The 288,358-nt window shown below is 42.0% G+C and overlaps 4 protein-coding genes and 1 long non-coding RNA gene across 6 annotated transcripts; 2 read left to right on the forward strand and 3 right to left on the reverse strand.

Moving 5' to 3' along the window:
* Positions 1–20,516: 20,516 nt before the first annotated feature.
* LOC113830639 (protein inscuteable homolog) lies at positions 20,517–140,226 on the reverse strand. Its single transcript, XM_027410136.2, has 13 exons — positions 140,131–140,226; positions 111,676–111,776; positions 92,863–93,208; positions 92,067–92,119; positions 90,097–90,220; positions 64,896–65,009; positions 57,750–57,875; positions 40,739–40,910; positions 36,858–37,036; positions 29,296–29,362; positions 26,333–26,488; positions 24,976–25,052; positions 20,517–21,003 (listed from the first exon to the last, which is right to left on the reverse strand). Exons 1-13 carry the CDS (start codon positions 140,224–140,226, stop codon positions 20,875–20,877), a joined length of 1,740 nt encoding a protein of 579 aa, XP_027265937.1. The 3' UTR covers positions 20,517–20,874.
* Positions 140,227–162,763: 22,537 nt separating this feature from the next.
* On the reverse strand, positions 162,764–165,978 carry LOC100774487 (calcitonin gene-related peptide 2). Its single transcript, XM_035441318.1, has 5 exons — positions 165,886–165,978; positions 165,508–165,645; positions 164,086–164,166; positions 163,678–163,862; positions 162,764–162,928 (listed from the first exon to the last, which is right to left on the reverse strand). Exons 1-4 carry the CDS (start codon positions 165,972–165,974, stop codon positions 163,703–163,705), a joined length of 468 nt encoding a protein of 155 aa, XP_035297209.1. The 5' UTR covers positions 165,975–165,978; the 3' UTR covers positions 162,764–162,928; positions 163,678–163,702.
* Positions 165,979–167,048: 1,070 nt separating this feature from the next.
* Positions 167,049–177,291, reverse strand: LOC118238450. Its single transcript, XR_004768868.1, has 3 exons — positions 177,146–177,291; positions 176,326–176,441; positions 167,049–167,297 (listed from the first exon to the last, which is right to left on the reverse strand). It is a non-coding gene; the product is annotated as an uncharacterized LOC118238450 (long non-coding RNA).
* A 15,342-nt stretch (positions 177,292–192,633) lies between these two features.
* LOC107978645 (small nuclear ribonucleoprotein G-like) lies at positions 192,634–192,998 on the forward strand. The gene has a single exon (XM_035441319.1). The coding sequence runs from the start codon at positions 192,776–192,778 to the stop codon at positions 192,962–192,964; it is 189 nt and encodes a 62-aa protein (XP_035297210.1). The 5' UTR covers positions 192,634–192,775; the 3' UTR covers positions 192,965–192,998.
* A 58,926-nt stretch (positions 192,999–251,924) lies between these two features.
* Positions 251,925–254,696, forward strand: LOC100772276 (calcitonin gene-related peptide 1). Of its 2 annotated transcripts, none has more exons than XM_035441321.1 (3): positions 251,925–252,010; positions 252,626–252,766; positions 254,537–254,696. In XM_035441321.1, exons 1-3 carry the CDS (start codon positions 251,925–251,927, stop codon positions 254,694–254,696), a joined length of 387 nt encoding a protein of 128 aa, XP_035297212.1. The 2 variants fall into 2 exon arrangements, with proteins under 2 accessions (XP_035297212.1, XP_035297211.1); XM_035441320.1 differs by lacking the exon at positions 254,537–254,696 and adding an exon at positions 253,442–253,625.
* Positions 254,697–288,358: the final 33,662 nt, after the last annotated feature.

Consider the following 288,358-nt stretch of genomic DNA (forward strand, 5'->3'; position numbering starts at 1 on the left):
GAATTGCATCAACTAGAGACAGACAAAAAGGCTCCACATCACTGCTAAGAAGCAACAAAGGGCCTACAGAAGATGGGAAGCTGAGTGCACTGGGCTATAAGTACCTAGCAATAATTAGGAGGCCACAGCTACTGTGCAGAGATTAGAAACAGCAACAGTGATACTTCAAAAGAAGCCTCAGAGCATATAGGAAAAGCCATGATAATTCATAACTGTGGCTAATTGAACATTTAATAGGCTAGCTTAATATATAATAAACAATGATTTAATCAAAGTACCCAATCCAAAGGATTATGGAGTATTCTGAGTATCTGAGCACCTGGAAGAAAAAAAAAACTGTGTTACCATACTGATGAAATAATGACTGCTAATGATATATACATATATACCTTTGAAGACAAAATTGCTGGCATACTGAGTGGAATATCATTGTTTCACAAGCAGTGACTGTTAATTAATTGGCATATTTTATTATAAGGAATTCAGATTCAAATGAATGCAAAAATGTAAAAATTGCAGATTACTCTGTACTTATCTGTATGAATAGCAAATGTCGAATTTTCTGTATCAATTTGAAGTTAGCATTGTAGATATTTAGGATAAACCTTACTTTTAAATAGCATTCTAGAAACCAATGCAATCAGGAGAGCTGCCATAGTATGTAAGCTATCCATGTTATCCACAAAATTCAGCCCCATGACCATTTCAGAAGGGTTAGGCTGGGGTTGCAGTAGTTTGAAAAATTCTGTAATTAAAATACAATATGGCTTTACCATATGTTACCTAAGGTAACATACCAGTTTTGGCAGAACAACAAATAGTGTGAGGCTTAAAGGACTTAATTTCTTGATATCATAGTGACTCCTATATGCACTGTTCCACCTCTTCTGGATGCTAAAGACAGACAATCCTAGGCCATGGAACTGCTAATATCCCAAATCAATTTTTTAAATCTGCTGTTTTTCAAGCTTTCACTTCTGCCATTTTGATTTTCAGATGCCTGAACCTAATGATAATCAACATGAGAAGAGTTTATGGTTCTTAGTCAAAGAGCGTCTCTCTTCAAGGGAACAGTCTCATTCCACTCCTTGGTCAGCATCTGGAAGATGACCACTGTGTATTCTGTTGTGTGTTAAAAGATGATCTAACAACCTAACAACTGAAAGAATTTCCAAATTACACCTGTATTTCTATTCAGTGAATATCTGTGTTCTGACATTACTGGGGCAGCAACTTAATGTTTGGCCAAGACTGAAATAAGGACTGGGGCTGACACTTATCTTAAGCAGTTGAAAACCCAGGCTATTGATAACCACTTGCAAATGAAAATTTAGTTTTTTACAAGGGCATCTCCCTGGAGAAACAAACTACTCTTAAAAGTAGGCTGCATGTCCATCAGTAGATGCCAACAGAAAGTAGACTCAAAGGCATCTTTGGAGGTTCCTGGTCTCATGGAATTTTCCTTTTTTTCGGTGTAACTTTATCTTATTTTTTAATTTTTACTTTACTTGTGTATATGTTTCTTTTTTTACCCTAAAGGTCCTGTGTGTATACGTTATGGCTTCCAGGTTAGTGTTTTATGGGATTCCTGAGTATATGAACAAGTAGGTCTCTGAATTTGTGTCTTTTTGTGTGTGTGTGCCTTTTCTTGAATTCTTTTCTTTCTGTTTGTCCTATTCCAGTGTGTAAGTTTTGTTATATTATATTATACTATTGCACCTTATATGCCCATTTGTTTTCTAAAGAGAGACAGAAGGGGGTAGAACTGGGTGGGGGAAAGAACTGGGAAGAGTAGAGGGAGAGAAAACTATAATCAGTATTTATTATGTGAGAAAATTATTTTCAATAAAAGGAAAAATAGAAAAGAAAAAAAACTCAGGCTGAATATGTAGATCAGTTACTTTTAGACACCAAGGAGACATTAGACTCACTGAGAGAGAATAAATGAAGTGACACCTTTAACATGCCTGCTACTAGCAGGTGGGTTTTCAATCCACAGGGCAAGGAGATAGGACACAGGTAGAGCCTGGTGACCTCTCTGAAGTAAGAAGATAGATCTGGGAGGATGAGGCAGACAGGATTAAAGGGCTCGATTTTGAGAGAGAACAGGGAAGGGAGTGGAGATCTGAAAATCAAGTCCCTTTCAAGATTTTCATTAAATAGTGCTTAATATGGACACATAAGGAAATCCTCAGGGCTAGGGAAAGAAAGATTTCCAAAGGATTAAAGTGAAAATATCTTGTGTTTAAACAGAGCTGGGAGTAATATGACTCCAACAGCTAGAAGAGAGAGAAAAAAAAAAAAACTCCTATCATGTGGTGACTATAGGAGCAGGAATATGTATCCACAAACTGAAGGCTACTTTGGTTCTCCCATGCAAAAGTGATAAGCAATCATAATCCAACATTCAAAAAAGTAAATTCTACAATGTTTTATGTCAAAGCATTAGTAAAAGGAGCATAAATGAGAGCCTACAAAACAAACAAACCAATGGGAAGTGATCCCCAAATTGTACAGGTGATATGATTTTGATAATGCAACAAAGGATATACATGAACTTGAAGACACAGCAATAGCAACTATCCCCCCCAAAAAAACCCACTATCTTTACAAAGAAATATAGTGAATAGCATATGAATGAGCTGTGGGAAAATATCAAGCCGCTCAGTTATGCATGTGATTGGAGTCTTTGAATGAAAGAAGAATGAGTGGACCAGAAAAAAAGAGAAAACTATTTGAAGAAACAATGTCCCAAATCTTCTCAATAAGATTTGATGAAAATAAACAGAACCAAGAAACTGACAGGGCCCAGATTATAACATTCATGAACAGAATTGTCTAGTTGGTCTTCTACTGCTGTGAAAAAACACCATAACCAAAAGCAACTTGGGAAGGAAAGGGCTGATTCTGTCACTTAGGGAAGTCAGGTAAGGAACATAGAGGCAGTAACTGAAGCAGAAATCATGGAGGAAGGCTGTGTACTGGCTTAAAAGCCATGGCTTACTGAATCTGCTTCCTTACACAACCCATGACTGCTTGCCCTTAGGACTGTCTCATTTTTTTCTTCCATGCATTTTCTGTGGATGACTTCATTGTCTCTCACTAAAGTTGGGTCAACTTTGAACTTTTCTTTTACAGTTTATTTATCTAGTATAGACAAGGGCTTCCTTTTATTCCAATAATTGGGGGGAAATGTATCTCTTATTTATCCCAGTGTAGTCTCATGAATGATACTTGAGTTACTTGTTCCAAAATTCCATGTCTGTATCAGTCAGGATTCTCTAGAAGGATAGAGCCATTAAAATATGTGTGCATGAGTGCTTTTCTGTGTGTGTGTGTGTGTGTGTGTGTGTGTGTGTGTGTGTGTGTGTGTGTGTAAGTGCATGCTATACATAGATTCATTAAGTTGACTTACACAATACACTCTGACCTGAGTAGTTCAACAATAGATATAAGCAGACTGGAGAAGCTAAGAACCTGGAGACAGCTTAGCCCATAGGGCTAGATGCTTTAGTCCTCCCAAAATGGTGATGAAACACTGGAGAATTCCCAGTGAGCCACTGGTCTTCAGTCTATGTTGGAAGGCCAAAGAAGCTAGGTCTTGATGTCACTGAAGGATGGTGGCAGTAGTGACAGATTGATGTACTAACCTGCAAGAACAGTGGCAGGCAAAAACCATCAGCTTTTCCCTCAGGCTTCATTATATCCAGGATGTCATTGAGCAATGCCATCTATTCTGGTGGAGGGTCTTGCCTCCTCAGTTAATCATTCCTAAAATCATATCCATAGACCTGCTCAGAGACATGTATTTTAGCTGTCTAGATCCAATCAAGTTGACAATCATCTTAGTATCATTGAAGTGAAATGTTCTCACACTTGTACTCATAGCCATAAAGAAAAAATATCAAAAAAATTCCCAAATACATAGTGCATACCATATGAACATTTCCTTTTTCCTATTTAATTAAACACCATATTTGATTGGAGCCAGTGTATACCATATGGATATTTCTTTTTTCCTATTTAATTAAACATCATATTTGATTGGAGCCAGTGTATACCATATGGATCTTTCCTTTTTCCTATTTAATTGAATACCATATTTGATTTGAGTCCTGATGCCTACTTAATGAATTCTTAACATGAAAGTTTTTGTTGTATTGGATATAATTAAGTAAAATTTTTATAGTTCCCTTCTAAAAAAGTTTGCTACATTTATTTTTGTATTTACATATCATATTTATATGATATGTAAATACAAAAATGTATATAAATATGTATTTACATATATTTATATTACACGAATATTTAATAATTATAATTTGATATGTTTATGTTTTATTTTACTTAATTATTTTTATGGACTTTATTATGTTTATGGATTATAATTATTATGTGTTAATATTTTATATTATTTTAAATGTAATCTTACTACATTTATTTTTATGCACATATGTGCATGCACACTCACAGGCATGTATACGTAGTAGTCAGAAGACAACTTGCAAGAGTTGCTTTTCTCCTTCTACTATGTGGAACTGAGGTGATCAGGCTTGCTGGCCATTACCTTTACCTGATGAGTCATCTTACTGGCCATCTTACTTCTATTCTTTACACAAATGTCATAGAAATGCTTGTAAAAGCCTTTAAACACCAAATAGAATTTTGAAGTACACCCAACGATACTTCGTTAAGGACCATGGTCTTAGTACCTTCATCTCACCTTTGGTTAGAATATATTGTGGCATCCCTTGTGAATTGTATATGGATGTAAATTTTTATCTTTTATTTTGAATCAAAATGACATTTTAATATTCACCATGAAACTGCAGACTGGATTTCACTGAGTATACACAAGCAACTTCATAACTTATACAACAATTGTTCTGTTCTTGGTCTCATACTAGAAAAGTCTCTAACCTATTCAATCATTTCTGAAAATTAAAAAAAAACCTTCCATAAAAATGAAACTTGATTTTGAGTAATTTCTTTTTCTGTACATCTAAAAGTCATTTTGTGGATCAGTCCCTATATTCCAGTTAAATATTCTCCATTGCTGATCATCAAGCAATGTCTGAGTTCTCAAACCTGTGGGTCTCTGTGCCTATGCACAGCCACAGAACCTTCTCTCTCATCACAACAAAACTCATTTCATTTCCATTTTCATAGAATTTCATATGCTTAACAAGTTTTAAGTTGGTTTTATGATAGCTAAGATATATTTCTAAAATATTGGGATACAGGAAAATGGAAAAAGAATGTATGTCTGAAAAATTCTGATGCTATCTAAGCCGTCATTTTAATGACTCATAAACATAAAATAGAAAGTGTAAGCAAAACCATGAGTTAATTCTTGGAATGAGCTAACTAATTTGCAAGCTTTTGACAATTTTGAACAGGGAAGATATTTTTAAAGCCCCCAAAATACTACAAATTAGTAGATAGATATAATCCAGAGGTGTTTTGAATTCCAAGAACATATTTATAGCAGTCTATGTAATTTATGCACTGTTGTCATGTATTTTCTTTCTTTAAAATTTATTTTGTGTGCATATATATGTAGGATGTGTACATTCATGTGTGTGAATGAAGATGTGGGTATGCCAAGGCATGACAACCTTGGATGTCAGCCCTCACTTTCCATCCTGTTTGACAGAGTCTCTTTGTTGTCACCAAACATCCCATTCATCTCCTAGCTCCACCTCCCATTTTCCTGTAGCAGTGTTGGGATCATAGAGACTCAACTACATGTAGAGATTTTGCATAGGTTCTGAGGGTTTGAACTCAGGAAACACTTTTCCTCACTGAGCCATCTTCCCACCCAACATTATTTTAATGTTATTATTCTTAATTCACAAACACTCTTGCTACTTAATATCTCAACAATGATCACTAACATCTACTTTCTCTACTTTTCATTCCTTCTTACATTTCATAATTTCCTTCAAGACCACATTTCTTCTACTTCAAACATATTCTTCACAGTTTTCTTTAGCAAGGTTGTTTAATAAGACCTCCTAGTCATCATTAAGTACTATTTTCCCTAACCCTTGAAAATATTCCAAAATAAATACTTTCTTACTATGTGTTTAGCGAAAAAAGTCCACTCCCCAAAACACCCATACTCTAATGTCTGAATCTCTCAATAGATTACATTATATGTCAAAAGGCCATTTACAGGTATAATTAGGGCTACTGACCTTTACAGTTTGGGACTATTCTATAGTATCCAGGTAGGTCCAATCTAACCACAAAACCTTTAAGAACAGAGACCTTTCTCTGTCCCTATGGAAAGATAATACACAGGGGAGAAGAAAGGAGTTGCAGGAAGTCTGAAAATTATCAGCATGAAAAGAATTTCCTATTCTATTTCTGGCTCTAAGATAGGGGTGTCTGAGTCTAAGAACCAGAGAGAGGCCTCTAAGAATTGGGACTGTGCCCAGGTGCCAACCAGCAAAGGAAGGAGAACTCCAGCCCCATAGGTCAAGAGTATGATCCCCTCTGCTGGCTGGTCTCCCAGAGCACCTGTACATATATGTGGCAAATATTTGCAAAGACAGATACACACACACACACACACACACACACACACACACACACACACACACACACAATAATAATAATAATAATAATAATAATAATAATAATAATAATAATTTTTAAAATACAAATTCATATTCTTGTATTTCTTAGGCAACAATAAATTGTAACGACAATTAGAGACTTGGGCAGGCACGTATGTATCCAGCCCACCTCAACCAAAGGCATTTGAAGGATTGTAGTCATCTGAACTGTACTATCCTGCCTCAGGGCTCCATATTTACATCTTTAAAAATGCCCCTGTGGATCCAGAGAAGCAAATGGGATTAGATAATTCTAAAGAGACAATTGGGTAGTAAACTTGTATCTAGGGGCCAGTGGACCAAGACCTGACAGGATTTTCTTTCTTTTTCTTTTTCTTTTCCTATACAAAGGACAGAGCAATTGCTAAGCCTGGTCCTGAAAACAAGGCCTTTGTTTTGTGTGGTTACCACATGGTCTCGTCCTCTCTCTTTGGAATTTGACAAGCAAATTGGCATTTGTGTTTCTGAGACTGTCATAGAATAGTGATTGTTAATTATACCCTACATGTCCTGCCTCATTCTGCCATGGATGTATTATGCTAAATGTGTTTAGTGAGCAAAAGATCTTAAATTTGATTTCAAGTTGCCTATCTCAGCATGCCAGTCAGACCCGCCCCAGGTCAGAGAGCTCCTGAGGGGGCTGCTGGGAGTTCTTCTGCTTCATAATTCCTAGTTCTATCATAGACCAGGAAGTATTCAGAGGGTCCAGCAGATGTCAGTGTGAAATCTGTGAGCCTCTTTGGGTTGCATATTAACATATTGGATTACACATATTGGATCACCCACTGCCCAGGAAAAGATACTGTAAAAATGTTAGCTTCAGAGACAGTAGTTTCCACAAGAATTTATGCCTTGAATTGATAAAAATCAGCTGGATAAGAGATGCAGTTACATGTTAAAGAAAATTCAAAGGATGAGATTGTGAGTATGGTACCTGTCTCCAAAAATAAACCTACTGATGCCCACTGTCTGATTTCCCATGCACAGCCCCTCTTGAGTTGATTCTCAGCACCTTTGTTTTAACCTGGGAAGCTGTCACTTGACAGACATATACAGACAGAATTCTAAGTCATTCTGTGTTTTAAAATTAGCAAGTGACATTACCATAGCAGTCATAGGTATGTTGATACACCTTTAAATATTTTGTATTAATTTTAGGATTCTTTGTATATTAAGAAAAATGACAGAGATTATATAACAAGTGTCTATATGCCCACTATCTAGATTTAATAACCAGTGACATTTTATTATGGATGCTGAAGGTCTTTTATTTTATTATTGGTAAAATAGTCTAATATACTCCTTCTACATCCTTATCACCTTTGCCCTCTCCAAGGGGTAGACATTATATTTAGGTTCGTGTATATCACCCCTGTAATTGCTTTCTCAGACTGATGTAGCAAAGCATTGCAAACTGAGTTCTTAAAGAACAGGGATGTATCATCCCATGTTTCCATAAGAGTTGAGATAAAGGTATATATTTGGTGGTTGATATTGTCAACTTAACAGGATCTAGAGTCTTCCAGGAGGCAAGCTTCTGGGTGTGTGAGGGGTTGCCTACATTGGGTTAAGGTAGGAAGACCCTCCCTAAATGTTGGTGGCACCATTCATTGGTTGGGAACCTTTATTAAACAAAAAGGTGAAAGTGGACCACACACTAACATTTGCTGCTCTTGTCTCCAGCTCCTGCTGTGGTGACATCCCAGTCATGATGGACTGCACCCTCAGATTGTGAACCATAATAAGCCCTTCCTTTCTTCCCTCCTTAGGTTATTGTTGTCATATAACTTGTGACAGAAACAAAAACAAAAGTAATAAAGAGCATTCTTATGGGATGGCTAGGTTCAGCTCTGCTCTCTCTTCTAAGCTCCTGGGACTTCCTTGGCTGGGTCAGCAAAACTCCAACTTTATATGACACCTTCTGTGGGTGTGTCAAAACTTCATTTTACAAAGTGCCTATCATATTTGATTAGACGCCCAGCCTATATAAGACCTCAAATTAGCTAATTACATTTGCAGTGACCTTAAGGTCACATTCGGAGGAATTTCTCAAGCTGATAAAAGTCAACCCATACTACTAGTTATGTGTTAATGCTTTCATAATATGTAATTTTCTAATAACTGTACTATAATATATAGTGCATTTTCAACTTTGACATAAAATAGTATTATGTCATGCATATTTTTCAAACTTTCTTTTTTAACCAAAAATATATTTTTGAGATGTATTCATATTTCCAGCTCATTTACAGGTTTTTACCATGTGAATTCATCACCATCAATCTATTCTCTACACTGAAAAGTGAAATAACCACACAATTCAAAACAGCACCCAATCAGGAATAATAAAAGCATGTGTATTGGGCTTAGATCACAGCTTTCTGATTTCAGCCCTTGGCAAGATTGTGTGGCATTGCAGCTTTTGTGAGTTCAGGCATCAGAAGACTTGTTTATTAAGGAAGTTCCAAGCAACAGGAAGAAAGCCACTGCACTGTTAAACAAGGAAGAGGTTTTCATTGATGAATAGGTTTAAATATGTTTGAGAGAGTCTCTGGGATATCAGCTGAATGTCCCAAGCTAAAGGACAGACCTCTAGGAAGCAGGTGGAAGACCCATTCCCTTGACCTCTAAGAGGTCTTTAAGGAGGAGATTGATACTACTTTTGACCATGAGTTACACCCAGCAGCCAACCTGCAAAGGAACTAATAAATACCTGGAAGCTATATCAAAGCTTCCAGACCCTCCTGAAAACACACCCCATGACCTCTCTGCTTGTCTGCACTCTCCGCTGCCCAGGGTTGTTGCTGTGATGCCAAGATCTAGGGAAGTGGAGTCGATCTCAGTCTGAGAGTCAGAAAACATGGCATGCCTGAGGTGGGCTACCTTAGCCCACAACAAAGATGAGGTTCACCAGAGCAAGAACTCTGGGACTTCCTGGGAAGTGATCTCAGACAAAGAGATGTCAATGCCACTACTCATCACCAATTCTTAGATGGTGGTGTGGAATTGGGGTCTGAGCTCCTTCATATTTTTCTGATCCCGAGGAACTGGACCATAAAACATTAATGCAAATCTCGCTCCCTGCAGAGTCTGTGAGAAACCGCCTTGGCACTCTCAGACCCTAAATGCTCTAGGAAAGTGCTGGGAAACAAGATAGAATCTGTTTTCTAGAGGCCAGAGAGGAAGTTGGGAATAAATTCAGGATAGATATTCACTTTCTTTGCCTGGTGCTATGACCATTATAACTCATTCAGAGCAAGTGTAGGGAACAAGCAAAGTCTTATTGCTGACATGGCCATGGCCATGTCAAGGGTCAAGGACTCCAATGACCCAGATCCATGGGAGTGTCAAAGCCTTCCTGGGTGAGCCTCAGATGAATGGTAAAGATGAAAATGTGTGCATAAAATGTCAGCTATGATTTCTCCCCCTGAATGTTTGAAGTCTGAAGACTGCTTCCCTACAGGGATTGCTCCTGAAGAGATTAGCTAAACTTGTCCCTTGATCAGCTGTACATAATAACCTTACCTCTTTGTTTATCTGATTGCGATAATCCTGCCTCTTGCTCAGCTGCATACAATAGCCTCATCTCCCTGTTCAACTATATATAATAAATATGCTGAGCTTCAGGGTTCTATGGCTTCTCCATCAAAGAGGCAGTGTACCCAATCCCAGTGTTTCACAGTACAAGTGTCTGTCCTTTTTTTCATTCCCTTGCCGATGATAGATAGGTCTATCCCTGGAGACATGCAAGGACACACCGCTGAGGAAATGGCTCAGTGATGAAAGCTAAAGCCCTAGAATCCATGTGAAAATGCCAGGTATGACAATACACAACTATAATGCTAGTGCTGTAGTGGCAGAGACAGGAAGATCCTTCCAACTTGGTGCCCTGACAGCCAAGTTGAATTGGTGACTGAGAGTGATAGGGGACAACAAATATTAGTATCTGTCCTCCATGCACTTATGTACATGTGTATCCCCCCAATATACCAAACATACAATCAAGCAAATAAAACAGCTCATTAAAATTTTTGGAAATTCTCTCAAAGACCTTTTGTTCAAAAGTATCAAATAAAAGTGAAGTTGTGAGTCAAATGGTTGAGCGATGTGTCCTCCAGACAAACCATCTAAGTGGATTTCCCCCAGGCAAACTCTGAAATGCTTTGGAGGTATAAGTTCATTACTAAATCCTAACATGCTGAGGTCTAAAGAATAAAATTTTTGAGCATCCTTAGAATTAGCAACCCATCCCCACTGCATTCCTCAAGGGATGTGTGGGTTCAGAGAAATCAGAACAGAGCTGGGAGCATTCAGTGGAGCTCATATCCCAAAAGGTGCTCTTCCCTGAGGGCAGATACCCAAGGAACATCACATTCTGCAAGGCAACTCCCAGGCCATGCCTGGTCACCAGGCCCTGCAGTGAGAAGTGTTGTTCCACTCAATGGTAGATTCTGCCTACATTGGGAGTGATTCAGTCTCAAGCTAGAAAGGAGAGAGGCCATGATCCTGAAAGAAAATGCCAGGATATTGTGTCCAGAAACTGACAAGAATCGTGTTTTTGGATGATGACAAAATAAGTACACAGACATTTCTACAAAGGGATCAGTGGGAATCTCCTAAGAAAGAAAATTAAGACAACTGTTATCCAAGACTTTTTGTGACTTGAAAATGGAATCAATAGTGTGTGACTTTCACCTTGATTTGCCTTTGACCTTTTGTCCACAGCTACAGAGAAGCCATTTGGAGATTTTTCTGGCATTAATCAGAAGTCATCAAGGGCTTCTGCTTTCATTAAGTTATATTTCACTCCATTCTTTCTGTCTGAAATAATTTTCATGTCTACTTTGGTTAATTTCAATAAGTAAATAACTAAAGACTAGTGATGAGCAAAGGGGTCAAGACCAGGCTGGAGAAACCCACAGAAACAGCTGACCTGAACAAGGGAAACTCATGGACCCCAGACTGATAGATGGGAAACCAGCATAGGAATGTTTCAGACCCCCCTGAACAAGGATGTCAGTTTGGATGTCTGGGCGGTCAGTCTATGGGGCCTCTGGTAGTGGATCAGTATTTATCCCTAGTACACGAATGGACTTTGGGAACCCATTCCACATAGAGGGATACTCTCTCAGCCTAGACATACGGGGGAGGGCCTAGGCCCTGCTCCAAATGATGACAGACTTTGAAGATCCCCATGGAAAGTCTCATCCTCCCTAGTGAGCAGAAAGGGGATGGGATGGGGGTCTGTGGGGGGCAGGAGAGGAGCGGAGGGTGAGGGAACTGGGATTGATGTGTAAATGAAGCTTGTTTCTAATTTAAATTTAAAAAGGAAAAATAAAAATAACTAGAGACTGTGAATAAGTAAATATATATTAATTAACTTAGAATGTAATTTTTTCTCAAAAAAACCTTGGAATTTACCAAAATATATTTCAAACTTTAAGGTCGCATGTGATACTTGAAGTTATATACTTAAAAATCCAATGAAATGTGTGTGTGTCCAATGGAGTACTACTCAGCAGAAAAAAACAATGGAATCTTGAAATTTGCAGGAAAATGGATGGAACTCGAAGAAACCATTCTGAGTGAGGTAACCCAATCATAAAAAGACAAACATGATATGTACTCATTCATAAGTGGATTTTAGACATAGAGTAAGGGATTACCATCCTACAATCTACACTGCCAAAGAAACTAGTAAACAAGGAAGACCCTAAAAGAGACAAACTTTGTCCCCTGGAGAAGGGGAAAGGGTGACCATCCCCTGAGCAAATTGAGAACATGGGAAGAGGGGGGAGGAAGCTATGAGAGTGAGAAGGGAAGAAAAGGAAGGATGCAGAGGTCATGAGGAAGCAGAAAGTTTGAGTCAGGTGTAGATTAGAAGAAAGGACATATGACAGGTAGGATTTTAGTTGGGGGGGTCGTAGGGGAGGAAGGGAGGCAGAAGGGAACTGGGATTGTCATGTAATTCAATCTTGTTTGTAATTCAAATATATAAAAATAAAAAATAAAACAACAACAAAAAAAGAAATGTAGGTGTGCCAAAGACAGCAATCACCAGTTTTGGTCAAACCCTGTCTACTGTTACTAGTTGTAGGTTCTTGGCAACCAATGGTCTCTCTAGTACTGTGTGCTTACTTGTAAAAGGGGGTCAAATAAGAACTCCTGAGAGTTTTTTTAGAATTCGGTGGTGTAGAGGCTGCACAAAGACTGGCATGGAACTGATGCCAATCATGGCAGCTATCTTAGGGTTACTGTGATGTAACACCATGATCCAAGGCTACTTGGGGAGGAAATTGTTTATTTGGCTTATACTTCCATATTACTGTTCCTCATTGAAGGAAGTCATCCAGGAACTCAAACAGGGCAGGAACCTGGAGGCAGGAGCTGATGCAGAAGCCATGGAGGGGTGCTGCTTAATGGCTTTTCCCCATGGTTTGCTTAGTCTGCTTTCTTAATAGAACCTGGGACCACAAGCCAAGGGTAGCACCACCCATACAGGCTGGGCCCTCCCACATCAATCACTAATTAAGAAAATGATCTAGAGCGGATCTTATGGAGATATTTTCTCAAATGGAGGATCCCTCCTCTCAGGATGACTATAGCCTGAGGCAAGTTGACATAAAACTAGCCAGCACAACTGACCCCTTGTCAGCTCCACATACAAATATATCACTGTTAAGCCATAACCTTTCCTTTCCTGTTTTTCCCCCAAGATCACATATTAATAAAGACATTACAATATAAAACACTTTCCCAAACTTAAGTACCACAGCCTTACAAATACAAAAACTTTAAAAGTTGTCTCTTTAATAATATCCAGTTTCTTTTAAAATCCAACATCTCTGTAAAACTTCAAAATATGTTTTTAAAAGTTTAAAGCCTCCCAACTGTGGGATCCTGTGAAACCAAAAAAAAAAAAAAGTACTTCCTTACTTCAAGAGAGAAGAACCAGGACCCATTCAAATCTGAACAAAGCCAAACCAAACTCCAACAGTGTAAATGTCTGGGATCCACCATCTTCTGGACTCCAAAGGATCTGGGTCACTTCTCTGGCTCTGTTGTCTGCAGCACACACAACTTGTCTCCTAGGATCAGGCATGCTCCACTTCATACCTGATGCTTTCCTTGGCTTGTTTTCCCATGTTACTGCCATCTCCAAACTGCTGGAGTCTCTTGATGAAACCAGACTGCACTTTCACCAATAGCCTCTCCTGGGCTTTCTTCAGGGACTCCATGCCTGCCACACAGTGCCAAGCCTCAGCTGCTCTCCGAGGCTTCTTCCTACATTCAAAACCAGCACCACCTGGTAAGTCTTACACTGCCAGGCTCTGCTGTTATCATGAGATACAGCCTTGGCAACCTCTGGAACACATGTTCTGTGTGCTGACCCTGAGGAAAACTTTTTCCAGAAGACTTCACCTCAGTGATGATGGTCTCTTCTTAATTACCATGAATTTCTCAGCCCCACCTGACAAGCATCAATTATTCCAGTACAACAAAGATTTCATTTTAGTGGCTCTGGTATCTTGGTAATCACTATCACTACTGACTCTTCAGCCCAAGTTAACCAAAGGTTCTTAACTCGAAATAGCAAATGGTCCTGATAGAGTCATTAAAGAATCTCAAGCTTTCCTCTGAAACATCTCAAGCAAGGCCTCCATAATTTGTGTTGCTCTCAACATTCTTATATTCCAAGTGCCCACAGAACATCTCACCAAGCTTTAAACACACAATGACTTTTCCAGCCCCAAGTTCCAAAGTCCTTCCATGATCAAAACAAAACAACAAGAAACAAGAAAAAAAAAACACTATGATCTGTCACAGCAATACCCCACAATCCTACTACAAATTTCTGTCTTAGGGTTACTATGGCTGTAATGAAACACTAGGAACTTGGGCAGGAAAAGATTTACTTGATTTACATTTCTGTATCACAGTGCACCACTGAAGTCAGGACAGGAATTCAAACATGGCAGGAACCTGGAGGCAGCTGCTGATGTAGAGGCCACAGAGGAGTACTGCTTACTGGCTTGCTCCCATGGCTTCATCCCCTGCTTTCTTATGGAACCCAGGACCTTCATCCAGCCCAGAAGTATCCCAACCCACAATGGGCTATGGCTTCTCACATCAATCACTAATTAAGAAAATGCCCTACAGGCTTGTCTGCAGCCCAATCTTACAGAGGCATTTTTGGAATCAAGGTCCCCTTCCCTTAGATGACTATAGAATGTTTCTAGTTGACATAAAACTATCCAGCACAGCAGCTATGGTGGCAGTATCATAAATTTTTGTTGAAAGACACAGCTTTTCTACCCATTTGCTCTGAAATTGCAAGCATGTCTCTGTATTGCTATGTGGAGAATATGGAGATGAGATGTGATACTTGGCAAAGTATCTTGAACTTACTTGAAGAATGACCATTTTCATTTACAACACTGAGGCTACATTTGAAGCACAGTCATGTGGAACCAGGAAACCTGGACAGATGCAATGGTGAAATTAGGCTATGTTTATTGAGAAGTCATCCTGAGGCACTATTTTTTCATTGTTTCATTTTCTTTTTTTTCTTAATTGAGCTACACATTTTTCTCCACTCTACTTCCCTCTTCTCTCCCCTTCCACCCTTCCCCCTGGCACCCATGCTCCCAATTTACTCAGATCTTGTCTTTTCCCCTTCCATGTGGATCCATGTATGTCTCTCTTAAGGTCCTCTTTGTTACCTAGGTTCTCTGGGATTGTGGCCTGTAGGCTGGTTGTCCTTTGCTTTGTGTCTAATATCAACTTATGAGTGAGTACATATTATATTTGTCTTTCTGGGTCTGCGTTACCTCATTCAAAACGGCTTTTTCTAGTTCGGTCCATTTGCCTGCAAATTTCAAGATGTCTCCATCATGTAAATGTACCACATTTTCCATATCCATTCTTTGGTTGATTCTAGGTTCTGGCTATTACAAATAATGCTGCTATGAACATAGTTGAGCAAATGTCTTTGTGATGTGAGTGTGTATCCTTTTGATATATGCCCAAAAGTGGTATTGCTGCATCTTGAGGTAGATTGGTTCCCAATTTTCCAAGAAATCACCATACTGATTTCCAAAGCAGCTGTACAAGTTTGCATTCCCACCAGCAATGGAGAAGTGTTCTCCTTGCTCCACATCCTCTTCAGCATAAGCTGTCATCAGAGTTTTTGTTCTTGGCCATTCTGACAGGTGTAAGATGGTATCTCAGAGTTGTTTTGATTTGCATTTCTCTGATGCCTAAGGATGTTAAGCATCTCCTTAAGTGTCTTTCGGTCATTTGAGATTCCTCTGTTGAGAGTTCTCATTTTAGATCTGTACACCATTTTTATTGGATTATTTGGTCTTTTGATGTCTAGTTTCTTGAGTTCTTTGTATATTTTGGAGATCAGTCCTCTGTCAGATATAGGGTTGGTAAAGATCTTTTCCTGTTTTGCATACAATCTCATATATATGCCCAGGTGTGTTTTCTAGGTAACTTTAGGTCAAGTAGACAGAGAAGATGAAACATCATTGTGGTATTAACATTAGTTTTATTCTTTGAGACAAACTTAAAAACAGATTCACTGAGCTTACAGCTGCCTCAGTCTTAGAGTAACATTTTCTGCCTGGAGTCCCCCTGATGACATCCTGTCTAGGGTGCCCCAGGGGCCCAAAAGCTGATCACTCAAGCTCATAGTCTGTGATCCAAAGCCACTTTAAAACTGGTGGGATTTTTAGGGTATCACCAGTCATCGCTCAGTCATGCCATCCTGCCTGGGCAGCATGGGGGCATTTCCCCATATCCTGTAGATTTACACTCTAAATTCTACCCATATCTTGATATCATTCTTTCATTTCTATTTTAAACTTTCTCCTTCAAAAAGGTCACTTTTCTGAATAACATTATTTTCTGAAGACCCTTTAAGTCTTATTCTGAGTTTTCCATTCAATGTCCAACTCCCCTTTATATTTTGCCTGTTCTTTGAGTTATTAATAAAGCTTCCTTTATGTGTAATACCATCTTTCCATATAATGAATGTGTGTTGTGAAAAGACATTACTGCAGGGACAGTAATTATTTTGAGGTTTTATACAGCCAGGACAAGGCATGACAAACCTGTGGGTTCCTGAGGGCAAGATCTCTCACAAAGGATCGCTCAATAGAGCATGCATGGTGTCTTTTATATCTTGGTCTTTTGAATAGTTTCACCACTCAGTCTTAGATTTTCCTTTCTCACTCTAAACCACAACTGATATCTGAAAATTAGACCCATACACCCACCACTCCCAGATTTCCTTAACCAAGCAGAAATGATCTCCTTAATATTCTCTTTGACTTTTGAATAGTTTCTTTAGTTTTCCCTTAGAGCTCTTTCCCTTGAAGTCAAAATTTAGTGTTAATTTTCCCTTTGACCGTCAGTGTCTAAACTGTTCACTTACTCATGGCTCTGCTCTATGGCTCTGATGATTGACTGGGTAGAGACAGAAGGGTAGGGAATGGAGGGGAAAGAGATGCATTCTTGGTTCTGGATGCTTCATTCTGATGACAACGGTTGTCTGGTGAATGAGGGCTGAGTGATTTTGAGACAATCAGGTCTGTTCTCCCTTACCTTCCTTCTCTCCCCTCAAGAAGCTTATTCTAGAATATTCTATAATTTGGCTCTCAGAGCAGGAGACTAAGCAACAAGAGACACTGGTGGGAGGTCAGAAGGCGGGAAGACAGAGTACATATGTATTCATTCTGCTGCCTCCCTCCCCACACGCTCCACTTCTGTTCTTGACTGAGTATCTCTGTCACTCCCACAATTGCTCCCTTGGCCTATTACAACTATCTTATCTCATGTGACCCTCAACCCAAGGTTGCTAAGCGCAGTCTACTATTAATCCCTGTCTGGCTCAACAATCCCCAGTGACTCCCTGAAGTCATCTTACTAGTCCCCAAGTAGTCCCCAACTTTTACTAGAGTTCTTTTTTGGAACTATCTGAGTTAAATTCTGTTTCTTATCAGGACCCTGCATAGCGTACATTTTAAAAAAAAACCACAAGTGTTACATTAAAGATTTTTAGCATACATATAATCCTTTTCTTTAGTCTCAGCTATTTCTGTCTTACTGACTAACTAGCCTGCAGAATGGGCAGAGCTTCGACCTATAACCTAGTAAGGCTTCAGTCTATGTATTTATGAGAAAATCACTTTCTTCCCATCAACAGAGGCTTCAGTTTCCTTACTAACTAAATGTGAAGCTCACCTAAACTAGTGATCCTCTAAGTGGGGCCCATAATCTCCAGGGGTTCACAATATCCTTTTAGGAGTTCTCAAAGGCCAAAGCTATTTTCATAGCACTGGGGATTTGCTTGTGTACCTTGTATTTCCACTTGATGACATTTCTAACTGCATAAGTAATGGTAGTTAATATTGCACATTCAAAGTTCAAGACGGTGTCATCAACTGTGCTCCCATTGAATTCTGCCACACTTCAAAGTCTGAATAACAACTTCACTTAGGAATATTCTTAATATAGTACTTGAAATGTTAAATTTACAGTGCTGTTGTAGTTTCTATAACCCTTATTGACAAACATGAGAACTGGACTCTAAGCATTTCTGTTTTATCCTGAGAAATATAGTGTGTCAGTTCCTAGAAGAAGGCAGCTACATAACTGACTTGTGAGCTAGCCACTTTTCCCATCCACCACTTCTACTCAAAAGATTAACTGACATGCTAACTGTTAACTGTTAAGACTGAGACATCTGGAAAGACATTATTTTCAAAAATGAACTAAGTGGAGCTATCTTTCCAAATGAGATAAATGATGATATTTGTTCCCAATAATATGATCTGAGCTTCCAGGCATGGCACCTTCCCAGTGTTTAAAGACTCATCTGATGAGATCAGCCATGATATTAACAAGCCATGTGTTGGTATATGATGAAAAGTGTCAACACCCAACTAACTCAGTGACATACATCCAAAACCTTCTTTCCAGGGCTGGAGAAATGGTTCAATTGTTAAGAGCACTTGCTATTCTTTCAGAGAACATGGCTCCAATTCCCAATACCCACATGATGACTACAACCATCTATAACTACAGTCAGAATATCTTGTCCCCATGTGCACTACACACATGGTACACAGACATACATGCAGGCAAAACATCATAAACAAAGTTGACCTGACCTAGTGAGAACATGGAGACACTAGTCATAAAGCTGGGGAAACAGCATTGGACAAAACCAAGCCCTTTGAATGTGGGTGCCAGCTAGGAGGCCAAGACAGTCTATGGGACCTCTAACAGTGGAGCCAGTCTTTAACCCTAGAGCACAAATGGACTTTGGGAGCCCATTCCCTATGGAGGGATACTATTGCAGCCCAGATACAGCAAGGAGGGCCTAGGCCCTCCCCCAAATGATATGACAGACTTTGAAGGTCCCTGGTGGAGGGCCTGGGGAGGAGTTGAGGGATGGGCTATGGGGGGATTGGTGGGGAACATGGGAGGATGGGAGGGCGAGGGAATGGGGGAATGGATATGTAAATATGAGTAGTAATTAAAGATTTTAAATTAAAAATGGAAAAAAATCTATAAAAATATAAAACTTTCTTCCTAAATGTGCAAGCTTTGGACAGGGACTCAGGTGTTTATTGATGTCTGAACTCCATTGTGTGAGCAGTGAAGAGAGTTTCTTTATTTCTTCATCTGTAAAGTTGTCTTGCCTGGCTAGAAAACAACTAAATGAATAATATATAGGCCAATATTAATATATTCATAAATTAACATAGAAGCTTCAAAGAATGGACATGGTAAATGATGTGCAAGTGCTTCCCACTATTATTGTCATTGTCACTTTTCTTTTTGAGACTTTAGAACAACAATGGCTCTGGCAATAGAAATTGCCAGACTCATATTCCAGCATAATTTACAAGCTACTGACCTTTAGCCAAGTGTTTCAATAATATGATCATGCATAGTAGTATATATGCATACAGTGATGAATGACCATATGATTATTGTAAGGGATAAAGGAGATATTAGATGCTTATCCCAGGACCTGATGCATTAGATTAATATCAATAATTTGGTGTTCAACAAATCTTTCTTGAACTTTATAAAATCATACCATGGTACAGGCAAGATGGCTTAAATGGTAAAAGAACTTGTCACCAAACCTGATGACCTGAGTTGGATTCCCAGGACCCACAGTTAGAACAACATAAACAACTTTCACAAGTTATCCTTTGACCTCCACACATATACTATGGCATGTGCATGTACACACACACACACACACACACACACACACACACACACACACACACGTAAATAAAATCATATCACACATGATGACATCGTAGCTTTCAGGACTCACAAATCTGTTAATACTTCTGAACAGTGATATTGAAAAAGTAGCTCACTGAAGAGATAAAAGGCTTATTTCTGTGGTGTGACTACTGTCACCATAGTCAGTTGCAACCTATGACCATGAGAACACTGGACACAGACCTGGTAAGAAATTCTCAGTATCAAGCCACTCAGGCATCATCTTTCCCAGAATCCTTTTGCGGAGGACTCATGCACTGTGCCTCAGCTCAGGACTCTCCTTAAGAGGTGATAGTTCACCAGGGTGGAAGAACCAAGGACAGCTGAGTTTTAGTGTATTCAGAAACACTTTTTAAATGTACATATAAAAACAAGACAAAGCTCTCTGTACTTTAACAGCTGGAGAAGTTCCTGAAGCATGCAACCATGAGAAGCAAAAAACTGAGTTTAAAATACAATTCAAGCAGAAAATAAAAAAGAACACATCTTCCATAATTCCATTTATTAAAGACAAACATTTCCTTACAGTATATCTGTCCAACTGTGAAATTCACTTTAAACTTCTGAAAAGAGTAAAACTAACTTTTAAAAAATGCTGGGCAGTTAAAATACCCTGGTTCAAAGTTGTTGTTTTTTCTTTTTCTTTTTTAATGGGCAAGAATATGTGCTTAGAAGAAAGAAAGTGTTATGAAGGGGAATCACCTGTGACAACCTGTCATGTTAGCATTGACACGATTCAACTTCTGCACCCACATGGCCACAGGAAGTAAAACAAAATGCAAAATGATTCCTGAGAACCACCTCATCTGCTCACTGATGAAGATTTCCCTTTCTATTTCATGTAAAAAAAAATAAATTACTTATAAATAAGGTGGTGAGGGGAGTTAGCCTTGTTCTGAGATGTGTGCACAGTGTGCCTCCTCTTTCTCACTCACTACACAAAACTCTCCTCCATGTTGCTACACAGCAAGAAGGAATCCACAAGCCGCGGCTGGACCAGCTGCTGGAAGTCAGAGTCCTGGAGGCCTTCGGGACAGACCCCGGCCAACCGGCGCAGAGCAGCCTGGGGGAAAAGCAGATAGTAAGGTTCAGGTCACACTGGGCCCCATGCACATTTGTGCTTCCTCCAGCTGCCCTGAGAGATGCATTTTGAGAAATGCACTACATTAACCAGGCAATTTGATCTGATTACCTGATACCTGTTCCTTGATACTTTAGTGGCCATTTTGGTCACCATTGTGTCCTTTTCACCATGGTCACCTGGTTTCATTTACACTTGAGCCAGTATGACAGGCATTACCTGGAAGCTCTTAATGATTTTAACAATGGTCTTGCTGTTTCTTTTTTTTTTTTTTTTTTTTTGGATCTTGTCAACTTAGTGATGTATATAAGTTCAATATGTGTTCTTGCCAGAGACTGGGACTTCCAGAAGCCTTCATAGACTCAAACTATTGTTTCCAGATGCTCTGAGTAGTTTACAGAAACCAGGATTATTCACTCACCCACAAATGTAACCAGTCTTTCACAGAGCACTGTGAGATGGGAGGGAAGAGGAAGAAAATGGGAAACATGGAATCCAGGTACATTTGGAGGCTGTGGCTGAGAAATCCAAATCAAAGAAGAGAAAGCAGGAGTTGAAGAGACAGATAATGGACCAGCTCCCACCCACAACTCCCACCCACTCACCCCACTGAGCGCTGGGCTCGCTTCTGCTCCGAGGCAGGTGCCTTGTGTATGTACTTCACTATGACATGTCCCTCCTGCTCTTTCCTAGTCAGCAGGATTCATCTGCTCTCGCCCCGCTCCCCAGCAAAGCCATCCTTGGCTACTCTACCAAGAGAACAATGTGTGCCCTCTCTCTGTGTGCATAGCCACTGTTCCTGCACCCTCCCCAAGCCTTGTTCTCAGAGTCTCCTTTCTTAGGAGTTAAGTCAGTCATCCGTGGATCTCATTCACAAATACCCAAGTATTAAATGAAGACAGTTGCCTACTGCTGGCTGCTTTACCATGAAAAAAAAATCAATCCTGTTTGCCAGAGGCAATCCATGCTGTCATTGCCTCCACACAGGACATAATTATAGAATTATCCTCCTCTCACCTGAGACAGTCTTCAGGCCAGAAAGAAGACTCTGGGAAGAGAAAAGAGACTCCCAACTCCATCAGCCTGGCTAGGCTCCATGCATCTCTCATCTTGCTGCCCAGAGGCCGGCAGCTCAGTGTTGGAGCCTTTAATAAGCCAAGCAGTGGACATCCACCGTATTGGTGGCTGGGGGGATGGCAGTAAGTCAACTAATTGCAAAGTCATCAAGACATAATATCCAAACTCAAGGTCATGTAAAAATACAAAGGTCTATACAAAGGTTTTTGCCCTTAGAACATTCTAGAATTAGGGGAGGGATAGAAATCTTCCTCCAGTTAAAATAGTGAGACCAGTGCCAAGAGAGTAGAAAAGAAAGAGCATGGTTAGAAACAAGAGGGTCTATTCAAAAGGCCCAGGCCTCCAGAGAATTTAAGTCTAGAACATGAGTTATAGGGATTATATAAAAAGATAAGCAGGGAAACTTATGTAATGCACTGTGTACTCTCTGATTTTGTATCACAGAGGGATCCTGGAAAACATCATCAGATGGATATTTGAATCTGAACCTCCAGAGATGAACAAACAGAGTTGTAGAGATGGTGCTTGTTTGTGATGTGAGGAAAGACAATACTTCCAAGCAGAGTTGGACAAGACATGGAAAAGGTAGGAGGCTTTCAGGTCCCAATGTCAGGTCAGAACCATGCTAAGAAGTATAGGAAAAACTGCCACCAGCCTACCCAAGCCACAGGTGCCCAGGCCAGACTGCCAAGCCTGCCTCTATACCCAGAGACTGCTGAGGAAGAAACAATTGACCCAGAGATACCAATGAGGAAAGGACAATGCAGCAGAGTCAGCCACCTGAGCCAATAGAACCTTGGGAGGGGTATAAATGTAGGTCTAACTTCCTTAATAAATGAGTCTGCAGCATGCTCTGCAACTCACTGACTCCCAGTGCCTGAGTCATTGGTGCTGCATCTTCTCACCCCCCCCAGGAGTGTCCAAGCAGGGTCACTCCAAACAAAGGACTGAGTGAGTAGACAGTAGGTAGGGTAAATAATGGAGAACCATGGACAATTCTGTGCAAGTTTGATGAAAACATTGTGAGGCAAATGCTCTTAGGAAAATCCACTCAGCATCCACATGGAGGGGTGGATTAGGAAGGGGCTCTCCTCAACATCGGAGAACAACTGTAGTCCCTTTCCACTTCAAAGTTCTCTGCATGGTTGGAGATGGCAGGCAAAACCTTCTTTGTGCTCTGGAGAAAAATGCCAGTAGTAATAGCACAATCCCCCACAACTGCTCCCTACACCCTTGACTTTACCTGTCAAGCCCTTCAGTCAGGTACTTGCTACTGCCAGAGCCATAAAGATAAGGGAGTTGGGGCCAATCATTATGTGTTTGTCAGCTGTGAATTTCTCCCCATTTTGTTTGATAGAAAAATAGACTTAAGAATGTCTGTGAACTTGGAGGAGAAAAAAAAAGGGTTTATCTCTTTTTTCACTAACTCCTCACTGAAGCAGAATCTCCAGTTGTCAGTGTTGCTGATCTCTGGCCCTGCTCTATAATGGAAATCACAGATATCTGCAGACCCCCATTAGAGATGTGGAAGCTGCCTTCTAACAGTATTTACTACCATGAGCAAGCATGGTTTTAATATGCTATGTGCATAAATATTGAATAGTGGTTTTAACATAATTGGTGCCCTTTTAAAAACTCCACATTAATTTTTTGATTCATTTAAAAATTATTGAGAAAATGGGAGGGGAGCTCTTTAGGAATAAGGAATCAGAGTGTATGGAGGGAGAAGGGGTTAATAGGGGTGAATATGCTTTAAATACATTATATACATGTATAAAATTGCCAAGTAAAGAGTCCTAACAGAGGTTAAAAATCTTCTCCAGACTTCCAAAAATGTACAAGTTGCAAGAGAGCTCTCCTATCTCCACAACTATAGCCCCAAAGCCTAGAAGAGAAAGTGACATATAAAATCATTCTGCAAATAGTTACTGAATAAGAGAGCACTTTGACCTACTCAATGACATAGAGCTCACCAAAGCACAAACAGAACAGGCCTGCTGACGGCAATGCCAACTGCTTCTACAACTTCATGGTGTCCATCTAGAACTCCCAGACATAAACTGAGCTCAGTGATGAGTGGGGCGAGGAGAGGGCTTTGTGAAGTCTCAACTTGAAACCCTACATTGACTGCTTCTCCCTGTGTTCTTTGAGGACCAAAGATCTGGCTCTCTCTCCTGCAAGCTAACTACTTCCATGTGACGCCACACTTCTAGCTGTTCTGCCACTCTGCTCTGGGGTTCATCACAGCTCCACAGGAAGATAAATGTGAACAAAGCATGCATTTCCCATCTGCTACTGTTGATTAGTTCCCTAGTACCAGGAAGTGAGAAGCTCCCAGGATGCACTTGTTGGGGTTCAGGGAGAAGATCTTAGTGGCTGGTCAAGTAACCCTCACTGTCCTGCCATGACCACTATAGTCATTTCCATAGCAGATGGTGCAGCTACTCAGTGGGAAGGGCCCTGAGGGTTTCTCTTGGGAGTAAAAGTGGACTTTCTTGTAATTGTTCACTTTGGACAGACAGCTCTCTGTTTCCTGGCCCCTGTGTTCTGGGAGCTGCATGACATCAACACCACCACGTAGCAGCCCTCAGCTCACTTCACCAGTGTTAATATGCTGCTGTGAGTCCCTAGAACCTAAAAGGTCACTGGAGCTGTGGAGATTAGATGGGGAGCAGCTTCTTCCTCCTCATTTTTCACTTGATTTTTCACTACAACTTAATCAACAGAAATAGAAAGTATCAGCATTGCCATTTTAATATAAAACCTGAAGCCTGGAGAAGTATGAAGGCATATTCAACTGTGGTAGAACGAGCTGCCCTGGCCTCAGTCTACCTTCCTGAAAGCCTTGTGGAAGCTGAGGGCAGGCTGAGAACTCACCAGGCAGGCCACAAGCACAGCGTCGCTGCTGTTCCTCTCAGATGGGGATCTGCAGAGCTCAATAAGGCGAGACATACCTGCACAAGATGCAAAGAGAGCATCACAACTGGCTTGGGGAAGCCTGGCCAGGCTGCCCCGCGGTGCTGGTCAGCTTCACCCACAGTACATATTAGCACCAGTCTGTGGAGGAGAAGCTGAACCCGCCTGGAGGAATATTTCCAGGAGACTTTCTACTTTCTGTTCAAGGTCAAGAAAAGTATGGTTCAAGTCAAACCCACAAATGCCAGAGCAGTGGCCTGGGCTGATCTTTGGTAAATGCTGAAGACATGCTGCCTGTTTCTCTGAGCAAGGACTTGCTAGCATATACATCCAGTTTTACCAGCACAGTGTTTAACATTCATACCTGTGCACTGGGGCCTCACAACTGTGTATTCCTCTAATTGGCTATGGCAGTCAGAAAATAGACTTTAGCTTCAAGTATAGAAAACTATAGACCCCATTAACATTTCCTAGTTATTTATTGGGAAAATGCCACCAAAAGCCACAAAGAAGATATTTGGCCTTGCTAACAACATCCTTCCACACACCCAGATAAGCAGGGCCTGTTCTGTCCACCACATATACTTGGAGCATTGCTCTCATGATTCTCACATGCAGACCACCCTATGCTAGGGGCTGGTGTTGTATTCCTCTAAAAAAGTGCCTCTTAACCTTCCTAATGCTGTGACCCTTTAATACAGTTCCTCATGTTGTGGCGAACCCAACCATAAACTTATTTTCGTTGTTACTTCATAACTGTAATCTTGCTACTATTATGAATCGCAATGTAGATATCTGTGTTTTCAGGTGGTCTTGGGAAAATCCTGTAAGGTCATTTGATCCCCAAATGGGTGGAGACCCACATGTTGAGAACCACGGCTTTAAAGCTTAGCAAAAGATGGAGGTTCTGGGAATATCTAGGCAAATAGGAAGCTAACAATGGTAGAGAGAAATATGGATGTTCTGAAGGTAAGTGAACTAGTGAACAGGTCACTGAATCAATGAATTACTGAGTGCATAAACCAATGAGTGGAGAATGAGTGAAAACTACATGAATAAATGAGCAAATGGATGTGAAGGAAATAATCGGGTTCTGAATGGCAGGGAGTCAGTATCCTATCCTTGCTGGACTATCTCTTGTTACAATTTAGACTAGGGGCTATGCCCACGGCCTTCTACCCCAGCATTTCCCAGCACACAAAGAGTGGGGTTCACCCCAGATTGTCCTAATATGCTGCCCACTAATACCACCATGAAAACACAGCTACTTTCATCCAACGCTCCCCATTCCACTCCAGCCACAGCCAGTATCACTTACAGCTGAGCCGCACGGCCTCCTGGGCCACATGTGGGTCTCGGCAGAGGCGGGCCAGAGTCACCGCAGCTTTCTGCTGTACCCTTTCACAAGCAGCCACTTCAGCCGGCGTCCCAGACCGTGGCTTCTCAGACAGCATGCCCATGATGAACTGGACACCTGGGCAGGAAGCAACACACAGTTTGGATGGTTTAGACTCACCCCTAGCATACAGCTTTCCTCTTGGGATTAGCTAGACAGACAGAAGCAGGGCTCAAGCAAAGGTTTTAGGGTAGGGGAGTCTCAAACAGAGGTGGAAGCCAGATATGGTCACCTCTTTCTTCTCCTCAACCATAGGGATTTGTCTAATTCTAGGCACAAGTCACCAGACTGAAAAAAAAAAAAAACAACTAGAAGACACCCTCACTTTTAAAATACCATTATGGGTTTTATGATGTGTCTCACACTGTGTTATATGCACAGTAAATGCTCAGTCCCCTCAAACCTCACAATGACCTCATGGGCATGACCATGGTAGTTTACTTCAAGGTCCAGAGTAGGATAAGCTTCTTGCCCAGAGCACACAGTGCATGGGGTGCTGGATGGAACCTGGATGACTGTTCCCTTGTCACCTCTGGTGGGGCTGCATCTGAGACAGGTTACAAGTGCTCAGACCCATGGCAGGAGGTATCTCAACTTCAGGCTAGAAAACCACTAAAGCCAATGCATTCACAGATCGAGGCTGCATCTAGTTCACTCATGAGCCTCCTACCTCCTCCCCAAACCAGATCTGTCTCCTGATTGTTCTGTAAAGAATACCCACATCCATGCCACTAGCCTGCCTTTGCCCACCCTTTCTGAAGGGAATGCCCTTTCCTTCGTATTCTCAAATATATTCCATTGTGCAGGTTTGCAGCAGGGGCCTACCTTCTGTATGAGCAGCCCCCACCCCTCATCACCCTAGTCCTGACCAGCCAGCTTGGAACTTAAACTAGACATGATCTAAAGATATGCTTTACTTTATTTTGTTGCTTCAAGACTTATGTTGTATGATTTCCATAAAAAGCTAGGTTTCTAACATTTATCTTCTGAATTGAAAACAGTGACCCCACATGCATTTCTAAATGGCAAGAAGCTTATTGTTCTTGTTAATTTCTACTTTGTATTAAGATGAGCATGTGCTATGTATCTCAGGCTGACCTGGAACTGACTATGTACCCAAGACTGACCTGAAACTCAAATTCCTTCCACTGCAGCCTCCAAAATCAGAAATTATGGGCACATGACTCCACACCTGTCTCAAGTTTACTATTATTAAGAGATCTAGCCAATCCTTGCCCATCTTATCTAGTTTACTATGTCTGGATCCTGCAAGCATCTACATTTACAGCCTGTGATCTAGTAATGGGCTCTCGGAGCCCAGACTATTGAACAGGGTTTTCCTTTATTAAGACCCAGTAGTCTCTCGACTTCTAGTGGCCTCTGGGTATGTCACTGCCATTTGGATCTCTCAAATCCTGTTCCACTCTTACAAATACTGTCTTCCTCAAACTTTCTCTGTGAAATACCATGAGACTACCACTGAAGCCAGGCCTAGTACAGGGCACATCCTGGGTCACACAATGCCCTGACACTCTTCACAGTGATTCTCACACACTACTGAGAGCTTGCATTGCTGCTCCCACTCTCCAGAGGGGCAAGTGAGAGGCTATCCTGTTCACGAATCACAGCCAGGATTCCAGCCCACTAAATTCATGCTCTGCTCCCATCCTGCCCCTCCCAATAGCTATACTATCTTTTACATCAACCTTTCAGCCAGGGCAGGCCCTCATTCCGGACAAGAAGAGCCTTTAGGACAAATGTGGGGGCTCACTAATCTCCACATCCCCACTGCCCACCACAGTGCTCATGATAGGTTTTCACTGCTGTGGACTCAGTGAGTTAGTCAACAGCACTTTGTAAACCACAAAAGCACTCTCCAGATGGCAGCTATCCCAGCCTCAGAGGCACAGGCAAGTGGCAGCCTGCTGTCATCGGCCACTTCAGCCAAGACTCCAAGTGCTGAAGGAGAAGAGCACAAGTGACACCATGCAGCCTCTCCTCTTGGCCTCAGCTGGCTCAGCACAGTTTCTCATTATTAGCTCAATCACATGAAATTAACACAGAATGGTGTGTTTCAATTAGTGGGGAACAGGGAAGTGCATGTTTGTTAAGACAGCAGGGCAGCCTGGGGGAAGGGACTTTCAGAGAGCCTAGGTACCCAGGCTCCCAGCTCACTCTCATTAGTGTCTCAGGTCTCCAACTGCTTGCTAATTGCTCCCTTATTCCTCAGTCACAGGAAGCCCCAGCCACCCTAGCCCTGTTCCCAGCTGCAAGGCAGCTACCTTGTCTTTTGACAGAGGCTTCTTATATCAGCCTTCAGATTGAGAAGCCCAGCTCCAACTCTCCTTGACCATGAACATATACAGAGGGCCAGTTGGAAGGGAGATTCCCTCAGAGAGTGGTGGAGGGCAGCCCAGCTTCCCTCCCCCACTCCTCTCCCTCACTCCTTCCCATAATCAGCTTTCCATGAAGGCCAAACTCAATAAGGAGGATACAAAGCAACATCTCCCCACTTTGGGACAATCTTGCCTCCCTCACTGTTTTTTTTTTTTTGTCCTGATTCCACTATCATGACCTGGCATTCTCTTCTTGTTTTCTATATTCCACTAGGTTTTAAGCCTATGAAGGCAAATAAGCATTTCATTTTTGACCAGGCTATACACAGAATTGAGTGAGTGAGTGTGTGTGTGTGTGTGTGTGTGTGTGTGTGTGTGTGTGTGTGTGTGTGTGTGTGTTCGAGGGTACACATTCATGTATTCGTATGTGTACATGCTCGTACATACACAGAAATGAAACACATATATGTCTGCACATAGGATTTATACAAGCACAAAGGCAGGTGGCATCATATACTCTGATAATCCACAGAGCATGCTCAAACATACCATTCTCCTGGATGATGTCAGAGGCACACTGCTCCAGCACAGACATGTTTGCCAAGATGGTCACAATCTGGAAAGTGGAATTGAGAGACTCTAAAATAGACATACACAATTCTCATGGTACTCTCTGAAGGCAGGTCAGCTGGGGGCTGCATATCTTCCCCTCCAGCCTGGCCCCTTACATCTGCCCATCCTTCCTTGGTATTGTCTTCTATTCTCGTGGGCTCCTGCCACTCAGATGTAAGTCCCAGTCACTGATGGCCATTTATCGGTGGGTGGCTTTGGGATGGTTGTCTGGGGCCTCCAGTAGACAACAGCCTCACACTGGATGAAGCTGAGGCCCGGCTTTTTGGGTGCAGGAACCCTCTCAGCCTAACTTCTAAAAGCTAGACAAAATTGGCAGGTTCTGGGTCCCTTTACCCCTTCTGTTCTGACTTGATCTCCTGACTCTTTGATTCACCTTTGACTGAGGTCACCTGTGTCAGTGTTCTTTCCTGATACTGACCTTCAACATGAAATGAACAAAGGCTTAGATTGAGGCAGACAGCATGCCCAAAAGGTAGATTCTGATGAGAAAGATTAACTTAGCCACACTTTACAAGTCTATGGTCTACAAATCTTAATTACAGATCACCACTGAAGCACTTTGTCCTTAATGATAGGATACTGACATTCAATGGATATCCAGGATTGGTTGCAGTCTCTCAGGCTTTAACACTCCAGTCCTCCACAGCACAATAAAGGGATCTCATGGCACACACAAAAAATAATGGATTAAGGAATATCCAACAAAAGGCCCAAACTATAAATGGTGTAAAAAATTAAAAAACTAAACAAGCTGAGGATGGAAGTGTGGGCACTATGAACAGAGATGGCCTGTAATACTGTTCCTAAAAGAAACCACAATGTGGTTTCACCAAATGTGCCTGTCTCTATAGAAGCAGAGAGAGTGCACAGGTGGTGACTGAAATAAATAATGAAGTAAAAAAGTATTCCCCCCATGTGTGAGTCCACTCTCCACACAGCTTCTTTCAAGCTGGCTGGACAGTCTAAGCAGGATCCATGCTTCTGCCTCTGAGATGGCAAGTGGTAGTGTGCAGAGGACAGTAGGAGGTTTCAGTCCTCAGCATGGATGGTACAGCAGAGTTTGCCAAGAATGAGAGTTTGATGGATTTTAACTGGTTTAATGTTAGCATATAACTCTCCATAATAAACCATCTAAAAGGTCTCTTAAACAGAAAGGAAAAGGTGTCATCATAGTAATAGAATATCTATTTCCCCCTCCCTCTCAATACATGCTGACTATAAAGGCAGTATCTCTATGTATCAGGCTCTCCCAACTCAGAACTGGTCAGGGACTGGATGGGTAAGTAGAGATTGGAGTGAGACACTGGAAGAAGAAAGGGAAACACCTCAACAGCCTTATTCTCAAGTCAACTGCAATGCCCAGGGTCTTACAAGAGGAGTGGTAAGCATATATTGAAAGTTCTTTTTTGCCAGGGAATATTTGTGGGCTCAGTGAAAGAAGTTAGAGAGAAAAGATAGGTTGTAGATGCAGCACTGAAATGAAGGTCCCCCAAGAGCCATAAAGTGTCGTAAGAGACACATGAAGGGTCAAGTCTGTCAGATTATAGTGCATCCGGCTGTCTCTGAACTGTTAATAGCAGCAGAAGCACAGCCTATTCCCACCACTCAGGGGCTGCCCTGCCCCACTCATCACCAGACAAGCATTTCTGAATACAGACGCTTGTTTGACCTGCACATTCATGAAAAAAGGAAGGAAGAGAGGGAACAAGGAAGGGAGGAAGTAAAATAAAACCTTTGTCTGCAGCAACGGGTTCATTATATGGCAATCATTAGCTGAGTCACAGGCACCAGGTAGGTCTTTGTGTTGGACTAATTTAGATCCTGTTAATGAAAATTACTTCCTCCTTACAGAGCCTGTACCCCATGTGGTTTTCTGAGGTGCAGATGAAGTAATCAATTAAGCACAATTTGAATAAATGCCAATTATACCCTGCTTGGAGTCTCCCTTTTGAAACACACTTGTGTGCACTGTGATAGAGAGGGGAAAGAAGCCAATGTTTTCACCTAGCAGTCAGGCCCACAACTACAGTTTTTAAGGACAGCTGGTTTACCTGGCTGGAAGCAAGCTAGCAATACTGTCAGGATAAGGAAAGCAGGAGCCAGGTCTACAGTTTCTCCTGGCCCAAGCTTATTCAACTGATTTTCATGATCCTTCTATAGTTACCTGGTGAGCACAGAAGACTTGGCCTCAAGAAATAATATAGATGAGAGGTAGTGTAGGCACAGATCCCGGCTCCAACTCTTATTATCCACATGATGCTAATAACGGTACCCAACCTCCTGTGCCTTGGTTAATAAAAGGGTACATGTTTCCTGTTGTTGCTATAACAGATTACTGCAAATTTTGTAACTTAAAGCAGTTGTATTATTTTGTCATGCTGGAGGTCTAAAGTTCTAAACAGATCATATTTGGTTAAGGTGCGTTCAAGCACGCACACACACAGATACACACACACAGATACACACACACACACACACACACACACACACACACACACACACACATTAATTCTGGGGGCTCCTGGAGAGAACCAAATGAACTGCAATCTGTGTGACATGAACTTACACTACCATTTCTCTCACCTGTACTGGAGAGATGGTTTAGTGTTGCCAGAGTCTGGACACCAGCATCCAAGTGACAAGTTGAGAAAGCCTCAAGTTAAGGAGAGACTCTGCAATTGCACACAGGCACACACATCTGCATAAGCATATCCACCCCCCCACACACACATTTTTAAGTAAATGAATAAATTAACAGATAGGTGATTATTTTAAAAGGCTGTATACCACATATACCCTTCAATTTGGGGACTGAATCTTTAACCCAACTTTTTAAACTCTTTCCACTCAGCCCACAACATTCGTTATCCTAAAATGAGAGACAAGAATTCTAATATAACCCTAGCCATTTTCTCTAACTCTGGTCCCCCCCCACACTTCACATAAAAGTATGTGTCATTACAATGAACCCAACTGGATAAAATTCATAGGTTAAGAGCCTTAATGAATCACTCTGTGAAAAATCCCCTTTGGTATGTACAATAAGTTATTCATTGATTTGGGGGAATAGGGATGGGTGTCTCTGTGGAGCATCACAGCATCACAGGAAATAAAAATACTATAAGCATTCACTGTGTTTTATCAATCACCCAGAACACTTGTTAAATTAAACAAACACAGCTAGACCGTGGTGGTGCATGAATTTAATCCCAGCACTGGGGAGGCAGAGGCAGAGGCAGGTAAATTTCTGAGTTCTAACCCAGCCAGGTTCACAGAGTGAGTTCCAGGACAGCCAGGGCTACACAGAGAAATCTTGTCTTGAAAAACAAACAAACAAAACCAAGCATAGCTTGCCTTTAAGAGCCTGGAAGGACCCAGACCTTGAATGACTGATTCAAGGAGCACTAGCAATGTGACAGCCACATGAAGGGGCTGAACGCCGATATTACCAAGAGGTACTAGGAATGGGAGATCCTCTCAAGGGAATGAAAGGTTTCATATTTGTAGGACCCTTTGGTGGCTCAGATGAGAATGATCCCCATTCCTATATTTGAAGACTTCGTCCCCATTTGGTGGAACTCTTTGAGAAGGAACAGGATATATGGCCTTGGAGGAGGTGTGTCACTGGGGTGGGCTTCATGGTTTCAAAAGCCCACACTATCCCCATTCAGTGCTCTCTGCCTCATGCTTGTGGATTAAGATGTGAGCTGTCAGCTACTGCTCTAGCACCAAGCCTGTCTGTCTGTCTGCTGAAATGCTCCCTGCCATGATGGTCACGGACTCCAACCCTCTGAAACTATAAGCCTCAAAGAAACTCTTTCTTTTATAGGTTGCCTCAGTCAGGTGTTTTACCACAGCAATAGAAAACTAACCAAGGCAGAGCCTTTCCTAGCTAGAAAACAACCAATGCCTTCAGTGCCATCTTGAAATCATCTTTCATTTGGCATACAAAGGCCTTAGGGAAATTGAAGTGGATAGCAAATTAACCCATACCAGCAGGGGGTCTCTCATGTCACTAGTTCAAAAATAAATGTTTCTATTTGGCAGGAAATGGGTTGGCTAAGTCATCTGATAGTGGCACACACAGGGAAAATGATCATTGTGCTCCCCTAAAGCAAGTGGTCCAGAAATACTTGTTCACAGGCAGACATGAAGACATGCCCCAGGCTGTGTCACCTCCATAGCACTCTCAAAAGTCACTCTGACCACACCCTGACTCCACCAGCATTCCTCCTCACCTGATGTGCTATAGGATAGCCCTGGAGAAGTGCATGGAAGACAAGTTAAATATGCCCAGCAGAGACAGGTGGTCTGGCCTGACAGGCCTTATGACACAGAACACCTGGTGTACATCTAGCAGTGAGTCATGGATACGTCTATGTTGCCCACAGATTCAGACAAAAGAGCCAATGTTCACAAATTCGCAAAACTGTAATTAACATTACTCTTTAATCAGAAGCTAGCCAACAATGCCAAACATGGCTCTGGAATCTTCTTCTCCTCCTCCTCCTCCTCCTTCTCCTCCTCTTCCTCCTCCTTCACTTTCTTCTCCTTTTCCTCTCTCTCTCTCTCTCTCTCTCTCTCTCTCTCTCTCTCTCTCTCTCTCTCTCTCCCTCCCTCCCTCCTTCCCTCCCTCCCTCTCTTATAAAGTGTGAGCTCATATATGCATGCATGCATGTGGAAGCCAGAGATCAATCATTTTCCACCTGTGTACATTGAGTGGTCTACCCTGAACCTAGGGCTTGCAACTCAGCTAGGATGAGTGACCAGCAAGCTCCAGGGATCCACTTGTCTCCTCCTTCCAGCACCAAAACTACAGGTATGTGCTTCTTTGCTCAGGTTTTATGTTGGCTCTACAGATTTGAGTCGTGTTCTCATACTTGAGCAGCAAGGATTTTACTAACTGAACCATCTCCCTGGCTCCAGCTTATAATACTTTTCAACCTTACACATTACACACACACACACACACACACACACACACACACACACACACACACCTTGTATGTGTTCATACACAACCTGAAGCCACACATGCCACTCATTACTTCACACATACAGCATTCCTCACTGCATTCACTATATGTCCTAGACCCCATTCCTGCCCTAAATTAGACATCTCTATCCCAACCTAGCCTATTGCAGTTACCTACCGTATTCACTACTGAGTACCTACTTTGTTCCAAATAAATGTTTTATGAACACAATCCCATTTAATCATATAAGGGTCAGAGAAGAGAAGAAATGTTATTATTTCTTGGTCCAAGGTTACACAGCTAGGAAGCAACAGAGACAGGATCTGAACTAAAGTGCCCCTAACCCCAAAACTTGTGTTGTTTTTACTCTTACTTACACACATAGCAGAGACTTATAAACTACAGAGGGCTTTTGAGACACAAGTCACTGTTAAAACTCCCAATAATTTGCATTTCTGATCAATGGATTCATGATAAGTGGATGTGATACTGAAATCCCAGAAATGGTACAAAATGTGGTCATTCTAAAGTGCCAAGCAGACTACTAATGTCTATGGAAATGTAGGCAGCACACTGCCTCTGTGAAAACGATTCACAGAAAGGCTTTTCACATTTCTGTTGTAAGTACCCTCCAGAGGTCATGGACACTGCTTATGCAAGGCCTTAGAGGCTATCCACCCTGTTGTGCCTGTGGTTAGATCCCTGCAGAGCACAGTCTCTGGTGTGAAGTCACAGGGCAATAAAAACTGCTAGTTGAACAGAATCTACTTCTCCTCCTCCTCTTCATCCTCGTCCTCCTCGTGCTCCTCCTCCTCCTCCTCCTTCTGATTCTTACTCTTATTCTTATGTTTTGTTTTTTCAAGACAGGATTTCTCTGTGTAGCTTTGTAGACCAGCTGGCCTTGAACTCCCAGAGATCTGCCTGCTTCTGCCTCCTGAGTTCTGTGATTAAAGGTGTGCACCACTACTGCCCAGCATATTTTTTTTTAAGATATGGTTTTAGGTTGCTTTAAATACTCTAAGTAGCTGAGGCTGACCATGAACTTCTGATCTTCCTGCCCTTACTTCCCAAGGGCAGAAATTTTAGGCATGTACCACTATACCCAGTGTGGGAATCCAACTCTAGACTTTGTGTATGGTAGGTAAATATTCCACCAAATGTGCTATGTCTCCAGGCTAGGACAATCTTCTTGGTGCCTGATACCCAGATATAACCTGTACTATCTTCTAAATTAGCAGAAGTAGATGGAAGACTCCAGACCCCTGGCTATCTTCTGGGGTCTATATCCAAGGGTGAGCACAGAATGAGCTTTGCCAGTGAAGCTTATGCTTGACTAATTAAGTGGACTTGGCTTGCCCAGATGATGGAGGAGTTATCACTGTCCAAACAGAGGTTCACTAAGTACATGCAGAGCCAAGACCAAGAGGCTTTGCACAGCATTGGCGTCACTGGCATGCTCATTACCGGAAGCCTCACGGGGCATTTAATTTCTTAAGTATTTCAGGGGGCGGTGAGCACTTCAGAGCCCAATTCATCTTCTTTGTCTTCATTACAGAGAGCCCTCTGATCACCTTAATCCTCCCTCTGCCATAGCAAAGAGCCATTTGTTTCTTTAATGGGTTTGCTCTCTCTAGCTAAGTGGCTGCTCAGAGCCAGGGCAGAAGGTGAAGCCATCCTGAGGACAGTGGGAGATGTGCCAGGCTCAGGCAGGGGAACAGAAAAAAAAACCCTCCTGAACCCAGATGCAGGGAGAGTGTCTCTTTGCCTCCTATTTAACCATATTCTCACTCCTATGAGGCACCCTCGGTGAGACTTCATGAGGGGGGCTGCCACTCCTCATGGTCAGTAAGGGACTCTGCAGAGTCATGGGCCATTCATACTGGAAGCAACCCCACATTCTACACATAAGGAGGCTATACTCAGCAGCCTCTTACTTGTTGCTGTGTACAATGTGAGCTCCAATGGGGCATCCACTCACTTTACAGCATCTTTGTGCCAGTCTATACCAAGAGTCTGCGTTCACTAGTTCATCTGATCCCTTCATGGACTCTGTAATTATGTATATACATTTTACAAATGCAGAAAGAATGAACTGGCCAAAGTAACATGATCATTTACAGCAAAGATCTGCTGAATCCACATCACCTGTCTGCAAAGGCCTTGTTCTTATTGCACCCCTGCCGGATCTCATCTGACAAGCAAAGTAAGCCTTGGGTAGGGCACTTGAAGGTGAAGGTTCCCTATATCAGGTCCCATGGGAGAGAGGCTCAAGGGGAGCTAAGGAAAAAGACACATGATGAAGACCAACATGAGGTAGACCCTCCAGCCTTGTGCCCATGCCTAACACCTAGAACTACAATAGGCATTGGGCATCAGAAGCCAATCAATCAGGAAAACAGCTAGGCCTGTGTGAACTGGATCTCTTCCTGTTTCCACCTTGAATATTTGTGGGCTGTTCTAAGAACTAAACTATGGAAGTCTGAGCCTCCATAGGCTTCTCACCTGGTCCCGAGTATAAGGTGTGTCCACTCTCTGCTTGTCATTGCAGGCTTCCAGGAGGACACGGATGGCATTCAACTGCAGAAGCACCTCACAGGCCATTTTGTCAAAGAAGGTGATGTTGGCAAGGGCCGCAGAGGCCAGCAAGAAGACTTCCCCTGAAGAGGCCTCTTGGCACAGTTCTGGATAATGAAAAGGAAGGAACAGTTCAAAGTCATGTGTTTGCACATGACTGATCTCCCTTGAACCCCACAATAGCTCTGAGAGACTATTTGGGTGCGAGTCTTGATACTCTTTTTGGAGATGAACAAATTAGTTACTATAGAGGGAACTCTGCCTTCTGCATAGGTATCAGAGCTGAAACTGGTAACCTTGTATGTGATTTCTGCTCACCCGCAAGTATTTTATTGAGTGAACTCTACCTAGGTACATGGATTCTTGGGATGGTAAGATGGACCAAACAGGTCACACCCTTGCCCTTGTGATATGTATTCTCTGCTTTCAGGCAATAGAAAGAAAACCTTGCAGAGTTGTTATAAATAATTGTCAATTCTGATAAATATGAGAGGAAAAACAAATGCTAAGGCAGAGAATAGGTGGGGACTCAATGGGTTACACATGGACGATGCCTTTAAGAATGTGACTGCAAAGCAGAAGCCTTAAGAGAGGAAAGGAGCCAGTCATGACGATATTTGGAAGGACATATTCTAAAAGACAGGAGTGGTGTGTGCAGAGGCCATGGGGCAGGAAGGCATTCCCATCTCTCTAGTGATGTGCACTAGGATGTTAAATTTACCTGAAGGAAGAATCTGAAGTTAGAGCAGAGGTTCTGCCTTCCAGCCACCTTTCTGCATCTACTTTTGGTCTCAGATGGCAAAGGTTATCTGGCTTCAAAAGTACTACACAAGCTCCTCTTCAGTCCAGTGGTCATGATCCAGCACTAACCAAATGTCCCTACCTGCCATTTGTAATTGTGCTAAGGCCTTTTAGAAGGACAGTGTCTATCCATCCATTACCTAACTCAGCCCCTTGACCCTCACAGAACCTGCAACAGATGCCCACCTCGAGAGACTCAAGAGGCTCTGTCCATGGTGCTGCTTCTCCCAATGGCCCTCACTTTCCAGTCTCAGCTGTAAGTTGGGTCACCAGTCAGAATGTGACAGGTCAAGCCTGTCCCACATGTAACACTTCTACGGAGACAGAGAAAGGAAGGCCACACTCCAGAAAACAGCCCCAGATGAGGAAGAAAGTTCAGAGACAAAGATGAGCTAGGCCCTATGCTGGTCTATACTTGGGAGTTCTAACACTGCAGCTGGCATCTCTCTCTATAGGACCCCCTAAAGTGGGATGGACAAGAATATCAGCCAAGCACCTGAGGTCTTCATTGTGCTGTACCACTGTGTTTGGACCCATCTTTGAGGCAGAAAGGGACATGTACAGATTTGGAAGCTGAGTCTCATGGGAAAAGCCACAGGTACAATTTCTTGAGCATTTACTCTGGACCAAGAGCTGCTTTAGGTTTCCACATCTTTCAGTCATTTGATCTTTAGAGTAATCCCATTTTGTTGTGAGTTTATAAATTAAATACCCAATGTTGTGATTTGCTGAGATCTTATAGCCAATGAAGAACAAATGTAGGCCAACCCAATTCCAAAATCCCCGTTCTTCCTGCACTTCAGTTGTTTCTTCTTTCAGCCTCTGGACTCATTTTCTGTTATGCCCCCATAGATGCAGGTTTCAGTCCTATTGAGAAGATAATGACTGCTGCCTCTGAGGAGTTCTGGTCTCTGTAGACCAGACCAGATGTGACCACCGAGCATCTAGATCTCATCACCCAGGGCTGGAACCACAGATTAGCCAAGTAATTAAAAGCTCTTCACAGCTGATGCTCCCCTGATTCCCCCAACAGGGGAAAATCATTGGGGGCATCTGACTCCTTCCAAGCTCACCTCTCCATATCCAGGCTTTGGTATGGGACCACTCTACTGATAGATTTGTCCCTAGGTATAACTCTGCCCCTCATTCTCATGCACTTGCCATTGATGCTGACACATCGATTATTAGCACAGCCATCTAAGTGCCTTTTAATTTTGCTGCACATTTATTTGAACTACAGTCTGAGTCACCTGGGATGTGTTAGGAAGATTAAACTGAAGATTCCAGTGACTCATTTTTAAACGTTTCCAGGGAATGGCAAGAAATTGGAGGATTATTTCCCACCAAAGAACAGAGCTCTGGCATCCTGCCCAGAAGATATACCCCATCTGCTGACTCTGAGAGTGGGCCGGACAATGCATCTTCATGGGGATGGGATAAATACAAAAGTTCTCCTTCTCCAGGAATAAATGCAGTCTGAACAAGGAAACAGGAATGGGCAGGTAACAAATGTGAAGGGTTATTTGGGTATACACACTTTGACTTGTTTATTATTTGGGGGAGCTTCTACACAGTTAGCATTTAGTTCTTATCTTAAAATGTGTCAGCCTTCCCCACAAGGCAATAATCAACTGCAGTTCACCCAAGCCTGTCCACATTTAGTCTGTGCGTGTGCTCCTCAACTTAATGCAGGTCTCAGAGCCTCTTGTTTTCTTCTTCCATCTAGTTCCCTTCAAGTCATTTCTTTCCTGCCAGGCTATGATGGGAGACCAAGCATGAGACCCCTTACATGGTACGTCCTGACACTATTTTTGAGTCTAAACATAAGCTCTTACCCTTTCTGGACCTACACCTTTCCAATGGAGTAAGCACTGGGCTTTGTGGTCTTCCAAGCTCCCTCTAGCAGGGTTTCTTGACTTTGGATCAATGTAGATGTCTGTCTCTCCAAACCTGACACATGGGAGACCTGGCCAGGGTCAACCATAAAGTTCACATAATTGATGTCTCCCATATGCAAAGTTCTTTCAGGCAGTAAAATCTTAGAACCAGAAGGCCCCTTTAGAGAAGTGAGTTGCAGTCCCTCATGTAGGAGGAAAATGTTAAGTGAGAGTTACAAGATGTCCTGGTAAGTAAGTGGCAGAATCACATACAATCCTACACAGGCTGGCCAGCCAGTATCTGTTTGTTGATGGATAAGTGAAAAGCCAGAACCCAAGCTCAGCTGTTTCAACTCCTATCCCAGTGTCCTACACTGTCTCTATATCCAGGCAGCTGCAGATATTCCCAGACATGGTGTGGCAATTCCAGGAGTGAGTCCTAATTAATTTTCATTTCATTTTGAAATGAAAAGAAGGAGATAGAGATGGTGAGTAACAAAAGTATAAATGGAGGTAGAAACACAGAACTCTCCAAACAAGTTTTCTGGACATTGCTACCCAGATCTGCCCTAGTTTCTGCAGCTCTGCATAGGAAAGACTGGAGAAAGGGAATATTATAGCTAGTGAACTATAAATCTCTCTCCCGACAAGCATTCATAGGTCTGAATGAGAGTACCAAGAAGAGTCAGTATGTTCATGGCCCCAACATGCAAGACCAGAGGCCAGCAGGTTGTAGCAAGCTAATTCTCTCTGGGAAGTCATTTGTGCTAATCAGCACTGTTTCAGTCAGCCATTGGGTGCAATGACTGAAATTTTAGGAACAAAACCTATTGAAGTAATGTTTGAGTCTAGACCCCCATGATCTGGATTCCCTCTAAAAGGCCACGTGATCCCTAACTACTATTCAAATTGATGCTAATGGAGCTGCATGCATTTCAATAGGAGACTCTTAACTACAGGGTTCCTCAAAGCTGCCTCTGATTCCTTTTTGGTGACCTTTCAGCTAGTGTGACTATCTGCCAATTGTAAGTTTGGTGAGAAGCAGGTGGGAAGGCCTTCCTGGTCCTTCTTGAAGATAATTGTGCTGAGGCCATCTCACATAAGGGTTCCACCCAACCCAGGATAACTCACTGATGAGGGCTGTCACAATCTCCTCCATGTTCTCCAGGAAGCTAGGGAGATGCTGGGTGAAGGACAGATGTGGAGAGGTAACCTGGGCCACCACAGCCGCAGCCTCAGCTCGAGTGGCCTCTGAGTGGCTGTCATCAGTCAAGATGTCGGCCAAACACAGGATACCATCTACCTGCAGATGGAGAGAAAAAACTTCCTTGTGTACCTTGAAAAGTAGGGTGCCACTGCTTATGGCAGTCAGGAGGCAGAACTGAGTCCTCACATCCTAAAAGATCAACCTTTACTTTGGAGAACAGCTCACACCCCTTGTGGAGTCAGAGAAAACAAGAGGATGAACCCCTTCCCAAATGACCTGAAGTTGGGCATTTAAATGCCTCTGCTTTGATCCTGGGAAATATAAGTGACCTCCTATGGACTTTCTAGATAGCAGACAGCAAGCCAAGTGTCTAGGGACTGACCTTGGCCATGTACCACTGCAAAATGGAATAGAAACAATGGTTACTTAGTGACCTTCTGACCCTGTGCTCCAAGCCAGGCTCCATCTTTCAAACTGTGTGACTTCATATCCCTGACACTGTTTCCTCACACAACAGCAGGGTGTCAGGAAGCCAGGAGATGGGAAAACAGGTGGTGATGCCTTGTAGAGAAGAGGGGTTCAAGAAGTATGGGCTCCCTCCTCCCGCATTCACCTTTTGCAGCAGGCTGAGCTCAGTGCTTTCCTTCCCCTTCTTGTCCTCCACTGCGTCCCCCATAGAAATAGGGCTGCTTCCACAGAAGCCTTGCTCTCTCTGCACAATCAGAGACGTTAAAGTCTCCTGGGACATACAGGCCAGAAAAAGCCCTACCCAGCCAGACCCACTCTAGGCACAGTAAGAGAAGACACTTTTAGAGTGTCCATAGTGTGACTGTGCCAAGTTCCACACTTAGTAGAATGTGTATGTCATTGTATCACTGCATCAACCATCCATTGTCACAGAAAGAAAACCTTAGAAAAGATTGTTCACCTCCCTTGGATCCTTAACTTTCAAACTTGGGTTTGGGACTTGAGCTGAATGGTCTGCTATATAACACCTGGGTTCTGACCCCCTTGGAAGTCACACCTGAGCTTAAAACTTGCCCTCCATCAAGAGTCAGTAGGTAGGCATAAGGGGGAAGAGGCAGAATCTTGCCACAGATAGAACATCAGCATTCCTGCAGCTCCCCTGGGATCTAGGATGCTAAGCTTCTGAGGATCAGTGCTGGAGATGGGACAGGGGCAAGGGAGGAATAGCGAGATGCCTTGACTGATGTCTGCCACATCTGCCACTCACTTGAGCTTCTGGTCTCTGCATCCCTACTTCTTGCTATTAGCTCTAGTGGCCCCAGAGCTCAACTTTCATTTGATTAATTGACACCACCACTACTACCCCCAGTCCTGCACCTCCCTTAAATGGCTCTTGGGACCTGAAAGGTCCATTAGCTGTGAAGGCCATTGGCAATTTCAGGCTCAAAGGAGACAAATGTGGAAACAAGAGCCCAGGGATTCATCCACAGTAAAACCCACCTGGATGTGCTTAATAAAAGGAACAAACAGCAGTCAGTCTGCCCCTGGCAGGACTGGACTCAAGCCAGGTATTTTATTAACAGGTCCTTGGAGAGGGACCTTGTTTGAGCCCACAGGGCAGCTGCAGGCCTGGAAACAGGAAGGAACCTCTCAATTGACTGGCTCACGTCCCTTTTCCTCCTTCGAGCATCAATCAAGAGTGTTGCTAAGAAGTATGAGGTCCCTAATGGGAAAATATCTCCATCGATCCAATGCCCTCAAACGTGTCTTGACTGTAGCTGCCACTGCTACCATGGTCTCTGACTCAGTTAGAACACCAGCCAGACTTAAATAAGCATGTTGCCCTGACGCTCAGCACAATCTGAGTTGTCGGTCCCCAGACCCAGTGAAACCCAAGGCCCAAACATGAGCCCTTTTCTCCGGGCCATAAGTAAGTGAGTCTGTGGCCTGTGTAAGCACAGACCAAGTGCCAGGCCTTGTGCTGCAGAAACCCTAATCCAGGACAGAGTGCTGGTAGAGAAAGTGACTCTCACCAGATAACCATCATGCAGTGGGATTTCTCAAAAGATGCTCTACTTCTGGAAGCCACCCCTGACTTAATACACTTACAATCCAGCTTGAGAAGATGGGTTCCCTTCCTCAAGTTTTTCTGCTATCTTTATCATATTTTAATGCTAAAGAACACTGCTTCTCCAAGTGGGATTGTGGTTACATCTAATTAACTGTGGGTTACTTAAAAGAGAATCCCTGTGCTCCTCTCAGTGCTAGTCTACCATATTCACAGTTAGGCCAGGAGTCATCTCGGGAAAATGTCCACAATGAACTTGCATGCTGCTCTATCATTATCAATACACAATGAAGTGATTGTCTAATCCTGTGTCTACCTGGACCCCTGTTCTGTAAGCATAGGACCACAGCTAGTTCACCTTGAGTTGCTTGGTGCCTGGTATGAGTTGGGCTTTTGGGAGATGGGGAACAAATACCAGAAACTAATATTTGACCTAAAACTTGAGGACACATTGTAGATTTATGCAAGTAGAATGATGACATTGTAAGCCAGAGGAAGCTATGAGCAGACTCAAAAGGGACAACATTGGAACAGAAGCCAACTCAACATCAATTCCACAGATCCTTGGCCCCAGGTGATGCAGATATGATGCCCTTGCTGCTCCTGGGTTTCCCAGAGAACCTGTGGGGTCCTGGATATTCACACGACCAACTGCCCCTTGTCTTGCCTTCTTCTGATATGTTTCAGATACCTCTGAGTTATGGACTACCTCGTCCCTTCAACATGAATCACATTTCAGAAATTATTACAAACATATATAGCATACATATTCACAAAATACATAATCTATGTAAGAGAATATGTGCTTATTTGTTTATATATGAATACACTGAATATCTAAATGTATAAGGGGTAGCATGGCTTATAAATGATTCCAATAATTAAATGGAAAACTATAGAAAGATCTATGTATGCCAAATATTCAGAAATGCTAAATCATAGAAATGATATTAAGCTAAGGTTTCTTCTTCATCTCATCTCTCTGATCACCTTCCACTAAAAAGGCCTCATGCTTAGTTTTGTGTTGTTGATGCCCTTGTTTTCATTAGATCTCTGTCTAATAAACTAAGATTTGTGGGTTTTATAACTGGTATAAATGGTGCTAGAGTCTACAAAGGGATTTTCTTTCTTCCCTGGACATCCCTGTGTTTATGAAACTGCTTCCCATCACCGTGTGTGTCTGTGGCCCATCTGTTTGTATATTTTACTGTGCAAATCTATTGCAATTCATACATGCATTCTCCTGACGATGGTCACATGAGTGACTTTTGGTGTTTGCTGTACTGGACATGCTGTTACAAAGATTCTTCTACATGTCTTCTGGGTATGTGATAGTTTCCCTGGGAGTCTTGACATAAGAATTCCTAGGGCACAGCATTTGCATATCTTTACTAATACTGCTAATGTGCTTTGCCATATTGTTGTAGCAAGTTGTCCTTACCAACACTATAGAAAGATATTTAACTTGATATCCTTCTCTAGTTTTCATATGTTTATAATTTTAGTAATTTTATGGTTTGGATGAGCAATGTTCCCAACAGGCACTTGATCTCCAGTGGTGCTGTTTGGAGTGATTATGGAACTTTCAGGAGATATGGCCTTTTTGGTGGAATTAATCACTGGGGGAAGTCTTTGAGGGTCTATAGTCTCACCCCACTTCCTCCTCTCTTTGCTTTCTGTGTGCAGATAAAACGTGATCACCCAGTTTCATGTTCTACCTAGCTACCTGCTGCCATGCCTTGTCCACCACTATGGACTCTCCCTATAGAACTGTAAACCAATAATACATTTTTCTTTAACTTTCATTAGTCATGGTGTTTTATCACATCAACAGAAAAGTAGCTAATAAATATGAACCATAAAACTGTATTTTAACTCATGTGTATCAGGACTACTGAGATTGAGTCTTTTGCATCATTTTGGTTTGTTCTGGTGTGGTTTGTTTGGGCTTTTTTTTGTTTGATAAGCTGGGGACCCTGTTCATATGTCTTACTTGTTTTTATATCTGGTGGCTTTTCGTAGAGGCCACATTCCCTTGGCTATTGGTTATGAGGTTGCTGATTTCCCTCAGCCTGCCACTGGCAGACTGCTATACAACTTTCTTACCTCTTTGAGATTTTATCCTAAAATTTCGGGTAATAATGCAAGTATCGGTGACTTTCCTTTTTCTTACAAAATGGGTATCTCAAATATCAACTGGAAAGGAATATTGGAATTATTTAATGAGAGACTGCATGGGCAATGCCTGCCACATGGTGGTACCATCATTCCATCCTATCCCCACCTGTGGCTTGCAGTTATCTTCTGGTGCCTGGAATCCCTCTCCTCAATTCTTTATGCCTCCAAGACTTCTCACAGGGCTTCCCTCCAAGGTTTCTTTCTGCAGTCTCCTCCAAAAGTGAGAACCTCAGTCCTCTGGGTAATGTGTCTGTCAGATTTCCTTTCATTGTGACAAAATACTTGAGAAAATCACCTCATAAGGGGGACAGGTTTATTTGGTTCCAGTAGTTTCCTGGCCCTTAGTTGCTTGGTCTCTTCATTTCAGGCTCATGACAGCACAGTACTTCATGGTGGAAGCATGTTACAAAGAAGGCCTGTTCACCTTATAGCAACCAGCTGGTAAAGAAAGATGAGAAGCCAGGGTTCCAACGTCCTCTTAAAGGACACCACCAATGTCCCTAGGTTCCTTCCATTAATCTTTACCTTCCAGTGGTTCTACCTCTTCCCAGTAGTACCATAGGCTTGCAACCAGGCTTCTAGCATGACTATCAAAGAGGCATTTAGGATACAAACTATAGCAGGTAGCAGGGGATCCACAAATTGACCCACTTTGTGTGGACATGGGATCACACAATCCAGAACCAAGACATTTTAACTGGGTATCATCAATGGCTGATTGGAAACACTAAGATGCACATTAGAATCCCTTAGCAAGGAGTCCAGCAATACTATACCTGTATTTCTCTTAATTGTCAGTCACTGTGTACCTACATTGTGACAAGTGCCTATTTAGTCATCAGCATAGGAATGAAGCAGAAACAGATGACAGAGGCAGAGACATGACAAAAGCAGAGAGAAATGGAAACAAGAGGGTGTTGAGGGAATGGTGGGGTAGAATAATAGGCTCATAGAGGGCTTGGCTCACTCCCTCTCCTTTGACTCCTCCTGCTGAGACCTCTCTCCATCTTAGCCTTCTCTCCCAGGACTCCAGCACAGCTCATTTCAAGTGTCCTCCTCAGCTAGTAGCATTTCTCTACTTGCTCTCTTAGCCTCTTTCCCTTAGCTATATGCCACCTTTTGCTACCACTCTGTACCATACTGTAAACTAGACTCAATTCCACATGGCCTTGTCGTCTTATTCTGGTGACTCTGAGATAATCTTGACCCTTTCCCCTGCAAGATAGACATCTATATTTCCAACCCCTACTAGATCATTTCATATTTAATTCTAAAAAATAATTGGTCTGAATGTCCCATGAGCATCTCAAACCCAATTTACTTAAGGCTGGAATGTTGTCCTCATTCCCCTCCTACTTGGCATTTCAGACCTGGATCAAGTCACCTGCCTCCCCAGACAGAGGCCATCTCTTTCTGTCTTCCCAGCTGCCATACTACTCAGATCTAACCACAATTACAAGATGTGTCATCTGGTATGGTCTGTCCAAGTCACATGCACATCTTTGTCTACTTTGGGGCTCCCAGGATAATCCCTGCACTGGATTCTTATTTTTTTATTTTTTATTTTATTCTTTTATTAGTTCAAATTAGGAACAAGCTTGCTTCACATGTCAATCCCTTCTCCCTCTCTATCCTCCCCCTCAACATCCCACCTGCCCCTAGCCATCCCCTCTCCACTCCCCAGGCAGGGTAAGACCCTCAAAGGGGGCTCCCCAAAGTCTACCACATCATCCTGGGCCAGACCTAGGCCCTTCCCCATGGCTGCACTGGATTCTTTCTAAGTCCCTGAAACCCAGCTGAGGCCCAGTATTCAACAGCCATGCTACAGTATGGGAGGAATGATGAGGAAACAGACAGAGAAGCAAGGAGACATCCCAAGCCACACAGTACAGCATAACTCTGATCTTTGTTTCTGAGCTCTCTGCCATGTTCCTTCCTCCATGGAGCCTTTGAGAAAGAAAAAGAGGAATTGGAAAAATGGATAGGTCAGTGGAGGTCATTCAGCTCCGCTCCTATGAAAGGCCTAGGAGTAGCCCTGCCTGAGTCCAGCTCCTTCAAACACTAATCCCATTTCAGGAATGTCTCCAAGCCCTAATTGCCTATTTCCCATCTCTAGTCATAAAGTTGGTGCCAAGAGAGTCATCTAATCAAAGCATTTTTACATCCTTAAAGAAATGGCTGCTGGAAGCACTTATGGATAATTAGCTCTTACACTGAGTGGGATGGGCCTGGGCCTGAGGTCAGATGTTCCTGGTGAGTGGGTGTGTACATGGGGATGCAGTTGGTCTGGCTGGGGCATCACCTGGACAGTTGTGACTATTCCTATGATCCAAGGCTCCCGTTACAAAAGGATGTACTTGAAAAGGAGCTAGCTATGGTAGAGCTGAAAATTCAATAAAAAACAATAGAAACTAAGCAAGCCTCCAAAAGATAACAACATCCTCCCCTAAGCCAACAAATCCAGGCTCCACTCCACTTCTCCTGTTATTTGAAACACAAGTGGATAAACACAAATATGACACCACAATAGAAAAATGGAAGAGTGGATAGAAAGGGCTATGTGACCCCTATGAGGGAAAAGTCAGTAAGGTCAAGGGAGAAAGATGCATGGGCAGAGAAGGCAAGGGGAGTTGAGAGAAATCGTGGCTTAAATCACTTGGGAGTAGAACTAAAGTATAACCGTCTGTTAGCAGAGGGTTTTGCTTAAAGCACATTTCAATAGATGTTCTGAAGGCATTTGGCTTGGGTGTGACTGGTCCTTGAGTCAGTGGTACTAGCCCTGTGCTGATATGAAATCACCAAGTTTTCAGTAAAGTTCCATGGAGGCCCAGCTGGGACCAGGCTACAGCCAAACTGGTTAGGTCAGTGATTCTCAGATGATGGGTGTCATCATCTGGAGAAGTACTAAAAATTACAATACCAGCTAGGTGTGGTGGTGCAAGTCTTTAATCCCAGAACTCAAGAAGCAGAGGCAGGTGGATCTCTGAGTTCAAGGCCAGCCTGGTCTACAAAGTGAGTTCCAGAGCAGTCAGAGCTACACAGAGAAACCTTGTCTCAATATATATGAATTTTAACCACCAGAATTGTGATTTTAATATGTTTTTAATGTTATCTAAAAACTCTTCATATAAGTTTAATGGACATCTTGGGTTGAATACCAGTGTCCTAGGGACAATTGTGGTATAAGAAAGTTTACACAACCTTCAGAGTTTGGAGAGCGTGTTGCAGGAATTCTTTTAACCAATAGTCTTGGAGGAACTGGTTCCTTCTGGGTAGGACTCAGAGGCTACATGTGGGCTGGGAGCAAGCACTGGCTCTCTTGGGTTGTGGTTGTGATTGGAAGTCAAATGCCAGCATCCAGCAGCAAAAAGGGATGTATTATGTTCATAGTTCAGAACACTCAATTGAGTTGTCAAGCTTATATAAAATTAAATAACTCCTAATTAAAGTATCAGAGGTATTTCATAGACACTAGCAAATTGGTTATAAAATGAATATAGGAATACAAAGAATTGTCAATATAATTTTAAAGAACAAAGGTCTCAAAGGACTTATACAACTCAATATCAAATTGTATTAGATCATGGTCCCAGTGTTGTATTGATACACGGATGATCCAGAAAGACTAATAGAACAGAAAAATGAAGTCCAGAAACAGACTATGTCCATCACTTTGTTTACCTGCAAGTATCTCAACTTAGAGTCAGTCTTTTCAATAAATGGTGTAGGCTCAATCGACTAACTATGGGGAAAAAATAAACCTTGGACACCAGGTGCAATGATTCATCAGGCAAAACTGTGAACACTAAAACAGTGATGGTTAGCTTTGCCAACTATGCCAACTATGCAGAGCCCCACACTGTCTGGGAAAGAAGTCTCAGTAAGAAACTTTCTAGACCAGGTTGACCTGTGGGCATGTCTGTGGGAATTTGTCCTGATTGTTAATGGATTTTGGAAGACCCAGCCCATTTTGGGTGGCACCAGTCTCTAGGCAGGGACTCCTGAGCAGTATAACAAAGGAGGGAGCTAGCTGAGAGCAAGAAAAGATTCATGCATTCATTACTCTGTGCTCTTGACTGAGGATGTGATTTGACTAACTGCTTTGAGCTCCTGCCACTGTGACACCCCCTCCCCCACTGATAGACTGTAATCTAAAACTGTCAACTCAAATCAACCCTTTCTCCCCTAAGTTGCTTTTTGCCTGGATATTTTTGTCACAGCGACAGAGATGAAACAAGGACAGTCTCAAATAAAATGCAAGAGAATATCCTCATAGTTTTGAAGAAAACAAGGGTTTCTTAAATGGACAGAGCAGCACTCACTATAAAAGAGATCAATAAATCAGACCTTAACAAAATCAAGAATTTCTATTGATTAAATTACAACATTAAGAAAATGATAAAGCAAACCACAGGCTGACAACATTTATTCTCACTATCTCTATCTGAAAAGAGATTTGTGTCTAGAATACATTTTAAAATTTATAAATCAATAAGGCAAGACAAACGATGCAATATTTTTAAATGAGAAAAACATCTCAGACTGACATTTCACCCAAAATAGAGACAACCAAATGGACAACAGGGATATGAAAAAGTGCTCCAAATCATTACTCATCACAAAAACAAACTTTAAAATCATAATAAAAGATGAGCTTGTGCCTGAGTAAGTCAGAGGCAGAGGACTGCCTCATACATCTACAAGCAAATTGATCTGTGTTTCTGAAGTACTCTAAGGAGAGGCCCCAGCACCACTCTGGAAGTTGTACACAGTCATCATCACCCTGGTCTTTCTGTCTCCGTCTCTTCCCCTGTGAGCCCCCTCTTCTCTCTCACAGCCTTTGCCTTCCCCTGTCCCTCCTCATCTCTGTGGGTGACCAGCAAGACCACCACTTGCTCTTAGGGAATGACAGATGCTGACTCCTGATCCATGCTGTCCCTTCTACACTGTCAGTGTCAGAATGTCGCAGGAAGAGCATTCTTCGGGTCCAGTTCCACCCCATTCTGCATGGATGCTCTCAATCTCCCATTTCCTTTGGCTTCCACAAGCCTCACATCTCCTGCTCCCCTCTCAGTAGTACCTCTCCACTCAGAAGACAAAGGAGAGCCCAGTATTGGTAGCCAAAAGCATCACCTCTACACCAAGTCAGGTCCCCTTTTGATGTCCCCCAAGGCACAGCTTCTCTTTACCCCAGCACCAGCATTATATTCACACCCAGTTTTCTATCTTCTCTGAATCCTTTGGATTCTAAGGAGGAAGTGAACACTAATTAACATTTTACCCACAGACCTGCATCTCCTCACCCCTGGTCACCACACATTGAGAGGAGGAAAGGAGCATTCAAAAGTAGGGCACAGGGACAGAAGGCTGCAAGTTCTGCTCTAGTGTCTTCTCTGGGAACATGCCCTCACACACCCAGGGTACCAGAATTCCTAGCTGAGAGAGCTCAATACTTCCTACATCACATTGCTAAATGCCTCCATTCTCCACGTGCTACCAGAAAACTTTCTCATTGGTATTGGGCAATGTCCTTCTGGTTCATTAGCAAACAAGTAGCCAAGAGAAGGGCCCTTACTGGTAGCCCCAATGTGGCAGCCTCTGCCCAGGAAGCATGCCATTCTCAATGGCTATTAGACTCACCTTTCTCACACTGGCTATTCATCCTGGCCCACCAGCCTCCCATATCTGCTTGGAGATGTAGGAATTTGAGTTCAAGGTCTGAGGAAGGAGGGAGAGAGAAGAATCTGGCACAAACATGAGGGCCCAGTGTGCAAATGAAACTTAGCTCACATCCCACAGAAAGATATTCAACCATTTTAGCCATTCTGTCCTTGTTAAAGGATCCTATAGGATTTACATCCTACCCCCACCCATCCATCTGCTGCCTCCACCTCACACAGGGTCCTGAAACTACTGGCAGAGGCTCTGCAAGACCTTCTGCACCTAGCCTCAGCCCTCTGACTGGTGGGAGGGAATGATGTGGGTATGTACAGCACACGTGCGCGCGCGAGCACACACACACACACACACACACACACACACACACACACACACACACACGCACCTCCATATCTTCCCATTGGCAAGCAGTGTTTCCCCAGTCATGCCCAAACATCATTTACCTGCACATCTGTATGTGCAAGCCATTTCCTTGACAAAGCCAAAGCAGCTACTGGGATAGTGTCCCTTGGTGGGGAAACCCAGGCAAAGCTCTAGGCTATAAGCATCCAAGAGGCAAGAGAGCTGTTGGGAAGGAGGTCAGAGCTGGTTCTCTGAACTTGAAATCAACATGCAGAGGTGAAAACAGTCAGTTAAGATGACCTAGCATTAACAGAGGCCCCGCACAAGCATACTAGAAGCATGCAGAAGACCAGCACTCTAATTTTATCACAAATGAGCTCAGATGGGTGCAAAGTTACACATGTAGCTGGACAGCATCTCAGCCCTGAATGAGGAAGGGCAGGGAGCATGCTCAGTAGTTACTTGGAAGACAGGAGGCTTTCTATGCCCAAAAGGCACAGAGCAGGGCCAGCAGCTACACCTGACAAGCTGAGCTCAACCCCTCAACCCACATGGTGAAAGAAAAGAAAGGAATCGTTCTTACAAGTTGTCCTTTGACCTCCACATATGCACTGTGGCATGTGCATGTGGTCAGTCTATCATGCATGATTAATTAATTAACTGTAAAAGATGCATAGCTGATCTTGCAAAGCCTCAGGGATAGCAGTTTAGAACATAGTAGATCTGTATGCATCTTTCAACTGGAGGATGATATCCCTGTAAGAAACATTGGTTGTCTTGAATTTTAGTCACCTGCCCCCATGCTTATGGCAGAATATCTCTTCTGGTCCTAACTGCTGGGTCTAGGGCCCAGAGCCCAGAAGCCACAGCAGTTCCAGGAAAAGGCTGCTCTAGAGAGGGCTGCCAGTTGAGTTCTTGTCCACCAGGGGCCGCTGTTGCACAGCACATAGTGTCCCACAGAGCCTCTATCTGAATCACTTAGGTATCCAGACTGCCAGGCAAATTCAACCCTTCTTCAAATTCACTTTGGAACTGACTAACAGGGAGAGTGCAACTCCCCTGGACAGCACTCTGGACAGTACTGGCCTACCAAGTCAGCAGAATTCTAGTTAAAAACAAAAAACAAAACAAACAAACAAACAAAAAAAAAACAGCACAGGAAAAGCACAGGTGTGTGTGTGTGTGTGTGTGTGTGTGTGTGTGTGTGTGTGTTGAGTTTGATTCCACCTTTTCAAGCTTTTTATCTTCATTCCTGCCCTAGGAGACAGACTGGAAGCTAGATTGTAAGAGAAAGGAATGAGCCATACATGACCAGACACCCCATACACCCCACCCCCACTCCCAAACTATCCCCCCTCGCCCCCTGCTGCCACTGTCCTGCTCTAGTCAGAGCAAACCAGCTGATAGGGGTCCTGAGGGTCTCTGTTAAGCCCTAGTGGATTCCCAGGGCAGTTGAAGTCATTGTCAAGCATGGGGTGGAGGCAGCACATAAGACCCAGAGAGGAGAAGGGGCTTTTGGGATCTTCTTTCAGAGCACTCCTGTCTCTTAATCAGAGCTTCCCCTAGGGAAGTAAAGGGCCATGAGTCAAATTGAAGGCCTAGCATCCACAGCCTTGCTCTCCCGACACAGCACACTCCAAAAGCAGAACTGAAGCTAGCAAAATCAGTGGCTGCCTTGCCCTAGGGCTGCACACTGTGGCCACTATAGCCTTTTTTGAATCATGGAGGAGAGAGGAATCTGTATGAATGAGAGATGAAAAACACGGGGCTCCTACTCCGGCCCTGTGTCTCCCAGTATCTATCCCTGTCAGCCTCAACTTGCACTTCTGTAAAATGGAATGGAGGTGGCTACCACTCCCTGCCTTACTTGAAGAACAACTATGAGAATCAAAAAGGCAAAAAAAGATGGGAGAAACTAGTTAATTTTTTAAAATGTGTTGTTTCTGACTCAACAAAAGTGCAGAGCACAGTGGTGAGAGACACCTACTAAGCAGGCAGTAGAGCTTCCCCATTCCTCCTTGCAACCCACTTCTTCCTGGCCAAGGTCTCTGCCTTGGCTTCCCTGTCTCCATCTTCCATCCAGCCCAGAGCTGCCCCATGAAGAGAGCAGCACTTTCCCTGCCCACGCCCGCCCACACCCCCAGAGATTTTCTACTGCGACTTGAAATTGAACGCTTCTGCCCTCCCCTGCTCATCTTTAATTTCTTTATCGATCTTCATTAAACTCTCCCTTTGGCTCCAGGAGGAAGTGAACCAACTCCTTATTTCACACAAAAAGGGGGAGGGGTAAAAAGAGCAGAATGATCTTCTGAAAGTGAGACTGTCTCCAAGGCTAGAAGAGCAATTTCTAGAACAGTCTAGAGAGTTGGCTAAAGTTGGCTGAACACTGAGCTTTGAACATCTCCTACCCCTTCTGGCTTTAGACCAGCATGTTTCTGTTCTGCAGGTTCCAAGATCCTCATCTGGACCATGTGCCCAGTTCTGGTCCTTTAGTTCTGATCCTCTTTGGTCCCATTCTTTGAGCCAGCAGTATCCAGCCCCCACTAGTCACTCTACTAGGAGCTATTGAAACTCTACTAGGGCCATTGCAAATCCTTAGCACCCAGTCTCTTTGTGGGACAATGCAGCATCTCCATAGGCCACTCTGTGGAGGCAAACAAGCTAGACACAGGCAGGCATATGTCCCCCACACAAGTACCCACTAGAAATGCGTCATATTGTTACACTTTAACAAGGGAGGTACCACTTCATTGCATGGAAGACAAAGCCAAAGACCAGCCCATCTCAACAGAGTTTGGTGTGTCTACTTTCACGGATCTGTGTGACTTTTGAGGCCCTCATCCCATTCTGAGCTCTGGGTCATCTTGCTCCAATCATCTCCCACATATGGTCTTGAGAACACAACCATCTCTTTCAGCTCCCCTGATTCACTAAACATGGAGCTCTTTAGAGACACAAAGCCCCAAAGGTCAATGGCCAGCCACAGGGTCCTTCGCATCTCCTAAGACTGCTGTTCCCAGTCTGCCTTCAAACCCCTCTATACACCCATTGTGACCAGGTCTGCACTGGCTTGTTGGTTCTCTTTCACCAGGAATTCTGAAAGGAGGGAGCCTCCTCTGAGGTCACAGGACAGCCTTCCCCTCTATCTGTATCTCTATGATCTCCATGCCTGGCCTTTGGAATAAGCTGCTTACCTTCTCCCCTGAGCCTAGCACAGGACCAGTGAGTGAGAAATGACTGTCTGCCAAGGATAAAGGAAAATCATGGGTGACTTCTAGAACTGAACTGATTCTGGATACCAAAACAGTGTGGAACCTGTGGCTGAACTAAACTAGACTTCTGCATGGAAGACCCATTCAGCATTGCCAGAGAGGCCTGTGGGTGTTGATAGTTTATCTCTTCTGGCTCTGCCCCCTTCTCTGATCAACAGCTTGTGCCCAGCTCCAAGGGAGCCATTTCCCTGTGGTCCCCATCTCTGAAGGGCCATATCTTTGCAGGGTGGTAGAGAGAAAGAAGATGGGGTTTGAACCAAGCCAGAGATGTATTAGTGTCCATGCTCCACATGTCACCATCATCTCTGAACCTCACTTTCCTCATCTATGAAGTAGAAAGGGGAAGACTGGTGTTCCAATTCCACCCAGATGATCCACACTGGACTTCATCACCTCTTCTCTTAGGATAGCCCTCGCTCTCAGGCTAGACTACTTCCTCCTACAGAGAGTAACCTCCCAGAGCCCAGTCTCTCCCAAAGCCCTTGCCATTGACACTACCCTGATTGCATCATGATACCAGTGACTCGGTCCCACTGTGAAATAAGTACCATATGTACAGCAGTTCCATGAGATTTCAATGTACCCATTCATCAGGAAAAGTGTGGGTGACTGGCAGCCAGAAGGAAGGAGCAGCCCTAAGTGACTTAAAGTGAGTGACTGAAGGAAACCAGGTATTTATCAATGCCTTAGAGGAGAAGAATGCCCACCACATCTTTTCCTTTTGGAGTGGGGGCTAGGTGATCTGGGATAAGTCATAGGGACATGTTTAGTATTCTCAGAGTATCCATGAAGCAAGCAAGGTAGGATTCTGAGTGGTTTGGAATCAAGACTAAATTCTGCCTGTACCACTTGCTAATGATATGATGTTTGTTTGTTTGTTTGTTTGTTTTGAGACCAGGTTTCTCTGTGTAGTATTGGAATTTTCTCTGTAGACCAGACTGGCCTCAAACTTAGATATTCCCTTGTCTCTGCCTGCCAAGTGCTGGGATTAAATGTGTGTCACCACTGCCTGGCTTAATGATGTGATTTTCGACAAGTTCCCAAAACTACCTGAGATTTTGGCTCCTTGTCTTTAAGCTGGGGATGTTTATAGTGCGGGACTCATAAGTCACTGGTTATACTGAAGGCATGTCTGCAATGGAGTAGTCAGGACCCAGCATTTATTCTCGTTGATGAACATCCCTTTTCCTCATCTTCAGAGAGCAAATATGATATTCAGCCAACCCAGCCCTAGAAAAGATGAGCTGAAGCATCCTAGCTTTTGTGAACAGCACTAGATGGGCACAGTGAGCTGCCTCCAGGCACTATAGCTGCAGTCATGAAAGTGCTGCTGTGTTTCTTCCTTGGTTTCTTCCTACTGCCCCTAAAACTCACCGAAGCCAAGCAACTGACTGTTAGGGAGGTCTGGTGATGCCAGCCCCCCTACTTTTTCCTCTATGCTTCCTACCAAGCCATAATGAAAGAATGAGAAACAACCCTCATTTGGCCATTTGGTCAATATCCAGGAAAGATTTTGTAAGAGTTGATATGCTGGTGGATTATGCAGCACATAAGCCTAACATACTTAACCCATTTCCTTCATTGAGTTTGTCTGTCTCGTCACCATGCAAGCAAGTGCACGCACATACACACTGTGCTTACACATTCAGACAGTGTACTGGGAAGGAGAGAAATGATATCCGGTTTAGTCTCAGAAGATCCAGGATTTGATCTGGCCTCTTCCACAACCTTAACTGTAAGTTCTTACTCAAGTAGCTTCCCTCCTCCAAGCCCATTTGTCCATCAAGTAGCAGAATCCAGGCATGGACACCATTAACCTCAACACACCACCTCAAAACCAGGGCTTTCAGCATAGCACTAGGGACAAAATTTCTTGCCAAGTGGGAAGAATGCATTCTGCTCTGAGGGCAAGCACTAGCTTGTCTGCTGTTTTGCTGTGTGGCCTTACACAAAAGACTTCCCCATTAGGAGCTGTAAAAGAAGCAGTCCCACTATCCATCCTGCACCTTGACCACTAGCACTTTATACTCCTCTGCTTGGTCATAGGAATGGATTTGGACAGAGGCTGGGTAGGGAGGCAGATGACTGATTGTCCTAGAGTCCAGACCTAAGCAAAAGAAACTGGGGAAAGGCTAGGACCACCTGGGTGGGTAGGGCTCAGGCTAGGAGATATAAGTGTGAAGAAAGGAGAGCTGTTCTTCCTCCAGACAGACTCTCCGGATAGATCCAGAGCACCCCAAATCCCACAGTCACCACAGCTGTCCTGAGACACACTGGGCTTTAAGCCACAAGAATGTTCATCACACTTCCTTCAAAATAGGTTAGGAAAACCCCAAATATCAGTCCATCCTCCCCAGCCCTCCAGGCTTGTATCCCTAGGACCATCTGTAGGCCCAGACCTATGACCTGGGCAGGGATTAAGAATATCTGAGGTTAGATATATTATTGCCCCAGGTTAGGCTGACACAGAATCGGGCCTCCAAAGCATCAAATTATTTATTTGACCCCATACTTACCTGTGATACATTGGTCCAGCAAGCCATTGGACTGGTCCAAGTCCCCTACCCAAGCTGGCTAGTTCTTCATGGAGTAGAGCCCTCCCTGTTTACCTAGGCCCTGTGATAGTTAATCTTGACTGTCAATATGATTGACTAGGGTGACATCTAGGAAGTTAGTAAAGCATACCTCTTGGTGTTCCTGTAAGGGAGCTTCCAGAGATGATTGGTATGTGGGACTGGTAGGGAAAACTGGAACGTGGGTAGTGCCATCCCATGGGCCAAGGCCCACAGGGAATGAAAGTAAAAGCAATAAATACACACACGCGCGCGCGCCTTCTCTCTTCATGGTGGCTGCCATAGCATAATACATAATAAAGTAGCCAATCTTACCCTTCTCCTCTATCTCTACCTTGATGGATCCCATCAACCTTGGATTGAAACTAAGAACCAAATTAAACCCTGTTTCCTTTAAGCTAATTGTCTCAGGTATTTTGTCACAAGGATGGAAAACTGGCTGGCACAATACCCAATGGCGTCTTGCTCTTGCCACTTTCATCCATCAATGTTGTTGATCTACTTCCTCTGGCTTTCTGCCATGAAAGGACCACCCATCCCAAACTTTCAAACCACCCTCTACCAACTTTCCTATCAAGAACTTGTCTCACACACAAGACTCTCTTGGTCTGCCACCCTAGCCTGAAAATGCTTAGTGTCCCTTTAGATTTGTCATTCCTGGTTAGATCCCAGGGTTCCTTTTCCCTCCATTTCATCAAACCCATAGTCAATGTCCCTAATAGTTCCATCTGAAAAGGGCCTGGCAGAAGAAGGGGCTTAGGGTAGACTTGCTATGTGAGGAGGACCAAATGCCACCACCAAGTTCCCAATGCCAGCTGGCTCAGAGACGTCAGCCCACTGAGACCACTGACTTTACCTTCTCCAGCTGATGGACACCCTCTTCTACACAGCAGATAGAGGCGAGTGTGCGGAGCGCCTGGGGGTACATGCACCGGAAGCTGTCCTGTCTGCAAACCTTGAAGAGGGCTACAACTCCACCTTCCTGTGGAGAAGAGAATATCACATGACCTTACCTTGTGATCTTCCCTGGATTTACTCAATAATAGCTGACAGCTCTCACTAAGCAGACATGTTTTGGGATATCCTGATCCCTAATAGCCCCAGTGGGAAGTAGGATTCCCCAGATGCTTCTAGGGTTTGGGGACCAGCGACAGACATTTTGGTGGGGTTGAAGATCCAGACCCTTCTGCTCAGCCCCCAGAAGAGCAGGCCTGACATCACCAGAACAAATCCTATAGACTGGTGAAAGTAGATAAAGGGGCAGAGTCTAGAATTCAGTGCCCATTCCCTCTCCATCAGCTGCCATGCTTCCCCTTGCTCTTTCCCATGCCATGGAAGGCAGGCAGAAAAGGATGTTTATATCAGGTCTGTCATTCCTTCTCACTGTATAATGGGGAAAAAACTATTAAAGGCCAGATGGGGAAGGCAATTCCCCCTAAATCCATGTCACCCTTCCATGGATATGTAGAGGGAGACAACCACTTTCAGGACACTCATGCAGCTCTTGAGTGTGAGTCCTTTGTCTTTGATAGGAACTGCTAATGAAGTCTTCTTTCTCTCATCTCGTGGAGGCTGCCCAATACAGTGTGCCCCTCACTGGAATCTGGGCACAAGAAGTATTCTGTAATCATCACTGTAGTCCTCCCGTGTCCAGAGTGAAAACACTCACAGACTACACAGGGGACACGCCACAGTATTAGCAGACCAACAGCAACACTATCTAGTGAATTCAGAGCAAAAGTTGGTACCCCCATCTGGCTTTGCCTCCTCCTCCTCTATTCCCTTTTCCAAGGGCTGGAATGTACTTAGAGGTAGCATTGAGTGAGCAAGGGATTTATGGGATCTAAGCCCTCAGGACAGTCACTTTTAACCTTACCCATCACTCCCAAGTCTAACTATCCTGGCACCTGTTCCCAGAATCAAGCAAAATGTTATAGGAAGGTGAGTTCAGTAAAACACTATCCCCTGTCAGATTTATGATAATACACCATAAGTATTTTTAGGAATTTACCATATACCAGGCTGGGTGTCAAAGTGCAAAGACTAAATTTCTGTAGAATGCTCAGCCTTAAATGGGATATAACATACCCCTTCCTCACAGATCAGGGACCACGGCACTCATAACTGACACCAGCTATGGTTGTTTGCCCAAGACCTTTGCAAGATCAAGTTAGTCGAGGTCTCACCCCTAACTGAGGAGCTAGGGCCCTGGATGGCTTCTGGGGGAGAGTCAGTTTTATTTTCAAGGGTGTGGCTCTTGATAGGTAGACCACACTCCAGTAGGTGGCTCCATACTCAGGAGTATATGAGAGCACAAACTGGTTGTTTAAAAAAATTGAAGAACACAAAGTTGAAAGGGGGTTGGAGATGTCTTGGAAGAGTTGGGGATTGGGGGTGAATGTGATGAAAATAATTGTGTTTCATGTATGAAATTCTCAAAGAATTAGTAAAATTATTGGGGTTGGGGTGTTTTGTTTTTGTTGTTATTGTTGTTTTTTTCTTAAGGAACCCAAGACCAAAGCCAGGAAGACTATGGCAGCCTCCTTTGGTTTGTAAGGCACTGAGGCCAGCAAATCTGAGTTCTGCATTTGCATCAGGTCCTCATTATGTCTTTCCCCAAGCCTGTGAAAAATGCCCTCCTTCGAATTTTCAATTATAAAAAGAAGAAAATCCTAGACCCCTGCTAGGGATATGGGTCTTAATCCTGGCTCCATGTCTGGTTGGTTTGGGCTAAAATGCTATGTAACTACTTAATAGGAACAGCAGCTGAGCTGTTGAAGGACCTAGTGCTAGCTCTCTGGACAGCCATGTGAGAGTTAGGCTATGGAAGGCTTCCTCATCAGAAGGTGGCCTGGCCCCCTCATGAAAGGTATGTCAAGGCTCAGGGCATGTGAAAAGGGGAAACAGGAAAGGGATCTACCAGGGATTTTAGACAGATTATCTCACCAACCACCCTAGAGCCCCCACCAAGACTTTCAGCAGCACTTATCCTGGGGTAACACTGGGACTGACTGAGCTAGCAGATCACGCTGTTGGCTGGGGCTTGTTTAATTTTATAGAAAGCTCTGGGCTCTCAGCCCAGATGCATAACAGTATGAATTATTCAGACAGCTTGGGATGAGCTGTCATAATGCTGGCAGGGGCCACTCCCGGGTGTGTAGGCTGGTGATGGAAGTAATCACAGAGGAGCTGGGGTGACTGTGACACAGCATAGTGCTCTGCTTGGGGAGGGGAGAGGGTTGTCACCATCATCTTGAGAGGACTCGGCTCATTCATGGGTGTCTGGATTCATATATACTCAGAGGACAGACCTCAAACAGACTGCCTAGGTCCAACTAGAAACAGTTGGGACAGATGAATGATGACCTAGAGATCACAGTGGGCTCTGTAGGTGTCATGAGGAAGACTACTGGGAGACCTCTCACATTGATCCCAGTGTTGAGGTCTTTACCGAGTGTCTGAGGTAGGATGTTGTCAGCACTAGACTCCCACATGGTGTCTCTGCTACTGGAACCCATTTTGCCATCTTCTAGATTGAAAAGATAGAGGACATCACTGCATCCTCTCCCTGTTTCTACCCAGGAGCCAAACACAACTAGATTGAAGTGAAGACTGGCATCAGAAGACCTGATTAAAATTCTAGCTCTGCATGAATGGGTGTAACGTAAGACAAGCCCTGACCCTCTGAGAATCTGCTTCCTCCCTTTAAAAAATGTGGATAATGGGGAGATGGATCAGTGGGTAAGGCAGTTGGTGCACAACTGTAAGGACCAGTGTTCAGATCCCAAGCACCCAGGTAAATGCCAGGTAGGCTTGGTAATCCTCCTATGATAGCACACAGGAAGTAGAGACAAGGAAGTCCCAGAATAAGCAGATAAACCAAGTCAATGAGTTCTGAATTGAGAGACTATGCCTCTAGGCACAAGGTGGAGGGGAATCAAGGAAGGCAGTCACTTTCAACCTCAGGCTTTAAAATTCATGTACCTACATATGCAGCTACACACACATGTGGGCCTACACACATGTAAACATGCATACACACATGCACACAACATAATACACTTATACACACAAAGAAAGCAATTAAAGCTTTAGCACACCTGAGTATGGCTGGTCCATCAATTGCAATACCAAGGGGAAAGTACAATATAGTGCTTTGGCCACTAATGAAAGATATGGAGGCATATGGAGTAGGACAGTGGGGAGAAGAAAATGAAAAGGAAGGAGGGAAAGTAAAAGGGAGAAGAGAGGCAACACTCTGGGAGACAGTTGAGAACAGTCAAGGTCATGTCACCTTTAATGAACAGTCTAGTTAAATTTTATTGGTTCCCATGTCTCAGTTCCCTACCATTCAGTTGGAGTAGACTCTGTCTTCTGCACAGGGCTTAGAGAATGTTTAAACAAGCACTCAGAACATTATCAGGCACATAGTGAGTACTGTAGAAATGCTCTATTGTTTTGTTTTGAATACTACTCTATCTATTATCTACCTATAATCTATCTATCTAACATTATCATCACAGTGACCATTTCCAACTTTAGGAAACCAGGGCTCTATGCTTCTCCAATTCCCACCCATGTCTTCCAGTCCTGACTTTCACCAACCTCACACACAGGGAAAGTTAATCATTCATTGTGTAATGCACCAGAAGCCAAGGAAGAAGAAATGGGGATTGAGACAGAGATGGAGTTGTCGGAGTAGGGACTCAGCCCTGTCAGGGAGGGACTCTAAGTTTTAAACAATGAAGCTGCTGAAATTCAGAGAACATGGACTCAGAAGTAGGAAAAACTGGTTTCAAACAAGTGCTGAGCAAGGTACTGTAAGTCCTGGAGTTCTTATGTGTGACTGAGCACTGACGCTCATCTCAGAGGATGTGTGTGGACCAAACACCAAAGCAATGCCAAAAGTACCAGTCTAGGGCCTGGAACATGAGGAACAAGCAGGACACAGTATTTTTTTTATTGTTTTTGTCATTAATATTCAGCAAGGTACATGGCTTCCTTTAGGGAGACTATTATGGGGTATGGCTCAAAGCATCATGAAAAATATGTGAAACTTCTAGTCAGGACTGTGAAGAGTCCAGGCTACACTGGGAGCCTGGAGTTGTGTGGGTAGCAGGGGAGAGAGTGGGAGAGGGAAGGAAATGGAAGAAGCAGTGACCAAATGGGGAAAACAGCGCACCATGGCTGTTCAGACTGGAGTTTGACAAAATGAGAACTGCAGGCTTACCTTTCCACCAGGAAGGCCAGACACAGTGGTAGATTAAGGAAGCCTCTTAAAATTCCATAGTTCACAGAGGTCAGGTTGATGGCACCAGACCTGGCTAGCATCCTGCCACAAGCTAACAGCAGGGCTAGCATGACAATTGCCTATGGTCCTTGCCCAGGCCTTTCTCCCTGCTTTCTCCCTCCAAGGCCTTTCTCCCTGCTCTCTCCCTCCCAGGCCTTTCTCCCTGCTCTCTCCCTTCCCACTGGACACATTTGGAATCAACATTAACCCAGGGTGAGTCCCAGACCTGGGCAGAGACTAACTAGCAGGAAGTTAAGTACTACCCTTGGCTTAGATTCAAACTCGTGTCTACTCTCTATTTTCATGAAAGAGGAACACAGGGGCAGGCAGTAGTAGATGTTGTCTACACCAGCAGCACACAGAAAGGGGGTTTTGAGAACCTGTGCCAAACAAGATTTACTACTTATTTTTTAAGAGGAAAAAAATGTTCTTTGTTCCAAAAGAAATTCAGCTAAGTCTGTTGGAATTTAATCTCCAAACTGGAGCTGAGAGGTTGGAGAATGTCTTTGCTCTGCACAGTATCATGTGACCTCTGCAGGTCAAGACTCACCACCAAGTTAAATGATGGAGTCACAGAATCCTTGGGAGAGAAAGCCCCAATACTCTCCTTATTTCCTTTTCCCCAATACTACCATATGCATTCAAGTACAATTTTAACTAATGCCTATGAAAGAGAGTAGTAGTCTGCAAGGGATTAGAAATCACCTGGAAAACAACCCCATCTACCACCCCAGACCAAGTAAAACAGAATTAGAAATTTTTTAAAACTCTGCAGTGATTCTGAGTCACACTTGGGCCTAAAGTTTGAACCAGAAATCACCACTGTAAGGCTTTGGACCATGAACTTGTAACCAGAGCTCTTGCTTCTAAATCTGAACTTGCCATTTACTAGCTATTGGTGTTTTCAGAAGAAATAAGAAGATGTCTGTAAACATGAACTTCATCTTGTCAGACATGTGTGTTCTTAAGGGGTCTGTCTGACTTTGGATAAGTTTCTCAAGGCATAAACTCTATTATGAATGGGAACAACACAGTCCCACTACATGGGCTGTTTTCATGTTTTAAAACAAATAAGTTATGCAAGACATGAACAAGAGTGACATAATGTCAGCTACTGCCATTAAACACAATTCATTTGTTCCCCGAACAGAGATGACAAACCTCTACCCCAATTTCATTTCTTCAAGGGCTTTGATCAGTGACTCTGAGGTCTATTGTCCTCTAAGGAACACGCTGAAATGAAGAATCCCTGAGCATAGCCCAGAATTGCAGTAACTTCATGGTGGTGCAAAAGCCAAAGTATCTGGTGTTTCCAAACTCTCTGAAGGATTGTGATACAAATGGGATTGAGGACACATGCCAGGATCTTCCTCCTGAGACTGACACTGGAATCTATGGAAGTCAGAACTGAGCTCTACCTAGATTACAAGTTCTGTAGTGACATCACTTCTCTGATGAGAAAGGAAGAAAGCATTAAGTCTCACTTTGGTCTTAGAGCCACCATCAAGGTGAGTCAACTAGGAACTTAGTTATTTACACAGCAGTCTATTTTTATTTCCACCTCCTCCTCCAATAATTGCTGGAGTGGCTATGGGCATTTGAAGATCCAACCAAGAATCTTAGAGGGGGCTATTCAGACAGATTCCTGAAAAATACACATGTCTGACAAGATGAAGTTTATGTTTACAGACACATTGGTCTTATTTTTTTTCTGACAACACTGCTGCTGATTAGAAGTTATAATGGGAAATATCAAGGGATGTGAATGGAGCTCAATTACAGGTAAAGCTATATTTTAAAACTTTTCTTTGAACTGGGTTTAAGACACTACATTTCTTATTCCTATGATGAAAGGATGCCATATAAAATCAATGTTTATGGATTTGTTTATTTGTTTATGGCATTGTTGCTAATATGCCAGATGGTCTTTGTACCATCACACCAGGGACATCACATTGTCAAGAAGAGATGTGTGGAATGGGAAAGAAGGGTTGGCATTTATGACACATGCCTGGTTAGAGAGAGAGCAGAAGTCCTGTGGATGTATCTGCAATGCTTAATCTTGGCTTTCAACTTGGCTGAATCTGGAATCAACTAAGAAACATAGATGCGAGGGATCTTCTTGACTAGGATAATTGGGATGGGAAGACTCACCTTAAATGTGGGTATTATCCACTAGCAGTGATCTGAATATCAGGGAGTCAGAGGGGAAATCTTTAGCGTTTTGCGTACTTGCATCTACAGTTTGCAAGTTCATTCGCTCTGTTCACAAGCTCATCGATTCCACCACATCCTCTATTAACACTGGAAACCAGCATTTTTGACCCTCCGACATGGAAGGAAGCCAGTGGCTCTCCAGGAATCCCCCAGGCCTGAGCAGCTATAGGTTCTCAGTCTGTCCAATGTGAAGACAGCCATTGTATAAGCAGACTGCACTGTGTAAGCCACTCTAAGAAGTACTGCTTTAAATCTATGCTTTTCATAAGTTATGTTCCTTTCGGGAACCCTAACTACTATATCTTTTTGTGTCAAGTAGGAAATGAAATCATGGAGCCTAGGCAACATCAAGAAAAGTGACTCTTCCAAAGTCACACAACAAGTTAATGCTGTGGCCATGACAAACCTGAGCCAGCAGTTCCCACCTAGCAAACAAGAAGATCTTCCTCCTACTTTGCCCAGACTTGCTCTCCAGTCCCCAACCATGAAATTCACCTTGGCTATGATGCGACACAAAGGAGCCCCCTCCTGGGTCAGGCTGAACAGGTTCCCTGTGGTAGACTCCATGATGTAGATATTGTCTGAGGTATCAATTTTTCTCACAAGTGCCTAGGAAGAGAGAAAAGACAGCTGGTTAACTTTCACCTGCCTTCTGCTCCTCTTCCTCAATACCAGTGGGTCCAAGCTTCTAATAGCCTCTGTGGATATGAAGCCCTGTCTCATCTCCTTGTGGTATCATTAAGACACTAGCTGTAGGCGAGTTCTGAGATCCATGGAAAAGATGCAGAGATGGAGAATCATTTCAAACCAATGGTGGTTGGGGATCCAATGAGCTCTGTCCTAGTTCACTGAGGCCCTCAGCAAATGGCACTTGGTTGTGCTATAAGTTCACAATAAGAACAGAAACCACAGATGAAATAAACAAGCATCAATTGTGACAGAAAAGGAGTGCCCATAGCTACACCAAAGAATTCCCTCATTTGCATGGCTGTTAGACAAGGATGAACCCCAGCTCTGATGGGTTCAAGGGCTGAGGCAAGTACTCCCCAGTAGCATCACACTGCCTGGGGATATTTACTTTGGGAATTTAACCATGATGAAGAGTGACACCAGAATTATACTGACAGGTAACTCCATGAGTAATGAATGCTATACTGGTCAAAGATGAAACACTCCAGTGTGTGTGTGGAGAGGGTTGGATATAAGACCACAATATTAAGGAAGAGCCAAGAAAGCCATTAACAAATAAGATATGAAGATTGTTCCTAGAAGAGTTTAGCTAATTTCTGGGGGGAGAAAAGCCTTACAAATTGAAATCACTTCATAGTCAGCCATTAGCTTTGGCACATGTGACTCATTATTGATTATCAGCTATTCTTACCTACTAATGAATGCAGTTGTTCAAGTTTTCCCTGGGAAGGGTGGACATGGATACCTGCCTTCCTGGGAGTCCTATGAGAAGACAAAAATCTGCAAAATATGGGTGCAAATCTCAGGTATCCTTTTAGTGGTTCTCCGTGTGTACCTATGCATGTGTGTGTATGCATGTGTGTGAGCATGCATGTATGCCTGTATGCACTATGTGTGCTTGCATGTGTGTGTACATGTGATGTACATGTACCTGGGTGCATGTATATATCATGTACAAATGTGCACATGTGTATATGTGTGTGTATGCCTGTGTCTCTTCATCTAGTATTTTGATACAAGGTCTCTGACTGAACCCAGAATTCACCAATTCAGTCAGTGAGCTCAAAGCATCTTTCTATCTTCCTCTCCAGTTCTAGAATGACAGACACACACTACTGCACTGACTTCTTTAACAGGGGTGGGTCTGGAAGATTAAATTTAGGTCTTTGTTCTTGTACAGCAATTACTTTACAGGTTGAGCCCTCTCCTCAGTCCTTTTTTGTTTTGTCTTGAAATAGAGTCTCATGCAACCCAGGCCACCCTTGAATCTATAATTCAATCCTCCTGCCTCTGTCTCTGGGTGCTGAGATTATAGGCATGTACTGTAACCCTGCACTATTTATTTTAAATATCAAGAGACTATGTTTTTAAATAAGCCTGGTGTTGTAGAAAGGACTCTCGATGGAAGGAAGGGATCCAGGCTCCAGTACCAGCTTGACTTTAGCTCTCTATTCTCATCAAGAATGCATTTGGCTAAGAGCAGATTCTGAAACTAAAATGCCTGAGTTCCAATCCTGGCCCTGCCACTTTTGCTGTTGTGCCCTAGAGAGGATGATTTGCTATAGTCTTTCTTTGCCTCAGTTTCCCTGTCTGTACAATGATGGAATAAAGGGCATCTGTCTCTCACACTAAGGATGCTCTTGTCCTGAACTTGCCAACATGAACAGAGAACTTCTGAAAGTGCCTACCATAGTGAAGTAAAACATTGTTAAAAGTCATCATCTTGGGCAAATGAGACAAACATCTTAGAACTTGGTTTCACCACTTATAGATTGATTAAAATGAAGAGATTTAGGTATCTCTCTTTTGTTTCTTCTATATTCAGAATTTCAGTGTAGCATAGATTCTAATTGTTCTTAATAATAAAACCTCAGAGTCAGATATTGGGGTTAATGCTGAAGATCAGAGGAGCAAATAGGCCAGTCCCTAGAGAGTTCTCACCTCTACCAACGCTCAGATCAAAAGGACGATCCTGTCCTCAGATTGCATTCTCAGACTGCTTAGATGGCATTATTCCTTAGACTGCACTGTTCCTCAGACTGCATCTCTCTTGTCTCCTCCCACCTTGAATTCCTCTCTCAGCCCGGCCATATCACTCCTGTCTCCACCTCTTTAGTGCTAGCATTAAAGGCATGTCAGTCCAAGTGCTGGAATCACTTTTATGTGAGCTCTATTTCTCTTTTAGACTACATCAATTCATGTAGCCCAGGGTGGCCTTGAACTAACAGAGATCCATCTGCTTCTGTTTCCTGAGTGCTGGGATTAAAGGTGTATACCACCATTGCCTGGCCTCCATGACTAACTAGTGTGGCTGCTGGGATTGAAGGTGTATGCCACGACTCCCAGGTCGCTATGGCTAACTAGTGTGGCTAGCTTTGCATTCTGATCTTCAGGCAAGCTTTTATTTGTTAGATCATAGACAAAGTATTACCACATCACAGAATTCTTCACACACCATATTCATCCTCTACATAGAAAGCCTCAGATTAAGTGTGTATTTAAACAAACTGCACTAAAAATAAAAAAAAATATTTTATTGTCTAGGATTTGGTAGATACCTCATATAAGAGATTTAACAAAAGATAGTATTAATAACCAAGATTTGTCAGCACAAATCTCTGTAATGAACATGCATGTTCAGTTCCTTCCCCAATGTTGCCATGAGCAGCTACACATGTGATATACACTCAAATGGAAATGCAGATTTCATATATTGGGGTCCTGTACCTAAATGATAATTACCTAATGTTCCTGATGAGTGTTTGCACTTGAAGCAAATTAGCATTAAATTAAACAATTCAAGCCCAGTGTCTTCTGCAATCAACTGCTAATATTATGTCATTTATATCTGAGAATAATTTCATGTTAATGTCTATACACATATATACAGTAATTACAGCCCAGACATATCTCAGGGATAAAGAAAAGTTGTAAGGATACTTTCCCACAGCATAAATTTGGAAAAACAGATCAAAGTCTCCTGCGGACTCCACAAAGCTCTGGACATTACAATGTCAGCCTTCAATTCAACACTCATTTCACATCTGCGAAACCTGAAGTACATGACACTGACCAAACTCCAGCACAGGTCCACAGGAGCGGGACTTCATCCCTAGGGTGATAGCTAATCCTTGTGGCCAGCCTGACCAGATTTCACATCACTGTGGAAACACACTTCTGGGTACATCTGAGTGTTTCTACAAAAATTTAACTGAGGAGAGAAAAGGGGGCACCTTCCCATGAGCTAGGGGCCCAGGAGGAGTAAAAGTGAGCTACATATCAGTATTCATCTCTGCTGCCTGGCTGAGGACACTCTGTTCCTGCTGCTGTGCCTTCCCTGTCATGATGGACTGCATGCCTCTTTCAACAGTAAACCAAAATATAAACATCCCCTTTTAAAAGGTTCTGTTGTCAAGTATTTTGTCATAACCATAAACAAAAGTAACTCCCTATTTCTACTTTGAAGGTTAACAGTTCCATTACTAATACACACATGACCTCACTTAAACTGGAAAGGCCAGAAGCCAAAGCAAGTGTGCCTTTCTATCCTACCAATACTAACAATATTAACGTATCCTGGCCTCTGTCTGCAACTAATAGTTCATGAAGTCATCAGGGCTCCCACAACAAGAGGCAGAGCTAACCCAACTGATGGCCTTGTGTTCATTCCCTAAGTCTCTCCTCCTATTCAATTCCTTCTTCATCAGACTTGAAACAGCTTTCCACACCACAGTCAATTTCCTCCCTGTATCCCCTGGAACCACCTATCTATCTTGGCAACTGATAAACACACACACACACACATTTCTAAAAGCTAATTTTGGGGGGAGTTTGGTATGATTTTGTATAGGAAATCAAGGAGACATTCCAAAAAAGATACTTCACTCTAGATCATAATAAGGGTAAAGATTGGAGACAAAATACAACAAGATAGGCTTAACATGGTGAGTGACCAATACTTTCTTAAAAGACAGACCACATAGACATGAAACAACAAAAATAATAACTATGTCTTCAAGACCACGAGAAAAGGACCTGAAGGAGCAAGGATTTGTGAAGTCTACCAGCTCAACAAGGCACTAGAAAGTGCGGTGTCTTTCAATTGTGTCTCAGTCCGAAAGAGCCTGTAAAGCTAGTGAAATCTGTCAGAAGAGAGAAAAACCAAGCTGGCTAGAATGTATTTCTCAAAAAAATCAAGGAAAATATTGTGAGACTTTCCCTGAAATTCTACATGGAAAGTGTATAGTTGGACAACATGAGCCAAGGAGTTATTCAAGACCTAGACATATTTGACAGGGCATAGTGGATTAAAGATAGCTACAGACTCCAATCTATTCCTCCCCCAAAAAGTTTCATTCTAATCACCCCTCCTTTGAATTTTGATGCCTTGCTTGACCAATTGAAGCCAGTGCCTGGTAGGAGTGATGTTCCAGGACTCCCAAGATGAGGTCATAAGAAGCCTTGAGCAGTCCACCCAGGCTTCTTTGGATAGTCCTTTGGGAGCCCCACAGTGGTATGGAAGATGTCTGAGAACTCTGGAAAAGTCTCTTGAAGAATTCCCATCTACACTCTCCACTGAGAACAGACTTATGACATACATACACATGACAGAAGCTGACTGGAGGGTCATCAAACCATCTGACAGCTGGATAGCATCCCCTTGAGAGACAGGAAATAGTCACTCAGCTAAGCCACGCCCAAGTCACATACACTTATGAACATGAAATATAATGAAAACTACCATTGGGGTTTGCTTATATTCTTTAACAAGGTTATGAAACATAGAGAAATGCCACAAAGGTCAGCATGGATACTCCAAATGGTAAATGGATACATGCCCAGATGAAAGTTCTGGGGAGTGGGAGAGGGGAACCACTCATGTCCTAGGGAACATGCTGGAGAAATGTGTGACTCTGGAGGGATAACACAGAGAGACTGGACAGAACCTGGACAAAGTATCAACAACCCATAGTGCAGTTAACTGTTGATCAGGGGGAAATACCTCTTGACTGGGAATGTCCCATTTAAGAAGGTAAATATAGATAAGATGTAAGAATCAGAGACTTAGAAGACCAAAATTTGGGTGATTTCACTTCTTTCAAGAAGAAAAATGTCCCCAAGTCTAGAAGAAAATGGAAAACATAACAAAACAAAAGTCTGCCAGAAACCCACAGTATGTGGGGAAAGCTGTCCGGATCCAGTGGTCATACAAAGAAGCCTGTATGGAGAGTGAATGCTCAAAATTTGGTAGAGCCTCTTTGGAAGTGTTAGGGTGTCAACAGGAAGAAAGAGAACCAGGGACCCAGACTGCTACTGAAAAACAATGATAAAGCTGAAAGTAATACTGTTCAAGCCAAAACTGTTCAAATGTATTAAAAAGATGGTACTGCAAGCAGCATCTGGCTCCAGAGCTAATTAGTCCTCATGGCCCAAACATGCCAGGGATCTGCCCAAGAGGGTTCCTCAATGCAGCAGTAGTGGGAACCAGACAGAAATCCTCTGTAGCAGCTAGGAGACCCAAGTCCAAAGGAATGTTCAAGTGAGAAATAGGGTCAGCAACCATCATGACATAATGCTATTTGTATCTGCGATTTTGCACATTTTTAACTTGACAGCTAAAGTTTTTCAGCATAGTATTATGTAATTTCCCATAGATGATGTGTATTGACATAAAAATAAAATCCCTGCATCAGTCATCCAGATGTAGTCACTGCAATTTGAATATCAAAACAACTTAACATCATCATCCATTTAAAAATATGTGAAAATATCTCTTTGACATTTTTACAACTTCTCATCATTAAATTTATATCACCAGTGTACTTCGCTCTCAAAAATTTTCCTTAATGTATTAAATTTAAATTTTAAAGTGTTTTATTGATCACCCTTATGGTACTTATCATTGATATTTTGACATTTTATTTTATATACATTTACTATAAGGTTCCAAGTGTCACAAACAAACAAACCCAAATTTTTCCTGGTTGATTAACATCACAGTTATCACCAGTACAATTAGTAAACATGAAACAATTTTTGATAACCACAAATCTTACAAGCCAACATTTCATTGTAAATGTATCTTCATGGAATGGGTATTTTTTAAAGTACAAATATTATAAGTGGAATTAGTTCAGCTGCTAGCAATTAATCTTGTAATTTTATATACTAGATATTATATTTCTAGTATAAATGTTTCAAAAATATTTTAACAAAAAACCTTTAATTGCTCTTTTAAATGGTGCATACCAAATCTGTGAAAAATCTAAAAAACAAGCCAGTTACATTCAGAATAATCTGCATCATTTAGAGTCTTTGGCTCTTCTGTGAAACTTTTCTTTCCAGTTAATGTCACAATCTAAAGATGAACATGAAAAATGGCTGAAGGGAACTGCTTTCATTTAAGTATGTACTTATTAAAACAGCCATTTTTAAGATTTGATATGTCCCACCAATCTTCTTTTAGTTCTTATCCAAGACCCATATGCTATTCCAGAATAAAACAGATAGGAAAGATAAAATAACTGTAAATGCCCACAACCCCCTCCCCCAATCACACATTCTTCCATCTGAATTCAGAGAACCCCACACTGAAGAAAATATACAATTTCTAATGCCCCCCTTAACACAAATGTGCAAAAATCTATGGAACTAGCCATGGTGGCCCAAGGGCTTTATCTTTCCTGGATGGAGGCTTCTCCTTTGCTTGATTTCCTACCTCCACCCCAGGTTTTTGGAGGACAGAGTATCTGGGAAGTGTGATAAGCACAGCTTCCCTCTGGAGGTAACACAAATGCTAATAAAAACCACATGCATTCCTGGGAAAGAGGACAAATGAAAAGTGAAGATCTAGAAATAGATTTACTTCAAATGCTATGTGCTTGCATATCTCCTGGGAATCTGAGAAATGCAGTGCATCCAAAGTGGTTTGAAGCACCTCAGCTCAAGTCACCTGAAAGAGCCAATGCAGCCTAGGGTGTTTGGAGCACATTGTCCAGAGTGAGCAAGAACTGAAGGAGATTCCGCCATGCAGGGTGGGAACAAATGCATGCCAAGCAGATCCATGTAAAATACTTGGGAATTCCTGACTTGTCAAGAAGGAGGAAATGTCCAAATGTCCTTCTGTGAGAACAGGGACGTTTTCTCCCATATTTGGTAAATACAGCAGCACAATTGATCTGCAATGACTCTCTTTCCCTAGCAGGTATGTGTCCACACATGCTTGTGGCTATAAACAACTGACATACATATTCTGGATGGCACCCATCCAGGACACATCCAAGACTGTATTGTACATTTGAGGCCCCTGGGTACCCCAGGGATATAATCTAAGGACAAAATGATGCCCAGGGTTTCTGCCCTCAGGACTGAGATTGGCCTATTCAATCTTCTTGGAGAGGAATGTAGTAGTAAGATGACACGGAGTCTGAGGTACTAACTTTCTGGGCACTTCAGCTATGTTTGGGATGAACCAAAACCCCCTCTCTACCACTACAGAGAAAACATGGACTGAAGACATGAAGGAAACCAGACTCTGCCCATAATGGTTGACACTGGTTGTCAACTTGGCATGTTATAGAATCACCCAGGAGACACCCTGGGCATGCTTGTGATTTCTAGACTCAGTCAACTGAGCTAGGAAAACCCATCTTAAATGTGAACATCACCATTGTAAGGGCTTGGATCCCAGAATAAATAAAGAGATAGGTGCCAGTGCGCCTGTCTCTCTGTTTCCTGGCTGCAGATGAGGTGTGACCTCACCCATGTCAGGATGGACCAAACTGCAAACCTAAAGCCAAAACAACTTCTTCCCTTAAGTTGCTCTTCACAGGAATTTTTCACAGTGCTGAGCAATTGATACAGTCCCTGAAAACAAACTGGAAGAAAACCCTCCTGGTTGGGATAAGCAGTGGAAGTGAACTTTGTTTTCCATTTGCTTTTTCTCCTGGGGAGAAAAAATGGGAGAAATGTCAAAACTGCTACATCCTTTCTGGCTAGTGCACTTAGATTATCTCTGTGTTGCTATTTAATCTCACTGCAGCCCAGCTTTACCTATATGGGACAACATGGCTGAGCAAAATCTGAGAGTGACCAGCAGAATTAGGAGCAAACTTCAGACCCTAGTGTCAGGGAATCCGCACATGGCCATGGCTTCATGAACTGCTTCTGAAGCTCCTAGAAGAAAACTGATTGCTGACTGTGATTCCAAAAGGACCCACGAAGGAGCATGGGTTGTTATTCGGGACAACGGCTTCAGGAAGGTGAAAGGTGCCCCACAGACGGTGGGCTCCCACTGTTCCATCTGCCACCATATCAACCTTACCAAATAGTTAAAATTATATCAGTACACATTTATGAAATTATGGCACCCCTGTTACAAAAATCTCTGTTTTATTTTAAGGTAGAGAATATCTCTAGTCAACAATATACAATCTAGAGAGTGTCACCAATTATCACGTGTTATTTCATTTACTCTAACCCAACCCATTGTAACAGCAAGGAAAACAAGGGTCAGAAAGATTAAGTAATGTGCCCAAGTTGGCAGGATGAATTAGTAGCAGTCAGGGTTTGAACTCTAACTTGGTTCCAAACCCTATGATTAGTCTACTACCTCCACCCCATAATGCCCACATTCACATAATTACAGCCTATGGAGAGAGGAGGAACTTAAAGACATTCAGTGCAACTTCCACCTGCTGCCTCAGTTCTCCAGTCATTGTCAGCCTACCTTAGTAATGTAATTTTCCTAAGACAGCCCCTCATGTTGCTGGGGAGACCCACTACTCCATGTGGGGTATCCTGAGGTTAAACCCTAGTACACTTCCCTTTGTGGCTTCAAAGCTCTTTATAGGATTTGAGTGTCCATTTCTAAATTGAGCGTCTCCTCCCCCCTCCAAGTATTCTTCAAAACCTCCATCTTCAGCACCTCTCTTTGTTCTTGGAGCGTCCCCTGAGTGTATGTGATGATTATCACATACTAGACTAGATTTGGAATCACCCAGGAGGTACACCTCTAAGCATACCTGTGAGAATGTTTTCAGAAAGGTTTAACAAGGATGGAAGGCCCACCCTCACTGTGGGTGATACAATCCAGTGGGCTGGGATCCCAGGATGAATAAAAGGGGAAGAAAGAAGTCGTCTGGGCATCAGCATTGTCGGCTGTCTGCTCCCCTCTTCTCAGATGAGAGGTGTCCAAGCTGCATGTTCCCACCCCTGTGAACTCCGCCATGCCTTCCTCTCAAACTATAAGCCAAAATAAGTCTTACTTCTCTTAAGATGCTTTTTATCAGGCATTTTGTCAACACAGCTATTGGCAATAGCTAATACAAGGTTCAGAACGGGACTTAATTATACTCCAGGATGAGTCAAGGACAAGGTGGAGTAATAATATTATCACCCTTGTTGTTTGCATTGCTTCACTGCTTACTTACGTGTGATTTTAGAGAGATAATTCCCACTTACTAGCCAATATAGCTCCATAGTGCTAAAAGAATGTCTCCAAAATGCATGCTGTAAAGCACCAGGATCCAAGCAAGAGCAAACAGACACTTAGCTTTCTAAAATGTGATCCAGTTTGAAATATACCACTTGGCTTAATCATCACGAGATGTGTGCCTTAGAAATACATGAACAAAACAAGTCAAGATCACTGCTACAAGTAGACAAAGGTCTTGTGGATGAAAGAGGATACACCTCTGAGCAGGTCTGTGAAAATGTTTTCAAAGAGGCTTAAGGAGGAGAGAAAGCCCGTCCTGAGTCTGCGCGGTACCATGCAATGGGTCCTCGGGGAGATCTGCAAAACGGATTGGGCATCATAGAAGTTCCCGTGCAAATAAAGAAGTTTTATTTTATTTATGACAGGACCCAAAGACAGGTTCTGGGCATAATAGACTCTGTTTGCATCCTAGGAAATGTCATTGAGATTCTGACTTAACAACAATGTGCTTGCAACTCTGAACTCCAGTGACCCTGCCTACAATGTATTTCTTGAAATCACTACTGTCCTTCAAGGGAGTTTGCTAAGATAAGGATCATCCAAGCTGCAGTATGGGCATGGTAAGTTCTGCCTGTAGGGGACTTGGAGGACAACGTGGGAAATGATGGGAGGGAAGGAGAAAAGACCAAGAAAGGAAGTTGCCAGGAAAAGAATAAATATGCAGATGCATCAAAGACAGATCCTATCACCCCTCCCTGGGAGGCAAGACTGAGGGGGATTCAGCTGTAGCAGAAGAGCAGCTGACCCTGATGAGCTGCCAGGCCGGGCATCAGCGACCTGGGCAGTAACACCTCCCAGTGGGGCAGCAGCTAGCCAGAAGCTTGGGAGTACAAGGTCAGGAGTTCTACTCTGAATAAAAATCAGAATGAGGGACAAGTGGAACAAAGCATAGCCTAGGAAGTCAGATACATGGTCTAAGTCTTCAAATAATCCTGACCTTTCCCATGATTCTACTACCTAAAAGCAGCAGAAATCCTACCCCTCAGTGGCCTGTTAGAAAGAAATGCTGTATCCTTGTTTAGAGATTCCTCTGGTGAGATGGGTCCCCAGGGGTTTAGGTCTTCTTCAGACTTCAATATTTCTCTCCATCATGTTTAATGATTCAGTTTGGGATATGAACCCTAAAGTGAACACCCTTGTTCCTCCACACCATTGCTAACCCTGTTCATTAACTCAGAGTGCCTACCTGAGAGTCCTCACTCCCCAAAGCCCCAGTGTGCCAGCGCCCCAGAGCACCAGCGCCTCATTCTTGAGACCCTCCATTTATTTCAGATCCTAAGGACAGGGAGGGTAGCCTTTAAGGGCCCTCCTATGGCCGAGAGGGTGAGAGTACCTAAGGCCACCCACACTGGCACAGGTGTAGGAACATGGACCAAGGTAGGACTAGCAGGAAAATCATGCTGGGGAAAAGCCTAGGCCCTGTGCAAACCGGTACATACACTGGAAAGGAAGAGAGCATTCTCTGAGCTCATCAGAGAGGCCAATTTTGGAGAAAATCAGACGTTTATTATTTATGGGAGGCTTTTATTTGGTGGTGGGAAAGAATGGTAAGTATGTGGCACAGTATTCCTGAACTATAAATAACATGTAAATAGCTTTCCTAATGAAAACCTTACGGAGCCTGCTGTGTTGGGAGGGCTTCTAGAATACCAAAGCAGGGAGAGGGAAATGAAGCCTATCTAACCCACAGAACTTCCACCTGCCCTTCACTTCTTCCTTTCATTGTTGAGGGAGTTTCACCTCACAGATGAAGTAGAGAGCAAGGGAAGTTAAGCGCCTCCCCATACACTCTCCTGTGAAGCAGTTTGATGCTGATATGTCTGCCAGACTACAGAGTGCACCACACCCTCTTTCTGGAATCAAGCATGAGCGTGCCTAGAAGCAGCGAGGGCCTTTCTACAGTCTTCTCTGCAGCCAGGGCTTCAAAAGATGGCCTGTCTCCTACAGTTAGCTTAAGTTCTTCAAGATAAGAAGGGCCCCTGTGTGCTATGGATAACAGCTCAACAGAAGAGTGTCCAGGCACTGGGAACAGTACTGAAAGAAGGCGCTAACACCACCTTGTGTGACTTTGGCTAAATCCTTTTTCTCTGAACTCCAGTTCTCACATCTGGAAACTATAGAGTTGGGTTAGATGGTCTGGAAACCCCAGCTGAGTCCTGGCAGCCTCCACACAGATGCTGGCATGGACATTGGTTGTCTGAAGAGGATGTCTCCCAAGAAGGGTTATCTTGCAGTTTCTCAGCCTGGCTGAGTCATTCAGTGCTCCCTCCTTGATGACCCCACACTGTCCTCTGTCTCCCATTTCACACTGACCTGCACTTCCCGTGTCAGAGCCAGCTCCAGTAGCTGGCCAAAGTGCTGGCCCAGCATGCTCAGGGTCTCACTCACGCAGGCCTTCATTGACTTCAGAACATGCTCATTTTCCACCTGGAGACACCTGGGAGGAAGAACCACAGAGTGGGCCACCAGAAGGAGTGCTTGGTTGATCACAGCTGTGGCTAGGGTAAACCTGGACTTGCTCAAGGCATGGTGTGTGGAAGATGCAGCTCCAAGAGAATCAGAGATGGAATCTGCCAGCTTGGTTTGTTCCCTGGTTTCTTGCTATAGAGAGAAGGGCTGGAGTCATCACATTCCCTGCTATTGGGAAGTGCTATCACCAGAAAGTGGCAAAGTCAGACCTCTGGGTTCTCCCTGGGATAATGGGCTATCAATATGGCCAATTGTCTGGTCTCTGAGGTGCCTGAAGTGGAGGGGCAGTAGCTTTGGAGAAGGTAGCTAGAGTACAAGGCACCACTAATTAGCTCTCACTATAGCTTGTAAGAATCGCTGCCCATGAATAAACAAGATAGAAACAATAGCAATACCAACAAACATGCTAACATGGAAGGCAAAGTTTGAGGGATCCCACCTCTAGACAAAGACTTATAGGCAACAAAGGACTGTTGGAGAACTGGCCTCATTCAGGGGTAAGCTTCTTTTTTATTTTATTTTTTTATTTTATTAGTTCAAATTAGGAACAAGCTTGCTTCAGATGTCAATCCCTTCTCCCTCTCCTCCCCACCCCCCCAACATCCCATCTGCCCCTAGCCATCCCCCCTTTACTCCCCAGGCAGGGTAAGGCCCTCAAAAGGGGCTCCAGGGGTAAGCTTCTTATTGGTTGTTCAATCCATAGTGGTCAGCCTTGAAACCACATACATAGCACCAACAAAAATGGGCTCAGAAAGTTGTGTATATGTATATACATATGTTCACGTACATGCATACATGTATACACATGTATATGTATGAAATAATCATCATCAAAACAAAAGATACTATTAAGTTGAGAGTGGGAGTTGTGAGAGGCATTGTGGGAGGAAAGGAATGCAGAATGCGAAATGGTTCTATTTCAGTTTAAAACTTATTTTTAACAAGAAAAACAAAAGGATTTCTGCCACAATATGAAAAAAAAAGAAGCTGCTTCAAAGGTTTCCTTTCAGATAGGAAGAGTAGAGGGGAATAGATTGATATTCAATCCATGGCCTGAGAATATCTGCCCATAAAAAGGGACTTTCCAGCTTCCCACAGAGGCCGAAATCCAGGTTGGAGGCATGAAGGGCAAAGGAACATGTCAACACACTGAGTGTGTCCATATGAAGTTAAGTGTGTATGTGTGCATCTGAGCGTGAGTTCATGTGTGTTTATGGTGTGATATAGGGGCAAGAGACTGTGAACAGATTTCTGTGATCTTACGAGTGTGTGTTTATGTGTCTGTGAGTGAGTGAGTACGTGTCTGTGAATATCTCTGTCTCCATGCATGTGTGTGGAGATATGAGTTCAGCTTTCCCCTTACATGGGATCTTGTCTTCACTTTGTAGACCAAGAGGTCTCTCTAACCCTGAAGGAACCCTTTCCCCATTATGAGCTTACCCTAAACAACTTTCTACTAACACCCAAGGCTCTCTTCTAACTTTCCTTTTCCTTGGGCTCTGAATGCAGCAAAAACCTCATGGGAATCTTTTATCATTTTTTGTACTTTCTGGTTCTACTATGCAGCACTTGCTGGCCTAGAACTCACTAGGAAAACCATGCTAGACTAGTAGCAATCCTCCTGCTTCTGCAATTACAGACATGTATCACTATACTACTTCAAGATAATCCTTTGAAGTTTCTGAGAATGCCCAAAAAAAAGAAACTCCCACCAACTATAAGCTAGTACAACCTCCTGACATTCAGAGAAGGTACCAGTCCCTCCCAGAGCCAGGAGGCCAGCTGGCCAAGCAGAGAGCCATGGGTGCACTTACCGCTGGGTGACTGCCGAGAGCTCAGAACATTTCTCCATGAGCAGCTTCTCTGCCTGTAATCAAGAAAGACCAGTGTATTCCATTGAGAATCAGCTCCTGTGCTGGCACAATGGGGCCTGAAAGTGGAGGGAGAAACAGGCACAGAAACCAGAATTCACTGTGACCTGGGACATGGGTAGCTAAAGAGGCCAAGGTCAGATGCATCACGAGAGTAAGAAAAGGAAGCATACAATTAGTTATACTGTGAGATCTGGGAAACCTTGGAGAGGAAGAGGCATTTAAGCTGGGTTCAAAGAATGAACCGACACTCACTGCCTGCACAGTGAAGGCAGGAAAAGTTTAAGGTGAAAGATAAGAAAAAAAAAGGAGAAATCACAATGAGGGGGGTGGAGATTCAGTGGTTCACTGTTGGCTGTGGGATGATTCGAATGCGTGACATGTAATAATTCAGTCATCCTCGTGGACTAAATACTGCTGTACTCACTGAGAGAAACCCCCAGGACACAGTGGATTACTTACTAAAGTCACATAAAACCGACTGATAATTAAGGCCATACAGCCTGTACTAGAGTTCTTTCTGCTCTCAGTGGGCGTGCAGCTTAAATGAGATGTTCTTGGAAAGGAAACACCTGTCACAATGCCTTGCACAAGTATACACTCAGTACATGTCCTCACTATGCTTCTCTACTTTATTACAAGACAGGGGAGACTACTGGCTAGGAAAGGTTCAGACTCCAGAACACAGGACGGCATCCCTACACCCAGCATCCACTAGCCCTACCCTGGCATGTCTGACCTGGCCCATTTCCTGTGAGGAGGTCCTGCTGATGGTGCTGTACTCGCTGACCATGGAGCGTGCATGGCATGTCAGACGCACACTCATACTGTGTACACGTGCCCAGCGGTCCTGGGCCAGCTTCTGCCCAATCCTGCGAAGCTCTGTGCTGATGACCCAGCCCCGCTTCAGGAGCAGCTGCAGTGGATCTCCTGGGCCGGGACCACCTGCTAGGATAAGGTCTCCTTGTGTGTCTTCCTCCAAGCTGATGGGCTTTGCCTGCAAGACGCACATGCACTCACACTCAGTCATGAGCTTCAGATCCTCCATCCAGCGCTGGACCGAGTCCACCTGAATGAAGTGTAGCCTGCAACCAGAGAACAGTGGCAGGGTGACTGCCAGACACTCCACCTTTTCCAGAGAGTTCCCATCCCAGGCCACCAATGTTTGCTGAGCATCTGGTTTAAGCTCAGTTCTGTTTTTCCAGTTCTCGCCATGATTTCTCATTATCACCACCAAACAGATAACAAGATGGAGGCACAGCGCTTTGAGGCCATGTCTCCTGAAAAAGGTATCAACAGTGGCATGAAGTGAGTTGTGGCAGACCTACATGGGCATAATGTGTGCACATTCTTAAAATAATGCCCTCCAGAAAGGTTAGCAATGAAAACAGTCTCCTAAAGAAGCAGTGTATACACAGAGTACAAGCAGAAAACAAGACAATGGCAAAGACATGGTAATCTAAAGAAAATGTTCAAAGGAAAGGTAGACATCCTAAGGATCTTTGGGGGGGGGTGGCTTCAAAGCCTTTTCCTTGTGTCTTTCAACTTTCCTCTAACTTCCAGTTTTGCCATAATACAAATATAAACTTGTAATGAACCAGATTGACTGCATTTACTCCATCAGTAATTTCAGACATTAATGAAACACTGAACACATTATGAGTTCATTGTATTTAGTATCACCTGTATGTCAGGTACTATGCGGAAGCTGTCACAAGGAACTTTGGGGCAGGTTAAAGGAAGAAGAGGAGTGAGGAAGGAATAGACAGCAGCAGAACTCACCATCATTCCCCAGTGTGACAGGACAGTTGGTGACAAACTCATTAGGCCACGGATGGACTGTGCATAAGCTGGGCACTGGAATTTATCACTCTCTGCTTCTAGTGTGGATGCAAATGGCTCTAGCCACCTCATGTCCCTGTGGCCATGCCTTCACAATAAACTGAATCCTCCCAAATCATAAACCAAAATAAACTCTTTCAGATGTTACTTTTCTCAGGTATTTGGTCACAGTAATTAGTTAGATGTAACTAATATATCTCCCAGGCAGGATGACAAAGCTTTGGCACTAAGTTGTATTAATACAATCCCCTTCCTATGCTGCCAAACTAAGCCAAGAACCATAGCAACTGGAGCTGTTGCCCACACGTCATGCTAATGGTCGAACTTTGGCTGTGCAGGAGAAACTCCAGGACCACTGGAGTCCAAGGGTTATGTCTATTACCTGAAACACACAAGAACACAAATATCTAAGCAGATTTTAATCTACATCCTCCCATAGAATAAAGGTCTTCTGGGAATTAAAAGGAGATGTCCCTTCAGGCAGAGATCAAGCCAAGGTGTTCTCAAAGGGGCAGGCTGTAGGGCAGGGTACAGTCTGGACACATTAAGGCAAAGAAAGTATATTGAGGAATGACAGTCAAAGGGACAATGAGCCAGTCTCTTGGGTTAGATTTGTACATTTGGAAGAACAGGGACTGTGAGGAGATGGAAGCGTTAATAGAATAGTGTTATGGAATTAGGCAGAAGTGAGAGTGTTATAGTAGGACACCAGCTGCTTCTGCTCTGGCTAATCTTTCTTCATCATTTTCTTCGTGGAGAGGAGAATGGCCGGAGAGGTCAAATCAAATATAGATGGGCGTGTCTATCCTAGCACAGATATTATAATTAATCTGTGATAACCTGTGTTAGTTCGTGCAGCGCGCTCCAGGAGTCCTAGTATTATGAGTCTAGTGTGAGAGGCTAGAACAGCACCAACAAGCAGCAGAGCTAAACGAGATCGACACTCGTGTGGGACTGGTGTCTACCATCCTGGGCAGCTTAGAGCAAGGTTCACCTGCCTCACTATTCATCTTTTCATCAGTACTTAGGACAGCTTGACCAACCAGGAGCTAAGCAAAATTTCGCTCCTTTCCCATTACGAAGCACTGAAGTAAGAGACACAGTAAGTATTGAACTGTGTTGCTTACTGATAAAGGGCAGCAGTGTATGCTACACCAGACCATTTCGTAAGACATAATTTATTGGGGACTTATGTGCTATGTTTTGTATAGGAAATAAGAGACATTCAAAAAGATACTTCACTCCTAGAAATCATAAGGGGTGGCGGGGTAAAGATTGGGACGACAGAATTATACGTCTCTATAATACTAAGACTCACGGTTCTCTTAACGATGGTGAGTTGAAGCAATTACTTTCTTAACAGACAGACAAGGAAAATCACCTAGCATGACAAAAAAATAATATATATCAAGAAACACTTTAACATGAGGACTACGAAGGACCTACAGAGCAAGGATACTTGTGTTGAGAGGTGCGATACCTTTATAGAGGCTGCAAGCACAGCGCACTAGATTAAAAGTGCGGTGTCTCATTCACATGGTGTCTCAGTCCGGAAGAGCTGTGTGTTTAATGTCTCAAAGTGCTAATTCTGGTCAGAAGAGAGAAGAAACCAAGCTGGGCTGTTAGAGTCGTATGACAATAGCAAATTACGGGAGATCTCATAGGGAAATATTGTGAGAACTTATGACACGTAGAAATTCTACATTTGGTTTAAATGTGTAGTTCGTGACACAGCAGTTGACTTGCCAGAGGCAGATATATTTTCTAAGCAGTCCCATGGCACCTAGGACCTGTCCCACTAGACATATTTGACAGGGCATAGTGGATTAAAGATAGCTACAGACTCCAATCTATTCCTCCCCCAAAAAGTTTCATTCTAATCACCCCTCCTTTGAATTTTGATGCCTTGCTTGACCAATTGAAGCCAGTGCCTGGTAGGAGTGATGTTCCAGGACTCCCAAGATGAGGTCATAAGAAGCCTTGAGCAGTCCACCCAGGCTTCTTTGGATAGTCCTTTGGGAGCCCCACAGTGGTATGGAAGATGTCTGAGAACTCTGGAAAAGTCTCTTGAAGAATTCCCATCTACACTCTCCACTGAGAACAGACTTATGACATACATACACATGACAGAAGCTGACTGGAGGGTCATCAAACCATCTGACAGCTGGATAGCATCCCCTAGAGAGACAGGAAATAGTCACTCAGCTAAGCCACGCCCAAGTCACATACACTTATGAACATGAAATATAATGAAAACTACCATTGGGGTTTGCTTATATTCTTTAACAAGGTTATGAAACATAGAGAAATGCCACAAAGGTCAGCATGGATACTCCAAATGGTAAATGGATACATGCCCAGATGAAAGTTCTGGGGAGTGGGAGAGGGGAACCACTCATGTCCTAGGGAACATGCTGGAGAAATGTGTGACTCTGGAGGGATAACACAGAGAGACTGGACAGAACCTGGACAAAGTATCAACAACCCATAGTGCAGTTAACTGTTGATCAGGGGGAAATACCTCTTGACTGGGAATGTCCCATTTAAGAAGGTAAATATAGATAAGATGTAAGAATCAGAGACTTAGAAGACCAAAATTTGGGTGATTTCACTTCTTTCAAGAAGAAAAATGTCCCCAAGTCTAGAAGAAAATGGAAAACATAACAAAACAAAAGTCTGCCAGAAACCCACAGTATGTGGGGAAAGCTGTCCGGATCCAGTGGTCATACAAAGAAGCCTGTATGGAGAGTGAATGCTCAAAATTTGGTAGAGCCTCTTTGGAAGTGTTAGGGTGTCAACAGGAAGAAAGAGAACCAGGGACCCAGACTGCTACTGAAAAACAATGATAAAGCTGAAAGTAATACTGTTCAAGCCAAAACTGTTCAAATGTATTAAAAAGATGGTACTGCAAGCAGCATCTGGCTCCAGAGCTAATTAGTCCTCATGGCCCAAACATGCCAGGGATCTGCCCAAGAGGGTTCCTCAATGCAGCAGTAGTGGGAACCAGACAGAAATCCTCTGTAGCAGCTAGGAGACCCAAGTCCAAAGGAATGTTCAAGTGAGAAATAGGGTCAGCAACCATCATGACATAATGCTATTTGTATCTGCGATTTTGCACATTTTTAACTTGACAGCTAAAGTTTTTCAGCATAGTATTATGTAATTTCCCATAGATGATGTGTATTGACATAAAAATAAAATCCCTGCATCAGTCATCCAGATGTAGTCACTGCAATTTGAATATCAAAACAACTTAACATCATCATCCATTTAAAAATATGTGAAAATATCTCTTTGACATTTTTACAACTTCTCATCATTAAATTTATATCACCAGTGTACTTCGCTCTCAAAAATTTTCCTTAATGTATTAAATTTAAATTTTAAAGTGTTTTATTGATCACCCTTATGGTACTTATCATTGATATTTTGACATTTTATTTTATATACATTTACTATAAGGTTCCAAGTGTCACAAACAAACAAACCCAAATTTTTCCTGGTTGATTAACATCACAGTTATCACCAGTACAATTAGTAAACATGAAACAATTTTTGATAACCACAAATCTTACAAGCCAACATTTCATTGTAAATGTATCTTCATGGAATGGGTATTTTTTAAAGTACAAATATTATAAGTGGAATTAGTTCAGCTGCTAGCAATTAATCTTGTAATTTTATATACTAGATATTATATTTCTAGTATAAATGTTTCAAAAATATTTTAACAAAAAACCTTTAATTGCTCTTTTAAATGGTGCATACCAAATCTGTGAAAAATCTAAAAAACAAGCCAGTTACATTCAGAATAATCTGCATCATTTAGAGTCTTTGGCTCTTCTGTGAAACTTTTCTTTCCAGTTAATGTCACAATCTAAAGATGAACATGAAAAATGGCTGAAGGGAACTGCTTTCATTTAAGTATGTACTTATTAAAACAGCCATTTTTAAGATTTGATATGTCCCACCAATCTTCTTTTAGTTCTTATCCAAGACCCATATGCTATTCCAGAATAAAACAGATAGGAAAGATAAAATAACTGTAAATGCCCACAACCCCCTCCCCCAATCACACATTCTTCCATCTGAATTCAGAGAACCCCACACTGAAGAAAATATACAATTTCTAATGCCCCCCTTAACACAAATGTGCAAAAATCTATGGAACTAGCCATGGTGGCCCAAGGGCTTTATCTTTCCTGGATGGAGGCTTCTCCTTTGCTTGATTTCCTACCTCCACCCCAGGTTTTTGGAGGACAGAGTATCTGGGAAGTGTGATAAGCACAGCTTCCCTCTGGAGGTAACACAAATGCTAATAAAAACCACATGCATTCCTGGGAAAGAGGACAAATGAAAAGTGAAGATCTAGAAATAGATTTACTTCAAATGCTATGTGCTTGCATATCTCCTGGGAATCTGAGAAATGCAGTGCATCCAAAGTGGTTTGAAGCACCTCAGCTCAAGTCACCTGAAAGAGCCAATGCAGCCTAGGGTGTTTGGAGCACATTGTCCAGAGTGAGCAAGAACTGAAGGAGATTCCGCCATGCAGGGTGGGAACAAATGCATGCCAAGCAGATCCATGTAAAATACTTGGGAATTCCTGACTTGTCAAGAAGGAGGAAATGTCCAAATGTCCTTCTGTGAGAACAGGGACGTTTTCTCCCATATTTGGTAAATACAGCAGCACAATTGATCTGCAATGACTCTCTTTCCCTAGCAGGTATGTGTCCACACATGCTTGTGGCTATAAACAACTGACATACATATTCTGGATGGCACCCATCCAGGACACATCCAAGACTGTATTGTACATTTGAGGCCCCTGGGTACCCCAGGGATATAATCTAAGGACAAAATGATGCCCAGGGTTTCTGCCCTCAGGACTGAGATTGGCCTATTCAATCTTCTTGGAGAGGAATGTAGTAGTAAGATGACACGGAGTCTGAGGTACTAACTTTCTGGGCACTTCAGCTATGTTTGGGATGAACCAAAACCCCCTCTCTACCACTACAGAGAAAACATGGACTGAAGACATGAAGGAAACCAGACTCTGCCCATAATGGTTGACACTGGTTGTCAACTTGGCATGTTATAGAATCACCCAGGAGACACCCTGGGCATGCTTGTGATTTCTAGACTCAGTCAACTGAGCTAGGAAAACCCATCTTAAATGTGAACATCACCATTGTAAGGGCTTGGATCCCAGAATAAATAAAGAGATAGGTGCCAGTGCGCCTGTCTCTCTGTTTCCTGGCTGCAGATGAGGTGTGACCTCACCCATGTCAGGATGGACCAAACTGCAAACCTAAAGCCAAAACAACTTCTTCCCTTAAGTTGCTCTTCACAGGAATTTTTCACAGTGCTGAGCAATTGATACAGTCCCTGAAAACAAACTGGAAGAAAACCCTCCTGGTTGGGATAAGCAGTGGAAGTGAACTTTGTTTTCCATTTGCTTTTTCTCCTGGGGAGAAAAAATGGGAGAAATGTCAAAACTGCTACATCCTTTCTGGCTAGTGCACTTAGATTATCTCTGTGTTGCTATTTAATCTCACTGCAGCCCAGCTTTACCTATATGGGACAACATGGCTGAGCAAAATCTGAGAGTGACCAGCAGAATTAGGAGCAAACTTCAGACCCTAGTGTCAGGGAATCCGCACATGGCCATGGCTTCATGAACTGCTTCTGAAGCTCCTAGAAGAAAACTGATTGCTGACTGTGATTCCAAAAGGACCCACGAAGGAGCATGGGTTGTTATTCGGGACAACGGCTTCAGGAAGGTGAAAGGTGCCCCACAGACGGTGGGCTCCCACTGTTCCATCTGCCACCATATCAACCTTACCAAATAGTTAAAATTATATCAGTACACATTTATGAAATTATGGCACCCCTGTTACAAAAATCTCTGTTTTATTTTAAGGTAGAGAATATCTCTAGTCAACAATATACAATCTAGAGAGTGTCACCAATTATCACGTGTTATTTCATTTACTCTAACCCAACCCATTGTAACAGCAAGGAAAACAAGGGTCAGAAAGATTAAGTAATGTGCCCAAGTTGGCAGGATGAATTAGTAGCAGTCAGGGTTTGAACTCTAACTTGGTTCCAAACCCTATGATTAGTCTACTACCTCCACCCCATAATGCCCACATTCACATAATTACAGCCTATGGAGAGAGGAGGAACTTAAAGACATTCAGTGCAACTTCCACCTGCTGCCTCAGTTCTCCAGTCATTGTCAGCCTACCTTAGTAATGTAATTTTCCTAAGACAGCCCCTCATGTTGCTGGGGAGACCCACTACTCCATGTGGGGTATCCTGAGGTTAAACCCTAGTACACTTCCCTTTGTGGCTTCAAAGCTCTTTATAGGATTTGAGTGTCCATTTCTAAATTGAGCGTCTCCTCCCCCCTCCAAGTATTCTTCAAAACCTCCATCTTCAGCACCTCTCTTTGTTCTTGGAGCGTCCCCTGAGTGTATGTGATGATTATCACATACTAGACTAGATTTGGAATCACCCAGGAGGTACACCTCTAAGCATACCTGTGAGAATGTTTTCAGAAAGGTTTAACAAGGATGGAAGGCCCACCCTCACTGTGGGTGATACAATCCAGTGGGCTGGGATCCCAGGATGAATAAAAGGGGAAGAAAGAAGTCGTCTGGGCATCAGCATTGTCGGCTGTCTGCTCCCCTCTTCTCAGATGAGAGGTGTCCAAGCTGCATGTTCCCACCCCTGTGAACTCCGCCATGCCTTCCTCTCAAACTATAAGCCAAAATAAGTCTTACTTCTCTTAAGATGCTTTTTATCAGGCATTTTGTCAACACAGCTATTGGCAATAGCTAATACAAGGTTCAGAACGGGACTTAATTATACTCCAGGATGAGTCAAGGACAAGGTGGAGTAATAATATTATCACCCTTGTTGTTTGCATTGCTTCACTGCTTACTTACGTGTGATTTTAGAGAGATAATTCCCACTTACTAGCCAATATAGCTCCATAGTGCTAAAAGAATGTCTCCAAAATGCATGCTGTAAAGCACCAGGATCCAAGCAAGAGCAAACAGACACTTAGCTTTCTAAAATGTGATCCAGTTTGAAATATACCACTTGGCTTAATCATCACGAGATGTGTGCCTTAGAAATACATGAACAAAACAAGTCAAGATCACTGCTACAAGTAGACAAAGGTCTTGTGGATGAAAGAGGATACACCTCTGAGCAGGTCTGTGAAAATGTTTTCAAAGAGGCTTAAGGAGGAGAGAAAGCCCGTCCTGAGTCTGCGCGGTACCATGCAATGGGTCCTCGGGGAGATCTGCAAAACGGATTGGGCATCATAGAAGTTCCCGTGCAAATAAAGAAGTTTTATTTTATTTATGACAGGACCCAAAGACAGGTTCTGGGCATAATAGACTCTGTTTGCATCCTAGGAAATGTCATTGAGATTCTGACTTAACAACAATGTGCTTGCAACTCTGAACTCCAGTGACCCTGCCTACAATGTATTTCTTGAAATCACTACTGTCCTTCAAGGGAGTTTGCTAAGATAAGGATCATCCAAGCTGCAGTATGGGCATGGTAAGTTCTGCCTGTAGGGGACTTGGAGGACAACGTGGGAAATGATGGGAGGGAAGGAGAAAAGACCAAGAAAGGAAGTTGCCAGGAAAAGAATAAATATGCAGATGCATCAAAGACAGATCCTATCACCCCTCCCTGGGAGGCAAGACTGAGGGGGATTCAGCTGTAGCAGAAGAGCAGCTGACCCTGATGAGCTGCCAGGCCGGGCATCAGCGACCTGGGCAGTAACACCTCCCAGTGGGGCAGCAGCTAGCCAGAAGCTTGGGAGTACAAGGTCAGGAGTTCTACTCTGAATAAAAATCAGAATGAGGGACAAGTGGAACAAAGCATAGCCTAGGAAGTCAGATACATGGTCTAAGTCTTCAAATAATCCTGACCTTTCCCATGATTCTACTACCTAAAAGCAGCAGAAATCCTACCCCTCAGTGGCCTGTTAGAAAGAAATGCTGTATCCTTGTTTAGAGATTCCTCTGGTGAGATGGGTCCCCAGGGGTTTAGGTCTTCTTCAGACTTCAATATTTCTCTCCATCATGTTTAATGATTCAGTTTGGGATATGAACCCTAAAGTGAACACCCTTGTTCCTCCACACCATTGCTAACCCTGTTCATTAACTCAGAGTGCCTACCTGAGAGTCCTCACTCCCCAAAGCCCCAGTGTGCCAGCGCCCCAGAGCACCAGCGCCTCATTCTTGAGACCCTCCATTTATTTCAGATCCTAAGGACAGGGAGGGTAGCCTTTAAGGGCCCTCCTATGGCCGAGAGGGTGAGAGTACCTAAGGCCACCCACACTGGCACAGGTGTAGGAACATGGACCAAGGTAGGACTAGCAGGAAAATCATGCTGGGGAAAAGCCTAGGCCCTGTGCAAACCGGTACATACACTGGAAAGGAAGAGAGCATTCTCTGAGCTCATCAGAGAGGCCAATTTTGGAGAAAATCAGACGTTTATTATTTATGGGAGGCTTTTATTTGGTGGTGGGAAAGAATGGTAAGTATGTGGCACAGTATTCCTGAACTATAAATAACATGTAAATAGCTTTCCTAATGAAAACCTTACGGAGCCTGCTGTGTTGGGAGGGCTTCTAGAATACCAAAGCAGGGAGAGGGAAATGAAGCCTATCTAACCCACAGAACTTCCACCTGCCCTTCACTTCTTCCTTTCATTGTTGAGGGAGTTTCACCTCACAGATGAAGTAGAGAGCAAGGGAAGTTAAGCGCCTCCCCATACACTCTCCTGTGAAGCAGTTTGATGCTGATATGTCTGCCAGACTACAGAGTGCACCACACCCTCTTTCTGGAATCAAGCATGAGCGTGCCTAGAAGCAGCGAGGGCCTTTCTACAGTCTTCTCTGCAGCCAGGGCTTCAAAAGATGGCCTGTCTCCTACAGTTAGCTTAAGTTCTTCAAGATAAGAAGGGCCCCTGTGTGCTATGGATAACAGCTCAACAGAAGAGTGTCCAGGCACTGGGAACAGTACTGAAAGAAGGCGCTAACACCACCTTGTGTGACTTTGGCTAAATCCTTTTTCTCTGAACTCCAGTTCTCACATCTGGAAACTATAGAGTTGGGTTAGATGGTCTGGAAACCCCAGCTGAGTCCTGGCAGCCTCCACACAGATGCTGGCATGGACATTGGTTGTCTGAAGAGGATGTCTCCCAAGAAGGGTTATCTTGCAGTTTCTCAGCCTGGCTGAGTCATTCAGTGCTCCCTCCTTGATGACCCCACACTGTCCTCTGTCTCCCATTTCACACTGACCTGCACTTCCCGTGTCAGAGCCAGCTCCAGTAGCTGGCCAAAGTGCTGGCCCAGCATGCTCAGGGTCTCACTCACGCAGGCCTTCATTGACTTCAGAACATGCTCATTTTCCACCTGGAGACACCTGGGAGGAAGAACCACAGAGTGGGCCACCAGAAGGAGTGCTTGGTTGATCACAGCTGTGGCTAGGGTAAACCTGGACTTGCTCAAGGCATGGTGTGTGGAAGATGCAGCTCCAAGAGAATCAGAGATGGAATCTGCCAGCTTGGTTTGTTCCCTGGTTTCTTGCTATAGAGAGAAGGGCTGGAGTCATCACATTCCCTGCTATTGGGAAGTGCTATCACCAGAAAGTGGCAAAGTCAGACCTCTGGGTTCTCCCTGGGATAATGGGCTATCAATATGGCCAATTGTCTGGTCTCTGAGGTGCCTGAAGTGGAGGGGCAGTAGCTTTGGAGAAGGTAGCTAGAGTACAAGGCACCACTAATTAGCTCTCACTATAGCTTGTAAGAATCGCTGCCCATGAATAAACAAGATAGAAACAATAGCAATACCAACAAACATGCTAACATGGAAGGCAAAGTTTGAGGGATCCCACCTCTAGACAAAGACTTATAGGCAACAAAGGACTGTTGGAGAACTGGCCTCATTCAGGGGTAAGCTTCTTTTTTATTTTATTTTTTTATTTTATTAGTTCAAATTAGGAACAAGCTTGCTTCAGATGTCAATCCCTTCTCCCTCTCCTCCCCACCCCCCCAACATCCCATCTGCCCCTAGCCATCCCCCCTTTACTCCCCAGGCAGGGTAAGGCCCTCAAAAGGGGCTCCAGGGGTAAGCTTCTTATTGGTTGTTCAATCCATAGTGGTCAGCCTTGAAACCACATACATAGCACCAACAAAAATGGGCTCAGAAAGTTGTGTATATGTATATACATATGTTCACGTACATGCATACATGTATACACATGTATATGTATGAAATAATCATCATCAAAACAAAAGATACTATTAAGTTGAGAGTGGGAGTTGTGAGAGGCATTGTGGGAGGAAAGGAATGCAGAATGCGAAATGGTTCTATTTCAGTTTAAAACTTATTTTTAACAAGAAAAACAAAAGGATTTCTGCCACAATATGAAAAAAAAAGAAGCTGCTTCAAAGGTTTCCTTTCAGATAGGAAGAGTAGAGGGGAATAGATTGATATTCAATCCATGGCCTGAGAATATCTGCCCATAAAAAGGGACTTTCCAGCTTCCCACAGAGGCCGAAATCCAGGTTGGAGGCATGAAGGGCAAAGGAACATGTCAACACACTGAGTGTGTCCATATGAAGTTAAGTGTGTATGTGTGCATCTGAGCGTGAGTTCATGTGTGTTTATGGTGTGATATAGGGGCAAGAGACTGTGAACAGATTTCTGTGATCTTACGAGTGTGTGTTTATGTGTCTGTGAGTGAGTGAGTACGTGTCTGTGAATATCTCTGTCTCCATGCATGTGTGTGGAGATATGAGTTCAGCTTTCCCCTTACATGGGATCTTGTCTTCACTTTGTAGACCAAGAGGTCTCTCTAACCCTGAAGGAACCCTTTCCCCATTATGAGCTTACCCTAAACAACTTTCTACTAACACCCAAGGCTCTCTTCTAACTTTCCTTTTCCTTGGGCTCTGAATGCAGCAAAAACCTCATGGGAATCTTTTATCATTTTTTGTACTTTCTGGTTCTACTATGCAGCACTTGCTGGCCTAGAACTCACTAGGAAAACCATGCTAGACTAGTAGCAATCCTCCTGCTTCTGCAATTACAGACATGTATCACTATACTACTTCAAGATAATCCTTTGAAGTTTCTGAGAATGCCCAAAAAAAAGAAACTCCCACCAACTATAAGCTAGTACAACCTCCTGACATTCAGAGAAGGTACCAGTCCCTCCCAGAGCCAGGAGGCCAGCTGGCCAAGCAGAGAGCCATGGGTGCACTTACCGCTGGGTGACTGCCGAGAGCTCAGAACATTTCTCCATGAGCAGCTTCTCTGCCTGTAATCAAGAAAGACCAGTGTATTCCATTGAGAATCAGCTCCTGTGCTGGCACAATGGGGCCTGAAAGTGGAGGGAGAAACAGGCACAGAAACCAGAATTCACTGTGACCTGGGACATGGGTAGCTAAAGAGGCCAAGGTCAGATGCATCACGAGAGTAAGAAAAGGAAGCATACAATTAGTTATACTGTGAGATCTGGGAAACCTTGGAGAGGAAGAGGCATTTAAGCTGGGTTCAAAGAATGAACCGACACTCACTGCCTGCACAGTGAAGGCAGGAAAAGTTTAAGGTGAAAGATAAGAAAAAAAAAGGAGAAATCACAATGAGGGGGGTGGAGATTCAGTGGTTCACTGTTGGCTGTGGGATGATTCGAATGCGTGACATGTAATAATTCAGTCATCCTCGTGGACTAAATACTGCTGTACTCACTGAGAGAAACCCCCAGGACACAGTGGATTACTTACTAAAGTCACATAAAACCGACTGATAATTAAGGCCATACAGCCTGTACTAGAGTTCTTTCTGCTCTCAGTGGGCGTGCAGCTTAAATGAGATGTTCTTGGAAAGGAAACACCTGTCACAATGCCTTGCACAAGTATACACTCAGTACATGTCCTCACTATGCTTCTCTACTTTATTACAAGACAGGGGAGACTACTGGCTAGGAAAGGTTCAGACTCCAGAACACAGGACGGCATCCCTACACCCAGCATCCACTAGCCCTACCCTGGCATGTCTGACCTGGCCCATTTCCTGTGAGGAGGTCCTGCTGATGGTGCTGTACTCGCTGACCATGGAGCGTGCATGGCATGTCAGACGCACACTCATACTGTGTACACGTGCCCAGCGGTCCTGGGCCAGCTTCTGCCCAATCCTGCGAAGCTCTGTGCTGATGACCCAGCCCCGCTTCAGGAGCAGCTGCAGTGGATCTCCTGGGCCGGGACCACCTGCTAGGATAAGGTCTCCTTGTGTGTCTTCCTCCAAGCTGATGGGCTTTGCCTGCAAGACGCACATGCACTCACACTCAGTCATGAGCTTCAGATCCTCCATCCAGCGCTGGACCGAGTCCACCTGAATGAAGTGTAGCCTGCAACCAGAGAACAGTGGCAGGGTGACTGCCAGACACTCCACCTTTTCCAGAGAGTTCCCATCCCAGGCCACCAATGTTTGCTGAGCATCTGGTTTAAGCTCAGTTCTGTTTTTCCAGTTCTCGCCATGATTTCTCATTATCACCACCAAACAGATAACAAGATGGAGGCACAGCGCTTTGAGGCCATGTCTCCTGAAAAAGGTATCAACAGTGGCATGAAGTGAGTTGTGGCAGACCTACATGGGCATAATGTGTGCACATTCTTAAAATAATGCCCTCCAGAAAGGTTAGCAATGAAAACAGTCTCCTAAAGAAGCAGTGTATACACAGAGTACAAGCAGAAAACAAGACAATGGCAAAGACATGGTAATCTAAAGAAAATGTTCAAAGGAAAGGTAGACATCCTAAGGATCTTTGGGGGGGGGTGGCTTCAAAGCCTTTTCCTTGTGTCTTTCAACTTTCCTCTAACTTCCAGTTTTGCCATAATACAAATATAAACTTGTAATGAACCAGATTGACTGCATTTACTCCATCAGTAATTTCAGACATTAATGAAACACTGAACACATTATGAGTTCATTGTATTTAGTATCACCTGTATGTCAGGTACTATGCGGAAGCTGTCACAAGGAACTTTGGGGCAGGTTAAAGGAAGAAGAGGAGTGAGGAAGGAATAGACAGCAGCAGAACTCACCATCATTCCCCAGTGTGACAGGACAGTTGGTGACAAACTCATTAGGCCACGGATGGACTGTGCATAAGCTGGGCACTGGAATTTATCACTCTCTGCTTCTAGTGTGGATGCAAATGGCTCTAGCCACCTCATGTCCCTGTGGCCATGCCTTCACAATAAACTGAATCCTCCCAAATCATAAACCAAAATAAACTCTTTCAGATGTTACTTTTCTCAGGTATTTGGTCACAGTAATTAGTTAGATGTAACTAATATATCTCCCAGGCAGGATGACAAAGCTTTGGCACTAAGTTGTATTAATACAATCCCCTTCCTATGCTGCCAAACTAAGCCAAGAACCATAGCAACTGGAGCTGTTGCCCACACGTCATGCTAATGGTCGAACTTTGGCTGTGCAGGAGAAACTCCAGGACCACTGGAGTCCAAGGGTTATGTCTATTACCTGAAACACACAAGAACACAAATATCTAAGCAGATTTTAATCTACATCCTCCCATAGAATAAAGGTCTTCTGGGAATTAAAAGGAGATGTCCCTTCAGGCAGAGATCAAGCCAAGGTGTTCTCAAAGGGGCAGGCTGTAGGGCAGGGTACAGTCTGGACACATTAAGGCAAAGAAAGTATATTGAGGAATGACAGTCAAAGGGACAATGAGCCAGTCTCTTGGGTTAGATTTGTACATTTGGAAGAACAGGGACTGTGAGGAGATGGAAGGCCAGAAACCTGAACTTGAGGGTAAGGTCCAGATATTCATGTGGAAAGCCCTGATACACTGTTGAAGGGTGACAGAGCAGTACAGCAGGATTAGAGACTGGAGGAGACAGAAGTTAGGTAAATCACAGTGTTCAGGACCACATACCAGGGCCAGCTCTCAGTTTACCTCCTTGTGAATGAACATGAGCACTGGATCTTTGAGGGGACACACTCTTACCCCTGGCTGGCAGGGGTGTGTTAGTCAGCTTTCTGTGACCGTGACAAAGCATTCAGGGAGACTCATGAGAAAGCAAGAATTGGTTTTGCTCAGGTCTCAGAGCTTTCAGTCCATGCTTACTCTGTCCCATTGTTTTGGGGACAATGGTGAGGAAGAAATGCATCTTTCAAGGCCCATGCCCCAACAATCTCACTTCCTTTCACTGGGCTCCTCCCTCCTATTCTTCTCAACAGTGTCTCCAGTGGGAAATAAAGGAAACTTTGGAGAACATCTAGGAACCAAATCATAACAAGTATCAGACTTAAAGACACATTGAAAGAACATGCTGTATGCAGGGAAACAAAGATGTCCTCCTAGACAGTCTAGTAAGAACACTGAACAAGAAACCAGCCAGGTGAGGTGCTTCATCCTTGAGATAGAAGAATCAGAAGTTCATAGTCATCTTCAGCTACATTCAAGGCCAGATATAAGACTCTAAAAAGAAGTAAGTGATAAAGACTAACAAAACTAATGGAACAAGAGAATAATGAAATAAAGGAGGAGATGGGTGGAGGGGCCCCTTGTACCTCTAGAAGGAAGTACAAGTTACAGGTAAAGAACAGAAATTTATGTTAACATTAGATATTTTTAGACAAACATCTTATTTTAAAGTGGTCACAATGAACTATTCAAGGAAATGAACTTAGAACCAAGGATATTAATATTCAGCCAAAATTATTCAAATAGAAGATGAAGAGGAATCCTGAGCTCTAGTAGAAAAGGTGTTCTTGGAAAACAATCCTTCAAGAATGGTTAAGAAGGCAGGCGTTGGTGGCACATGCCTTTAATCCCAGCACTCGGGAGGCAGAGGCAGATGGATCTCTGTGAGTTCGAGGCCAGCCTGGTCTCCAGAGCGAGTGCCAGGATAGGCTCCAAAGCTACACAGAGAAACCCTGTCTCGGGGGAAAAAAAAACCAAAAAGAGTGGTTAAGAAAGAGACCCAAAGAAATGGCTCAGTGGTTAAGCGTGCTGGTTCTTTCTGCAGAGGACCCTGGTGCTATTCCTAGGATCCACATGGCAGCTCACAGCCATCTGCAACTCTAGTTCCACAGATCTGATGTCCTCTTCTGACCTCCATGTGCGCTGTGCAAGCATGTGGTGTCCATACATTCATGCATGCAAAATGCTTACACATATAAAATAAATAAACAAATTTTAAATGGTTAAGGAAGGGCTAGGGGTATACTTTTGTGGCAGAATGCCTGCCTGCCATGCCCAAGGCCATGTGTTCAAGGCTTAGCATTGAAGCAAAGACTAGTAAGCAGATAAAATTGTGAAGACTTTGGTTCATTGGTGTAATGAATGAGAGAACAGGAAAAGACTAGACCCTGATCTGTGACTGCAATAGCAGATGGGTGCAGAAAGGAACTTGGAAGTGGATGATGATTGAGACAGGCAGGCAGACAGAAATCTAACAAACTTTCCATTTCTGTTCACAAGATGTTCAGTTTCTTAACCCTGCATGGATCCTCATTCCACATAGGCAGATGTGTATTCCACATGTCCTCACAGAGCCTATCTAAGCATTCATTTTCTTTTTATTTAATCATCATTCGCATAGTACCTGTGATATACCAGGAAGTGGGATAAAACATCAAACAAAACAACCAATATCCATCCCTTTATGGAGGGCACATGACAGGCAGGAGAGCAAATGATAAAACAGAATAAACAAGAACTATGTGGTGTTTACTGACTGATCATCTCTACTGAAAGGGTGAGGCAGAATCAGGGAGATCAAGAATGCTCCTATGAATACAGAGGGGTCAAGGAACCATGGAAAGGACCACGAAATCAACTAACCCGGGCTCATAGGGGCTCGCAGAGAATGAACCAACAATGAGGGAACCTGCATGAGACTGACTTAGGCACTCTGCATATATGTTATGGTTGTGTAGGTTGGCCCTCTTATGGGTCTCCTAACAGTGGGAGCAGGGGCTGTCTTTGACTCTTTTACTGGCTCTTGGAACCCAACTTCTCATACTGGGTTGCCTTCCCCAGCCTTAGTACAAGGGGAGGAGCTTAGTCTTACTGCAACTTGAAATGCCATGTTTTGTTGATACTCATAGGAGACCTGCCTTTTCCTGGATGATGACAGAAAAGGAGGGGATTGTGGGTGGGAGGGGAAATGGGGGAAAGGGACATTTAGGGGAGGATGGGGGGAGTCTGTGGCTGGGATATAAAACAAATAGACTAATTTTAAAAATAAAAAAGAATGCTCCTGTGCGACACAAGGAAATCATTGCCGCTTTAAATGAGTGGCCATGGTATAGCTTCCTGAGAATGTAAATCAAGAGCAAACTCTCCCAGGAGGCAAGAACATGATAAAATAAGGAAACTGAGTGTTCACAACAGAGCTAAGGACCCAGGCAAAGACCCTGGAAGGAAACAAGGGAGACAGGGAAGCTATAGTGGAGTGTATAAGAGAAAGAGGAGTAGAAGGTGAGCTCAAAAAAGAGAGTGCCCAGCATACCAGTGGCTTCTGAAGCAATATAAAAACTTTGGGTTTTGTTCTGTGTAACAGATGCTTCTTGGATTCCCCCAAGGAATATCGTCACAAGTGTCCTCTGGGACTACCCAGCCCATGTGCCTTCTACAACTCTAATAATCCAATAGGGAAAGCTAGCCCTCTGCCCTCGTCCCTCCCTCCCTTTCTCTCTCTCTCTCTCTCTCTCTCTCTCTCTCTCTCTCTCTCTCTCTCTCTCTCTCTCTCTCTCTCTCTCTCTCTCTCCCCCCTCATCAAAACAAAGACAGATTAATTTAGAATGACCTAACCTCTGTGGTACAAAACTATACACTGTTTACTAGGCAGCCAATTTAAACATAATAATTTATGCAATGAGTTATAAATAATTGACAGTGTGGTTGGAGTTTAACTTCCAACCCTTCTGCTCCAGGCACCAGTGGGGTTAGAAAACGCCTCCACTTCATGTTGCTTAAGTTTTCCACTGTGTTCATCACTCAGTCTCTGTTTTTCCCGAGAGTCCCACGCTGAGTGGCACCAACATAAGTCTCTCCAGACACTGGGGCAGACAAGTCTCTAATTCTCCATTCCTATCCATACCTTGTTACCAGGTTAGTGGAGTGCCTTCACCACTCTGCAGTGCTCAGACGGCGTGATTCCCCACTCACCATGAGTGTATCTGTGCAGTGCTAGAAACATTATGATCTCCTCTTTACCTCAGAAGACTCTGAAAAAAACTCCCTCTGTCCCCCATTAGGTGGCAGGTAGCCTCCTGTCCCCTCAGCAGCTCTGCATTCTCCCCTGTCTCCATGCACTGACCTTCTTTCCCAAGCTAAGTTTTTACCCTCAAACTAACCAGAAAAACCCAAGTTTATTATTCATCCTTCCCACTTACCGAATCCCTTCTATGCCCCCTGCTGTTTTCTTTTCATTAAAATGCTTGGCATAGCATGGTAAAAGATTGCATCCTGGATAAGTCCAGGAATCCTGACAAAGGGGAGTGGTACCCACCAGCAACTTGGGTGCAAAGAACAGAGCAATATACACACAGTCGTTCTGTAGTCTACAGTAGTCTCTCGAGAAATAGGCAACTTTGAGCGTATTTTACTTTTTCCCATTGTTTGTAAAACCTAACATAGTTTGCAACAAAATGCTTTCTAAGAGAAACAATTTATTGCATCTATGATAATTAATAACAAATATCAATCAACTTGACAGGATGTAAAATCACTCAGAAGAAACAAACCTCTGCACTTGTCTAGGAGGAATTTTCTAGATTAGCTCAATTGAGGTGGGAAGAGCTACCCTAACTGAGGGTAGCACCATTCTAGGGACTGGAGTCCCAGAACAGATACAAAGGAGAAAGTGAGCTAGCTACCAGCATTCATCTCTCTCTGCTTCCTGACTGCTGACACACATAAAAGTGACCCCTGCCTCACATCCCTGCAAATGTAATGTGACCAGCTGTCTCAAGCCCCTGCTGTCATGGCTTCCAGACCATGGGGAGTTGTAACCCCAAATTGTGAGCTAAAATAACCCTTCCTTTTCTCAGTCTCTTTTGTCAGGCATTTTGTCACAATGATTAGAAATGTGGCTTGCAAATACCTTTCACATACCGAGCCCATGCCATCTCCGACTTGTATTCATAGTCCTGCCTTATCAAGTATCCTCACTCACAGAGATTCCTACAATGGGCTGATGCCTGGGCTAAGAATTGGGTCCAGGTCATGAGGCTCATTATTCTGTTTCAGAATGCCAAGGGATATGAACCAGGTACCTGTTTCCTGCACAATGAGCTAGCACATACCTTTGACAGTTGACCCCTCGCTAATGACTCAAGTCCTCTCTTGGTAATCCTGGCATTCCAGATGCCTTTAGTTTAAAATAAGTTATTAATACTCCCTGCTTTTCATTAGTTCCTTCATGATTTATTATTTTTAACAATTTTATTTATTACATTTGTGAGCTCTCACATGCACACACATGGAATTCAGAGGACAACTTGCAGCAGTTGGTTTTCTCCTTCTGCCACGTTGAGTCCCAAGGATCAAACTCAGGTAGCCAAGCTTGGCAGCAGCACCTTTACCCAGTGAGTCAACTTTCCAGCTCACGACTTATAACCTCTGTGAAGGGTGTGTGTGTGTGTTGTCTCTGTACATGTCTGCAAGTTGGGGTGATGTCAACAGGAGGGAGACCTGACTAAGAGCCATAGGTCCACTTCCTTTCTTAATGGCTATGAGCTCTTGTGTGCTGGGCCACGGTCCTCTCCCCTACACCTTTCCCATCATTTCCAATCACTGTCCCCAAGTGCGTTCAGTCTCTCAGTCCTGACCTCCTGCCCACACCTTCTCTACACATGCTGACTCATCTCCTCTGAGGAAGCCTGGATGTGTTCATGTCTTATATGCTCCACATGCCATCGAGTCCACTGTCATGCAGCAGCCTCAACTGTTTAAATCCTTTGTAATATTTTCCTGTCATCATGCTCAACCTGTAAATATCAAATTAGCATATCCTTGAATTGTATTAGAATGCTTGACTTTAAAATTGCTGTTTGAGTTACTAATTTTAGTTTCATCAAACATCCTTAGTTTTGGCTTGGGATTAGGATGGCATTTCTAACAATTTCTGGAAATGGCACATACATACTTCTGCTGTTTTGTACTATGTGTTTATATGAACAGAATTCTTAGTGCTGACAATAATAAAATTAACTAATTATAAAGTCAAAATATTAATCAATTCCAAAAAAAACATAGAAGTTGCCCTATGGTCTGCAATGGCAATTAAGATTTAATTCCTTATGCAAAAAGAAACACCATATCCATCTCTTTAGCATGCAGATATGCTTTTATACCTGATAAAACTGCATGTATATTAAAAGTTTCACTAAGATAAATTTATTCCTGATTTATTATTAATAAATATTTGATTGTATACCTAGTTTATATGCCTATATACTTGGCATCATGTTAACATTTCTTTGGGTAAAAGGGGCCACAGTAGATAAACAGAAGTCCAGGGCTATCTCCTGAGCAGGTCCAGCCTGTGTCTGTCTTACCCCTCCTACATGTACCCCAGCTGCTGGGCCTAGTACCCTGAAGCTTTCCCCCATATATATGAACTAGTTTCAAACCTTGTGAATGAGAATGACAAACACTTGTAGCTGCCAGTCTGTCTGTTTCTTAGGGGTATAGGAATCCAGGGAGGAATAAACTGTCCATAGGGATTTAGCAGCATGTATTGCGGCAGGCCCTATGCCAATCAATATGTGGTGCTTCCCATTATCATCGAACTCTGCTCCCCCATGACCCTGGAAGGGCTTCTCTTACAGATTTGGAAACTGACCCTTAGTGAGGCAATGTTTGGTTTTGAACCCAACACTTGAGACTCTCAAGCCCTGTTATTACATTCTACATTAAAGGCTCTAACAAATGGTTGTTCTCTGTTCCCATGCCATGTCCAGTGGCCTTGGGTAAAGACTACAAATGCATTCCCACACACACAGGAATTGGAGTTCAGCTGTGCCTGTGCTCAGGCTTTACCTTCATAACCGTGCCTGCCATGGAACTCAATGTGAACACTGAACAGGAGTGAGCTCTGTCTTCCCTGCTCTTTTCTGTCCCCTGCCTCAAAGGTTTCCTTTTATCAGTGTGTCCCATATAGGAGTCCTCACAGGTCTAGCATGTTGGTGGCCATCCTAAGAGCACTGTGTCATTCTGTGAAAGGCAAGTAAGAAAATAAGTGCCATCTCTAGAGGATTCCCCAGTCAGTCATTCTATCACTTGCCAGGCTTCTGAAGCTCCCCTACCGTCCAGTCCAGTGAATGGACCCCATTTCAGCCACCATGCAAGACTTAGACTTCCCTGCCTCCAGCTATGGGCAGTCTTAAAGAATATAAAATTCTTTTGAGTTGCATGGGTGGCTCTGTCCTCCAAAACATCCCCAGATGCAATTAGAAGAAGTTGCTCAGCATCCCAAGTGCCCTAGCTAGGATGTGTCAGGCCCAGGCTACAATCAGATGTTCCCTATGTACTCACCATATACCAGTAGAGGCTCCAAAGCTGAGCAAGAGAAATTCTCAGTACTAACAAGGCTTATTAACACCTCAAACAGGTGAGGCAACACCAGCAAGCAAATCTGGAACTAATCCTAACAATCGTCAATGTGTTGGGATCCAGCAAGAAGCCAGATGGAAGTCTAAGCCCCTATCTGTATTGTCTCCTTTCATCCTGCCCACAGTGCTATAAGAGGAGGAGTATTATAACTTCAAAATGAGGAAACATTTGCCAGAGGAGAGCACATGGTAAGCTCACAGTAGAGCCATTACTCAAACTCAGGCCTGCAAGGCCCCAAATCTCAGCTTCACTAAACACCGGCTGTCATCAAGAAGCTGTGGAACAGTAGTCCCATGATCACAGAAGATGGAGCCTGCCTGACCTTGCCCAAGAATATTTACACACAGGAAATAGCATTTTCCCTGTTCTCAGGGGAGAGAAACTGACAGAAATGACAAGAGTCATTTCTGTGCAGAGGGGGACATGATGTCCAAAGGCCAAAATGATCTAATTAGTAATACAGCAGGGGCGGCACTAACTAAAGCAGGAAGCTTGTGAGCAGGTGGCAAGGAAAGGGTCTGAAGAGACAGACTGGTCCCTCATCAAAGACCTTGAGTGCAGGACGTTTTGGAATTTGGATTCAGCTCTGAGCACATTTGGAGCCACTTGGAAGAGGAGTAAAGCAGGGTTTAATGTCAGTCAGGGGGCTGCCTGAGAAATAGTGCTGATGGAAGAGAGAAACAGAACCTGAGCAACAGTGACTGGGGATGGAAAGAAGTGACCGTCCCAGAAGGGAAGGACATGAGGGGACATGAGGGAAGAAGAGAACATCAAAATTGATCTCTGGATGTCAGGTCCCAGTGGCTGAAGCTGCCACTGTTGGGACAGGAATCACAGCCAAGCAGGAGCTAGTTTTCATTTTGTTTGGTTGCAGCACAAGGAACTATAATAAGTATGATCCATAGTCCACTGTAGAAGGGGGAACCAGGTCCTGTGGAGACATACACCTAAGAGTCCTTAGAGTCTCCCAGGGATGAGACTAGGCAAGGAAAACCCCCCTCCCCAAGATGCAGCCCCAGTCCCAAAACTCATCCACACCCAGCCTTGGTCACTGTGCCGCCACAGAATGAGATGCTCTCCTCAATTTCAGAGTCTAGAGACTGTGGCTCATTAAGGTTTGGACTGTGTTAGCACTGAGCATCCCATAATTGCATAGCTTGCCTGACTCTCTGTCATTAGCTCTCTGGATCTCTAGGCCCTACCTCTCTATTGGATTTGCTGACTGACCCCAATATAAAATATCTAGTTAACCAGGGCAGCTCTGGCTATGTGGTGGGGGATCCTGCTGTCCTTGCCACACCCTAACTTCTAGTGGTTCAACTGTCCTCAGCCGTGAACTTTAAACTGCCATCTCACTATGCATGAAATCTGTCCTTTGCAAGTACAGACAACTGATCCTATTACTCATACAGAGGAGATTTGAAAATTGAGGTCAAGGCAGAGGGCCTGGCAATGAGTCACATTCCCTTCATGGTGGAAAATCACCAGTCAGGAGCCTGCAGGGTCTCCGCTCAAGGAGTCAGAGGGGCCATGGCTGGGACTGGGGTTCAGTTTTTGCCATATCCACAATGAGCAGGAACCTGAAACTCATGCTAGAAAGACCAGTCCTGTATCTGGGGAACAGGGAGAGGGTATCTCACAGGGGCAAGGTTCCTAGTAGTTCTTCCAGGTCTCTGAAGATACCCTGTTCCCCATGTTGCTCCTCCATCGCTCTCAGACCAAGGCTTTCGTGGGACATCTAGAATAAGGCGACTGAGCCCCTAAATCTGGATCTGCTGGAGTCTTGCAGACTGCAAACACTACTCCAGATGCCACCACAGTCTTCTCCACACACCAGACTCCTGACCAGATGGCTCTGTTTAGACTGGAATTATGCAGGGTAGGGTTGGGGAGGGAGCACAGAACCTCATCTTAAAGAACTCCAGTACCAAGCAATGCACTCCTAAAGGGGTTGGGGAGGGAGTAACAGAACCTCATCTTAAGGAACTCTAGTAGCAAGCAATGTACTCCTAAAATGTTTCTCCAGGACCACTCTAGATTAGAGTGAATAGATCACCCACCCAACAAGTGAAGGATTGCCAATTAGAGCCCCTTTGGGGTACCAGGCTTCGAGGTGGTTTGGTGGTTGGAGATGGCCATTCTACCTTACAGATGTAGAAATAGGGATCTAAGAGCATCATGCAATCTTTCTAAGACTGCCAATTGTTTTAATAAACATCCTCGGCACAGGGATAAGTGTCTGACTCAATCTCTGTTGCTCACTTTAACCCTCAAAGCAGTCCTATGAAGCCACCATCCCTGAAACTGTATGACATTTGGGCAACGTCACACAGAGAAGATGTGGAAACAAACGTCAGAAACTGTGAGACCATTCCTTGATATTCTCTATTATCCTATATCCTTGGAATGTGTCCGGCAACTCAGCTGATGGTCCAACCCCTAGGACACAAGGTTGGCTTGTTCTACTGTGCAAAACTGTTTTTATGTTGCCTAGTGATGCCTAGTAGTAGAACTTGGGAGCATCTGCAGTCCATTGTGTGCTAGTTACTTCCCACATCCTTCACCCATTTCTTCCTGAGAAGCAATGGAGTGTGTAAGACTTTCAGGCCACTCTGCTGGCTTGGTCTCATTATTACAGATCTCTGAGGATTCTGTAACAGAGCAGAGAAGCTGGGGTGATCACATAACACAGGGGCACTGGGAGAGAAACACTATCAGAACTATGAGAGCCTTGGGGGTCTCCCCACCCCTTCACTGTCCTCACCCCTGCCTTTGCCTCTTGGAATTGCCCTGTCAGTCTTTGAAGTCCCACCACTGAGGAAAAGTCTCTAGGGATGATCCTTCCCATATCAAAGGGAATGATGTTCACACCTTGACAGACCTGCACCGGGTCTCCAGTTCCTGACACTGGTTCCTCATTCCTTGTTTGTAATGTGTTCTCCAAAACTCTGGAGTAGATAGTTAGTGGAACACTACGTCTATTCACTGCTTGATTCATTTTAATTTATTTGTACTCCAAGCTGTATTTTCATTTCAAAGCCTTCCAGGTCGAATTTGGATTCCTCTGTCTTACTCTTTCCCACTTGCTGTGCAGAGTAAGTTCTCTGTAATGAAATGCTGTTCTATATAAAAGGCACTGAGAAATAGTATGCAAATTCTGTTGTGCACTCTGGGCTGGGTGTTCTAGCACTCTGCAGAGGAGATACCTGTGATGGTTTAGATAAGAATGCCCCCCTCCACACCATAGGCTCAGATTTGGTGACTGTGGAGGCTTAGGAGCTGTGGCCTTGTTGGAGAAAGTATGTCACTGGAGGCAGAATTTAGAGTTAAAGTTCTGAGTAATTAATTCCCAGTTCATTCTTTCCCTTCTACCTGATGTTCAAGATCTGTGAGGGCATAAGGTCTCAGCTTCCAGCTTCAGCCACTAAGTCTGCTACCTGCTACCATGAACCCTAACCCTTTAGAATCACAGGCCCAAAACAAACCATTCCTTTTATAAGTTGCCTTGGTCATGTTGTTTTGTTACAGCAACAGAAAATTAACTAAGACAATACAAAATATGACTTCAATGGGTATGGAACCTTTTTGATGCAGATATGTTCCTTCTACCAAGTGTGTGCTACACATTGTTCATGGAAATTAGTGGCAAGTTATGAGAGAAAAGAAAAGGGGTACTTGACTAGAGCTAGGGTATTCCTGTAAGTTTCCTACCCTCAGAGCATGCTCTCAAGTTAAGCAGGATTTGGAAGATGATAGGTCCAGACAGAAGGAGTATCATGTGCCAAGAAGGAGAGGCATGGTGTCATAACTAGGGAAGTGGTGAGTTGCCACGTGTAGCCAGAGGGTAAGGACTAAGTTTGAAATGACTGAGTAGGATTCTGAAGCATGCTGGAATGCTTTCACCTGTGGGTTTATTAACATTATACTCCAACAAACTAGGGCAAACCTTTCTTCTTTAGCACACATCCAGCCCTATCAAGGGGTTAATACAAGCTAAACAGAGCTCACCATCAGAGATGAAACTAGTATGCTCTACAGTTTCACCCCAGGTACAAGGCAGTGGCCAAACCCCACGAAGAATCTCATAGGAGAGACTGAGGAGGCCTCCTGTTAGTCGGTGAAGCTGCTTCCCCAGCCACTGACTAAAGATCATTTCATCCACAAGGGGACAAAACCATCTAAAACTCAGTCCTATACTCCTAGAATGTTGCATCCAGAGAAGCCTTGGGGAAATTTGCACCATCTCTCCTTCTTGGAATGAAAAACTTGAACCTTAGAATGAAAACTTGAACCTTGGAAGAGAAGGTTTGTCCAAGGACACAGCAAATTGGTGGCAGGCTGGTCTCTGGCTCCCAACACATGCTTGGGAGAGCTTCACTATGCTCTCCCACAAGAGAGTTGATGAGCAAATTATAGACTTTCTCTCTTCCAATGAACTTAAAGCAAAGGCTAAAACTATTTCTGAATCATTCTTCTTTAGATGGAAAAAAAATATCTCTCAACTCTCTGACTCTTTCAACCAGCCAAACCTTTGGCTCCCATTCAGAGTTCTTAAGATAAATAGCATATCCTTTCCCTCAAAACAGCTGCTTTCTCTGAAATAAGAAAAGAAAGAAAGAAAGAAAGAAAGAAAGAAAGAAAGAAAGAAAGAGGTGGAAACAGGGACAGATGGGAGGGAGGGATAAAGGGAGAGAAGAAAGGGGAGAGAGGGAAGGAGGGAGGAAAGGAGGGAATAAGACTAGCATTCTGGAGACAAAAATAGTGTCTTAGTAGAAAGAACCAAGTCCCACCTGAAGCTCCCTAGAAAAGGCCTTGTCCATTCATTAAACATCTGGGAGGACTTTGAGTGTCTGGTGGGGGCATGCATACAAGAGTCTGGTGTGTGTGTGTGTGTGTGTGTGTGTGTGTGTGTGTGTGTGTGTGTGTGTGTGTGTGTGTGTGTGATACATATGAGTGCAGGAATCAATATCTTCATCTTTCATCACCTGTTTCCTTTAGACAGGGTCTCTCACAGAGCTTAGAATGCTGTTTGGATAGGCTTGACACCCAGTAAACTCCCAGGATGTGCCTGTCTCCTCCTGCCCCTCAATTCTGGGGTCACAGGCACCTTTGTGGCCTTGCCTGGATTTTTATGTGGGTGATGAGGATTCCAAATAAGGTCCTCATGCTTGCAGTACAAGTGCTCATATCCACTTAGCCATACTCCTCAAGCCATCAAACATTTGATAAACATGTATTCATTCAACAACCACTTATTGTGCTCCTATAATATACATTCTAATCAAAGCCAGGAGAACAAATATAAATGAGATACTCAATTAGTTCTTGGGTGCTAAAGACATTAATTATGGATTGGCTAAGGTGCCATTTCCCAGACTAAGTAAACTCTTAATCTTGCTTGATTAAAGGAATGAAAGGAAATTGTTTTACAATTATTTCCTTATCAGAGATGCCTGCCACAGAAAATTCCTGGAGGCATGGTGGGAAAATGAACTCAAGAAACAAAAGCCCAGGAAGAAAGGTCTCCTAAGTGGGGAAGGCACCTAAAGAGTAAACAGTTCTGCTCCCTGCTCCAAGCCTCAGTTTCCCAGGCTTGCTTTGGGAGGGGGGCACGAATGAGTTCAGAGGAAACTTGCAGCAGCAACATTCAGTCTCTTGAACCCCAGTTCCCAGAAGCGTATGGGAATTTATATTCAACCTCTTCTTAAAAATAACTACTGAATCACTCCTGTCTGCCTTCTCAAGGTCACACACCATGTTTCTTCGGATTTCTCTTGAGAAATGGGAGAAGGGAGGGAATTTAATTCTAGCTTTGATTGGTCTGCTTTTTGGCTTAAACAACAGAAAAACATGCAATTATCCCATTGACAATTACAGTCTGCATACTTCACCACAGTCACAGAAAATGACCCTCAGCAGCAGAACAGCAGCCACAGAGCATCCCTTACACACATGTAAGCCATTACTGACTCAGAAATGGGCTTGCCTGTAACAGCCCCCACTACATCTCCATAGTAGGCTGGACAGCTAGGGGACCACTCACCACTAGCTACAGATGACCCAGCCCCAGTCATCTCAGACTTCTGGTTAAACAGAATTCACAAAACACAGAGATTCATGATCAGTGAAAGGTCGCAGGTGCTAAATCTAATGCAATAGAGAAGTCCCTGGATAAAGTGTGAGTTTCTTGCTGGCAGGGACCACATCCATCCAGGTCATTACAAGTCCTCAACCACACTGTACCATACAAGGTATGTGATCTACAATCAATAAATATGTGTACAATAATTTTGCAGGAGGCGAATAAACACATGACTGCTTGAATAGTTGAGTATGTGCTTGTGTCATGCCCCAAGAACACTGGAAAAACAGACTGGCTTGAGTCTCATTCAGCACAGGGGTAGAAGTTCCATCCTAGCACTCTATACAGAAGCTTGTCATCTTCTCAAGCCTCAGTTTCTCCATTGTGTTTCAGATTAATCAGTGCTTCCAAGCTTCTTCTTTACCGAAAGATTTGTCACATAGCTGCTGGAAGCATCACAGCCTGAAGCCTTTAGCTGTGAAAACCTCTGCACATACCCTCAGAGGGGAGCGGCATGCCCCTCTTATATCTGCCCTTGGCTAAGAGAAGAAACTGTGAACAAAACTTATTTTGTAGAATGTGATGATTAATATTGCTTATTGACTTGCCTGAGACCACAGTCTCCTAGGAAACCAACCTAAGCCCATGACTGTGGGCAAGTTTCCAGATGGGGTTAACTACTGGAGGAAGACACATCTTAAAAATAAGCAGCAACATTCCATGGGCTTGGGTCCCAGAAGGAAGAAAACAGAGAAAGCAGGCAGAGCACAATCATTTAGCCCATATGCTTCCTGACTATGGATACAATGTTGTCAGCTGCTTCGAGTTCCTGCTAACCTGCCTTCCATTCCATGGACTGTACCCTCAGTCAAGTTCCTGCTAGCCTGCCTTCCTTCCACAGGCTGTACCCTGCAAGCCAAAATAAACCCTTCTTTCTTTAAGTTGCATTAGTCTGGTATTTTGCCATGGTCATGCAGAAGTAACTGATGCAGAGAGTTTATTTGAGCAAAGAATGGTTTGTTCATTGGGCAGCACTCAGAAACAGAAGAGGTCACAAGGCAGTGCTGCAGCAACATGGACAGTGAGCTCTTACAGGTTGAGCACACAAGGACTGGTCAGAATGGAAAGACTCGAGTGAAGAGTGACTGGTGGCTTCTGATTAGTGAAATCTGTAGTCTCATGTTACTCTTGCTGAACTTTACTTTGTCTGACTTGAAGCAGAAGAGTGGACCCTAAAGTACTAGTCACTTGGACCTATGAACAGCTTTGACGCCAAAGATCCCTGTCAATTGCCACAGAGCCAGCATCACAATTCAGTTAAACTCTCTCTCCAGTCCTCTCCCTCCCACAAACACTGACACCTCCCAAAAAGGGCCCTCCCAAAAATCTATCCTGGACTTTGAACACCACCTCAAAGGCTGCTTCCCAGAGAAGCTAACCTATGACCCTCTCGCTTGCAAAATAGAGACAATGGCATAGGCCACAGTGAAAGCTCAGTGAGTAGCAACATGCCATGGAAAGTACTTGTGCATGTGAACCAATGATGCGATGGGTCCTGGTTAAGGCCAGTCCTTTAGCTAGCTCTGAGGACCATGCTACACTAGAGGTGTCTCCAGAGCATGAAACAGTAGCCTCTGTTGCTCTTGTCTCTCTATGATCTAGTATCCAACTGAACACACTAGGCCCCTATAGCATCCTGTGAGCATGAACTAGGTTTCTCTGGGACCAAAACCCAAAAATACAAAATTCAGCTCCAGAATATACATGATAGATAGGTCTCCAGACCCAGTGGTTTTATCCCCAAGTATTTGCAATTAGCTTTGTAATGCTATGCTAGGAATACTTGAAACATGCTAGGAACATGTGAAAGGAAGCACATCTCTCCCTCTCTGGGACTCACTGACCCATCAGAAATACAACATGAGGACACTGTAGTCAACCTCTTCCATGGGTCACAGCTCTTATACCCAGTCTGGATGCCAGTGTTCCCAAGGTGTCTACTGGATAAGACAAGCTAAGTTCCTGTATCATGTTCATGCAATCTGATCCTGCTTCCCCTCAAAACTTCTAAGGGCATTGGAGGTTGGAGAGTGAAAAGAAAAGTCAGTGGGTAACCAGGGAGACATAAAGGCTGCCAAGATCTGACCTTCACCGCATATCCTTTATTCAAGGGGCCTATTCCACTTCTGAAGGGGAAGCTAAGCAACTGAGGAGTTCCTATGTGCCAACAGATTCTGCCTTCCACCACGTGCATCTGTGTGTGTGTGTGTGTGTGTGTGTGTGTGTGTGTGTGTGTGTGTGTGTGAGAGAGAGAGAGAGAGAGAGAGAGAGAGAGAGAGAGAGAATGAGAAAGAGATTTATAGTCTCTTAAGAAACCACTGACATAAGTACAAATTAGTCACAGTTCACAGATAAAGAAACAGAATTTTTGTTATAGCAGAGTCTAGCTGAGGCAGCCTGGCCTCCTCATTACTGTCATAAAGGCTTCTCCAGCCCTAGAGCAGGCTTTTCCCCACCCACCTAGGAGCCCATTGTCAGAAACACTATTGTTCACAGCCCAACTTAATGTCACATGGGGAAAGGGTGGGCAGCTCAGGGGCAGGCAGACTGTACCCTCTCTAGCAGGACTCTCCCAATTGTTCCAAGTTTAAAATACTAGATTTGAAGGAGTCTGTGCTTTCTTATTTATTGGTAAGGTTATCTACTTGTCAAGGAGAGGGTCAGAAGGGAGAAATCCAGAAGAATTCTCTAACAACACCTACACAAAATGACCCTGGCTTTAGCAGACATTTGTTAAACAATAGTCTCTCCACATCACTCTCTAGATATTTTGTATATATTAATCTGATTAACCTCACACTGACCCTGCATGGTACATAATGTCATTACCCCCATTTTAATCATGAGGGGACTGGAGGACAGATGGGGCTCCAGCATCTTCACCAGCCACATGGTGAACAAAAAGTACAACCCAGCTCTAAAGCCAGGTAGCCATGTGACCATAGCTGACCACACTTGGTCATCTCAGGACAGCTCTAATACCAGACATCCTAACAGCCACATCTTGCCATTTCTGAGTTTCACCACACAGACTACATGCAAAGATATTATCACTTATTCTCTGTTTTCAGCTATACAGGAAACTTTAAATTACACTTCTAATGGTGTTCTGTATCCTAGGAAATGTGCAAGAACTGTGTGTCATTCCTATACCTCCTTCTAATGATGGCTTTGGGAGAATAGACCATGCCTTCATGGAGAGTGATTAACTCTCTCCCACTAGGGAGTTTTAGTGAATAATTCATCCTTTTATTTTAAAGCACCATATTGTCTTCTATGTACCTTCCTACCATCCTTCACCTAGCTATTAATACATACATACATACATACATACATACATACATACATACATACATCCCAAAACCAAATTGGCAATATGGGAGTGGAGGTGAAGTAACTCAGCATCCCTGGCAGCTCTTGGGAAGTTTGGGGTACAGAAAAGGTGAGATATCAGTGAAGCAAAATAAAACATGACAGAAAAATAATAAAAGAGGACTTAACAGGAATACATTGTCTCTAAAAAGTTCATCAAAAAGACTCAAAAATCACAAAAGAAACAGGATTGTAATGAATGCTGTCTGATGGGGCTGAAGAAAAAGCCCCTATGATGATGAAGGGTATAAAGGATCCAAGGCTAGTCCAGCTGTCAGAAGTTCAGAACACCAAGTTGCACAGCTCCCCTACAGACTAAACCTACGACAGTGTTACCAACTATCCTGGCACCTGAGCCTGAAGAATTTCTAAGAGCATGGATCTTTCATGTCATTCGGGCAGTCCCAGGAAAGCTTATAGGGCATAGATCTGGCACTCTGGACTTCCACCCTTGCTTCTGGTTCAGACCTCCAGGGTTACCAAGTCAAATCTGCACTGGTAACTCTGTGGACTTTCCAGCCTGGTGTAGGCACCTCCGATGGCCCCACATCTCTCCTACAGACTAAATATCTCAAACCCCTACCTTCATACACTGCCTGTAACACCTCCCTCCCCTGCCCACACCACTCCATCCAAGGCAACTAGTACCTCCCAAGGACCAGATCGTAACAATTGTCTCCTGGATAGAATGATCGGCATGACTTACCTCTGCCCTTGCAGAGGAATGGAATCCAGGTGGTGGCCTCCAGACAGTGCCATCATGTTCATCCCAATCTGCAGCAATGCCTGCCCACAGCGGTGGGGACCCTGAAAAGATAGGCCAAGATGGGCTATTAGAGAGGAGGTGCAGTCTCTTTACCTCTCATATCTGGGCTTTAAAGAGCAGAAATAGGTATGGTGAAAGGTCTTCCTGACCTCTTCTGAGCTGATTTACACTCTGATGTCCTCACACAGGTAAGGCAGGACTCAAATCTGACCTTCTTTCTAAATCCCTGGTTTACTCTAACCCCCTATGATCTTTCCCTTTGTCCTATTGCCAAATATTTACCCATTTTGGTGTGTGACCGACACTGGGACGCACAGGCCAGCAAATATTGTACAGGACATACGCATACTAAAAAAGCAGCCAAATGCATTGCACTTCAGATGATGTCATTTCACCTGAGCAGCAAGTGGGAAGCTCAGGATGTGACCTAAGACTCAGTTTAGGCCACTGAGTCATGACAGAGTAGATCTTAGGAAAGGTTTCCTTTTTTCTAAGCAGAACCACCAGGTCAGTCTCTCTCCTATTAGACCCAGAAGATAATTCAAAGGGACTTCAATGAGAGCAATTATGAAGTCATGAGAAGAGCTGGCTACAGAACAGAGCTGGAGTGCCAAGAAAACTTGTCTGGGTCCCTGATCACAGAACCTGTGAACCAGCTGATCCCTGTAGTCTGGCCCACCTCTACACTTTCTGCATCTAAGATCACATACAGTCTTGTCAGTTAAGTCAGTGAACATGAAGCCTCTGCCCTGTACTGCCAAAACCATACCAATGGGAAGAAACATGTATGAGGTTAGAAACTTCCAATCCCAGAGCTTAGGGTGCACATTGATGGGGAAAGTACTTCTGTGCATGTTTATCTTATTGATTGTTTAATAAAGCTCTATTTGGCCAATGAAACAATAAGTTAGACAGGACTAGGAGTCAAAGAGGATTCTGGGAAATGTAGTAGAGAAGTGGTGATCCAGGCAGGAAGTGACATAGCAAGGAGACTCATTTAAGCAAAGGAAACAGGAAGTGTCCCTTTTCCCTCCCCTTCCTCCTCAAGCAGCTAGATGTGAGCCACCGGCAAGGAGGGATGCCAATAATTGTCCGATAAGTCTTATAAAATACATAGATTTATGATAATTGAGAGTGAGCTAACAGATGAGAATCCTAGTCATTGGCTAAGCAGCATTGTACCTAATACAAGTTTCTGTGTATTAATTTGGGCCCTAACTCGGGCGGGTGGCTGGCGTAAAGTGCACTTGTGGCGGTGGGGCTCAGCGTCTTTGGCTGAAAGATTTATCATAACAGCACATGGCTTATATTAACCTCACAGTATAAACTACAGGATTTGTCCTCCTCTCTCATAAAACTAACTGCCCAGTTGATCTCTCACCTCACCTCACCCCTTCCATTCTTCAGAAAGAATTTTCTCCAAATTCCCTCTTCATTTTCTTCTGATAGAATGAGCCTCTAATCCAAGCAGAGAGTGCACTATTACTCTTATCATAGTAATACTACTTATTACACTGGTAGGCATATCTTACCAGGCAGGTGCTCACTGTAGGAACACTGATTATTTTTTTCTCCCTTAGCTGCTTAAATAGCACCTTCCAGTACTGTGAAAGCTAGCCAGCAGGAAGGAGATTCCAGCTCAATTTGATTTCTCTATGTCATGTAACCCAAATGTGTGGTGTCTTCAGCAACAGGGTTTTACAGTCTCATTCTGGTGGGCAACCAAGAGCATTGGCAATTGGCTATAATGCTCTGGGTCATGGAAGCCCCAATATACTCTAGAAAATAAAAAGAAGAGGTGAAAAGGAAACATATAAACAGGATTGAAGAACCCTCTGTCCACCCCACACACACCACCACCATCAAATCTCTCCATGGAGACTGTTTTGAGTTTTCCCCCACTGTGTTTGCCTGGGCTGTCACACCATGAGTGTCTGTTCATGGGTACTTGAAGCCTTGAGTATCTCTGACTTAAGTCAACTCAATAGATCAATTTAGATGACTTAATTCTGCACCCAGGTCTCATTAGAGGCAGCCTTCACTCACCTGCACTTGGCTGAGGAGACTGGCCTCCTGCAGGAAGTTGAGACTATTTACAGTAAAGTATTCCATTAGAACCAGCAGCAAAGGGTATTTCTGCTTTTCTCTAATGGGAAAATCTGGGAACCTCTCATAACACAGCTGGGATTGTTTAATCTGATGAGTTCAGTACAACTGACCACACAGGAGAGACAGTAAATACTGTGGAAAACATTCAGTTCAGAAGCAGCGCCAGGAGGCTGCTCGAGGGAAGAGGAGAGCAGGACCATGCAGATATGTCTCTGATCCCTCTTTCTCCAAGATTTCAGAGTACAGAAGCTGTAAGTGATGGGGCCATCTTGCCAACCCAACATTCTAACTTATTCCACCTTTACAGCTAAAAAGGTCCCTTAGAGAAGAACACTGTATCATTCAGGAAGCAAATAGGACTTTTCTAGGGACTCCATACCTGTTTCCTATCTGCAAAATGAGAACCTTGTAATATTGTAGGTGTAGCATGAATTCCTTTGGTCTTAATAATAAAAACTCAGAGTCCACTATCAGGGGGTGAAAGCTGAAGGATCAGAGAAGAAAAGTGGCCAGCCACTAGAAAGTTCTTACCTCTACCAATGCTCAGACCAAAGAGGTGATCCTATCCTGAGACTGCCTCCTCAGATTATATCCTCAGATTGCCATGAGATCTTGTCTCCTCCAGCCTTACATTCCTCTCTGCCCAGTCATGTCCCTTCCTGTCTCCACCTCCATAGTGCTGGGATTTAAGGAATGTGACTCCAAGTGCTGGGATCACCTTTGTGTGAGCTCTCTTTTTCTTTTAGACTAGAACAATTTCATGTATCCCTGGGTGGCCTTAAACTAATGAGATCCTGGGCTGGAGAGATGATGGCTCAGAGGTTAAGAGCACTGACTGCTCTTCCAGAGGTCCTGAGTTCAATTCCCAGCAACCACATGGTGGCTCACAACCATCCGTTATGAGATTGGGTGCCCTCTTCTGGTGTGCAGATATAAATGGAAGCAGAATGTTGTATAGATAATAAATAAATAAATAAATAAATAAAATAAAATAAAAAACTAACGAGTTCCACTGCCTCTGTCTCCCAAGTGCTGGGATTAAAGGTGTGTACCACCACTGCCTGGCCTCTATGGATAACTAGTGTGGCTGCTGGGATTAAAGGTGTGTGCCACTACTGCCTGGACTCTATGGCTAACTAGTGTGGCTAGCTTTGCAATCTGATCTTCAGGCAGCTTTATTTGTTAGATCATAACAAAATATCACCATAATAGGCATTAAGATAACCTACAGACAAACATATTCCTTTGGTCTCTAACATATGCCCCTACTTCCTGCATCTGAGAAATACACCTATGATATGAATTTCCATAATATAATATATAAACAGGCAATTTGTATGCAACCCTTTGCAGCAAAAGCAAATGCCAACCAGTCACACAGAACAGAAATGCTTGACCTCAGCTTTATCAATGGTGGGCAGAGCTTGGATTTTGAACCTGGGAGGTTCTTCCTGGAGCCTGTAGCTGCAGGAAGTCAAATTCTTTGAACAGTCTTTAATCCTAGCAATATATGTTTTTATTGTGATTTCCTTTCCTTAATCAGTGAATTTGGGCAGAATGCCTGGTAGAATCTGGATGTACAGTCTGCCAATTATCCCAAATGGCTTCATTTTCCTCATTCTGCATATTTTACCATCCCCTGTCATTTCTCACTTTGACCTATGAAAGAACTCCCTGGAGATTGCCACCTATCACTCACTGTTCTCCAGACTCATTCAACTCAAACATTTCTCAATACAACTTCCAGAATGATCCAAAACACAGTCAAATCATATTATCTCACCATTCACCCCTACATCACTCCACCACCAGTGGCTTCCTACTGCTACACCAAGGCTAGCCTACCTAGCTCACCCATCTGTAGAGATCTGACCCCCTGACTACTGCTCTAACCTTTTGTCTGGTCCCTCTCTACTATCCAGACACCCTGATTGCTGTTCATCATTTTATCACCCACATCTCCTCTTCCCAAGCTCTTTCTCTTCCAGGACAGCCTTGCCTCCATCTTTCTCATCAAGTTATCCCTATGGCCCCTTAGAGCTCTGCACAAGCCCCATTCCTCAGGGCAAACTTCCCCAGCCCATGGAGTCAAGCCCTTCAAGGTAAGAGCTCCCTTAGGCTTCTGCTCCACAGAACTTACCAAACTTAACTATGACATTAGCAACTTAATACATCTCTCCTCTCAAGGTCCTGGGACAGGCACGGAGGTCTTGCCTGCTCAATGCTGCCTCCTTCATACCTGACAAGTTATCTGACACATAATGATTAATAGCCACTTGTTGACTGGTTAGATCAGATCTTGCTGAGGTTAACTTCGGCTTCTTCACTTCAGTGTTGCCCAAGTATTCAGAGGCGCTATGATTGTGACACAGATAAAGATACCTGTTCCTTCCAAGTTCTTGTAATCCTCAAGATCTGGTCATGCCCAACTGGGCAACTTTCCTTCCCACATTCAGATCTGTGTTTATCAAGCTCTTCCAGATGGACAGATGTATGAACCAATGGACGGTCAGGATGCTTCATGAAAACTGCAGTGACAGGTAATCAAGAGAGATCTAGAGGGCACCTGGGAGTATAAGGTCAGAAAGTGGGGATAAAGTGTCATGGAGAGCTTCTTGGAGCATGGTCCCAATACTGAAACTCTAACGGAGAATCTGGAATTATTAAAAATCAGGGGAGGTAAAGGGCTGGAAGGAAAACTGAGGAGGAGAATATCCAATGGGCACCAAATCCTAACTCTGAAAGCAGGTGTTTCTGGAAGGTGGAACATTCCAGAATGCTGGAATGTGGCAGGTATATGGCAGACTTTAGAGGAAAATAACCCCAGTGGCATAAGAATTCAGGAAAGGGAGTGGCAATTTTTTATCAGGGAGAGGAGGAGTTGACATCTGTGATAACCCTCAAAGGCAGATTGGGATTTTGTCAATTAAGGATGGGACAGTGGCATTCAGGCCAGTAGGGCAGTCTGGGCTGTACCAGAAAATGTAGCAAGAATTTGGGGGCCCAGATGTTCCTCATGAAGCTGGAGAGAATGTGTCATCCTGTAATAGAAATAACGATACAGATGCTTTTCATGTCTCTAAGTCTACATCCTATGGGTGGTAGGAGCCACTGGAGATGGTGGGGTAAGGAAGTGAAATGATAGAGTGTAGCGTCAGAGCAGTGGACAGACTCCAGCAAGGGAGATCAGCACCAGGGGCTTGATTCAGAAGACAGTGGGAGCTTCCATGGAAAGTACTAGAGCCCTGCGAACATAAGAGAAAAAGAAAGAATAGAGAAAAGCTTTGGAGGTAACAACCCGTCCTCCTCAACATCTGACTCAGGACCTCGTATCTGGGACAAGAATGGAGATGGTCATTGGTGCTATCCCTGAGTCACTAGCTGGGTGCCGGGAACCCTGCAGCAATCAGATACTTCAAGGACTCTCATTCCCAGGGGAGTTGCAAGAAGCCAAGCAAGCTGCCACCTGGCCCTGCCTAACAGACTGAGCCTCATGAAATATAGAAAGTGCTGGCTCCCTGGAGAAAGCCCTGGAGGCCCCTCACAGATGTCAGGCCATAGAGGCTAAGAAGCAGGCAAAACAGACCTCAGGACTCACAGACACATCTTACCTGCTCTAGGCCACACAAGCCTGTGCAACACAGAACAGCTTCAGCAAAGCACAGAAGGGGTCCCAAGCCTATGCCTGATGAACTGGATTGATCTACCTTTGAGACTTTATCTAAAAAGCCACTGAAATTATATCTATGAACTTGTCAGGACTGAGTCTGTGGTACCCAGGAATAAATAGGCCAGTCTTCTTAGAGGACCTTACACCATTCTCTTAGGATATTAGAACTTGTGGGGATCTTGGGACCAGCTCCTTGCCACAGTAACAATAGCAATAATCATGAAGAGGTGGAGAGTGAGAAACACTTAATGGCTATAAGACTGTTCTAAACACTTAGGCTTAGTCTTTAAAATAGTTCCCTTAGCTAGGTTTCTATGTCATCACTGATTTTTCAGATGAGCAATAGAGGTATGGAAGAGGTTAGTGTGGACACATGGAGAGATAAGTTCACAGGGAGAGAAATTGTCTTGCTGAAGAATGCAGCTATGCCTGGGACATGCACACATGTCCTATAAACTGCTTGTTATCCCCTGGGAAATCCCAATATGCCTTTGCGTAGGTGAGATCTGTAGGAAGACCAACCAAGCCCTCCCACTGTCTGCAGCAGAAAATCAATGTAGCTTTCATGCCCGGTTGTAAATCATGGATATCTGTACCTGCTTTTAGTATTTGCTGTGGTTATCAATCACAGGAAAGCAGCATACTAAGGGAAATTCAATGGTCCAGAATTGGATACTGTCTTTCTATGAATGAGTCAGAATAGGTAAGTTAGCTCAGGAATGTGTGTGAGGAGAGAGAGAGAGAAAGAGAGAGAGAGAGAGAGAGAGAGAGACCCTGACCCTGTACTGGCTAATTTGATATCAACTTGACACAAGCTAGAGTCATTAAAGAGGAGGAATCCTTAATTGAGAAAATGACTCCATAAGATCCAGCTATAGTTCATAGCAGCATTATTTGTAATAGCCAGAACCTGGAAGCAACCTAGATGTCCCTCAACTGAAGAACGGATACAGAAAATACGGTACATTTACACAATGTAGTACTACTCAGCAGAAAAAAACAAAAAACAAAAAACAAAAAACAATGGAATCTTGAAATTCGCAGGCAAACTAGAAAAACCATTCTAAGCAAGGTAACCCAGTCACAAAAGGCAAACATGGTATGAACTCACTCATACATGGATTTACACATAGAGCAAAGGATTACCAGCCTACAATCCACACCACCAGAGAAGCTAGGCAACAAGGAGGACCCTAAGAGAGACATACATGCTCCCCCAGAGAAGGGGAAAGGGACAAGATCTCCTGAGAAAATTGGAAGCATGGAGGGAGGGGAGAGGGAGCTAGGAGAATGAGAAGGGGAGAAGAGGAGGGTTGGAAAGGACATGAGGGGCAGGAAGGTTGAGTTGGGGGAAGAATAGAGGAGAGCAAGATAAGAGATACCATAATACAGGGAGCCATTATAGTTTTAAAGAGAAATCGGGTGCTAGGGAAATGTCTGTAGATCTACAAGGATGACACCAACTAACAATCTAAGCAACAGAGGAGAGGCTATCTTAAATACCCTCTCTGATAATGAGATTGATAACTAACTTATATGCCATCCTAGGGTCTTCATCCAGCAGCTGATGGAAGTAGAAGCAGATACCCACAGCTAAACACTGAACTGAACTGGAATCCAGTTGCAGAGAAGGAAGTGATGAGCAAAGGGGTCAAGACCAGGCTGGTGAAACGCAAAGAAACAGCTGACTTGAACAAGGGGGAGCTCTTGGCCCCCAGACTGATCACTGGGAAACCAGTATGGAAGTGATCCAGACCTCATGAATATGGGTGTCATTGAGGAGGCCTCTGAAATCTATGGGGCCCCTTGTAGTAGATCAGCACTTATCCCTAGCATAGCGCCCATTTCACATAGGGGGATACTCTCTCAGCCTAGACACATGGGAGAGGGCCTAGGCCCTGTCCCAAAGGATATGACAGACTCTGAAGACCTACCCAAGACCTACCATGGAATGCCTCACTCTCCCTGGGGAGCAGAAATGGTATGGGATAGGTAGGGTGTTAGTGGGGAGGCAGGGGTGGAGGGGAGGGAGAGGGAACTGGGATTGACATGTAAAACAATCTTGTTTCTAATTTAAATTAAAAATGGAGAAAAAATCCAGCTATAAGGCAATTTCATAGCTAGAGATCAATGGGGGAGGGTCTAGTCCATTGTAGGAGGTGCCATCCCTGGACTGATAGTCCTGGGTTCCGTAAGAAAGCAGGCTGAACAATCCATGTGGAACAAGCCAGTGAGCAGCACCCTCCATGGCCTCTGTATCAGCTCCTGCCTCCTGGTTCCTTCCCTGCTTGAGTTCCTGCCCTTGCTGCTTTTGATGATGAACTATGAGTGAAATAAACCCTTTCCTCCCTAAGTTTTTTTTGGTTATGATGTTTCAATACAGCAATAGTAATCCTAACTAAGACACACAGCATCAAGATATACCTACTGGAACCCATGTTCCCAGTACCTGATATAGACAACCACTCATCTCTAAATGGCATCACTCCATCCAAGCAAACCACCATACAGCCTCCACCAAAAGTCTTATGTAAAATCAGGAAAGTCATGGCTGCCCCGATGGTGTGTTTTGAAATGCAGCCTCCCTGGTTCTGGCCAAAGACTAGCTAGCTGTCCTGTGCTTTGTAAGCTGCATAGGAAGGCTACTGTCTCTGGCACCTGGTTGAGCTTGGTATTTTTTCTGAAGGTTATAGCTGAGAAACTGGTGGCCATAATTCTGCCACCTGAGGTGGACTATTCCCTACAAACGGACTTGCCTGGGCTTTTGAGCCTTCCCTACCAGAGTTCTGTGATCTAAGAATGTATATTCAGGGGCTAGGCGCCCCAAGTTTATTAGTGTGTGACTTTGGCCATCAGGTTTCATTTTTCTATAAGACAGAATACATAATTAATATAAAATCAGAAATCTGTGAGATTATGTCTGTATGACCAGTGAGTGTTTGGTATAAAGACTGCCATGTGTCTTCTAGTGAAAGCACCTAAGTGTGGGAAGAAGCCAGAGGCCATCTGCCAACTTAACTCTAAGTATCCAAAGGCCTTTTCATCCTTAAACTTTAAATGATTGCTTCTTACTTTCTAACTTTCCCTGATATAAATATTATCCAACTGTTCAAACATTGCTTATCTTTGATTTGCAGGAGAGAGAGACCTTCCCCACTGGGCCCAGATCCCAGGGTGTTAAAATTAACCATCACCATGCTCTAAGCTAATGACTTACTGGTTGTAACTGCCATGAATAGACATAACTCTCAGATAAAGGCCATTAGAGAAAATTGAATAGTTCCAATGTGGCAAAAAATTGGATACATCTTATTTCATAAATCACAGTCACAGGTCACACTGGGCAAGTTATTTCCCTTTCTGAGTCATGAAGAAGACCCATCTTGAAGGGGTCTATATACTCTTGAGAAAGAGGACACAAGAAGGAGAATTTACAACATATTATATCTTCATGAATCCAATCTTCACTTTCTTCTCCATCCATAGGAAGGTGATAGCACAGAAGCAACAGCCAGGACAAGCCAGGCCCCTCTGGTTCTTTTACTTTCCTAATCTTCTGCACTGGAAGTTGCTAAGTGGCCTTGGGAGGGTAGAATACCAGCACACTGAAGTCACAGAAATGAATGACTAATCCTACTTTACCTTCTCTGACCTTTGGTTTTTTTAAACTGTACAATCAGAATAGAACCCATTCTGTGTTGTTAGACTGCCCTAAGAGCATAGTGCCTACAAGACACTTCAGAAGCTAATAACAACCTGAGAGTCAATTCTGACCCCAAAAGCCAGTTAATGAGACACTACATGAAAAGTATCATGGCATCCCTCCATGTGCAAAATTTCTCACCTAGATGTCAATGATCTGCTCTCCCCCAAAAGGCTAAAAAGCAGATTCTATGAAATGCATTGGAAAGAAGCAAAGGAAATTTGAATGTAAAGAAAAATTAGTACATAGAGACTGTTGTGGTTTGAAAATTCAAGTTCCCATCAGGATGCTTAAGAATCTAATTCCCAATATGAGAGCCTAGGGAGCTAAATAATTATGACAGTGAATGCCTGAAAATGGATGAATACTATTATATAAAAGCAAAGGGGGATTTGCTATCTTGATCTTTCCATCTTCTGGACATTTCCACATAAGGACCTGTCATTTTTGCCATCTGGAGGATGTGGCATCCCGGCATCGTCTTGGAAGAAAAGTGATGCCCCTCCAGACACAAGGCCGAAGGTTCTTGAAATTGAACTTCCTAACCTCCTATACTGTGAGTCCATACATTTCTGCCCTTTATAATTGACATTTGTGGATAGTAGCATAGGACAGAAAGCATGTTTTGAATTGAGCGCAAACAACACTGCAACATTTCTATGATTAGAAGCACTAGCCCTGAAGAAACAGCTACCATCCCAGCTCACATACCAGGTCGCCAAAGGATTATGAGACATTCAATGGACAAGTCATTCTGAATCAGAACCTTGGATTAGCCACGATGGTATTCTCACCAGCTCATTAGTGAAAAGAAACCATGGACAAGATTTAACCCACTCCAGGGCTTGACTCACCCTGTGTTTATAAACAGAATAAACAAGAGTGTGAACAAGCACAATCATTCTCCACACACTGTTGACATTTCTGTAATGTGCATAGTTTTGGAAAGGGGGACATCAGATACACTGTCTACATCTGCCTACTCAAGTTAACTATGTAGACCTTAAGCATGAAGGCCAGAATCCGTAGAATGTTCCTTCAATAAGACTCACCACTGTTTCAAGCACACCACATGTCACAGCAACACTTGAATGGTGTCTAAGGCAGAGTAGGAGCTAGTCAACATGAGGGTGGGCTTGAATAAAATCCTATCCATTCTGAGGCTTTGAATCTGTCTCCAAAACATGGCCATCTCTGCTCAAACACATTCATTCATAATAACAGCTAATATTGCTATAGCCATGCAATTCCACTGGTAACATTTGTGAGATGTTGCATCCTCAAGGATTTGTTTCTTTTATGTGTAGGGAAAGGGAGATAGGTGCTAAGGGATAGGGATTCCCCAAGGTGAAGAATCAAATACAAGTCCAGAAGAGAAGAAATTCAATGCACAGGAAAACGAGAAACCAACCTTCTCTGTAAAATGTCAGCCATAAAAGCTGAGAATTAATCACCATGGCATGACCCTCATAGAGGCTGAGACTTGTGTTGCATCACCTGTTAGAGGATTGATGATGGAGTTCAATTAGAAAATTTCATTCCAAGAAACAAAAGAGAATTCTTGGAAACAGATTCAAGAAACAAAGGCTACAAATTATAGTCATGCAAGTCTAAGAAAGAGCCAAGAAGAATGAAAAGATGTATTGATATGCTAAATAATAGAACAAAAGGAATTATCCAAAATGCAGCTCAGAGGACACAGACACCTTCAAAAATGAGAAACCAAGGCTATGAGTGAAGAGTGACATAGTCTAGTGACCATTTCATCAGCATTCCAAGAAATAAAAGATAATATATTGCAAAGTAGCATTTGAACAAAATAGCTTCCACATTCAGAAATAACAAATTTCAAACAAAATAAATATAAAAGATGCACACTTCTTAGAAAATTAAAAAGACTAATGAACACCAAAGACAAAGGGGATTTTGGAAATATCCAAAGGTACGTGGATTCCACTGCACAGTGGTTAGTATGCTGGAAATATGCAGAGATAAACAGGAGTTGAATGAATAGAATTACTAAGTGTCAACCACGAGACAAGAAGACAGCCAGAAATCCCCTGGCTGGGGAGAGGGACTGTCCTGGAGTTCTGTATCCAGAGGAACGCACTTGTAAGAAAGTGGCTGAAGTAAGACCATCTTGGAAAAGTAAAAGTCTCACAAGAAAGAGATTTCTGAAGGCATTCAGAAGGAGTGGAATGTTGCATAGCAAGGTGGAGACACAAAAATGAATGATTACTCTACCTAGTTGAAACTGTGAATAAACCAAACAAATTTGTTGCTTTTATCATTTCTATAATATAGATATAACTAAGTAAAAGAAGAGACAGGGAGAGATCCAAATTCATAGAGGGGAAAATAAACCAGTAATGAAGAAAACTTCATTCTAAAAGAAGAAATGAAATGTACCTGGTAGCTCACACCTGCAACCCCAACACCCAAGAGCCAAAGGCAGGACAATCCCTCAAACATTTTCCCAACCTGGGCAACACAGTCACAAAAGAGAGAGAGAGTGACAGAAGAAGACGCTGTATGCCAAACTCTGGCCTCCTCATTATGTATAGAAGCACGTGTACCTACATACACACATATGTCACACACAATTTAAAAAAAAATATAAGAGCACAGAATGAAGATATATAGAGTAACCCCATATATAACACAAAAGAAAATATGCTAAATTAGGCAACAAAACCCAGCATTAGTGGGAAGGCCTGGCCATTTTGGGTTTAGTTTAAAAATATGTAATTATTTTAACATTATAATGAAACTCACCACATTAATAAAGTAGAAAAATCATGACAATTATCAATTGACAAACAAAAATAATTTTATAAAATTAGTGACTTAGAAAAAATCTTTGATCAAACTAGGAGTAAAAGGAACTTTCTTTAGACTGATCGGGGCATCTATGTAAAAACAGTATCACAAATGCTATGCTTAAAAACCCATTGAAAGCAGGTCCTATGAGAACTGATACCCAATTTTCACCACTTTGATTTATTATTATATTCAAAACTTGATCCAGGATAGAAAGAAAAGAACATGAAAGAAAAATCAGAATCAAAACTGTCCTTATGTAGCAAGCTGCCACAAAGGTAGTGGAGGTTAAAACTCACCTCTGCTTTGTTCACAAAGTCACACTCCTACACATACAAAAACCTGTGATTCCCTAGTCAAACCAAGAATATATGCATCTGTGTCCAGCCAGACATCTTTCCTGTCCCTCTTTCCAGTTCTTCTGAGAATGCAGTTCTTCTGAGAATGAGTTTGCAACTCACTGTCCATGTACAAAACCCAACAGTATCTACAAAAAATGTTCCTAAGCTATAAAGGAACTTAGAAAGTTGCTGACAAATAAATATACAAAATGCAGGTGTAGTCCCAATCACCAGCATTTATAAAGGAGGGAGAGGAGAAAGAGGAAGGAAGATCTTTAACAAGAGCAATAAAACACATAAGGAACATGAAAATAATTCTTCTGTGTAAGCCCTTAATTGAGAAAGTTATAAAACATTATTAAAAGATACGAAGAAATGCCAAGATAAATTGAGATCATTCAGATATCTGACATAGCATGAGAAAGATGAGACATATCAGTCTACCATTAAAATATCTATTGTATAGATTCAGTGGAATTCCAGTTAAATCTCAACAGGATTTTTCCTTAGAACTTGTCAGTCTGAATCTGAAATATACAACCAAGATATATTGAAAATAGGATACTTTTCCTTTTGGGTAAGATTTTTTTAACTAGAAAATACAAGGGAATATTGGTTCTGGAATGAATTTAGGAAGTTGAATGATAGTCCAAAGATTTACCCAAAGAATATTAAAACTTGATTAACAACAGCAACGAGAAGACAGAGGGTAATGGATTCAGGACTCATACTGCCCAACCACAAGCAGAAAGAGAATGGAACTGGGGAGGCAGATGGCATCCACTGTTGCTCCTGAACCTCACCTGTGCTCCAGGGCAGAGATGCAGCTGGCCTGGATCAGAGAAACAGAGTCAGAGTACTGTTTTTTTTTAGCCTATTCTACAGTCATAAGGAATGGGCCCAGCTCCAGCACCAAGAATATCACAAGTCTTATAGACTATTCTTAACAAAGTGGCTTTCTGGTCCTTAAGACATCAGCAGAACAAATAAGTAGGCCTGTGCAGTTCTCAGACATCAAGCCATAGGCCAGGCATTGGACCACAGCCCTACCTCTGCACACACACATTCCAAACACCTGCTGGAGGCTATGGGTCTCCCTGTGCTGCTCTCCCTCTGAAGGTTTTCCCTTGTAGTAATACCTGGCAACTTCACAGCAAAAGCCACTTTACCACCCAAGTTCATAGCTAAAGTGACACATAACTGGCTGTGAATGAAAACCACCAGCAACCATTCTTAAAGAAAGCCACATGAATGCATAAAGTCCCATCCATGGGTAGGTCCTCTGTCTCTGAGAGCCAACTCCTGCCCTCCTTAATCAAAGTTGAGAGAGAGAATACAGCATCCTCTCTGGTTAAACCCCAGTTTTATGCAAAAGATGAAGATGGATGAGTTGTCCTTTTCATAGGATTTCCTCTTCCACTGGCAGAGATATGCAAATGCATAATCAAGTAAAGCACTGTAATTGCTGTAGCATGAGTTCAATGAGATGCCTAGCTCTCTCATGCCGTGGGTGAGCACTCTATATGCAGACATCCTGGCGGGAATGTAGCTAGCTACTCTAAAGAAAGTCTTATGCTCCTCCTTTTGGCTATCAGACTGTTGAAACAACTGTCTCCAAGAAATTGGAATTGCTCCCAAGATCTGGGAGAAGGAAGAGCTGAAACCTGGTGCCTGCCAGGAGAGGCTGTCTCCAGAAAGAATGTACACAAGGCTGACAACTTGTCATTCCACCTTGCAGGAGAGACTGGAGTGATACAATGACAACGGGAGGACCACACTTTGACCAGGACTAGCTAGTTATGCATACCTCTAACCTTCCATTTAAATCTAAACCTAATGTCAGAACCTTGAAGATGAACTTGGAAAGTCACTTCTCCTCTTTATTTGTCCCTTTTCCCAATATGACCACACTGAGCAATCTCCTTTCTCTGCTTTTCATTCTTATTTGTCTCTTTAGTTGAAGACTATTTGAGGAAAGATGGCAGTGCCTAGATTGTTAGTGCTGCCAGGGCCCAGACTCTATCCTCAGAAATTCCCATAAAATATATGGCTTAGGACCATATATGCCTGTTCCCTTGGCCTCCAATTTCCCATCTGTAAGAGGAGACGGCTGGGTCTGAGGAGTGCCTGCTTCAGATCTAATACTTCTACAGTCTAATGGCCTTCTCCCCTAGAAGCTTGTGAAAATCACTCACTAGCAGAGTCTGGACCCCAGTCTTTCTTCTACAGCTTATTCTACGGTCTTTGTTCAAAGATGGCTTCAAGTGACAAAAGATATCTGGGATTTATCCCAATGATGGATGCTCATTTCTCCTGCTGACTGTAATAGCCACTGGACACCCCATATCACTGTATACCCAGTTACTATACCTCTAGGGTATAGCACTCCTGCTGCCTATACTCCTGGGGTTATCACCAAAGGTGGTTACAGTCTTGCTGGTTCCCAGCCCCAGCTTACCCTGTCTGTGCTATTATCAGTCTAAATCTCTTCAAACACAATTTTCACTGTAAAACCCACCTGGAAACCTGCTATACTTCCCTCAGCCCCATGTCTCCATGCAGATCAAAGTTCTGTGTCCTCATCACAGCTGTCAGATCCTGCCCCCATCTCTCCCCACATCTTTCAGTGTTACGATAAATCTTTCCACCAAAAGCCGCTGCGCCCCACCGCCACGTGTGCACTCTGCGCCAGCCGCCTACCCGAGTTAGGCCCAAATGAATACACAGAAACTTGTATTAGGCTCAAAGCTGCTTGGCCAATGACTAGGACTTCTTATCTGCTAACTCAGTCTTAACTATCATAAACCTATATATTTTATAAGACTTACCTTATCGGACACCTTATTGGCGTCCCTCCTTGCTGGGATCATATCTTGCCGCTGGAGCAGGAGCGGAGGGGAAAAAAGGGACCTTTCCTGTTTCTCCTTTGCTTAAATATGAGTCTCCTTGTTATGTCATTTCCTGCCTGGATCAGTACTTCTCTACTACATTTCCCAGAATCCTCTTTGACTCCTAGTTCCATCTAACTTGCTGTCTCATTGGCCAAACAGTATTTTATTTAACAATCAATAAGATAAACATACACAGTAGTACATTCCCCATCATTACTGTCCTATACTCTCTTATGTTCCAGCACCAAGAACACTGCCTTATTCTCCTCAGGAGTAGCTTGCTCTCCCCAGCAGACAATATTTGGCTTAAACAAGGCCAACATTCGAATCTTACTCTGGCCTCCCAACAGGGCTACTGCAAGACTGTAGCTCCATTTATGCTGGATTTGCTGAGGATTTTGACTTCCTAACTGTCCAGTGACCTCCTACAGTACACTTTGCCTCAATGCTAGGGCCAAAGTCCCACAAAGATATGCCAACAACATCCAGTATCTGGCAATGTATTCCATGTGTTAGAACCCACCAGGCCTGGGGCTGGAGACATCTCTGTCATTAAGAGCACTTGTTTGGTTCCCAGCACTCACACCAGGCAGCTTACAATTGTCTGTAACTCCAGCTCCAGGGAATTTGACATCTCTGACCTCTTCTAATACCCATACTCACATGCACATATCCACATGCAGACACATAACCTTACACATAATTCAAATTAATAAAAATTAAAATTAGAAAATCCATTAAGCATGGGGTGGAAGGAATGGATGGTCAGTTATGACCACCCTCTGTCACTTCAGTTACCCAAAGAAGCTCCTAAGTCCCCTCTCCTCTTTTTATCCCCCTTCTGCAATCTGTTCTCTTTATTGCAATCAAAGCATGGCAACACTCAACACTTCTAATGGCACTGCTATCACTCCAATTGCTGTATGAATAACATGGAGGAACCCTCTAGATCTGGCTCCCATAAACTCCCATCTGACCTCACCTCCTTTGAACTCTATCCTCACTTCCCTCCATTCATACTGACTTTCCTCACACATGCCTCCAGGCCTTCGCCCTTCTCTCCAAAATGCTCACATAACTTGTGCCTTTTCCTCCTCCAGGCCTCTGCTTGATCTTAACCAAAAGGCTAAGAAGATACTGACCTCTGCTTAAATATGTGCTTTTCCAAACTGTTCTTGGAGCTCCTTCATCATCTCTTACATTTCTACATAGTACTGAGAACTGTGTTTGCCTCCTGAATATGACCTGTTGACTGTCCTCCTAAACCAAAAAGCAAATCCTGCAAGGGCTTGACACTGACATTTGCCCACTCCTGCTTCTCGGGTGTCTCGAGCAATGCACAATCCATAGCAGATGCTAAGCAGATGATTGAATAGATGTGAGAGTGAGTAAGTGAGTAAATGAGTCTGTAACTTAGACCCTTGGCACCCTGGGCATTGTTCCAGGATGTTGCTATCTGATGGGGCTGCTATTGTCCTCTCCTGCTCAGTTCCAACCCTGTCTACTGCAGCAGATGGACAGCACACATTTGGGGACTTTTGTAAATGACAGTCCTCAGAAAACTGAAAAGACAGCAGCCTCTGTAGAGGTGCAGCCAGGGCTAGCACTGCCTTGTTTCTAAATGCCATATTTTAAAGCTTGTTCTCCCTACACCTCTCTACAAATTCCATGAGACTGAAGGGCAATCAAGCTAGAAAAATGAAAATAAAAACAGGGTGCCCCAGAGGAAGCTGTTTGTCTTTTTCTTTGGGTAGTGAGCCCTGACCTCCTCCACAGATCCCTGAAGCCTCTTTACATCCACCTGGTTAGTAGGTTGAAGAGCCAGTTCCCTAAGCTATCATGGGAGGGAGGTCAAGAAAGTGGAGGACAAGAAAGGAGCCAGGAAAAGGAAGCAAGGAAAGAGAGATGGCCAGCAGGAAAAGAGCAGAGACAGAGAAAACACTGCCACACTAATCAACAGTAGCCAGCCAGTATGGTGAGAACCCCTCATGTCTCCTTACCTGGGCCTCTGGGCTGTGAGGACAATGGATTAAGATAAGATAAGTCAAGGGAGGAGGAAACCCTCAGCTTTGAATGCCGCATATAAATCCAACATCCACTTTGTGTTTTGTTGGTCGTTGACTGGGTAGGTGGCAGATGGGTGGGCGGGAGGGTGACCAGAAGAAGAGGAAACAGATTGATGAGTGACAGGAGAGTGAGGAATGCAGGAATGATTGTGCCAGAGGGACCATGTGGCCTATCCTAGTGTGTGACTTCTTTACAAGGGATGCCGGCTGGCTCTGTCCGCCCAGTTCTCTGTGTTCTCTTTACATCCAGCAGAGTTGCAGGTTGGCAGCTGCTGACCCACATATTCACTCAGAATACTGGGCTGCTCCAGGGAGCCTTCCTATGGTGGTAATGATCTTTCACCCCACTCATAATCAACAAACCAGAGATGGGGAAACAGAGAGGCCCGAGCTCAGGGAAACCACTGGAGTTCAGCTGCCTTCTCCAGAGCACTCCTTGGAGCTATGCAGGAATGTGATGTCACCTGATCACTATCTCCACAAATCTCCTAGATGCTGTATAGTCCAAGCCATCTTTCTGGTTGCTCAATAACACCTCATTCATTCATTCATTTACTCATTTACCCATCTAGCCATTCGCTTAACAGGTCCCTGTGGCATGTGTCAGTAATGTGCTGCTACTAACTAGGATGAAACAATGAACAAAAGTGAAATGTCCCAGACAGCACAGAGCACCATGAAAATAAAATAAGATGTATTGATTATTACAGCAAAACAGGAGATCCCGGCTGTGATGAGACCTTGAAGGAGACACAGTGTGCTTTAAAACTTTATAAAATATGATTTGATCTAGTCATGGAGGTCATGTATATGAAGATTGAACTGAGGGAGAAGTAGAAATTTGGCGTGTGAGGAGAGGAAGGAAGAATATTATAAGCAGAGGAGCACCCCTGGAAAAGGCCTATGGCTATAGGAACAAAGGAACAAGCCTGAGATAGGGCCACTGAGACAAAGCAGTGAGGGGAGAACTGTGTGGGAAGATGGGAGCAGGGTGACACAAACGAGACCTAGTGTGGCTTACCTAGGAATTTGATCTTTATCTCAAAATCAGTTGAAAGCCACTGAAGTGTTTTGAATTAGAGAAATGACAAAACCGGAATTAAAGTCCCCTCTGGCTGCTCTGTGAAGAAAAACTGGAAGGCAGACAGTACGGACATATTGTCCCTCAGGTGTTTAGAGTGGTTAACTGGAAGATGCTGTGAAGACGGAGATGTGATGGACTTAGGGATACATCCTAACATCAACACGCATGGGGATGGCTGAGCTGGGCTTGGAGCAGAGAGGTGATGAGGATGATGGCTTCATCGCTCTGGCTTTTGCAGCTGTAGAAACTGAAAGGTCATTCAGTGAGATCTAAAACACCTGGTGAGGAAGTATCGGGTGTTCCATGCTGAATATGTTGAGTTTGACAGGCCTTGGAGACATCAACCAGTGAGACCCCTCGACTGCCTTTCTGCCCCTTTCTGTATTCATCAATTGCTGTATAGTATTGACTCCACCTGAGTCTCCATACTGACTCAGCTCAGACCCCTGTAATTATTCCAGGTATAATTAAAGCAATATCCTGGATCTCTCCTGTCTAACTTCTCCTCCTCACATGCAAGTCTTTTTAAATAGCATCTGCTGAAAGAGGCCTGCGCTGAATCACCCTAACCCTAACATAGCCATGTCCTGTTACTCTCTACATTAGGCTCAATAGGTTATTTCTTCTAAAAGAAAAAAAAACCACTTAGTATCATTTTGTGTTGGTTTACTGCAGAAGGAAATAGACATACATGTCTTAGCTCTGCCAAGAAACAATATACACCAATAACAAGGGCACATGTTGCCCGCAATTGGGATTCTAAATCCCATCACCCCATAAAAGAAGCCTGGGGTCTTCAAACAAATGGCTAATTCCAAGATGGAATAAGGAAGGATCAAAATAAACTATAACTCGGAGACTCATGTAAACGAATGGAAAATTAACAGAAGGCAGCTTACAGCAGCCTCTACTGACTGAATCTGAGATCATGTGACCATCAAAGCTAAAATAAATACAACACTTAATTCATCCAATGAATTAAAAAGATATGAGACCCCCGTGAAGGAGGAAAGGGAGCAATAGTGGGTGGGAGGAAATGAATGATCTTTCTTATAATAGAATAACAATATATAAATATAGAGAGAAATAAATATAAAAAATAATGATTTCAAACTAGTGACTGATAAATCACTATAAGTTTGATGACAAATCTGGCATGTATATATTCTCAAAACATCTCTCCACAAATTACTTGTTAACTTTAAGAGGAAAAAACAGCAATTTCACTGTAGAAAAATTGATAGATATCACCCAAAGTGAGCAATGACAGCCTCCATCACGAGGTGCCAAACAAGTCCTATTCTGGGCTTTTTGAAATAAAGACCCAAGACAACACAGTTGCCTGCCCAAATCATACAGCCTGACTCCAGCTACACAGACCACCAAACATCCAAAATAGAGGATGTTTAACGTAGTAACCACCTGTACTGTTCAAAACAAAGGGACCAAGAGAAATAAAGCAGAGAACACTAACAAGACTTGATAGCTAGAAGTATCTACAGACTAGATCTGGAACGAAGATGGTATAGCGACAAAAAATGGTATCAGGTCTGTAATAGATAATCTTTATTGTCAACTTGACTGAAACTGAAATCAGCCGGGAGACACACTTCTGGGCATGTCTATGAGGAAGTTTCCGGAAAGGCTTAACTGAATAATTAAGACGCCTAAATACAAAGAGGGAGCCGGAAGTAAGATAAGCACAAGCATCCACTTTCTCTGTCACTGAACTCACATCTTCACCATTCCAATAAACTCCATCCCCTCAAATCATGAGAATGCCACAGCTATGAGAAAGGCAATGGACATGGCACAGCCTGCCCTGAGATAGGAAACTGTCCTTTCTCCAAACACACACTGAACTATTTAGGGATAAAGAGGGGTGTGTCTCTAATTCATTCTGTGATTGATAAGAAATATGAAAAATTGATATGCATTCACACAGTTAATAAGAAACATATTGTGGTAATGTATTTATAGCCATGAGTTATAAATTATACAATCAATAAAAATGCATATATAAGTGAGAAGGATATATTTTCATGTTATTGGAGAGAAAAGAAAGCAGAATGGTTTAAAAAAAAAAAGATACGCCATACAGTCATCTGAAAACAGGATAAAGAGGAATTTCTGATCTAGTCTTATAGATTTTAATTAAGTTTAATATAATGTTAAAATTCAAAGTGACATAAAATAGTAAGCACCTAATAAACAATGAATGAGTAAGTGAGCTCCCTTTGGACTACAACCTTTCTATTGAAAATGTCCTGTGCCTTCCCTGTAAACATGTGAGAACTGTCTGGGCAGATGAGCATGGCATCACAGCATCATGCCCAATACTCTTTTGAAGCTCTCTGCATAGTCTCCTGTGTCATTTCCATCACTAATGAACACTCACACCACATGCTCCAGCCATAGTAACTTAAATTCCCCCCCCAAGCTTACAACTAAGAAAAGCTTAGTGGGGACTGGGGAAATGACTCAGTGGATAAGCACTTGCCATGCAGGAATGAGGACTGGGGTTTGGATCTCCAGCACCACATGAAAGCCAGATGGGCACGACAGCCCACTTGTAATCAGTGCCCAGTAGGCAAAGACAGGATCCCCAGGGAAAGCTTACTAGCTAGACTAGCTAATGAGTAAACTCTGGGTTCAGCAACTTAGTAAAGAATATGGAGAGTTATGTGTCCACACACATGTGAACACAACACACACACACACACACACACACACACACACACACACACACACACACACTCACAGCCCAGCGCCTTAGCACATGCCAGTCCCCCTCTTCACTTTCTAGAACTTATTATCTTTCAGGATGAAGATCATGAGTGTCCATCTCTGGAAAGGCCTCTCTGATGTGCACAGCCGGAGATGACCTGGCCTGTATGGACCATATCCAACAGATGGGCCTCTGTGTGTCCATGTCTGTCTTGTCACATGGTGGATGATGACTTAGGGACTAGGATGCTCCTTTGTCCCTTTATTTCATGCTTTGCCTGGGGCCTAGCACAACAAATGATCTCAACTAATATGTCAGACATGAATTAGTGACTTAGTACTGACTGAACAACTAGATTTGTCTCTGAGTTCTTTATCCTCAAACTGTACAGAGGGGCAAGGGAAATATGCCTGTCTCTCATTCTACACAGAAGAAAGGAGACATGGGAAAGGTAAGATAACAGAAGCTCAGAGGCTCAGGAGAACTGGTATCTGCCTCTCCTGCAGTCTAGTGTTCTTTCATGAAGTTGGATGGGACAGGAAGCAGGGAGATTGTCTTTCAGGGTTTGTTTATTCTACACCAAATGCTAGGTTTCTAATAACCTGCCTGCTTCTGTCATCACTGCTCTAATAAAGCATCCATTTTATGGGTCAGCAAACTGAGACTAAGCATCAGGTTTTTCTTTCTGTCTGCAAAGCTTATGTCCTTTTCCTCTCACATTGTCAATGTGTGCTACACACCTCTGACTCCATTAGGATGAATGGCCTGGATTAAATAGTCCATCCCACAATGGCATCTTTTAAACCATCAGGGCACACAAGCCCACAATGCAGCTCACACTCTCAGACCACAGGCCACACTTCGAAGCATTTCCAAACCAAGCTATTTGGTTTGTAAGACTAGCCTTCCATTTCTCCAGTGCAAACTGAACACTATACACAATTACTCAGCCAAACTGCTGACGCCGACAGACACTGCATCACGCCTGGCAGAATCATGTCTGCCCAGAAACAACCTCAGGGGATATGGGACACCCCAGAGCTTGGCACTGGGGGTACCTAGTGTTGGAGGAGGGGAGTTTGGACTGACTAGATGATGGAGTTTTGGTGGGAACTACATTCCAAGAACAGAGATTGCTCCAGGGACGAATAAAACCATCGAAGCCCAGTGTTGCACCCCCCCCCCACCACCACCACCATGATGTTGGCTGGGAGATTCTCACCTGTCCTGTGACATGTTCCCTCACCATTTACCCCTGTGACCCAGGAAGTGCTTATCCCTATCTGAGGCTGGAAAGGGCAGGGATGCTGCTCAGCCATGAAGCTGGTGATACTCACTTCCTGGTACCAGACAAAGACAAGCCCTCAACCCCTCCCCTAGTTTACCTGAAGGGGCAGTCCCCTCCCCCCACTCAGGCTTCCAAAATGGGGAGAGTTGTCTATTCTACTCAATGGCCAGTAGCCATCCACTGCAGACTCCAGAGTGGCAGACCTGGCAAGGAATATGGCTGGTTCTGGCCTGGAGCTTAACTGACCTAGCTATGCTTCAGTTCCCTTGTGTCTAAAATGCAAGCACCCATTCCAGAAGGTGTCCTAGAGGTTTCATGAAACAAAAGATTCAAAGAGCCAAAACCAGAGAACTGCCTTTTACCAGATATTAAGTGTGGAAACTTAAGTGGACTTCCCGCTCACAGCCCACACATTCTGATATCCCACACCATGCTCTCTCTGTGTGTGTTGAAGCCTGCTTACCAGGTCAAGTTTCAATGTCTGGAAGCCAAGAGAGCACAACCAGAATGAATCCGCGGCAGAGGTGCAATCTCCTCTTTGAGGTTACATCCATGCAGAAAAGAACAAAGCTACTACACCTTACCCAGTAGCAGGCCCAGAGTATTTCTTCTTTCTCCTCTCGTGATCAAATGCTTCTCATACAGTTAGCCTTGAACACGAGCAATGGCCACCACCTTAGTGGACTTAGAGCACTTCTGGAGAAGCAGTCACCACACAGGGCCGAAACAGTTCACCATCAGGCACTCTAACCACTGCCCTGTGCAAGCATGGCCCTGGTGTGGGAATTTTCCCCAAACACAGCAGCCTCTACAAGTAAAATGATCCCTCAGAAGGAAGAAGAGCTTTCACCAGCTTTGTGATAGCCTGAGCCCTGCCCTGAGAGCCTACCAGTAACAAATGGCTTTCTGACTATCTGACTAACTTGGGACCCCTTCTGGAGAAAGAGATGGGGCCATACACCATCCTGTAGCCTCAAGACTGAGGGGAGGAGGCAAGTTAACCCCCCATAGGCCCCTGCACACTCTGAACTCCCACATTCTTCATTCCAAACTCTGTGTCCACATGGCCTTAATCATGTGGAGGGAAGCAGGGCTCAGACCCAAGAGACACAGACCTCCCCACAAAGCCCTGGGCAAGGCAGGGTCACATGAGGAAGGGGCAGTCATGGGGCCATGGCCAGGTTTAGGGCAAGGATCAAACCCCTTTGGGCACCCAGACACTAGGGCTTTTGAGACACAGAGGGGCTGGCAGCTGAAGCCCTCAGAGCAGGGGTGCTGATCAATGCCCCAATTCATTCTAGACAATCCCCATTGTCTGAACCAGCACAGAGATAGCCATTATCTCCACCAGCCACTAGGAAGAAAAGTCCCAATACATGGTACCAATCAGAGCTCGAGCACAAAAGTCACAACTGAGACACAAGGATTAAAAATCAGATGAAATATTTCCAAGTGGGACTGTCTCAAAAAGAAAGAAAGAAAGAAAGAAAGAAAGAAAGAAAGAGAGAAAAGGAAGGAAAGGAAGGAAGGAAGGGAGAAAGAGAGAGAGAAGAGAGAGAGAGAAAGAAAGAAAGAAAGAAAGAAAGAAAGAAAGAAAGAAAGAAAGAAAGAAAAAGAAAGAAAGATAGAAAGAAAGAAAGAAAGAAAGAAAGTCGAAACAACGTGGCTCAATCTTGGAGACTAGCAGAATTCTTGATTGGTGGTTATTCTTTTATTATTCTCATTTCTTCTATAAAGTATAATGGAATTTCCAGTTAAATAAATGTAGTCTATACAGTTGTTAAAGTAGAAATCAAAGCTCAAGTGATGACTTTTTAACTTAATAGAATGGAGCAGTGTGATATGCTGGGAGTTTCCCAGAAACCAGAGTGAGAAGGGAAAGATGAAAGGAAAAATACTTCCTTCTCTTTGCAGCAAACCTGCTGAGGTAGCCACAGCCAGCCTTTATTTATTCATCTTTAAGGGTCAGATCTAGGATTGAACTTCAGGAAAGATAGACCCTAGTGGACCTCTCTGGAATGATTATTCCTGGATCATTCCCATTTCCAAAGAATGAACATCAACCTTAAGGACAGATTACAAACAAGAAATCTCTCCTAACTTCCCAACCAAAGAAGCACATGGAATTTGAACACATCCCAGAAGCCTATGGAGGAGAGAATGGCCAGGGCAGAAGGGCTCTAGAAGTCATAATGAAATAAACATAACGGAAGTACCAGCCCCTGGCACTTGGGGGCACTCAGCTTTCCAAGCACTGTTATTGGTGCTCTCAGTGGTCTCCACATAACTGCAGGAGGAGAAAGTGTGGAGTGTAAAGAAGGCTGACTCCCCAGCAGCTGCAGGCAGGGTGACTAAAACCCAAGAACAGAAGGAATGGATCCAGGCCCATTCCCATCCCCAGCCCAGCCCCACAGTCTGGCTGCACTTCTACAACGGGATGAATCTAAGCCATAAATGTGAGTCTGGGGCAAGCTATGGGTGCTGAGGTTCACTCACACCTTCTTTAGCCCATTTTGCTGGTAAGATAAGCCTTCTCCTCTCTAACTGAGCAACTGCTGTCTTTTCCACCTAGCCCTTAAGGTCAAACAAAGGGTGCTCTGTGGCTGGACTCCATTGACAGACCTAGCACAGATGAGATAAGATACACAAAGGCATCATATCACCTCCTGCCTTAATCCCCAGCCGAAGCCCCCAATGGAAAGTATTTCCCTACTGAGGCCAGGTTTCTGAACCCATTTTTCAGAGATGCCCAATGACAAGTACAGAAAATAAAGGGGGGGGCTCTAGAGGCAGATGCCAGGGTCAATTCAAGGCAGGTAGTTTTACATACACATTTACAACAAGGATGCATGCTACATACGCCATTTGCCTTGGGTGTACAGTCTGCGTGGAATGGTGCTGCACTGTTAGTGCACATGTATGAGTGTCCCTGTGTGCCATCCCCCACCCCTGCGTCTTCTGATTATGAAAGTGAAGTTCCGCTCCTGACCCTGTAGAGTAAGGGCTATCAGAATCCTGTTCACTCTATATTGGATGAGCTTTAAGCTCCAGTGTGGCCCAAAGCCCTGAGAAACCAAAGCTGCCTGACCTACAGGCAAGGCACCCCAGTTGAGGACAACAGCTGGGGACAAATCGGGTCACCCTAGAAAGTGTCAGTTCAAGTATCTATTGCTCCTTATCCACTTTCTACCTTCTGACCTTATCAGTCATCTACACTGGCAGGTACCCTCCCTCTAGACCACTTCCTGTGTCCTACACAGAGGCACTTCACTTCCACTGGCACAGCTGGACCCACCTGTGTGCCACAGACACAGCAGCCACCTGTGAGCATGCTCCAAGCCCGCCACACACATGCTAAAAAATTCCACATGCTGACACTCTGTGCTAGACACAATCCCTCCCACTGACACCCCCTCCTACAAATAAACTCTCACACTGACACAATCACACCTGCTACGCTAGAGGTCACAATTAACGCCAGCAGCTCCAGCCTCAGCCCCTGAATCCAACCACAGGAGCTAGCCATCCCCTCTGCTTACTTACTCTGAGCTTACAAGGTTACAACAAGGCAGAATGCGGGTGTGTGCAGAGGCCAGCGATGGGCGGCAGCACACAGCAGCTGGAACTCCAGAGGCAAGGCACAAAGTGGCCTCGGGGCCGGCGCTGCTGGAGGCGGCCCCGCTGCCACCCCCCCACCCCCACCCCGCACCCCAATCCCAGGCTCTTCCCTAGCGGTGTACTCCCAGCCAAATGTTTGTCCTGCACCAAGCACCGTGGCCTGCCAGGCTCCGCCGAGGAGCTAGGGCTATTTCGGAGCCCCTGGCCACAGTGGAGACTGCGTGCTGTCATCTGTGGGAGCTCTGGAATGGGGACGCGGTCGGGTCTAATTAGAGACCCAGCTCACCCCTGGGCTGGGCCATCACCCAGAGCCACCAGAGACGGCCAGGCGAGGGCGCCCACATGTGTCCCGCATGCCAACATCTGGAGAGGGGAAGGGACTGTGCTGCTACAATCAGTTTCCTGAAGCAGAAATAAAACAAGGAGAGGTTTGGGCGCAATTCACATCCCTAAGAAGGGCACAGCCTCACGGAGCAGCCCCAAACGCCAGGAATGTGACTGGATTTGTTCACTACAGGTGCTTCCCTTTGGAAACTCAGTTACCCACTTAAGTCACCCTCCACATCACAGACCTGCCAAAAATGACAGGGGGTATTATTGATGAGACGCCTCCCCACCTCACCCTCAGCCTGGGCTCCATGTCAGATGGCTAAGTCCACGGAAGTCTGGTCCAGGTCCAAAAGCTCTGGAATGCTACATTTTTAGACTGAAAGGAAGCTTCTAGTTCATTCCATCCAATGCCTTCCACCCTGCTATGAATCCCAAGGGCCTAAAGAGCCTATGCCTTCATAGACTGCCAAGAAAAGACAATTGTCCTCCACCTGGGGCCCTGATGGGAAGTTTGCAGGTTTGATCACATTATACGTTCTGGGAGAGCAGGCTCAGCATCACCTCTATGGTACAATGTCCTGCATCTCTTCCTTGATGCTAAACACTTCTGTTCCTTGCTTCAGGTTCTGTTTGGCACAGCTGCTGCCTGGCCTTGGGAATACCACAGCTTTGATGTCAAATCACCCACAGGGGAATCAGGGCTCTGCAGGTGGCCTAGTCATTCCCAGGATAAGCCAATTTCAATTCCAGCCTGCTTCCATCCAGACAGCAGGACTTTGGACCCAACTGTGTTGAGAGGACTTCAATACCATATCCTCCGGTCTGTTTCCTTCCCTGGAACAGGGCTGGGGCCTCTAGGAGACATTGGCTGGGTGTGGACATTACATTACACCTTCCTCATGTGGGAAGTTTGCAGAATCTTTTCTCCATGTGCTCCTGGTATGTTAAGGAGTATGCAAATAACCTGGATTCTGTCCTCCCTCTACTACATCCTAGCTGTGTCTCAGCCATGTCACCCAACTGCTCTGAGCTTTAGTTTTCCCAAGTATATAATGCAATCATAACCAGATCTGCCTGCCCATGAGGCATTAAAAGTCTGAACCTTCAGGGATGTGAAGTGGCCAGGAAGGCTAAGATGGTTTATAGCATGTCAGAAGTGAGATTTAGGTCTTAAACAGCATCTCTGTTAGCAAGAGGTCTCAGAGTGCTTTTATTCTGAGACAATCTTGCACCTATATTTAAGAGTAAGAAGAATCACTTAGCTTGCTACATGTATTCTTTAGGCACTTGTGGTTAAGGCTCCAACCCAACCTACACACAAGCATACCACACACACACACACACACACACACACACACACACACACACACACACACAGAGAGAGAGACATATACACACATGCATACACCATACATATACAGACCTAAACACATACATACACATACACAAATACATACATATATATACAGAGACACATATGTACATATGTATATACACATGCAAACCCATAAATACACAAAGACATAAACATACATACAGACACACAAAGACAGAGACACCCAAACACACATATATGCACACAAACATAAACACATATATATGCATAACATACATACCCATACACAGGAATACACATAAGTACACACAGAGACACATACACATGTATACACAGACACACATAGATGTACATGCACACTCACACATGTATGCACACAAATACATACATATATCCGTCCCAGATACCTACAACACAGCACAGCCTCCTGGACTCCTGGGCTCCCCATACGCCCCAGTTGCCTGGACCTTCTCTGGTGGATTCGCCATCCCCTGAGGGCCGCCTCATGGTTTCAGTTTGGGCTGTAGTGATTCAGGTATCTTTACAGAGGTCCCTGTGAGCAGCTCCATTCTCTCCACCCATCCTTTTGGACCATGGCTGATGAGGCCTGAAGGACTAATCAGGACTAAGGCTTCCACAGGAGCTCAGAGTTAAAGTATCCTCCCTTTTATTTACCCCTTCCCCTCTGCCTGCTTGGCTTCCCCAGCACTGCCCTGCTTAATTCTTAATGGAAATTCCATCCCCTTTGGAGGCTCTCCCTGGCTCAGCAAGCCCAGGCATGAGCCAACAGCAAACCCCACCCAGGGAGAAGGGGGCCTGCCTGGCCATATATGCACATACAAATGTTCACATACACACGGGCAGAGACAGTCACAAAGTCAGAGTCTGCCCCAGACACAGCCACACACTGGAGGAGGGCAGGATCCAAGTTACTAAAGTTACACACACTACTCAGGGCTGTTGCTTCTCTAAGCTTCCTACCAGCACTAAGTTCAGTTCATCCCCATTTTACACACAAAGAAACTGAGGCAGAGGAATCAAGTAGCTCGTGTGAGACATCTGGTAATCAGCCCAACACATGAACACCAGGAGCTGTGCAAAGAGGCACATGCTCATTGTTCATGCATTTTGCAACTGTGACAACTTTTTGCAGATGTCATTCCCATTACACAGGCAGGGAAAACTGGAGGCCAGGTGACTCAAATCATCCATCTGGCCTCACGGCTGGCGGTATAAAGGGTGTTGTAGCTTGGATGTGAACTGTCTCTCACAGGGTCAGTGTCTTCAGCTTGGTGCTGTTTTGGGAGCCTGTGGGGCGATAAGGGTTGGGGCCTAGCTAGAGCACTAGGTTGGTAGAGGACCTAAGGGCTATAGTCTAGCCCCACATTTAGCGCTTGATCACTCTGGCCCTCTGCTTCCTGGTCTACAGAGATAAGCTGTGGGGAACCCCAACCTCCCCTGCTCTTCAATGCCTTCCCCACATTGGTAGACTGTACCCTCAAACCATGAGCCAAAGCAAGTATTCCTTCCCTGTAGTTGCTCCTTGTTGGGAATTTTGGTGACAATGACAAGGAAAGTAACTAAAAAAGAGGCACAGAGATGTTTCAGAGAACCCCCATAAGTGCACAGGACACACAATAAGGAGACAGACACACACACATACCCTAGGTATAATCACAGATAGTTTATGCCACCTAACCAAATTAGGAATCTGGGAATTGTCCAGAGTTGCATCAGACAAATGTCCATTCTAGCTTGACTTCAGGTCCTCCTCCTCGCAAAGGGTCTAGCCTCCATCCACCAGTCCCACACATTGCTTACATGTTACTTCCAGAAGCACAAGTTCACACCCAAATGGGTGAAAGACTTTACCTTTACAATCACTCAGCCAAGTCTATGCCAACCCCCAGGCTTGGTTTGAGTCCCAGCTTCCCCCATATTCCCTTCTTGGTCTCTGAAAGAAGGCCCAGCACTGCTACATCCTCTTGATTTAGTCGGAAGGCACATGGCAAGGAGCCCTCAGAGAATCTGAATACTGCCCACGGGCTGCTCAAAATTGCTCGCAAGCCCACAGCATGAGATGTGCTCTGCAGACCCCAGATGAGACTGGAGAGAGCCTGTGGGAGCTCATAGCATGGCAGTGGACCGTTAACATCATATCAAACAGAGCCATGCTTCAATGAGATGGTAGAGAGGAGGAAGGGCTCAGCAATGACACAGGGCAACTAGCAGTCCTCCGCCTGAATTACTGAGAAAGCAAGATCAGTAGAGTTCAGCAGCTCAGGAGCTCAGGCGCTGCCAGAAGTTTCCCTGCTACACTAGCAGCATCTGGGCAAGAGATGCTCATCCTCCCAAGCACCCCCAAAACCGCATGCCCAGGAAGGCCTGAGTATAGCTTTGCAGGGCAGCCGGAGAGAGGGGTTTGTAATCCTCAATATCATTTATCTAGTTACTCCAACCACGTATCTAAGCAAACACCTCACAGGAGAAAGGGTCATTTGGGCTCATAGTGTGACGGAGGCAGTTTATTGTGGTGCAGAAGGCATAGTAAAAGACTCTGTCCATTGTGGCAGCGTCTTGCAGTATGGAAGAAGCTGATTGGTGGTGGCAGCAGTGTGCAGTTGGTATGCCTCATCGCCTCACATCTTGATAGGAAAGAAAACAGGCAGGGAGTGGGACCAGGCTGTAAAACCTCAAGGCCCCCACCCCTTGTAACCTACTTCTTGCAGTGAGGCTATACCCCCTAAAAGTTCCACAATCTACCAGTGACACCAGCAGGAAGCAAAGTATTCAAACACATGAGGGTATGGGAGACCTTTCACATTCAAAACACAACACCCCCACAATCAGATCAGGAAGGGCAGTTATGGGGGCAGTGGCTCTAGGAATGGGAGACTCGACCCAGTAATTGACATTTCTGAGGAATTCATTTGGAAACTACACTTAAGAAATTGCCTTCTAGAATAAGAGAAAGTCAGGGGGTCAGTTCATCTCAAATCTAAATTTCCAACTGAACTTGCAAGTAAGGAATCCAGCCTTGAGGACAATTAGTCCTTTACATTATCCAGCCACCTTGCTAGTTTCTGTGTTACCCATGCTGACTGCTGGTTGATTTTCCTGGACCCTGCAATGGCCTCTGTTTCAGCATACAAAAGTAGTATCTCCTACCCTGTCTTCCATCAGCACAGAGGTTATCAAGATGAGGCACCTGCACAGAAATAGCTATGGACCAGACAGGCTTTCAGGACTGGAAATAGAGTCAGAAGGTTATGGTGGTGGCAGCTGAACTGACAGCTCAGCCCACAGAGAGAAGAGATAGACCAGGGTCCTGTTACAGTCTCCTGTCCTGAATCTCCCCTGTATCCCTGAGACACACACATAGAGATGCTGCTCAGCATCAGAGAGAGAGAGAGAGAGAGAGAGAGAGAGAGAGAGAGAGAGAGAGAGAGAGAGAGAGAGAGAGAAACAGAAATACTGAAAACCCATCAGCACCAGGACCACCTATAACAAAATAGTCTAGGAGAGGGGATTTCCAGGAGGCAAGCAGTATGAAATGACCCATTTAAAGGCTCACTAAGCCTACAGAGCTCCTGCTCTAGCTCTGAGGCCCTCTCAGGAGTATGCTTCCTTCCTTCCTTCCTTCCTTCCTTCCTTCCTTCCTTCTTTCATTCCTTTCTTCCTTCATTTTTCCCATACACTGTCTCTATTTCTATCACTATCCATGTGACCCTGGTCCAGTTCCTTACTTTGAGATACAAGAACCTGGGAATCTAAGCAGGTGCTCTTTGGACTCAGATCTCTGCCCATAAGAAAGTTAGTCTTCCAGTAGATTTTGTTGGAGGTCTGATTACCCCATTTGATAGAATTATGGATTCTAATGATGAAACTTGCATAGGTTTCTGTGGAACAAAAGCCTAGAAAAGAACCTGTAGATTGAATAGTGATGCTGGTGTGATTACAGAAGGGGAAGTTTTGGTGCCATTATTTCGTTGTTTGGTGTTGGACTTTTAATCAGTTGAAATGTATTTCTGTCCCACAATGTAAGTTTCAATAAAAGTTTGCTTCATTGTCTAGTAAAAAGAAAAAAGAAAGAAAGTTAGTCTTGCTCATTGGAAAGAGGGGTTTATGTGGACTCCAGGTCACCATTCACCTGCTGACTCTGAACCTCTGAGGAGACCTAGGTGTTAAGTCTCAAACCCTGGGATAATTGCTGAGGTTCCTGATAACATATCAGAGTGAACCTGGCCACCAGTTTCTCCTGGCATCACTCAGTCCTTACCTGTCATGGAGTCTTCCTGGCTTGCATACCCTGGCCCCCTACCCTGAACTCTTAGTGCATGGAGCTGGACTGTTCTTCCCTATATAATCCAGATATTTTGGTTACCTGCCTTTTTTATATTTTCGCTGTCTTAGCTGCCGCACTTGGTTCCCCTCTCTGTAGGCTTGGTAAGCCTTTAAATGTGTTTTTTAAATATCACCTGTCTTCTCTGAAAAATCCCCTCTCCTAGACTATTTGGTTATAGGTGACCCTGGTGCTGCCAGGTTTTCAATCTTTCTGCCCCTCCTCTCCCTCTCTCCCTCTTTATCACTCATTCTCTTCCTTCCTATCTCCCTCTCTGCCCCTCATCCTTCCCTCCCCCTCCCCATGCCTTAACTCCTGCCAGGATTTTACATTCTTTGCTTGAACTTGGCCATGGTAGGAGTATTTATTTACACCACAGACCTGGACAAATACTGTTTAGTCTCGCTCTGTTCAGTCGTGCTTTGGAAAGCCTGTTATTAACCACTCACTGGCTCCACGCAGGGCAGGCAGGTCTTGGTTTTCAAGCACTCCATGCAATTTTGACACAGGCTAACTTTGAAAGTCAAGGATCTACAAACACATTCTATCTCAAACCCTCCTTTTGACAGATAGGGAAACTGAGGCTTAGTGAGAGGAAATGTGTCAGCCAAGGTCAGTGTGGCAGGCCCTTTGTGTGGTCAGGGGAGGAGGGCTGAGTGTCTGATTTCATAGCTCTGGAGTGAGGTCTGAGAATCTCCCTGTCCAATGGCACGCAGGCCACTCTGAAAACCACCATTGCAGAGTTGCATATTTGAGTGGTCACTCCCCATTTGGCATCATGTCTGAGGATAGAACATAGTGAAGAAAAAATGAAAATGGCAGGCATTCTGGGTTCTTCTTCTTCTCACTAGCTGGCTCTGTCTGAAGTTTGGAGGGTGAAGGGTTAAAGCTGTGCTTTAATAAGTCTTCCAGGTAATCCTGATGCCCACTAAGCTCTGAGTGACCCTGCTATAGCAGGAGAGGTTGTAGCTTCTGCCTCATAAATAATGGATCAAAGACACTTCAGGTCAGAGAAGAAAGCCCCACAGGGTGCAAGACCAGCACATAGAGCCAACAACCCTCCTTCCTACTCAGGTTCTTTAACCCCATGTCCTCATGGCCATAGGCTAAGCATGAATCCTAAGCTCTGACAGAATCCATTCCTCAGACATCTAAGGGCAACACCTTTCTGGAAACAGCAGGACCTCCTCAGCAGACACAAGCAGAGGAAATGCTACTTCTGACTGTCTTCATGCTTAATGGGAGGCAACTCGGTGGCCTTTTGCTGGCCCTTTCGCTTATTCTGTTTGGTCTGGGGATGGCGTTAGATGTCTTGATTCTAGAAGTTGCTTTGGTCTCATCAGCACTGAGTCCAGCATTTCCTCTGTTTCCCATGTTCCCCAGGTCCAGGGGAAAAGGGTAACTGAAGTAATGAGGTCTACTCATATCATTCCCACAGTCAAGAGTAGAGAAAGGGGGCTGGAAAGATGATTCAGAAGAGTGCTTGCTGCTCTTATAGAGGACCAGAGTTCAGTTCCCAGTTCCTAGCACCAAGGTTGAGTGTCCCACTCTGCTTTACTCCATCTCCAAATAACCTTACATCCCCAGGCATTCGTACACACACACACACACACACACACACACACACACACACACACACACACACACACAAAGCCAGTCATTAAAAAGAGCAAAGAGAGAACTGAATGCATATGTACTTAGTACTCAGCTAACTTTCTCTATTCTTACACAGTCAAGAGCCCCAGATCAGGAAATAGCTACTCACTACCAAGCAATTAAGACAACCCCTCTAAGACATCAACACAATGTAGGCTATCCCTCAGTGAGACTCTTCCCAGAGGATCCTAGGTTGTGTCCAGTGGACACAATTAAAGCTAATCATCCCAGTTCCCCGTAGCTGAACTCACCCAGAAGCAATGGAGTTCGGATAATATGGTCCAATGACAAGTTCCTCCAACACATTTCAGAGTAGGAAGCTGAGTAGAGGGCATACAGTACAAATGGGCAATAGCCGGAATCCAGAGAAAAAAACAAGACCCCATTCTTTCTAAATCTCCACAGTCTCCATTCCACTGAAGTCCCTCAGCAAAAGCACAGTTCCTTTCAGAAAGCCTTTAAAATTGCCATGATGGTCTTGAGGGGCCCAGATTTATAGCTGTAGCTAAGGGCCTGTCCAAGAGGGATCCAGGAACTTCAGTTATACTATCCTACACATCATGATAGGACATGAAAAATCTGACAATTTGAATAATTCAAAAGCCTTAGTGTCAACCCTGCAATCCATTATTAAGAGTGGATGGATGGTTGTCCAGAAATGATCTCTCTCACAGAAAAGACTTTCTTTTCTGCAAAGCCCAGAACTTTGTAGGAAAGAACAAAACTTAAGTTCCATGAAATTAGTACTATCCATAGTTTAAAAGGTCTGCCCTCCAGAATTTACTCATACCTAATCCCCATAAGAATGTGGAGGAGGCCTAGAGAGAAGCCTCAGTGTTTTTGGTTCAAATCCCCTAACTCATGTAAAGCCAGGTGAGGTAGCAAATTCTGCAACCCTACAGTGGGGTGGGGGGTGAAGAATCTTAGGAAGTTCAGGGCCAGCTATCCTGGTGTACACAGTGGAAAAACAACTACAGAGACCGTAGCTCAAACAAGGTGGAAGCACGGACCACACCTGAGGTTGTTTTCTGGCCTCTATCTGTGTACCATGGTACATACATGCCTGCACCCACACATACAAACACATGCATACATACACACATGGGCACATACCATAAACTCACAGACATAAAAGTTTCAAGCAAGAATGCTAAGACTACGAAAGGGTAAGAACATTCCCAAACAACTTACTACTTCAGAACATAATGACTTCACTAAAACTGAAGGAAACTCAGTTTATCAAGTATAATGAAGGCCTGGCATTGTGTGCATCAGTTAGGACATGACTGTGCTAGTCGGACCTTGGGATGCTCACAGACCAGTAGTAGAGAAAGATCTGGTGTTCAGAAGGAACACAGTTAGAAGCACAGAAGATTTACTATGTCAACCACTGAAAGAAGAGCACATATGCAAATGACTCTGGGGTAGGGATGTTGGGAAAATCTGTGAGGACTCTACTCTGATGGATGCCAATGAAATAGGAAGCAATAATATCAGTGATGGAGGAGGTCAGGGATGAGGAGACAACAGGAGATGGAAGTAAATGGAAAGTGAATGACTACAGACATGCAATATGACAATATGATTTGCAAGCAGCACTAAAGGCCTAATTAAGGCTCTTGGACTCTGGAATTTTAAAATGAGATAATCAATACCACTGTGTGTTTATCTTCAGTTGTGAAGGTCTTTGGTCCATATGCTAAAACCTCCTCAAGCACATTCTGAAGCTGGGCCCCCGCCAGTGACAGGTTGGCTATCACTTTCTGAGACCCTGTGCTACCCTAAGTAGACATGACTGAAAGAAAATACTTCCTTGTTGAGCTGGCTTTGCATGTGGACCTGAGGGCCTGTTGCTGTGTTGTTCTATCTCTTTCTAAATATGGTCATTCAGAAATTAACTCAGAATGGGACCACATATCCAAATGGTGAGGCTGGAGCATGCTACACTATTCGAGTAGGAATGCAAAATGGCACATTACCTATAAGCCATTTGACTATGCAATGCCACTACCAGAAAAGATAAAATGTGGTATCACATTAGATATAAATTAATTAAGAGGATCCTAGATTGTGTCCAATTATGTTTCCTAAAGGAATAAATATGAATATTTTGGAAGAATTTTGTTCCACATATGATTATTATAACATCTTTATGAATGTCTGGAAACAATTTCTATATGTATAAGAGATTGATTAACTAAGTGCTGACATTTATTTAACAGATTGTAAAATAAAAATTTTAAAAACTGAAACAGTATAACACAATGGAACAGAAAAAAAAATATACACTGGGGATGGAAGTGTTTTAACTTCTTTTCTTATTGCTGGAGAGACTACTCTAACAAATCAACTAAGGGAGAAAGGTCAGTTCTTGTTCACAATTTAAGGGTGTGGTCAATAATGATGTGAAGGCAGGCAGCAGGAGGCTGCAGCAGCTGGCCACTTCACATCCATACTCAGGAGACAGCCGTGATGCCTGCCTCTGCTGCTCTGCCTGCTTTCTCCTCTTAAACAGTCCAGCATCCTAAGCAGGGAATGGCACCACCCACAGTGAGCAGGTCTTTACCCCATCTGTTGGTGTAATTGAGATAATTCCCACAGGCACTCCCAGAGTCCCATTTCCCAGGTGACTTTAGATTCTGTCAATTTGACAGTTAACACTGACCATCACAGGAAGGTTTCAAAGAAGCCGCTTAGATGTGATCTAGTTTATAAACATGTACATAAGATATTTAAAACAGAACTTCCTTCACACCCTTAAACACTGCAGGGGTGACACTTTGAATTTTTCTTTTTTATTTATAATTAACAAATAATAATTGTACAAATTCATGTTGTTTAGCAAAACAATCTGATATTTTGATACATTTATACATGTGCAATGTCAAATCATGGTAACTAATACATCCATCACCTCAAGTGTTTATTTCTTTATGGTAAGGCATGCGTACACACAAACTGATGCTGCCAACTATGCCTACTGTGTAATGGGAGCAGAATTCACCCCTCTCTGTGACTGTAACTTTACATCCTCTACCAGCTTCTCCCTGTCTCCCTCTATGGTAGTCATTGTTCTACTCTTAACTTCATGAGATCAGCCTTTTGAAGACTCCACATATGGCTGGAGGCATGTGATACTTGTCTCTCTACCAGTATCTTTATTTTATATCATGTCCTCTAGATGTATCCATGTGGTCACAAATAACAGAACTTCATACCTTTGTGGCTGAATAGTATTCCCTTATGTATGTGCATCTCTTTATCTTCTTATGCTGATGAACACTTAGGCTGATCCCAGAGCTTTGCTAGAGGAACAGTACCATAGTACACGTGGGAGCAACTCTTTCCAACATCCTGACTTCACTTCCTTTGGATATGCACCCCGTATTTGGGACATAGCGTACTTACATTTTTAAGGAACCTCTGCACTCTTCTGTAATCATTGTGCCAATTTACATCTTCCCCAATAGTTACACAAAACTGTTAATAGTGGATTTCTCCAGGTGATGTGATAACTAAACAACAAAAGCTTTTTATCTTTCCCCTAATTTTTCAATTTTACATATCAAATATGTATTGCTTTATCATTAGAAAACCAAATTCCTTTTTACTAAAAAGCAAACCTTAGTGTCACTTACACTCAATCCAAACTAACTCTTTCACAAACAATCACTCCCCAACTTCAACCAAGATGCCACCAAGTCTCCTCTGAGTTCAGACAGCATCCTACATAACAAGCCTTAGTAAGACACACTCAGGAGGAAGAGCAGTCCTGTCAAAATGTAGGGTTCTCACCCACTTCCCTGATGCACCCCACCCCTGCATCTCTCCACCTCTGCCCCAGCCTTTGTCCTTTCCAGGAAATCAAGACTTCAACCAAGGGGTCTTGCTGCAACTGCCTTCTTTTTAATCCCTGGCTGCTCAGGCAAATCCTCCCAGCGAAGAGTAACCCCCAGCTTCCCTCTTCCCTAAAGATTCCCATCTGCCATCAGAATCCTGAGCGCCTTTGGATATAATGGCCTCTGGGAGGGGACACAGTCACTTCAAACTCACGGGAGTAGGAAGATAAATCCTGAATCTCCTGGATTCAGATCCAGGAGACTTGTCTTCCACCCTCCAGGGAAGAGAGAATTCTGGTAAAGTAAGCTGAAGCGATGCTCGATGCGCCCCCTGGTGGAAAAGAAGCTGTAATTGAGGAGAGAGGCTATTTTAAGATGCCACCAATTCCCACAACTTTCATTTTTTAAAAAGTCCTCTCCCTGTGTCTTTTAAAAATCTACCTATATCTTACATTAAATATAATTTCTATACAATGACATAATAACTGGATTGAAGTAAATTCATGAATGTGTAATTCACATAACTGTTTTACCATTCTTTATTCTTTGAAGCCAATAAAATATGCTTGGTAATTGCAAACATTTTCATGAATCTCTGAAAAAAACTTAGGCACTTGGCTCAGAGCTCCAATATCTGAGGACAAAAAGTTCACACATCTGCCTTGAACTGAGGTTTTCATCCTTCCTTAACTGTAACCTAGGTAACAAAAAGACATCATGAGTAGGGACCAGCAAGGTGACCACGCACTGGTTTGGGGAAGGAACACAGAAATGGGGATGTAATTTGAGCAAAGCCAAACTGGTACCTGGGAAGGCATGAAGCATGCTTCTGCAAATCCCTGCCAGTTTTTATACCCAGCTCACATAGAACATAGCCCTTCCTTCAGACAGCCGCGAACATGAGAGGACAGGGAGGCAAAGGAAACAGCTTTGCCTTGGAAGGAGCAGCAGCCCGATAAGAAATACTGCTCCCAACACAAAGGAAAGCTAAGATCATCCATAAAGGACTGAGTGATCCAATTCCTGAATGTGGCTTTAATTATGAGAAATCAGAGAAGAGAGCTTTTTCTTTTTCTAGCCCCCTAAAAACTCTGATGCATATTTCAATAAACTAGAAAAAGGGTTTTGGATATTTTCATTGTAAAGAAATGGTCAGCACTTGAGGAGACAGGTATGTTTAACCAGATTGAAACATCAATATACTGATGTATTAAAACATCACATGGTATTCCACTAGTCTGTACAGTTTTGTGTTTTATACATTAGTTTATAAGAAAGTTAATTTAAATTAATAATTAATGAGCACATATGCCAAATGTTCATCTTATCCTCTGCTGTTGTTCTTAGAGAGAACACTCATTAGATCTTTCTGTGTTTATCCTGATCTCAATGACTCCTATTCAAACTCTAGTGATGCTCACATCCAAGTATTCAGCATAGCTTTTTTAGAGCCATAGGTCCCTTCGGCCATTGGCAGTCCCTCAAATCTATATAAATCTAGAGCTATCATCCTGTTGAGGATGAAGCTGATATTGTGGACATTAAACGTTTTCCCATTAGCATGTTAATAGGAAATTGGAGAGCCCCTGCTGTGTATGAGAAGGCCTACTGCCTGCTGTAGAAGCTGGAAGAGGGTTTTATCCTCACTAACCCAGCACACTGGAAATGAGCACAGGCTGTGGCCTCCACTGTCCCCCAGGGCTCTGCATCTTGAGTAATAGCATGTTTATATGGTGACAACAGTATACACACCTCTTCTAAGTACTTTATAAAGCAACTTTGCAAATTCTAAGAAAAATATTACTGAAATACTAGTCGGATTTAGTTGTAGGATATTCAGCATCTTTAAACTACTGAAGCTTTCCATTCATGTATATAATGTCTCTTGTCTTATTTAGCTTTTTCTTTTTCCTTTTTTTTTTTCTGAGACAAGGTCTCATTATGTATACCTGGCTGTCCTGGATCTCATTGTATAGAGCAAGCGGGCCTTGAACTCACAGATTATCTGCCCACCTCTGCCTTCTTAGTGCTGGGATTAAAACCATACAGCACCACACCTGGCAATTGAGCTATTTTTAGTGCCTCTTAGTAAAAATAATCTTTTTAACAAAATCTAAATCATTCAGTTTTACCAATAAAGCCTCAAGAGCCAGATGCTGGGGTGAAAGCCTGCTAGTTCAGAAAGGCAGAGAAAGCACCCAGCTAACCTTTCTCCTTTGCTGTCTCAAACAAACCTCCTCAACTGACTCCCTCTTACTCTCTCCACTCTCTTTTTCTTAGTAGTCCTCACTGTCAACTGGTTGCTCTACCTCTTGACCTGTGGTTGACTTTATTTAATCCTATTTACAATATTCAAGCAAAAAATTCTTGGATTAAAGGTGTGTGCTAGGGTTGAGTTACACCACTACTAGAATCAGGTTTTTCCAGTAATGCCATCTCGTGGTTCATAGTGTGATCAAATATCCTGCAACAAGATAATAATCTTATCAACACAGATGACACACATGCCTTGTTTGATTTACTCTTAGACTCTACATTTTATGTTTATATGCAGTTCATGTGATTGGCACTTGTATTTTTAAGTACATTGACACACACCAGTCAATATGAGGTACATTGATCCCAGAGCCAGTCATTTTGTGAAACACTCTTATTAATCCCACTATTTTACTTACATACTTTTTAGAGAGCCTGTCTGAACAGTTATAGAAGTATTTGTCCAGATTCCAGCCTTCTTTTCCCTGGCTTTGCTGACTTGGCAAGGATCTTTGGTAACAGGAGCTCCTGACAGATCCAGGTTGACTGAAGATAAGCAAAGCTGTGGGCCTTGAGGTGTAGCATAAGCAGAGCTAACTGTGGCTAAGCAAGCCTGCAGGCCATGAGATAGATGCAGGAGCAGTCTAACTGCAGATAAGCAGATAAGCCCTGAGGTACCCCAGGCGCAGTGCTAACTGCAGATGACAAGCAAGGCTGAAGGCCATGAGGTGTGGTAGGAGCAGTGCTGATTGCAGATAGGCAAGGCTGCCGGCCGTGAGACGCAGGAGCAGGGCTCAGAGGAAAGCATAGCTGACAATTCCAGCCTGATTGAGAAGAAATACTTCAAACCAATAACAAATTTTCTACTAAGGAACTGGGGAAAGGGGAGCTAAACTCAAAACAGCAGACGAATGCACACTCAAATGGAAATCAATAAAATGGAGAAGTAGGAAAAACAAAAAAATAAGTGAAGCCAAAATCTGGTTATTTGGAAGATCAATAAAAGTGAACAACATTTACCTAGACTGACCAAGAAAAAAAAAAGAAAAATATGCAAATTACTTAATTAAAAGAAGGAACAGGCCGGGCGGTGGTGCCGAACGCCTTTAGTCCCAGCACTTGGGAGGCAGAGGCAGGCTTACCTCTGTGAGTTTGAGACCAGGTCTACAAGAGCTAGTTCCAGGACAGCCTCCAAAGCCACAGAGAAACCCTGTCTGGGAAAAAAAAAATGGACAGTACAAAAATAAAAATACATCATATGGGGAATGCTACCAAATTAGGAAACCTCTATATAAGGGGACAACTTCCAGGAAAAAAAAATGAAAGTACTGAAATGTATTCACAAAGAACTAAAAAAGCTGAACATTTGACAGGCCTTTACAAGATCTTAATTCAAGAAGGACATTGAAGGAATACTCAGAATATGCCCATGAAGAAAACCCCAGCATATTTTGCTTAATTTTGTCAAATACTTAAAAAATTTAAACAGTCTTTTATAAAATCTTCTTCCCAAAAAATATATATGAAGAGAAAATACTTTTTCCAGCTCACCCAAACATGCCCTTGCCCTGGTCTGTTTGGGCTATAACAAAATTACTTTAAACTGGCTGTGTGGAAGCAACTATTTATACAGTACAGATCTTCAGGCTGGTATGTCAGAAACTGGGATAGATCCAGTATCTAATACAGGGTTCTCACAGATGGTACCTCTTTTTTGGAAGGGTCAGAGGGTCTAGTCTAAGTCTTTATGATAAGGGCATTAACCCCATTCATGATAGTCTCACTTCTTTGACCTCCCAAAGAATCCACATTTTAATGGATTTGGGGGAAGACTGTGGTATATAAGATACCAAACTGAGACAAAAATAAAACTATCAGCCAATGAATACTTAAATGAGAACACAGAAATCATCACTAAGCTATCAACAAACTGGACCTGGCAAAATATAAAAAGTATTGTACATCATGACCAAATCAGTGGTGGCTTACAATTGGTAGAATAAATCAAATTATCAGAAAGTGGCATTATTCAATTGATACAGAAAGAAAATCATAAATTCTGACATCCTTTAGTGATGAAAACACTCAACCACATAGGACAGGAGAGAACTTCTCAAACTATAAAGGGCATCTATGAATGGTGTACAGCCAGCACTACACTTAATGGTGAAATGTTCCAAGCTCTCTCCTTAAGGTAAGAAACAAGGCAAGAATACTCACTTTTGTGATTTCTGCCCAGGGTTATATCATACATGCTTACCTGGGAAAGAAACAAGTGAAACTAACTAAATAAAAGGCATCCAAACAAGTTAGAAAGAACTACAGAATTAAAACTACATTTACTTGTAGATAGTGTTATCTTACATACAGAAAATCCTAATGACACACACACACACACACACACACACACACACACACACACACACACACACACACACACACACACACACACGCAAATGTATATATTTGAGCAAATGAACAAATTTAACAAGGCTGCATGAAAACAAGATCCTTATACAAGATGAGTTGTATTTCTAGAAACAAGCAATAAGCAATCATAAATGAAATTGAGAAAACAATACAATTTAGTAAAGTACAAGTAAATAAAAAATACTTAGGGACAAATCTAACAAAAACTACAAGATTTCAAGACTAAAAAGTACAAAACATCATTGAAAGAATTGAAAAAACTCTGAAGGAGACTAACAGGAAAGATTCATTTAGCGAAGTTTTTGAAGGGTCAAGGGCATGGCCTCTGCACCAATTCAGTTCTCATTGAGCCACCTTAGCTGCATCATGATGGATAGCTACAGCAGAACAAAAGCAAGAAATCACATTCTATTCAGGAAGCCAAAGAGAAACTCAGGAGTCCACTCAGATTTTCATAGCCATTTGCTCTTGCACAAACTGACCAGGATTTCATAAGCAAACATTTATTTTTATCTAATCAAGTATCTTAATGATCCCAGGACATCCCCAAACATCACTTAAAGGTTTCAGTGATACCACCACCTTGAAGACTAGATCTCCAACACATGGCCTTTGGGGCTGTCTTAATTTTCTTATTGCTTGAATAAAATAGTGACCAAAAGCAATTTGGGAAGGAAAGGGTTTATTTCCATTTACATGTCCCGATCATAGTCCATCATGAAGGAAATCTGCGGGAATTCAAGGCAGGAACCTGGAAGCACAAAGTAAAGCAAAGAATTACTGGTTTGCTCCCCAGGGTTTGCTCAGTCAGTTTTCTATACAACCCAGGACCTCCAGCCCAGTAGTGGTTCAACTCACAGTGAGCTGGGCCCTCCCACACCAATCATTAATGAAGAAAATGCCTGACAGATTTGCAATCTGATGGAGGCATTTTCTCAGTGAGGCTCCGTTTCCAAAACCCCAGCCAGAAAAAGGGGCATAAAGTAAATCCAAACCAAACTATCAAAAAAATAAATAAATTCTGTGCTCACAAATTGGGCAATGCAATGCTTTTTAAGATGTAATCGACCCTTAAACTGATATACAGATGCAGTATAATCCTATAAAGTTCTAACTACTTCCTTTGCAGAAAAAGACAAAGTGACTCTATAATTAGTATGACAACAGAGAGGATTCTGAATAGCAAAAAGAAAAAAAAAAAGCCTTGAGAAAAGAAGAAAGTTGGAAAACTAATACTTCCTAATTTGAAAGCTTACCGAAAGTTATAATACTTAAAAGTGCCCATAATTGATAAACAACAAAGACTTTTAACAGTGGGATAAAGTTGTAAATCCAGAAGTAAATTTGAACAACTATAGTTTATTGATTTTTTTCAGTGAAGTTCCCAGAACAATTTAATCTAGGAAAGAGTCGTCCCTTCAATAGATTATGCTGATTATGCTGAGATAAATGAACAGGCACATGCAAAAAGGATGAATTTGTCGCCGTACCTCTCACCAAAGACAAAAAATCAACTAGAAGTACATCAGAGACCCAAATGTGAGAGCTAAAACTATGAAAGTTATTTCAAGAAACGTTAAGCAAATCTTTGTGACAAGGGGCATTCTTAAAAAGAAATTTATAGTTAATATCACAACAGATAGCATTGTTTATTTCTACATAACAAATTACTCCAACCAATAGGGCCTAAAAACAACCTATATCTTTTTCAGTTTTTGTGGGCCAGAGATTGGGGGAAGGCCTGGCTGGGTGATCTTTGCTCTGGGTCTGTCATGAGACTGCAGTCATCTAAACATGATTCTAGAGGATCTGTTTGCAGCCTCCTTGTACATGAAGGACTCGGATCCTTGCTATGCAGACCTCTGACAGGATGCTTGGGTATTCTCATAAGTCAAGCTAGTAACCAAAGAAAGACAGGAAAAAAGAGGCCACAGCCCCTTACATCTTCTACCTGGGAACCATGTGTCACTTCCTTTACCACATCCTATTTGTTAGAAGCAAATTACTAAATAGAATTCACACTAAGGAAGGGGACTTTTGACATCATCATGTTTTATTTTATTTTTATTTTTATTAAAGGTTTTTTAATTTATTTTACATACCAAACACAGTTTCTCCTCCTCCTTTCCCCTGTTCCCTTCCCCCACCTCCTGTCTACCCACCCTCATCCACTTCTCAGAAAGGGTAAGGCCTCCCATGGGAGTCAACAAAGCAGAACCAAACTCCTCCTCACTGCATCAAGGTTGAGCAAGGTATCCCACCACAGGGAATAGGTCCCAAAAAGCCAGCCCAAGCACCAGGGACAGATCCTGGTCCCACTGCTAGTGGCCTCACAAACAGACCAAGCTACACAATGTCACCCACATGCAGAGGGGCTAAGTCTGTCCCATTCAGGCTCCCTAGCTGTCTACCTAGAGTTCATGAGCTCCCAGGAACTTGGGTCCTCTGTCTCTGTGGGTTTCCCTGTAATGATTTTGACCACCCCTTTTTCTCTTCAACTGGACTCCCAGAGTTGGCCCAGGGCTTCGCTGTGGATCTCTGCATCTGCTTCCATCAGTTACTGGGTAATTGTATGATTAGGGTAGTCACCAATATGATCAAGGTGAAAGCTAGTTCAGGCACCCTCTCCGCTATTGCAAGGCATCTTAGCCGGAGTTAACTTTGTGGATTACTGTGAGTTTCCCTGGCACCAGGTTTCTATCTAACCCCATAATAACCCCCTCTATCAAGATATCTCTTTCATTGCTCTCTCTCCCCATCTTTCCCCCAACTCTGCCATTCTGATACCTCATGTTCCCATCCCTTATCCCCTTCTTTCTACCCCCTCCTGCCCCCAGTTTATGCAGTAGATCTCATCTATTTCCCGTTCCCAGGGTGATCTATGCATCCCTCTTAGGGTCCTTCTTGTTACCTAGCTTCTCTGGAGCTGTGGATTGTAGCCTGCTCTTTTTTTTGGGGGGGGGCGTTTCAAGACAGGGTTTCTCTGTATTGCTTTGGAGGTTGTCCTGGAACTTGCTCTGTAGACCAGGCTGACCTCTAACTCACAGAGATGTACCTGCCTCTGCCTCCCGAGTGCTAGGATTAAAGATGTGCTTATCCTTTGCTTTACATCTAATATCCACTTATGAGTGAGTACATACCACCAGTCACCTGAGTTCTGCCAGCCATGTTGGGGCTCTAAAATAACACACAGAGTCTTATATTAATTACAATACTGCTGGCCAATAACTAGGATTTTTTACTTGCTAGCTCTGTCTTAAGTATCAACCATTAATCTATATATTTTATAAAGACTTATCAAGGACGCCAGTGGATTGTGTCCTCTCTTCACAGGATCACATGGTGACAGCAGCTTCTACATTTCCCAGAATCCTCCTCGACTCCTAGACCCACCTATCTTGCTTTCCCATTGGTCAATTGTGCTTTATTTACCAACCAATAAGAGAAACATATTCACAGAAGGACTTCCTTAATTTCTTCAAAAACTTAAAGTTCTTGTCATACAGGTCTTTATTTGTTTTGGTTAGAGTATTTTACTTGTGGCTATTATAAAGGGTGATGTTTTTCTGATTTCTTTCTCAGCCCATTTATCATTTGTATATAGGAGGGCTACTGATTTTGAGGGGATCAATCTTGTGTTCCACCATATTACTGAAGATGTTTGTTAGCTGTAAATTTTTAGAGTCACTTATATATGTTATCATATCATCCAGAAATACCAAATATTTGACTTCTTCCTTTCTAATTTGTATCTCCTTGATCTCCTTTTGTTGTCTTATTCCTGTAGCTGGAACTTCAAGCACTATATTGAATAGCTATGGAGAGACCCTTGTCTTGTTCCTGATTTTAGTGGAATCATTTTGAGTTTTTTTTCCATTTAATTTGATTTTGGCTGTTAGCTTGATTGTATATTGCTTTTATTATGTTTAGGTGTGTTCCTTGTATCACTGATCTCTCCAAGACCTTTATCATAAAGTGGCATTGGATTTTTTTCATAGGCTTTTTCAGCATCTAATGAGATGGTCTTATGGGGGTTTTTTTCTTTCATTTTGTTTATAAGGTGGATTACAGATTTTCATATGTTGAACCATTCCTGCATCTCTTGATCATGGTGTTCTTGGATTCGGTTTGCCAGTATTTTGTTTGTTTGGGTTTGGTTTGATTTGATTTTTCAAGACAGGGTTTCTCTGTAATGCTTTGGAGCCTGTCCTGGAACTTGCTCTGTAGACCAGGCTGGCCTTGAACTCACAGAGATCCGCCTGCCTCTGCCTCCCGAGTGCTGGGATTAAAGGCGTGTGCCACCAACGCCGGCTGGTTGGGAGACTTTTAATAACTGCTTCTGTTTCCTTAGGGGGACATCATAATTTAAAGAACATAGTATCAAAATATCTGTGGACATGTTTTAAACTGCCACAAGATAGATTGGGATCTCAGCTTTCACTATTCCAATTCAACATTATATTACAGGATCCAGGAAATGTAGTAGGTTAAGAAAAATAAATGAGGCCCATCCTCCTGCTCCACTACTTCCAAAGGTATCACCATCACTGATTTCAGGCTGTACTACAAAGCTATAGTGATTAAAAAAAAAACCTGCATGGTATTAGCATAAAAAATAAACATATTTATCAATGGAAACTAATCAAGGACCCAGACATATATCCATACACATGAATTGTAATAAAGACGTCAGAAATACACAATGGAAAAAATAAATGTTTTTTCAAATGTTCATGTTCAACAAATGATGTTGGTCTATCTGGATGTCAACATGCAGAAGAATGCAAACATATCCATATCTATTATCATGCACAACAGTCAAGTCCAAAAGGATCAAGAATGTCAACATAAAGCCAGGTACACTGAACTTAACAGATGAGAAAGTGGAGAATAGCCTTGAATGAACTGGCACATGAGACAGTTTCCTGGACAGAACACCAATAGCACAGGAACTAAAATCAACAATTAATAAATAGGACCTCATGAAACTAAAAAGCTTCTGTAAGGCAAAGGACATTGTCAATGGGACAAAACAGCAGCATACAGAATGGGAAAAGATTTTCACCAACTCCACATGTGATAGGGGACTAATCCAAAATATATAAAGAATTCAAGAAACTAGACATCAACTAACCAATAAAATCCTATTAAAAATGGGGTACAGATCTAAAGAGAGAATTCTCAATAAAGGAGTCTCAAATAGCTGAGAAACACTTAAGAAATGTTCAACATCCTTAGCCATCAGGGAAATGCAAATCAAAACTACTTTCAGATTCCATTATACACCTATAAGAATAGTTAAGATAGAAAACAGTTCATATGGGAAAGGATTAGAGCAAGGGGACACTCCTCCATTGCTAGTAGGTGCAAACTGGTACAACCACTATGTAAATATAGCAATTCCTCAGAAAATTAGGAATCTGTCTACCTCAAGACCCAGATATATCACTCTTGGGCATATACCCTAAGTATGCTCCATTGTACCACACGGACACTTGCTCAACTATGTTCATAGTTGCTTTATTCTTAATAGCCAGGAACTAGAAACAACTTAGATATAAAGAAAATATGATACATTTACACAATGGAGTATTACTTGACTACTAAAAATAATGACATAATGAAATTTGCAGGCAGATGGATGGAACTAAAAAAAAAACCATCCCTAGTGAGGTTAACACAGACCCTGAGGGCTCAAGGGGAGATCTTGTGGATCTTCATGGGAAGAAGAAATAGAATAGATTTTGTGATTAGACTGGATGTGTGTGGGATTGGAAATAGGAGGGATCAGACAGAGGGGAGTGGAGGAAGAGAGTACTGAGAGAGACAACTGGAATTGGGGATATTTTGGAGGCAATGTGGAAACAGTGCAGTGAAAACTCCCTGGAATGTTCAAGAGTGACTTATCAAAGTATTCTAGTATAGTGGATATGGTATCTGAACTGGCCATCTTCTATAAGCAGGCAGACAAGGCTTCCAATGGAGGGATTGGGCCACCAGCCCAGCCACAAAACCATCAACTTACATTTGTGTACACTGTAAAGATGTGTCTCTGCCTACGGTGCCTTCTGATTGGTTTAATAAAGAGCTGAATATCTAGGCAGGAGATAATAGGTGGGACTTCTGAGCAGAAAGAGGAACTCAGGATGAATCTACTACACAATGTGAGAAAGATACCAGCAAGACACTAAAGAAGACATACATATGGTACAGAGGAGAGGTAAACTGAGCCATATGGCAGGACACAGATTAATAGAAACAGGTTAATTTAATTATAAGAGCTAGGTGGGAAAAAACAGGCTAAGCCTTCATAATTAATAAGTCTCCATGTCATTATTTGTGGGCTGACAATCCCAACAAAAAGGTACTACTACAGATGACATTCTGGAGGAGTCAAGCTCATAGAGATTGATCAACAGAGACTGTGGTTGAGGGAGCAACTGAGTGCAGAGGAAAGCAGGAGGAATTGGTGAATGATGTAATTGCTTTATGTCCTCATTGTGCTGACTCCACGGCTCAAGGATTTGCTCCCAGAACTACACACAAAACTAATGATCTTTTCAATATGTAAATATAAAATTACATATCTGAAATGAGATCTTAGGGCTGGGACTCTGCCAGACACATCTTCTTTTGCCAGCTAGACCCCTTTAGACTCTCAAATGGAGTTCCTAAAAGGACACCAGAAGCCAAAACCAAGAAGGATCTGGCTCCTTCCAATTTCAATTTCTGTTTCTATCAGTATCACTCGTGTACTGACTTTCTCTGGCAATGAAGCTGTTTCCAATCCCTAGCTTTAGTTTTTCTGAATTCCTAGAACATTCTGGATGCACCTTCTCCCCTTCTCACCCATGGGATATCTGCATTTGGATTCTCAAAACAGCCTTACATTACCCCAGCCCCCAACCAAGAGATACTGGATCTGCTAATTTCCTTTCTCAGTGGTTTCTCCGAGGCCAGGAAGTAGTGGTGCATGCCTTTAATCCCAGCACTCGGGAGGCAGAGGCAGGCAGATCTCTGTGAGTTTAAAGTCAGCCTGGTCTACAGTGTGAGTTCCAGGACAGACTCGAAAGCTACACAGAAAAACTCTTGTCTTGAAAAAAAAAAAAAAAAAAAAGAATCCTTCTCCAAGCTTCTCTGTAATCCACATTCTCTTCAGTCTTCTCAGTACTTTAACACCCATGCATGCCATTGTTACATTAAATATTTCCAGTTAAAATGACCAATATAATTTGTTTTTTCAACTAGAACTTGACAGAAATCCAAGGTCTTTTATGGGTCCTACAGAATTCCTACAGAATCCTGCATATCAGTCACTGTTTCATCTCTGGCCTCCATCAGCTTCTTCCACATCACTCACTCGAGGTCTGCCTGCCAATTCACAGAAACTTTGTGTAATCCTCACCACAGCAATAGAGGAAACTATTGTGCATATAACCTAGTCTCTCATGCCAATGAGTTGCAAGAGGTAAACAGATGGAAAGGAACCTCTATATCAAATAGGCCTTAAGGTATGAACCAAAAGCAATATAATGACTCAACATCAGCCAAGACTTTATACGTAGATGTATAAAGAACTGGGGAAAGTTAAACCATTACTGCATTGTGAGAGTAAAGAATTAAGAAATAATGAATGTGCTCATTTTTCTTGTTAACTAGGCCTAAGTTATGTTCAACATCTTTCCCATTTAAAAATGCATGGTGAAATCCCTATAGACATACAGTAATACACTGGGTAGGAGAAGAGATGGGCTGTAGATGTAGCAACACTACTTCTGATTTTTCTTGAAACCAAATAAGTGGTACAGAGACTTCATTATACTATATAAGAACTGAAACATTACATGCTTAAAATTTTTATGTGTCTCCAAAATGTAAGGGCCTATCATGTCAGGCAGGAAGGCCAAAGGATGGCTCACAGATATCTGGAAAATGTCAGAAGACCCTGTTAATAACATAAGGCATGGTGGTTTCTACTGTGTGCTCTGAAAACCATCACAGGTTTTGCAAAGTTTATTAATGGGACTTTGAATCTCTCCTCACCATGCCTTCATCTCCTCAAATGTGATTATCTTCCTATGGCTTGGCCAGGAAGATTAAACCAATTCACAGGTATACAACAATTTCTTAGAACACTGAATAATATTGAACACTCAAAAGTATTTTTATTATTACTATTATTATTATTACATAGGAAGACAAATTGAAATGGACCACCACAGACTCAAAACAAATGTATCCAAAATATGTTTTAATCTTGATGAAGTTCACAAATGGTACAATTTTGACTTTTCCTTAAATAAATATTCTGAGACACCAAGGCACAGTATCTCCTCTACCACGAGTCATCCAGAGGCTACAAGAGGCAGTGATCTTACATCTCCCTAAGGGTCAACAGAGCTGCCACCATCAGTTGGGTGGCTCTCAAAGAACCTGTGTGGTTTGCTGCTAGGGAAGCCAGTGGGAGACACCACCACATGGACTGGCCACAGTCTCAGCATAAAAATGATGCAAACAAACACAGAATTAACTAATTTATATTCAATTTCATTCCTCTCAGGTGACAACAGTGATTTTCTCCAGTATCTTTCAGGATGAAAGCATACACAACATTGTCCATGGGGCCCTCTTTCCAGGTCGCTGTTAACAAAAATTAATAGGCATGGTGAATTCTGTTTCACATAACCTGAAATGAAGAGACACAAAAAGGAAAAGGAGAAGGAAAGGAAGAAAAGGCAAAAAAAAAAGAGAGAGAAGAGGAGAGAGCAAGGGAAAGAAGAAGGATACAGACAGGTGAGTGACCACAATCAACCCTAACAGTGCCGATTTACATAAATGGCTCCTCAGCTAAGCAACATCCAAGAATTCTGAACTTGGAGTATGAGGCTTATAGTACCGTCAATATTAATATTTAAAAAGTCCTAGGTTCCCTGGAGACCCTACAATCTCAGCATTTTGAAGTTGATGCAGGATGATCAGGAATTCAAAATCAGCCACTATATTCTGAGCTGGAAGCCAGCCTGGGCTGCTTGAAACTTTCTCAAAAAAATAGAAAAGATACTAAAGATATGGGTAGTGGTGTGCTCATAGCCCTCTGATCTGAACTGGGGAACAACAACCAAGAGTAGAACCCTGCAGAAGCTACATTCATTTGTGAGTCCCAGCAATGGGTAAGGTTTGGCCCTTCCTTTCCAAGTCCAGACAGCATTTCTCTTCCTTTCTCTCATTGGCAACAAGGCACTGCCTCCAGGCAATCTCTCCTGCCATTCTGATTTTAATTTCAAGTTCAGTTTGAGAAGGAACTCATTACCTCAGGAAAAAGACTAGTATTAGAGATAGGGGACCCGAAGGCCCTACCACTCACTGTCAGTGGGCTTTGGGATGTGGGTCTTTTCCCCCACATCCTTCCCCTCCCAACCCAGAGAGCAAAATCACCTCCTCCTCGGGGGCCATTAGCTATTCAGGCATGAAGGTCCCTGCGGCGCCGGCCATAGGCGTTGGAGCCCACATTGGTGGGCACAAAGTTGTCCTTCGCCACACCTCCTGATCTGCTCAGAAAGCCTGCTAGTCGATGGGTCACACAAGTGGCAGTGTTGCAGGATCTCTTCTGGCCAGTGATGCTGATATTCAGGATGGAAAAAGAAGACAAGTCTTTTTAGTGAGATCTGGGGAGGAGCCTACCCCTGAGAACTCCATCCCTTCAACATGCCACTCAACAGTGTTTCTCCTAAGTCCATTTATCAAAGCTATTCAGGGAAATGACCTGAGAGTCTTTGCCAGAAACTCTTCCCCAAACCATCACCAAATAAAATAAATAAATAAATAAATAAATAAAATTCTTACCTTGCTAAAGTTAAGAACATCGGTTCCAGCATCGTCTCAGAAGTGTTTATCTGATCATTACCAAGCTGCTTGCTGCCAGAGCTGCATCACAGAGATGGTCCATCAAGCCCTGTGCCCAGCTCCCCTGAAGCTAAAGCTATTTCCTAGGCCCTGGCCACTTGCAAGCTTCAGAAGTTGACCAAAGCAATGATCACTACAACTCTTGATTCTTCCAGAAAAAAGAAATGATTGAGATGGAAGGGATGTGCTTATTTCAATATTCAGAAGCAGGAAGTGAAAAGTTATCCAAATGCTCCAGAAGGTTCTCTCACTGTCTCTTACCTCAAATGTGGGTCTATGGCTTCTGTCTTCTCCCTTCCCATCCCAAGTCACTGACGTTCTCAGTCACACTCGAATCTGCTGTTGCCAACCTCAGAACAGACACATGCACATGCAGCAAGTTCAAAGGTAAGAGCAAGAGAGAAAGCCAGGAAGGACACGGAAGAGCTTGGTGGCACCCTGGACACTTCAGACCCTCTGCAAGCGACCTGCTGTGTTCTTTTCTTGTTGGTGCTTCAAGCCCAAGTCCACACCAGAGAAGGTAGGAAAGGTGTTCAAATCCTCTATCTACATGTCCAGAAATCATGTATTTGCATTCCCATACCACCAGGGGCTGATCCCAGGGGCAATCATCAGGTTAAACCAGGCAGGGGACTAGAAGTTGGGACAGGAGGTGGTAGGAGGTCAGTTCACATAGTCGACTGGGAAGGTTTGGGGGTGCAGTGGGCCAGGACAGTGTGGGGAAGGGCAAAGGAAAAGGGTGACTCTGGCATTCCACATGCTGTTCTGTCTTTCATGTTATCAGGGATTTCTAAGGGGTGGAGTGGGGGTGCAGGTCAACACATGCTTTTCCTTGGGTAGTGCTGGAGCCAGGCCAGAGTTGGTCTGTTTCCAGGCATGGGGCACACAGGCCACTGACCCTATAACTAAGTGCACACCTCTACAGATGCCCTGGACCTACCTCAGATACTGTTGTACACGTCACAGACCGCTCTACCCTTCCAACTCCCCTTGAAAGGTGAAATAAAGGCTCTTTGCCATCATGAAGGAACAACAGATCCTGGAAGCTACTGAAACTCCCTGACATTCTAGTCTATCCTCTGGCATCATACTTACTGCCCTCCTCCAGCCAGTGCAGCGAAGTAGCCCCATTGACACAGTAAGCGAGTCTACATCTCATTTCCTTTCCCAAAAGTTGTCAGGAGACAAAAAAATTTTAATGTGTCTAACCCATATGAGTCCCTCTGGTGGCACCGAAACCTCTGTCTTCCACGGAGGCTGGGAACAGTTAGCTTAGTTCCTTGGAGTACTGGCCAGTGTCTCTGTACCTCTCTGGAACAGGTCCTCCTGAATCTATAGGGGCCAGATGAGGAGGAACCTTACCTGGAGCCCTCAGCCTCCTGCTCCTCCTGCTCCAGCTTCCTGGCCTGCTCATAGTAGTTCTGCATCAGTGCAACCAGCAGGAGGCGCTTTTCCTGTTCGCTGAGGGTAGCCGGGTCTAGGCTGCTCTCCAAGGCTGACCTGTGGAGGTAGCAAACCTAGCATAGATTCTCATTCCCTGCCTTTCTCCTCCCCAAGTAAGCAGCCCAGCTTCCTGGTCCCCGCTTCTTCCCCAGGGGTTTTGTGCTCAGGTCATGAGGCTAGTGCCCACCTGAGGGCGCTGATTTACCAGTAACCAAGTAGGGGCTGCTGAGCCACAGTTCACAGATCCCCAGCAGGTGGAGGGGAGTCAAGCTTCACTCCTGATTCAAGCTAATTTACCTGAAAGGGGCTGCCTGGCTGCTGCTGGCCAGGCACAGGATCCATACGCTGCTGAGAGCCAGAAAGGGAAAGAACTTCCAGAAGCCCATGATGTCTCTGTAGAAAGAGAAGACTGGTCCACTCACGAGGACCATAGACCTAGGTTCTAGTCCTGCCCCTGCCACAAGTGCCCTGCTAACTTTTCCTTCACCTCCCCCACCACTGTCCTTTGTTTGCCAGAGGTCTGTTAGGGAAATCAAAAGATACAGTGTAGTGAATGTCTTCATAAAGCAGTTTGCATTCTTTGTTCTGTATTCGGAGGAACTACCGGCACTCTTTTGCCCCAGCTTGCGGCTGCGCACGCGCGCCAATGCCCCTTTTGCTCTGAGCTGTGAAGAACCACCCAGAGCCCCCTGAAGTGGACTTGATGTACCATTGCTTTGGGTTTCTCACAGGCTGAAAATGTAGGACCACCTTTTCTGAGCAGTTGCCCTGAGGAGGCTGGAAAGGTAGCTTGGAAAGAACTAATCTCCCCATCTGCAGTTGGGAGTTGGGAGAATTTTTTGAGTCCCAGTTAAACTATCTCAGAACCGCAGAAGTACTGTTTAGCACCTGGCGCTGGATTCCTCTCCCCGCTGCACCCCAGACGCTTGCTGATGACCCTAGGGCTCTAAAGGCTGGAAACATCTGAGAGGAAAGATCTATGCTCCCTAGCCCGGGATCCAAGGACCTCCCATCCCCAAATTGGATAGGGTGTGGCAAGACCACCTGCCCCCAAGGAGTAGCCACAGACACGAACACGCCTAGGTGGGTTCGCCCAGCTTCCAGCGGCTGCGTACTCCTGCGGGTGTGCTTTACAACCCATTCACTCCAAGATAAAATGTCATGACTGCACTTTCTGACTGATCCCCAGCTGGAGGAAGGCAGACATGGATTTGGAATAAAGAACCTGGCCAGCAAAGGGAGCCAAGTAGAGCTGGCTGTGGTGGCAGCGTGCGTCTGTAAGAGATGCTGAGAAAGGAGGGTCGCAGCGCGTTCGAGACCAGCCAGAGCTATACAGTGAGTTTCCAGGCCAGCCTGAATTACTACAGTATGAAATATTGCTTCAAAAAGAACAACAATGAAGTAGACAAACTAATGGCGAGTAAGCTGAACGAGTTGAAAATTTAGTTCCTCACCTGGTAACCCGAGTGTTGGCACAGCGAGAGCCCAAGTGTCCACTGGAGAAGAGCACACACGGCTGTAGTCGCCTTGTCCCCAGAGTCCCGGTCTCTTATTCTCTGGTCTTGGGGGGGGGGGTCACAAATCTCTCCGCCAATCAGAGCTCTGACCGGCTGAGCTTCATAGCGGCATAGGCGTCATAGCTGGAGCTACCTACTCTGCTGCAGCAGAGAGGCAGCTGTCCACTGGCTATCTTTGCCTTGAGGTCATTGCTGAGGAACAGAGTGGGGGTGGGGTAAGGAGACAGAGAGAGTAGATTCGTCCAGAATGTGTGAGCAAAAGGGACAGTTTGGCGTCACGTTCGACCTCTTCAGCGCCTGAACGCCTACAACCTTTTCGCTGCCCCGTCCAATGGGGGCCTGAGCCTCCTGGCTGGATTCAGGCAGGGTGAGCAGCAGTCCTGGGCTCTAAAAGGACTTCAGTTAGATACAACCAGCAAGGTGACTGCCGCGGGAAGGAGCTGGTCCTAGGATCCATTAGGGTACTTCTGGCATGCCTGCCCACAACCCTGGCACTCTAGCAGTCCTTCGCATCGCTAGCCTAAAAGGGGGTAGAAACTAGAGAGTATTGGGGAGCGTGCTAACAGACTGCACAGGGGACAGGACATTTTCCTCCCACACCAGATCCTCCAAATCCTACAGTGTTTTTGTTTTCCGTATCCAAACCCAGGACCCCACACTGCAGCAGTGGTATAGGTTAACGCACTTCCCTGCGCCCCTGGCGGGTTTGCCCAGCCCTGGGGCTGGCGCTACCAGTGAGTAGGTCTCCGCTCCCTTCCCCTCCCCGCATCTCTACCACCCTACTCCGCCGAGCTTGACTGCTGAGCCAGGGTCCTGCACCCAACACCTGAGCAGGCGGCCGGCAACCCAGGGGGTCAGCAGGGGGCTTTCACACTAGCTCAGCTGCTGGTTAAACAAGCATCAGGACCGCAGGTGTCTTTGGCATTAACACAGCCACTGAGGAGTGCTCACGCTCTCTTGCCTCCAAAAAAAGGCTGTGCATGTACTAACCCAAATCAGCTGAGCTCTAGCCAAAAACAACCTCAGGCTTCTGCTCTCAGAAACAGGCATGAATTATGTGTACAGCGCAATAGATGCATTACCACTTTACCACAACCATGGAAATCGATCAATGCACACTCACACAAAGAGAGACTAAGTATCTCCTCTTTCCTTAACTCAGTTTTGTGAGTTCACATTGCTCATTCCCCTGTTCCCAGGTGCGTGGAGAAGATACACCTGTGTCTAGAGTTATTCGAAAGAGAACCATCACCTACTCCCAAGGCTTCCGCGGGCTTTTCCCTGTCATAGCTTAATTGCTGTACAACTCTCCAAGGGCCCAGGGAGTGCTGGGGATTCTAGCAACGTGTAGGAAAGACTATCCTGAGGCTTGTGAAGGTCCGTCCACACCTGGCCTTCAGCTTCTGGGAATCAAAGAGAAACTTAGGTATGTTTACCCACATCCTCTAAGTCATTTTTCTGTACCATGACCTAGTTGTTGGAGCAAGGACAGACGATGCCACCCTCCCCCAAGAAAAAGTCCTGGCCTCCAATCTTCATGAGCAATGCATGAGGCATAACCAGAGGCAGTTCCCCCAGGAAGGCTGTAGTGAAACTAGATGTAGATCAAAGTTGCAGCCAGCAGAGGCACAGGATGGCTTTGTAATGAATGCCCAATACTCTCTAAAGGATTGTCTTCGTGAAAGCAAGGGCTCTGGTTGCCTTTACTTCTGAATGAAAGGAGAATCATGCACATGGCCGCTATTTGAGGGTCTGCTCTCCAAAAGTCCTGCAAATAATAGGGTGACATCTGCTCTGCTCTTCTGGGTTTGGGAACTAGAGAGTGGCTGTGGACTGGAAAGGTAAGTTTGTGAAGAGTATCTGTATCCTGTATCACCAGCCCCTGTACTACTGTCACTGTCTTTGGGGTCTGGCAAAGCTTGTGGTCCAGTAATTCCCAGTAGCATCATTCTCCACAGGGCATGGGCCATCACTGGATGAAGATACTCCCAACCCCCAGTTCTGCAGCCTGACCCAGTAATCAGTAACATGCATGAGGAATATTGGGAATCCTGACCAGTCTCCTGAGAAGCCTCCAAAATATTTATTTGGGGGAACATGGAGCCTTTAAGATTAGAGTGGGAGGCCCACATAGTCTCCAAAGACAAGATCTGCAACACTAGGACTCTTCAGAAGTGTTGAGACAGACAGAGGGCAGCCAGGGCACATTCCCCGGACATGCATGTGCTCTCCACACAGCCCCCAGACTGGTGCTGACTAACTAGGGTGGAATATGCAGTAGTTTCTGTACAGGTATCCAACATCCCTGACCTCCAACAAATATAAGTATTGCCAGTTCAGCCAGTTAGCCATAATTATTTGACCTTTTTTTTTTTTCTTCCCCTTAGCTAGTAAATGAAGTATAGTATATACAGAACAAATTGGTGGAGTCAGAAAGAGTGAAACAGTGAGTCAATGAACACTTTTAGAGGTCATTAGACAAGAGTTGGACAGTGAATTCATAGCCAAATTAAACTAGATTGCAGACCCAATTTTGAGTCATTAGGTGGAAGCACACACCTTTTTATTTAATAAGAGGAATGGGTGTACTGAAGAAACTTTCTGGAGTCTATTGTCAGAGGAAGTTCTCCTCAGGAGAGTCCACCAGCTTAAAAAGCAAAACAACCCAGCTTGGAATTATATTAGTGAATGAACAAGAAGAAAAGTCAGTAAGGTAATTTGCTTTATAAGTGGAGGAAATTGCATCTTGATTTCTCTGGAACTGGCCTGAGCTTCAAGCTGTCTCCCATCAACCTAACTAGCATAAAGAATACTTTCCTAGGAACACATCTGGCCTTTAAAAAAAATCTCTTCAATATTTTGATGCTCAGCTTAAATATTTCACAAATCATTAGTTTTAAGCCATGGAAAGGCTTGGTATAACTTTGTGCTGTCTGGCGTTGGGAGTTCTGATAATGTATCTGTGATGGTTAGTCTTGACTGTCAACCTGATGAGATCTAGAGTCACCATGAAAACAAATTCCCAACATATCTATGAGGGAGTTTTCTAGATTACAGGAATTGAAGAGGGAAAGCCCATATCAAATGTAGATTGCACCATTTCGGGGGCTTTGTCAAAGGCAGAAAGCCAGCAGAGCAGGAGGTGTATTCATGTGTCTCTGCTTCCTGACTGAAAGTTCCTGTTGCCTCAAGCTGTAACCAGCTGCTTCAAGCTCCTGCTGCCATGCCTACTTCTCCATGATAGAAAAATTCTTATTAAAATGTAAACCTTATGCCAGGTGGTGGTGGTGCATACCTTTAATCCCAGCACTTGGAAGGCAGAAGCAGGTGGATCTCTGTGAGTTCAAGGCCAGCCTGGTTTACAGAGGTAGTTCCAGGACAGCCAGTGCTGTTATACAGAGAAACCCAGTCTTGAAAAAAAAAAAATGTAAGCCATAAGAAACCTCCTCTCTTAAGTGGATTTTGTCAGGGCAACAAGAAAAATAATTAATACAGTTTCTTAACTAGCTGGCTCTTAACAAATTTCCCAGAAGGAATATTCCATATCAGGTTTCCTTTAGTCAATGTGCATTTGTTGAGGACCTACAATGTGCAGGGTATTGTCTTAGACACAGGAATTCATAGTGAATTCAAGAAAAACTCCTGTCCTGACAGTCTTGTATCACAGTGATGGACTTAACACAAGTCCATCACTGTTCCCTGTTCCCCAAATAAAAACAATCCCACATATGCTCTCACTACAGTAATCTCTGTGTCAAATGCGTATTTGAGGTATGCATTACTGGTATTCCTTTTCCTTGGATCCCATCTGCCCCTCATCAATTTACTCCTTTATTTTTATGGAGCATGTTCACAACTATGGATTACTAGTGGCTCTTTGGGAATAATTCTAGATCAGGCTGCCTGCCTGTCTCTCCAGACTTTGGAGGGAGTTTCTCTTGTTTAAATGTATACTTTTAAAACTCTCTTAATCATTTTTAGTTTTCAAAAGCCTTATTTATCTCTCAATATTCCTTTTTATAGGCTTTTTTTTTTAAAGTTCAGTGTATCCTAGCTCTCCCGGAGTATTGAAAATAGGTTATTGTTCTTTCTCTGTTAGGGTTGGTCTTTGCATTTCCAGTCCTTCTCTGCTGATTCATATGTAAGAGGGGGCTGTGAAGCCCTACGCTGTAAGGACAGGAGAGTTGTTTGTGTGTGGACTGTAGTTTATAGTTACCAGATGTTAACTTTAACGTATTATCGGGTAAAACCTCACACTGCCAGTTGTTACAAGTCTTCTTTTTGGGTTTCTTTATCACTCTTTAAGACGAGTCCTCTAATTTCATGTACGGAGCAGCAGGGTGGAGGCCAGAATGGGAGATAAACCAAAAAGCAAGGAAAAGGGAGTTGGGAGTCTACCATTTGTTATGGTAATCCTCCATTGTGTCTAGGACCCAGGACCCAAGAGAAGTGAAGCAAATCCAGAGTCTAATTGTGGCTCTCAAATTCAGAGTCACTCAACATACCTCCAGCCTCCCTCTGCCACCCCTGCTTCTCCAGGTTTGCAATCACTTTACCCTCCACCCATCCCAGTATGTAACTGCCTGCAGAGGAAGCCTCTGCTCCAAGCCCTGCGAAGGTGCTTGCTCCTCCCGTCCTTTCTCGTTGCACCAGATTTACAGCACGCATCTGCACGTTGTTTTCTCTTTTTCCAGACCAGGTGAAAGACTAGCCTAATCGGAGGAAATGCAGTCTTCACAGAGCCTTCCAATCCCTGCGTTCTCTTACTTAGGCTGATTCCTACTGTTCATCACAAGAGAAATAAAAATCAAACTAACATCAAACCAACGGAAGTTCCTTCTGGAGAATACTTTTTCTAGATTGTCATATCTGCCAGAGAGTGAGTAAAGCACAGTGGCCCAGAGCTAGGCTGGTCCCTCTGAGAGGTGGAGAGTCCCAAGTGAGTGACTGAGTGAAGTCAGCAATTACTCAGGTTAGTTCCTCTGAGATTAAAATCTTTTTCTTCAGACTCCCAGGACCCAAGGTGACTTCTCCCCATCAGTCTCACCTGACAGCACTATTGCACAAGGCAAAGAAGGTAGAAATACAGGTCCTTAAAACTTCCTTGTCATGCTAACTACAGTAAAATCATCAATGCTCTCAGATCCTGAGAGGTTTTGTCAAGGTAAATCCCCAGTGTTGCTTAAACACATTTAAAATAAAGGCATACTTTGGAGAGGCCCTCATGGATGGGCAGTTTCTTTCTAATGCTCTCAGTGACTCCTAGGCACCACCAAAGCAACATTCCTCACAGTGAGCTTTGTCCTGAGTACAGACCCCAGTGAGCTAGCCTGCTGACCCCCCACACTGCTGGCCCTGCTGGCCCTGCTGTGGAGTTCCTGCTCCATCACTTCTGACTATCCACTTCCTTCCTCACGGAACCTCAAAATGGTGTTTCTGAGTCTTGACAATTTCTTCTAGCCACTGTCAATGTATCTACCTCTAGCTGGCTTTTCATCTTCTAATTCAAGGCCAGCCAGAGAACAGTAGAATCCTGTTCAATAGATGTGGTTAGAACAAGTCAAAAGTGAGGAGAGACCTGAATGTCTCTTCATGAAAATGATTCTAAAGTGCTCTAGTATGTTAGCACAGAAGCCATTCCACTGCCATGTTCTTATTTCTTCCAGTCCTCTACTGTGAGCTATATGATGGACAGCTTTAAAGAGTGAACACTTCAAAAACCTCTTTCCATGATTCTGTGGTGTTAATGTGAGAGACTAGAAGTTTAGACAGACTCCCTGGTAGGTAGACAGACAGGGAGAGGGGCTGTGGATAGATAATAAAGATGATGAACTCCTAAGATGGCTGACTCCTTCCTCACCCTCCCAACCTGAGATAAAAATCTGGCAGTTTAAAACAAAGGCCTTGTGGGTTTTTTGTTTTGTTTTGTTTTTCTTCTACCAGTAGGTCTCCTGCTGTTAAACTGGCTCATGTTCAAAACCTGTTCGGGACACAATAGTTGTGGATCAATCAGCCATCCTGTCTGTCTTCAAACAAAACAGCCCTAAGTTAGGGAAGGAAGACTCTCCAGAGACTTAAAGTCCCCAGCCCTGTAGAAGAGACTGAGTTTTCCACTTCTGCTTTGCAGAGGGTCTTTTCTCTATGTGCCTACTGCATGTGTGTGCTTCTTCACCCCCATAAAAGCTTTTCTTCATCTGCTGATTCCATCTGCTCCTGTTTTCTGTGTTTGAGATTGCTTCTCTGCTACCCGATGGACTCAAGATTCTTCCTGCCCTTTAATTCTTTAACTGGCAGAGAAAATGAACCCTAGACAGTAACAGAAGTATTAAACAGACTGTGAGCTAAAGAGCTCCTTTCATAACAGTGCAGCCAATAGAACTCTCTTCAGCTGGGAAAGTAAGTGGTCTACATCCAATCCAGTAGCCACTAGCCACATGTCACTCTTTAGCACATAGCTAAGTGCAACTGAAGGGCCAAATTCTTTATTTCATATGACTTTAATGATGCCTAAGGTGAGTAGTGACATGTAACTGGTAAACTTAATGGGCAGCACGGTTCTTTCTACTGTACAGAGTTGTTAAATTCTCAGATCACACAGTGAGACTACCTGGTAGTCAAAGTGTGCCTCACATTTATTAGCAAATAAGCACAGGCAAGTCAAGGACACTTTCATAACTCCTGATCTTTCTTTATAAAATGGATAATAAGGGGGACTGGGGGACTGGAGAGCTGGGGACTTTTAAGTCTCTGAAGAGTCTTCCTCCCTTAACTTAGGGCTGTTCAGTTTGAAGACAGACAGGATGGCTGATTGGCCCACAACTATTGTGTCCTGAACAGGCTTTGAACTTGTGCCAGTCTAACAGCAGGAGACCTAATGCTAGGCTTTATTATCATCAAGCTGACATGGGGATCAATCTGGGTGCTCTAGTTGAATGTAGCAGAATCTTCTTTTAAGCTAATTTAAATAAGACAAGAATGTATATAAGCTATTGAGTGGTGTTTTATTCTAGTTGTGCTATTTTGACAGAATAGCTAAGAATGGGAAATTTAAAAAGGAAAAATAGTCACATTTCCAAGCCTTGGAACTATAAGATAACTGTTGGAGAGGTCCACCTTACTGACAGAAGGCAGGAAAGCAGCTAACTGACCACGTTGTGATGCCTCCTTTATAAGAACTGTAGTACTGCTAATAAAGAAAGAGCCTTCATTGGGTCAGCAAGATGGCTCAGCACCTGCCTTTAAGCCTGATAACCTAAGTTCAATTTTCAAGACCCATAAGGTGGAAGGATGATGGGGAATGTTGTCCTCTGACCTTTACACCATAGCATGTGTGCATACATGTACACACACACACACACACACACACACACACACACACACACACGACAGAAATCTAATTTTTAAAAATGTCGTCGTGATCTAGTTACTTCTTAATGACACTACCTTTTAACACCATTTCAATTACAAGACCTGAATTGTATATGGGACACATTGAAACTACAGCTGTTTCCTTGCAGAACCAGGTCTGGATGCTTCATGGCCAGAAATAATGCATTCAGGAGAAACCAACCTCATTGTGAAATGCTGTAGTTAGAAGTCCTCTGCTAGTCATCTAGAGCAATTTAAGTCCTCAGTAATCCATCGCTACACAGAACCTCTAGCCTCCTGTGTTATAACTACCGTCATCAAGGGCTCACCTCCCCCTTCATGAGTGCCTCTGACTGAAGATCCTACATTTTATCTGCAAATCTAGCTTGAAAAAACTGGTAAATAATGTTTTTAATTTTCTATCCTTTATAAGAAGGCTTATGAGATACTTTTGGATGTGTATTGAATATACCACATACCACTTTGCTTGGATGTTTAATGATTATCTCTAAACATAAGAATAATTTATTTTTCTATCCAAATCTGTTCCCATCTTAGCATATAACACCACTAATATTTCCTGTTCCTTCTTCTGTATTTACTCCATCAGTAGACCCTAATAACTCTACTCTCCCTACCCCTCAAACACATCTAAATCCCTACTTCTTCCTCATCTCTACTTGGTACCCCGACTAAGGCACTGTCTTAGTCACCTTTCTATTGCTGTAAAGCAAACACCATGACCAAGGCAACTGTTATGAAAGAAAGCATTTAATTTGGGGCTTTCTTACAGTTTCAGAGGTTTAATCCAATTAGCAACATGGTGGGGAGGAAGGCAACATGCATGCAGGTGCTGGATCAGTAGCTGAGAGCTATATCCTGTCTGTAGGCAGGGAGAGGGAGGGAGAGGAGGGGAGAGAGAGAGAGAGAGAGAGAGAGAGAGAGAGAGAGAGAGAGAGAGAGGAGAGAGAGAGAGAGAGAAGGAGACTTCTGGGCCTGGTATAAGCATTTTAAATCTCAAAGCCCACTCCCAGGGATATGCCTCCTCCAACAAGATCGCACCTCCTAATCATTCTAATCCTTCTCAAACAGTGCCACTCCAGATGACCAAGCATTCAAATCTATGAGCCTATGAGGGTTATTCAAACACCACAAATACCATAACCTTCTGCATATTCAACTTCAATAGTCTTCTGACTAGTGCCCTGGCTTTTACTATTTCATTTCCCACATACTCTCAGAGGGATCCTTTAAAAGATACATTATATTGAGTCACTTTCATTTTGACAATTTTCTACACAGTTAGGATAAAAATATTCTTTCAGGTATCTTTGAAGACCTACATGTTCCAGTTCTTGTCATCTGTGCAGTCATCCTATTCCAGTCTCCACTCATCCATCCATAAACCCACTCTGGCTTTGTGGGTACTTCAACCCATCTACCCAGTCCTTTTGGTCCCCACAGCCTTTGCTCTGCCCTGATTCCCTTGTAGTTCTCACTTGTACTTCTCCCCTTCTATGACATACATAGCACCACCAGCACTCTTTTGGTGTCTGTTCTTAGTCACTGGTCAATGAAGCTCAGTTATCAACTTAGAAATCATTGTCAGCAACCCAAAAAGACCTTTACTGAAACTCTAAAGACTTTCGTTCCAGCCGGGTGGTGGTGGTATATGCCTTTAATCCTAGCAGAGGCAGGCGAATCTCTGTGAGTTCGAGGCCAGCCTGGTCTACAGAGCAAGTTCTAGGACAGGCTCCAAAGCTGCAGAGAAACCCTGTCTAGAAAAACCAATAATAATAATAATAATAATAATAATAATAATAATAATAACAACAACAACAACAACAACTACCTTCAATAGCTTTATGACATCAGCATATTTCCTTCCCAGGACTTCTTTGTCTTCTGTGTTATCTCTGACAGGTGCTTTGTTCCTCCAGGAGAATGCAAACTCCCTTCTTGAGTATCCTTTTCATAACCAGAACAGTGCCCAGCAAAAGTTTGGTTGATAATATGTGAAGAATGATAGAAACACATAAATGAGTTTCATCTGAGTACAACAGGCAGGACCAAAAACAGCACACACAAAAGCTAGAAGCTAGACTTTAAAGCATGAAGGTTTTGAGCAGTCTTGTTTGTAAGGAAATGACAGATTCTAGCTTGTATATGGACTACACCGGCATCAGGAGAGCCACTCAGTGAAGGCATTTCTAAAGGTTACTGCCTTCCATTCAGCAAAAATAAGGGCCATTCTTTTGTTTGTTTTTTGTTTTGTTTGTTTGTTTTTTTGTGGCAAGGTTTCCCTGTATAGCTTTGGAGCCTGTCCTGGAACTAGTTCTTGTAGACCAGGCTGGTCTCTAACTCACAGAGATCTGCCTGCTTCTGCCTCCCAAGTGCTGGGATTAAAGGCATGTGCTGTGCCATCACCACCAGGCACAAGGATCATTCTTACTCTTCTCTGAGATACAACTTTGCAGAAATATAAAACTAAAGAAGTTTCACACCACAGTATGAATGATAGCAACATGAGACATCATTGCAGGTTGTTTACTCAAACATCTTCACATCCTTGCCACGGCCCCCTGGAACTCACCGTGCCTGCCCCCAGCTTAGCCTGTGACTCACAAGTGCCATGTGGCAAAGTCCAGCAGAGGGCACACCCTTGACCTTACCTTCCTCTCAAAGGCCTCTAATGTTCTTATGTGTCGCTTTGTAATTGAGATCCTCAATTAGTCACCTTATTTCTGATCCCCACTTTTGTCTCCCAGCTAAAGTCAACCTTCAGTCCACACAATAGAAGTGGACAAAATGAGGTAACAGTTTTCTGAGTGAGTCACTCTGGCTGATTCTGTTCAGAGAGCACTGTAGGGTGAGCAGTCAGAGCTCAGGCAAACGTATAAGCCATCCAAGAACTGGCAGGCAGCCCAGAAGACACTCACCTGATGATGGGCTTGCCGGATGAAACTTAGAGGAAATTGCTCCCCACAGCTGCAGAAAGACTCTCTTGGCTCACACACAGCAACACTCTTCTCAATTAAAAACGCTGTCATCATTCATACTGCACCGTGAGATCCTTTTATATCAGGTTCACATTTCTACACACCTCCTACTCGGGATATTAAAGACGGGGCCTTTTTGGGCAAGGGCAACATCTCCAAGCCACTGTTCCACCCAAACAGCCCCCCATATCTTGTATAGCAATAAATGGTGTTACAGACTCTGAAAAGGAAACACAAGGAGAGATGTCCATAAAGCTGTTTCTCTTTGTTAAGTATTCGGGAGAAAGTGGTAAGTGGTTGGGAAAGGCTGTGTTTAAAAAAAATAATAAATAAAGTTATTCCCAAGAGATCCTCTGATTTTTTCCAGAGAGGTTATCTCTCAGATACTGTCATTTTAACAGATTGGCAGTGAAGCAGAGGTGTTCAGAGAGGTCCCCAACTAATGCAACCAGAGGAAAGCTGCCAGAGAAGCAGGACTCCTTAGACAAGTAAATTGAAATGAAGTTTTGGGGATAAAAATAAATCCTTTTTGAAAATGAAAGATGGAGAGTTGCTGGATATACAAATTTCCATGTTCTGAACAGTGATGATGCCAGGGCCACCTCTGCAGACCAATGACATAAGCAAAGTTGTTCTCAGACATGCTGGATGGCCTTTCTACCCAAAGCATCCACCCCACCCCATGACCACAGGACTTCCCTATATGGTATCCATAATTATTTTGTTTTGTTCATAATCCTGGATGACCTCCACTGGAACTTTCCAGTTAAGGGGAATTCTGTAGAAGGATCAGGGAATATATTTTAATGACATAATAATACAATATAAGGCAGCATTTATTACCTAAGCTAAGTGCTAAGTATATGCCTATATAACTCTAAAATAACTAAGGTAAATAGTGCACATGCATGGAATTACATATGTTTTAGTTAGGCTTTCTATGACTCTGAAGAGACACCATGAGCACAATTACTCTGATATAAAAAAAAACATTTAATTGGGGTGGCTTGATTACAGATTCAGAAGTTCAGTCCATTATCATCATGGCAGGGAGCATGGCAGCATGCAGGCAGACATGGTGCTGGCTACATCTTAATCAGAAAGCAGCAGGAAGTGGACTGTGACATTGGGAGTAGCTTGAGTATAGGAGACCTCAAAACTTACCCCCACAGTGACACACTGCCTCCAACAAGAACAACAAAGCCATACCTCCTAATCATGCCTCTCTCTTTGGGGGCCATTTTCCTTCAAACCATCACAGCATGTATACACATATTCGCTACATAGTTTACTCAGCATCTTAGCAGATACTGAACATTTTTTTTCTTTTTGGCATAGTTAATTTTTGAGAAACAAATTTTAAGAGAATATTTCAAATAGTGTTAATAAATAATACCTGAATGAGGATAATTTTTATCTGTTGTATTAATTTTACTGATAATGGTGAATCTCATAAATTGATACTCAATTACCTGAATTACTGAGAAAATGAATTTATCAAGGTTAGTAACTAAGCTTAATATCTTGATTGGTTATAATATAGGATTCTCTGGCTTGAAATAAAAGATTAGACAATTACTTTCCATTTCCAAAGGTCAGTCAATAACTATGTATTCCCTGTAGGATCTTCTCTTACCTCCTACCGCCACTAGCCCTACTCTTCTCCACAAACTAAATATAGAATGCACCTACTAAGCATAGAACCTGAGCAACAGAATATTCTTGAATGTATGCCAAAACTAAACAGCTCCAAATTATAGAAAGGCACACAGATCCAAATGGCCTGCTGTAAGTAGGAAGATGGCTTAAATTCCAGAATAGCACCAATTGTGTAGTGTGTGCCATGTCCTTGATAACTAGAAAATACAACTAAGAGGTGAAATAGTATTGGTACCTTTCAGTCCTGGTGACTTTCTTAAGGAGTTTTGTTTCTTGTTCCTATAATTTTAGGTTCTGCTGTGGGATTTCAGGGAATCCTGGTAGACAGAAAGTAACTAATGGTTTTTATAGTTCTAGGGATCAAGTTCAGAACCTTGCACATGCTAAGAGAAGATCCTACAAGTAAGTTATATCCACAACCCCAAAAGTAGACATGTAGACTGTACAAAAGACAACATGTTAAATGACAAAAATAACTAAAGGGTAGTGACTTACTTCAAGCAGGAAAGTGGCATGTCATAAGGTCCTATGAGTATATGGATCAATTATTTGGATATAGCTTTCAACAACACATTCAGCAGATATTTGTAAGGACTCAGAGAACTCCACAGTTCCTAAGAGAAGGCTCATTAACAATCAGACAACTTGGTTGGTATCAGAAAGGACTTTAGCCTGACATATCTAGGAAGAGAGTAAGCAAACTGAGGTTTAGAGCTCAAGTCACCATCTAGACATTTGAGGACATTTGGAGTTCCCCAATTTTTGTCTTTTGGGTGAATATATTCCTGAATTCTTGTGGATTTTTTTGTATTTTATGGCCTTTTCCTATTCCACTATTTGATAAATCCCTATTATTGTTGTGACATCAAATGTAACACATCAAGAACACATACTTGTTTCTACTTAGACATAACTTCTGTGTTAATCTACATAGTCATAGGGTAAACAGAAAATGATATCTGGTAATAGAGAAGTCAATAAGCCTAGTTATTCAGAATGAGGGTAATGCAATTGTTTAAGAGACAATGAAAATTGGAGTGCTAAGAGTAAATACTTACTAATGAAATATTCATGGAGACAGCTGTTCTCAGAACAAAGATCCATGGAAAGTTAAAAGATCATGTTGGTGTGTCCATTCAGAGAAATTTCTACCATGAAGAATTACAGAAACTATACTTGCAACAAAGTTCAGCTTATGGAATACAAATATTCAAAATGGCATAGCTAGAAGAATAAACCATGAACGTCTGTGCTAAATAAGTTGGTGGTGAAAACCCTCCACGGATGTCTGATCTATAGTGTGAATGGATTTAAAAAAAAGAAAAGAAACCTACTTATTATGTACTAGAGTCTTCATACACAGTCTTCTCCAGCTATTTCTGGCTTCATATATTACAGTCTCTGCTAAGACTAAAGTGCAGAGTGATTTTTTTCATTCAAAATCACAGTATTTGGTAATGGGTAGGTGACATGTAAGTGATAAGATGCATTATAAAATAATTCTCAAAGCCTAATGTTCAACTTGTCTTTATAGTGATTAGGTGTGATTTGGAGTAGGGAAGAATGTTTCCATGAGAAAATCAACTCATTTTGAGATAAATGAATGAACAGTCAAGTTAAAACAGTAATATATCTTTTTGCAATTGTGGCCACATCCCCCCTCCCCACATCTTCTGACACTCTGAATGCTTTTATGGGTTGAATGTTTGAACCCTCACCCTCATTTAAACATACATGGAAACACAAACTGCAATATGGTAGTATTTGGAAATGGAGCCCTTGGAAATTATCAGGTTTAGGAGCAAAGGTGAGGGAAATACCCTTGATAAAGATATTTATGTGCTAAATAAATAAGAAGAGACAACATCCGAGCTCCCCCTGCATTCTGATGTAAACAGTGGGTATGTGAGTTCACAGCAAGAAGATGTATGTCTACATCTCAAGAGAAGAGGCCCAGAATGGAACTTACTTTCCCTGTACCTTGATCATAGACTTCTCAATTTCAGGATTCACTAAAAACAAACTTGTGTAATTTAAGTTGCCTACTAGGATATTTTGTTATACAGCTCAAGCAGACTAAGATAAGCAACATCTGCAGTAGTAGTATATTCATTGTTATGCCTATCCTCTCTCAGTGATTTCACTGTATTTTGCTGTCCTATATGGAACAAGCAGATCAATTCTTAACCACTATTCCTTGGCATGGTGAGTCAGGGCACAGTTGTGCTTAAAATCCACCAATGAGTAAATGCAAGACTGTTTAATGGCATCTTGGAACTTGTCCAAGAGGAAGCATAAATGCCCTAGGTTCATTCACAGGTCATGATTTGTAATTTGTCTCTGGGGTTTTTGTAAAGAGGCACATGTTTATATGCAGATTGATGACACAGCATCTCTAACCTGCACTAAATAGGTTTGGGACAACATACAGCATACTAAAATTCCTGTAGTGGATATGTTTCTTAAAAGCTTTTTTTCTTTTTTAGCTCAACACTCTCTGGGCCTTCACCTTGTAAATCACCAGCTCTACAGAAATCCCATCGAGGAGACCCAGACTCAGAAAAATCTGTAGGAACCTGCAATAGAGCTGACATGTGAAATTGTTTCCACAGACCAGTGGCAAGTTTTAACCTTTCCACAAATATCCACATCCTAACATACGCCAGGCATTTTGAAATGTTCCTCACTTACTTTATTACTCAAAGCAAGCTCCTGAAATGGGTATTTGTGATGGTTAATACTGATGGTTAGCTTGACTGGATCTGGAATCAACTAAGAGACATGCCTCTAGGTAGACCTGTGAGGGCATTCCCAGGAAGGATTAATTGAATGGGGAAGACCCTCCCTCAAGAAGGAAGTACTTTTCAGTAGCAGCCTAGAGTAGTCCAAGGCCTGCATAGCCCACCCACTGTTACAGTCCTTGTGATGACTACATCTATCTTGATGTTACAACTTCCACCTCCTTCACTGACATCAGAACTCAACTTCTTTGGCCTTTCCACACAGTAAAAACCAGCATCAACTTAGGAAGCTTTCAGGACTTGGGCACCCAAGTGAGACTGCTAAGGCATCCAGCTTTATGCCTGAGCAGCTAACGAGATATTAGCCAGTCTAGTGTGCAGATAGCCACAGTTAGATTCCCTAGCCCCTATCACATAAGCCATCAAATAAATCCATCTTCATAATATATATGCAGTCTATTGATATTCTTTATCTACATAATCCCAACTAATACAGTATTATACAATTTTATTTAAAAAAAATAAGTCTATTGCAGTAGCCAATGGTAGGAAAAGTTGCTTACTTCGCCAAACAGTGAATCTGTTTACTGATAACAGAACTGGATCATAACAGGTCCCTGTTTCTATCTGTAAACACTCTCCATTTTTTTATTTAGAAACAATCATTTTATGTATCAATCCCCCCATTCCCTCTCCCTCCCATCCTCCCATGACCCCTAATGACTCCCCAACACACCCCCACCCACTCCCCAAGGACATTGAGGCTTTCCGTGGGAGATCATCAAAGTATGTCACATCATTTGGAGGAGGGCCTAGACCCTTCTCCATGTATCTGGGCTGAAATAGTATCCCTCCATAGGAAATGGGCTCTGAAAGTCCATTTGTGCACTAGGGATAAATAATAGTTCCACTATTAGAGGTCCCATAGCCTGCCCCGGCCTTATGACTGGCACCCACATTCAGAGGGTTTGGTTCAGTCCTATGCTGGTTCCCCAGCTTTACAACTGAGGTCCATGTGCTCTCACTAGGTCAGGTTAGCTGGTTCTGTAAGTTTCTCCAGCATGGTCTTGATTCCTTTGCTCATCCCTCCTCCCTCTCTACAACTGGATTCCAGGAGTATGACTCAGTGCTTAACTGTGGGTGCCTGCTTCTGCTTCCATCAGCTACTGGATGAAGGCTCTAGGATGGCATATAAAGTAGTCATCAATCTCATTATAGGGGAAGGGCATCAAAGGCAGCCTCTTCACTACTGCCTAGATTCTTAGTTGGGATCATCTTTGTGAATCTCTGAACATTTCCCAAGTGCCAGATTTCTCTTTAAACCTATACCGGCTCCCTTTATTAAGGTATCTCTTTTCTTGCTCTCTTCTATTCCTCCCCTGTCTCAGTCTTCCTGAACCCTCTTGTTCTCTTCCTCCCTTCTCCCCTTCTCCTTTTCTCCTTTTTCTACCTCCCCCTCCCATGCTCCCAATTTGCTCAGGAGTTCTTGTCCCTTTCCCCTTCTTCCAGGGACCATGTATTTTTCTCTTAGGGTCCTCCTTGTTTCCTAGTTTCTCTGGGGGTGTGGGTTGTAGGCTGGAAGTCCTTTTCTCTATGTCTAATATCCATATATGAGTGAGTACATACCATGCTTGCCCTCTCTCCACTTTTTAAAAATATTTTTGTCGTGAAAGCATGTTTAACTTTGTCAAATATCTTTCAGTGTCTATCTAAGACGATTATGTGCTTTCTGTCCTTACTGTTAACATGGTGTCTTAGTTAGGGTTTTTATTGCTATGAAGAGACACCATGACCATGGCAACTCTTATAAAGGAAAAACCTACAACTAGGGTAGTTTACATCTTCAGAGGTTTAGTCTATTTTCATCATGGTGTGACATGGTGGCATGCGGCTAGACATGGTGCTGGAGAAATACCTGAGTGTACTACATCTTGACTTGCAGGCACAGGAAGTGGTCTGACTCACTGGGTGTGGTTTGAGCATATATGAGACCTCAAAGCCTACCATCACAGTGACACACTTCCTCCAACAAGACCTCATCTCCTCCAACAAGGTCAAACCTCCTACCAGTGCTATTCGCTTTGGGAACCATTTTCTTTCAAACCACCACACATGGTATAATACATTTATTGATCTGTGTATAACCAAACCACCTTTGCATGCCTGGGATAAACCAAAGTATCTCTCTCTGTCTCTGTCTCTCTCTGTCTCTCTGTGTGTCTCTCTCTGTGTGTCTCCCTCTCTCTGTCTCTCTCTGTCTGTCTGTCTGTCTGTCTGTCTCTCTCTCTCTCTCTCTCTCTCTCTCTCTCTCTCTCTGTGTGTGTGTGTGTGTGTGTGTGTGTGTGTGTGTGTGTGTGTGTACATAATACGGTGCCCATGGGAAGCCAAGAGAGGACATCATATTCCCTAGAACTCAAGTTACAAACAGTTTTGAGCCAGTCACTGTGGGTACTAGAAACTGAACTCTTGCACTTTGAAAAAGAATCAAGTGCTCTTAACCTCTTAGTTCCCTTTCTAGTGCCCACACACGATAATCTTAATGTGTTCTTAACTTGGGTTGCAAGTATTTTTGTTGTTTTCTTTTAAATAGAGTCTCATTATGTATCCCTGGCTGACCTCGAACTCATTATATAGACCAGGTTGTTATCAAAATCATGAGAGACCCACCAGTCTCTACTTCCTGAGGGCTTAAAGTCCTACACCACCATATCCTGTATGGTTTGCAAGTAATTCATTAAGAATATTTTCATCAGCCTGGTCATAGTAGCACATACCTTTAGTCCCACCACTCCGGAGGCAGAGGCAGGTGGATCTCTGTGAGTTCAAGGCCAGCCTGGTCTACAAATTGAGTTACAGGACAGTCAGAGCTACACAGGGAAACCCTGTCTCCAAAAACAAAACAAAAAGTATTTTCATCTCTGTTCATCAGGAAAATTGGTTTGTTGTTTTCTCCTTTTTTGTTGTGGTAACTGGCTTTGGTATCAAAGTAATAGTGGCTTGGTAGAATGAGTTTGATAATGTTTCTTGCCTTTCTATTTTATGGGACAATTTGAGAAGTGTTGGTATGAGACCTTCCTTAAAAGTTTGGTAGAAGTTGGTAGTGAATCCATCTGGTCCTGGGTTTTTCTTTGTCTGGAGATTCTTAATTACTATATCAATGTCATTGCTTGTTGTAGGTCTGTTAAAACTGTTTATATCTTCTGGCTTTAACTTTGGTAGTCATACATAGTTTGACATTAAACTATTTCTTCTACAGTTTTCAACTTGTTGAAAAATATTTCCATTTGCTTATGATTTATATTTCATGGGAATCTGCTATAACAATTCCATTCTCAGTTCTAATTTTATTAATTTGTTTCTTCTCTTTCTTTTGGTTAGTTTGTCTAATAATTTGTTCAATTTTTTTCAAGTACCAACTCTTTGATTAATTCTATGTCTTTCTTCTTTAACTGTGTGTAATATAGTATTCCTCTAAGAATTTTTTGTAGTCCTGGGTTAGCAGTCATGAAATACCTTAACTTGTGCTTTTCTTGAGTTATTATTTCTTCATCAATTTTAACAGACAACTTTGTTGGGCATAGCAGCAAAGTAACAATAACCTTGTTGCCAATTATTATTTTTTAGATTGAACCGTGTCTTTGTGTTGCCAAGGACAGATCTGATGCTGCCCTGATTATTTCCACCTGTATGTGTGAGTGGGCATTTTCCCTTAAAAACTCCAGCAATGACTATGACATGCTGTGAACAGGTTCTCTGTCATGTCTGTTTGGGGACAAAAATGCTTCCTGTCTTTAAATGTCTATTTCTTTCTCTAGGTTTGTGGAATTCTTGACTATAATTTCACTGAGTATATTGTGTAAATCTAATTTGATTTTTATCTCTCTTCCTTCTTTTATTCCATGGATTTTTGGGGTTGGCGTCTTGACTGTTTCCCAGACTTCTTGACAGTTTGGGTCATTCTTATTAACTTTATTCTTTGTATGTCTATATGTATAATTGTCTTGACCTTGTCCTCCCATCCTTGAAGTATATTCTTGTGTTTGGTCTTGTCTGTTGATGTTCTCCTACTGTGTTTTCTATTTGATTGCTTCTTTCTTTTCTAGAAATACCTTTTTCCCCCTGTGTCTGAATTTCCTACCTGAATTTTTCTCTCATGTTTTTTTTTTTTAACTTTTCCTTCATGTTACTGATTCTTTCATCCACTTTGAGTTCTTTCTTGTCTAAGTTTTGAACTGATTCATAAAATTCTTGCATAGGTCCTTAATTAAATCCTCTATGTTCATTTGAGTCCTCTATTGGGTGTTTGATTCCTTTTTTAATGTAGGCCTCTTGACTCTTTTTCTGGCATCTCAGCTCCCTTGTCATCTGTCTTCCAGTTTCTAGAAGCAGCTGGCTTGTGGGGTATCTTAGAGTGGAATGCCACCTCATGTATTTTGAGTTTCTTTTTTGTATATGTATCCTTTCTGTTGTATTTTATGTGAGTCTTCCTGATGAGTTGCATTTACATTTAGAGGGTCAGTCAATTGCTGTACAGCTCTGATGGCTTAGCAGCAGTCCCAGTATGAGCTGCAGAAAATACTCGTACTTTCCATAGGAGTCCCCTAAAGGATGTGGAGACAGAGACACTGTTAGCTGGTAAAATGCAGCTAACAATTTTGTGGGATGTTTTGAATTAATGGTATCTATTTATTCAAATAGTAAAATGGAGGATCAGGAGAAGGAGACAAAAAGGCATAGAGTTACAATGAAAATGTACATGGGTTAGAGGTAAGAAAATGTATAGAGTCACGTTAAAAATGTATATGGGTTAAAGGTATGAAAGAGCACAGTCACGACGAAATGTATGTGGGTTAGAGGTATGAAAAGCAGTACAGAAAATACTGTATATCAGATTCTTCAGAAAGACAGACAGATGAGCCTTTTCCAGTGAGATATAACATATCTTGAAGTAAAAATGTACACTTAATATATATATAATATATATTATATTAATATATATTAATTAATATATATTATTAATATATAATTATTATATATAAAATATATTATATGATATATAACATATATTATATATAAATAATATATAATATATATAATATATATTAATTAATATATTAATATATATTAAAAGATTGTAAAGACATAATGTACATAAAATTGAAAATAAATATAAGTTTAAAAGTGCAAGCACTAGAGGAACAATAAAATGAAACAGACATTATGTTTCCAGTCAATCTTCTTCCTGGTTGGGGAGGGTCCATGTCCCCTCTATTCACCTTAGTTCTATCTGTCAGGATACTGTACCAAGTTCCACCACACACTTCTTGTGATCTTTTGGGTATCTCTGAGATTCCACTCACTCCTAGGGCCCCATGGATCTTTGGGTCCACAAGGAAAAGCAGCTATTGGGAGACTGAATCTTAGGATCCTATGGTTTTCAAAGCTGTGTTTTCAATCACAGAATTGCTGCCCTCTGCTGGCAAATTCAGAGGAGGCTTGGCCTTTGCCAAAACAAAACAACAACAACAATAACAACAAAACCAATGGTAATGTGATTACCTTATGAGCCTCAGTAACTGGAATCTCACAGAGCTCAAATGATCCTGAATCACCTGCAAAACTATTGGGCCAGATCTGGTAGTATACCAAGCAGGTAAATCAGGAGTTTCAACCCAGTTTAGGCAATACAAGAAACTGTCTGAAAACAAAGAAGCACCCCAACTTAGGATCACTCTTCACTGATTGCAGACTGATATCAATTTGTCTTTGGCAAGCTAAAAATAAGTAAGCACCAGCTCCTTCTTTCAAGCCATGCAATAAACTGACGTCAGAATGCAGTAATCACCAAGAGGCAAGATTTTAAGGTTTTTTTTTAAACTTTCATATTTATTCTTCTTTGTGTTCTGTAATTTCCACACAAAATTATATGAGGAAAAAATCAACCATAAAGTAACTGTCTGTGGCAAACAAACATTCCCATTTGCCCAGATGTTTAAAATGCATTTCCACACTCATGACTTTTGTTTCTGGAAAACAAATCAACTACTTGAAGAACTATCTTGCTTTGAAAGGAAATGCATATTAAGATAAGGATAAAGGGCAGTACTGGGAGTCAGCTAAATGTCCTTATCTTGCTGGCCTCTGATGGAGATCTGCATCCTGAATCAAATGAGGGCTCTGAAAGGATAAGAGACAGACTGCAGCCAGGCAAAGTTATGTGTGGCATTACTTGCTTATTAGTTTCAAGAGTCAAAACTTACTCAAAGGCTAGAGAGCAACTAACTGTGTTAGGCTTTACAGACAACATAACCTTTCTCACAACTACTCTTTCTCGCTACAGGATGAAGGCAACCATCCACCAACAAAGTATGTCTATTCCAATAAAATTTTATTTATAAATGCTAGACTTCCATGGCTGTCACAAAATACCTGAAATAATCAACTTAAAAAAGGAGGGTTATTTGGGCTCTGTTTCAGTGGTTCCAGCATGTGACTTATAAGAGTCTATTGTTTGGGGACCTGTTGTTTGGGGACCTGCAGCGAGAGAACATACTGATGACAATGAAGCAAATAAAAGAGGAAGGGACCAGGTTCCAATAGCTTCATTAATTACACCTGTACCAATGAGTTATTTTTAGCTGTCTTCACCTCCTAAAAGTTCCACCACCCCCTAAAAGCATAGGCTAGCAGCCAAGATTTTACAACATGGGCTTTGGTTAGGCATTTAAGATCCAAACTACAGACACTATAATCTATACCTTGTATTTTTTTATGTGTCATAAAGTATCATGAATTCAAATTCAAGACTTTATATTCTATCCCTTAAAAACATAAAAAGAGAGAACCACTCTTTACAAGGGACCCACACTGGGACAAGACTCAAGTACGTAACCTTTAGCTTCCTTCCTGAAGTAATCTTTAGTCCCACTTCAGCCTGCCTGCCTGAGTCCCTCCTCCAAACTCATCTCCACTCCTTTGGAATTTGGCCTCTTGGTGTGGACCCAGGGTCACTCTGGGTCTTCCCCACTACCTCTTCCACCTGCTGCTTCTATTCCTTTCTGACTCCCCACTGACACCCAGAGCATCTGATGACAAAGGGAAGATTTTCTCCAATGGAGTGTCACTGGGTATTAACCACATTCCAGGATAGGCCCCATGCCTCAAAGTAGCTGACCAATACAAAATGAACTTCATGGGGTTTCTTTAATGTGAGGGATTTTTTTTATTTTGTTTTGTCTTATTGAGGTTTTTGTTTTGATTATCATTTTTTGTTTGGGAGAGAGAAAGTGAATCAATGAATTTGGGTTGGTAAGGGGGAGGAAAATGATATGATCAAAATATGTTGTAAGAAAAAGTATATATACAAAGAATTCCTAGTTCACAGGCCATGTAGAAACAGGTAGCAGGTAGATATGGCTCATGAACACTATCTGTCTGACTGTCTATCTATCTATCTATCTATCTATCTATCTATCTATCTATCTATCTATACATCATTCATGTATCCATCTATTCATCTATCACCTATTGTTATAGTTGAAAAGAACAGATTTTTCTCTCAATTTATTAGTTCATTGAGAATTCCACATCTGTTTCGATCATAGTCACCTTTCCTCCCTCAGCTAGGATGCCCTTCTCCATGCTGAAATTTGTTTTAGTTTGTGTTTAACAGGTCTTATACATGCTCTCACAACTGCTGTGTATTCACATGTGCAGCTGCTCTGATGTGCCCAAAATACACTGTTTCCTTCTGGCTTTTATGCTATTTCAGTTCCTTTTCTGCAGTGATGCCTGAGCATTTGGAGACACGACACAGTATACATGCTCCATTTATGGTTGAGCATTCTTCAGTCTTTTATTCTTTGCAACTTGGCCAGATATGGATCTCTATGTTGATCACCATTTATTGCAAACAGAAGCTTCTCTGATGAGAGGTAAGATAAGTCTTAATCTGTGGGTATAATGATAAGTCATTAGGAGATAGCTTAATATTTCATCCATTTAGCAGAATAATAGTAGGTTGTCCCCTAGGGCCTATGTCCTATGGAACCATAGGTCTTCAGCCCAATAATGGTGCCATGTGTAGGTTTCATCTTCTAGAACAGGCCTTAATCCAATGAAAAGGAGATTGGTTACTCCCAAGATGTTTGTGCCACTATTGCACCAGTGGGCATGTCTTGACAGGCCAGTTATTATTGTATGTTGCAGGGTTCACAGCTCAGTATGACCGATGCTTACTTTTATCCTTCAGTAGGATGCATAGTATCTTCCAACACCAAAAAAGCTAGCCAGTAGAGGTAAAGTTTCTAGGTCAGTATCAGCTTGACAGCTCCATATTCTATGCTTCAAGATCCCCAAACATGCCGGGCGGTGGTGGCACATGCCTTTAATCCCAGCACTTGGGAGGCAGAGGTGGGCGGATCTCTGTGAGTTCGAGACCAGCCTGGTCTACAAGAGCTAGTTCGAGAACAGCCTCCAAAGCTACAGAGAAACCCTGTCTCGAAAAACCAAAAATAATAATAATAATAATAATAATAATAATAATATCCCCAAACATTATAGTATATTGCCACTGCTCCTGGTTGCCCTCCAGACCTTGGTGGTAAAATGTTATTGCTGAAAATCCTCAGTTAATTTTTCAGTAAGTTTCCCTTATAAAATATAGTTCTGTTGCTTTCAGAAACATAGCAAAGTCATTGCTATCATTTTTATTATACATATACTGTGATTACATCTACATATTTTTAATTTTTACATGATTACAAATTATTGACTGTCAAAAACATCCTATTAATTTTGATTTTAATACTTCATCAAATTAGGTACTGGTAGTGATCTTTTACATATCTGTTAGAAATAATACATGTTATACAAGCTGTGGTGTGGAAAAGGAACCAAAGTGTGTGAGTTGCCACTTAAATATGCAACTATTATCTGTGTTGAGTGTGGATATAAAATGGTATAACAAGAACACCCCCTAGTGGCAGCAGCCATGGCATATAAACACACAACCAGGATTTTCTTCCCAGGAATGGGCAGAATTAACTCCTTGTGCTACTAAAGCAAATGTTGAATGCTACTCAAACACAGAAGAGTGTCAAATCAGAGAGGGACAGGAAGCAACAGGTCCTACAAAATGCAAAGAGAGGTCATTCCTAGGGCAATTCAAAATTATACTTTGCAAAGTATATGGAGGTAGCGATATTCCTTAGAAGTACAAGTCTGATAAATATTAACATCTAGTGAACTCTGAGCAGGTCCATAAACAGATTAAGAAGTGCTTTCTTAATAAACGGAAGAAAAGGCCAGGGAAAGAGCAACCATAGCTAACATGCTTTGAGTGGTAGTACAATCTGGTAGTTTATGTTTATGGACTTCGGAGTCAGACTGCCTGGGCTTGAACACTAGCTTGGACAACTGCTAGCTAGATGATAACCTTTCAGCTGTCTTCATGCCTTTATGAAGAAGCTATATTGTGGGGTTCCAGAAGTGATATAAGAATTATGGGATTGGCAAGTTGGCTGAATAGGTAAAGGTACTTGTTGCCAAGCTTGGTGACCTGAGTTCAATCCCTGGATCCCACAAGGTGACAGGAAAGAATCAACTTCCTTCCTTCTTGTATGTCTTTCTCTCTGTGTCTCTGTCTCTCTCTCATACACACACACACACACACACACACACACACACACACACACACACACAGAAATATGTTGACTCTTCCTTCCCCCTCTGCCTCCCAGACCTTTCCTGAGCCCTACTCCTACCCAAGGTCCTCATCACCCCAGGTCTCTCTGGGCCTGCAGCTGCAGAGAATGGTCCTGCCTGCATAGAGTGGATCTGCCCAGACAGGAAGGACCTCCTGAGTCTGGAAATACCTCACTCTTCCTTCTCCCTCCGGCTCCCTGACCACACCTGAGTCCTACTCCTGCCCAAGATCCCCATCAGCCCAGGATCTCTCTGGGCCTGCGGCTGCAGAGAGTGGTTCTGCCTGCATAGAGTGGATCCACCCAGACAGGAAGGACCTCCTGAGTCTGGAAATACCTCACTCTCCCTTCCCCCTCTGCTACCCCAACCTCTCCTGAGTGAGGAGACTACCAGGAGAGGCAAGAACATCCATATCTGCAGACATTGAAGTCTTGGCCTACACACACCACTGGGTGACAAGAGGAGATAGAGAGACCCCACCAGCAAGATCTGAGAAAGCACAACACAGAGGAAGAAGAGACAGACCTAGAAATCTACTTCATGAAGATGTTTGAGACCCTTAAAGAAAGAAATAGAAGAAAAAACAAACAAAAAATTCAAGAAATAAGTAATTCTCTTAAAGAGTCTAAAGGAAAAAACAACCAAACAAGTGAAGGAAGCCCTGGAAACAGTTCAAGGCATGAAAGCTGAAATAGAAACAATAAAGAAAACACAGAATGAGGGGATGCTGGAAATACAAAGGCTGGATAAACGATCAGGATCTAAGGATGTGAGTATAACCAATAGAATACAGGAGATGGAAGAGAGAATCTCAGTTGTTGAAGACTCTCTAGAGGATATGCAGCAATCAACCAAGAAAAATCTCAAGTCCAACAAATTCCTAACACAAAATAGCCAAGAAATATGGGACACCGTGAAAAGGCCGAATTTAAGAATAATAGGTATAGAAGAAACTGAAAAAATATAGGTCAAAGGTACAGAAAACATATTCAACAGAATCAGAGAAGAAAACTTCCCCGACCTACAGAAGGATATGCCTATGAAAGTACAAGAAGCTTACAGAACACCAAATAGACTAGACCACAAAAAGAACTCCCCTTGCCACATAATAATCAAAACACCAGACCTGTACTGCTGTGCGTGCGTTCATGAGGCCGCCTGCTCCTTTCCATCCTGCCGAGCCCACCGAAGAGTCTCCATGAGCAAGACCCACCCTCCTGAACTGAAGAAATTTATGGACAAGAAATTATCATTGAAGTTAAATAGTGGCAGACACATACAAGGAATACTATGGGGCTTTGATCCCTTTATGAATCTTGTGATTGATGAGTGTGTGGAGATGGCAACTAGTGGACAACAGAATAACATCAGCATGGTGGTCATATGAGGAAACAGCATCATCATGTTAGAAGCCTTGGAAAGAGTCTAAACAATGGCTGCTCAGCTGAGGAATTCACATCCTTCCCCAAAGAACTGTTTGACTGGGGTATATAATTGGGTCATGTACATTTTCATAAGAAACTTTTTGCTAAATAAACCTTTGTGATACTCAAGAAAAATAATCAAAACACCAAATGTACAGAATAAAGAGAAAATATTAAGAGCAGCAAAGGAAAATGGTCAAGTAACATATAAAGGCAGACCTATCAGAATCATACCTGACTTCTCAATGGAAACTTTGAAAGCCAGAAGGTCCTGGACAGATGTCCTACAAACACTAAGGGAACATGGATGCCAACCCAGACTACTGTATCCAGGAAAGCTTTCAATCACTATAGATGGAGAAAACAAGATATTCCATGAAAAAAAACAGATTTAAACAATACATATCCACAAATCCAGCACTACAGAAAGTCCTAGAGAGAAAACTACAACCCAACAAAGATAACTATACTCACAAAATCATAGGTAATAGATAATCCAACTTTGCCAAACAGCAAAAGAAACAGGAGGGCAAAATCCACACACAGTGACACCACCAACAACAAATCCAAAACAAACAAGAACCAACAATCAATGGACATTAATATCCCTCAATGTCAATGGTCTTAACCTGCCTATAAAAAGATACAGGTTAACAGAATGGATAGGAAGACAGAATCCAACCTTCTGCTAAATACAAGAAACATACCTCAACTTCAGAGACAGGTGTCACCTCAGAGTAAAGGGTTGGGAAAAGATTTTCCAATCAAATGGACCCAAGAAACAAGCTGGTGTACCAATTCTAATATCTAACAAATTAGACTTTAAACTAAAATCAATCAAAAGAGATGAAGAAGGGCATTTCATACTCATCACAGGAAAAGTCCATCGAGATGAAGTCTTAATCCTAAACATCTATACCCCAAATACAAAGGCACCCACATTTGTAAAAGAAACATTACTAAAGCTCAAACCACACATAAAACCACACACACTTATAGTAGGAGACTTCAACACCCCTCTTTCACCACTAGACAGGAGCACCAGACAGAAACTTAACAAAGAAACAAAGGATCTAACAGAAGTTATGACCCAATTGGGATTAACAGGCATCTATAGAACATTCCATCCAAAAACAAAAGAATATACCTTCTTCTCAGCACCACATGGCACCTTCTCTAAAATTGACCACATAGTTGGCAACAAAGCAAACCTCCACAGATACAAAAGAATTGAAATAACCCTGATGGGGAATGTACTATGTATGTTTATCTTATTGATTGTTAAATAAAATACTGTTTGGCCAATGAGACAGCAAGTAGATGGGACTAGGAGTCAAAGAGGATTCTGGGAAATGTAGTAGAGAAGTGATGATCCAGGCAGGAAGTGACATAGCAAGGAGACTCATATTTAAGCAAAGATGAAACAGGAAGGGCCACTCTTTCCCCTTCGCCTCCTCCAACAGCAGGATGTGATCCACCAGCAAGGAGGGACGCCAATAAGGCGTCTGATAAGATAAGTCTTATAAAATATATAGATGTATGATAATTGAGACTGAGCTAACAGATGGGAATCCTAGACATTGGCCAAGCAGCATTGTACCTAATACAAGTTTCTGTGTATTCATTTGGGCCTAACTCGGGCGGGCAGCTGGCGTACAGCTCACATGTGGTGGGGTTCAGGCGGCTTTTGGCAGAAAGATTTATCGTAACATAACCCCCTGTATCTCATCAGATCACCATGCTTTAAAGCTAGAATTCAACAGCAATACAAATTGCAGAAAACCTACAAACTCGTGGAAATTGAATAACACCCAATTGCACCATTCCTGGGTTGAGGAAGAAATAAAAAAAAAAAGAGAGATTAAAGACTTCCTAGAATTTAATGAGAATGTAGACACAACATACCAAACTTATGGGACACTCTGAAAGCAGTGCTAAGAGGAAAGGTCATAGCACTAAGTGCCCACATGAAGAAATTGGAGAAAAGTCACACTAGAGAACTGACAGAACTGAAAGCTTTAGAGCAAAAAGAAGCAAACTCACTATGGAGGAGTAGATGCCAGGAAATAATCAAACTGAGGGCTGAAATCAATAAAGTAGAAACTAGGAAAACATTACAAAGAATTGATGAAACAAAGAGCTGGTTCTTTGAAAAGATCAACAAGCTAGACAAACCTCTATCCAAACTAACCAAAAGGCAGAGAGAGAGCATGCATGCTAATTAACAAAATCAGAAATGTAAAGGGGGATCTGACAGCAGAAACTGAGGAAATCCAGAGAATCATCAGGTCATACTTTGAAAACCTGTACTCCACAAAATTTGAAAATCTAAAGGAAATGGACAATTTTCTGGATAGATGTCACTTACCAAAATTAAACCAAGAACAGATAAGCAGTTTGAATCGATCTATAACCCCTAATGAAATAGAAGCAATCATCAGAAGCCTCCCAAACAAAAAAAAAAGCCCAGGGCCAGATGGCTTCACTGAAAAATTCTACCAGAAATTCAAACAAGAGCTAATACCAGTACTCCTCAAATTGTTTCACACAATAGAAGCAGAAGGGACATTGCCAAACTCTTTCTACTGGGCTACAATCTCTTTGGTACCCAAGCCACACAAAGATACAACTAAAAAAGAGAACTACAGATCAATATCCCTCATGAACATCGATGCAAAAATACTCAACAAAATATTGGAGAATCGAATCCAAGAACACATCAGAAAAATCATCCACTATGATCAAGTAGGCTTCATCCCAGGGATGCAAAGATGGTTCAACATATGAAAATCCATCAATGTAATCCACCATATAAACAAACTGAAAAAGAAAAACCACATGATCATCTCATTAGATGCTGAAAAATCCTTTGACAAAATCCAACATCCCTTCATGATAAAGATCTTGGAGAGAACAGGAATAACAGGAACATATCTAAACATGATAAAAGCAATATACAGCAAGCCGACAGCCAACATCAAACTAAATGGAGAGAAACTCAAAGTGATTCCTCTAAAATCAGGAACAAGACAAGGCTGTCCACTCTCTCCATATCTCTTCAATATTGTACTTGAAGTTCTAGCTAGAGCAATAAGACAAGAAACGGAGATCAAAGGGATACAAATTGGAAAGAAAGAAGTCAAACTTTCACTATTTGCAGATGATATGATCGTCTACATAAGTGACCGGAAAAACTCTACCAGGGAACTCCTACAGCTGATAAACACCTTCAGCAAAGTAGCATGATACAAAATTAACTCAAAAAAATCAGTAGCCCTACTATATACAAATGATAAATGTAATGAGAAAGAAATCAGAGAAACATCACCCTTCACAATATCCACAAGCAACATAAAATATCTTGGGGTAACACTAACCAAAAAAGTGAAAAACATGTACAGTAAGAACTTTGAGTCTTTAAAGAAAGAAATTAAAGAAGTTACCAGAAAATGGAAAGATCTCCCATGCTCTTGGATAGGTAGAATCAACATAGTAAAAATGGCAATCTTGCCAAAAGTAATCTAAAAATTCAACGCAACCCCCATCAAAATCCCAACACAGTTCTTCACAGACCTTAAAAGAACAATACTCAACTTTATATGGAAAAACAAACAAGAAAAACAGGATAGCCAAAACAACTCTGTACAATAAAGATCTTCTGGAGGCATCACCATCCCTGACTTCAAGCTCTATTATAGAGCCATAGTTCTGAAAACAGCTTGGTATTGACACAAAAATAGACAGATATACCAATGGAATCAAACTGAAAACCCTGATATTACCCCACATACCTACAAACACCTTATTTTTGACAAAGATGCTAAATCTATACTTTGGAAAAAAGATAGCATCTTCAACAAATGGTGCTGGCACAACTGGATTCGGACATGCAGAAGATTGCAGATAGATCCATATCTGTCACCATGCACAAAACTTAAGTGCAAATGGATCAAAGATCTCAACATAAATCTAGCCACACTGAATCTTCTAGAAGAGAAAGTGGGAGATACTCTTGAATGAATTGGCACAGGAGATCGCTTCCTGAACATTACACAAGTAGCATAGACATTGTGATCTGCAATTAATAAATGGGACCTCCTAAAACTGAGAAGCTTCTGTTAGGCAAAGGACACAGCCAGTAAGACAGCCCACAGAATGGGAAAAGATCTTGACCAACCCCACATCTGACAGAGGGCTGATCACCAAAATTTACAATGAACTCAAGAAGCTAGCCACCAAAACACCAAACAATAAAATTAAAAAGTGGGGTGCAGAACTAAATAGAGAATTCTCAACAGAGGAATCTGAAATGGCTGAAAGACACTTAAGAAAGTGCTCAAAATCCTTGGCCATCAAAGAAATGCAACTCAAAACAACTCTGAGATACCATCTTACACTGGCCAGAATGGCTAAAATTAAAAACACCAATGACAATGCATGCTAGAGAGGATGTGGAGAAAAAGAAACACTCCTCCATTGCTGGTTGGAGTGCAAACTTGTAAGACCACTTTGGAAATCAGTATGGAGGTTGCTCAGAAAAATGGGAATCAGTCTACCTCAAGATCCAGCAATTCCTCTCTTGGGCATATACCCAAATAATGCACGTTCTTACAACAAGGACATATGTTCAACCATGTTCATAGCAGCGTTGTTTGTAATAGCCAGAACCTGCAAGCAAACTAGATGCCCCTCAGCTGAAGAATGGATAGAGAAAGTGTGGTACATTTATACAATGGAATACTACTCAGCAGAAAAAAGCAATGGAATCTTGAAATTCGCAGGCAAATGGATGGAACTAGAAGAAACCATCCTGAGTGAGGTAACCCAGTCACAAAAAGACAAACATGGTATGTACTCACTCATATATGAATTGTAGACGTAGAGCAAAGGATTACCAGCCAACAATCCTCTTCACCAAAGAAACTAGGAAACAAGAAGGACTCTAAGAGAAAAATGCATGGACCCCAGAGAATGGGAAGGGGCAGGATCTCATGAGCTAATTGGGAGCATGAGGCTAAGAGACAGGGAGCTGCCAGAATGAAAGGAGAAGAGGAGGGGAGAGGAAGAAATGGAGGACCAGAAATGTTGAGTTGGGGGAAGAATAGAGGAGAGCAGGATGAGAGATACTATATCAGAGGGAGCCATTATAGGTCCAAGGAGAGATCTGGAACTAGGAAGATTTCCAGAGATCTACAAGGATGACACAAACTGACAATCTAGGCAATGGTGGAAAGGATAACCTAAATTCCCTTCCCCTATAATGAGACTGATGACTACTTTTTATGCCATCCTGGAGCACTCATCCAGTGGCTGATGGAAGCAGAGGCAAACATCTACAGATATGCACTGAACTGAACTCTGGACCTAGTTGCAGAGAGGGAGGAGTGAAGATTGAAGGGGTCGGTAACAGGCTGCTGAAACCCACAGAATCAGCCGGCCTGAACAAGGGGGAGCACATGGACCCCAGACTGCTGTCTGGGAGGCCACCACAGGACTGAATCAGACCCCTGAACATGGAGGTCAATGAGGAGGCCTCTGCACTCTAGGGGGCCCCTGGTAGTGGATTAGTATTTTTCCCTGGTTTAAGAAGGGACTTTGAGAGCCCATCCCAAGTGAAGAGATGCACTCTTGGCCTGGACACATGGGGGAGGGCCTAGGCCCGGCCCAGAATGATGTGGGGTACTTTGGGGAGCCCCTTTGAGGGCCTTACCCTATCTGAGGAGTGAAGGGTAGATAAGGTGGGAGGTATGTGGGGCATTAGGGGGGGTTGGGGGAGGGGAGGGGGAGGGATTGACATGTGAAGCAAGCTTGTTCCGAATTTGAACTAATAAAAAATAAAAAAAAATACGTAAAAATCTTAAAAACGTAACATGTTATTTGAACAGTGTTTAGTACCAAGTGGAGGTTTTATATAGCCGCCACTGCTATTATAACATAAACGTTCCACTTTGAACTTATTTTATTCCAGGTAAATTCCAAATTCACGAACGAGACTTACTCATTTGGTTCTTACAATACTATGAGCTATGTGATTATTTCGTACTTATGAATCGCAATATTGAGGCACAGGAACATAGAAACATGGAGACATGGAGCCCCACTTGAGCCCAGGATGTCATTTTATGTATCCAGTATTTATAATTGCCTCCTGGCAGGAGTAGAAAAGGGGCCACTGAAGATGACCATGGCCAGAAAAGGAAGATTCCATTCTGGTCCTTCTACCATAACTCTTGTCTATTAACTCAGCAGCTCTACATGGTTACCCAATAGGTCTTATAACAGATTAACAACAACTTATACAATTTCTCCAAAACCCCATAGTCTTCCCCATCTTGATTCATGACAGCTCCAATCTTTCAGTTGCTCAACCCCAAATCTTGGCACTATATCTGACTTCTCTTTCTCTCATACTATAAACCCAATGTTGTTATATATTGGGCTGTCCTCTGAATATGACACAAATCCACCATGACCCATCATGTCAGTGTTACCACCTGTTTTCAACACTCTCACTATTTCCTGCTTGTATTTCTGCAGTAATCTCTTACCTGTTCCCATATGCCAACTCTTATTGCTCTCCAAGGCTCCACAAGTCTTTTCTGGCACAGTAGCCAGAGTTCCCTAACAGTTCCCTAACACCCTGACTGACTATCCCCTGCTAACATATATCACCTTTCATTCTATGAATTTTACTTATTTGTTTTTTAACATCTACGTCTTCTATTAAAAGTTTCATGAGTGTATTATAAATTTATGTTCTGTATGCTCCTGAAACACAGAGTATGCACTCTAATTCCCAAAGTGTACCCTTGTCCTTAGAGTAAGTTTCAAAATCTTTACCAGCACACACTGCCACTCCACCTCTGGCTTGCATACACCCTGCTCATTCTACCTAGATCCCTTTTCCAGGCAGCTGAAGCCTTGATCCTCCCTCCTTCATTCCTTCCCTGTTCCAAGAGCATCTTCTCTAGCCACCTAATTCAAAATTAAACACCATCTCATTCAAACATACTAGGACTTTTTTTTCTACTTTATCATTTCCCTCAGCAACAAAACTTTATATATATATATATATATATATATATATATATATATATATTTCCATATTCTATTTACTTTTTATTATTTATGGTTTGACTTCTCTGCCATAGGTTCCATCGCAGTAAAAACTGCAGTTTGTTTTGTGCACTACTATGGTTTTCATTGCCTAAGAAAGTCTCTGGCACACAGCAGATGCTCAGTAAATATTGAGTAATAAATATCCAAAATGAATGTACAAATGAATGTGTAAATAAAGTAATAAATCAATCAATGGTCAAAGAAATGGAAGTGAATAACAATATCTCATTTTATAGTGTCACGGTTACAGATTAACACTAGAAATAAATCAAATTGTCAATCATCAGGGATAGGTATGCATCTCAGAGGTAAAGAACTTGCCAAGTATGTACAAGGAAGGCCCTGTATTTGATTCCCAGCACCATAAAACATGTCAATCATCTTTTTTTTTAATGATTGAAGAAAGTGACTTAAACCAGAGGCCAAAATGAGACTTCTACTAAACTGAAGATAAACTGACATGACCCAACATAGATAAAGGAACCAAACACCAGAAACCCAGGCAGCCTCTCCTGGCTAGCATTCAGCATACTTGCTCTATTCTTACCCCCTACTAGCTGGAAGTCTAAGAGAAGAAAGGCAGACATACTTTATACTGCAGCAGCCCTGATTTTACTAAAGGAGTCTAAATTGTATTACCAAATGATTCCCTCCTGCTGCTATAACAAGGATCAGGTAGAAAATGGGAGAGAAAGAGGTTGAAACTCTGACCCCAGTGCTTCTCTAAGAAGATGCCCAACTAAATACAAATTCCATTTAAAATAATAATAAAGATAAAAATAATTATTCTGTTGTGCATGGAATTCAGATGTTTCCCTATTCTACTATACCAGCTCAGTTATTTTCAGTTTACCTTTTTATAATTCTTTAATCTTTAGTTAAGTAATGTTCCCAGACATTATTACAAATAGATTTCTGACTGACTAGATCCAAATAATAATTGCAGCAAAGATGTTGTTCCATAAAATAAATAAGAAGAATAATAACATCAAGAAATATTAAACATTTACTATATGCCAGACATCATTCTAAAGTTTTTGTAAATTGAATTATTCAAACCTTATTAGGACTAGAGAGAGGTCAAGGCACTTAGCCAAAGATGTATAGTTAGTAAACAATGATCATGACTCCAGCCAATGTTGTCTTATTACAAAGTCTGTAGCACTAACTCCTTTAAATTGCCACCAGCCTCAACACAAGGTAAACTATGTACACAGCTCTCCTTTAGCCACGATTTTTTTATATGAAAAGCTACATATTGCATAAGCATTCTTACCATGTGTTACTACCTAACCCAATATAGTAGCAGACCCTGTTGTAAATTAGGTGATTTTACAAATTAAGAAGTGTAACAAACTAGACTATATTCAACAAAGATAAGTACAGGAATCAAGAGCTATTAAGCAATATGCAAGATAAGGAAAAATTGGGAAGAGGGAGAAAAATAAAGCATTGTCCTGAGTATTTGATACACATTTGTTTGAAATAGGATAACTTTAGTATGTGTTTCTTGTTCGTGACAAGCCAAGCAATTGTGATTTGAAATTTTAAGCAAGTTCATTCAAAGGTTAATTTTAATTACATTGCTTAGAAATTAAGTACCCTGCTTCTGGAAGTATTTCATGCAAGGCTGAGGGGGGTGTTAAAGGAAGAACAAGCTTTACAATAGGTAAGAAATGTGTCTCCTCAGAGGTTCCCAAACCTATCTATCATCTCATTGCCCTCCTCAGTGCTGAATGAGGAAAATTAAAATAAATTCCTCAAAACACTTTTTGTATTTATTTTAGAAGATTATATTTTATTTTCAGATGACAGCCTACTCAACTTGTATACATTTAACATGGATATATTTTTGTTTGTTTGGTAACATTCAGAAAATAAAAAGCAAGTGACATAACTTCATAAGAAATTTATACATAACTTTAGTTACAGTCTATATAGTCCAAAAGTCTAACAGTCAGTAGACTAGATAATAATCTAAAGGTGATTCCATGTAGTCTTTGAACAGGGTAACAGCTTTCTCTTTTCCTCTTCTTAAATAAAAATATAACATTGGTGCCCTTCTCTTTTCCTTTTTAAATAAAAACATAACAGTAACCATAAAAAAAATCAAGACTAATAGTCACATCCTATATACCCTGTGGATAATAGGGTATATAGGATGCATCACAGTTTTATATCTATCATCTCATTTAATTCTTACAGCTTGTTTAATGATCACACTCTCTACAAGGACAGAGAACTTAAGTGATGAGTGAAAGGATACATGACTGGCATATGATGGTGTAAGGATTGAAATCTAGGCTGTTAGTCTCTAGAACTAAACCTCTTGGTTATTATACTAAAGTGATCTTTCACTTTAGCGATTTTAAAAATTATGAAAGATGAAAACTAAATCTGTTCCTTCATCTTCAAAAATATGAAACAGAATAGCAAGTATATGATTACTAGAAAGACAACAGTCAGTAAACAGTAGACAGTGAGAATCCAGGTGAAATTAACAGCATAAACTTTGCAAGTGTAAGAAAAATGAAGAGGGCTAGAGAGATGGCTCAGTGGCTCACAGCTATCTGTAATGAGACCTGATGCCCTCTTCTGGTGTGCAGGCAAACATGCAGACATTTTACATAATAAAGAAAGAAATATTTTTTTTAAGAGAGAGAAATGAAGGACTCTAACATCAGGTAATAAATAGCATAGTAGGATGAGGGAAGAAGCTGCCTCAGTGTGTTCTAAGCAAAGGAGGAAGAAAAGCTTCAGTAAACTCCACAGGCATACAGTCAAGAACTCTGAAATAATACAGTTTAAAGTGGCATCTGTAATCTACATAGCAAGCAGATGCTAAAGAAGGGGACTGATGAATGTTCTGTTCACTAGGGGAAAGAAGAAGCCCTATCTTATAGTGTCTCCACACCTCAAGGGCTTCTCCTCTTTGTCAGATAAATAAACCACCATCCTGAGTATCAGTGTGAGCTCAGAAATACATTGTGATTTGCATGCAGATGTGGGTGGGTCTCTATGTTAGGAAATTCATGCTGTGCTACAGAAAGAAACAGGGGAGCTATCATTCTAGAATTGAACTTAATTGCTGAGAAGACAAGACTAACTGTGGGCAAATATGAGCAAAGTAGTTGAACAAAAGGCCCAGCAGGACTAGAGTAATCAGAACTCAGTACCTAAGCATCACTAATCAAGGAAAGGTTGTTTTTGTTTCTATACTCTTAGAGTGGCAGAAGCATTTAGTAGGAACATACTCATTGCTTGTACATTTCTTGGCAAGACATGATTTACAAGTTTCTAGCAAAAATAACCCAAAGAAAACACCAGAGATGAAAAAGATTATTATCATGCAAACTACTAGAACCCAGGTGATCACTGGGGAATGTTGTGAAAGATTATATTCCAATAGATTTTTAAAAACCTAGAAGAAATTGTTATATTTCCAAATGTGACATACAGAATCAAAATTGAATCAAAAGTACATAGAAGTCTAAGGAGATTTATAATGACCAATGAGACTGAAACAATGATATTTTCCCTACAAACAATACACAAGCAGCAGATGAATTCACTGCTCAGTTCTACCCTACTTCTAAAGCACCAGCACCAATATTTCTCAAACTATTCTGAAGAACAGAAAAAGCAGTGCTTGCCGGCACATTACATGCAGAGTGTAGCCCGACACCCAACCCAAATAGTCTATAGCAAAAGCTAAAGAAAACCATAGAAAAAAAATCTCCTTGGTGGACAATACAGAAAAATCCTTGATAAAACACTTAAAAAGAAAACTCAACACTGCTCAAGAATATCATTCCCAATGACCAAGTTGGTTTCATATCAGTAATTTGACAAACTTTATGCAAATGAATAAATTTAATGGAGCAAATAAATAGGTTTAAGGACAAAACCCACAAGACCATTTCAATAAATGCGGGAAAGGCTTGTGATAAAATTCAATAGTGCTTCTTGAGAAAAGCCCTGAAGAAACTAAAAACAAAAGCACCATTCCCTGGAGCTGGAGCCACAGTTCAGAGTTAAGGGGATTTCCTGTTTTTAGAGAGGAGCCAGGTTCAGTCTTTAGCACACACATGGCAGTCCCAAGGCACCTCCTAACTTCAGCTTCAGGAGGTGCATGACCTTTTCTAGTCTTCACAGGCACCTGTGGTGCACATACATATATGCAGGGACTCACACACATAAAAGTAAATAAACCCTTTTTAAAAACTTATAAATGCCATCCCTCAACACAATAGAAAGTATATTTGATAAGCCTGTAGCCAGTATTGCACTGAATGGTAAAAAAACTAAAGCATTTCTTCTAAAATAGGTGTAAGACAGGATGTATACTCTCACTATCCTTGCTCAGTGCTTAAAATCTTGCCTTAGCAATAAGGTAAGAAAAAGAAGAGAAATATAAATGCAAAGTTAAGAAGTAAGATTATCCCGTTTGCAAGTGATGTGTCCTATACATGAAAGAATTCACCAAAAAATACTTATATACAATAAATAGCTTTAAAATGTTAGCAGGATGCAAAACTATTTTCAAAATCAGTAGCTTAAATCATTGAAAAACAAGTCAGATAGCAACCCCATTCCCAATCACTTAATTAATACCAGGCATAAATTTAAAATTTAAGATGGCAGTTAAAAGACAGAAAGGCCTCCCTCTCATGTTTGTGGATCAGCAGAATTGATGTGGTAAAGTATATACTATAAGGAGCTATGTATAGATTTGATGTAATGCTTCTCAAAGTCCCAATGACATTCTTTACAAAAATAGAAAACCTATCCAAAAACTCATATAGAAACACAAATATCCTGAATGCTCAAAATAATTGAGCAAAAAGAGCTATGCTGGAGATGTCACATTATTATCCAAACTATATTAAATAGACATAGTAACAAGAACAACACAGTGATGACACAAAAATAAACATGTAGATCAAAAGAACAACATTGAAGATGCCACAATAAACCCAAAGAGCTATATCCATCCAATAATCGCTAAGCAGACTAAATGAATACACTGTAATAAAAGGCAATGTCTTTGACAAATGTTCCTGGGAAAACTCAATATCAACAGATAGAAGACTAGAGCCATATCTGTTGCTTTTGCCATGTACAAAAAAAGACTCAGAATGGACTAAATACTTTAAGACGGGAAACATATCAAAATATAAGCATCAGAAAGAATGTTCTGAATAGGACTCCCAAGACTCAGGAAATAAGAACAAGTATTGACAAGTTGAATTGCATCACATTTTAAAGTTTCCACCAAAATGAAGGGGTAGAAAAATTGTAAGAGCCAGAGAATTGGGAATTTTGCTATGAGGTTGTGTCTCTTAGTAAGTAATGTCAGAAGCTATACCCAAAGAGCCTTTCCAACATGACTGCCTAAGCATGAGTTGAACAAGGATAACAATACACAGGCCAAAGTGGATATGGGTATGTGATGGAGAGCCAATGAGGCCTCAACCTCATACAAAGAATGGCCAGGAACTAAGGAATGCTGAGAGTAGGAGAAACAGTTGGACCACATGGTCCAACTATACCATTTATGTATATACATCCAAAAAAACCCAAGGCAGCTTACCAGCGATATATTTGCATATAGATGTTTATCACTTACTGGTTTTAAGAATCAGTCTGGGTATCCAAAAACAGGTGAATGTACAAAGAAAATGTGATAGATACACACATGATGGTGTTTTTATTCATCAATAAGAAGAATTAAATTATCATCTGCAGGAAAATAGATGGAATTGGAGTACATCATATTAAGTAAAAATAATATACTTACAAAGAAAAATAGAAAAGTATTGTACATTTACTTATATTGTCTTAGGGTTTCTATTGCTGTGAAGAGACACCAAGACCATAGCAACTCTTATAAAGCAAAACATTTAATTGGGGCTAGCTTGCAGTTTCAGAGTTTTAGTTCATTGTCATCATGGTAAGAGACATGGCAGTGTTTAGGCAGACCTGGTGCTGGAAAAGGAGCTAAGAGTTATATACCTTGATCCACAGGTAGCAGAAAGAGTCTGTTCCACTGGGTATGGCTTGAGCATATATGAGACCTCAAAATCTGCCTCTACAGTGACACACTTCCCTCATCAAGGCCACGCCTATTTCACCAAGACCACACCTCCTACTAGTGCCACTACCTAAGGGTCAAGCATTGAAATACATGAGTCTATGGAGGTCATTCCTATTCAGACCACCTCACACATGCAAAAGTTGGAGGAAAAAAAGACATGAAAGCGAAGGTATTGCTAATGTAAAACAGGTGAAGGAAAGGAATGGTATAGGAGGAAGGGTTAGGAAGTAAATGTGATCAAAGTATGCTAAATGATGTATGAAAATATCATTATAAAACACATTATTTTGTATAAATAACATATGCTATTTAATCAAACAGGCAAGAAAAGGAAGGGAAAGGAAATATATCAGTTTAAGAATGCAAAGCTTCAGGAGAAGGGAACTGGGATTGTCATGTAATTCAATCTTGTTTGTAATTCAAATATATAAAAAATAAAAAACTAAGACAAAACAAAAAATAAAAAAGAATGCAAAGCTTCCAAAGCTGATAAAGAATTTCTACTCATAAAAATGTTATGCTTAATTACAAAGCATTAGAGGCATTCTCACTAATACCAGGAACAAGCATTGCAACTATTCAAAATCATAAATAATAGATGAATGCAAGAAAAATAAAAGGGATAGATATTGAGAAGCAGAAAATGAAACGTCATTGTGGTACATGCTGCTGCCTAGAAGAGAACTAAATGTGAACTGACAATATGAGTGAGAGTTTAAAGAGATCCAGCTAAAAGACTAATGACTTTCCTATTTGCCAACAACAACAACAAAAAAAGACTCAGAAGTCTTAGTTCCAGCTCTGCCACTGACTCATAATTTCCATCCCCTTTTTGAGACTCAATTTCCCCACCTTTATGAATGTCTCAGGCTCTGACACTGTCTCTTTTGTGTGCTGGCATTTTATCCATACCCAACCAGGTCTCATTATGACTCAGTGTGTAAGAAGAGAGGGCCAGAATCAGCTGAAGTGGGGGGTGGTTTCTTTACTCACAGTCACTAGGACGCAGGTTATCTTTATAAATGTTCTAGGACTCTCCCACATTTTTCTTAAGAGAAATGATCATGCCATTGTTAACGACATGGCAAAACTATCAAAGGATTAGTATTACATTGTGAGGCTGAGGGGGGTAAGAGAATAGGTCACTGTGGAGAATAAGAAGCCCTGGGGATGATTTAATAGGATTCTTACTTTCTTTGATGGTTCATGTCTTCCCCTTTATGAAGAAGCTCTACCTTTCCTTGGAACAGACACCAATCAATGATAGCTCTCACTCTTCTCCGGAATAACAAAATTGGGATCCAAGTCTAACAATGCATGTTCTCTAGTCCTTTTGTAAAATAAAAGAATAAATTTGGTAGTCTTAATTTGCTGTGCTGGTCAGATACCCCAGACCAAGGAATTTTATAAAGGATATAAATTTATTATCTCACATCTCTGGAGATTAGAAAGTCCAACATCACTGTGCCAGCACATTCCATATCTGGTGAGTACTGGTCTTGATCCACAGAGGAACCTGTTGTTGCTGAATCTTTTAGATGCCCTGCTGCATCTTCATGTGGCAGAAGATCATAGAGGGACTAACACTATCCTTTCCCAGCAGCAGAAATGGAAGGACCAAGTTCTCCAAAACCTCTCTTCTCAAAGGCAGTCTCATTCACTACATTAGAACCCTTCACCCCATTACACAGTCACTTCACTCAGAGCCTTCCCTTTTCAACTGAGGCTATAGCTCAGTGGGTAGAGGGCTTGCCTAGCATGCACACAACCCTGCTTTCCATCCCCAGCACCACATACAAGAGGGAGTAGTGGTGTATGCCTGTAAATCTAGCACTCAGGAGTTGGAGGCAGGTGGACCATAAGTTCAAGGTTACCCTTGACTACTTAGAGGGTTTGAAAACAGCTGAAATACATAAGACCCCATTCAAAGAAAAATAAAGCCTCATCTCTTAATGCTATCACCTTGGGGACTCTAAAAATCTTAATTCCAATATAAGAATTTTGAAGGGACACGTTTTCAAACAACATTTCTGCTGCTATAGTTGGTCTCAAAGCCATCATTGGCATTCCATCTCTCCTTTACTATTTTAGATTCCCTCCCCCATCATATCTTGCTTGCTTTGACTGTTTCCTAGTGTAGCATCCCTGTCATCACTGAGGAGTCTGAACCTCTGGATACTATGTCACTGTTCAGTCATCTTCATTGCAATTGCTTTTTAAAAGTTAATACTGAGTTGGGAAGTCCATGCAACAAATGCCCTATTGGATATCTTGGTTTCATTTCTCTTCTTCCTGTTTCTCTTACATAGTATCCATTTGACCTCTTTTGTGGTGACCAGGGTTTGTTATTCCACATTGTAGGTACTTTTTTATACTGATAAGAGGAAGGACAAAATACCAGACAGTAGCTCTGGCCTTAGCTAGGACCCTGTTTGTGCTTCAAGTGGAAATAATGTTCCCAACTCAGGAACTGCTAATCCTAAAGTGACTGGGACAAGAAACCCAAATTCTCCAAGCAAGTCACTAGATGTGATAATGAAAGGCATCACCCTCATCCTTGCCCCTGGCTCCAGAATCATATAATGGTGTGATGAGAGAACCACAAAGAGATAGATAGATAGATAGATAGATAGATAGATAGATAGATAGATAGATAGATAGATAGATAGATAAAGATAGATATCAATTTATCAAAAGATGTTATGGGAAAACAGACTCATGGAGATGGGACCAAGACAGCGGGAGCTTGGGACAACCACACATACCACCTGACCCAGTTCACAACCCTTTTAAGAGATCATGTCCTCAGGCAAGAAGTCATGCCCTAAGGCAAGTACCCCAAAGCTATTGGCGGATGAACTCCCACAACAATGGTGACATTCCTGGATTAAAATGGTTGGGGAAAGTATCTAACTGTAACATACAATGTAAAGTCCAATAATTTGGCCTTGATCTTGAAGAGAGGCCTGCATGTTCCAAATCACTGGATCTTAAAAATCACCAATATAGCAGACCCCTGTTGGTAGAATTTTACCTTCCACTCTAGAATTTGCTTCCTGTTCATCAAGGCCAAATAAATGATGTCATCAATGAAAGAAACCAGTGTGGTGCTCTCCTGAATGCAGAGGATCCATGTAGCTCTTCACTAGATTGTAGCAGGAAGCAGACAAGGACCACATGAATGTTCATGAATCTGTAAACTGGTATGTGTTCACTCAAATGAATAGAAACTTCATTGGGTGCTCCATACTGAAAGAATGGATCTTTAAGATCAATAAATAGCATTTAGTAAAATCTCAGAAATACATCTTTTGCTATATACCAGTGTTCTTGACACAGTGTTTATTATTGGTACATACATAGGTATACCTGGTACACATATTATCATACATAAACAAAGCATAATTTAAAGGGAAATAAACATTGATATAGTGTTGTTTATGTCTCAAAGGTGATCCTCTTCTTCTTCCCCTGTTTTGTTTTGTGTTTTCTGTCACTTTTTTCCATTCCCAATTGAATATCTCCTTTGTTTAATTTCCTAGAACACACAGGGGGTGATAGTTTAATTTTTTTTGTTCCCTAGAGTAAATGTTGCAAAATGCTTTTTTCATCCATCTTTTGTATTAAGTGTCCCTTAAACCTTTCTACTATGAAATTTATGAACTAGTGTTCATTCAAATGATCATGCTTATTTGACTTTCATCCTGAAAATTTTCCTGTATACTTATCTTAGTGTAAGTTCAATATTTGTGTCCAGATTATAATAGGTTTCTGAATCTCCTTAATCCACTTCCTATTTACTCAAGCATTATTTATATGCTGACCAGAACTACTGTTCAAAGGGTGGGTTTTACAGTAGATATTATCTCTTCCATTTGCTGCTGCATTTGGTGGGTTAGTGTGCATGGAGCTACATCTATATACAGCTACAGTCTAGGAAATTTAACTTGGGAGTTTCTTCCTAAATGTATTGAAAATCTTTCATTGTAATCTACGTTTTGTTATCCCCTACACTATGGGAGCATCCCTTAAACTCAGGCCATTTTACTACATGATATAAAATCTACTTTAAGTATTGACATTTTTCTTTAAATGCTTAGTATATATTTAATCATGTGAGTATATGTTGCTCTTTCTGGTTCACAGCTACAATAAAGATTCTCATACATCCTAATGCATAGGAAGTCAGGTCAGACAAACATTAACAACATCATTTAGTTACAAAGTTTACATTCTGTGCACTGAATTACCAGGGCAGGTGCTTTTGATCTTCTCAGTTTTCCACCACTGCTCCTCTGTTTCAGAAGCTCCACTGGACTCAGCAGCATCAGCTCCACCCCCTCCACATGCCCCACCCATTGTGCCCATGAGCAGGGGCACTGGTGCCTGCCTGCACCTGGCACCCTTTCTTCAGAGCTTGCATTATGGAGATCAAGCCTCTCCAGTTTAGCATTAATGAAGTTTCCTTTTCCTGGTTTACCCTTTTGCTGCATTTCAGTAGGTTGTTAGGCAGAGACAAATGTGCACTTCAGCGCACTTCCCGTGACCAATTACTTTCATCATTTGAAACAAACAAAAAGCCTTTCATTTTTTAAAATAAAATCCATTTTGAAAGATATGTGATAGTAATTCCAATACCAGGAAATGGATTTTTCTACTGGACATCTAATTTTTTTTTTAATATAAAGTCAGTGGGTTTGCTACCATCTTTACTCCCTCTAGATACAGTGAGGTTCTTAAGCTCTGTCATTCTTTAGTATTGTATTTTTTTTAATTTAGGTTAAAATAAAAGTAGTGGGCATTTTCACACACATGTGTCATTATACTCTGTTCTCAATCATTCCTCTTGCCCTGTCCTCCATTTCTTGTGTGCCCTGAACCCCTGGGTGGCTCTTCCTCCTCCCAGTGAGTTCCTCTTTCCACCTTCTTATCATGGTTGCCCATTACTATCCTTTCCTCTCCCCTTAAGAACTCCCAGCACTCGGGAGGCAGAGGCAGATGGATCTCTGTGAGTTCGAGACCAGCCTGGTCTACAAAGTGAGTTGCTTTGGAGGACAGGCTCCAAACAAAACAAAAACAAAAAAGAACTCATCTTCTCCTCATGGTTCCATTTTTAGTTTCTTGACCTACACACACAACTATAAATATCACATCCACACAAACACATACACTACACACACACACACACACACACACACACACACACACACACACACACAATTCTACATCTGGGTTCTGCATCTAAGAGAAAACATGATGTACTTTAATCCCACCACTCAGGAGGCAGAGGCAGGCAGATCTCTGTGAGTTCAAGGTCAGCCTGGACTACAGAGTGAGCTCCAGGATAGTCTCCAAAGTTACACAGAGAAATCCTGCATGCCACTTACCTGTTTTAATAACTCCTCTAAGATACTTTGTGGCTAACAGGTCTCTATGGTTTTGCCTTCACACTTTCTTCACTGTATAAATGAAGAAACAAAGAACAGAGCCAGATAGTGTCTTTCTTCACCTCTCGTATTATATATTCTGGGACTCTGGTGTTTCCTGAGATCATTAACAGCCATAGAATTCTGATAACTGGTTAAGGAGAGTTTCAAATCTTGTGGGATCTTCTTATCTCGCTACCATGGAAACAGCTATCTCACTGCTCTTTTTAACAAACTGCTTCATTTGAACCGCCATAAAAGTGTGTGTGTGTGTGTGTGTGTGTGTGTGTGTGTGTGTGTGTGTGTGTAGAATATACTGTAGTTGTCAGTCAAATTTAAACTTTATTAACAATCATGGGTTAGTATAAATTTTATCCTTTTAGTTATCCTGTGTCACATGGATTTTTAGTTATCCTGTGTCCTATGAATTTCAGAATAATACGTTTATATAGTAACATTTTTTATACCAACTTTGGATATGAAAATCCCAGACTGCCATTCTGCTTCCAAATAAATAAGAGATCACAGGCTTCCCATGTGGAATTCTGATTGACACAAACAGTAAATTCTGTTAATGGTAGAATTCATGTAAAGCACGTTGTAAAGGCTTCCACATACCTCTGAGTTGGGTTCTCCCTGCAGACTATGCAGCTGTGCCTGGGAGCTGGTGGGCCATCCATAGGCACAGAATGAATGAATACGTGGGTACATGACAATATTACTGTGTTAGTATAAAATCATTACTGAGGAGACATTGTGGTGCATGCCTACAGCCTGAACTCCTTAGGGGACTGAGGTAGAGTTTCAAGACCAATGTAGGCAACAAATTGAGAGCCAGTTCAAAAGCAAAACAAATGATGATGAAACAAGTACACACAGACTTCTGCAACCTCTGAAATAATCCTAATGAGAGCTTGTATCTGCAGTTCCCAAAGTAGAAAGCACGGCCATAAAGTTTATCCTCATTTCCATAGAATCTCAAGTCTGGAATTTGTTTCTTTATATCTAAATAATATCCTTGTTCAGACATAGGCATTATCAAATGTTTAAATAACACAGGAATTTCCATAATTTCTTTCTTTGGGGCCCATGAGGAATTTTCTGAATAGGCTGAAAGGCTGTGTCAAGTGATAATTAATTCTTCAGTGAGATGAGGCAACATTTTCTGCAAGTACAGAGAACAGTATTCCCCTCACTGCTAATCCACAAGTTTCTAGAGCAGTGCTTTGCACATGGTGGGTACTCAAACTGCAAGATAAATGATAGTTGACTCCAAAATATGTCAAGAAGGAATCAGCTGTCTACCAGGCAGTTATTACATAGAGGGAGTTAGGTACTGGGAGTGTGTTGAGCATTACAGAAGTATCGAGGGCCTTTGACACAGGATAAAACAAGTTCTGAGACCTTCATTCAGGCTCCCATTGTCCCAATAGATTTCTCTCTCACTTAAATTTTTAGTTCCTTCAACTTCTCTTTATATTGTCTATGGTTCGGTTTGGAAGGAGGTGTTCAGGCTTGGACACCTCTTTCAGATGACTTTAGGGTTTAGTTAAAATAGATAGTTATCTTCTTATATTTTACCTTTATACTGTTAAGTTTTAATCCTCTTTTAGACTAAAAGGGGAATTGTAGGGGAAGCTGTAGCCACGCCTTCTTAGGGGCTGGCTACAGGAGTACCTGAGGGCTTGTGAGGGTGTGGTCAGAGTGAGTAGGGGGACTGCATTTCGGTTTCAGTTTCTCTTTGCTTCTTGCTGTACAGACTACCACCGACTGGCTGGTTAGCTCTGTAAGTAAGGCTTTTCCCTATTAAATACCCTTATATTTCTACCTGACTCCGTATTGGTAATTTCCTACTATAGAGTTAGGTACTGGGAGTGTGTTGAGCATTACGGAAGTATCGAGGGCCTTTGACACAGGATAAAACAAGTTCTGAGACCTTCATTCAGGCTCCCATTGTCCCAATAGATTTCTCTCTCACTTAAATTTTTAGTTCCTTCAACTTCTCTTTATAATGCACTGAATCTCTTCACCGTCAGATTTGACATTCAGAATCATCGTGATGAGTGCTGGTTTGAAGTGAGAAATTTTCCATATAGACTCTGTCTTTAAACACTTGGTCCCCAGCTAGCAGGGCTGTCGGGGAGGTTGTGGACATTTTGGGAGATGGAGCCTTGCTGGGAAAGTATGTCACTCACAAGGTGGGGGCTTTGAGAGTTTATACTATTGCCCCACACCTCCTGTTTACTCAGTGCTTTGTGCTTATGTTTGGAGATGTCAGCTCTCTGCTTCCTGCTGCCATGCTTGCCAATTGATGTCATGGCTCTCTGCTATAATGAACACTTACCCCTCTACAACCATAAGTCAAATTAATGGCTTCCTTCTCTAAACTGTTTTTGGTCATTGTATTTGATCACAGCAGCAGAAAAAAATAACTAATATATGATGCAAACATTTAAAATAAAATTCAAATCTTGTCCCAAATATTTATGACAATATAAAATAAGGTTGCATTAGTTTCTTTAACAAAAAATGTTTGGCCTCAACTTAGATTGCAAGTAATAGAAAACCAACCAAATGAGTGTAAACAAAAACAGAAATTCATTGAAAAGGTTAAGGTAGTTTGAAGGGCAAATAAAAGAATTTTGAGAAAATTTGTATACAGAACAATTACAGGAATTTAGAATCTGACTTGGGGATGCACAAGGCCTTGGTTTCAACACCAAGTACCACACACACACACACACACACACACACACACAATTGTATTCATTTAACCACAGAAGACAAAATGAAATGACTAGAGGGATAATTAAAACAAAAGCTTAACTCTTTCCAGCCTGTTATTTTGCCAAACATAGAGGCTACTAGGAGCCATATCTCATATGCAACTCTCTTCCCTTAGGTCTGAATGATAGAATGGGGGGAGACTTGTTGATCCAACTTTTATCAGAGAAACTGGTAAGCTGGCTATGTATAACTTAGTTAACACATGAGTAACAGTGGACTATCTAACCCTTCTTATTACCATAGGTCTCAGATGGAAGAATGCATTGTCAATTGGCTGCCTCAGTGGGCATCTGCTGGTCTATCACATGGCCAGTGTATTTAGCAATGAAGAGTATTAAAACCACTAGGTATTTTTTACAAATGTATCAACAGTCAAGTTTCTACATGTCTTTTTGTACAAATCTCTCTGAACCAAAGCATAAGGTGCTTCCTTTGTCTTATGATTATTAGAGGCTACTCATCTATCAGTCCTCTATTCATTCTCACTTTCCAAAATATACTGGGGCAGCAAGATAACTCAGTGGGTGGAGGTACCTGCTACCAAACCCAACAACCTGAGTTTGGTCCCTGGGACAAACACAATGGAAAGAGAAAGCTAACTTCCCCAAGCTGTCCTTGAACAATGTGGCACATACTCACCCCTCACACACATGGACCCACATGCACACACAAAATAAATAACATTTAAAATTTAAAGGAAATGTGTCACATTAAAACAAAAAGAAAGTGCTAAGCAAATGAACAGGGGAAGGCATTTCAAAAAAGATTCTGAAGTAAACTAAGTAATGAACATGGTTTTATATTGTTGGGAATATCTTACAAGCTGTGTTTTATGTTAAAAATAGAATTAACTGAATCAATATAGGTAATTTAAATTGAGAGGTGAACAAAAATGTGTCTTACCAACAAAAACACTTGATTAGTAAAATCATAAAGGGAAGAAAAAGACTGTGCTTCTAATACCTTTCTATCTCAAAAAAGTATATTTGAGATAAATTTTGAAAGAAGCACACAAGAGAAGAGTGACTGGGATTTTTGAAAGAATGATTTTGAACAATAGATGAAAGGAGACCTGGACTGACTGATGCAGTGGCTTGGACTTGGATCCTACCACATCTTATCTGCTGTATAATCATGGCCGGTGTATAATCAGCCATATAAGAATGAGTCCTTGTTAGTTTTCTTGTCTGCACCCAGGTTTGGTCCAGGAAAAGTAACAGACTATACATAATAAAACACCATTGCTTTAGTGAACAACTCAGATTTCCAGAAATAGCAAAAGTTTGGAGCCCAATTCATTCTACTCCTTGGTATTATTGAGGAAGCTGGAAGCTATGGAGAAAGGGAAGAAGACACAAAGCTAAAAACTGGCTCAGAGTTTAAAAGCACTGACTGTTCTTCCAGAGGTCCTGAGTCCAATTCCCCGCAACCACATGGTGGCTCACAACCATCTCTAATGAGTTCTGGTGCCTCTTCTGGTGTGTAGATATATATGGAAGTAAAATGTTGTATACATAATAAATATATAAAATCTTAAAAACACACACACACATAATACTTTAAGCCAAGACATTTAACATGTGTTCACTCTTCTTTGGGTGTTATATTAGTCACTTTTCTTATTGCACAAGACACCCATACAAAAGCAATATAAGGAAGAAACTATTTTGGCCCACAGTTCTGGGGCACAGTCCATCTGGAAGAGAAAGCCATGGCAGCAGGAGCCTGAGGCAGCTGGTCACATTGTGTCCACAGTCAGGGAGAAAAAGGAGATGAACATTCATGCTCAGTGTGTTTCTCCTTTTTATGGATCCAAGCCCAGGGAACAGTGCCACTCCCTTTTAGGGTGGATCCTCTCACCTTAACCTAATCAAGATATTCTTTCAAGGGCATGCTTGAAGGTTAAGCTAAATTATCCCTCAGTTACACCTGGAAGCTTGTCTCCAAGGTAATTCTAGAGCCTATCAATTACCAATACCTACATCACAGGTAGAATAACATGATTTTCTACTAGTAAAATAAAATGATATTCATTTTTATGCCGGAAGAAAACAACTTTTAATATAATATGTCTCCGTATTTAAACTGCATAACTGTGGATTCGTTTGTTTTTTTAACTGACTACTTCTTAAAAGGCAGCTTAAGAAATGAAAATGATAGAGTTGTACTGGTCTACTTCCTATTGCTCTACCAAGATACCTGAGGCTGGGAACTTTATAAACAAAGATTTAGTTTGCCTCGTTGTATGGAAGGCTCAAAGTTCTAGATGGAGTTATCTCCAGAGAATGGGCCTCTGGAGAGGATACTAGATTAGATATCATCACAAAAAATAGGAGTACATCAGCATGAAATATTGACAATACAAGGAAGGCAGAGACCAGGGAGGGTTTATCTTGCTGATTTAATAACAACTTCTTGTGATGCCCAATTCACTCTGGGAGACCAACATTATCTCTTCCAAGAAGTGGAATGTTTCATTGTATTTAATACGTAGGAAATGAAAATTAAATGCCCACAGTGGTTCTTGTTAAGCACATCAAGCAGACTGCAGCAAGAATAGTGTTTTTCTCTCAGTTTCCACTAGAGGGCACATCTATTTCAGCAGAAGATAGCGAAAGGCAGTTCCCTGTAGGAAAGAGAGAGGCCTGGCCTGCACTGACTGGCTAAAGCTGTCTTGATCCCCATGCATTGGCACTCCAGGAAACCACCCATCTCTTCACTTCTGCCTCCCTACAGCCTCAGTGCATGAACCAAGAACAAATGCATGATATCACCAGATACAAGAATTGATCCACACCAGAAGAATGAAGTCCATAAGCTCATGAATACTATAAAGAACATGCTTTCAAAGTGGAGAAAAGAAAAATGCTCTGCACAAATAAGTTTGCTTTCCTACAAACAAAATTAATATCAAATTCTTGTTTAAGTTTTTCGATCTTTAATATACTCTTTCCAAGAAGATTTAGACTTACAAGTCCTCAAGCTTACTTAATTACACGAACTTGACTATGAAGTGCTACTAATTAATAACCATCTGACCCCGTACTTTCCCACCCAGCACTCAAAAGTACAGTTTTTCAAGACACAGTTTATCAACACATGCTCTTCAAGCGCCATCATTTGTTCACATCCTTACTGTTGTATCCATCCCATACGTTTCCACATGTTTCATAAAGTCTGTCTTCAAGTCATTTCCTTTCTTATATTTAATGGTACAGTCAATGCAACCAGCACATTTACTAAATGCTTAGTATGGGCCAAACACAAACCTATTACAGCAAACAGGCACACAAGATTTCTACCGTCATGAGTTCTAGAGGAGGCAAAGAAAACTACACAAGCTGTCAGGTGCTGATGACTATAATGGAAAAATAGAGCAGATCAAGTGGATCAAAACTGTAAAATAGAAAACGATGTGATCTGATTTGCATGTTCACAGCATTGCTTCTGCTGTGGTGAACAGGCTCCGTGGGGACTGGCAGCAAGAAGAACAGGAAACCCAGTGGGGAAGCTGACTCACCCAGGGCTGGGCAGCAGCAGAGACGTTAAAGAGCCTGGCAGTCTGCTCAACCACTGCCTGAGTATCTTTAACTGCATTGCTCCAATTTTCTTCCTGTTTCACACGTGTCTTAGAAACAACAAATGTATTTCTCTACCAGGATGCAGAACAAAACAGAACCTGCCATCTTCTTGCCCTCAACACCAACTCAAGGAAAGGCAAACCACAGTATCACTTCCTCCTTTCTCTAGTTTAAGTCAGGATTCCTAGACTCAGAACCTGAGGCAGGGGTGGGGAGGGGTGGTCATAGGTGTGCTAGCTGTACATCAGTACCACAAAATACCCAAGTGCTGACTCAGATTATGAGGAAATGCATAGCTATCCTTGGCTGCCAGCTTCAGGGATGCAGTCAGAGGTCCAGTCGGTGCCTTTGCTGTTTTGAGGCCTGTGGTGAGGGAGAACATCTGGGCAGGAAGCAGGTAGTGGCAGAACTGTCCACCTTATGGTGGCCAGAAAGAAAAAAAAATAGGCAAGGCAGGACAGGACCATAGGCCCAATATCCCCTTCAAGGGATGCAGCAAGGACCTTCTCCAACTAGTTTCCACCTCCTAGTAGCAGCATGGGGGAGATCAGGTTTTTAACACATAAACAGGTCAGCAGGGGGAAGCACTTAAGATCCAAAGTATGACATTGGGAAGTTATTCCCCCAAGCAAATGGGTATGAGGACACAAGGCAGGGCAGGGTGGGACAAGAAAGCTAAGCAAGGGAAATAGCATATTTCCTCTCATATATGGAATGCAGGATGGATGGATAGACAGACAGACAGACAGACAGACAGACAGACAGACAGACAGACAGGAAGGGCATGAAAGCAAAAGGGGAACCATTTGGGAAAAAGAGCAGGGCTGGGGAATCTAAGAGAAGGTAATGGTAGGGTGAATATGAGCAAAAATCATACATGAACTTGTCATATGAAATGTAACTAATCTAATTTTGTGCAATTAATACATGCCATTTGGGGAGGAAGAGGAGGAAGAGGAGGAGGAGGAGAAGGAGGAGGAGGAGGAGGAAGAAGAAGAGGAGGAGGAGGAGGAGGAGGAAGAAGAAGAAGAAGAAGAAGAAGAAGAAGAAGAAGAAGAAGAAGAAGAAGAAGAAGAAACCAAAAGCCAAGTAATTATGTCTCAACAAGGTAGCAGCTTCAGTGAGGCCCCACTGAGTGCTCTAGAGAAAAGTACCACAGAGAGGAACGTGGAGAAGAGGGCTAGCCTCCATCAGACACTGCATCTCTCGTCCGTCCTCCGGAGTTCACATCTTAGGTGCCTGGTTGCATTCCTCTCATCAGCACACCCTTCTGCACAGACTCTCTCCCCCACTGGAAAGCCCTCAGCCATGGAATGACCAGTACAGCACATAAATGTTAGCACCCCTTCCTCAAGACCGGGGAAAAATATAGCTGCTATTAATACTGCTGCGCTGGGATGCAGATTATCCTGGACTTGAGCTGAATCTGCCTTTTGCGTTGGCCTCTTCCCAGCCCTTTCTGCATGCCTCATTCTTTTACACCAGCTTCTTTTGAGAGTGTGTTGAGAGTGTGTTGGCCCTTTGTCCCCTTGTACTGAAGTGGTTGAATAGGACACCGACTTTGTGCTGTCCCACACTGACTCTACTAATCTAATTTGATTCATTTGTAACCCTTACAGCCCCCTGTTACTTCCTATTATCTTTCTAATCCTGCCACCGTCCAGCTGTAATCCTGTTAAGGATCACCTGGGGGCTCTAACAAAAAAGGTACTTTCTGGTTCACCCACCAATACTGACCATTATGGTTGAGCTAGAAAGATGCACTTCTTTTTAGAGGTGTCTGTTCCTTATTCTAAAGTAGTTCAGTGCTTAGAGAAATGCTCTTTTCTCCTTTCCAATTCCATTCATTGCCTCTACTTAAAATGGAACCCTTAGCAATTTTTTTTTAGCCTGGACTACATCCATCTTTAATAAGTCCCAGTGTCTCCCTTCTTTCTAATCTATGTTCAGTTCCTACTCATGCTGCTAGGCAGTTGTTTACTGTGTGGTTTATAGACATTCTGTGTTTCCCCGCAGCATCAGACAAAACCCAGACTCTTATCCACAGCATTTTAGTTTCTATAAATCTATTCTTGCTTTCTTCTTTTTGATGAGATTTACAAAACCCTGAGAGGGAGCGAGAGGAGAGAGGGAGAGAGAACATTCTCACTTCTGTGTTCCCATAGAATGTAATTCATTTCTTGTTTCTTATCTATCCAAGGAGGCCTCCTCTGAATTGAGTTGAAAGCCCCTTCCCATTATCATCTCCCCATCACTATGCTAACCCTTGGCATTGGGCCTACTGTAGTGCTTTGTAATGACTTCCCAATAGAGCCTTCCTACAAGAATGTCATAGGTCAAGCATGCTAACTTAACACAACTGTCTTGTTTTCTCCTCTCCACCTGCCTATAGATCCCAGGTTGGATTTCCTTTGGTATAGGAAGCAAGATATTAAGCCATCCAAACTTTACCTAAGATTGAAGATGCATTTCTTCCAAGAAATAACAGACAGTAAAACCATGAGCATATTGGCACAGCCACAGGAACCAACTCCAGATTCTAACACTGACTGTGGGGTGACATAGGTCTAGGGGGAGTTCTGCTGACCCCTGGGCTTTTGAAGTCTCCAGCCCTACCTAAAGGACCATTCCTAGGATCTAGGTTCCAAGCTCAGCAGCCTTTCATGCCTTGGCCTTCCTGGGAAGGAGCATGCAGAATCAGATTAAGCTGCAGGTAGGACAGGGTTTGGGGACAGACATACTTGGATTTGATTCTTTATTTATTTATTTATTTATTTATTTATTTATTTATTACGTATACATTGTTCTGCCTGCATGTCAGAAGAGGGCACCAGATCTTATTATAGATGGTTGTGAGCCACCATGTGGCTGCTGGGAATTGAACTCAGGACCTCTGGAAGGACAGTCAGTGCTCTTAATCTCTGAGCCATCTCTCCAGACCCCTGGATTTGATTTTTTTTTTTTTGAGGCAGGGTTTCTCTGTATTGTTTTGGAGGTTGTCCTGGAACTTACTCTGTAGACCAGGCTGGCCTCAAACTCACTGAGATCCGCCTGCCTCTGCCTCCTGAGTTCTGGGATTAAAGGCGTGTGCCACCACCGCCAGGCTTGATTTTTATCTCACTACTAGCTAGCTTGCCTCCTTCAGGACAAAGTAATTCTCACAGGCTCCATTTCTGCAATAAACAGATACATTAAAAATCAATAAAACACATAGATTTGTTCATAGGATTAAGTTGCATAATGGCCATCATGGATGTGATACAAAGCACAAAGATACAGAAGAGTGGGGACTTCCTTCTCAGGTGTCACCCAAAGTAGCAAACAAAGTTCAGTTATCTCTCAGGATCCTGCCTGTCGTCCCCCCCGCCAGCCCCTTTCTCAGCATTTGTATCCACAGCCCCTCCCTCTGCGGCTGAAGCTGTTCCCCAGCCCACCTTTCTTACACCAAGCAACTCTACCTTGACCAAGTGCTAAGATCAAACCAACATTCATGCTGCAGCCTTTGCCATGGTTACTTCATTGAATGCTCACAATGCCCTGTGAGCTTGTTTCAAGGACATCTATTTTTCATAACAGAAAACTAGGTGAGATTAGTCTGCATCTATGCCCACAGGCAGAAATCAGTCAGAGGGTATGCCCAGTGTCTCTCCTAGATTTAAACGGCTATAAAATACAGACTACCAGAATATTATAAACACAGAATAGTCTGAGCTCCTACAGTACTCTTTCAAATACAGCCTCTGTCTATACAGTACAGCACTTTAGTACTGACATAATCCATTAAAAATAAGAGAAGCCTCTTTTTGCCACAAGTTTACATTGTCTTTCCTCCCTTGATATTCACCATAATGGATTTCACCTTAAGCCTGAGTGTCCTTACTCATCTTAATTCATTTTCTTCTAAAAAAGAAATGAATGCATTTTTATTTCTTGTACTTAGAATTGCCCTATGAATTTTTTCTAAAGTTAATTGTTACAAAAATTACTAATAGAAGTGATGAAGACATCATAAATTTGTTACACATATTGGTAAATAATATTAAGTATAAAAAGTCAATTGCTACTGGAAGCACATCTCTTAAGAAGATGATAGATAGGATATTTTTTAATCAGTTCCAGAATCCACCCACGAGCAATACTTCTTACTAAAATGAAAAATGCCCAGCTTCAGTTCTATTACTATTTTTGTAATTGTTATAATAAATATGAAAGCTGAGAAACATCATTCATGTAAAAAATGAGAATGGAATGGGAGAAATTTCGTCATAGCAATATCACAATTTTCTAGACTACTTCTGAGTAAATGCCAGGAAGTGATCTGGCTTCAAAACCAATTGTTAGCAATCTACAATATGACAACTTGATAAAATTTCTTTTCAATCTTATTGAAAATCATTTAACTTGATTTTTTAAAAAGATTTTTAACAGTCTTTCATATTTACTTTCTCATACTAGCATCAAACAACAACAACAAAAACATCCAAGTAGCCTCCCCTTCCTCTCTGCTCCACCTTCAGTGAACCATACAATCTTCACCCCCTAACTTCTCTCCCCCCACCCATTGCTGTGTCCCAGACTCCAAAGTCCTACATCGAAAGAGAGAAAAAAAAACAAACAAACAAACAAAAAAACAGGGTATTAAGTTAAAGATATTTCTTGCTTCAAAGCAAATTCTATTTTGGAGTAAAATATGCTGAACTCTTCTCCAGTGAGTTATTTGGGTGGGTAGCATCTAAGATATTATCCAATTTGTACTTGCTGAGGCTCAAAAGGCAGCATCCCAAAGCCAGGTAGTTTGGCATGGGGAAAGGCCTTCGAGTGGACTCCAGATCGAAGTCTTTCTCCTCTCAAATCCTTCCTGGGCACACAGAGTGGTTCTGCAAAGGTCCCTGATCTGATGGAAGTCTAGATCTGCCAAAGAAGTGAGTTTTTCATCTCTAAACTCATGATGTAGAAAGGAAAACTAAAATATGTCCACACAGCTGGACAGACTTTTAACACATCTTTGTCCTCTTTCGGCTATACTGATTGAATAGACTTTGTTGTAAGTCACTGTAAGTTCTTCAGTTACATTTACTAAATGTTATTAAAAACTGTCTGTATTCCCACTTTTCCCTCATAGAAATCATGTATATAAACTTCTGGATAACATTGGCATTATACATCTATTACTTTCCCAAACTAAATTTTTTTCCTTTTTCACATTAATTTATTTCCATGCCCTTTCTCTAATTATCTGTGTTTCTCAGTTTATTCCAAATAATCTTGAGAGGATGAAAGGCAAACTCTTCCTGTCCTTACAAACACAACAAATACATTTTCTGCCTAATTGAAGGTAGCATTTTTTCAAATTGTTTTCAGTTAGTTCTAAATTACACCTCTAGAAGCATTTAAATGTCTTTTCCACAAAATGTATCTTGCATAATTGACAATGTGCACAAAATGAAAAGTAGTCACATAGCTCCATATATATATATATATATATATATATATATATATTATATATATATAGTGTGTGTGTGTGTGTGTGTGTGTGTGACTGTGAAGTATCTGAAAAAGGTGAAGACAGCAGTTTTTGGAATTTGCATGACATGAATTTCGAAGACTGAATAAAATGAGCACTAGTCCTTAGATAAGACCACAAAAGAACTCCAGATTTTTATTTGATCCATCTCTTCCGCCCTTTTGATCATTTTTTTCTGTGAATCTCTGAGAGCACTCCTAAGTTAAGTGATTTTGAAGTGGTCATTTAATGCTTGGTGAGGGCTTTAAGAGAAAGGATCAAACAGACTAGCTAGGAAAATCAATATTTTCCCAATGACTTTTATACATTTAGCCATGCTGCAAGTAAGACATATCACCTGTGTGGTTTATAAAGCAGTTATACTTTCCTTATGATTCTTTGAAAGTTTCACAGTAATTGGCTTTTATTCACCAAACGACAAGTTAACAAGGTTGAAATTTCTAATGCTAAAAATAAAAAGGTCTTGATGGTGGCAAAAGCAGACTTTTGAGGGAAGGGGTAAGTTAGATCCAAGATAGTATGCTTTCTTCTTCAAATTGTGACCAGAGCCTCCGATTTTGATATGTACCCTGAAGGAAATGAGAATGGTTAAGAGAGAGGGTTAACAGTGAAATACTGGGGATCACAGAAGGCCTAAGTAGCTAACATCCACCCCAGGATGTTTGACCAAGGGACAAATGTACTTTCAAAAACAGGATGGGCAGTCTGGCCAGGAAAGCAGGTAGGCTAATTGCAGATCCTCACTGCCCCCTTTTGCTCCTCAAAACCCAACCCCCCAGTTTCATCCTAGCTCTGTAGCAGACCACTTGCTGCAGCCTCCCTCCCTGCCCCAGCTCCCTCTCCAGGAGCTCACAAATCCACTCCTCCAAACTTCCTTTCCCCAACTCAACACTTTATCTCAGCCCCCAACTCCAACAGGCATTCCCTGGGAATCTGCAGGCCACTCTAAGTTGTGAAGCAGGTAGACCAATGGCAGATCTTCACCCCTCCCTCATTCCTTCAAGTCCAGTCCCCAGTTTCATCCCCAGATCTGAGCAGGCTACCTGCTGAGGCCTCTCCTCACTCTGTGTCCCCCTTCCCAGGAAACTAAGCAGATCCTGGTATTATAACATCCTGCTTTCCTCCCTCCTCCCTGCCTCACCACCACCCCTAACTCCTCCCCGTTCCTAAATGTGGCTTCCAATACCTAAAATCACATTTTACTTGGAAACCCCTGTGGCTATACCTATCATGATCCCTGAAGAATTTCTTACCAGAAAGCACACAGCTACCACACTTTCCTAAGAACTATAGAGGGCAAAAGAAACCAAGGAACAGAACAACCACCAAAACCAGATATCAGTACCTAGAATAACGTTTTCCCAAACCCAGCTGCCTAAACACCAGCATAAAACACACAATAAATAATAGGACAATATGTCTCCATTAGGGCCCAGCAACCCAACCACAACAAGCCCTGAGTTCATAAAAGAAATACTACAGCTTAAATCATATATTGACCCTCGCACACTAATAATGGGGGACTTCAATGCCTCAATCTCACCAATAGACAGGTTATCCAGACAAAAACTAAACAGAGAAATAATGGAGCTAACTGACAACATAAACCAAATGGACCTAACAGGTATTTAAGGAACATTTCACACAAACACAAAAGAATACAACTTCAGCTCAGCACCTCATGGAACTCAACAAATACAAGAAAAGTAAAATAACAAGCAATATCCTATCTGACTACCATGTACTAAAGCTGGATATCAACAACAGAAGCAACAGAAAGCTTACAAACTCATGGAAACTTAACAACTTACTATCTAATAAAAATGAATGAAGACAGAAATTAAGAAAAGAAAAATTTTCTAGAATTGAATGAAAATGAATATACAACATACCCATAGGACACAATGAAGGTGGTTCCAAGAGGCAAGTTTGTAGCACGAAGTGCCTATAAGAAAGAGAGAGAAGGCCGGGCATTGGTGGCGCACGCCTTTAATCCCAGCACTCAGGAGGTAGAGGCAGGCATATCTCTGTGAATTAGAGGCCTGGTCTCCAGAGTGAGTGCCAGGATAGGCACCAAAGCTACACAGAGAAACCCTGTCTTGAAACCCCCCCCCAAAAAAAAAGAAAGAGAGAGAGAGAAGAAAACAATTGGGGAATTTCATACTAGTAACTTAACAGTTTATAATGTCAGTTAGCTCCATCATTTCTCTGTTTAGTTTTTGTCTGGATAACCTGTCTATTGGTGAGATTGAGGTATCAAAGTCCCCCATTATCAGTATGTGAGGGTCAGTATGTGATTTAACATCTGAAAGTTCTAGAACAAAAAGGATAAATCACACCCAAAAGGAGTAGATGGTAAGAAATAATCTAACTCGATGCTGAAATCAACAAAATAGAAAAAAAACAAGCAGCAACAACAAAACAATACAAAAAAATTAATAAAACAAAGAGTTGGTGTTTTGAGAAAATCAAAAACATTGATAAACCCTTATCCAAATTAAAAGACAGGGAAAAACTATCCAAGTTAACAAAATTAGAAAGAAGTGGGGACATAACAACATTGAGGAAATCCAGAGAATCATAAGGACATACTTTAGAAACCTGTACTCCATCAAACTGGGAAATCTAAAAGAAATGTATAGTTTCTTGATATATGCCACTTATCAAAAAGATCATTCACCACAATCAAGTAGGCTTCATCCATGAGATGCATGGATGGTTCAACATATAGAAATCAATAAGTGTAAAACACCATATAAGCAAACTGAAAGACAAAACCACATGATCATCCCATTAAATGCAGAAAAGGCCTCTGAATAAACTCCAACACTCCTTCATGATAAAAGTCCTACAAAGATTAGAATACAAGAGACATAATTCAACATAATAAAGACAGTGTACAGCAAGTGCCAACATCAATTTAAATGAAAAGAAACTCAAAGCAATTGCACTAAAATCAGGAACAAGACAAGGCTGTTCACTCTCTTCATATCTAATCAATATAGTATTTTAAGTCTTAAGCTATAGACAATAAGGAAACTGAAGGAGATTATTGATACAAATTGGAAAGGAAGAAGTCAAAGTATCTTTATTTTCAGATGATAAGGTAATATACATAAGTGACTAAAAATTCCACTGGGAAACTCTCACAGCAAAGTAGCAGGACACAAAATAAACTCACCAAAATCAGTAGCCCTCCTATAAACAAGTGACAAATGGCCTGAGAAAGAAACCAGGCAAATAATTTTTTTCATAATAGCCTGACACAATAAAAATATCTTGGGGTAAATCAAGTGAAAACCTTGTATGATAAACACTTTAAGACACTGAAGAAATTGAACAAGATATCAGAAGATAGATCTCCCATTCTCATGGATCAGTAGGATTAATATAGAAAAATGGTCATCCTACCAAAAGCAATCTACAGATACAAAAAAATCCCCACCAAAATCCCAACACAATTCTTCACAGATATTGAAAGGACATTTTTCAGTTTCATATGGAAACACACACACAAAACAAACAAACAAACAAACAAAAAACAATCCTAAATAATAAAAGAACTGCAGGAAGTATCCAACAAAAGAAGACTTTCTGAACAGAACATCAATAGCACAGGTAGTAAAAACAGCAATTAATAAATGGGACCTCATGAAACTCAAAAGCTTCTGTAAGGCAAAGAATACCATCATTCAAACAAAGCAGCAGCCAGAGAATGGGAAAAGATTTTTCCCAAATACACGTCCAATATAGAGCCAATATCAAAATGTATAAAGAATTCAAAAAACTAGATATCAAGAAAGCAAATATGTAGAGGAAAAATTAGTAGAGTCATTGTATCTAGGGTAAACATCAGAATGAAATTGTTTTCTAGAAGTAGTTAGTGTTGTAATTTAAGAAAAGCAGTGAACAATAGGGTTCAAGCAGAGGGGTTTTCTTTTTATTATTAAGGAAAGGGATCACAAAAAGGGGAAAGGGGAGGGCGGAGACCAGCCTCCAGAGACAGGAGCAGCAGGAGAGAGGAAAGAGGTGCAGAGAGGAACAGATAGAGAAAGGGAGAGAGAGGGGGGAGCGAGGGAGGGAGAGAAGGGGGATGGGTAGGACCCTGTTAAAGGGGGACATAGTGAATATGCACAGGTGGTGCTCTTCGTGTCTGCAGCTGAGGGTGTATCCTGTCAGAACTCCAAGGACAGGCCAGTACAGTAGATGCCTGAATACTGACACTTAGATCTTGAAGAAATCATTGGGGAATATAGTGATTGTTTTCTGTTGTCTATAGAGTTGTTTTTCTAAAGGATCTTTACAGCCTTTTCATGACTTTGGTCACAAGATAGTCCTGGCACACCTGGAGCATCTTTCATTTTTGGGTACTGCAAACAGTACACAATAAGAACTAAAGTTTTAGGGGTGCGATGTTTCCATTCAGAAAACATATAGATTAGATCAGGGCTTTGGTATGAGGAACTTTTTTTATCCAGAAAACAACTTTTGTGAAACAATCAATAAATGCTCCTTTGCACAACTGTCCTTGGTTCAGTTCCTAGAAACGGTTCCTCCCTGCTACAGAGAGCCTAAACTTCACTTAGAGCAACCTTCTTTTGACTGACACATGCAACACAGAACACCCCAACACAAATATCCCAATCAAAAATGCAGTACATATCTCAAAAGAGGAAACTCAAATGGCTGGGAAACACTTAAATGTTCAATATCCTTATCCATCAGGGGAATGCAAGTTAAAAACTACTTTGAGATTTCTTTTTATACCAGTCAGAATAGCTAAGATCAATAAAACAAGTGATAGCTCATGCTGGTGAGGATATGGAGTAAGGAGAACACCCATCCATTGCTGTTAGGAGTACAAACTCATATAGCCACTATGGAAATCAGTGTGCTCACTCCTTGGGAAGATGGGAATCAATCTATCTCGAAATCCAGCTATATCACTCTTGGAAATATAAACAAAGGACACTTCGTTTTACCACAGAGACACTTACTCAACTATGTTCAATGCTACATTCATAATAGCCAGAAATTGGAAGCAACCTAGATGTCCCTTAACAGAAGAAGGGATTTTTCAAAGTGTGGCATGTTTATACAATGGAGATGTTACTCAGACTTAAAAGACTGGGTAGATGATGTTTATATTACCACAGGAGAAGAATTCTCCCAATACTTATATAGATATAGATACAGATATTATGTATATCCAGTTACTGTTGATTTCCAAGAAGAGATATGGTTATCACAAGACCTGTGATTTATAAATAAAATTATACAATTTGAGTCGGATATCCCAGGTTCTAAAAGTAACATCAAATTCAGAAAACAATGAAGAAATGAGCATAAAAGGACAATAACAAAGATGAATGTTAAAACTAACCTATCTCTCAAGTGAAGATGTCAGATATGTTCAAATATGAAGGGCTTGGAAACATGACATACAAGAATCCCTCAACAAAAAGAACTTTAAATTTATAAAATCATGTAACCAAAAACTTGTTCAAAATTTTAAATCCAATAAGTAAAATGAGAAGAAACTCAATTGTAATAACCAGAAAATTTATTTCAAAACACCAAAGGAAGAAAGTAGCTAAACATCCATGGCTTTAACAGGGCCAAGTTTACTCAAGCCCCTCCCAAATAGAACAGAAGAATATTGTTAAACACACCTGGAGTTTACTAGAAGACCCAGAAGACTTCCATCTGAAGCTAAGCTAACACTTCAAGAGCATCTTTGATTAGCATGTTTCCCCCAAAGCTTCAAATACTAAACCTGCCTAGGAAATATAAGACTGAATCAGGCAATCTGTTTGCTAGCACAAAATGAACACCCATTATGGAAATATATGGCTGAGGAGATGGCTAAGAAGTTTGGTTTCTCAGAACACACAAAGAAAGTCAGATGTGTGAGCTCAAATGTCTGCGATGCCAGTACATCTTCAGGTAGATGGGAAGCAGAGGCAGGAGACTGCCCAGAAGTTCAAGGGTCACCTAGCCTGGCTTATATGGTAGAAAAATAACAAAGAAGACTTGTTTTTAACAGAGTGGAAGTAGAGAATCAACAAAGAAATTGTCTTCTGATCTCTACATGTGTGCACCTGTGTACCTGCATTCTCACACACGAATGTGCAGGCTCAAAGATTCACAAACAGTCCCAGCACTTAAATATAAAATGTTCACAGTTTCTCACATTGAATCGCCTGATGTGTAAAGATAAAATGAAAAGAGACCAAGCAAAGAATAATAGAAAAAGATGAAGCGATGCAACTGAAGAAATTAGTAACAAGGAAAGTCATTGTTGTAAATATGTTCAATGTTCATAAAAATTGAAAGAAAAACATAAAATAAAAAGGCAAGGAATATTTAAAAATAAAGTGAAATGGAGCTATTATAGAAAAAATATCTGAAGTAAAAATTAGATCAGATATATTTAAAAAATTAGACATAAAAATTTTAAAGTCAGTGGACTTGGAGAAAATTAATAAAAAATAACAAAACTAGAACAAAAAATAAAAATTAACATGAGTGTAAGTCTCACTGAGACTCTATTAGGAAGTTTATCATACAAGTAACTGAGATTGCAGAAAGAGGAAGGGAAAAGGGAAAAATGTTTGAAGGGCTAATGTAAGATGTTAAAATACACAAGAACACTGACTGCTTTTCAGGGAATCCCCAAAGTGATTTTCACCCCCACATGCCATGGATGTACGTACTTGAGAATGGGTGGAAAGAAAGTCCCATTATCTAGGTGGACAAAACAAATCTTCAACAAAGCAACACTAACATATTGAACTCAGCAGTGTGCATAAAAGAGAATATATCTTGATCCAATGCATTTTACCATAGAAATGCAAAGTTGCTTACTATTTAGGAACCAATGTAATTCAACAAGATACTGACAAAATGAAGAAAGGCAGAAAAGACAGTTGATTGTAGATTGTTTTTTGTTTTGTTTTGTTTTTCACTCTTTGGGGGCCTGCAACCCAGCTCCCAAATAATCACACAGAAACTTATTCTTACTTATGAATGCCCAGCCTTAGCTTGGCTTATTTCTAGCCAGCTTTTCTTAACTTAAATTATCCCATCGACATTTTCCTTCTGATCTTTTACCGTTTTCTGTTCTATATACCTTTTTCCTTTTTACTCCATGGGCTTGTTGTGTAGCTGAGTAGCTGGCCCTCCTCTCTTTCTCCTTTCCGCACTCCTCCTATTTATTCTATCTGCCTGACAGCCCCACACATCTCTCTCTCCTGCCTAGCTATTGACCGTTAAGCTCTTTATTAGACCTACCAGGTGTTTTAGGAAGGCAAAGTAACAGCTTCACAGAGTTAAACAAATACAACCTGAAAGAATGCAACACATCTTTGCATCATTAAACAAATATTCCACAGCATAAACTAATGTAACACATGTTCAACTAATATTATACAACATTTGATGGTTAAATTAATGACAAAAATCCTAGGTTTTAATAGAACTAAAATAATCTTGGTTTTTTTTTTTTAATGTGTTAAGGTATCCAGAAATTGACATTACACTTGTGAAAAAAAAAATTCAGGATGAGACAGTATATTTAAGAATGTTGTAGAGAACTAAATAAATGTATGATGGTAACTGATTAATGGTGTGTGAATTAATAAGGTTGATTGGCTGGGAGGGAAAAGAGGAATATATTTGAGGGTAAGAAAAAATAGTCTGTTCTGAATATGAATGTGATAGTTATTCATGGATGGACACATCTGTGAAAATTCATCAAACATGGGTGCATTTAAATGGTACACATGATTGAAAGTAAATCACTCAATAAAATTGTTTAAAAAATTTCAAGGAAACATGTGTTATCCCCAGAATCATACCTCCCAAAATAATGGAGCATGATTTCTTTTTTCTCAAGACAGGGCTTCTCTGTGTAGGCCTGACTGTCCTGGAACTAATTCTGTAGACCAGGCTAGCTTCAAACTCAGAGATCCACTGCCTCTGCCTTCTGAGTGCTGGTATTAAAGGTGTGCACCAAGATTTTTGTTAATCCACACTTTTCTAATGAAACTAACAAAATATATGAATAATACATAATTAACAAAAGCAAGACTGCATAGTGAAGCATTTTTATTGTAGAGAATTCATGTTGCCCACAATGGAAATATGACCAGAAAACTAAAAGTCTAGCTCTCTTTCATATTTGTGATCTCATTATTAAGTAAATATCTGCAGTCCAATAATCCATTATTTTTAATCTTAGCTTGGTGAATTCTCCAGATAAGATGTTTGTATCTCAACTTCCACATGCAGAAAATTTTTAGTTATGTATTCAATTTCTCTGGTCTACACAGAACAACTAATGATTTGAGTTTGGTAAGTTGTGTCTTTCAGAGTTTGTATCCTTAAGTGCATTTTGATTTATTAAAATAATTTCATCATGATACTATGTATGCATGTATGTTTGTAGATATGTGCCTTTGTGGTACCAGAACTGATCACACCAAGGATTTCACACATGCCATGTACTGAACTATTTCTGAAGCTTTCTTAATACCTGAATATCTGTGCTGATGACTCCAGTATGAGAGTTCCTGGTACAGGTCACTGCCATTTATCTTTTTCTTAGGTTTACTAGGATTTACCAATTTATCTAATTTTTTAAGAGCAGAGAAGCTCACTGACTTTTTCGTTTGTTCAACTTCTACTACAATTATTTCTGCTGTTACTTCTACCATTTCTTGTAATGCTGTGCCTGTTGTGCTCAGACTCTGAACCCTCCAAAACCACCATGAGACCAGATCCAATGCAAAAGCAAAGAGTCTTTATAATTAATGTGTTAACTGGAATTAACTCGGGCCTCTGTCCCTCAGACACAACAGGCAGAGTAGGAGGGACCTCAAGCAGCAGAGGGCTGGGCATATATTGGGTAGAGCAAGGGGAGTGTCTGGGGGTCCACTAATTGCATAACAACAGTCTCAGTATTGGTGCACCTCCAGAATTGGGCAACCTGTCCTGAGATGATTGGTCAGCTGCAGCAGCAGCTGCAGACAGGTTGCTATGCCTAGAGGCCCTCCCAGGGCAGTTGCTAGTTCTGCATTCCACTATTATCAATAAAGCACACCCAGAGCCTACCAGCTAACTTCTGATAAACGGCAGATACGTGGAGGGTATCTGGCTTCCTAGTTACTAGAAGGTTGGGGCCTCAGCACATGTTGCTGAGTGAGAGGCCTACATCTTGCTGGGCCTTTTCTTCAGCCTGTCATGGCTGCCGAAGCAGGGGCCTCGGTGGGGGTGGGGCCCTTCAGTAACATGATAAATAAAAGACTCAGAGATTGATATTGGGGTTCAAGCTTCAAGCTGAAGATCAGAAAAGCAAAGTATCGGGCCACTAGCTCTTACCACTAACTCAGGCTGAATGGACTGATCCTACTGCCTCTCCTCAGTGTGGCTGGAGAATCCTGAGACTGAATGTCTTCCTATCCTCAAAGTGGCTGGAGAATGAATGCTTGATACTGACTACTGAAGACCCTGCTCCTCTTTTATACCCTTCTAGTGCTGGGATTAAAGGTGTGTGGTCCCCGGTGCTGAAACCATCTTTGTGTGAGCTGTTTCTCTTTAGGACTGAATCAATCTTGTGTAGATCTGGGTGGCCTTGGACTCACAGAGATCAGTCTACCTCTTAATCCTGAGTCCTAGGATTAAAGATGAGTACCACCACCTCCTGGTCTGGCTGCTGGGATTAAAGATGTTTGTCACCACTGCCTGATCTCTATAGCTAGAGGCTGATTTTGCTTTTCTGAATCTTCAGGCAAGCTTTAATAAATCATAAATAATATATCACCACAATTTCTTTCCATCCCTTTACTTTATATTTGTCAATTTTATGACAAGATATAATTGATTGCTTTGCCTAAATTGCTCTTTTTATTTTCACTTTAAGATTAAAATTTAGAACACTAGTTTTAGAATTGCTTTCTCATATATGCATTTAAGCCTATAAATCCTGCCTGAACAGCACACTTCTTTAGTTACACTGCACAAATTGTCAGGTTTTCATTTTAATTCAGCTCAAAATACTTTGTAATCTTCCTTTGACTCATGAGTTATTCATATGTGCAAATCTTAACTTCCAGTATCTCAACAATTTTCCAAGAATCCTTCTCTTATAAGTTTCTAATTTAATTCCACCATGGTCATAGGATGCATTTATATTTCCTCTATTGTTTTAAACTTACTAAAATACAGCAGTCTATAGTGCATCATGCCATTTCAGTCACTGTAAATTCATCAAGAATCCTTATATAGCTTAACATGTAGTCTCCCTTCTCTAATGCTATAAGTATATTTGTAATGAATATCCTACTGTTGCTGAGGAAATGTACAGGTGCTTGCTAATGCCATTCAGATTTTCTTTTGTCCTATTATTTCTTCTAATGAACATGTTTTGTTCATTCAACTAGGTACAAAATCATTTGGACACAAATATTTTAAGCTCTCTGAATATAAACACTTAATGTGTAGAAATGTTAAGTGTCTTCTTTTTTGTAAGTTAATAACGTTTAATTATACAAAATAATGGGTTTCATGGTGACATGTATATATAATATTAAGTTTTTAAATACGTATTTTTAACTATGTGTATTGGGATGGTGCACTTGAGTGCAGGTGCTTTGTGGCAATAAGAGGCCTTGTTGAATCTGCCTGGTGGGTGCCCCAGGAGCTGGACTTTACAGGTTGTTGTGAGCCACCCAGTGTGGGTGCTGGGAATCAAACTCAAGTCATTTAACAGAGCAGTATACACTCTTAACCATGAAGCCATCTCTCCAAACCCAGTATTTCTTTCAATCAGTGGATTACAAATTATGGAGCACTAAGGGTACCTATAATGAAGAAACGTTGGGGATCTCTACCATTACTATTCATGTATTAAAAACAATAAAATGGATCATTTCTGGGTAACTTGAAAGAATCTCTATTTAATTATTGTTTAAAAGAACAATATTGAAGTATATATGTGTTGAATGAGTCTGTTTTCCAAAAGCAATTAACAATCCTGACTTGGGAGATTTATCTCTAATGTGACTTTTTGTGACTCGGAGACATTTCTGGAAGAACACATTGTTAGCCAATTAATAAGCAAAGAATCAAATGACACAAATTTTAATTAAAAGAAAAGCAAAGAGTTAAGAAATACCCCTAACTTTTAAATCCTCTCAGTCATGTGAAAATGAGTGATGTTACATTAATAGTTAGCACATGAATGTAGAAAGACGTCATGACAGTCACCCAGAGGTGGACAGTGGTGTCTTAGAACTTGTAGTTTTGCTTCCTTGTACTTTTTGTTTGAATTTTCCACATTGTGTAAATAATATTTTAAGTTAAAAATGAGATTTATAGATTATTTTAATTAAAATGAAAGATGAGTCAGCTATGTGACAGACATCCTGGCTTTTGTGATGAATGAGGATGGTCTGACTTGTCCTCCCACCCTAGGAAAGTACTAACTCTGTGTGGGGACAATGTGGCCTCTTCCAATAAAGTTTCCCCAGGGCTTGGATCTGGCAGAACCTTTCATTCAGGCTTTATGAAAACATATCCCCACTACTAGCTTCTTCTCACTCTGACTTCAGTTATGTTCCTTTTTCTTAGTGTGTGTGTGTGTGTGTGTGTGTGTGTGTGTGTGTGTGTGTGTGTGTCCTAGAACTGTCAGAAGCCATACCCATGAAGTCTCACCAACATGGCAACCTGAACAAGGACAACCACAAAAGACATAGTAACATAGAAGGGGAAAGGCTCACAAAACCTCAACCTTAAACAAAAACTGCAGGCAACTATGGAATGCTGACAGCAATAGAGTTGGCCATCGAATACCAAATGTACATACAGTAACATAATATAGACTGAGCGGGTTGTATTTATATATTTAACTGTGTGTGTGTATGTGTGTGTGTGTGTGTGTGTGTGTGTGTGCGTGTGTGAATAACAACAATTAAAGAAAAAGAAATGATGAATTTCTAAGGGGAGTGTACATGGGTTTGGTGGGAAGGAAGTGGAATGTAAATTATGTAATTATATTAATCTCAAAATTAATAATATTATACTTAAAATGTAGAAATTATGATTTACCAAAAATAAACATATGCCCATATTTAAATAATCCAATCTAGTCATCTATGATGTTTGATGGCTTCAAGGAGCAAACTGCTATACCAGAAACACATCACAAAGTTCCTTCTAACATGAAAATATTAGGTGACAAAAATAGATGAAATTTTTGCCTCATTGTTGAATTTTAAAATTTATTTTCTATAAATGTTAGCTTATTAATGAGTAATATGCATGAGAAATGCCTCATACTCTCTGTTGTGTATGTAGACCTCTAAATATTTTTCTTTAATTAGACACATTAGAATATTTAAGTCCCCTTTTATAGGAATGATATTGACCTATGTTTGCTTTAAGGCTTAGGCAAGCAGAAGCTTTTGATTCACCAGATTTGTCTAGAAAATGGATCAAGGAAAATAGCAAAAAACAAACAAACAAACAAACAAAAACAAAAAACCCTCCAGTAGAGGCAATGAATGATAGCTATCCCAGCACTGCTGAACAATCATCCTGCCTGCTCTGGATCTGTGGGAACAGGTCTGTCACTGTGTCTAGCATGCAATGCTCAATAAATCTCCAGTGACTGCATGAATAAATTTCTCCCATTGAAAATAAAGATTGATGAACTGTCATTTACTGTGATACATTCAGTTTTGATTGAGACATATGATATATACAGCCAAAGGAAAAGAAAGCATAAGTCCAAAAACCTTGTCTGTTTCAGTTGAGAAACAGCAATGGCAAAAAAAGAAAAAATCCAGGAAGGTGTATTCCCCACATTTCTATTGGCTATATGACAATTGCTGTAACCAGTGTCTAATGTCCAATAATCAAGAGACTAGTGGCTTTGGCATCAGCCACATAGGTACAGGCCATTTTTTTTCAACTTCTCAGTAACTCTTCAAAGTATTTGTCAGAGTTCCTTGAAGCAAATTATTTGAGGAGTTACAGGTTTCCTGTGACTTTGGCTTGTGAAAAATCACTCCAAGACTGAGGAGGGGTTGGTTAAATACACACAGAAGCAGACTAACCATCCCTGATGGACCAAGACAAAAAACTGTACTTAGTTTGGTGTATGTGGAGAGGGGTGTGCTGGAGATCAAACTCAGGTAAGCACCTTACAACGAAGCTAACACTCAGGCCAGAAACTTTACTTAACTCCCATTAGTATTAAATGCATACAAACTCTGATTTCAGTGTTTCATGGACCTTTCATATGGACCACACTGCTTTCACATGTCAAGAAAGCAGTACATGCTATCCCATATGAGATAAAGAAAGGGCTTGCTTTTATGTGCTTTTTGATACTGTCTTCCCTCATTTTCCCACCTGTAGGCTAGTCTGCCCTTCCTAACCTTCGTCTAATAAAGGTACCTTCACTAAGTTTAGGTTGGTTGCCCATATGTACAACACTGGGTATGTAGTACAGGGTCTGAGTAGAAAACTCCCACACTAGTGTCCTTGGAAAGAGATAGTCCCAGTGGGGCACTAGGCAGAACTCAAGGTCACAAAATTGGTTTTGTTCCTATCTTTTGATATCTAGACCTCTTTGTCATCAAGGAGTTTCTAGCTTCCCCTTAGTTTTTAGGCCATTGTTTCCATCATCTTCAGACATCTTCAGAAACACATTCCTATATCTACAGTCACATTTGCAAATATCCACCATGCTCCTTGAGTTCAGATTATTTCCATTCACTAATTAGTCTAGTACATGCTTTACAATAGTTTGGCAACAATTGACTCTATAAGCCTATAGACTAGGTGTCTATACAACAGTGCTAAATGGGGATTCCTCTACAGCTTGTCATGCTGTCTCATAGTCCAAAAGAAGGCTTTTGGTCACCAGTTGTTAAAATGCCAAACCTAAGCCAAGGGTAATGTAGAGGGCTCCCATGAGAATGGAGTCAGGGTTGAAATTGAGATGAAGAAGGAGGCACCAACAATAGGGACAGGATCAACAAAGGTAATCCTGGGACCATTCTTGCCTGAATTCCTTATTAGAAGCTTATTGTTTCGGAGGAGATCTTTTTTTGTTTTTTAATTTCAAAGGATTGATTTCCATTCAGTAAATATACTCAGCTCACTTAAATTAAAGATTGTTTCTTCTTTGGCATGCTTCCCCGGCTGCATTAGCAGAGAAGAGCTCAGAGCTCCCCCGATGCTACTCGTCTGCTGTCAGAGCTGATGAGAAGCTATTCCACCCCAGTGCCCCTTGGGGGACAGGGTGGAGGGGGGTGTCTCAATAATAACAAAAAGTTTTTCAGAAAGCAGAGTGTCCCTGTAGCCATTTATCATGTTCTCTCAATGCTCAGCAAAGAGAGCTCCCTGCATTTTCTTTCTCACATTTGTTCTTCGAATTGCAGGAAGGGATCAATATTGTTTGTCTGTGGCTTTTACTGTGAGAGCTGTTTTGGGGAGAAGGAAGTAGAGGATTGACCATTTCACAGCGGATGGAACAAATATCTAGGGAAATGTGAAGCCCTGTCCAGGATTGGCCATTTTTGCATGCAGAATGTGATGGTTAAAAGAGAGAAGAGTACAATGTCCTCCAGCCCTTAGGAAGTCTCTCTGGGACTTATTCTGAGAGGTAACCTTAGATAACGATGTCTCATGAACTCGCTACCTCTTCTTAAATGTCTTCAGTCACAGATTAGTGCTTGGATGCTCGATGCACTGTGTTGTTTCAGCAAAATAGAATAAAGGGAGAACCTTGTGCTGCACAACGTAAATGATTGCCTCAATTATAAAATTAAATAATTATGAGAATTCATGGCATAATCTGAGCAGCAAGAGATAAAAGACTAAGTAAGATCTTGGCTCTCTCCTGGATATTCATTATAACAAGGCACATCTAGGAAAAAGGTGGAATTGTTAGAAGAGGATTGGTGTATTATGGACCTAGAACCCACCCCATTGTGAATAGAGAGAAGAGTTCGAAGCCTCAACCAACGAAGTTCAATTACCTGAGACTCATTCTTTTGGTATAATTTCTGTCCATGGCAGGTTGGGAACAATCATGCCTCCATGATTTCCAATTCAAGACACTAAGTCCCCTTCCCTCCTCTCTCATATTTCTTATATGTTCTTATCTCTCTCTTTCTGCCCCCTCTATACTTCCACCTCCTTCTTTCCTCCTGCCCCATCTCTCCTCTCACCCACTGTGGTACTGGGAATCAAATCTGAGGCTTGCAAAACTAGGCAAGCATTTTACCAGTGAGCTACATTCAATGTGGGCCTAGTCAAAGCACTTGTGAGCTCTGTGGTAAAATTGTGCCATTGTACTCAGGGTTGTCTCAATCATCTTTCAGCAACTAGAAAAGTAAAACAGGTTTGTTCCTCTACTTCTTAAAGCTAGAGACCAGTTAGTGCCCTAGATAAGACTTGGAAGGCAGGAGGAGACATGCCTTTTCCTGCTCTTCCTTTTCTTTCTACTGGCAAGCAGTCAACTTGAGACTCTTCAGCAGCACCAAGCACCCAGCGTCCCGTGGGCAGCATCAGTGGCAGCCTTGTGATCACTGAACTATTCAAGGCATCTGGGGAACTTTCTTAATGTCTATAACTCAGGTGAATGGGGATGTAACATGAGTAAATCAGAATGTTTACCTGGGAGAGAAGATGAAGCAACAATGGGGGAGGGAATTCCCCATCAGGAACAGAGCTCTAAAACTGGGGAGAAAAAAATGTGAGGTTCACATTTGGCTAAAAGATGCTTTCTTGATGACTGCTGCTTCCAGAAGCACTTACTGACTCTGACAGTCCCCACAAAATAAGGTAAGCATCTGTCTCCTAACCAACCCCATGTGAATCTACTCAGCATCACAAATGCCCTCTCTTCTTTGTCCTTCTATTTCTCCCCATCCCCACCCAACTTTAATAAAGTGAAAATATGAGTGCAAAAGGCCCTGCATTATTTAGTCACATGTGATAATTTGTAAACACACACACAAAGGCCAACATGGTAGAACATTTTCCTTAATATAATCTATAGTTGTTCAAATGACTACAAATGATATAGCTTAACTCCACACCTAGTAGGACTGCAGAGAAGAAAACACAAAAGCAGGAGGGTTGATGTGCTTCATGAATGACAGAAGCAGGGATAAACTACCTTACCCTGATTGTCAGGCAGCAGGAACCTTCCTGCAGAAAAAGGATAATGGGTTCTAGCAGTTATCTTACTAGCTGAAAATGGAGTTTCTGAGACAAAGAAGAAAGGCTCAAATCATTCCTAACTTTCCCACAAGAGAGAGGAAGGGGAGGGAGACTCTGAAAGCAGCCTTTTCACCACATCCTTACCTAACTGGATGTATTCTCTAAATGGTACTCGGTGGTGCTGAAAACAAGTCCAGCTCTGATCATTAAACAGCATGTTAAACATATGCTTAAATTTGTGCCTAGGATAACTAGCCCCAATCTGAAAGATCTTTTAAGATCATCTAGGGTCCTTGGTGTCAGAGAGTAACAACATTGTAGAAACTGATGCAGTATCTGAACAGTGATAGCAGGCTGATTCACTGAATACCAATTACAAATGTGCCTGGAACTGAAAACACAATTTCAACTTGTGTCCTCAGACCTGTTAACCAGAGACATACTGCTTATAAGATTGGAGCTTGGGTCACCAACTCCACCCATACCCTGCACTTTCTTGTCACCATTACTGTGGGAAAAAATTCCAAAGATGCCCATTCATTCATTAGGTGTCACTTGGCCAGTGACACCCTTTAAATCAGATATAACTGAGAACTGAAAACCATGAAAACAGCAACTGCTGGATAACTGGCATCAGAGCCGCTATAATCCAGTATTGACATTACTGTTGTCAAATTCCCACTCAGTGTCTCTAAGCTCTTCAGTCACACACAGCTACAACCTGTTTACTTGCTCTGTTTGTTGTCCTGAGCATAAGTAGTTGAAGCTTGTGCTATCAAAGATCATGCTGTTCCTGACTATTACAAGAGATACTCATTCAGTTGACATGTGCTCTATACATTATTCCAGTAGGCTTTGTTTCTGTTCTGTCCTTTTGAGTAGACTAGTTAAGCAGGTGCTCCTTGTATAATTCTAGACCAATATTTACAAGTTCCTGTGCAATACCTGTAGGATCTCTGTTCCCACACCATTCTACCAACTGTGTGATTGTTGTTGATTTCATTGCATAACAAATGAAAATAGATAGGTTGTTGCTTAAGATAATTATAATGACAATATCAAGAAATGATAGAGTTGACAACCAGATGGGATGAAATAAGAATAATCATAAAACTGAGTAGATATAGACCTCAAAAAGAAAGACCATGTGGTAGCATGCTGTGTGGTACTATTGGCCCTCTCTGTCTTACCTCCCCTGATTGTGTGCTATATTAATTATGCCCCACACAGTAAGTTACATTCTTTTGATGGTGACAATGAATCATAAGAAGAATGGAGATTATATCAGGTTTATTTTTCCTAATAAGGTAGAAAAGGGCCAAAATACAGCTCAGCAAATAAAAGTGCTTGTTGCACAAGTCTGATGTCTTGAGATTAATCCCTGGAGTCCACATAAAAGGCTAGATGTGGTAACACCAACACTTCAAGGTAAGATGGGAGAGAGAGGGAGGTGGGGGGGAAATTGGCAGACGTCTGCTGGCCTGGAGTTCAGGGCTCAGCAACAGAAACAGAAGAAACTGCTTCAACAGATGGAAGACAAGAACAGACCCCTGAAAGCTGTCCTTTGACATCCTCCTGAAAGCTGTCCTTTGGCCTCTATATGTGCACATGGCTTGCACAGGCAGGTACACATACCCCGCCCCCCACACACGCACATGCACTCATACACTCACAAACACTTTTAAAAGACAGTAGAAAAGAGTTCAATTAATTTTTCTAATTTCTGCACACTGTAAGCTGATAGAACTTGGCACCTGAAAGAGGAACACTTTCATTATAATGATAATCACAAACACCACTCTCCAGTACCTGCTCTACCAGGCACTATGCCAGGTGTTTAATATAGACGATCATTAATCCTTCTGGGCATCGAGGCTGCAAGATGGCCAGGCCTGGATCTAAGGGGGCCGACAGAGGCGGATTCATTCTGTTATGGCTCTGGCAATTAATTTTGTTTTGAGAATAAAACTTTATAGGTTGTCTTCTTCAGAAGACCAAGAGTATGCAATGGTTCTACTTAATCCACTTCATTAAGCTGGTAGAATTTGGCACTGGAAAGGATAGCAATCCTTCTGAAGTATCTGTGCCAGGCCAAGCAATGTGTCCAGGAGCTTAACATAAACTATCTCCAGTCCTGCTAAGTAGTTGTTATCATAAACTCATCTCACATGTTGAGAAACCATTGCTTAAGGAAATTATTGTCTGCTTAAGGGCATAAGTGAATGGTTGATCCAAGACTCAAACTTGGTTGTCTATGGTCACAGAGCCATACTGCTTGCAACCCCCCATTCTCAGTTTATACAGGAAATCCCCACATGTACTTTACTGGACCCTGGCAAAGCTCATCAGAACACCATCTCTCTGATGAGCCTCCTGGTAGAATGAGAAGGTTCCTATTTCTATCTCTTATGCTCTATGGCACAGTGTCCCTAGCCAAAAAGAAAAGAGCCATTCTCAACCCAGTCTGAGGCCAGGGAGGATTTTAATTATATTAGAGGAGCCCTTCCTGAGTAATTCCTTGACGTCAAACACTGAGTCCATCCACCTCTCAGACTGACCAGCCTGGCCCCTGTCCACTATATTCAGCTCTTTCCTGGCAGTTGGAGTTACCCTTAAAATAGCTTCTTCTGTGCCTTGGAAGAAACTTTGGAAGGAAGAGCAAAGGTGCCTTTGAGGTTGGAAAAGGCAGCCCCTCAGCAGCAGAGAGCTCCACTCTACAAGACAGCCAGTTAAACATTCCATTCTCCAAGAATGACAGGCAGGAACAACTTCATGGATACACTATCCCAATCTTCCTCTCTGCCATTAATTCTCATTCCTGATCTATCCTGAAACCCACCTGACTTGGTGTCGTTGCTTCTAAACTCTAATGATAGTTAAGTGGTCCAATGGTGGGCAGATATCAACCACAGCCTCTCTAATTTCAAAATGGTCATGACCACATCATACCCAGAGGACAGCATTCCACAGCAGGACACACACGAAGTTAGAAGTTGATGGAAGAACAAACCCTATACATAAAAATTAATGATTTCTGACATTGTCTGCCTGAAGAATGAGTGAAGACAACCATACAGGGCACGTTCAGGAGAGTTACCTTCCCAGAAGAGGCAAGCAGAAAAAACAGCACCTGATACAGGTTGCTTCTTCACATCCTGCCCCACTCTCCAGGGGATGCAACCTTTCTTCAGAGACTATTTCCTCCCCTGTCTGGTCATTAACCAGCTCTGGCTCCACCTGTTCCAGGTGTCTTCTTCAAGTGTGCCAGCCCACAGCATCCTGTTCTTTAAGCCTTGATCACACGCAGTCCTTGTCAATCAACCTGACATGTACTTATTGTGGCAGCACAATAATGGCCTCTCTACAACATCACATCATGACTCCTGAAAAAAAATAATACGGGGGGGGGAGGACTTTGTAGATGTAGTTAAATGGAAGACTTTATAATGGAAAGAACATACTGGGATATTCGAGAGTTCAGCTTAGATGTAAACATAAGGATTCTGACTAACAGAAAAGGGAGGTGGAAGAGGAGGTCAGGGTAATATGACATGAAGAACACTCATCTCTGGTTTGGATGATGGAGAAGTGGGTCATAAACTAGGATGTGGTTGGACTCTAGAAGCTGGAAATCAATTCCCCCTAGACCTCCAGAGAGAACACAGTCCCTCAAACATTGCATTCCAGTGAGACCTTTGTCTTATATTGGACTTCTACAGAAGTGTGAAATAACAAGTGTATAATGTTTTCAACTATAAAAGTTGTGGTAATTTACGCTGGGTGTTAGTGGTGCACGCCTTTAATAATCCCAGCACTCGGGAGGCAGAGGCAGGTGGATCTCTGTGAGTTCGAGACCAGCCTAGGTCTACAAGAGCTAGTTCCTGGACAGCCTCCAAAGCCACAGAGAAACTCTGTCTCGAAAAACCAAAAAAAAAAAAAAGTTGTGGTAATTTGTTATAGCAGCAACAGAAAGCCAATATACATATTCACTAAGTATATTATTCTCTGGGGGTTTTTTGTTACTTAATTTGTCTCCCTAAGATACTACACATTTTTAATAAGTTGACCTAATTTACTCCCTCATTTTCCTGAGACCTGTGAATTCCATTATTTGTCAAGAGAATGAATTCTACTATTCCTAACTCAGAGTTCCTTCTGTTAAAGTATGGGAGTGATCAAAGAAAGGTAGGCAATCTAATGGACATAGATTTATTTGTTCTTGGTATAGCAGCTGAACACTAACAGGTTCACCCAAGATAGGCAAAACTCTGGATAGGCATCCTTGTTGTTTTGTGAAACAAGACTTCTACCCTCTACTCTTAAGACCAAGGACAATATTACTTGTTTGCTTCAATTGCACCTGATTTTCCTTCCCACAGTGTAATAACACAAGGAAGGAGCCTCATTGAGGTGATGTAGTAGAACCCATCGTCACTGAATTCCAGTTTCCTGGTTCTAGTTTTCTCTTCACTCCAATAGTAACAAAATATACTCTCAACTCATCCGAGCCCTCTTGTATCTGATTAAAGATCTTACTTATTTCATTCTGTTTCTACTAATAAATCATAGAGTATTTCAAATCATGCATACCACATAATTGCATTTTATAGCCCTTCTAAAATGCATTTCATGTATTGTATCTATTCTTTAATTTATTTCCTGTGCACATCAATTGATTTATCTCCTAACCAAATTATTCATTATGCACTTGTTGAAAGACTGGCTGAAGGTTAAACTCTTCATTCCTCCCTACTGAGTCATCTGAGGAGTACTTTTTCAGAGCTGATTTGAAGAATCCATAACAAGTGTGCTTTGAGTTCTTGGTGGGTTCACAAGGAAGCCATTCTGCAAAGCTTCTGCTGATAGCTTCATGACAGGGTACAGCACAAGTCCAAGGAGTCAACAATAGTTCCTCACAAGACAGGTAACAGTGCTGCCAGTCCAGATGGCATGCTTTCTGTCTCCACGTCATAAAATGCTATTTCATCTTTTGGCGACAAGACCTAAGATACTTGTTTTTCTTTTCCTCTTATTTATTCTGAAAAATCATTTATTCTTCCATGAGAGGAGGCAGCATCTTTTCTGGTTGTGCCATCCACAGAAGGCCATTTTCTTCTTTTGTGTTGACTTCTTCAGCTGTTCTTCACAAGATAATTCTTTTTTAAAATTATTTTGATTTTTTATATGTATGGTGTTTTGTATACATGTGTGTCTTTGCACCATGTGTATGCAGACTCATGAAGGCCAGAAGAGAGCATTGGATCCTTGTGGCACTGGAGTTACAGACAGTTGTGATCTGCCATGTAAGTGCTGGGGATTAAACTCAGGTCCTCTGGAAGAACAGCCAGTGCTCTTAACTACTGAGCTATGTCTCCAGCCCCCTCCACAAGACAATTTCATCAAGAAGGGGCAAGCAGAATAAACCAAAGAAAGTACTATAAATATGGCATGAAGTTCTCAGCTCATTTAGAAGTCAGAATCAATGGGAATTTGGGACTTTCAACCTAGAACAATCATAAATCAAATGTGGAAACTGGAATAGCTCAGTCATGTCCTTTTTGGTAGGGGTAGGAATAAGAACCCTGTCTCCTAAATCCTACCACTTTCTACTAACTCTGTCCCCAACAAACACATGACCTTCACTGGCCAAACCATATACTCCGTGAAGTCATCCACAATATCAGACGAGGTGAAGGAGGATGTCACACTAAATATGGGAAATTAAGTGAGCTTTTAAGTATTTAAATTTATTCTGTGAGTATTGTTATGAATCTAACTTGGGTTTTATTCTTCAGAAATTTATTTATCGTAAGTGGTAGCATCAATATTTACTTTCTTGCTGTAAAGCTGTCAATCTCCTAAATGTTGGTCCAGGAACTATAAATGATTTATGCCTGGTCATTGAACCTCTCACTACAAATCACATTAGCCCTGAGGAGGAGAGACATACCTATATGTTCTTATAAGTCTGCCCCTAGATCCAAGAGCCCAGACCTCCTGCCTTATAGGGCAAACTGATAAGCCATGTTCCAATATTTTAAGTACTCAAAAGAAAACCAGGAAATATAATTAATTCAAGGCAAACATTCTTGTTATTCCTTTGCCTGCAGACAATAATAGTCATCCTAATAAGCTGCTGAGAATGTGAAAGATAATATAGATGGTGGCACACAGATCAGAGTGAATGTAGTTTTAATATCTTTATTTTTATTTCACTTTTTATTATTAGTGATTGAGTGTAGGTGTGCCTGCGTATGCTGTACACATGGAAGTTAGAGGACAATTTTCAGAAATCATTTATTCCCTTCTACCATGAAAGTGAAATTAGATCATTGAGCTGGCCCAGAATCTCTTTGACCCACTGACCCACTTCACTAGCTCAAGTTTTAAGATTTATAACATTTTGTCCTTGTTTTACTTCATTGTATCACATGTAACATTCATGCTTACCAGACGTGCAACATGTTTCAGATAACTTAAATTTGGGCTTTTAATAAAATGATGAGGTCCTCAGTAAGAACTATAAAAATCCACCTGCTCTGAAGACCTCCACAAAAGAACACAGTTCACTTCTCTTTTTCTCTATTTTTTTTTTACATTTCCATATATTAAAGTGTTTCATTTTTAAAGATATACAAAATGATCTTTTTATATACACAGACACTAAAATGATTAACAGTTCAGCTAATTATAAAGCCCACCCCTCACAACTATTTCTGAGTGTGTGTGTGTGTGTGTGTGTGTGTGTGTGTGTGTGTGTGTGTGTGTGTGTGTTGGGGGCATCTAAGGTCTAATCTCTTAGCAAATTTCAAGCATAATATTTATTATTACATGTAGTCACTATTCTGTATGGTTGGGTCTCCAGAATTTACCCCACTTTACAACTCAAAGGTCTTTGAACCCTTTACTCCCACCCTCCTCCCCAATATTCAATTCCATGCTTTATTACTTGAGTTCAACTCTTTTACAGATTATACAAATAAGTGAGGTGATGCAGTATTTGACTTTTGGTGTCTGCTTTATTTCTCTTCCTCTTTCTTCCTGGGGACAATGCAGTATTGCTGTAACTGAAAGCATAACATGCTTTCAGCCAAAACCTAAGTTTTAAATGATAAGTTTTCCTTCTTTTTAAGGATGAGTCACGTATTATGATCTACATAATATATGTGGTATCTAGAAATATATGGGTGGTATATGTAAGATACATGTGTATGCTATATAATATATAAGGTAGGACTATGTTTTCTTTCCCATTTATCCATCAGTGGACACTCTGGCTGCTTTCAGGATATTTCTGTTGCTTGGCAGCCATTTCATCTTGCTTCCTGCTTTAATGTGTCTTAGGAAATATTCTATATTTCCTATACAGGTGTCTTAGGAAATATTCTATTCTTCAGTGAGCTCAGTGACCAAAGCTTTGGTTCCTGCCTTTTTAAAACCAGTACAACCAAACTTCAGCAGAACACCCTCCCCCCAATTCATTTGACAGTTCCAAATATTTATTTGCCAGGGTGGGAGGAATGTGATTCGGCTGTGATTTTGCTGTTGAGTCTGCACCAGATATTGATTGTAGAAAAGCAGTAACTTGGGCTCTGAACTCTGTTTTTATATTCTCTCTAGTTAGCATTCGTTTACTCATTACTCAGAAAAGCAAGCTTTTACATGTAACCCTTTTGATCACATGCAAATTGATTTAAGATTTTTCTACAAGATTTAGTCCATAATTTTATTTCAGAATCAAAACATGCAAGAATCTGACCTAATGAATGAGAATACATATTACATTTTGGATTTACTGGAGTGCTGTAAAACTGTCCTTTTGCAAGCTAGAATGTTTTGAAATTAAATGATTAACATATTTTAAAGTTACACAACAACCGACCATAAAATAGCTAACTGGCCGAACAACTGCTTTGAGATCAGCACTTTCCCTCACACCTTTAGAGAACTCGGGAAAAGAATCTCAGAGATCCGCCCAGAGGAAGGTCTAACCACCCCCATCCCTCCGTTAAAGGCAGGGCAGTTTTGCATTTCGCCGCAGAAGACCTTTACTTCCTGGTCTTGGTCATGGAAATATTGTCAAGGAAGTGGGGAAACTGTGGCAGAAGAGTTTGTGCTCCTCCTAATTTTGAAACGCAGCAGGATACGATTTTTAACTCTGAAGTTCTTAGCCCTGAAGTTTTTAGCCCTGAAGTTCTGCGAGCGACTTCGAGGCACTGATCACTGAATTTACTAGAACGAATTGATTTGCATTCCTCTGACTTTGACGGAAAGCCTGCTGGTGTACAGGTACGGTCCTAGTTGTCAAAGAAAGGAACTATAGCCTCCGGGACCCTTAGCTGTGCTTCCACAGACTGAGAGGCAACACGGGTTTCTCTTTAAAGGCTTTCAATTGTTCGACTCTTGCAGGAGACAGCAGCGCCCTCTGGATGTGATGACTTGCAGCTGCAGGTTTCATGGTGTGGAATGAAGGAACCTGTGAAGAACGCTCTGCAAAGAAGAGAGCTTAAAAACCCACTCCAGCGAAACCGCTAGAAAACCAGTGGTCAACACTGTACGGGTCAAAGCTGTGAATTCTACCCTCAGAAAATGTTCATAAGGAATACATCTGCTTAAAATCATTTCAGGATCCCAAAATTAGGTTTATCTGGAGTTGAAAGGAGAAACAAATTGCCCAGGTGCATTTGGCACCTGAGCACCAAAAAAAAAAAAAAAAAAAAAAAAAAAAAAAGGGTTCTGTGCATGGCGGTGACCCAAGCATTGCATGCCACTGACACCTCATTCCTTGCCAACTTGTCTCATAATTGCTCACGAAAATTCAGGCCAGGGCTCAGGAACTAAACTGCTGGAAAGGCAGGGAGGCCAACTCTGAATGTCTGCTGTCTCTGCCTCCAGGTTCCAGGGATCACCATGCCCAGGAACCCTAAGCCCAGTGGCAATAGAATGCTTCCATGTCTGGTTTCCAGCCTGAAACCATCCTCCCAAAGCCATTTTTTTCAGCCTTGCATAGGTCTTGTTGCAGTCCTGAGAGCAGGCCTTGTGGAAAGGGATCCCTGTCACTCAGTCCTTCCTCCAGTTTTTTGTTTTTGTTTTTGTTTGGTTTGGTTTTTCAAGACAGGGTTTCTCTGTGTAGCTTTGCAGCCTGTCCTGGCACTCGCTCTGGAGACCAGGCTGGACTCCAAATCACAGAGATCTGCCTGCCTCTGCCTCCCAAGTGCTGGGATTAAAGGAGTGTGCCACCAACTCCCGGCCCTTCCTCCAGTTTTTATTCCCTCTAGGTAGCTGCTGCAGAAGTTAAGGCAGAAGGTAGCATCCTACTTCTCTGCTTCTGAGCACAGATATCTGGGGTGCTGGTAAGACAGACTCTAGTTCTGAGGCTTTGTGCCATTAGAGCCTTCTTGGAAGCTAATTTCTGGTCAGTCTAGGGAAATGTGAAGCCTGGATCCTTGTATTCCCTCCTCCCATGGACCCCCGCAGCAGTCCTAGATGCTCCGCTGGTCAAGTCTGGACTGGTTGCTGTGGTGTAGTGTTGATCGATCAGACTTCAACAACTGCAGCAGAGAAGACTCTTCTTTGTCCCCACATAGCAAATGCCTAAGCTAGAAGCTCCCCCATGTAAGTGCTCCTGGAGCTCATTGCTCAGACTGAGTGAGTCTCTAACCAGTGGATTGCGTGTGAGAGGGATAGAATCAATCAAATCCATAATTAGGTGCCATAGAGCACATCTGTTCTTGACAGTAAGTGCAGATCTGTTCTTGAGATGGAGATCCAACAGCAGGCGAGCTGCGGGATGTGGGATGGACTACAGGAGAGACTTGAGGGCAAGCTTGGAACGATTTCAGTGTGAACCCCTTAGGATGCCCCTGTGGGCCACAGTGGCTGCGATGAGTAGCTGTGCTTTCTGGAGAGGATACACATTCGGAAACAGAGGGGAGTCTCTGGGTGATGATGAGTGGCTTGTAGTGAGTATGAGGTTTAGCATGGGCAGCATCTCCACAACTCTGTCAAGCCAACCTGCTCTTTAGCAGTCAGGGATCTGAGAGTAGAGTAGGGATAGGATAAGAGCCCGGATCAAATGACAATGGGACATCTTGGCAAGCAGCCAGAAGTAAAGGGGCAGCTGTGCAAAGCCTGAGGCAGGCAGGCAGGCAGCAGCCTAATAAGAAGTGATAGATAGCCAGGCAGGAAGGGGTAGAGATCTCCAATGGAGACTTTAGAGAACAATCTGGCCCTTCCTTGTACTTTCCCCACTACCCATTACCCCCTACTGCAAGCAGCACCAACTGAATACAGAACCCCTCCTCACACTTGTGAGCTGGGCAGCACATTAAGAATGGCCAGCCGAGTAGAGACAATTCCCACTGGAGGACAGGGGAGATTTTACAGCCCAGGAAACACCCTGATTTTTGTCTACTAGCAGGATGATGATACCGGTTGAAAAGAGGAGGGTGTTGAGATTTCATGCATGTTTTGTTTTGTTTTGATTTGGGAAGGGGAGGGTTGTCGTTTTTGCTTTTACCCGTGGTCACATAACATTCAACCGCACAGTTGCAACACGGCTCAGGTCTAGCAAAGTCCTTCTGTCCAGCAGCAACACCTTCTGCCTACTAGCCTCACCCTGTGCTGTGAGCCAGCCTTGCAGTTCAAGAATCCATCCCTAAGGTACACTAAGCTCTTAGTTTAGTGGCCAGGAGCTCGGGGTGGGGAATACGATTAGAGTCAGACATGCAGCCAGGAGAGACTGAGTTCCTGGACCCTACTGTTCAAGATCCAGAGATTGGTGTCGGGAGATGTTCAAGTCAAGCGGGAAAGAAGAATTGAAAACTACCTTGACGTCAAAACACCTTCCAAATTCCCGCTAACTTTAAGGGTGTTTCTCAATGATCCCCACCATCCCCCCACTTCCATCAATGACCTCAATTCAAATTCAAATGGTGTCATCTTGCTAGATGCTCTGGGTTCTGGAAGCACCGAGGTGACGCAATCTGTCTGGGGCACGGGGCACTTCCACCCATTGGCTGCCCGGAGCTCCGGGACCCCTCCCGACTCACCGCGGCGGGAATAAGAGCAGCTGCTGGCACTGGGAGGCACCGGAGCCACTGCCTAGCTCAAGAGTCACCGCACCGCAACCTCTGCCCGGCCCTTGCAGGACCCCGCAGTCTCTGCTCCAAGCCACCGTTCACCAGGTGAGCCCTGAAATTCCTGCTCAGGTGTGTCCTTCTACTTTTCCTCTCCCTCTCAGCTCTCCTGCTCTCGCTGTTAGTCCTCTTTAGTTTGTCTTCCCTGCCAATTCTCTGTTAGCCCGTGGTTCAGGTCAAATCATGATCCAGGTAGAACCCGAAAGCACTGGTCCACAGAGCCTTGTTCGGGTCTCCCTGGAGTGCCGGCTCCAGTCTCGCCCCTCTGCACACCTGATCCGCCAATCTCGGACTCTCGGGCAGGCGTCACGCACATAGTCGGGAGTAGTTCTCTTCAGATGGTGCATTCAGGACTCATATCCTGAGAATTGATTCAGAGTCCAAGCACCAAGTATGTAAGAAACAAGAGCCAGCAGCCACAATTGCAAACCTGGATTCCGGACCCTGGGATTACAGAGAACGTCTTGTGTCTGAAGTTTAGACCGGTTCTTGCAGGCGACTGAGTCGCCAGAGGGTGGAGCGGCTGAGCAGTGCAGCTTCAGCTTCTCACAGATTCCAAGGCAGAAAGATTTCCTTTCCATAGACTTTCCTTTCTCACTTCCTTGGGTGTCTACAAAAGCCCCACGAAAGGAAAATAGCTCTGTGCTTCTCTATGGAGGTAGATGTAGAGACAGGAGGCCCCTAGGGCTCCCTGAGACTGACCAACAGTGTTATTTGCCCGTGAGGCAAATAAAATGAAATGGCACACACCACCACCACCACCCTTCATCTGTAGGGCTAAGATTCTTTCCAAACCATATGGGTTACATTCCCGCTGGACCTTGCAGTCTTTTTTGTCAATGAGGAGACAAAGGTGATGAGAAAAGTAGTTATCAGTATGAAGCCAAAATGCCAGGAAGTCACAGGCAGAAGCACACAGAAGGCCAAGTGTATGGGCTCATAGAACTTTGAACTGGTGCAAAATAGAAGTAAATATAAGGATGATGTCATTCTTCTCTTGCAGGGAGGCATCATGGGCTTTCTGAAGTTATCCCCTTTCCTGGTTGTCAGCATCTTGTTCCTGTACCAGGCAGGCAGCCTCCATGCAGTACCTTTCAGGTGAGTCTAAAGACAGAAGCTAGCTCTAGTGTCCTGGGACTGGACAGATCCCTGCCTGTTAACTGTAAGAGTGCTGAATGTTTAAAAATTAGCTCTCTTGAGAGAAATATATGTATGTACATATATACATAACCTTACTATAAACTTTTTCTGATATAAAGATGGAGATACATAATTTTCAAACAATGACAGGATGTACAGCACTAAACATTATACATTTCATGTAGCCCCTTGACTCATAAAATGCTTTGGTCACTTTTTTTCCCAAATTTAGTAACAATAGTCAAGCCCATTTACTCAATTCACATGAGAAATGAATTTCACTCTAATCTACTCACTTACCAACAAATTTTACTCACTAATAATCTGTTGATCCATTTCTTATACTTACAAATGGTATTTACTAAAATGAGCCCACATTTCAGATTCAACACTAATTATTTTGTCATTTAATTATTTAATTATGGCTGCACTTATTTAACTTGTAAAAAATTCCTAAGCTGGCTGTTGTGCATCACTGGTGAGGACACTGGCTCAGGCCTCTCTGGGAAGTGGCAGGCAGGGAATCAGAGTTGGTGCTAGGTTTGCTCCAACCTAGCCCAACCCCCTCCACAGGTCAACCTTGGAAAGCAGCCCAGGCATGGCCACTCTCAGTGAAGAGGAAGCTCGCCTGCTGGCTGCACTGGTGCAGGACTATATGCAGATGAAAACCAGGGAGCTGGAGCAGGAGGAGGAGCAGGAGGCTGAGGGCTCCAGGTAAGGTCCTATACCCTGCCTAGCACATCCAGAGGAATGCAGAACCCAGGAGGTAGGAGAGAATGCACTAGTCATCTGGCTGCTGTTCAGCAGGACTTGGAGCCCAGCTATTCTCAGGCTCCACTGGAGACAGAAGTCATCTGGTGAGACTGTGGTTAAATCACACTTAAAAGGTTTGTTTATGAAAGCACTTAAGAGAAGGTGTGGAATCACGGTAGAAATTAGCCCAGTAATGCTGGTGAGAGTTCCTGGCATAGGACTGGTAATGGTAAAGCCTAAGTCTGGGGGCCTCTGTAGAGATGTGGTTGTAGTCACAGGGCCAAGGAGAGCACCCCTCCCTATCCCTGCCTCACTGTGTGCCCCCAGCCTGGAAACAGACCAACCCTTGCCCAGCTCCAGCACTACCCAAGGAACAGCATGTGTTAACCTGCATCCAAATACTCTGTTGAGCATGATAGAACAGCACGTGGAATATTAGAATCACCCTTTCCCTCTGCCCTTCCCCACACTGTCCTGGCCCCATTGCACCCCCAAGCCTTCCCAATGGAGTATGTGGGAACTGACCTCCTACCATCCACTGTCCCAACTTCTAGTCCCCTGACTGGTTTAACCCACTGACTACCCACAGGGTCAGCCCTTGGTGCATGGCACTGCCTGCATGTCTTTTCCCTGCAGCCTGGACAGCCCCAGATCTAAGCGGTGTGGGAATCTGAGTACCTGCATGCTGGGCACATACACACAGGAACTCAACAAGTTTCACACCTTCCCTCAAACTGCAATTGGGGTTGGAGCACCTGGAAAGAAAAGGGATGTGGCCAAGAACTTGGAGACAAACCATCACAACCATTTTGGCAACTAAAATCCTCTCCTCTTTCTGATTTCCTTTTGTTTTCTTTCTATAACTTGATGCATGTAGTTCCTCTCTGGTTGTTCTCCGGGCTATTATTAGTTACTTTCCTGAGGCAAAGGACGGGATCTGGAATCCCCAGTAGGTGAGGAGAAAGAAGGGCTCACAGGCTAAAAGAGAATCACCCAGGAAGATGGCAGAGAGCAAGGGCAGGCCTTTGGCTTCCTAGAAGAGCTTCTCAGTCTTGCTTCTGAAAGTCTTGGTCATTTGGAAAATAAAACTATTTTTCTAAAAAGACTTGAGCCATGGTGGTCATTGCTCTAGCCCACATTTCAGGCTTCATGGAGTTCAGGACTTGTGGTTAGAAGCAGTCTTGCCCTAAGGTCACCAGACATAGTTTTGGGAGCAGTGCCCATGACTCAGCTCAAGCAGTAACAAGAGAGGTGCTGAGGAGCAGGTAAGCATTGCTGGATGGATGTTCCACCTCCGTTCTTCATTAAGGTAAGATGAGGGTGGGGGCTCCACTGTACTTGTGTCTGACTGGGACATGGATTCTACAGTCCTTGTGAATGCCGTCAGAGTGGCATCAAAATTCACTCTAGACTCATACATCGTTGCTTATTTTTATTTATATGGTCATGATTGGCTGTTGTAGCCCTGTGTTCTATGGCCAGTCACCCCCAAATCCACTTTAGGTTTTCTAATACCTCTGGGAATGCTTAAGGGAAGATATCACAGCATTTCCCCTAATGGCCTTGTGATCATCTGTTCTGATAACCATGTTTGGGAGAAACACTTAAAGCTAATTGGTGCTTCTGAGAGCAGCAATAGTCCCATGATAGTTCCATGGGGCAGACACCTCCCCAGTCTCACTGACAGGCTTTTTTTTCTCTCTCTCTCTCTCTCTCCATCCTGAATATCAGTGTCAATGCCCAGAAGAGGTCCTGCAACACTGCCACCTGTGTGACCCATCGGCTAGCGGGCTTGCTGAGCAGGTCAGGGGGTGTGGTGAAGGACAACTTTGTGCCCACCAATGTGGGCTCTGAAGCCTTTGGCCGACGCCGCAGGGACCTTCAGGCCTGAGCAGCTGATAGCCCCCAGAATGAAGGTGAATTCCTTGTACAACTAGTGGCAAAATAGATATCTGCACACTCAGGGGCATAATCCATACTCTGAACCTCACTGGGCCCATGGATCAGATCCCATCTTATAGCTTTTTTAACCCCCTACACTAACCTTCCTTTCTCCCAGCCCACTTGCTCCTTTTTGCTCTCTCCTGAGATACTGTGCTCTAGCACCAGGAGATACAGGTCCCGTATGTTCATCACTGTAATTGTAAATACCATTTGGGTTTGAAAGCCAATGACATCATCCTTTTAGTATACACAACAATTTAAAAGCAGTCATAGGTTTGAGATCTGTATTTGTTCTCTACTAGGTCTATAACCATTGGGCAGTCACTTAACTCTCACTGAATTTCTAATTTCTTTCTTTATAAACTGAGGAAATCAACAAAACCAACCTCCCAGTATTAATAGAAAGCTAAATGAAATAATCTCAAGAGCTTGGCAATCAATATCTAAACTTTGTTCTTTTTTTTCCCTCCTAGGTTACAATAAAGATAAACTCTAATTCTTCTCATGTGTAATTAAATTCATGTGTAGGAAAGGCTGGTGGAAGACATATATATTTGCATCCTTCTTGGTATTGAAAACCCTTCTCCCTTTGACAGGAGCTAAAGCTAAGTGCAGAGTGAGCTCATTATAGTTGCCTATTGTGTATCATGTTCTATGTGATTCTGTATCCAATAAACATGACAGCATGGTTCCGGCTTATCTGGTAGCACATCTGGTCCTCATAAGCCAGCCTGTTGATGTTGACAACTCTGCGAAACCTCAAGCGGACCATTGCCTTCTAGGGACACATGGTAGTGTTGTGACTTAATGGAACTATGTGTTTAAAGAAATGTCAATGTTGTCACTTGTGAACTTAATCAAAATTAAAATATGTATTTTCAATATCCTCAAGTGGAGTCTCTGCTGTTACTTATACTCTTTTCCCCAAGAATGCTTTGGGGGCCTATGAGGACTTTGTTTAAGCAAAGGCGTTGTGCTTGGGTGATTCTTGGTGTCTTAGACTCTGAGTTTCTGGTTAACCTCCTCCATTTGTTAGATTGTTGTACATGTCAAAGAGGACAATGCACATTTATTTCCAAAGAGTGACCTGGTTCCCAGTCCCAGAGGTTACCTGTGATTCTTCATTTTTCAGGTTTGTCTTACTTACCCCTGCCTTTTCTTCCCATAGAAGTCCCTTTCTTGCCTACAAAAAAACTTTAGAAATGGAAGCTTGGAGTTTAAATGGGAACCAAAGCCTAGCCAATCTATAATGGTCATCAGTGCCATCCAGACCCACTTTTTATTATGTGAGACACATGGAAGAGTCTTACTCAAGGCCATGCAACAAGCCTGACATAGACATCTGCACATTTAGCAAGCACTTAGTTACTGACTGCTGTATGTTGCCAATATTCTAGGCACTGGAAATTGAGCAATAAACAGACAAAAAAAACTTCCTGTTCCTGTGGTGCTTATACTCTACTTAGGTGAGTGAGGAGACACATACTGCAGAAACACAGACTCTTGCTGGGATGTCATTGATTCTGGTGCTTTGTTTCATGTAGGAGATCATCAGTAACTATGTCCCTGGCATCTGCTGGGACCCACCAGTGGCAAGTTGCTGAGTAGAACTTCAAGATGAGTGGGTAGCTCGTCTCACAAGTAAGGTAATCAGAGTTAGTTATTTAGGAAACTCAGCCTCTTCCATCACTGACTATTTTCTTAGGCACACCTAGAGTTATTTTCCTTCCTCCCTCTAGTCTGTTCAACATAGTACCCCAGCTGGCATTGTAAAAGGTGGATTACAACCATCCCTCCGACATTTAAAGCATTGTAATCGCTCCTCATCTCTCCAAAAAACCCTCGAGAATTGCAGCAACTTAAAAGTCCAATTTGAGCTTCACCTTTCATATCCACCCCATCACCTGCCTAGCCACATCTCTACCCTCCCACACACTGGCTTTAGTACTTATTTTTAACTCCTATATCAAAGCACTCACACTGTTAGTCAACACTGGCTAGTGTCAACTCTGTGCAGAACACACTTATCAATGGCCCCTTCTTATCTTCACTCAGTGTTACTTACCTTGAGCATCTATCCTGAAACTGCACCCACCACACACAACACACCTTAACACTTCTCCTTGTTTTATTGGTTTTCTCCTTCCCACTTTATCTTTTACTACACCATAGTTTTTCTGGCTTTGTTTATTGTTTCTGACCTTCATCATAAACAGGGTACACATCAGTAGTGATATGTCCACTTTATTATTTGCTCTTCCCCAATATACAGAATAGTGTGCCTGAAGTAAGGCAGCACTCAACAAATATTGAATTGCTAAGTGAGTGACAATTAAATCTTACCTTTCATGCTTGTTGTCAGCTCTCAAGTTCCTTCTGGTCTGGTTTTCTTCAGTTTAATTGTCCAAGATACCTTCAGTTATCTCTTGGACAACGAATTCCCCAATTGACTAGAATCTTCCAAGGAAATCTTCTATTTCTCTGCCTAAGGCTATTGCACACTATTTCATTTGGACACATCTAACTCCATTCTTCTTATCCATTTGATTAATTATGATCATCAGAAAAGCATGGGACACTCTAGCTATGATATCTAAGATTAGGTAGATAAATTAAAAGTAGGAAGACAAGAATATTTTAGCTTGGGATCTAGGGTTACTTAAGACCAAATTGAATTCACACCAGAATCTTGTGAATGCTTCCAAGTTGGCTCAGGGTTCCATAGAGTGAAAGAGTAACTAACTCCAACCCTCAAACGCATGAAAACTAAGAGGCAATAGATATTAGCAGCACACCAGGCAACATCATACCACGAGGAACAATTACTTTTAGTGTAAATGCATCATCAGTCTTTACTCTTTACATGCTACATGAACCACTACAGGAACGAGAGGTTTTCTAATGCCAATCAACAGTCAGAGATGCAGTGCATATGCTGTAGCTAAATGGATAAGTGCTTTCAACCCTTCGCCATGCTACAGAATTACTATGCACTCTTCAACCTTGTCATAGCTGGATAGGAGAAGTTGATTTCTCTTCCTTTCAACCATGTGATCTATTTTGGGCTAAAAAATATATTGTAGTCTTTGTTTGATTGTTTTTATTTTGATTTTTGAGACAGGGTTTCTCTGTGGCTTTTGGAAGCTGTCCTGGAACTAGCTCTTGTAGACCAGGCTGGTCTCGATCTCACAGAGATCAGCCTGCCTCTGCCTCCCAAGTGCTGGGATTAAAGACGTGTGCCACCACACCCCGGCTTGAAAATATTGTAGTTTTAACACAAGCAGAAGCTTGAAATGTGTTTATGTGGTTGAATTTTGTGCTCTCCAGTTTCCTTTGTTGTCATGAAAAAAAAAAACACACCTAGACCCATGCTTTTTCAAATTATTCTTTGACATATTACCCAAAATGAGATATGGAGCTAATTCTAACCTTTAGCCTGGACTCAAGCCCAGACAGCACCTCTTGAGATCACCCCTCCCATCCACAACTACCCACAAACCCACAAGCAGGAGAAAGAAATGTTCCCAACCCACTGACATTGAGCTTATTTTTGTGTTATTGTGACAACAGAAAAGTACTTCATAAGATTTGAGCGTTTTCACAGAAACAGCTGACCTGAACAAGGGGTTGCTCATGGATACCAGACTGATAGCTGGGAAACCAGCATAGGACTGTTCCAGACCCCCTGAAGGAGGAAGTCAGTTTGGAGGTCTGGACAACCTACAGAGCCACTGGTAGTGGATCAGTATTTACCCCTAGTACACAAATGAACTTTGGGAGCCCTCTCCTCATAGAGGGATACTCTCACAGCCTAGACACACTGGGGAGGGTCTAGGCCCCGTTCCAAATGATATAACAGACTTTGAAGATCCCTAAGGAAGGCCTCACCCTCCCTGGGTGACTGTAGCAGACTAACTCAATTTGAAAGACTGGCTCAGTGTGTACATGCTAACTCTTCCTTCAAGACTGTCCACACATCAGTTTTCCAGACATATACAAAAGAGCTTGCCATCTCTGCTCATGGCTATCTACTATAGTAAAATTTATTTTTATTCACAGACTTAACACTTGCTAAAATAAATGTTTTATTTCTTTTCTGTATTCTATTAGCCTATAACTTAAAGGGGAAATATAATATATATATATATATGTATATATATACATATATATATATATATATTATTTCCTTGAAGTCTAGAAAAGTTCCTAGAATTGATAAGCCTTCAATAAATACTTATTAAATTAGTTAATTAATGATAAAATTATTTACTGTTTTATATTACCCTTTGAGTTCAGTTTTAACATTATTACCATGTTTTGAGATGTACCAATTTTGTTTTTCTATTTTTAGATTATAATATAATTACAACATTTCTCACTTCCCTTTCCTCCATCTGAACCCTCCCATACACTCATCCTTGCTCTCTTTCAAATTCCTGGCCTCTTTTTCCATTCATTGTTTTATGTGCATATATGTACACATAAGAACATATATATTCTAAAATATAAACTGCTCAGTTTGTATAATGTTGATTGTATATATGTTTTCCAGGATGATCATTTGGCAAGGATATTTTAAACTATAATTTTTATTTTGATATTCAATTTTACTCAGAAATTTTTAGTAGAACATTTTATGCTTTAAAATAATTTTTAAAATTATACGTGAATTACTCAGTTCTAGGTTTTGGTACTATGTTTGAATAAAGTTGTCTCTACAATATTTTATTTGGGAAATTTATTAAGACTTTTTGTAATACTTATAATATGATCATTTGCCATAAATATTTTAAAGAAATTGTAAGTATTTCCCTATGGTAGGAATTTCACATCTGAAGCTGTTTACCTAAATATATTTATATATATAATTACAGTGATTAATTTCATTGTTTTACATATTATTTTCATATAAAAATAATCCTGGGAGACTAAAATAGGCCAATAAAGCTTCTAAGGGCTACTCTGTCTTTGTGACTTATCATTTGCATGTCTAATATTTTGTAATATATATGTCTTATTTTAAAAGTCAACTTTCATGAAATATATATGTATATGGTATATTAACTCATATAATTATCACAACAATGCTATAGAATGTTTCTATTATTACAGAATATTCTTCACACCACTCTGGAGTCACCATTTCTAAAATTCTATTTAAGAAATCACTGACCTTATTTGGGCTCATTTTTAGATAAATTAGTTGGATAGCAGATAGATGACTGATATAGATCAACAGGCAGGCAGGCAGATAGACAGATAGTTATACATACATACAGAAAAAAAGCAATAGGTCAAATGAACCCTCTTGCCTCTAGCTTCTTTCATTAGCATAATGTTCATACTATTTATTTATATGATTGCACAATCAATATGTGGCTATTTGGGGGGTTTGTTGTATATTAAAATTTGAAGATTCCAGTGAGAGAGATTAAGTAGCATTCCATTGTATACTGAAGCTTGTTCGACAGACACTTGATTATATTCCAGGTCTTGGTTATTTTTAATTTCTTATGGGCATTCAGGGGGGAACAGGTGAAGCTATTTCCCCTGAGTGAATACCTGCGAGTTGTGTGGTCATTGGTCATAATAACTAAACTGATTTCTGGTGGCTATGCTGTTTCACACTCCTAGCAGAAAAGTATGACTATTCTATTTTAAACACCCTTCCAGTCTTGGTGTTTTCAGGTTTTTAATTTGCTGTTGTTGTTTTAATTTTAGCTATCCTTACAACTCTATAACAGTATATCACCAAGCCCTAAATTTTGATAATTATCCAGTATGCTTGTTGACAACACATCAATTTTACTTTTATATATATAGTTCTGCTTAAATATGTTGCCCGTTTTGACTAGACAGAGTAATTGCTTGTTATTAAGTGGTAGTTGATCTCTGTATCTACATACCAGACCTGATTCCTTTTAGGACACTTACTCACATTTTTTTTATTCGAGATCATTCTTTGTGTGGGATGCCATATGCCACATCATGAGAACTCTCAAGTAATCTAGGGAAAGGCCCAAGTGTTGAAGGTCTCTGAGAAATTGCCAGAAGGAGTCAGCCTTCTAACAACAGCAGTGAACTAAGATGTAAGCTCTCCAGCCCAGTAAGACTGCAGATGATTCCAGTCCTAGATAAGCATTTGACTGCATCATCATGATAGACCTTGAATCAGAACCACCCTAATCCTCTCTGAGATTCCTAACACTAGGAAACTGTGCGATATAGTATCTGCTATTCTGAACTGTTAAGTTATGAAATAATTTGCTACAACACAATAGATAAGCAATACCCCTCCAAACTATGATAACTCCAGTTCAACTCCTCAAATCTGAAAAGCACATCCACTTGAGTTTGTTGGAGGTGCAAATGCAAGTTCAAGCTGGAGGTCATTGTTTCCAGAAATGACAGATAAGATATCCCCCTACCTGCTTCCTGGTCCACAAGCCCATGAGAGATTAAATGCAATGGCATAAGTTGATTCTACTCTAAATGAAGTTGAATCCTTTTGTCCATAGTAGTGAGTGATTGTTATCTCCTTTTGATGTTCCATTTCTTTCCATCCTATAGCAATTGCTCCAAGTCATTGTTTTGTATCTAAGGTCCTCATAGTAAGAAGAAATGTTTATGGTCATATAGACCCACATCTAGAATATCTCCCAAGTGGTCTTCTGGTTAATTTTTGAAATTTGAGGTATTTTCTAAGATACTGTCTTAGTTACTGTTCTATTGCTGTGAAGAGACACCATGGCCAAGGAATGCTTATAAAGGAAAGTATTTAATTGGAGACTTGCTTCAGTTTTATAGGGTTAGTCCATGATTATCACTATGGAAAGCAGACAGGCATGGTGCTGGAGCAGTAGCTGAGAGCTTTACATTCTGATCCATATGCAGGAGAGAGAGAGAGAAAGAGAGAGAGAGAGAGATTGGGCCTGGTGTAGGCTTTTAAAACATCAAAGCCCACCCCAGTGACACACCTCCTTCAACAAGGTCATACCCACTCCAACATGGCCACACCTCCTAATCCTTTCCAAACATTTGCACTAACTGGTGGCCACGCATTCAAACATATGAGCACATGGAGACTATTCTCATTCAAACCACCATAGATATCTAGTTTCATTTCTGGATCACTCTAGTTCTTAGAAAAATCTCCCCATAAACTAACAGAGCTCATTCTCTGCTCTGCTACTTCATTTGGTTCTTGTGAGATTCACTCTTAAGCTGACCCTCGAGAGAGAACTAGCAATGACTGAAGACTGACCTCCATAAAGACTGGGTATTAACTGTCAGGTGGGTAAAGAAGATCACTTTTTCTCTTCACTATGAAGTCCATAGCTAGACTTGGTTTCCTATGATACATATTAGCTGGATTTGCCATAGACTTTTATCTACTCATTGTCAAAAATGTGTCTTGGGCTAGGAAATAAAGCTCTTCAAATATTTTAACCACAGGAATATCCTGTTTGGTGAAACTTTTCTGGATGTTTCTGGAGCTGCTGCTGCATTAACATGTTGGGTAGAGCTAACAAATGTCTTGCCCTTGTCTCAGGCAGGGCCCTGAGCCAAGCACTATAAGTCTGGACTCATCTTTCTCACTTAGACTTGCCAGCACAATGATAAGATTAATGGTTTCCATAAAGAGGGGTACTTTAGGGACTTCCTGGAGAGCTTGGCTCCTATAAAGAGGGGTACTTTAGGGACTTCCTGGAGAGCTTGGCTCATCTCTAGATCTAAGAAGTTCATAGGAGTGGTGTCTTGCCTACATAATGAGTGTCAACAATATGCTAAGTCCTGCACAATACCTTGAGCATGATCTACAAAACTGCAATGATGTAACACCTGACTATTGCTTCAGCCCATTACTTACATGCACCCCTCCCACTCTCTGAGATCCAGTTATACTGACTGGCCTCCTTTCAGTGTGCTACATTCAGCATTGTCCTCCAGACACAGGGTCTTTCTACATGACCTTGCCCTGGGCTAGAGTCTCCTTATGTTGTCTATTCCCAGTTAACTCCTATTTATTTTTCATATCTCAGTTAAGCATTGATTCCTTTGGGAAGACTTACAAGACTACCCCCTTCATGACAATGTTATATTTATTTCTTACTGGATTTCAAAGGTAGAGGCATACCTTCCATTTCATTTTAACTTCTTTTTCTGATTTCTTAATATCTACTCTCAGACATTCATACAGAAGCTGCGACCATTTTGCTTTATATTACAACATTTTGTTCCTGGAATAGTTGGCACTTAATAAATATTTGTAACGTAAAGCAAGGATGCAATCATGACCCAATGGGATAAAATCTATCCTTGAAGGAGGCACAGAAGACTTTGGTCTACCCTAACTTAAACAGAAGGACTTTTCTATGAAAACAGTATCACATAGGGTATTTAAATAAACACAGGATTCTGTCAGCTGAACAAAGCTAGAAACATAAGAAACAGCAAGAATATGAATGAATTGATAAAACAGGAGATCTGGATCATGTCAAGTTTATTCTCTAAACAAATGAAAATCATTGGTCATTTATTAAAAATCAGAAATTTTCTAAGAGTCCTGTGATGCATGGTGGCACAGCTATAAAACTAGATGGGAAGCCAGATTCTGAGGGGATGACCAGATGTCAGAAGGTTTCTATAAGACAACCAGATTACCCCCCGCCCAAGAGCAGGGGTGCAGATATAACTTCAGCTTAGTGGTTCCCAGCTCATCTGGTTCCCAGGAGTACTCAAATCATCCCCAAACAATAGTTAATCTTGTTATCTACCTATTCTGTGTTCATCAGTACCAGTGGTTTACAATTCCATGTTTTGTGTGCTTATTTGCTACTTTAACCATTTGTATGGACTCAAGGGTCAGCAAATACTCCTTTATCTTCTTGTATGGTCAATCTTCAATGTTGTCATCAATGACTTAAGAGAATGTAGGTAGTAAAGGATACCTCTGGGTCTACCTGATGTTTCCAGAGATGGTTAGATCATGACGACTTTTATCTAACCACTGGGTTCATCCTGTGATTGGTTCACAATATGATGATATTATTAGAAGATGATGAAAGTGGAAGGTAGGACCTAACTGAATGATGAATCCAACTGGAAGAATGTCCTTGGCATTCTATCTTCCTGTATTCCTCTGATATGAACTACTCTTCTGTTATATCCTGCATGCTGTGATGGATTGGCAACTCTGAAACATCAAAATAAATCTTTCTAACTTTAAAGTGTTTGTGTTAAGTATTTTAGAGCAATAAGAAAAGTATCCACTATGCTTCCATCGTTAGCATTAATTCTTATTCCCAAAATAGCTACTACAATGCATTAAATCTCTTAATGTTTCCACTTTCACTCAACCAAGACCTGATCTCTTTTTTTTCCCCAGAGACAGGGTTTCTCTGTATATCTTAGGAGCCTATTCTGGCACTCATTCTAGACCAGACTGGCCTATCTCTCACAGAGATCCACCTGCCTCTGCCTTCTGAGTGCTGGGATTAAAGGCGTGTGCCACCAACACCAGCTAAGACCTGATCTCTTATCTCTGTAAAGTAGAGTTCCCAAAGGGATATAGGAAACAAAATCTCCTTCAAATTTGCAAGGTACTGAAATACTGTTGGCTGGTGAAGATACATTGAGTAAGAAAGATGTGGTTCTTGGTCTCATAAGTAGATGAACTGAGAAGGCTGAGATAAAGTACTAGCATGAAATATAACTAGCAAAAGGAAAGTACTGTGTGCAGCATGGACATATGGAGCACAAACAACAGAAGAAACCCCCTACTTAGACATTTGAGGTTGAGAGTGTTGGGAGGAGGTACAGGCAGAGAATTGAGAGCAAGCAGTCACATACATTACAGGTACAGGCATGATCTGACTGGCAGGATGGTGCTTATCCACACCAGCTCATGGAAATCAGTTTTTTGTTTGTTTGTTTTATTTTGTTTTGTTTTGTTTTGTTTTTTGAGACAGGGTTTCTCTGTGGCTTTGGAGGCTGTCCTGGAACTAGCTCTTGTTGACCAGGCTGGTCTCTAACTCACAGAGATCCACCTGCCTCTGCCTCCCAAGTGCTGGGATTAAAGTCGTGCACCAATGCCCGGCGGAAGTCAGTTTTAAGCCTCTCTTTTTAATTCTGCATTCAGTGATATGTCACTGGAAGCATGAACTCACTCTTGTTTAGGGTATTTATACAGTGGAAATTGACTAACCTACAAATCTGGCATTTTGTTACAGAGAGTTGCCAGATGTTCAAACATTTACCACATGCAGCTGCAAATCATATTCTATAAATAAAGAATATAGTAAAGTTGGAGCACAGACAGCAAAAAGATAAAGTGGAAAGATGAGACCAGATTTACATTTTCAGAGGTAGTGGCTTAGCATCAGTACTTTTGATTCAGTTCTTTCCCCTTTTATCCTGTTCTTTTGCCAATGTTGGGAGTTACTGCATTAGATTTAGAGGGCCCTGAAACCACAGTAAGATGTTGGTATTTATTGTAGGATCAAAGTCACAAGAGGGTAGCATATGTTATGTCATTGACAAGCACCCTTGGAGATATAAACAGGGAAGTACAGGTGCAGAGGAAGGCTGGAACACCGGGAATTCTCCCAAAGAAAAAGGCACTACACAGCTTGTGTATAATAGGGAGCAGAAATTTTAGAGCTATCTTAGAATGCTGCATCACAAACTCTACCCTCATGATCCCCAATGATTCACACACGGCCCACAAGCAAAACACATTCACTGCATTGCAAAGTTCCCCAGAGTCTCATTTCTTAATAGCATCTTCTCAAAAGTCAATATTTCATCATCTAAATCAGTTCTGGGTACCAGTGAAGCTCCTGGGTAAAATCTATTTAAAGGACAATAGTTGGAACACAGTTTCCCTTCCATCTATGGACCTGTAAAACTAAAAAGACAGATTATTTGCCTCCAACATACTCAACTGTCAACACTGATATAGACACATCATAATACACACATATTCTGTTTCAAAGTGTGATGTGTATATGTATGCTTATGTATTGTGTATGTATGTTCACTTATGTGGGTACTAATGCCCGTGGGGGACAGAGGTTGGTCTTAGACATCTTTCTCAATCATTCTTCATCTTATATATTGAAGCACAGTCTCTCACTTTAAAAATAAGCTCACTGACTTGGCTAGTCCAGCTAACCAACTTGCTCTGGGAATCCCATCTCCACTATCAGAGTGCTAGTGCAGGATCCCATGGCTTCCTGACGTTCACATGTGTGCTAGGCATGCTTACTTTGCTCCTCACACTTGTGCAGCAAGCACTTAACCCACTGAGTCTTCTCCCTGGCTCCCAATCAGTAGAGTGCTGATGCTCCAGAGGCCCCCTCTAATTCTGTGGCTTTCCTTGAATTCTCTGGTTCCAGCAGACATTCTTTCTACTGAAACAACCTTTGGAGGGACTCTGGCTTTCTGTAGACTTTACAAGGGTTTGCTCTATTATACAAAAGTGACATCCGCAAATGATCCATCCTCTACCTTTAGATAACCCTCAATGCCTGAGGAAAATGCCAATAAACTTCCTAGAGACACTGTAGGGTGATTGAAAGAATTCAGAGCACATTCTGAATCTCTTGAAAGCAACTAAACATGCTGACTTAATGGAACTCCAGTCTTAGGGGAATTGAGGTGATGATTGCACTGCTGCTTTTTCTTTGGGAGATTTTAAAAAAATCACAGGGAGTTCAAACTTCTCATGTGAGCATGCTTTCCCAACAGTGAGGTTTTTAATTCCAGTATCTTTGGTCACCTAGAGAGGTCAAAAATGTCCAAAGCATAAGTCCTGTTTTGTTATTACTATTATTAAGCAGATCTCCCTTCAACATATGTCTTTCCTCTCATGCATAAACAACAGGAAGAGCACAAATGGTACTTTCATCCCTGAGCTTGGAATCCTCCTCAGTTATATGTGTATGCTCATCACTTATAAATGCTGCTTTCCACATAACTACAGGAGATGATTTTGCTAAGTTTCTGTTGCTAAATGGTGAGGGCTTTGCCTGTGACTTTCCAATAACACATTCCTCATTTACTCTTGAGCCCCCCATGCCAAACTTGACCTTACAGTCTGGATTTCCATTAGAAGCCCTCCTAAGACAATTTAAAATTTATCATACGTTATTTTTAAAATTATTTTAGCTTCTGCCTTCTCTTTGGTTCCACAACTGCTGTCATTCAGCATCATTCCATTTCCAGGTATTAAAGTATGTGTTAGTCTCCAACCACATAACAGACTATCACAAATATATCAGCTTAAAATAAACATCCCTGCAGCCATTGCCTTAGTTTCATCCAGTTCTTATTCATGTCAACCTGGATTATTTCAATAGACTCTCACAGGCTTCTTGTTATCATTTAGTGTGATAGTTGTCTTAGTTATTTTTCTATTGCTCTGAAGAGACACCATGACCAAACTTAGGAAAGAAAGCATTTAACTGGGGGCTTGCTTTTAGTTCAAAGAGTGAGTTCATGACCCTCATAGCAAGAAACAGTAAGGCAGGCATGGTGCTGGAGAAGCATCTGAGAGATTACATATTAACACAACAACCATGAGGCAAAGAAAGAGCTAACTGGAATGGTGTGGGCTTTTGAAACCTTAAAGCATTCCCCCAGTGACATACCTCTTCCAACAATGCCACACCTCCTAATCCTTCCCAAATAGTTCTGTCAACTGCAGACAAAGCATTCAAATGTGTGAGTCTATGTAGGCCATTCTTATTCAAACCACACTAGTTAACATTGACTGGCAATATGACAAGATCTAGAATCACTTAGGAGATAAATCCCTGGGCATATTTTTAACGGAGCTCTAGTTTGGGTTACCTGTGGTGGGAAGACCCACACTAAGTGTGAGTAACACAGGATGGGATCCCAAAATGAACTAAAAAGGAAAAGGCCAGCTGAGCACCAGCAATCTTTGTTTTATGAGCATGCCATGTGACCAGCAGCTTCAAGCTCCAACTGCCATGATGGACTTCATTCTCAATCTGTAAGCCAAAATAAACCCTTTCTTCCTAAAGTTACTTTTGTTCACACCAACACAAAAAGTAAGCAATATAATTAATTTATTCCCCTCAGTCTCTTTTCAGGTAAGTGAGAACATGTTCTTGCTCTTCTACAGAACTTGCTGAACCTGCCACCTACAGTCTTTGGCATAGCAGAAAAGATTTCTCTAAATACCATCCCAATCTATATTTTCAGTTCCATCTGCACCCATTTCCCCATATAACTGCTAATTGCATTCCATAAAGACCCTTTGATGCCCCTGTATCTTATTTGTGTTATGTCCTCTGCCTGCATCTTCTGTGAAGTCATCCATCCTCCCCTTCCCAGTGCACATGTAGCCTCTTCTGTGATGCTACCAATGATGCCCCACCAGATGTGTTCCTTCCATTGTGTCCCACAACTACACTCCCCAAGGTGGACCAATAGCATTACCATTACCAGGTGACTTGTGTGCAATTATATTTGATCAAATTCTAGGCTGGGGCTAGACATTCTTCCCTTCTTAACATTTTAAATATACCTATCAATTCTTTGAGAAATTTCATACATTGTATTTTGATCAAATGCACCCCTTCCCCCAAGTCCTTCCAGATCCAACCCTCTTCCATTCCCACCCAACTTTGTGTCCTCAAATTTTTAAAATTTTATTTACATCACTTCTACCCCTTCTTTTCCTCCTCTAGTTCCTCCCATGACCCCACTCTCTCTCAAATTCATGAAATCTCATTTAATTATTACTGTTACACACACACACACACACACACACACACACACACACACTTATATGTATATATAAATGCAACCTGCTAAATCCATGTAGTTTTGCTCATATGTACCTGTGTTTAGGGCTGACCATTTGGGATTAGATAACCCATCAAGGAGCTGATAATGCCACTGGTTTGAAGGCCATATCCTAAACAGCATGGTTTACACAGTATTTAGATTATGGTTTGCTTAATGTACACCTGAATCCATAAGATTATGATTAGGCAACACCTATGTCTCCTCCCACATATTCTAAGGAAAGCATTGCCTACTTGGTAGTCTCTACGTGTTTCACAAAGCACTCAGCACTTCCAGGATGCTAATAGCTTACTATGTTTTACATAAAAGAACAATGTGCAAATCCCTTATAGAAGCTACTGAATTAAATATGACAGTTTTTATGACTATATATTGAATGGAGTAGGTGGCACCTATCTGTAATTCTATCACATGAATGCAGGAGAAGCAAACACTCAAGGTCACTCTCAGATACAAAATAAATTCAAAGATCAGTTTGTATCATTTGAGACTTTGTATGCAAAAGCAAAACAACCAGAAAGAGTGAATATTAAAGAAAATTGAGGGGATTATACACTAATCTTGGGGGAAAAGAAAGTTAAGGATTAAAAAGGGATGGGGAAAAATGGTCTTGGGGTATATATAGATGAATGTCTACCAAAGAGTTAAGAAATACTTAGCACTTTTTTAAAAAAGGTCAAAACAGGAGGCCTTTTGTTCCCTACAGAGGGAATAAATGTTTGACTTCAGACTCCCTAAAGACATTTTCAACAGAAGCTATAGTTTCAATAGAAAACTATACAATGGAAAAAAGAAAGCATCTTTGATAGGGGAGGTCCTTCTGTGTATATGTTTGTCTTATTGGTTGATAAATAAAGTACTGTTGGCCAATAGGGAAGCAAATTCGGGGGGACTAGGAGAGAAGGAGGATTCTGGAAAATGTAGAAAAGGGGAAGAGTCGCCATGTGATCCTGGATAAGAGAGGACGCATGCCAATGGCATCCTCGATAACATAAGTCTTTATAAAATATATAGATTAATGGCTATGGTTGATACTTAGGACAGAGATAGCAAATAAGCAATCCTAGTCATTGGCCACCAGAATTGTAACTAATATTAATCTCTGTGTGTTATTTGGGGAACCTAATGTAGCGGTGAAACACAGGCAGCTGGCAGAAAGAGTTATTGTTACACATCTTCAACAAATGGTGCTGGCATAGCTGGATGCTGGTGTGTGGAAGACTGCAGATAGATCCGCATCTATCACCATGCACAAAACTTAAGTTCAAATGGATCAAAGACCTCAACATAAATCCAGCCACACTGAACCTCTTGGAAGAGAAAATGGGAAGTACCCTTGAACTAATTGGCACAGGAGCAGCTTCCTGAACATAACACCAGTAGCACAGACACTGAGATTGACAATTAATAAATGGGACCTCCTGAAACTGAGAAGCTTCTGTAAGGCAAAGGATACTGTCAACAAGACAAAGCCACAGCCCACAGAATGGGAAAAGATCTTTACCAACCCCATATCTGACAGAGGGCTGATTTCCAAAATATACAAAGAACTCAAGAAACTAGTCACCAAATCACCAAATAATCCAATTAAAAAGTGAGATACAGAACTAAATAGAGAATTCTCAATAGATGAATCTAAAATGGCTGAAAGGCACTTATGAAACTGCTCAACATCCTTGGCCTTCAGGGAAATGCAAATCAAAACAACACTGAGACACCATCTTATACCTGTCAGAATGGCTAAAATAAAAAAAACAAAACAAAACAAAAAAAACCACCAAAGACAGTTTATGCTGGAGAGGATGTGGAGAAAGTGGGACACATCTTCCATTGCTGGTGGGAGCGTAAACTTGTATAGCCACTTTGGAAATCAGTATGGCAGTTTCTCAGGAAAATGGGAATCAGTCTACCTCAAGATCCAGTAATTCCACTCTTAGGCATATACCCAAAGGATGCACATTCATACCACAAGGGTATCTATTCATAGAAGTATTATTTGTTTAATAGACAGAACCTGGAAGCAACCTAGATGCCCCTCAACTGAAGAATGGATGGAGAAAATGTGGTACATTTGCAGAATGGAGTACTACTCAGTGGAAAAAAACAATGACATCTTGAAATTCACAGGCAAATGGATGGAACTAGAAGAAACCATCATGAGTAAGGTAACCCAGACACAGAAAGACAAACACAGTATGTACTCACCCATAAGTGGATATTAGACATAGAACAAAGGATAACCAGCTTACAATCCAAAACCCCAGAGAAGCTAGGAAACAAGGAGGACCCCTAAGAGAGACATACATGGTCCCTTGGAGAAGGGGAAAGAGTCAAGATCTCCTGAGCAAATTGGGAGTCTGAGAAGAGGGGGGAGGGAGGGAGGAGAAAGAGGAGGAGAGAAGAGAGGGAGAGGAGAACATGAGGGATAAGGAAAGTCCAGTTGGGGGAAGAACAGAGAAGGAGAGCAAGAAAAGAAATACCTTAATAGAGGGAGTCATTGTGGGTTTAATGAGAAATCTGGCACTAGGGAAATGTCCAGTGATCCACAAGGATGTCCCCCACTAAGAATCTAAGCAATAGTGGAGAGGCTATCTTAAATGCCCTTCTCCTAAAATGAGAATAATGACTACCTTAAATGCCATCATAGAGCCTTTACCCAGTAGCTGATGGAAGCAGCAGAGACTCACAGCTAAACACTGGGCCAAATTCTTGGAATCCAGTTGTAGAGAGGGAGGAGGGATGAGCAAAGGGGTCAAGACCATGCTGGGGAAACCCATAGAAACAGATGACCTGAGCAAGAGAGAGCTCAGGGACCAGAGTCTGACAGCTGGGGAACCAGCATAGGATCAAACCAGGGCCCCCAACATGAGTGTCAGTTGGGGGGCCTGGACAGTCTATGGAGCCTCTGGCAGTGGAACCAGTATTTATCCCTAGTGCACAAATGGACATTGGGAGCCCATTCCCTATGGATGAATATTCTCTCAGCCTAGGCCCTGCCCCAAATGATGTGACAGACTTTGATTATTCCCCCATGGGAGGCCTCACTCTCCCTGGGGAGTGGATGGGGGATGGGATGGGGGTTGGTGGGAGAGGGAGAGGGAACTGAGATTGGTATGTAAAATAAGATTGTTTTTAATTTAAAGAAAAAAAGAAGAAATCTGCTTTTAGGGAATGGTTGTATACTAGGAGAAAAAAACCTCCTGAGAGTCACTTTAGATAGGATCTGAGCAGGATTCAAGCTGGAAAGAGTGCTGCTGAGTCACTAACTCAATAAGACACAAAGAACACAGAGAGCAGCAGCCTCTTCCTGAGTCTATGCTTCTTCCTGAGTTTCTGCTGGATCAGGGAGCTTTTGGGAATAGACCTGGGTCCTGTAGATGGCTCCACCTTATTAACATTTCTGAGTTCCCCAAAAGAATGGGAGTGAAGAGGCTGACTACTTCACAATTAGCTCACTCTAAGCATGGCTTCACATCCAATGGCCTTTCTCCCCAAGCTGAAAAGGCATGGATTCTCAAGCAGATAACACCATCAGATTTAGCAGTATTTAATATAGAAAAGAGGATTGGCCAGTGTGAGAATGACAAATACAAGATTCTAGTTTCCCATTCCTGCTTTGCTTTGACTTCCTTATGTGGCATGTCTAGGCCAGTGTCCTCCACGCTTCAGCTTTCCTTCTGCTAAATGAGGGAGCTGGTACTGTGCACCCTCTAGGCTCCCTCGTAGCTCAATTATGTAAGGATGGTGACAAAATACAGAGTAAAATGTGTGGTTTATCACAGCTCTGCTCCTCTTCTGTTGGGAAATGTCAGCCACTATGTTATCTCCACCACAGAACTGGAAGCCTGTCTGGTCATCAGCTATTTTTATGCCAATCTCATATCTTGATCACCTTCCCTGTGCAAACCCACATGAAAACAGTGATACCGTCCTAATCTTGGAGATGTACTAAAATAGAGGGTGATGCTGGTCCACAAAACTACCTGCTCAGAGTCGGCAAAACTAAGAATGAAGCTAGGAAGACTTGGCTAGATAAAGAAAGGACAAGTTATGTAGAAGAACTGAAAAGTTTCTTTCTAACTATGGACATGCTAGAAACTTAGTTGTGAACAGCAATTGCCTCTGGAATTCAATCAGTTCTAGGAAATGGGAAAGAGACAAAAGTTCCACTACCCCTATAATACCCGTCGTCTTTCTACCACTAGTGCTGAGTCACCCTCTCTCAGGAACTAGAGGGATAGGAAACTCAGCTTTGGACATTTCTGAGTTTCACAGTAGGGACAGGGACTGCTGAAGATGGGGCCCCAGCTGCCAGCATGAGCCCCTGAGACACAGCCCCTCCATCCCATGCAGAACCACAGCAGCACTTTCATTTAGTGCTATTGGCGGGACCCACAGCTTATCATGGATGGAAAAGTGAGGTTTCTGGAGCAAGAGAAAAGAGGATACTCAAGCTGTTTTAGTGTTGGCATGCATGCTAATAGTATGAGTGAATATATATGTGATGATTTCAATGTACATGTGTATGTGCGCGTGTTTGTATGTACAACTTAATGTAAGGCCCTACCATACCATCTGAGTTCTCCTAGCTCTGCCAGGGACAGCACTTTGTCATGAGAAGAGAGGCTCTTCTTGTCTAAAGCTGCAAGGCTATATGACTCAGCTAATGGCTGAGTCATATCAAGGAGGGCTGGGGCAAGTTACAATGACTAGAAACAAAAGTTGGCACTTGTTAATAGTAAACAGATGGAAGGGCAAATATCATTCTTTCATTACAATCATGAAAAAATGCCTTTTTTGTGTGAAGACAGAGCTTTGTCAGAGGAATATGGAGAGAAACTAAAAGAAAAATGAAGAAAAGCATCAAATGTGTAGTTTTTTGTGACAAAGCAACAAACTAAGCCTAGCCTTATCCCCCTGTCTCTTTGACAAGGAAGGCCCAAGAGAAGAATTTAGGTGCTGGTGGTCATACTGCCTCTGAGAAATCACTGGATAATAGACATTTTATTATGAGTAGTAGGCAGGAGCTGGAGAGATGGCCCAGTGGTTAATAGCACTAGTTGCTCTTATGGAGTACCCAGCTTTGACTCTCAGCATCCACATGATGGCTCACAACCATTATGTAACTCCAGTTCCAGGGGATCTCTGATACACCACTACTGGCAACAGGCATGCATGTGGTACACAGACATTCTTGCAGGCATAAAACACTTACACACATAAAATAAAAATAAGAAAATAAAAAAGAGTAGTAGATAGTGGTGTTCTGGCATGGGTTCATGTAGGCTTTTGAGAGTTGACTGCTAAAATTTCAGAAAGATCAAACTAACTACTAAATGCCATTGAGCCATGAATACAGTTGAATTGTATAACTTACGTGTGTGTGTGTGTGTGTGTGTGTGTGTGTGTGTGTGTGTGTGTGTGTACAGAAGACAGAAGTTGGCACTGGGTGTTTTCCTCAATCATTCTCCTCTTTTTTCTTTTTTTCAAACAAGTCCTCTTAATCAACCTGGAGCTCACTGATTTGTCCAGATTGGATAGCCAGCCAACTCCAGGAATGGTAACCTCCATGTTCCCATTTCCCCAGGACTGAGATTACAGGTAGGGGACTACACCTGACCGTTTCCTCCCATCAATGCTAGAGATCAAATCCAGAACTTCAAACTTGTGACACAAGTACGTTACCAACTAAACCATCTCTCTTGCCCCAGATAAACTTTAAAAGGTGATGATAATATGCAAAATTATAATTTCCGGTTAATGTTACTACTCATCACTGCTCTTTGTGCTCTTGAAGTTCTTTATGTGGATGATTTCAGTGTGGAGGACATTACACAAAAGTGTGCTATTCACACCACTTCCCAACCTTCATTTAGTGATGGCACAGTAATAACTTAATACACAGGAGGATCTACACCACAGAAATCAACAAAATGGAACCAGTCAAGGCTTGCTTTTATGTGGTTATTTTGTTTTCTTAATTGCCAACCCTAAGATTTAAAATACTAAACTTGTCTATACTCAACTATCTGTAGAAAATAGTTATATTGGACATCAAGGTATTTCATGTCTGCAGCTGTTTTGTGTTGTGAATAGTTTAAAGATTCAAGGAAATAAACATTCGATGGTTTTATACTACTGTCCAATTTAACAAAACTCAGTCACTGATGAGTAAGTTAAGTTCAGAATGTCTTTACTGCTTCACTTTTCTTATTTATATAAAAATGCAGTAACGGGCTCATATTGAAACCTTTCTCTTTCATCAGTTACAAGCATAGTTGCATATGGTACAAAAGTCCAGTGAAAATCAACAAAAGCATTCTGTAATAATCTATTAGCTACAAAATTTATGACAAAGATTATAGCATATCTCATTATTATTTGTAGATATTCCATATTCCTTACATACCAAGCTTCAGAGATAAATCTTTTGTAATAAACTTATAAAGATGACTTTCCTTTCAGAGATTCAGTAATTAAAAATTTATCAGAAAGCCGGTGGGGCCTTGGAGGGAGATTCAGATAAACTGCCACCAGGAACCAGATGAATATATCCCTTGATGACTTAGACCAGAATAAGGAAGACACTGACCTAGTCTCAGGGCAGCTCAGGACAGATTTGAAAGAGCTGCCTGAGGATAAGGAGGATGCAACACAGGTGCAACCCTGTGTGGCCCAGCTTGTAGCTGTTATCACAAGCCATGATGAGATCTTGCTTGTGGCTGTGGCTGTGGCTGTAACTGTGACTGTGAACAGGTAAAGGGGACTGTTGCCACAAGAGCTCCTATTGAACAGCAGGAAAGAAAAGGAGTCTCCATTCTCTAAAGTCACTCTGGGGGATAAAATCTCCCTCTGGAGGTTTCTCATAAAACTGAAAATAACACTAGCATATGACCCAGTGATCTCACCCCTGGGTATACATCTATAGGACTCTAGGCACACAAAAGATATTTGCATATTTATAGTTGGGCAGTATTCACAAAAACCAACTTACTGAATCATCCTAGGTGTTTGTCAACAAAAGAGTGGGTAAAGAAAATATATAAGCCATGGGGTTTTATTCAGTCATAAAGAACAAAATTATGTCATTTGCAGGAAAATGAACACAATTCAAGATCTTCATAAATGGAGTAACTCAGACTAATAACAGCCAAATGTATCATATTTTCTCTCATTCATGGATCTTAAATATATAGATGCATAAGTTACTGATAAAACATGACATAAAAGCAAAACTGGTGGGGGCTGGTGAGATGGCTCAGAGGTTAAGAGCATTGGCCGCTCTTCCAGAGGTCCTGAGTTCAATTCCCAGCAACCACATGGTGGCTCACAACCATCTATAATGAGATCTGGTGTCCTCTTCTGGTGTGCAGGCATACATGGAAGCAGAATGTTGTATACATAAAAAAATAAAAATTTTTAAAAAAAGTAAAACTAGTGAGAACAGTGAGGAGGCAAAAAGGAAGAACAAGTGGGAACAAGTGACAGAAATCATGTTATACTTGATTCAAATGTCTTTATGAAATCCATCACTATATACAATGGACACAGGCCAATAAAAATTTTTGTGAAATAAAAAATATGAGACAAATTGACTTTAAATCCAATAACTTCTATACTTTCACATTATTGTGTCTGATTTTTTAAGTTTCTTATTTCCTTTTGGCATACAATGGAGTTTTTCTAATTCTCTCTAATCATTAAATAGTAAAAAGATACACTAAATGTTGAAGGCATCAAATACTTCTCTGTGCCTTTGGCTAACAGGACTACTCTACTGTGTTTGGGAAAACTAGTCTTTGTGGGTGCATGTCTTTCTTTCCTTCTTTCTTCCTTTCTTTCTTTTTAAAGAAAATGAATTACCTAGTACTTATGATGACTTATAATGCCATGTATTTTTTTGGGGATTTTAAAAAACTTTATTTTATTGTTTCTGAATCACTGGGAATTTTATTGGCCTAAGTTATATCTCCAAGTACTAATTTACATTTGCATCTATTTTCTTTCTGGGAATATAGCCAATTCATGATAAATTAATTTACACTGAAAATAAAATGAAATCAAGTTTATTAATAAAACTTTTCCTATTTATTCATATACACTTCTGTTGAGTTTACTCATGTATATTCAAATATTGGACGGTTTAGTATTTCAGCTGACAGACACTGAACAACAAGTATTTGAATTGGAAACTAGTGTATATTCCTCTTCTAAGTATAGAGATCATTGTCTACTTGGCATATGAGAATTCCTTTGAATATAAAAGTAATCGTACCTTTCTGGTTATGTCAAAGAGGCAGGAAAATATCCACATGGAAATTTTGAACAAGTTGCTCCATATCTTAAAACTGAAGTAAAATATTGTATTTGAAATTTGAAAATTTAAATTTCAGATCACATCTTTTACTTTCTTTCAGAGAAGCACAGATACCTTCCCAGCCTGGTCTATATCATAAAATAAATTCAGAGATCTTGCCAAGTATAACTTTTGCATGTGATTTATAAAACCTGATATATGTCCAAATTCTCTCTACATTAAAGTTATTCAATTTACTCTAATGGTTCTTGTACTAGAGTATGTCTATTCATAGCTACAACACCTGTGAGTCATTTGCTTAAAGTACAGTGCTTATTAATCTTCAACATTAATGTCTTGGACTTAGGGAAAAAGGCTCTAGAATTCTTTAAGCTGTTCTAAAATGGCTATATTTCATAGTAGAATATTATAAAGTTAGAAGATTATTAGGATGAATAAAACATTTCTCACTCACATAAGGAGTGATGTTTCAACATAGTGCCATATTGGTCAGCCTCTGACCTCTAAGCTTTCTTCCCTTTCCCCACTATTAATTTCCCTTAAAACATCTGCATTGAAGACCAAAAGTTCTTGTTTAATCATACTACAACGCTACTATTGGGTATTATCAAATTATGGCCACTTTGGAAAACTAAACTTCAAGAAGGTAGGTTTGGGCAAAATGAATTTTAGCCTCTGCCTGGGGCATTCATTTCATTTTCTCTGATTGAAGAATAAACAACATTTGTTGTACAGTAATGGCTTGAGATGTATTTTTGAGGCTACCTTGACTCATAGGGGTCCCAATCTCAACAAGCACCCCTAGTTAGGAACTCACCTAATAAGCCAAAGACAGTTTATTTCTCATTTCAATTTCTCTTAAGTTCTCTCTTAAGTGTAGTAATAGTATTCTGTTCAAAGCAGAGTATAAAATCCTTGAATTGTTATAAAACTGCCACATTTCTAAGAGGTAAGTTACAAAGTCTTCAGAGACTTTGTGATGATAAACAGAAGGGTCCTAGGGCTTACTTGGAATGGTAAGTTGGCATACGAGATACGAAAGAAATGTGACAGTGAGGCTGGCAAGATGGACCCATGGGTAAAGGTGCTTAACCCTGAAACCCGAGTCCAACTCCTGGGACCCACCACAGTTGAAGGAAGAAACTAACTCTCTTTTTGCCATTCTCATTTTCCCCCTTAAGTTAAAACTTATTTTATCTTATCTTTAAAGCTACTATACAAAGTGTTAGATATCATTATGGCATTTTCAAACAAAGTTGTGTTTTAGAAGATTCTCCTTCCCTTCATCTTTTCCCAACCCTCTGGCCACCTGATGTGTATTTCTTTAAACAAACTTACATCCCCAGGATGAAGTACACTTGATCATGATGATCTTGGTAATGTTTTCTTGAATTTAGATTGTAAGTATTTTGCTGCTAATTTTTACATCTGTTTTCATCTGGGGTTTATAGCTTTTGTGGGTTTTGTTTTACTTTTGTTATTATTTTGTTGTTCTTTGTGTGTGTGTGTGTGTGTGTGTGTGTGTGTGTGTGTGTGTGTGTGTGTGTGTGTGTGTTTTATGCCTTTATCTGGTTTTGGCATCAGGATAATACTAGTTTTATAGGATGCATTTAGTAGTGTTCCTATTTTGTGGAACAAAAGCATTGGTATTAGATCTTCCTTGAAATTTTATAGAATCAGCAGTGAATCCATCTGTTCCTAGGTTTTCTTTGTGAAGAGACTTTGATTACAGCTTCAACCTGGTTGTTTGTAATGTATCTATTTAAGTTACTTATATATTTTGGCCTTAATTTTTAGTTGTTCACATGCATTTAGAAACTCATCCAGCTCTTCCAGCTCACTGGAGTATAAACTTTCAAATGATGTTTTGGATTTCACTGGAGTCTGTAATAAGAAAATTTTCTTTTCTTTTTGTCAGTTTGGCTAAGGGTTTGTTAAGCTAAACTTTTTCAAAGAACTTATATTTTGTTTGCTTGAGTTTGTATATTGTTTTCTTCATTTCTATTATGTTAATTTTCCCCTCACCTTATTATTTCTTGATAGCTACAGGGTTTGATGTTGTGGGATTTTCAGCCAATGGCTTTTGAGGTACCAGCCCTTTTGGGCATGGTCTGACATGCTACATGTGGACTGATAAGCACAGAGAAGAAGCGTGCTTGCTCTCTTATGTGATGGTCAGAGATCTGATCACATCTTCCAGTGCCCCTGGGCAGAAGACCATGATGGCTCTCTACCTTATTGTCATTTGTTCCCCAAGTACATATTTGATATCCCTTTATTTTGAGCTTTCAAGGACTCTTATACCATTCATCTACACACCTAGTGCCCAACATGGGGCCTGAACACAAAACCCTGGGATTAAGAATACCATGCTCTCTTGCTCTCCCTCTTGCTCTCTCTCTTTTTTGTTTTTTGTTTTTTGGTTTTTGGTTTTTTTTTCTTGAGACAGTCTTATTTGTGTAGCTTTGGCTGTCCTGGAACTAGCTCTGTGTAGACCAGGCTGGCCTTGAACTAAGAGATCTGCCTGCCCCTGTGTCCCAAGGCATGCACCACCATTGCCTGTCTATACAGAAACAGGATACAAAAACTGTCGAACATCAGAGGGACCAAACCTATCTGAATTGAACAATGGCCTATAACATCAAAGAAGCTACAGGTTTTAGAACAGGTGGTTCAGGAACAGCTAACTTTTGGACACATTAAAAAAATCTACCAGCCCTTAAAATTCTCCTATATTTGTTATTTTAAAAAAACCTAAAAAAATAAAAAATGCTGACAGACCTGGGAGCCATAAAGTAATTCAGCTGATGGGTTCTCTCTACAGCCTAAAAGGCCTTTGCCTTCTCTGTTACAAAAAAAAAAAAAAACAACAACAACAAAAAACTTCACTATACCTTTACAAAAAAAAAAAAAAATCCCAGGGTCATGGGTTTGGGCCCCACATTGGGTGCCAGGTGTAAACGAATGGTATAAGAGTCCATGAGAGCCAAATACTTCCTCAGAATTTTTTTTTTTGGATTACTGCTATTACTATTCCTTCTCTGATATTGATTTTAGAGGTTTGCTGGTTTGTTGTGTTAGAAATGGTTAATTTTTTCCCAGCTCTTTGTTCATCTGTTCCCTTAATATATTGTATATTTTAAAGTTTGTCTTGAAATATCCTTATTTCTCCATCAATTTCGAAAGATAATTTTGCTTGGCATAGCATTCTTGGTTCAAAGCTATTTACTTTCAGAGATGGAAACCCTGTCTTGCTGGTTCTTGGGGCTGTTGAAAGGTCTGAGGATATCCTGATATTTCTTCCTTTGTGTATGAATTGTCATTTTTCTCATACCACTTTTAATAGTTTCCTTACTTTGTATTTTTTGACATCTTGACTATGTGTCTTACAGAGATTTTTTTCTTTGGTGATATCTATGTAGAATTCTAAATATCTCTTCCATTTCTATTTCTGCTTCATTCTCTTGGTTTGGTAAGCTTTCTGCTCTAATTCCATTGAACAGTCTATTCCTTTTTACCCCAACTTAACATTTTTATTGATTATTTGGGAATTTCGTACACTGCACCCCTATTACACTCGATTTCCATTCTTCTCAGATCTATCCTCCCACTTTTGTGCCCTCCCCACAAAAAAGAAATACACCAAGTCCAATTTGTTTTGTCCACATTCTCACTGGAGCATGGGTCAAGCTCCTAGTGGCCAGCCCTTCAAAGATAAGTCATGGCCACCACTACCTGCCCCCTGCCCCGCCTCCACCCTCACTCTCTATCAGAAGCCTTAAACTGTAAAGGGCTGCACTTTACTATTTTTATCACAATTCTTAAGGACTCCCTTCAGTGACTTCCTGTCTGTACTGTTTCTTTTTCCCCCTTTGGGGGAGTTATTGCTTCAGAAGCCTTCAATGTCTCTCATTCTCCATTATGAGTCTGCAGTTGATAGTCAAAACCACTGTGAAAGAAGCTTCCCTGCCCATAACAGCCAGTGGCAGCATGGATCGTGGACTTCAATATGGCTTTGGGCAGCAGCATGGACTACAGACATCAACATAGTCTCCTGTGGCAGTCCTGATCATGGAATCAACATAGCCTCCTGAGGCAGCACAGATCATGGAAACTAACATGGCCTCTGACAGGAGCAGAGACCATGGACATCCTCATGTAGCCAACACTATTCCTTTTGACTTTATCTCTGCTCCTCCTTATACACCATGAATCTCCAGATTTGGTCTCTTGAATGTATTCCAGAATTCTTAGAAGTATTATTTATGTTCCTTAATTTTTCATTATGTCTGACTGTATTATTGTCATCACTTTTAACTCTGAAATCAGGTCTTCTGCATGATCTTGTCTGTTGATGATGATTTTTGGTGTGGTTTCTATTTGATTGACCATTTCTTCCATTTTCATTATTTATGCTTAGTTTTTAGTGTTTTAGGTTCTTTGCTGAAATTTTGTTCCATATTTTGGACTTTCTTCTCCAGCTTACTGTTTAATTCACTTAGGAGACTGTCTTGTTGAGGTCTTAGATTTTCTTACTGCATGCATCTATATATTTGAGTCTTCTGTATGGTCATTAATTATTTTAAAATGTGAGACTTTGAATTCTTTTTTCAGACATTTACATTATCTCTGTGAGTTTGTATTCCATTATAGGAGAGTGGGAGATTGGAAATGGGTCATGGCTGGTTAATTGTCTCATATTGTGTTTCTTTGTCATGTCATATACTTCTGTGGAAACAATCTGTCTTCCAGTTTTAACTTCCCCATATTCCAACTCTGTTTGGTTGTTTTGTTTACTGTGAGTATTCCTATAAGGATTTCCACATGAAGTTCATCTATGGAAACTGGTGAAGGTCAATGCTAATTCCTAGGTGAGGACTCTGAGTTGGTCTAGTCTTAGCTAGATGACTGCAGGACCATGAGTAGGACTGCATTCTAATCACAGGGGCAACTAGATGAAGTTAAAACCCTAGTCACATATTTAACTCTGTGAACTCACCTTGGGTGCTAGAGTCAAAATGCCAGTCCCATGATTAACTCTGTGAACCAGCTGGGGACTAGAGTCAGAAACATGGTCCTATAGTGAACTCTTCAAAAACCCTGCTCCCATGGTTAACTTTGGGACTAGTTGGTCTAGGTAGAACTATATTAGAACCCTAGTCCTATGGTAACCTCAGGGACTGTTGAGAGAACCACCTCTATGAAGAGACTAAAACATTTTTAGCAAAAAAAAAAAAAAAAAGCTGCTTATCCTGGGCGTTTGTCTGCCCTCATGTTCTTTTACCATATGCTACCTTCTGCCTATCTAGCCACAAGTAGATCCTCAACATGTGAACACTTTGATATTGGGCTCTCCTGCCTCCCAAACTGTGAGAAATATAGTTTTAAATAAATCACCCAGTCCCTTGCATTCTGTCAAATGAGTATAAGTGGACTAAGACATTCCCTGATCCCAAACCTATCTGTGTCAGTTGAATTCAGATCTTGCCTCTATGGCTGTTGTCTTGGTAGTCTCCAATGGGTTGCCTGAATACTATCCCTAGATGTCCTCGGTTTGACTTTTCCTCTACATCTTATTCCTTGCTATGGGGATAATAGACTTGGAAGAGGTAGTTCTACTATTGGGCTCATGGCAACCAGCATGTGCCCCTCTCCTGGTAAATTAGGTCAATTCCATTAGTACCTCTCTATTTGCAATGTGCTCTGGGAATGAAAGTGTGCAGAACACAGAGCATATAATTCATAGAAAAATCTATGCTTAGTATTGGGTTCAGGTCAATTGGTAACAAAGTCATCCCTAATGTCTCTCATCCAACAAGGAATAAAGGAAGAGAAAAGAGAAGAGAAAGTAGAGGAGAGATGGATTAGTGGCTTGAAGAGGAAGGGGATTCTAAAGTCATATGGATTGAGAGCCAGATTGTTTTTTGCAATTAGTAAGGCTGAAAATAAGTAAATAATGGAATTATAGCAATGCAACATGTTTGTACAAGGATGCATGGTGGCTGGCATTAAAAACTTTTCAGGGTTATGGCCATCATTTTGGGAGTTGGAGGGAGGTGTTTTCTAGAAAGGTGTGACTGCGACCAAGACTGGAAGGATTCAAGGGTCCATATATTCATTCCTACAACTTTATTACCATAAAGCAAGTATTGGTGAGCCATGGACTTGGTGACCACTAGGGGAAGATGTAAAAGAGGAAGATTTATGTCTCTCAATTTCCTAAGAGACAAATAGCTTCAGCAAGGAGAGATGTGGACTAACCATAGACCCCTTAACACTGTATTTTACTACAGCTCCTTTAAAAAGAGGGCAAAGTGTAAAGAACACTGAAAAAGTATCTAATTCATTTCTCATTCCATTTATTGCCATTTAAAAGATCTTTAAATGGGTCTGGAAAGATGGCTCAGTGGTTAAGAACTTGTGCTGCTCTTGCAAAGGACCTGCATTTGGTTCCCACCATCCACATGACAGCTCACAACCATTTGAACTCCAGTTCCATGGGATTTGATGTCCTCTTCTGACCTCCTAAGGCACCAGACATGTATGTAGTGAAAATATATGCATGCAAATAAAAATCTCATGCATATAAAATATTTAAAAGTCCTGCCCCTAAAGTTGCATCTCTGCTGTTTGCACTCTCTTGTCTATGCTATTTGTATTACAACTTCATGAATCTGATCTTCAGGTCAATAACAGATAAACAGAGCACACTTAGGCATGATGGCAAACACCTATGATCTCGACACTTGGGCATCTAAGACAGGATGATTAATGTGAGTTCAAGGCCAGTCTAGCCTACATAATGAGACATAGGTTACAGTAACCCATCATTTAGTTAAACATCAGCAGTTTCCTTAGGAAACTAAGCCTTAACCCAGAAAATGTGCCTAAGTGAAAGTAAATGGGAAATTAATTGACCTGGAAACTCAAGAAATTCTGTCTTTTCTTCATCACTTTTCCTCTCAGCTTGTTTTTTCTATCTACTTCCCTCCAAGTTTTTCAACATAAAATGATGAAATTTCTCTATTCCTTTCGAAATCTTTACCTGAAGAGCTTCCCAACTCTTATGCTTAGCCACAAGGCAAATGAATTCAATTAGAATTGGGGGAAAGGGAAATTCCAGGCAGCATTATTTTGGAAAGCTGTCAGGAGAGTCTAACAGGCATCCGAGATCAGAGGGTCAGTGAGTTAAACATCCAGGAAGTGCAGTCCTAAGGGCTAACCAGATGTGTCTTGTCCTTGCCCCTCCTTCCTAACCTTCACCACTAGACTCCAAGTCCCTCCTTCTAGTCAGTTCTAGAGCTGTTAATGAAGTTGCAATCGAACTGTATTTCTTACCTGCTTTCCATAGTATTTTACTGCTGTTTCACCTTTGCTGACAGCCCTAATAGACTCCACAGATTAAACAGTCCTGCAATTTTGAGCTGCCCTTGGATTGGCTTGTCAGAGGATGGCAGAAGCTGGCCTGCTCCATGTACTCATTGAATAATTTACTGTAAATAGCCTCCATGTTTTCCAGCACCATGTAGTTGGCCAAATGGGGGTGAATGCGGGCTGCCTCTAATGGGATTCAGAAGCAGAAATGAGCTGTTCAAATGTTCTGCTGAATTAAACAAGAAATATATGGCTTCCAGCTCTTGTAAACTAGGTGTTCTTGTGAAGGCACCGCTAAGATTCTTTCAAAAACACTTCTGAAGGCTTCATGGTAAGATTTTTCTGTGAGGAATGCCCCCCAGCAGAGGAGATGAGGGGATTGCCTCTCCCCTGCTCACTTCCTACAATCTTCTTTCTATCTGCATCCATTTCCATGTCCCTTCCTCTACCCTAAGCCCTGTTTGTTCCAGTAGGTGGAAAGCTCTTTTCTCTACTTGCCTTGGTGTGCTGATGGAGTTCTCAAAGCCCAATTCTTGCCCAGTCTGAGAACATTTGCATTGTTCTAAGCTCTCTTCTCTTTCCTCAGGTTTCCTCCCTGTTATATGAGAGAACCCAGTATTCAGATGGCTGTTTTCCACTTGCACCTTCCTGGAGTCCAGGGCTCTGAGGAGAGGAGCTGTCCACTGGAGAGTATTTTCCATGTCTCTTCACTTTTTCTCTCTAGGGGATAGGGTGTTGGTTATATTTATTTATCCATTATTAATTAAGCAACCAAATATTCATTAATTTAATCACTTTCACCATAAATAAGTTGAATATTATATTTGTTTTATAAATTGTACATAGCCCAGCAGTTAAAACAGGACACTGATGCTCTAGCTCAGAGAGTACATCCTCTCCTAGCTCGGACAACAACAGATGGAGGATGTATATAGAGAAGACTTCTAGAAAGAAAGACTATTGGGTTGTGACCATTTCCCTGATTGAGGTCTAAACACACATAAGATGAACTGGGATGTTCTTATTAAGGCTAGAAAGCAGGATAAAGTCAAAACAATGAGAATGGTATGTGAGTAACTGGGAATGAAATGGGAGTCATAGACTTGGCCATCAGGAAGATAGGTCCCTTACAGAGTAGTATGATGCTAGAAATAGGAAAATCCCAAGAGAGAAGGGTGTGTGTGCACTGTGGGAAAATCAAGAAGGGTTATATAAATATAACTCAGAGTTGTTACAGGAACCCCTTTGACACCTAATTGCAGAGATGAAAATTTCCTTTGCACTTGAGAACAAGACATCAATGTCTTTTCATTGCCCAGGAGTATGATTTACAAAGTAGTAACACACAGACACACACACACACACACACACACACACAGTGGTATAGGAAGCCTTCCTAAAACCACTCTGTAGTTTGAGATGCAAGGCCACAGTAAATCACTTCTAAATTGTATTTACTAATGGGAAACATAATATTTATTATGTCATCCTAGAAAAATGGGTAAGAACCATGGGCCTAAAAAAATAAACCCCCTTTCCAAAATTGCTAAGGTGCAATTGCCACAGTCCAATTTAAACTTACCTTAAGTCTCCCACCAGCCTCCAGATATTATATATATTCCATTTAGGAGTGATGTGGTTTCATGGAAATTGTTACTACTCCCCCCACCTTGTAAGGAAAGGAATGATGAGAATAATAAATGTTAAATGATCACATATTTTTACAGCTTTTACTATGGATATTTGGTCACTTGTTTTAATTAATATATGACATGATAAATACACCACAGGAGCCCAAAATTAAGTTGTCAAATCTTACAGCTTCTATTCCCACATTCATTAAACATTATATCATGTACACAAGCCTAAGATAACTCACTGAACAGAACACAGAGAAAATAACTGAAATACTCATACAGCCAGACAACCCAGAACCTAACTGACTTCCATGTGACCCTAAAAACATAAGTGAACCCACACAACGTGATACAGTAGAGGTTTAGCTGCTCCGGCTGACCCTTGCCTAATTTCTGACCCAAAGACACATGAGCAAGCAAATTCTATGACTCTGTGCTAATTAGTTCTATTTGTTTATTTTTAGCATATATAGCTAAGACCAAGGGAAATGTAGACCAAGCCAATCAAAGTAAATCCTTTGCTACTACTACAACTGGTCCATAGCATAGATCTAACCTAATCAGTGCACAAAGGAATTGGTTTGGGAATGATCCAATGAGCAAGAACCTTAAGGTCTTGCTGGGAAGTACCAGATCAAACTGTTCTTTCATTCTGAATAGTGTATTATGATGTGAAGCTTAGAACTACTACAATCACGTGGCTATCATAACCCAAACCAGCTGGAGGAAGGAACCATTACATGAGAAGTCTACAGAACACTGCAGAGACATCAAATCCTCTACCAAATTACACAAAAATTTCTATTAACTAAAGACTTCCATAATTACATAAAGCATGAATCATCTAGGGCTGTTAAATGAAAGTTTTCTGACCCAGTGGGAGTCCTGCCACCCTGGAGCCCCAAATAAACACATGGATGCTAATAGTTATAAAACTGTTGGCCAGGGACTAGGGCTTCTTATTGGCTAGCTCTGTCTTAATTATTAACCAATTTCTACAATCTATGTATTTCCACATGGCCTTGGCTTACTGGAGAAGGGTCTGGACCTGCTACTCCTTTGGCAGGCTACATGGCGACTCTCTGCCTATGTTTCCCAGAATTCTCCTCATCTCCTAGTCTTGCCTATCTTCTTGCCTCTATTTGCCACAGTATTTTATTCATCAACCTATAAGAGAAACATATGTAACTTATTTTTATCATAACTAAGGAAAACCATAACTATAACTATCTGTCCTCAACTCCATCAAAGACCTCAGAAGGATAATATATAAACTCTAGAATATACAAAGACATCTCACTGCCTGGACAGTCATCCAAAGTTCCTTTGTATCATCGGAGCATCTATCTTCAGTCCATAGGCCATAATGTGTCTGACAGACTTCTCAATGAAGCAGAAAATTTAGGGAAGTAGAAACAGAGCAGTTAGGCCACTTGAGTTATGATCCATGTTGAAATTGGAAGCACACAGTCATGCTCTTAAAGATCTATGTAGTTTTTATGTTCTCTTTTTTTTTGTAAATGTGACCAATTGTCAATAATCTTTTTAAATTATTTACCTTTTAAATTAAGTTTATATGTGTGTGCTTATTCATGTAATCCAGTATCCGTGGAGTCTAGAAGAGGCATCAGATCCCCTGGAACTCAAGATACAGGAAGTTGTGAGCTGCTTCAAGTTGGTGTGGGGAACTGAATTCAGGTCCTCTGGAAGGGCATCTCCCCAGCCCCATTTCCATATTCTTTTTTTTCTTTTTCTCTTTCTTTTCTTTATTTTATTTATTTTTTTTTTTGGTTTTTTCGAGACAGGGTTTCTCTGTGTAGCTTTGGAGCCTATCCCGGCACTCACTCTGGAGACCAGGCTGGCCTCGAACTCACAAAGATCTGCCTGTCTCTGCCTCCCGAATGCTGGGATTAAAGGCATGTGCCACCAATGCCCAGCTCCATATTCTTTTTACAAAGGAATCTAAAGCAGAAACACAAAAGGGGAGTCACTATGTTTGAGATATGGATTGACAGTCCAGAATCTTAAGAGTGTCTTAATTGTCTGCATTCATTTCCTAGGCCTACTGTAACAAACCACAAATCTGACTGTCTCAAAACCAATAGAAATATACTCTCTCATTCGTGGCTCTTTAGGCCCAGAGATGGGAACCAAAGTGTCTGCAGGATATGCTTGCTCTCAAGCCTGCAGGGAATGCTTTCTTTCCTCTTCCTGGACTCTGCTGGTTTACCAGCATTTCCAATATTCTCTGATTTATGAATGTTTACTCTAATCACCTTCGAATAGCATCCTCTGTGTCTCTTCATTGTGTCCTTTGTACATGTCTGTGTCCAAATCTCCCCTCTATGTCAGGGCACCAATAATACTGGACCATTGGCTAATTACCTTAACTAATAACTAATGACCTCAGCTAAACAGTACACTTAATCACCTAATGAC

The sequence above is a fragment of the Cricetulus griseus genome, chromosome 3 (genome assembly GCF_003668045.3).
Source record: "Cricetulus griseus strain 17A/GY chromosome 3, alternate assembly CriGri-PICRH-1.0, whole genome shotgun sequence".
Classification (NCBI taxonomy): domain Eukaryota; kingdom Metazoa; phylum Chordata; class Mammalia; order Rodentia; family Cricetidae; genus Cricetulus; species Cricetulus griseus.

Coding starts and splice junctions, on each gene's coding strand:
- LOC113830639 (XM_027410136.2), bottom strand. CDS start 140,226: ATGAGGCGGCCCTCAGGGGATGGCGAATCCACCAGAGAAGGTCCAGGC. Junction 40,911..57,749: donor GTGTCCATCAGCTGGAGAAG/GTAAAGTCAGTG, acceptor CTCCATCTGCAG/GTAGATGGTATCCTGTGTTT. Junction 29,363..36,857: donor CACCTTATACTCGGGACCAG/GTGAGAAGCCTA, acceptor TCCACTTTCCAG/ATTGTGACCATCTTGGCAAA.
- LOC100774487 (XM_035441318.1), bottom strand. CDS start 165,974: ATGGGCTTCTGGAAGTTCTTTCCCTTTCTGGCTCTCAGCAGCGTATGG. Junction 164,167..165,507: donor CAGGAGGCTGAGGGCTCCAG/GTAAGGTTCCTC, acceptor TCTGTGATGCAG/CTCTGGCAGCAAGCAGCTTG. Junction 163,863..164,085: donor ATGTTCTTAACTTTAGCAAG/GTAAGAATTTTA, acceptor CCTGAATATCAG/CATCACTGGCCAGAAGAGAT.
- LOC107978645 (XM_035441319.1), top strand. CDS start 192,776: ATGAGCAAGACCCACCCTCCTGAACTGAAGAAATTTATGGACAAGAAA.
- LOC100772276 (XM_035441320.1), top strand. CDS start 251,925: ATGGGCTTTCTGAAGTTATCCCCTTTCCTGGTTGTCAGCATCTTGTTC. Junction 252,011..252,625: donor CTCCATGCAGTACCTTTCAG/GTGAGTCTAAAG, acceptor CCCCCTCCACAG/GTCAACCTTGGAAAGCAGCC. Junction 252,767..253,441: donor CAGGAGGCTGAGGGCTCCAG/GTAAGGTCCTAT, acceptor TTTTCCCTGCAG/CCTGGACAGCCCCAGATCTA.